This window comes from Salvia miltiorrhiza, chromosome 5 (assembly GCF_028751815.1).
Source record: "Salvia miltiorrhiza cultivar Shanhuang (shh) chromosome 5, IMPLAD_Smil_shh, whole genome shotgun sequence".
NCBI lineage: Eukaryota > Viridiplantae > Streptophyta > Magnoliopsida > Lamiales > Lamiaceae > Salvia > Salvia miltiorrhiza.
The window spans coordinates 918,887-1,206,044 of NC_080391.1; the positions used below are offsets into that span (position 1 = coordinate 918,887).

Below are 287,158 nucleotides of genomic sequence, written 5' to 3' on the forward strand. Positions count from 1 at the left end.
GGAAATATAGGCGAAGTGACTCAAATAGATCAAGAACACCAACCTTATAGCTTCACTAATCAAGCATGGAATAAATTCCATCTTCCACCCAACTATATCACCATAATCAACACAACTCAAGGGATTTAATCATCACAAAACAGAACTAAACACTCTTTTATGCTCTCCATTTATTTTCAACACACAAAGTCGATTTTCAAACAAATATCTCAATATACACTCGACTTTATACTTTTTTTTTTCTCTTTCTTTTTCTTTTCTCTTTCTTTTTCTTTTCTTTTTTTTTTCTTTTTTTTTCACAACTTTTCTAGAGCTTATAAGAGTAAATAGTAGCTCAATATCATCCCTTCTTTTTCACAACCCACTATGAATATTCACCACACAAAGATTCCCATATACTTCATCACCCCCTATCATCCAGCTAAAAAATAAAAGCTAGATAGGCTCAAAGTGGATAACAAAGGATAAATTTTTCAAGGATAGTGTTTGGGAAAAATTGTGGCTAACAAAAGATGGCCTAAAATCATCTCATAATCCTGGGCACAACAGCAACCTCGACACAGAAACCATGGCAAGTTCTAGAAGATCACCACATGCATGACAAAACTCACAACAAAGAATAAACTGTGTATGATAAACAGTTATGGCTCAAAATCTCACAGGTTTATTCAACGTCTAAAAGTCAAGGTCAAAATCACTCTAGAATTATGCAAATTAGTTCCAATTATACTTAAATCATCAAAGAAAATCAAATTCAATATTTTTTTCACAGAAATCATCATTGGCATCTCACCAAAAAATCTAATGGAGCAATAATCATCTAAAAAACAATCACAAACACACACCACCAACCAAGCAAGATGAAACAATAAAGCCAACAAAAATAATAAAAGTGATACACATATCTACTCTCACCCCCCACCCCCAAACTTATTACAGAACATAAATTCGAAAATAAGTTTGGAGGGATGATGATATGTGTGTCACTACTCATAGAAACACATGCTCCATGGTGGTGGTATGAACAAGGCGCGAGTTCCCGCATCTTCCAAGCTCAACACTGCACTAAACAAAGAAAACAAAGAAACAAAAAGAAACTAAACGAAAGGAAAACAAAACAAAGAAAAAGGTTGGGTTACCTCCCAACAAGTGCTTAATTTAACGTCTAGAGCTCGACGATACCTCAAAAACTCATGGAGGTCGGAAACAGCATTCTAACCATTGGAAGGTTTTTCTACTCTTGGGTGCCCTCTCCACCAAAACACTTCTCTTGGCTTGGACATCCTCCACAAGCATTGCCCCTTTTTCATTCTTATTCCGAAAAATCCGGAATTTCACTTTCTTCTTCTTGGGGGTATGGGTTTTCAAAGACCCCCCATCAGTATCCAAAAACAAACACATCTCAAAAGTTAGAACTTCTTTTGGTTTTGGAGTTTTTTTCTTGGCTTCATACTTGGGCAGCTCATTCTTCTCAACCTCTTCATCCTCCGAATTTGCTAGAAAACTGTCAGCCAAATTAATCACTTCATTCTGGGGAACTTTCTTTGGTGGAGGTTTCTTGAAAATCACAGTTTCCCCATAGGCTCCCAATGTCATCGTCCCCCTTTGCATATCTAGCTTTGCTCCACATGTGGCAAGGAAAGGTCTTCCTAACAGCAAAGGCATCTTTGGATCCTCCGGAATATCCAACACTACAAAGTCTACTGGGAAGAAAAAATCACTCACTTTCACAACCACATCTTCCGCTACTCCTAGAGGTTTAGAGCAAGACTTATCAATAAGCTGAATTGTCTTGTTAGTTGGCTTCAAATCCCCCAGTTGCAACTTCCTATACACTTTGAGAGGCATGACATTTATGCTTGCTCCGGTGTCACACATCACTTCCTCAAACAGTGACTTTCCAATCTTCACAGGAATATTGAAGCTGCTTGGATCTTCTCTCTTTGGAGCCAACTGATACTCCTTCACTGCGAGCACCTCCTCAAATTCATTGAATGCTCTCTTCTTTTCCATCACAGCCTTCACAATTTGCACCTCATTTGGCTTGTTTCTCAAGATCTCCATGGAAGGAATATTCACAGCCAACTTCTTAAATGTCTCCAAAAACTTCTCATCCATCTTCGGCTTTGCCAGGCTATTCGGGAAGGGTGCTACAGGCTTGTACTCTGGCCTGGGAAACGTAGGAGTAGGAATAGGCTTCTTAACAGCAGAGGTATTCAACGATACCTTAGAAGTAGGCGGCGAATCGCACACAATCGTCTCCAGGTCATCCTCCTCCATAATCTCTACATTTTTTTCCTTTCCATTCTTGCCGTCCCGCTGCTCTGTATGATCCCGCTGCTCTTCATCCTCAACTGAATTATCAACCACCCGTATGGAATGACATTGCTGATTTTGCTGAGGCTGTTGATGTTGGCTCTTCGGATTGAACTGAGTGTTGCTAGGAAACTTTCCTGGTGTGTGCTGCGCAGCTGCTTGGTTGGCCATCTGACCAACTTGAGTCTCCAACATCTGCACTTGTTTAGACAATGATGAAACATGATTTCCTATTTGACTCACTTGGGTCTCCATGTTGGTCTTCCACGCACCTATATTCGTTTCCAAACCACCTATCTTTCCCAACACCTGCTTCATCATGTCTTCCATCGAATCTTTCTTTGGCTCATTGATAACTCCTCCGCTAGACACAGAAAATCCAGGTGGAGGCTGCAAAGCATTGTTCGGATTGCCGTAAGAAAGGTTAGGATGCGGGCGTGCTCCTGGCTGGAACTGCTGCTGACCCTGTTGAAATTGTTGATTTCTGCCATACATTCCTGGTTGTCCTTGCTGGAAATTCCCATAATTTCTGCCATTCACAAAATTGACATCTTCCATGCTTGACGGGTCTATCACAGCTTGCTCATGACGTCCAACATTCAACGCACCAATTTTTGTAGTCAGCTCTGCCAGCTGTGTAGCCATCGCTGCCTGTTGAGTAACCATTGCTGCCATAGGATCAGAACTGGAAGCAGCTGCCACCCTCTTCAATTGTACTCTTTCTACTGGCCATTGGTAGCTTGTAGCAGCCATACTCTCTATGATGTTCCAAGCCTCTGAACTGCCTTTCTGAAGCAGAGAACCTCCTGCAGCTGTGTCCAAATGCATTCTTGTACGCTCTCCACAAGCATTGTAGAACATGATAATGAGCGTGCCTTCATCAAATCCGTGGCTTGGGCACTTTCTGAGCTTCTCCTGATACCGCTCCCAAGTCTCCGCTAGCTTTTCTCCATCGTACTGTTGAAACTGCACGATGTCCATCTTCAACTTCAACGTAAGGCCAGGTGGATGAAACTTGCGTAGGAATGCATGAGCCAAATCCTTCCACACGATATTCTCTCCCAGCTGCAGCGTATGATACCACGACTTCGCCTTATCCCGCAGTGAGAAGGGAAAAAGACGAAGACGGATAATATCATCAGGGACACCATTCATCTTCACCGTGCTACACAGCTCCAGGAAATGCGCCAGGTGCGCATTAGGGTCTTCAATCGCTTGTCCACCATATTGGCTCTGTTGGACCATCGTGATCAAACCCGTTTTCAGCTCAAAGTTGTTAACGTTCACTCGTGGGGGCTCCTGGTACACATACTGTGGTATGAACGCTTCATTGATGGCTGGTTGTTTCTGAGCCTCTCTTGTCTCCTGTGCATCAAGCAGCTTCTTCAACTGCTCTTGCAAAGCTCGAATTTGGATTTGCTCTGGAGTAGCCATCGTTTCTGTCTCAACTTGATCGTTCTGCTTCTTTAGGTTGCGCAAGGTTTTATTGATTTCAGGGTCAAACTCAAAGAGAGGATTTCCGTGAGATCGTGTGTTCATATGCAACCTACAGAAACAGCAAAAAGATCAGAAAAGAAAAAAAAAACAAAAAAAAAAACTTGCAGTACTATAAAGTCCTATTGGAAATATTAAAGCAAAATCTAAACAGTCCCCGGCAACGGCGCCAAAAAGTTGATCACTATTTTATTAGCAACAAAAATACCGCAACTAACACGGTGTAATCGTAGTATAAACAGCAATCGAGTATCGTATCCACAGAGACTGTAAAACGAAATCACTCTATCTATCTCCTACACAGACTCTCACAGTATGCAAGTAAAACGATTATGAAGGTGAATATTGAACTAAGATTAACTAAATAAAACTAAAGAGCATATAAACTATGATAATTAACTCAAATAAAAGGAAAACTCTGACCCTAGGGATGTATTTTCACCAATCAACTTCATGCATTCAACCTATTGATTCAATTACCAATTTTAATCCAACCCTGATGAAAGATCACTATACTATCCACAAGCGTCTCTAACGACCACCTATGAACGTAGATTAATTAATCCCTTTTCACATTCAAGACTCCAAGGAATAAATTTACTCCCAATAGCACATAAAGAATAGCTTCCTATAGCTTCACCTATCGCATTCAAGACTCAAGGCTAACACTATATCATGCATTCCTGAATCGGCTGAACAATTATCGCATTCAAGACTCAAACTGAACAACTAGACATGTAAATCATTGATCAGATAATTCACAAGAGATTAAGCACCAGGAATCATGAATCACAAGTTGGAGGGCAAATTGATATCAATAAATCAAAAACACATAATCAATCAGCTATATACAAACCCTAGGTTCAGATGAAAAGACTAGCCAGACATAATAAAATCAAACATAAACATAATTAAATTGAACGCAATTGTAAAAAACTAAATTAAATAAAAACTGAATGAAAACTATTGTAGCGACTTGAATCTTCAATCTTGTGGAAATCCAATCCAAGCAGTAAAAACTGGAAAGAAATAAATTCTAAAGCTATGAAATTGAAAAATAAAAGTTGGGAACTGAAAAAGGAACCCAAAATAGGTCAAAAGAAGACCTATTTATAGTGTCAGGGTAAAATACAGTGTTTGAAACCCAGAAGAACTCTAAAAATCGGAAAATCTCGCAAAACCGCCCATATCGGCGACCAAACTCGGCGATCGCCGAATTGGTCGCCGTTTTTGGTCTGAAAATCGGCCAAATTCGGCGCCCGCCGAATTTAACGCTCGTAGTGCAAATTTGAAACAGGAATTTCGGCGACCAACTCGGCGGTCGCCGTTGAGGTCGCCGAATTTTGACTGCTGCGCGCGATATTTTTGTTTCGGCCATAACTTTCTCGTCCGATCTCCGATTTATGATCCGTTTGTGCTCACGAACTCGTATCGAGACGATCTACAACTTCTATTTCAGCATAGGTTTCCAAATTCGAACTCAATAAACCTGTAAATTCCTTCAAAGTTCGAGTAAGAATCATGTTTCACAAGATAAAGCAATTTAAGCACAAAACAATCATCCAACACTCAATTTCCTATAAAATTAACATCATATGAACATTAAAAACCATGGAAATATGAGTGTTATCAGGAGGCATTATCAATTCGCATAGGATGACCAAGCACACGACCTATACCAGCAATAATCACCGATTAGTGCAAATTGAAACTCTTCCAACTTTGTTTGATATTCCGATTTGGGCACTGAAAGGGTGACAACCTCTCCTTCTCGCTGTATTTGAAGGCCTCGGAGGCCATACGCTGCAACATCCGGCTTCTTAAGGGATTTGGGTTGGACTTTATCAGCTACTTTGGCAGCGAAAGAAACAGCCGGAGCAGAACCCGACACCTGCGCTACTGAAGTCGGCAGCGGCTGTATCAAACCAGGGATGGCCTGGTGAGGCTCACCGATCAAACTCTGCGCCGGTGAAAAACCCGACAAGCGCTGCCCAACAGCCACTGCGCCGGAAGAATAACCCGACTTTACGAGAGGCGGGTGCTGAGACGGAACATTGGCAGGGGACTTAGATCGAGACCTGTCAAAATTAGAAGAGACTAGGGGAAGATTGAGGCCCCCCTTGTCACGATGGACTTCCGGCAAACTCGAATCCATCACCGGCAGGAGAACTCGAATCATCAATTCATTCTCGATCATTTCCTATAAATTTGGTTTGCCTATTATGTCCCTATTTTTTGATCAATTTTAAGGATAATAATATAATATCATCATCATCATCATCATCATCATCTTATTATTATTATTATTATTATTATTATTATTATTATTATTATTATTATTATTATTATTATTATAAAATTTGTTTCATTTTTATCCACTTTCTTAATTGAAGTTAATTATTAACAATAAATAGTATTATAATTTTTTTGTTGTTATCAATAAGAGGTTTACATCGATCCATCACCATTATATTGTCATAATCTTAGGATTTGGATTCACATTATAACTACCCCCATCACTTTCAAATGTCATTCATGATTGATAGCTTCATAAGTTGGAACTTTTATGAGTCTTCTCACTACAAGAAAACACGCGTTTAACGACCGAAATTTTCGGTCGTTAAATTTGTGGTCTTAACGATCGATTTACGACGGTTTCACGACCGATCTTTTTTTTATTTTTTTAAAAAATTTTAACGACCTTCGGTCACTAATTATTTTTTTATTATTTTAATATTTTATTTTTTCCATCGTCAAAATTATATTTTATTTTTTATTATTTTTTTATTTTTAACGACCGAAAATTCGGTCGTTAATATTTTTTTCATTTTTTTAATTTTTTTTTTTAAAATTGAGAAATTTTTTTTAACGACCGAAAATTCGGTCCTTAATATTATTATTTTTTATTTTTAATTTTTTTAATAAAAAAATATTTTTCATTTATTTATTTTTTAAATACCGAATTTTTCGGTCATTAAAATTATTTTTATTTTATTTTTATTTACTTTATTTTATGTTATTTATTAACGACCGAAAAACGGTCGTTAATATTATTTTTTCAATTTTTAAATTTCGTTTTTATTTTTTCATAATATTATTCTAAAAAATTAGATAATATTTTTTATTAATAAAAATATGATAATATTTGCAAATAATAATATTATTAGATTTATAAGATTTATCATAATTAATTACTCCCTCCGTCCCTGAAATAAGTTCATCTTTTTCCTTTTTGGGACGTCCCCCAAATAAGTTCCTCTTTCTTTCTTTCCATTTTTGGACAACTACCCCACCACTAATAATACTTTATTTATTTTTACTTTTCACTTTTTCACCACTCCTAATACTAATTATAACATATTTTTCTCCACTATCCTTAAAACCCGTGCCGTCCCCAAAGATGAACTTATTTGGAGACGGAGGGAGTATTAGATTTACTAAATTATTAGATTTACTAAATTATTAGATTCATTATTTTCAAAATATTAATAATATTCTTATTTTAAAATAATAAATTATTTGATTTAATAAATGAGCGTATATTGAATTATAATAAATCTAATAATTTAATAAATCTAAATAAATATAATAATTAATAATTTATTACGATAATATTGCATATTACGATTATTATTTCATTGTATATTGATTTTATTGTATATTTGATTGTTATTTTTTCATACTCATATATATTTTTTAATTACGATAATATTAATTTTTTATTATTTTAAATTCGATCATATATTTTGCATGGGGTTTTGTTTAGCCTAAAGTTCAGTAGTATTAAATTAATCTTGCCGCATGGGGGTGTGGAATCAAATTTGAGAATCTTTAATTTATTGTCAATTTGTTCGACATTATCTATTGCATACATAGATGAAGAACACGTGGCGCTCTTCATGGTTCAAGATTGTCCAATGTTAGTGAGTATATTTTCTTTATTTAAACCCTAAATCCTATCTAGACATTTCTTCGAACAGTTGGAGTGATAATCAATTATTCAAGTCTTGATCAAGCTCCATAGTTGTATCAAGGGTAAATATCATGAAAACCCTTGAACTATACTCACTTTATCAAAAATACCCTGAATCTTTCGAAATGTTATTTAAACCCTCAAACTATTAAATTTTTATCAAATATATCCTGCATCTATTTTCCGGTCACCAGAAATGTGATGTGGCTCATCAGATGCCACAATGTAATTTATATTCTATTTTTTTAAAAATGACATGGCAAAAACGACTTTGTTTCGTACCATATTCTATCATGTTTATCCCTAATTCTAGGTTATTAGCGTAAATTTCAAACACAATAGAAGTAAATTTTAAATTTCAGACTGGATTTTTTAAAATGATATGGTACGAAACGACGTCGTTTTTTCTATTGCATTTTAAAAAAATAGAATATAAATTACATTGTGGCATCCGATGAGCCAAATCACGTTTTTGGTGACCGAAAAATAGATGTGGGATATATTTGATAAAAATCTGATAGTTTAAGGGTTTAGAGAACATTTTGAAAGTTTCAGGGTATTTTTGATAAAGCGGGTATACTTCAGGGGTTTTCATGATATTTACCCTTGTATCAACAACCCAGTTTGCCAAGATTTATCACACAACACATTATTGCATTCGTAAAGCTACATCTTTTTAAAAATTAATCATCAAATCCATCTTTCAAGAAACTCTAAAACATTAATCTTATTCACCGGTCTTCAGTTCTTTCCCCCAGTTTGCCAAGATTTTATCTAAAATTTAATCATCAAAATTTATATCAAATTGCTTTCATATGTTCAAAATAAACTATTATGCTCTTATATGAGTCTCTTTTTTTTAAGTGTGAATAATTTAACCTAAACTCCATTATCTAAACGACCTCTTAGATGAGTCTCTTTTTTTTCACTCATAATACACTCAATTACAATTACTAAAACTCATGCTGCTCTCTCGTAGGCCTATTTTTACAGGCGAATGGAGTATATAAGTAACAAAATTATATCATTTTCACAAAGCGAATAAAAATAAAATGAAAATGGGACAAATATAGTATATATTTCTCAGTTTCAACAAGTGCTAATGATTCTAAGGTTGTTAATCAAAATGAAAAATTTAAGCAGAATAATAATCTGAGATGACTAGCTGAATCCATTTGAAAGTGACCAAAATCATACAAAGGCCAGTTTCACCTTCAACAAGTTAGCTGTTTGGAGCTCTAACATTTAAAGGAACATAGTTGCTTACATAAACAATAATTCCAGCTATTGAAAATGGGGTAACAAGGCTGCCTAGTTGACGGTCATTAACAACCTCATTTGCCACATTTGAAAATTTGGTTTTTGCCTATTATCTCCTTATTTTTTAATCAATTTTAAAAACAACAGTACAATATCATCATCATCATCATCGTCATTATTATTATTATTATTATTATTATTATTATTATTATTATTATGATCGACATACACATGTATAAAACTTTGTTTCATTTTTTATCCACTTTCTTAATTGAAGTTAATTATTAAAAATTAATAGTAAAATAAATTTTTGTTCTTATCAAATATATACATTTAATATGAATAAGAGGTTTACATCGATTCATCACCGTCGTTGTCTTAATGTTGGGTTGTGACGCCCGGGGACGAAGTACGGAGTGATCGCCGGTGCAAAGAGGCACGGACAAAGAGCGGCTCCGATTAAGACTTCCAAGCGGAGGGGCGCAGGTAGGGATGTCAATCGGGCCAGCCCACCGGGTTTTCGGGCTAGCCCTATCGGGTTCCGGGTTAGTCGGGTGCGGGCTAATCGGGTTGGAGATTTTTTCGGGTTGTAAATCTTCAACCCTAACCCTAAACTTTCGGGTTTCGGGCTAGCCCATCGGGCTAATCAGGTTAAAGGCGTAAAAATAAAAATATCATTTGTATTTTATTATTCCTAATGATCTAATATATAATGTATAAAATATACATATATATTAAAGATATAAATTATATAGCAAAGCATGAAATGCAAAAATATAAGATATTCAAGATTACATAAACAAAATTATATTAAAATGAGATAGTAAAATTTAACATGTATCAATGCACTAGAATCAATCTGAATTATTACTGAATAATTAGTGGATTTGCCATGCACGTCTCATTGACAGAAAAAAAAATTGGTATCACTTTAAAATGATATGCTAATAATTAATTTCTAACTAATGAGATACTAATAATCAATTTCTATAAAAAAATCGAAATTAATTTCACTTTTTTTAATGAGATTGCACACACACACACATATATTCTAACTAATTAATTTCACTTTTTTTAATGAGGCTACATAGATATATTTAAACAAATACCATAGATCTAAACATAGCAGAAGTTGTAACTGGATGCATCAGTCACAATTTCGTCAGCCCACCGGGCCAGCCCATCGGGTTTTCGGGCTAGCCCTATCGGGTTCCGGGTTAGTCGGGTGCGGGCTAATCGGGCTGGAGGTTTTTTCGGGTTGTGATTTTTCAACCCTAACCCTCTAATTTTGTCGAGTTATTCGGGTCGGCCCACGGGTTTCGGGCTGCATTGACATCCCTAGGCGCAGGGATGAACCGAAACACACCCGAACGAGAGAGATTCCAAGAATATGCAGGTATGGGACTGCATATTCAAGGAGAGCTTAAGTGATTTGATAGGTGCTACTCATATCAACAAGATGTTCAAGGTTAAGCGTGCTTGGCTTGGAGCAATTCCGGGATGGGTGACCCCTTGGGAAGTTTCTCAGGGAGCGTGCGAGTGAGGACAAAACACGCTAGAAAAGACTCGTGTTGGTCTGTGGGGACAGCCGTCAACTCTAGAGCCGGGCTGTTACAGGTGGTATCAGAGCCGAACCTCTCCCAGTACGGTGTGGTTCGGGAACGAACCAAGCGGAAGCTGGTGGGCCTGTGACGCCCGGGGACGAAGTACGGAGTTATCGCCGGTGCAAAGAGGCATGGACAAAGAGCGGCTCCGGTTAAGACTTCCAAGCGGAGGGGCACAGGGATGAACCGGAACACACCCGAACGAGAGGGATTCCGAGAATATGCAGGTATGGGACTGCATATTCGAGGAGAGCTTAAAGGATTTGATTGGGCTACTCATATCAATAAGATGCATCTTCTTTTCTGGTGCCCAAACGAAAGAAACTCCAAGGTTAAGCGTGCTTGGCTTGGAGCAATTCCGGGATGGGTGACCCCCTGGGAAGTTTCTCAGGGAGCGTGCGAGTGAGGACAAAACACGCTAGAAAAGACTCGTATTGGTCTGTGGGGACAGCCGTCAAGTCTAGAGCCGGGCTGTTACAGGTGGTATCAGAGCCGAACCTCTCCCAGTACGGTGTGGTTCGGGGACGAACCAAGCGGAAGCTGGTGGGCCTGTGACGCCTGGGGACGAAGTACGGAGTGATCGCCGGTGCAAAGAGACACAGACAAAGAGCGGCTCCGATTAAGACTTCCAAACGGAGGGGCGCAGGGATGAACCGAAACACACCCGAACGAGAGGGATTCCAAGAATATGCAGGTATGGGACTGCATATTCAAGGAGAGCTTAAGTGATTTGATAGGTGCTACTCATATCAACAAGATGCATCTTCTTTTCTGGTGCCCATGTGGAAGAAACTCCAAGGTTAAGCGTGTTTGGCTTGGAGCAATTCCGGGATGGGTGACCCCCTAGGAAGTTTCTCAGGGAGCGTGCGAGTGAGGATAAAACACGCTAGAAAAGAGTCGTGTTGGTCTGTGGGGACAGCCGTCAACTCTGGAGTCGGGCTGTTACATGGGTGGTAACATGTCGCCGGAATAAGATGGAGGAGGAAGGAAATGAAAATCTTGTATTTCACAATGGAGATTTTGCCAATCAAGGAACAGTGGCGCTGCGGATAAGATGAACCTTATCTGAAAATTCACATATATCTGCAATTTCGATACAATTTCACATACATTATGAGAGCTGCTTCGAAATCAACTTTGGTTTTAATGTTTTTCAACTACCAAATTAAATAAAACAGTGTCAGTTGATCCCCACTCCAATTAATATTTTTTGGACCAGATTACGATTGAATTTTTTTCCTTTAGAAGCGTTGATAAGCGAAGATTGACCCCTTAAAAAATAATAGTAAAAAAATTTTAAAAAAATAAAAAATAATAATATTAACGACCGAATTTTGTTCCTGAATGTGGACAATCCATCGGGAATATATATGGACATAGGAATCATCAATCCATTCTTGTTCCTTTCCTGCAAATTTGGTTTTTGCCTATTATCTCCTTATTTTTTAATCAATTTTAAAAACAACAGTATAATAACATCATCATCGTCATTATTATTATTATTATTATCATCATCATCATCGACATACACATGTATAAAACTTTGTTTCATTTTTTATCCACTTTCTTAATTGAAGTTAATTATTAAAAATTAATAGTAAAATAAATTTTTGTTCTTATCAAATATATATATTTAATATGAATAAGAGGTTTACATCGATTCATCACCGTTGTCTTAATTTTAGATTTTGGATTCACATTATAACTACTGATCCCATCACTTTCTCATATCATTAATGATTGACAACTCCATATAAGTGGGAAGACTTTTATGAGTCTTCTGCATGACGACCTGTGATTCTCTTGTGCTACGGTCATATGCAATTTTGAATATTTATTTGTATTATTCCTTCAATTAAATTGTTGGCTTATTTAATTTCTAATTTTGTGTCACATAATTAGATTATAAATCCTAAGTGCCTGACTTATTGTCGCATGGCGGTTTGTTTAGCCTAAAGTCCAGTAGTATTAAATTAATTAGTGTGCATATATTGGCCTAGCGGTTGGTGGTTCGTGGGTGTTCGAGTTCGCCGTTGCGTAATTTTAAATGTCTTTATTTATTTGTGTAATTTATCAAAGAAAAAAAATAATTAATTAAGCTTGTCACATGGGGGTGCGGAAACAAATTTAAGATTCTTTATTGTCAATTTGTGCGACTTTAATTATTTATTGCATACACAGATGAAGAATACGTGGCACTCTTAATGGTCTAAAACGACCTAATAGTAAAAATAGGACCGTAACTTTCAAGATTTTTAGAAAAAGGACTATAAGTTACGGATTTTGAAAATAAGGACTATAATTTTTTTTAACATTTACACTCCTGTTTCGGGCCCAAAATTAATTATTCGGACTTTTGATGCCACGTAGAGCCCGTTGCTGACATGGACAGCCATGTCAACTTTTTTGCAAAAAAATTTTTTGTTTCTTTTTTGTGAAGATATCTAGACATCTATTTTAAAGACATTTTTTGTGTGAAGAAAACCTGAAATATTTTGGCATTTCTGGAATGGCACTATAAGCCATTTTGCTGTCATGGTTCTGCGAAGCCTTATTTGAATGGTACTTTTGGCCATTTTTTGTGTCATGCTACAGTAAGCCTTATTTGAATAGCACACTATAATCCATTTTGCTGTCATGCGAAGCCTAATAGTGAATTTGATGTACTTTATATTCTTATTGAGTCAAAAATTGATGGCATATTTTTTTTATAATTTATTCTTCTAATTAAATGTAAAAAAGAAATAATACATGTCTTTTAACATTATAATGAATGTATGTAGCTTTCTTTTAGGATATAAATTAATTAAGATAAAACAGATATAATTGTTAATTTTCCTAAAAAAATATATAATTGTTAATTGTTAAAATGAGAATACCAAAAAGAAACAATTTTTTTTTTTTTTTTTGCAAAAAAGTTGACATGGCAGTCCACGTCAGCAACGGGCTCTAGGTGGCATCAAAGGCCCGAACAATTAATTTTGGGCCCGAAACAGGAGTGTAAATGTTAAAAAAAAATTATAGTCCTTATTTTCAAAATCCGTAACTTATAGTCATTTTTCTAAAAATCCTGAAAGTTACGATCCTATTTTACCATTAGGTCGTCTAAAATTGTCCAATGTTAGTGAGTATATATATTTTCTTTATAGACAACCATATTCAGATCTGAGAATTCTCTCTCTCTCTCTGGAGAAGAGCGTGGGCAGTAGGTCTCTGGCGAACTCAGCCGGCTACCACACCACGAACGCCGTGCCGCAGTCGTTCCACGATATCACGGCGTCGCTCGCCGGATCCTCCACCATCATATTTCCAGCCATAGACCGGTGTCCCTCAGTCAACACCAGTCCGGCGTTGCTTGCCGCACCCCGGCCGTACGTTCGCTGCTGCTGTGCTCAGATCTGCGGCTGGCTGTCGGCCGAAATCGCCACCTCCGCCACTGCATCATACTGAACCGCCGGTCCGTTGGAAAAGAGGATCTGAAAAAGGGGATCTGCACGATCTGGCGATCTGCACGCAGCCGCTCCGCCGCCGCTGCTCGCCTCCGCCACCGCTGCTCGCCTCCGTCGCTGATTGGTGGCCGTTCTCCTGCCGGTGATGGATTCGAGTTCTTCGGAAGTCCATCGTGACAAGGGGGGCCTCAATCTTCCCCTGGTTTCTTCTAATTTTGACAGGTCTCGATCTAAGTCCCCTGCCAATGTTCCGTCTCAGCACCCGCCTCTCGTAAAGCCGGGTTATTCTTCTGGCGCAGTGGCTGTTGGGCAGCGCTCGTCGGGTTTTTCATCGGCGCAGAATTTGTTCGGTGATCCTAACCAGGCAACCCCTGGTTTGATACAGCCGCTGCCGTCTGTTGTTACTTCAGTAGCGCAGGTGCCGGGTTCTGCTCCGGCTGTTTCTTTCGCTGCGAAAGTAGCTGATAAAGTCCAACCCAAATCCCTTAAGAAGCCGGATGTTGCAGCGTATGGCCTCCGAGGACTTCCAATACAGCGAGAAGGAGAGGTTGTCACCCTCTCAGTGCCCAAATCGGAATATCAAACAAAGTTGGAAGAGTTTCAATTTGCACTAATCGGTAGACTTATCCAACGTAAAGGGGACAAGCCACGCACGTTCGCCGACCTCTCTAATGAACTTCGAACCATATGGCAGTGCGCCGACTGTCAACTGGTGCCCATGGCTAAGGGATTCTTCGTTGTTAAATTTTTGACGATGGAAGCGAAAAAAAAAGCTAAGGGGAGTTCTTTTCTCCAACTGTCAATCGGCCACGTACGCTTCCGTGAATGGACTAGGTATTTCGATCCGTATAAGGAAGTGTCGTCTCTGGCTCAGGTCTGGGTTCGGATATATTATCTCCCTGTGGAGTTATGGACTCCGGTGATTATTGCTGGTATAGGTCGTGTGCTTGGTCATCCTCTGCGAATTGATAACGCCTCCGCAACTGGTCATGTAGGACACTTTGCGCGGGTTTTGATGGAACTTGACATGGCTTTGCCTATTCTCAACTCGTTGTACATTGATGACGGCGATAGATCGTTCTACATTGAGTTTGGTTTTGAATCTATGCCCCTTTTTTGCTCGCGTTGTAAACTTACAGGTCATTCAACTGATAAATGCCGGAGAGCTGATAGGGCCACGAGCAAGCAAAAGATCACTGAGCCTCCTGCTGTGGTTGTGAAGAATCTTGATAAGGGAGAGGGTCCGACTCCTGCATGGCAGCCCAAAGTTGATATTCTTAAACCTCTATCAGGTCCTGAATTTCTAGACGCGGCTACAGTGCCGGTTAAGAAAAATGATCTCCCGCTGGCGGAGGATGCTAACCGATATCAAGCGCTGGATGAGGATGAGGAAGAGGAGGTGGAGGAGACTATCATTGCGGATTCCAATTTTGGAGCAGAGGCTTTAAATGAGGAAGAAAATGATGGGTCGCCTCACACGGACAAGGCTAGTGATAAGGAGGGCTCGAATGTAGAGGGAACTTTGGAGTTGGATCCTGGAACGAATAGTGGAGCTGTGGTAGAGCAACAACCGGTAGTTGGGGCAGAAGATTCAGCGAGCCAACGGGTTAATTCGCCGATTAAGGAAGTTGATTTTGATAAGAAATCCATTCCTTCTCCGGATGACATGGCGGGTCGTATTATTAGGTTAGAGGAGCAAGTTAATCAGGGGATGCAGTTGCTCTCGGAGCAGAAGCGCGGACGTGGTCGTCCAAAGGGCTCGGTAAAGGGACGAGAGCCTGTACATGCAATTCCGGAAGGTTGTATTAAAAGTCGTCTCAGGAATGCGGAAGAAATGGGTCACAAGCCGACGGAATTTGTGGTTGACGTCACCAATAGGCCTAGTATGATTGCAATGAATAATGTCGTCCATAGGCGTTGGTCGGATGATATGGATAATTATCCTGAGTTTCCTTTTTGAGTTGTTTTCCATCGCTTTTTAAAGTTTTATGCCCTTAGTCTGCATCTTTGTGCTTTCAAGGGATGCTTTTTCTTTTTCACTTTTTAATAAATCTCAATTTAATAAAATATATATTTTCTTTATATAAACTCTAAATCCTAAACCCTTAGAACATATATTTGGTATGATGAAATGGAATGAGACGATAGATAATGAAAAATAGGTAGGAATGGAATGAAGGAGGGAAATGATGACAACCCTTGAGCAATCGAGAATGAGCTAATATTCTCATACAAGGAGTGGTGATTCGTAAGAAAAATGTACCAAATAAAGGAATGGACTAGAGATAGGAATCACCATTTCATTTCCCCTTCCATTCCGTCATACCAAGCATGCATGTTCTTAATATTGTTATATGTCAATCATCCACGAATACAATAAATGATTTATAGATAGGTATAGAGTAGCAGAAACAACGTGTACGTTTAACTAATATTATTAATATAATTCAAATGGAAACAATGCGGTCGGCTAGCCATAATGAAGATCAAAACTCAAATTTTGGCCACTAATCTTCAAACTACAAAATCTGGCCATTAATTAGGCGGTATACCTAATTTGCCCTTTTACCCATCTCACGCACCAGATCTCAGCTTCCCTCCCCCCTCTCTCTCGGAGATCCGCTTCCCTCCCCTCCCTCTCTCTCTCGGAGATCCGCTTCCCTCCCCTCTCTCTCTCGGAGATCCGCGCCAAATCCGACTCGGAGTTGGTGGTGTCGAGAAAGGTCCGCAGGGCGGCACCGCCACCGATGGTGAACGTATTCTCCGGAGCGGGGTTTGAATCATCGTCGTCGCCGCGATGCCTGCCGCAATCTACTTTATGCAGCAAGAAACTGGAAGGCGATTTAGTTAGACTTTTTTCTTATGTATTTAATCACAAGATTTGTATTTATTTTTAGCGATTATCTTGTAATTTGGTTAATTGTGTAGTTTTTTATTACTATTATTTATAGATTATTGTGAAGACTGCAAAAATTTTGATTTTGGCATAATAAACCGATGGCGGAGGAGGAGATGATTGTTGTTGCTGTTGTTTCTGTATTTCTGCTGCACGTATGGCACTTATGGCACTAATAGTGCCATAAGTGCCAAGATGACCATTTTAAACACTTCCCCCTAGGGTTTAGATATTCCATTTAGGGTTTAGATTATCCATTTAGGGTTTAGATGTTCTATTTAGGGTTTAGATTATTCATTTAGGGTTTAAATGTTTCATTTAGGGTTTAGATGATGTTGTTTATGTATTTGTTCTGCACGTTTGACACTTATGGCACTTATGGCACTAATAGTGCCATAAGTGCTAAAAAGACCATTTTACTTTGTTTTTTGGATTTTCGTTGGCACTTGGCGCTTATGGCACTATTAGTGCCATAAGTGCCAAGATTTTACTTACTTATGGCACTTATGGCACTAATAGTGCCATAAGTGCCTAACCCGACCCGCGTGCCTGATCCTACCCGGCACGCAACCCGCGCTCCTGACCCTACCCAGTCCGCCCAATTAAGGGCAAAAACGTCCCAAAGCTATAAAAATGGCCAAAATTTACACTTTTTCAATTGGTGGCCATAATTTGTGTTTTATGATTCATTTTGGCTATTTCAAAATTTTACTCATTCAAATGTGTAACTAATTTATAAATACATTACAAAGGATTTATTTATTTATTTTATTAGAAGTTTTATTTTGCTAGAATATTAGGAATTGTAATTAATTATGCAAAGATTGAATAAAAATAATTTTATATTAAATTTAGATGATTTTTTTTCAATTTTATATTTAAATGATAAATGGGAGTACAATAAAACAAATTAAACAAAACATATAAATTTGCACTCATAAAAGTATTTATTACATGCGAATGCACGTCATCTCCGCTAGTAAAAATAAAAGGACCTTGAAAAAAAAAAGTTATAAAAGCACTTAATGAAAGAATTAAAAATATAAATACAGTGTTTTGCCTTGAATAAATAGATAGAAGTGTCAATTTTATATCTAGTAGATGATCTTTTGAGGTCATTGCAGACGTCAAATTGATGATGTCATAATTATTAAAATTGAAAGGTTTGCTGACATCTAAATTAACTATAGAGACTTGCGTATGTGTATGAGGTCATTGCATTCATGATATTGTTTTCATTTTTGCCATTTTGATCCGTCCACAATATCATTTACACGCCTATTTATAATATATAGTAGGGTCCACAAATTCCAGCAGTCACAATAATAGTGGGACTCAAACTCGATCCACTCTCAACAATATCCAATACCATCAACTATTATCTTAAAACCCTTACGCGTCGTCGACAAAGTGGAAACAGAACAGTATATTGTAATATAAATGCCATAGAAAGTAGGAAGCTTGTTTCATTTTTCATTTTTGGTCACATAATTAGGCATTACAAATCCTATGTGCATGACATATTTAGCCTATATAAAAAATAGTTTCACTAAGAAAGAAATAAGTAAAATTTTATTTTTGACTAACTCCATGTTCATAGGAATAAGCAATACTAAGAAGGGGGGGTTGTTCCTGAATATGGACAATCCATCGGGAATATATATGGGCATAGGAATCATCAATCCATTAATGTTGTTCCTTTCCTGCAAATTTGGTTTTTGCCTATTATCTCCTTATTTTTTAATCAATTTTAAAAACAATAGTACAATAACATTATTATTATTATTATTATTATTATTATTATTATTATTATTATTATTATTATTATTATTATTATTATTATTATTATTATTATTATTATTATTATTATTATTATCATCATCATCGGCATACACATGTATAAAACTTTGTTTCATTTTTTATCCACTTTCTTAATTGAAGTTAATTATTAAAAATTAATAGTAAAATAAATTTTTGTTCGTATCAAATATATATATTTACACTACTACAAATTCTCTCATACTCTACAGTTTAAAACTGTAGAGTATGTGCATTTCGCTCTGTAGAGAAAAGTAGTGTAGAGAAAGACCCCCCTTTTTCTCTACGGTTGTAAAACCGTAGTCTATAATTGACATAGACTACAGTATATCACGCACATACTCTACAACGTTCAACTGTAGTCTATTGTGTTCAATAGACTACACTTTTCAAACGTAGTTTATTTATTTCGAACTGTAGTGTATTTGTACTTTTGTCTACAGTTTTAATGGATTATCGTAGTCTATATTTTCGAAATACTACATTTACGCTGCTATAGACTATAGTTTAACACCGTAGTCTTTATGAAATATAGACTACAGTGTTAATATCGTAGTTTATACCTATTACTACGTTATCATATTGTAGTTTGCTTGTTTTAAAACTCTAGAATCCAAAATGAAATTAAAATACAAGAAATTTCATTTGCATTCAAAATCAAAATATTTCATCCAACAATCTTGTAGCAAGTATTAATATAAATGTCAAATCCAAAATTCAATTCAAAATTTACAATATCAAGTATTGACATATTACATAGCTAAAATAAAAATCTGTCATACTATACGTGTTCCAGCAACAAGCTTGCCCACTCAACACGAACTTCATCAATATCTTTTTGGCCATAAGTTCGATATCCTGTATATGTTAACAATTAAAAATATAATTATTAACACTATTTAATATAAATAAAAAAATTAGATAAAAATAAAAAATAAAATAAAATGCATGTGTTAATCTTACAATCTTCTTCATAGATAGTCTTCTTTAACTTCTCAACTTCTCGTCTTCTATGTCACCACTTCTAGGCACTCGTACTTTCTTCCACATGATAGCTCTATCTACATCATTTTTGCTGCATAATTCATCCTTCTACAATTATAATAGATCAAGCTTAAGAAAATATTGGAACAAAATGTTATAAAATAAAAATAAAACATAAAAGATGAACTATTTTCTCATGAATGCTCACTGTCAGATTTTAGGATGGTTAAAGCAGTCTGTTTGCGGGAGGATTTTATGATCTTCTCGTCATCAAAATGTAATGAAAATTTTACAATATCTACCTATATGTTCAGAGTTAACATACACCAAATTTCAGCCTAGTTGGTCCCTGTTTACTATGACAATAAATTTTTACAAGTTTACTACACAAAATAGTGAAACTTTCCGGGAGAAACAGTTTTACGGGAGGATTTCATGGTCTTCCCGTCATCAAAACGTAATGAAAATTATACAGTAGCTATCTATATGTTCCTAGTATCTATCCACCAAATTTCAGCCCAATCAGACCCCGTTTACTATGACAATAAATTTTACAAGTTTACTGCTCAAAACAATGGAAATTTGCGGCATAAACAGTTTGCAGGAGGATTTCATAGTCTTCCCGTCGTCAAAACGAAATGAAAATTTTACAGTAGCTATATATACATTACCAGTATCTATCCACCAAATTTCAGCCCAATCGGACTCCATTTACTATAACAAATGAATAAAAGTCTGAAACATCTTCACTAGAACAGAAAACCATCTCACTTCACAAACTTAATCAAATATACAAACTAAAAAATTTAACCAAAAATGTACCATCTCTTAAAGTTCCTACACACGTACCCTATTTTTATATATACCTACAAAGAAGATATTAAAACAAATCTTCCCATAAGCAAAGCATTATATCCATTTTTAAGTAGTTTGAGTTTATTAACAAGTCGATGATACAACAAAACTTTGAATACTATTTAGCATAAACAAATAATCTGCACCAAATTTCGATGAATCAATGAGAAGCTTAGTGATTTCCTATGTCATAACTTTCATAAGTATAGATGATTCCATCTAGAAATAATCAAAGAGAAATCTTAGATTAAAGCTTAGGCAACAGATAAGAAACGGCAAAAGCAGTGCACCAATTAATAGAATTCAATTTTAAATAATCTTTATCAATCCAACATGAGTCAAATATATATTCAATCCTAGAACCTTTATACATCTTCACATGGTGGGGGCTTTCAGTTACACACACAAAACATTAAGTTACAAGCCAGATGCAGAATATGGTGGAGAGTTAGTTACCTGATGCAAAATATGGTGTGAAACGGCGTCTGAAACTGTATGTTGTCGTTGGGAATGTCGTCTGAAATTGCTTGTTCTCAGTTGAGGGTGGCCGCCGACGACAGTTGAGGTGGAGGACGGCTGACGACGGCAATTGAGGGAGAGTCGGCGGTTTTCTGCACCAGATGGCGGAGGAAGGCTGAGAGGGGGTTGACGATAGCGGTCGAGGAAAGGCCGCGTTTTCTGTAACAGACGGCGGAGGGGAGAACGTGTATGTGGGAGAGAGATGGTGCTTAGGGTTAGAATGTGATGTGGGAGGGAATTATGATAATTTTTATATGATTTTACAAGTTACATGAATTGACATACAATTTATTTAATATTCAAATAATTTTAAAAAATAAATTTTTATTATAAATTACTTCTTATTTTTTTAAAAATTGTTTTATTATAAATTACTATCTTAATTATTATTTAAATAATACTTAAATAAAAATCACTATACAATATAAATCCTTCTTATTTTTTTATTTATAGCAAATAAATTCATAGTTGCTAAATATTTTTAAATGATTAATAAGAATTATTATAAAATATATTCACTCTTTAAAATTTTACATGCATTTAAATTTATCTTATTTAATATTTAAAATATATTATCTAATTTTTTTAATTTTTTTATATTTAATTATATATAAAATATAGATCATTCTTTTTCATAATAACATAAATAAACTAATTTTTATTTAACATACTACAATTTTAAGCAAAACTGTAAATAAAAGTATATATACACATTCTTATACACTACAGTTTGAAGATCATCGTAGAGAAAAGTAAAACTACACACGCTCATACACTACGTTTTGAAGAAACTTGTAGAGAAAAGTCTGGAAAAACACGCTCATACACTACGGTAGTTCATAAACTGTAGAGAGAAACTTCAATAACACTCTCATACACTACAGTTTTATGGGAACCGTAGTAATAAACTACTATAGACTACGTTTGGGACTACGTTTTGTTCGCTATTGTAGTCTAAAATTAAAATATGGCGCTCATACACTACAGTTCACCAAAAAAAGTGTAGTCTATACGAATACTCTACGATTTTTCTATAAAACCGTAGTTATAGGGGTGTAGAGATTGCCTAAATTTGTAGTAGTGTTAATATGAATAAGAGGTTTACATCGATTCATCACCGTTGTCTTAATTTTAGATTTTGGATTCACATTATAACTACTGATCCCATCACTTTCTCATATCATTAATGATTGACAACTCCATATAAGTGGGAAGACTTTTATGAGTCTTCTGCATGACGACCTGTGATTCTCTTGTGCTACGGTCATATGCAATTTTGAATATTTATTTGTATTATTCCTTCAATTAAATTGTTGGCTTATTTAATTTCTAATTTTGTGTCACATAATTAGATTATAAATCCTAAGTGCCTGACTTATTGTCGCATGGCGGTTTGTTTAGCCTAAAGTCCAGTAGTATTAAATTAATTAGTGTGCATATATTGGCCTAGCGGTTGGTGGTTCGTGGGTGTTCGAGTTCGCCGTTGCGTAATTTTAAATGTCTTTATTTATTTGTGTAATTTATCAAAGAAAAAAAAATAATTAATTAAGCTTGTCACATGGGGGTGCGGAAACAAATTTAAGATTCTTTATTGTCAATTTGTGCGACTTTAATTATTTACTGCATACACAGATGAATAATACGTGGCACTCTTAATGGTCTAAAACGACCTAATGGTAAAAATAGGACCGTAACTTTCAGGATTTTTAGAAAAAGGACTATAAGTTACGGATTTTGAAAATAAGGACTATAATTTCTTTTTTTTTAACATTTACACTCCTGTTTCGGGCCCAAAATTAATTATTCGGACTTTTGATGCCACGTAGAGCCCGTTGCTGACATGGACTGCTATGTCAACTTTTTTGCAAAAAAAAATTTTGTTTCTTTTTTGTGAAGATATCTAAAGACATCTAAAGATATTTAAAGACATTTTTCTTGTGAAGAAAACCTGAAATATTTTGGCATTTTTGGAATGGCACTATAAGCCATTTTGTTGTCATGGTTCTGCGAAGCCTTATTTGAATGATACTTTTGGCCATTTTTTGTGTCATGCTACTGTAAGCCTTATTTGAATAGCACACTATAATCCATTTTGCTGTCATGCGAAGCCTAATAGTGAATTTGATGTACTTTATATTCTTATTGAGTCAAAAATTGATGGCATATTTTTTTTTATAATTTATTCTTCTAATTAAATGTAAAAAAGAAATAATACATGTCTTTTAACAATATAATGAACGTATGTAGCTTTCTTTTAGGATATTAAATTAATTAAGATAAAACAAATATAATTGTTAATTTTCCTAAAAAAATATATAATTGTTAATTGTTAAAATGAGAATACAAAAAAGAAACAATTTTTTTTTTGCAAAAAAGTTGACATGGCAGTCCACGTCAGCAACGGGCTCTAGGTGGCATCAAAAGCCCGAACAATTAATTTTGGGCCCGAAACAGGAGTGTAAATGTTAAAAAAAATTATAGTCCTTATTTTCAAAATCTGTAACTTATAGTCATTTTTCTAAAAATCCTGAAAGTTACGATCCTATTTTTCCATTAGGTCGTCTAAAACTGTCCAATGTTAGTGAGTATATATATTTTCTTTATATAAACTCTAAATCCTAAACCCTTAGAATATATATTTGGTATGATGAAATGGAATGAGACGACAGATAATGAAAAATAGGTAGGAATGGAATGAAGGAGGAAAATGATGACAACCCTTGAGCAATCGAGAATGAGCTAGTATTCTCATACAAGGAGTGGTGATTCGTAAGAAAAATGTACCAAATAAAGGAATGGACTAGAGATAGGAATTACCATTTCATTTCCCCTTTCATTCCATCATACCAAGCATGCATGTTCTTGTCCCCTTGGGATGGCCTAGTGGTTGGGGTGGTTGTCTGTTGTCCAAGAGGTCACAGGTTCGAATACTCTCGGCCACAATAACCACTAGGTGGGGTGTGTGTATGGTTTGTATTATTTATAATGTAATTTCATCAAAAAAAAAAGCATGCATGTTCTTATTCTTAATATTGTTATATGTCAATCATCCACGAATACAACAAATGATTTATAGATAGGTATAGACTAGCAGAAACAACGTGTACGTTTAACTAATATTATTAATATAATTCAAATGTGTAACTAATTTATAAATACATTACAAAGGATTTATTTATTTATTTTATTAGAAGTTTGATTTTGCTAGAATATTAGGAATTGTAATTAATTATGCAAAGATTGAATAAAAATAATTTTATATTAAATTTAGATGATTTTTTTTTCAATTTTATATTTAAATGATAAATGGGAGTACGATAAAACAAATTAAACAAAACATATAAATTTGCACTCATAAAAGTATTTATTACATGCGAATGCATGTCATCTCCGCTAGTAAAAATAAAAGGACCTTGAAAAAAAAAAGTTATAAAAGCACTTAATGAAAGAATTAAAAATATAAATACAGTGTTTTGCCTTGAATAAATAGATAGAAGTGTCAATTTTATATCTAGTAGATGATCTTTTGAGGTCATTGCAGACGTCAAATTGATGATGTCATAATTATTAAAATTTAAAGGTTTGCTGACATCTAAATTAACTATAGAGACTTGCGTATGTGTATGAGGTCATTGCATTCACGATATTGTTTCCATTTTTGTCATTTTGATCCGTCCACAATATCATTTACACGCCTATTTATAATATATAGTAGGGTCCACAAATTTCAGTAGTCACAACAATAGTGGGACCCAAACTCGATCCACTCTCAACAATATCCAATACCATCAACTATACGCGTCGTCGACAAAGTGGAAACAGAACAGTATATTGTAATATAAATGCCATAGAAAGTAGGAAGCTATATATTAAAAAGTAGGCCCCGCATGCAATAGATGAGTGTAAACAAACTAGTATAAATACAAGGCAACCTCACATTCTCAATCCACCACATCCTAAAGCAAAAACCATTATCTTCAAGAAACCCTAGCTAGCTAGCCATGACCGACTTCACCTACAACTTCTTGCAACTGCCGGCCCTGGTTTACGAAGGCGACGCCCACAGCTACCTCGGCCTCACGAAAATCGACGTCTCCGGCAACCCGCTGAAGCACAGCTACGGCCGAATCATCCACAGCGATCCGGTGCAACTCTGGTCAACCCCTAATGAGAAAGCCGACTTCGAAACCACCCTGAAATTCATCCCGAGCAGCAGCAACTACAGCCCGGCGGACGGCCTCGTCTTCTTCATGGTCCCCGTCGGCCACAACTTCCCGAGCGACCCCGATGGCGGAAACCTTGGAATCTACCCGGGTCCCCACTGCCCCAAAGTGTTTGCCGTGGAGTTCGACATCTTCCCCAACAATGAGTGGGACCCGCCTTACCCACACGTCGGGATCAACATTGAAACTAGGGCTTCCCAATATAACGTTCGGATTCCGGAGCCGTTCATGGGGAATGAGGTGACCTTGAGGATCAACTACGTCGCCAGCGAAGGACGCATCAACGTCAATGTCTCCAACGGCACAGAAAGCAAAGAGTTCCACAACATCAAGCCCTTGGACTTGAGCTCTTTTCTTCCTGAGAAGGTTCAAGTCGGGCTCGCCGGCTCCACCGGCGATTTGGTCGCCAAACACGACGTCAGTTTGTGGGGTTTCAGCTCCAATCTCGTTAAGAATGGAGCATAGATTCCATTCGTCTGAATTTGCGATCGTATCGTCCACGTCCATTTCCATTGTGTGATTTTGTGTATGTGTGTGTGCTTCATATATACTATATAATAAGGACTAGCGATCGATCGACTACTCTACTCTTGTCTTGTGTGTGTATGGATTGAAATATATATGAATGAAATGCTTTTTACTTTATTATTTCTCTGAGAACCGTTACATATAAAGTAGGTGCAGTCTCAACAAAAAAATTGTGAATTGTTTATAGGCCCAGCGTAAATAACTTAATTTGTAGGTTCAGTTCAGAGTTCTCACAATAAGAAAGTTTTTATTTAAACTCACCTATAAATATATATAAGGTGAGTTTAAACTCATTCTTGTGCAATTGCGGTGTAATAGGCTCGACAAAGCTACAAGTCATACATATATTGTCGTTGTGTTTAAAGGACTAAGGTGCGTATATTTGTTAATTGCTGAATCCTATTTCTTCTCAGGCTGTGAAATTTAAACCCTGATGAAGAAAATTGCACAAACCAAGTCTAATGGTGTCCATAAATATGTGGAGTCATGACTTTGAGTGGCCTGAAAAAATTAAGGCGTATAATTTGTTCAAAATTGAAATGTGGAGATATTATCAAAGTTCGTGTATTATTTAAAAATTAATCCTTTTAACATATATATAGTTGATTCTTGGTCACATCACATCTTCATCACAATCTTATCTTTTGTTCATATCATAATCAAGTGAAAAATAAATAACTTCTTTGGAAAAAATTTGAGAACCTCACCTTGTGCTATCAAATTACATCTCCTTCCATATGTTGAAATTAACTGGCAAATTTTAAGTTAATTAATTATACTCCGACTTAGGCACAGTTCTATTCTCAAATTCTCAATAATTAATCAATCAATTTAAATATTGTACGTTTCTTAATAGTCGACACATGTCTTGTGAAGCATTAGTTGACATAAAAGCATTTATCATCCTACAACTTTGGTTTAACCAATTTAAAAATTTTCTTTAAAAATATATATATATATATATATTTTTTTTTTTTGATCGGGCAAAGTCATGTTAGATGTTAGTAATTAGTTTCCCCCATCCACTCCAAGAACCACCCTAATCTAATTAAGAAGTTAAATATAAAATTTAAATAAATATTTAATGCGGAAGTCTTAAAATAATTTAAAACTCACTTTTAAAATAAATATTTTCGAAAATAATTTTAAGAAAAAGAAATCTTTAAATAAAATTGGTTTTTAAAGCACTTTTAAAACGATTTATAAGATATCAAAATTTTCAATAATGTATTCAAATATAAAACTTGATTTTGAATTCATAAATTTAAACAACTTTATTTTCAAAGCACGACATGAAGATGTCAGAAAAATAATTAACTAATTAATAAAACTTTTACTAAGGAAAAACTCTAAGTATAAAATAATATCTTTTTAGCAGCGGAAAATATAACAAAATAAAATCTTTATATGATTAAAAATTATGACATGAATAAATTCTTAAATAAATATTTGAAATGAATTTAAATATAAATTAAACAAGTCATGACATTAAAATAATATAATAACATTTATTTAAACAAATCACACACAAATCTCAAATAGTATAGAATTTCAGAGTTTACATAATCAAGAGATATCACATGAAATAACATAATATGTTTTAGGAAACATTTATCTTTAAATAGATTCGACGCGCCCATTCGACTCTCCACGCGCCTCCGATATCAATCACCTGAAACTGTTGAATATGGGATGAGCATACAGGGTACACTCAGTGTGGGAACATGCAATAATTGTCCATGTTAATAAAATGGTAACACATATTGTCATAACGTAACATAACTTCCATACGCACTGTGGCAATCCAAGGACTTTAATGTCCCGGACCCTATATGTGGGCCCCTGGTGACAATATAATGGTTGCAACCCTGTAACATGAAATCGCATTGTGGCATACCAAGGACGGTGAAGTCCTGGACCAATTATGCTGGCCCCTAGCGATAAATATTTTTACAACACATACGGTAAACACATAATATTAAAATGGACAAATATTAACCACGTGCATGTACTGAAATAAATCCCACACCTGGAAATTTAACTTGAACTTGAACTTCAACTTGAATGCTAACTTGAGTAATACAATTAAAATTCATATCCTAGTCGCGCCGCACCTAGTCAGATAAATTCAAATAATAACATATAAGGGCCTATTTGAACTTTAAAATAATTTAGATTATTGGATCATATAAAAATAATTGATCTAATAAATTTAATAGTAAAATATATTTTCTCATGAAAATTTGGATTAAGAAATGATTTAATAATTTAAATAATAAGATATAATTTCTTATGAAAATATTACTCCCTCCATCTCATAACAAGTCCACTTTCTTTTCAACACCGGAATTTAGATGGGATGATTAAAGAGTAAAACGATAAAAAGTGGTGAAGCCCACTTTTATTTTGTGAGATTAATAGAATTTACGTGGAGATAATTAAAGGATAAAAGATAAAAAGTGGTGGAGTCGCGCTTCCTTTTTTAGAAAGTAGACACTTGTTATGAGACAAGCCAAAAAGAAATGTAGACACTTGTTATGGAGAAATCATGGAGTCTCTAATATGACGGAGGAAAGTGGATTAATGTGATTATGCCTTTAATGGGAGAATTTCTAGAGATATTGTTATCAATTACTATTATTTTTTATTTTTTTATTTAAAAGACATTATATGGTTGGTTACCCCAATATAATAGTGTTACCGAAATATAATATGCTTGTATCTCAATATACCATAGATTTCTTAATTGATCCTCAAAAATTATTTGACGCTATGTCTCTTAATATTAATACGTATGCAGAAGAATACTCATATTAAAAGTCTTCCGACATATGGATTTGTCAATCATTAATGATATTAGAATTAAAGTGATTCATGGGAGTAGTTGTAATGTGAATCCCAAATCCTAAAATTATGACGATGGTACGTGATGAATCGATGTAAACCTCTTATTTAGTTGATTTATATATTTAAAAAACAACAAAAATTTATAATACTATTAAGGGTATTTGGTAGGGATGGCAATGGATCCTGGACCCGGTCCAGATCCGTGGATCCAGATCCGATTTTACGGATCTGGATCTCAATTTTTTAGATCCGCGGATCTGGATCCGGATCTGGATCTCATTTTCTAAAACGGATCTGGATCTGGATCTTGATATTTGAGATCCGGATCCGACCCAGATCCGACCCGTGGATCCGATTTAATTTAAAATATATTATTTATTTTTTATATTTATTTTATTAATAATATTAGATATATTAAGAACATTCGTCCCCTTCATTTCTCTCCCAACTCTCGCGCTGCCTCTCGACTCTCGCCGCTCGCCGTTGGACTCTCGCTCCAGTCGGTCCGCCGACGGCGTCAGAGGCTTCGAGGAGTAGGAAGGGGATGTTCTCGGCCTGGAGGCGCGTATGACGATGACGCCGATGTTGTCAGAGGGTTGGGGAGAGAGGGGAAATCTGCGATGGGATGGCGTTAGGAGGTCTGAATAATTTGAATTTGGAAGAGGGGAAATGGGTTGAGGAAGAAGAAAGCGGCCCGACATTTTTCGTGCGAATTGGATTTGTATTTTTCATTTTTGGTAGATTAGGTTAGGTGGTATCTACTTGAAGTTGATTAGATAGTTGTTCGTCTAATTAATGGCTGCCTTTCTTCTCTGATTTTGTTTTGTTACTGATTTTAGTTTTCTCCTATTTCTTCCTCATACTTGACATCTATCTCTCTCTCCTCTCGGTTCTTCTCTCCCGCGCCGCCTGACCTCCATACACTCCCATCTCCTTCTCGGCCTGGAGAAGTTTGAAGAAGTCATTTTCTTTCATCTCAGTTGTGAGAAAAAGAAGTTTGCAGATGCTCTGCCCACTTTAGCCTGCCGCCTCACCTCCATCGCCGGTCGCCTTCTCCAATTTGCTCGCCCGCCCGCCGCCGGAGAAGTCGGGAATAGCAGCAGCAGTGCAGCACACTCCAGTACATGCGACTCCAGCCGCTTCACTCCCATCTCCTTCTCGGCCTCAGTCACGCTGCCTCACCTCCATCGCCGGTCGCCTTCTCCAATTCGCTCGCCCGCCGCCGGAGAAGTCGGGAATAGCAGCAGCAGTGCAGCACACTCCAGTTCATGCAACTCCAGCCGCTTCATTCCCATCGCCGGTCTCCTTCTCCAATTCGTCCACCCGCCGCCGGCGAAGGCGGGAACAGCAGCAGCACGCTCCGGTTCGTGCGACTCCAGTCTATTTTTTTCTCTCGGTCACTCCAATTTTGCATTTGTTGATTTTGTGAATTTAATTTGAAAACAGTAGATCCGTGGATCTGGACCCGCGGATCCGCGGATCCGACGGATCTGGATCTGGATCCAAAATTTTCAGATCCGCGGATCTGGATCCGGATCTGGATCTGGTATATGAAAACGGATCTGGATCTGGTATTGGCCAGACCCGGTCCAGATCCGGCCCGTTGCCATCCCTAGTATTTGGTATATAAATACATGAACTTTACTTATTTTTTGGTATTTGACATTAACGACTTTAAATCCTAGATATAAATACATGAACTTTACTCACTTCTGATACTCCCTCTGTCCCACAAATCTTGACACGTTTTCCTTTTTGGGTCATCCCACGAATCTTGAGACGTTTCTATTTTGGGTAATAATTATTACCTTCTCTCTCCTACTTTATCACTTTTATATTTTATTAACTACACACTTAAAACACTAATCTATAACTCCTTAATTCTCGTGCCGAATCCAAACGTGTCAAGATTCGTGGGACGGAGGGAGTATTTAACATGAATTTTAAAACATAGTTATAAATATGTGAACTTTAAAGTTATTCAACTTTTGACTCGTTTTTTTTTTTCAAATTAAAGTTGACTTGGAATGCCTACATAATATTGACATGGACAATTTCTCTTTATAAAAATTAATCTTCATCATTCAATTTTTGGCCCGTTTTTTATATTCTGAATTTCTGATTTGGCTTTCTGAATGACGAAATTGGCTTTCTCAAATATTAAAGACGAAATTGGCTTTCTGAATTTGTGAAATTTATAGACAATTTTTTATCGTTGACTTTCATATTTGTATTATGCCTTCAAATTATCGGCTTGTTTCATTTTTCATTTTTGGTCACATAATTAGGCATTACAAATCCTCCTAAGTGCATGACATATTTAGCCTATATATATAAAAAACAGTTTCATTAAGAAAGAAATATAATTTTTTTTATAAAATTCCATGTTCATAGGAATAAGAAATACAGGGAAGGAGTGGCTAATTCCTTGGTCCTGATATGGACATTCCATTGGGATTGTGGGCATAGGAATCATCAATCCATTCTCGTTCCTTTCCTGCAAATTTGGTTTGCCTATTGTCTCCTTACTTTTTAATCAATTTTAAAGACAACATCATCATCATCATCATCTTATGTAGTAGCCCGCTCTTTTATTTATGATAAAAACTAGTAAATGCAATTTTTATAAATGAAACCAGTTTATGGTCCTGATTTTTTTTTTATCAGAGACGGAGTTATTATTTTAGCTTTATACTTTTATAACGTATAAGAAAAACGCGACGAGGATTATTGAGCCATTCAATAATTTATTATCCAGTTTGATAACTGACTTAGCAAAGTCAAGTTATTAATTTATATGCGATAGAAATAGTATTTCTATTATTTACTTGAAGTCGTGATTAATTTTCGACTTATAAAACGAATTATAAAATATGTAATTCGTAGAGAGTTATAACGAAGCGTCGTTATTTAGTAGAACCCAATATTAGTTTTACAAATACTTGTAACTTCAATACTTTACAAATCATTATTTTTCCACTCCCTAATGTTTCCTACACTATACACGCATAATCTCCACTTCTCCACTCCACCAACTATCTCCATCACCTTTTGCTTTCTTCCACTACATTTTTTCTCACCACCCTTTCCACTCCACTAATTCCACTACACCAAACTTTCCACCTACTCCCTTCCCCACCACACGCAAGAATGCATCTAACATTCCATTATACAGGCAACAATCTTTTCATCATCTTCATTCTTCACTAAGGAACCGAAGAGCAGCCACGAGTTCTGCCATAAGCACACTGCTCCGGCAGTGTTTTGCAAGGCGATTCCAGCCATCCAAAAGGTTCCCAAAAATTCCCAAATTAATTGTGTATCATCTTTCATATGTTTTCTATACTTTGGCAAAATTTCAGAAGGTTTGAAGCTCTTATGATTTATTTATGAATTTGTAAACATCACTGCCCATCTGGAATACATTTTTGGTAAACAATCTTTGGGAGGCCATAAGTAAAGTTTCAATCGGTGAAAACCTTTGAAACTTGAATATGTCACTCTAGACTCCCGTATCTTTCTTTTGACATCGGCCTCACCATTTTTGAATAAGGGAAACAACCGGTATAAATTCTTGAAATCTAGTTCTTATTCCATGTACCATCCAGTAGATTTTACAAACCTACGACTTTGAGGTGGCAAAGCCCGACTTAAATCTTTGATTCTCAAGCCTAGCTTTCTACTGAATATTCAATGACATGTTGGGAACTTACTTGCTTAGTTTTAGAATTTTTGGTGAAGCCTAAAGTTGGTTTTCTGATTTATGTTATGAATCTGCCAAACTTGAACGCTTTTTGTGCACTGAACTTTAGACAGTCATATCTTCTAAACCATGAATGTTCTTAGAGTAAATCCAACTGGAGAGTGTTATGATCTCTCCCTAGTTTCCATATTGACCCTTGGGGTTCCCAGTGGAGTTTTGTAAAGGGAGATATGAATTTTTAAAGAAAGCCCACTGACTTGGTTGTAATCTGGAAATCTGAAATTTTCAGATTTTTGCTTGTTAAATACCCATCTTTGAGAGGGCATATCTTGATCGTTTGAATTGTTTTTCATTCGATTCAAATTGGAGAATGATCCTTGAAATGTCTAGTTTCCAGAATGTCTTTTGGAGCATCATTTGGAGATCCGAGGCAGATTTGGTGTCTGTTGCAAAACAACCCCTTAAGAGCTCAAGTTGTTGAATTATTTTCTATGTATCAAAGTTTATTTTAAAGGATGTTTCATGAAAGATTTCGTATATGTGCGTAACAAGTTTGGGACTATTTATTTTAAATGAGGTCCGTTCTTTATTTAAATTATGATGGACTTTTAATGAATATTTTTGGGATTAAACTCTTATTTCTTGATTTATATAAATTATTTTTTTTAAGGACTTATAAATATGAATTTCGTAGGCCTACTGACCTACTGTGATCGACGGTTTGTCGATGTCTAATAGCTTTGAAAATTTTATAGCAAGTCCCGACATGAGTCTTGAGTACCCTGGTAAAATTTCAAGCCATTCCAACTTCGTTTGATACTTCTTTAAAATGCAAAACATAAACTGCACATTACTACCGAGAATTTCAGAGAACAGATGAAAGAGTCATTTATTTCAGTAGCTTCCTGTGTGATCTAGCTTTCCAAATTTTTATGGTATTCACCTTATTGTGTTAGCTAGATATCCACCAAAGTTGAGCCCAGTTTGACAACGTTTACTATTTATAAAAAATCCAAGTTTTCGATTGTTCAAAACTGCCGAACATGGTAGATCGTGGTAAAAACGTCATATCTCTCAAACCACTTGGAGTTTTCGACTCTACTTTTTTTTATATGAAACTAGATTCGAAGATCTTTCTTTCAGTATGAGTCTCGAGTCCAGGAGATGTCGGAGTCAGAACAGATTAAATTTTGAAGTTGAGTCAGTGTAAAAACAGAGCATGTTTTAATGATGTTTTTGGACTTCGGACTTTAAAGCGAACTATTATCATTTATTTCTTTAAAGCCACTGGTTTATTTAATTAATTGGCTACTCTCTTTTGAGCCTATTAATTATTTGAGGTTACGCTAGTAATGATGTAACGAATTATGGATGCTAGAACCCTAAAACACTAAAAGATACCCTAGGCACGTAGAATTAGACTTTGTCTTATGACAATTACTTCACGAACTTATCGACTCTTCATCAATGAAGGTCCGGGCGACAGAAAGTGAAGCCGAAGAAGAAACGACTCCACGCCAGCTTTAAGAACAATTGAGGTGGGCAATTCCTTACGCGTAAATAAAATGCTATGCAAATGTTATGCTTTAAAATGCAAATTGGATCTTCAAGTATGGTATGCTTTATTACGCTTAAATGAGTTAAGCTTTATTATGATGCACGTTAAATGATTTACGCTATGCTGTTTATACTATTTACGCCCTATGTAATTTACGCTTGATTACACTTATTTACGCTTGAATGCTTTACGCTGATAAGTTTATGCTTATGTTTGATGCTTGCGTCTGTTGGGGGAGGCCTCCCTCAACAGTACGATGCCGTGTCCGTTGAGGAGGGCCTTCCTCACGGCGCGATGCCTGTGTCCGCTGAGAGAGGCCTCTCTCGCGGCGCGATGCCAGTATGCCAGTATGCCAGTGTTACAGCGTCTATTGGGGGAGGCCTCCCTCAATAGTACGATGCCGTGACCGCTGAGGGAGGCCCCCTTCACGGCGCGATGCCCGTGTTCGTTGGGGAAGGCCTTCTCCACGACACGATGCGTGTTGATGATTGTTAATGATGAAAAATGCGCTCATGCTGTTTATGAATATGGAAATGTTTAATGAGCAAAGGATTTGAAAGAAACTTATGCCTCTTATGCGAAGTTGTGTTTTGTTGTTGATATTATGTTATATGCTTGGCACTGCCCACTGAGTACTATTGTACTCAGCCCTTCGTATGTTTATGTTTGTGCAGGTTGAGTTGTGATGGGCGATGAAGTGTTGCTGAGTGGAGTTTTTGTTGAACTTAAAGTAGGCTCAGAAAGGATACATGTCTTCATACATGTATCTCAGTTATGCATTCCGCTGTAAACACTGATTATTTCAGTTACACCTTCCGTTGCAAACTCTGATAATGTTTTAGCCAAGCCCCTAACGATGCCTTTTTCCTTTTTAGGAATATAACGCTTATACAAGTTCGTTGAGTACCCTTTTTATGCGAACTATGCCTTTTTCCTTTTTAAGAAATATTTCACGCGTATTCAAGCTCTTTGAGTATTCTTTTATGCGCCCCTTTCTAAACCCGCTTCTTAATTTCCCTTCCCCAGTCATGGTTTTCCCGGATTAATTATCCTTAATTAAGGCCGATCGTGACAGAGTGGTATCAGAGCAGTTCATTTGCTCTGAGCCTAAGAGTTTATTTAAGCCAAACTTAGAATGGATCAATAAAGTGTCTAGAGTTCAATCAACAAAGCTCAGCACTTCATCGCATCACACTCAACGAAGCAGAATGGTAAACTCTTCCAAGCTTGAGTTAATGTTTACAAAAAGTGAGAATTATCGTAATAGCAAAGTGAGTAACTGTCAATAGCTTTGTTATGTTGTTATTGAATGAAATGATTTACGCAAGTACGATTAAATATGCCTATGGAATGAATCCCTATGAACATAGAGCTATTAAGATATGAGATCACCACTGCGACAGAACATAGAAGCAAACGTAGAAGAAATTCGACTGTATCTTTGGTGGTTATAGTGAAGGCAGCAAGATAAGTGATACATATAGAATAATTTTTAAGCTCATGATTTTATAGCCGCTATGAATCTCCATGACTTATGCCTAAGTATCCAATTTAGATGATATGATATTATATGCTTAAGAATTGATATGACTCATGGATATGAGATGCCAAGGACCCTTAGAGCTTACTACATCAATGTTGTCATTGGAGTTATGACTTGTTTACAAGTTAGAATAAGTTAACATGTACAAGAATTCTTTTGAGGATTGTATTAGATTATGCTAGAGTGTACTAATTGGCACATCCTTGCTATCAGAATGCCGCCTAAGAGAGGACGCCCTGCGAGAAACAATAACAATCGCAGAAACCGTAACGCTGTACCCGAAGAACCACAAGATGCTCGAGGACATAACCCATCCCTCCGCCCCCAACTAGGAGAGTCGAAGAACTCTTTTTAAGGCAAAATCCGCCTACGTTTGACGGAACGAGTGAACCAGCTGAAGCTGAGATTTGGGTGCGTGCAAATGAACGCATCTTCAACTTTCTACATTGTACTGATGAGGAGCGCCTATCTTGCGTCTCATTCCAGCTAACATGATCAGCGGATTTCTGGTGGGAAACACGACGAAAAATTCTGACACCTGAACAATGGGCAAGTTATACTTGGGAAGATTTTAAGACAGGATTATATGATAAATATATTCCGAAAAGCTATAGGAAGAAGAAAGAAGTTAAGTTCTACGAGTTGAAGCAAGGAAAGAAATCTGTGGTTGAATAAAACAAGGAATTTCACCTTGCCCAAATTGTGGTAAGATGCATAGGGGTGTCTGTCGTGCCGGGACTAACGGTTGTTACAATTGTGGCCAAAAGGGTCACTACTCCACGCAATGCCCCAACAAACAACGAGGTTCAACAATTGAGAACAGCCACACCCCCTTGCCAGCAATACGTGGACACTTGCGAAATCAGTTTCAATCACATCAGTGAAAATCTTATGGAGGCACCGCAGATATAAAAAAAAATTACGTGGGAGTTTGAAGACAAAATGAAAGAGAAGTACCCGGATTGTTTTAACAGAGATATGCAAATTTCGGGACGAAATTTTTGTTAAGAGGGGTAGTATGTAGTAGCCCGCTCTTTTATTTATGATAAAAACTAGTAAATGCAATTTTTATAAATGAAACCAGTTTATGGTCCTGATTTTTTTTTTATCAGAGACGGAGTTATTATTTTAGCTTTATACTTTTATAACGTATAAGAAAAACGCGACGAGGATTATTGAGCCATTCAATAATTTATTATCCAGTTTGATAACTGACTTAGCAAAGTCAAGTTATTAATTTATATGCGATAGAAATAGTATTTCTATTATTTACTTGAAGTCGTGATTAATTTTCGACTTATAAAACGAATTATAAAATATGTAATTCGTAGAGAGTTATAACGAAGCGTCGTTATTTAGTAGAACCCAATATTAGTTTTACAAATACTTGTAACTTCAATACTTTACAAATCATTATTTTTCCACTCCCTAATGTTTCCTACACTATACACGCATAATCTCCACTTCTCCACTCCACCAACTATCTCCATCACCTTTTGCTTTCTTCCACTACATTTTTTCTCACCACCCTTTCCACTCCACTAATTCCACTACACCAAACTTTCCACCTACTCCCTTCCCCACCACACGCAAGAATGCATCTAACATTCCATTATACAGGCAACAATCTTTTCATCATCTTCATTCTTCACTAAGGAACCGAAGAGCAGCCACGAGTTCTGCCATAAGCACACTGCTCCGGCAGTGTTTTGCAAGGCGATTCCAGCCATCCAAAAGGTTCCCAAAAATTCCCAAATTAATTGTGTATCATCTTTCATATGTTTTCTATACTTTGGCAAAATTTCAGAAGGTTTGAAGCTCTTATGATTTATTTATGAATTTGTAAACATCACTGCCCATCTGGAATACATTTTTGGTAAACAATCTTTGGGAGGCCATAAGTAAAGTTTCAATCGGTGAAAACCTTTGAAACTTGAATATGTCACTCTAGACTCCCGTATCTTTCTTTTGACATCGGCCTCACCATTTTTGAATAAGGGAAACAACCGGTATAAATTCTTGAAATCTAGTTCTTATTCCATGTACCATCCAGTAGATTTTACAAACCTACGACTTTGAGGTGGCAAAGCCCGACTTAAATCTTTGATTCTCAAGCCTAGCTTTCTACTGAATATTCAATGACATGTTGGGAACTTACTTGCTTAGTTTTAGAATTTTTGGTGAAGCCTAAAGTTGGTTTTCTGATTTATGTTATGAATCTGCCAAACTTGAACGCTTTTTGTGCACTGAACTTTAGACAGTCATATCTTCTAAACCATGAATGTTCTTAGAGTAAATCCAACTGGAGAGTGTTATGATCTCTCCCTAGTTTCCATATTGACCCTTGGGGTTCCCAGTGGAGTTTTGTAAAGGGAGATATGAATTTTTAAAGAAAGCCCACTGACTTGGTTGTAATCTGGAAATCTGAAATTTTCAGATTTTTGCTTGTTAAATACCCATCTTTGAGAGGGCATATCTTGATCGTTTGAATTGTTTTTCATTCGATTCAAATTGGAGAATGATCCTTGAAATGTCTAGTTTCCAGAATGTCTTTTGGAGCATCATTTGGAGATCCGAGGCAGATTTGGTGTCTGTTGCAAAACAACCCCTTAAGAGCTCAAGTTGTTGAATTATTTTCTATGTATCAAAGTTTATTTTAAAGGATGTTTCATGAAAGATTTCGTATATGTGCGTAACAAGTTTGGGACTATTTATTTTAAATGAGGTCCGTTCTTTATTTAAATTATGATGGACTTTTAATGAATATTTTTGGGATTAAACTCTTATTTCTTGATTTATATAAATTATTTTTTTTAAGGACTTATAAATATGAATTTCGTAGGCCTACTGACCTACTGTGATCGACGGTTTGTCGATGTCTAATAGCTTTGAAAATTTTATAGCAAGTCCCGACATGAGTCTTGAGTACCCTGGTAAAATTTCAAGCCATTCCAACTTCGTTTGATACTTCTTTAAAATGCAAAACATAAACTGCACATTACTACCGAGAATTTCAGAGAACAGATGAAAGAGTCATTTATTTCAGTAGCTTCCTGTGTGATCTAGCTTTCCAAATTTTTATGGTATTCACCTTATTGTGTTAGCTAGATATCCACCAAAGTTGAGCCCAGTTTGACAACGTTTACTATTTATAAAAAATCCAAGTTTTCGATTGTTCAAAACTGCCGAACATGGTAGATCGTGGTAAAAACGTCATATCTCTCAAACCACTTGGAGTTTTCGACTCTACTTTTTTTTATATGAAACTAGATTCGAAGATCTTTCTTTCAGTATGAGTCTCGAGTCCAGGAGATGTCGGAGTCAGAACAGATTAAATTTTGAAGTTGAGTCAGTGTAAAAACAGAGCATGTTTTAATGATGTTTTTGGACTTCGGACTTTAAAGCGAACTATTATCATTTATTTCTTTAAAGCCACTGGTTTATTTAATTAATTGGCTACTCTCTTTTGAGCCTATTAATTATTTGAGGTTACGCTAGTAATGATGTAACGAATTATGGATGCTAGAACCCTAAAACACTAAAAGATACCCTAGGCACGTAGAATTAGACTTTGTCTTATGACAATTACTTCACGAACTTATCGACTCTTCATCAATGAAGGTCCGGGCGACAGAAAGTGAAGCCGAAGAAGAAACGACTCCACGCCAGCTTTAAGAACAATTGAGGTGGGCAATTCCTTACGCGTAAATAAAATGCTATGCAAATGTTATGCTTTAAAATGCAAATTGGATCTTCAAGTATGGTATGCTTTATTACGCTTAAATGAGTTAAGCTTTATTATGATGCACGTTAAATGATTTACGCTATGCTGTTTATACTATTTACGCCCTATGTAATTTACGCTTGATTACACTTATTTACGCTTGAATGCTTTACGCTGATAAGTTTATGCTTATGTTTGATGCTTGCGTCTGTTGGGGGAGGCCTCCCTCAACAGTACGATGCCGTGTCCGTTGAGGAGGGCCTTCCTCACGGCGCGATGCCTGTGTCCGCTGAGAGAGGCCTCTCTCGCGGCGCGATGCCAGTATGCCAGTATGCCAGTGTTACAGCGTCTATTGGGGGAGGCCTCCCTCAATAGTACGATGCCGTGACCGCTGAGGGAGGCCCCCTTCACGGCGCGATGCCCGTGTTCGTTGGGGAAGGCCTTCTCCACGACACGATGCGTGTTGATGATTGTTAATGATGAAAAATGCGCTCATGCTGTTTATGAATATGGAAATGTTTAATGAGCAAAGGATTTGAAAGAAACTTATGCCTCTTATGCGAAGTTGTGTTTTGTTGTTGATATTATGTTATATGCTTGGCACTGCCCACTGAGTACTATTGTACTCAGCCCTTCGTATGTTTATGTTTGTGCAGGTTGAGTTGTGATGGGCGATGAAGTGTTGCTGAGTGGAGTTTTTGTTGAACTTAAAGTAGGCTCAGAAAGGATACATGTCTTCATACATGTATCTCAGTTATGCATTCCGCTGTAAACACTGATTATTTCAGTTACACCTTCCGTTGCAAACTCTGATAATGTTTTAGCCAAGCCCCTAACGATGCCTTTTTCCTTTTTAGGAATATAACGCTTATACAAGTTCGTTGAGTACCCTTTTTATGCGAACTATGCCTTTTTCCTTTTTAAGAAATATTTCACGCGTATTCAAGCTCTTTGAGTATTCTTTTATGCGCCCCTTTCTAAACCCGCTTCTTAATTTCCCTTCCCCAGTCATGGTTTTCCCGGATTAATTATCCTTAATTAAGGCCGGTCGTGACATCTTAATCATGGATTGTTTCATTTTTTATCCACTTTCTTAATTGAAGTTAATTATCAACAATTAATAGTATTGCAAATTTTTGTTTACACTACAATTTTAATTGTTTATGTATTCTGAGGCTTAATCGAAAGATGCAAAATGCAAAATTCTCCAAATTTCGGGTATTTTGCGGCTATTAACCCTAAAAAATGATGGGTAATTATCAAAATCTGGCAAACGTTTATGATTGGAGTTAGATTCTTATATAATAGTAATAAAAAAATAATATATTGTTAAATTTGTTGAAACAAAAACTAAGTAAAAATAGTTTCATTAGAAAGAAATAAAATTTTATTTTTGGCTAATTCCATGTGCATGAGAATAAGCAATACTAAGAGGGAGGGGAGGAATGACTAATCACATGTTCCTGAGAATGGGCATTCCATCAAGAATAATGAATGGACATATAGTATTAGTAGGAATCATCAATTCATTCTCGATCATTTCCTACAAATTTGGTTTGCCTATTATGTCCCTATTTTTTGATCAATTATTAGAATACGTTTATTGAAGAAAAAAGAAAAGAAAAAACCTAGAACACTTGAATCCTTTTTTTTTTATCAATTTTAAGGACAATAATATAATATCAATATATCATCATCATCATCATCATCATTATTATTATTATTATTATTATTATTATTATTATTATTATTAAATTTGTTTCATTTTTTATCCACTTTCTTAATTGAAGTTAATTATTAACAATTAATAGAATTATAAATTTTTGTTGTTATCAGTAAGAGGTTTACATCGATCCATCACCATTGTCATAATTTTCGGATTTGGATTCACATTATAACTACCCATCACTTTCTCATGTCATTAATGATTGACAGCTTCAAAAGTGGGAAGACTTTATGACTCTTCTGCATGACCTGTGATTCTCTTGATGTACGGTGATATGCAAATTTGAATACTGTATCATGCCTTCAAATTGTTGGCTTGTTTAATTTTTAATTTTTGGTCTCATTATTAAAGATTATAAATCCTAACTGCCTGACTTATTGTCTCATGGTGGTTTGTTTAGCCTAAAGTCCACTAGTATTAAATTACGCTTGTCGCATGGGGGTGTGGAAACAAAATTTTTGAGAATCTTTAATTATTGTCAATTTGTGCGACATTATCTATTGCATACATAGATTAAGAATACGTGGCGTTCTTAATGGTTCAAGATTGTCCAGTGTTAGTGAGTATATTTTCTTTATTTAAACCCTAAATCCTATCTAGACATTTCTTCGAACAGTTGGAGTGATAATCAATTATTCAAGTCTTGATCAAGCTCCGTAGTTGTATCAACAACCCAGTTTGCCAAGATATATCACACAACACATTATTGCATTCATAAAGCTACATCTTTTTAAAAATTAATCATCAAATCCATCTTTCAAGAAACTCTAAAAAATTTAATCTTATTCACCGGTCTTCAGTCTTTCCCCCAGTTTGCCAAGATTTAATCTAAAATTTAATCATCAAAAATTTATATCAAATTAATTTCATATTTTCAAAATAAATAATAATAATAATAATAATAATAATAATAATAATAATAATAATAATAATAATAATAATAATAATAATAATAATAAACAACGTTGGGAAAAATGAAGTCTCCGGAAAATATGGAAATACTAGACATACTTGACTATTATGCCCTTATACGCTTACACAAATTTTTCGTGTAACCAAAATTCGTGTAGCAATGTAAATAACACTATTAATTATATGAATTTACACGAACAAATTTTTCGTGTAATCATTGAATTTTTCATTTAAGGTGTTAAAGTAAACAATAACTACTATTTCCATATTTTTATTTACATAGCTACAATTTATCATTACTATATGCTTTTTTGCTTGAATAGGGCATTAGTGCCTCATTATTTATATATTATTGTAACACAAAAATACTTGCATGAGACCAATATCATGTATGAGAATGGATTCTTGATCCGTTATATAAATATTTGACCCGTTAATTTTCATTCTATTCTCTCAATATTCTTCACCTGAAACCCTTCGTCTCAAGATCCTTCTCTCTCTTGAAACCCTTCGTCTGCCACCGTGCGCCTCCGCTCTCTGTCTTGCACTTAGCCAGAAACTTCTCTGCCGCCGTGCCACCCGGTGCCGCTCCCCCCGGCTTAACTAAATACCCCGCCGCGACAAGTAAGTGAATAACTTGTCCAACGGATGCAAATAAGGACAACACGTGTGTGGATTGTTGACCCAATACTCTTCAATTGTTCCTCCCCAGCCCAAAACCTCCTTAAGCCCAAAACCAAGCCCATCTCTCTAAATAATCCCAACTCCCTTTTAGCCAAACCCTTATTCCCTCACTTCCCTTGCGCCGATCTGTTCTCTCTCTCTCTCTCACCTGCGCCTTTCCATTTCCCCTCCGCCGCCGACTCCTCGGTTCTCCTTCCGCCGCAATTCTCCCCCTCCTTCCCGATGCCTCCCTTTACTTCCCTGTTCTGTCCCCATCTCGGTTATAAAGTCCTCAATTGTGGGTAGAAGTTCGAAGAGGAAAAGTTCACAATATTGAAGGCTCTGCTATTCCTTCTCCTGATTCAGACGATCTGTAGTGCTGTGGCTTGAATCTGAGAACTTCTTCCCCAGTTGAGAGCTGTGCCGCCGGTTACCTGAGAGGGTTTCCTGATTGGTGGCATTGCTGAGCTCTCGGTGTCGCCGGAGTCCTGTCCATCGGATTCCTGAATTGAGGCGGCGTGGTTCGGCTGTGTTGGGCTCTGATCTGCATTCCAGTCCACCTTGAGCCCTGGTTCCAAAAGTTGCCGGAGTGTGTTGCTGCAAAAAGGGAAAATCTGAGCCAAGTGTCCCGAGGACACCTTTTCCCTTCACTGATTTCTTATCTCTTTTTTCTTTCCTTTGTCCCTTTTGCTCCTTTTACTTTTTATTTGTGCAGATCTGAAGTACAGATAATCGGAAGAATAATTGGAGCTGAAGGTAGAAGATCTGGAAAGGAAGAGTGAAGTCCTAAAGAAGTTCAGAGTGAATTTGGTGCTTTAGCACGAAGTGAGACGGACCGGAGGTTCGGGAACCAAGAGGAGTAATCCCGGCAAGGCGAAGATACCCAACAGTGGTATCAGAGCCACGGGGACCTTGCCGGGGCTCCCCCCGAACACATCCCTCTCACCCCGCCGCCCTTTGGCTGCGCTGATTCGCTCCCGACGAGCAAGGTTTTGGTAAGACCGACTCTTCCCCTACCTGGGAAGTCGGCTCTGGTAAATTGGCTTAAGACCCTAAAACTCCTAGTCATTAGGATTGGTGTTGCCTGCTGTTTTTTGTTCTTTTACCTGTTTTGGTCTTGGTATCTTGCGATCCTGATCTTTTGTGTGCTTCCGCTTGTTGCCTTATATCTCGATAACCCTCTGGCATTTCAAAGCCAAGTGAGATTCTCCCTTGCATTTGGTCCAGTTCGTCTGGATTCTCCTTTAAAGGAGTCTCCTCGTGCGAGTACCCTGGAAATCAAGGGAGAAAGGGGGCTATCTAGACAGGCTGTGTGTGCTTTGGTTCCTTATTGTTTCCGCTGTTGTTTTGCTCTCTCTGGTGTTTCTGCTTTGCTCTGTAAAACCTCTCTTGGATTGAGAGCTTTACCCTTTCTCTGGACTCAGATAGTCCTCTTGGAACTCCTTGGAGGGACCAGTGTGAAACCTTGCTCCACAGATCAATCTGTGCTGAGATCTGGGCTCTTCCCTGCTCCTGAACTCCAGAAGTTTCCTTCCTTGAGGTCCTAGTGACCTTTTGTTGTGGTGTTACTTGCTCTGTGGTCTGACTGACCTGTTACTCTGGTGTGATTGTTGTGGTTTTCTGTGAAAAATTGTGTTTGCTTAAGTGCTGCATCTGCATTCACCATGAACAACTTGCATATGGTGCCATTCAATGGCCGAGATGATTTTCAAGATTGGAAAACCAAAATAGAGTGCATTTTAGTCAAGGAAAAGGTTAATAAAGCTCTGTTATCTAAAATTGACAATTCTGTGACTGATGAGAAACTGCATGATATGAATGATAATGCTAGGGCCACTATCTTGTTAAATCTGAGCAGTTCTGTGGTTAGGAAAGTGTCTCATCATTTATGTGCTAAAGATTTATGGGATGATTTGAACTCTATTTACTCCACTTCATCTGAAGAGTCTGCATGGACTTTACAAAACCAATTTATGAATTTTCAAATGGATCCTTCAAAGGATGTTGATTCAAACCTTGATGATTTTCACAAACTGTTGCATGATTTGAAAATTGCTGGTGATGACAATATTGAGAAGTATGCCCCTCAGATTTTGTTAAGTTCTATTCCTGAGTCTTTTTCTGAAGTAAAATCAGCTTTAAAATATGGTGGGTCTAAGGTCTCTTGTGAAATGATTATCAATGGTCTTAAGACCAAAGAAAGTGAACTTAAACTGCAAAAACCCAAGTCTCTTAAGGGTGAGGTTATGTATGTGAATAAGGATAATCAGAGAAACCCTCACCATCATTTTTATAAGGGCCAGAAGTCTGATCATCATAAAATTGCTGCATCAACTGAACAGAGGGAAGACAATAGGTTTGATCATAATCAAAATCAAAATAGGAATCAAAATCCTGATCAGAAACCTAGGAAAGTGTGTTGGAATTGTGGAAAACTGGGGCATTTCATAAATAGGTGCAAATTACCTAAAAAGAATAAGAACTTTGTTCCTAATGAGCTTAAACAGCATGCAAACAATGTGTTTGAAGAAGATGGTGTCTATATGGTACATGACTATGATTTTCAGTTTATTAATTACTCAAATGCTGTGTCTAAATCTGTTAGTTCAAATGAGTGGTTGATTGACTCTGGTTGTACCTTTCATGTGACCCCTTTTGAGAATATGTTTCAAAATCTTCAGTTGGTCAAGTCTGGGCATGTTTCTTTGGCTGATGGTCAGAGTTGTGATATCTTGGGAAAAGGTGATGTCTGTCTGAAATTTGAAAATGGGAGTCTCCTTACTTTGAATGATGTTAGATTTGTGTCAAACTTGAAATTCAGCCTGCTTTCAGTGTCTAAAATTGCTGACAAAATGCTAAATGGATCTGTGAACTACTTGAGATTTCAATTTGAAAAGGACTCTATGCTTTACTTTACTGCTCCAAGAAAGGGAGACTTGTATGCTGTATGTGCTGAGTCAGTTCCTTTACCTGCTGCTAATGTGGTCCATGAGGACAAATCTGCACTCTGGCATGCTAGATTAGGGCACATGAGTAACAAAGGCATGGAAATTCTAAAAAAGACTGGTGTGTTTGGTAATGATAAAGTTTCTGAGCTTCCTTTCTGTGAACCATGTGTGATGGGAAAACACCATAAGTCTGCCTTTCCAGTTTCTGTTCCTTATCCTAGGAAGCATGTTAGCACTGAAATACTTGAATACCTGCATGCTGATGTTTGGGGCCCTGCTAAAGTGCCCACTCATGGTGGAAACATGTATTTTCTATCTGTCATTGATGATTTTTCAAGGAAAACTTGGGTGTTTTTAATGAAAAACAAATCTGATGTGTTTGAAAAATTGTCAAAGTGGGCTGCGCAGATTCAAAATCAAACTGGAAAACGGATTAAATGTCTTAGAACTGATAATGGTCTTGAATTCTGTAATCATGCTATGGATAATTGGTGCACTGAGTCTGGTATCATGAGGCATAAGTCTGTCCCTTACACTCCACAGCAAAATGGAGTGGTTGAAAGGATGAATAGAACTCTCCTTGAGAGAGTTAGGAGCATGCTTGTTGCATCTGGTTTGTCTAAACATTTTTGGGGTGAGGCACTCTTGACTGCTGTGTATTTAATCAACAGATCTCCTTCTGTTCCCTTACTTGGCAAACTCCCTGAATCTGTGTTTTTTGATAAACCTGTCTGTTTGAAACATTTGAGAGTGTTTGGGTGTGCTGCCTATGTTCACCAAAATGTTGGGAAATTAGAACCTAGGGCTAAGAAATGCATATTCCTTGGTTATCCAGAAGGGGTAAAAGGCTATAGGTTGTGGGATAGGTCAGTTCCTGGATTCAAAACTTGTGTGAGCAGAGATGTGTCGTTCAATGAGTTTAACTTTCCTTGTTTACTTGAATCCTCACACTCTGCTACTCCAAGTGAGGTGGAGAAAATGCATGTCTATGACTTCAACAGGTATGAGTTTATGTACACCCCACCCATGGATCCTCCTGAGGTGGATCCTCTGCCTTATGATCCTCCTACCATGACTGAGCATACTGAAACTAACCCCACTCCCAACCCGGAACTCAACATTGATCCCACCAACTCAGCACCTCCTGATAATACTCCTTTGAATGACTATCAACTTGCTAGGGATAGAGAAAGGAGGAACATCAGACCTCCTGCTCGGTTTGATGATTATAACTTGTCTTTGTATGCTTTCAATGTGTTCAACAATGTGGATTACTCTGAACCCTACAATTATTCTGATGCTGTTAATTCTGCTGAGTCTGACAAGTGGTTGACTGCTATGAATTCTGAAATGAAATCTCTGCATGATAATGAAACTTGGATTTTAGTCAAGAAACCTGATGATTGTTCTGTTGTTGAATGCAAATGGTTGTTTAAAGTCAAGCATGAAACTGATAACATTAGATACAAGGCTAGACTTGTAGCTAAAGGATTTACTCAAAAAGAAGGCATTGACTATAATGAAATATTTGCTCCTGTTGTTAAGTTCACCACTGTGCGCATTATGCTTGCCTTGTGTGCTCACTTTGATTGGGAATTGAAGCAAATGGATGTTACTACTGCTTTTCTTCATGGTGACCTTGAGAATGACATTTATATGAAACAACCTGAGGGATTTGTGAGTGATGAGTTTCCTGATCATGTGTGTTTGCTGAAAAAGTCCCTATATGGTCTTAAACAGTCTCCAAGACAATGGAATCTCAAATTTGACCAATGCATGCAGAACTTGAACTTTTCTAGAAGTCAATATGATCATTGCTTGTATTACTCAAATTCTGAACCTCCTGTGTTTCTGTTAATATATGTGGATGACATGCTTTTACTTGGCCCTTGTCTGCAAACCATTGAAAATGTGCAGAAAAAGTTGTGTGAAAATTTTGACATGAAAAATCTTGGTGATGCCAAGAAGATTTTGGGCATGAGCATAGAAAGAAATAGGGAGAAATCCACCTTGCTGTTGCATCAAAGTGATTATGTGAAACAAGTTCTTTTGAAATTCAATATGGAAAATTGCAGATCTGTAACTGTGCCTCTTGGTTCACATTTTGAATTAAGTAAAAAACAATGCCCTAAAACTGATCTTGAACTTGAAGAAATGAGAAACATTCCATATGCTAATGCTATAGGTTCTGTCATGTACTTGATGATTAGTACTAGGCCTGATATTGCTTATGCTGTTTCTTGTTTAAGTAGATATATGGCAAATCCTGGTGCTTCTCATTGGGAAGCTTTGAAATGGTTGCTCAGATACTTGAAGTCTACTATGCATTATGGTCTGAATTTTGCTAAGGCTCAAGATGGCATTAAATGTGTTGGATATGTTGATTCTAACTATGCAAATGATATAGATAGTAGGAAGTCATCTACTTCTTATATATTCACTTTGTGTAATGCCTGCATTAGTTGGAAATCTCAATTGCAAAACGTTGTTGCCTTGTCTACTACTGAATCTGAGTATATTGCTGCAACTGAGGCTGTGAAAGAAGCTCTTTGGCTTGATGGATTGTTGTCTGAAATTAGATACATTGATGATAAACCCATTGTTTTCTCTGATAGTCAATCTGCCATTCAACTATGCAAAAACCCTGTGTTCCATGATAGAACTAAGCATATTGCTGTTAAATATCACTTCATTAGGGATGTAGTTGAAAAAGAAGATGTTTTGCTTGATAAGATTCCCTCTGAATTCAATCCAGCAGATATGGGCACCAAGTGCCTTCCAGTTGCAAAGCTGGAATCTTGCTTGGAAACTTTGAATATTGGTCCTGGTTAACTTTTCTTTTGTGTCTTTGTGTGACAAGTTCAGCCTCTGTGGCTGCTTGTCTCTTCTTTGTCTGTGTTACTTCTTTTTCTGCATGATGTTTGTTGTCCTTGAGCTGCATGCTGTGTTCTGGTCTGTGTACCTACTGCTGTCCAGTGTGAGTTTTTCCGTTTATGTCTCCTTGTCCTGTGTGTGTGTGACTGCCTTGTTATGCTTTGTTTTTCTTTGTTGTCTGCTCTGGTCTGTTTGTCCCTTCTGTGTGTGTATTGTGTGATGTTGCTTGAGTGCATGTGTGTGTGTGTCTGTTGTGTCTTCAATGATAACCCTTTGGGTTTGAGAAATGGTGATTTCCCTTGGGTTGGTCTCTGTGGTGTAGAGATTGAGTTAAATATGTATAATATTTTTCTCACCCTCTATTATCTTGTCTCTGTGATAGGATGATAGTAAAAATGGCTGTGATGATAAGCTCGTATCAAAGGCAACACACTCCCTGGTGACTTGAAGACTATTGTGCCAAAGGTGGATATGTGGATTGTTGACCCAATACTCTTCAATTGTTCCTCCCCAGCCCAAAACCTCCTTAAGCCCAAAACCAAGCCCATCTCTCTAAATAATCCCAACTCCCTTTTAGCCAAACCCTTATTCCCTCACTTCCCTTGCGCCGATCTGTTCTCTCTCTCTCTCTCACCTGCGCCTTTCCATTTCCCCTCCGCCGCCGACTCCTCGGTTCTCCTTCCGCCGCAATTCTCCCCCTCCTTCCCGATGCCTCCCTTTACTTCCCTGTTCTGTCCCCATCTCGGTTATAAAGTCCTCAATTGTGGGTAGAAGTTCGAAGAGGAAAAGTTCACAATATTGAAGGCTCTGCTATTCCTTCTCCTGATTCAGACGATCTGTAGTGCTGTGGCTTGAATCTGAGAACTTCTTCCCCAGTTGAGAGCTGTGCCGCCGGTTACCTGAGAGGGTTTCCTGATTGGTGGCATTGCTGAGCTCTCGGTGTCGCCGGAGTCCTGTCCATCGGATTCCTGAATTGAGGCGGCGTGGTTCGGCTGTGTTGGGCTCTGATCTGCATTCCAGTCCACCTTGAGCCCTGGTTCCAAAAGTTGCCGGAGTGTGTTGCTGCAAAAAGGGAAAATCTGAGCCAAGTGTCCCGAGGACACCTTTTCCCTTCACTGATTTCTTATCTCTTTTTTCTTTCCTTTGTCCCTTTTGCTCCTTTTACTTTTTATTTGTGCAGATCTGAAGTACAGATAATCGGAAGAATAATTGGAGCTGAAGGTAGAAGATCTGGAAAGGAAGAGTGAAGTCCTAAAGAAGTTCAGAGTGAATTTGGTGCTTGAGCACGAAGTGAGACGGACCGGAGGTTCGGGAACCAAGAGTGTTAGTCAAAAGTGGCAGCTTTCTTTTATGGCTGCCACCAACCACCTCTCACCAACCACCTCTCACCAACCACATCTCACCTACCACCTCCAATTCCTTCACTATAAATAATCCCCTCCGCAGCACTTGCTAAATATAACACCAAAACAACAATCTAACTTTCAGCTAGATAGAGAAAGAGAGAGAGAGAGAGAGAAAATTCTTGTGAGAGAAAACTTCAGTGTGGAAGTTATACACGAGTGATAAAAGTGAGTTGAGAGATAGCCTCTGCGTAGGCATATACAAAATACAGTGTGGTATTTTTGTTGTACTCCTCCTTTTGAGATTCTCTAATATATTGGTGTGGGTCCGTGGACGTAGGCAGTTTGGCCGAACCACGTTAAAAATATCGGTGTCATTTTTCTTCTCGTTTCATATCGGTCGATATCCACAATATTGAGTCACACTTGATCCCGGGCGGAATTAGTTGCGTCTAATTTCACAACAACTGGTATCAGAGCCACGTTGGTGGCGAAATTTTTTTCTTGCGCAGGTACTATTCACGTGAATAGTGAATTCGTGAATAGTGAATTTTGCGAACAGTGTTTCGTGCGCAACGGTAATTATTCTTTTAAAATTCTTAGTATGCTCTGTGGTTGCAGTGTAAACTGAACCTCTACATCAGAAACGAATTTTTTGAGAAAATTATCGTGTTTTTGATCGAGTGGGAGCAATGTCGACAGACGATAAAATTTCCAAAATGGAGAAATTCAATGGTGTGAATTTTGGATTTTGGAAAATGCAAATGGAGGATTACTTGTACCAGAAGGACCTGTATAAGCCCTTGAAGGAAAAGCCAGTGGATATGAAGGACGACGAGTGGGAGGTGCTTGATCGAAAAGCACTCGGCGCAATCAGACTGACCTTATCAAAGTCAGTCGCCTTCAACATAAAGCATGAGAAGACAACAGCGTCTCTCATGAAAGCTTTATCCAGCATGTACGAGCAGCCGTCTGCAGCAAATAAAGTTCATTTGATCAAGAAATTGTTCAATATGAAAATGACGGAGAGCGGAAGATTTGGAGAACATTTGAACGAGTTCAACGAAGTGACGGACCAACTTACCACGGTGGACATCAAATTCGATGATGAGGTCCGGGCTTTGTTAATTCTTGGGCAGTTACCTGAGAGCTGGAATGGCACAGTTACGGCCATTAGCAGCTCTGCCGGTAAGTCCAAAATGAAGTTCGATGATGTCGTGAGCATGATCTTAACCGAGGAGATCCGGAGGCAGTCAGATGTAACCTCCACTTCAGGTGCCGCCTTAAATGCAGAAAGCAGAGGCAGAAACTCAAACAGAAGTCAAGGGCGTGGACGGAGCAAGTCAAGGAATGGCAGGCAGAGCTCCAGGATCCACAAGAATTCCAACAAATCAAAGTCTGTTGAATGTTGGAACTGTGGTCAGGTCGGACACTACAGAACGCAGTGTAAAGTACCTTCAAAGGGAAACGAGACAAAGACCGAAGCCAATGTTGTGGCTGAAGAAGAAGGCGATGCCTTGATATGTTCTATGGAGAAAAGGGCCGAGTATTGGGTCATAGACTCTGGAGCATCTTTCCATGCCACCTCGAATCGAAATTCCTTCATAAATTACATGTCGGGAAATTTCGGAGAAGTATATCTTGGAGATGATCATCCATGCAGCGTGGTGGGCATAGGAGAAGTACAGATCAAACTCAATGGATCTGTATGGAAATTGAAGGACGTGAGACACATTCCAGAGTTGAGGAAGAACTTGATCTCCGTCAAGCAATTGTCAAGAGAAGGATGTGATACACACTTCTCTGGTGATTATTGGAAAATCACTAAGGGCGCAATGATTCTTGCATGTGGCAAGGATACTGGAAGCCTATACACAACGATGAATGCGTGTGTGACAATTGCAGTTGCTGATAGCAAGAAGAATGCAAATCTGTGGCACCAAAGACTTGGGCACATGAGCCAGAAAGGGCTCAAGTATATGCATTCGAAAGGGAAACTACCAGAGCTTCAGTCTGTTGATATAGACTTTTGCGAAAGTTGTATCTTCGGGAAGCAGAAGAGGGTGAGTTTCAATACCAGTGGTAGAACTCCGAAGCAAGTAAAGCTTGAGTTAGTCCACACAGATGTTTGGGGCCCAGCAGCAGTTTCATCCATTGGCGGAAAGTCTTACTTTGTGACTTTCATCGATGACCACTCGAGAAAGGTGTGGGTTTACTTCTTGAGACACAAGTCAGAGGTGTTTGAGGCGTTCAAGAAGTGGAAGGCCATGGTGGAGAATGAAACTGGCTTACGGATAAAGAAGTTGAGATCCGATAATGGTGGAGAATACGAAGATATGGCGTTCAAGAAATTTTGTTACCAGGACGGCATCAAGTTAGAAAGGACGTTGCCAGGGACACCACAACAAAATGGAGTTGCAGAACGCATGAACCGGACGTTGACAGAAAGAGCTAGGAGCATAAGGATACATGCAGGACTGCCAACACAATTTTGGGCAGAAGCTGTCAACACAGCGGCATATCTCGTTAACCATGGGCCATCTGTACCATTGGAGTACAAAATACCTGAGGAAGTTTGGAGCGGCAAAGAAATTAAACTTTCTCACTTGAAAGTATTTGGTTGTGTCGCGTATGTACACATTAGTGATAATGCCAGGAGTAAGCTCGACTCCAAATCACTAAAATGTACTTTCATTGGATATGGTGGAGATGAGTTCGGGTACCGTTTTTGGGATGACAAAAACAGGAAGGTCATTCGAAGCAGGAATGTCATATTCAATGAAAATGTGATGTACAAGGACAGGAATGCAGTGCAGTCCACCGACACAACAAGTGATGATCCAACATATGTTGATCCAGATGATACTACAGAGTGCAGTACATCAAAGCAAACAGATGAAGGTTTGCAGACGGAGGAGCCCAACTCTGAGGCTGATCCACCACAGTCTCCAGTTCCAGCTCCAACTCCTATACCCAGGAGGTCATCTCGACCTCATGCTCCAAACAGGAAGTACATGAATCAAATGTTACTGACCGATGCTGGTGAACCTGAATTCTATGAAGAAGCATGTCAAGTCGGAGATTCTGTCAAGTGGGAGCTTGCAATGAAAGAAGAGATAAAATCTCTTATCTCTAATATGACGTGGGAACTAGTTGAGTTGCCCAAAGGAAAGAAAGCTCTTCACAACAAATGGGTGTACAGAATCAAAGAAGAGCATGATGGTTCAAAGCGATATAAGGCAAGATTGGTAGTCAAAGGTTTCCAACAGGAAGAAGGAATTGACTACACAGATATCTTTGCTCCGGTTGTAAAGTTGACAACAATCCGATCGGTCCTGAGTATTGTTGCAACGGAGGACTTGCATCTAGAGCAGTTAGATGTGAAAACTGCTTTCCTCAATGGTGACTTAGAGGAGGAAATATACATGCAACAACCAGATGGATTCTCTGTCAAAGGAAAGGAGAAGCTGGTGTGCAAGTTGAAAAAGAGCTTGTATGGCTTGAAGCAAGCTCCAAAGCAATGGTACAAGAAGTTTGATGGATTCATGCAGAAAAATGGCTACATGAAGTGCAATGTTGACCATTGTTGTTACTTCAAGAGGTTCGAGTCCAGCTATATCATCTTGCTACTTTATGTTGATGACATGTTAGTAGCCGGCTCAGACTTGAACGAAATCAAGAAGTTGAAAAGACAGCTTTCAGCGGAGTTCGAGATGAAGGACTTAGGAGAAGCAAAGCAAATTCTCGGGATGAGAATTTACAGAGACAAGCAAAAAGGTGTTTTGCAGTTGTCTCAGGCCAACTACGTCAATCGAATCTTGCAAAGATTCAACATGAGCAGTGCTAAGCCGGTTAGCTCAGCATTAGCTAACCATTTCCGCCTATCCAAAGAGCACTCTCCAAAGACTAAGGAGGAAAGAGACTTCATGGCTAAAATTCCTTACGCCTCAGCCATTGGAAGTCTGATGTATGCCATGGTCTGTACTAGACCAGATATCGCTCATGCAGTGGGAGTTGTGAGCAGATTTATGGCAAATCCAGGAAAGCAGCATTGGGAAGCAGTAAAGTGGATATTGAGATATCTACGTGGATCTACTGATAGATGCTTATGCTTTCGACGAGGTGATGGAGCACTACAAGGTTTTGTAGATGCAGATTTTGCCGGTGAGGTAGATCGCAGGAGAAGCACTACCGGTTATGTCTTTACTGTTGGCACGACTGCTGTTAGTTGGATCTCGCAGATACAAAAGATTGTTGCTTTATCCACTACAGAAGCAGAGTACGTGGCAATCACCGAGACTAGCAAAGAAATGATCTGGTTACAAGGGTTGTTGGCAGAATTGGGTTTTGATCAGACGAAGAATGTCTTGCACAGCGATAGTCAGAGTGCGATACATCTGGCAAAGAATTCAGCATTTCATTCTAGAACGAAACATATTGGACTTCGTTATCATTTCATCAGATCTCTGTTGGAGAATGAGGTGTTAATACTTGAAAAGATCCAAGGAGCTCAAAATCCAGCCGACATGCTTACAAAGGCAGTAACCATTGATAAATTGAAGTTGTGCTCAGCTTCAATTGGTTTGCTAGAATGACAAAGACAGAAAGGCTGCTACGTTGATCGAGGTGTGAAGACAGATTGAAATCAGTCTTCAAGTGGGAGATTGTTAGTCAAAAGTGGCAGCTTTCTTTTATGGCTGCCACCAACCACCTCTCACCAACCACCTCTCACCTACCACCTCCAATTCCTTCACTATAAATAATCCCCTCCGCAGCACTTGCTAAATATAACACCAAAACAACAATCTAACTTTCAGCTAGAGAGAGATAGAGAAAGAGAGAGAGAGAGAGAAAATTCTTGTGAGAGAAAACTTCAGTGTGGAAGTTATACACGAGTGATAAAAGTGAGTTGAGAGATAGCCTCTGCGTAGGCATATACAAAATACAGTGTGGTATTTTTGTTGTACTCCTCCTTTTGAGATTCTCTAATATATTGGTGTGGGTCCGTGGACGTAGGCAGTTTGGCCGAACCACGTTAAAAATATCGGTGTCATTTTTCTTCTCGTTTCATATCGGTCGATATCCACAATATTGAGTCACACTTGATCCCGGGCGGAATTAGTTGCGTCTAATTTCACAACAAAGAGGAGTAATCCCGGCAAGGCGAAGATACCCAACAACGTGCGTTTTGCAAAAGAGGGGGGGACCATACAGTAAATTGTCATGGAATCGGTGAGAATTGATGGAAGGATTGAGGAGGAAATTAAGGTTCATCAAATGGAAGGAAGAGAGTTGACTGAGAAAGAAGAATTTGGAATACAGAGTAATTTGGAAGAGGAATTGAAGACATAAGCTACTAGTTGGAGTCTCCCCAACTTTCCACGTATATCACCTTATTTGCTTTTATATGTTTATCTTTATTTTTCAATCAATACACTATTTGTAATAGTGGTCCCATGTGGGGGTATTTAGGGTTGTTGAACAACAGTAAAGAGGAAGTAGAAAATTATCTCCAACTTTCTCTCTCTAATTTCTCTTTCTTCCTCCATTTCTCCTTCTACTCAATATTCTATTTTACTTCTCGTTTTTAGTGCTCAGAATTTCACAAAGAAAATCACAAAAAATTACAAAATACAAGTAAACACAACATTTGGTATCTGGAGCCAGCTTTCCGGGAAAGATGGCCGATCACACCAGATTCAAAGACCTGCAGGATGCCCCAAAAAAAGCTTGATCAGATTTTGCAATCAGAAACTCTAAAAAGGGAGGCATCGGAGTTAAAACTGCAAGAGCAGATTAATGGAATTGCAGTCCAATTGCAGGAGCAACTGGGTGGTGTTAGTGGTAAGTTCGATCACTTAACTCAAACCCTTGCGTCTATGCAATTGCAATTGTTGAATGTTAGTAGAGAATTCTCTGGGATGGGTGAGGATTCCATACTGGGAGATGGCAGTTCAAATAGTAGAACTTATTCCAGGAATAGATCTTCACAAGAACATGGGGGAATTCTCAGCCCCTTACCAAGATTGGAGTTTCCAAAATTTGATGGGTCACAACCTAGAATGTGGATATTGAAATGCCAGGGGTACTTTAGGTTGATCCCTAATGTACCAGAACATCAGAAGATCACATTGGCCTCCATGCACTTTGAGGGACGTGCAGCTCAATGGTTTCAAACCCTTTCCATCAAGCAGTCTGAAATGAGCTGGGAGCAATTTGTGGGGTTGATTTCAGCTAGGTTTGAGGAATTAAAAGAAACAAGAATCATAGCAGAGTTTAATAAGCTGAGATTTATGGGTAATTATTCTGATTATGTGGAAAGATTCGAGGAGTTAAAGGCTTGCATGATGATGATGAGCAATGGTGCCTATTCAGAGGACTACTTTATAGCTAGCTTTGTGAGTGGGCTGGGCGAAGAACTACAATCCTTTATTGGCATGTTCAATCCCACTACCTTGGCTCAAACTATTGAGTTGGGTAGGCAACAATTACAGACATTGGATGCTTGGTCAAAGAAGATGAAAGTCAGCTCTAGAGTACCGGGATACACACCCAACAATTCAAAAAGGCCGGAACCTACTAATGCCTCATCGGTGAAGAATAACACACAGAGCAATACTAGCAACACTCCTTTTAAACTGCTCACCTCAGCTCAGATGGCAGCAAGAAGAGAACAAGGCCTATGCTACAACTGCGATGAATCCTATTCTCCAGGACACAGATGTAAGAGTAGAGTTTTATATGCCATGATGACTGAGGAAGAAGAGAATGACCTGCTTAATGTTATTACTCCAGATTTTGAAGTGGATGACGAGTTTATGAAAGACTTAGAAGAAATACAGATAACTTATAGTGCAGCTACAGGGGAGGATAGCCCAACCACAATGAGGGTGTCTGGGGCAGTAGGAAAATACAAAGTATCCATATTAATAGACACTGGAAGTACTTTAAGCTTCATAAGTGAAGCTACTGCAAGGACCTTGGGGTGTCAGTTGACCCCAGTTAGACCCCTTATGGTTCGAATTGCCGATGGGAGTAAGATGATTAGCTCCAAGAAGGCTGAAGGGTTTAAATGGAATATGCATAATCACCAATTCACCTACTCTCCTAGAGTGCTGAATACTGAAGGGTGTGATATGATTTTAGGGGGAGATTGGCTTAAATCATGCACTCCCGTGGAATTTGATTATGAGAACACGACCTTCACTGTTTCTCATGTGGGAAAAAGGGTGAAAATACAGGCAGACAAAGGCAAGAATCATTGTCACCTTATTTCTGGGCCAGCCCTATATAAAATGGTACACTCAGAATACCCAACACAGATAGAAGAGGTGTACCTGATTAAAGCTAAGGAATTATACCCTAAGGAGGAAGGGTTATTAACAAACTTATTAGCTGAATTTCAAGATGGTTTGACAAGCCTAAAGGCTTACCACCAGGGAGAGGGATTCAGCACCAAATCCTTCTTAAACCAGGGAGTATTCCTAAGCATCAATATCCTTATCGAGTCTCACATGCACAAAAAGATGAAATAGAGAAAATTGTAAAAGAATTGTTGGAATCAGGGGAAATTCAGCACAGCAAGAGTCCTTTTGCCTCACCCGTACTGTTGGTCAAGAAAAAAGACTCCACCTGGAGGCTATGCATTGACTACAGGTATCTTAACAGCCTTACTGTGAAACATGACTACCCTATACCAATAATTGATGAGTTGCTTGATGAATTGTTTGGAGCAATTTTTTTTTCAAAGATAGACCTAAGATCAGGCTATTTTCAAATCCTAATGGCGCTTGAACATAGAGAGCTAACAGCTTTCAGAACCCACCATGGGCATTTTGAATTCTTGGTTATGCCTTTTGGGCTTTGTAATGCCCCGGCAACCTTTCAATCTCTTATGAATCAGGTGTTTGCTGATCAACTAAGGAAGACCGTACTTGTGTTTTTTGATGATATATTGGTCTACAGCAAGACCTGGGAGGATCATCTACTACACCTCAGGGAAGTTTTGATGATTCTAAGGACAAATCAATTGTTTGCCAAGGAGAGTAAATGTCAATTTGGGCAGAGGAAAATTTCCTACTTGGGATACATTATTTCAGAACAGGGAGTGTCCACAGACCCTGAGAAGATCTCTGGAATGTTAGATTGGCCAGTGCCTAAGTCACTAAAACAACTTCGAGGTTTTCTTGGGTTAACCTGTTATTATAGGAAGTTTGTACAAAACTATGGCATCATCAGTAAGCCTTTAACTTCACTGTTGAAGAAAGGAGCCTTTGTGTGGACTACAGAGGCTGAGGAAGCTTTTAACAGACTCAAGACAGCAATGACTACAGCCCCTGTTTTGGCATTACCAGACTTTAAGGAACCATTTGTCCTAGAAACTGATGCAAGTGGGGTTGGAATTGGTGCGGTTCTAATGCAAGGCCAAAGACCAATAGCCTATCTAAGCAAGGTTTTAAGCCCTAAACATCAGACTCTTTCTGTCTATGAAAGAGAATTCTTGGCTATTTTATTAGCAATTCAGAAATGGAGGCATTACTTACAAGGGCACAAGTTCATAATAAGAACTGATCAGCAGGCTCTGAAGCATTTGTTGGATCAAAGAATTATCACACCGATGCAGCAAAAGTGGGTGGCAAAGCTTTTGGGATTTCACTATGAGATTTATTATAAAAAAGGAAGTGAAAACAAGGTGGCAGATGCTTTGTCTAGGAAGGGAAACCAAGACACACATTGCAATGCTATCTCTACTGTATCCCCAGAATGGGCGCAGCAGGTGCACTCCAGCTACTTAGACAAGGGTGAATTTCAGAGGATTTTGGAGAAAAAGATTATAAGTTCAGACTGTCATCCAGAATATGAATTGAATGGTAACATTCTCAGGTATAAGGGCCGGATTGTGATTGGTGGTGCTACATCATTGAGGGCAGACATCATGACTGAGATGCATAACTCTCCCTACGGGGGGCATTCGGGGATTCAAGGCACATACATGAGAATTAAAAGACTATTTGCAGCAAGAGTAAACACAGCGGAGGGGCATATCCAGGTCTACTCCAGCCACTCCCTATACCAGATCAAGCGTGGACTCATGTGTCCATGGACTTCATTGAGGGCCTCCCAAAATCACAAGGAAAAAATGTGATTTTAGTGTTGGTTGACAGGTTAACTAAATATGGGCATTTTATGTCTCTCTCACATCCCTACACAGCGCAAATGGTTGCTAAGGTTTTTCTGGATAATATTTACAAGCTACATGGCATGCCGTTGAGTGTTGTTTCAGATCGAGACAAAGTGTTCACAAGCATTTTCTGGAAGGAGTTATTCAAGCTCATGGGCACTAACCTACACATGACATCTTCATACCACCCCCAGTCTGATGGGCAAACTGAAAGGCTAAATCAGTGCCTCGAGACATACCTAAGGAGCATGGTACACACTAATCCAAGACAATGGTCTTATTGGCTTTCCCTTGCTGAATTGTGGTATAACACAAACTACCACACTAGCTTAAAAGGAACCCCCTTTGAAGCACTCTATGGCTACCCGCCCCCGCTACATTCACTCACCCCTTATCTGTCAGGACCACCCACAGAAGCAAAGGACTTAGTGGAGCAGAGGCAACAACAACTCAAACAACTCAAAGAAAATCTTCAACAAGCCTAGAACAGGATGAAGGTATATGTAGACAAGAACAGGCAAGAACGAGAATTTCAAGTTGGGGAGAAAGTTTACCTTAAACTCCAACCCTACCGGCAAACAACAGTGGCTCTGCGCAAGAATTTAAAATTGTCAGCAAAATACTTTGGGCCATACACCATTTTGGAAAGGATAGGAAAGGTGGCCTACAGGCTCGATTTACCTGAAGGGGCACGGGTCCATCCAGTATTCCATGTCTCTTTGCTCAAGGGTACTATTAGTTCTTCAGCTGCTCACTCCCCAGATTTGCCAACTCTCGACAAAGATGGGAACTTTATGGTCACTCCTGTGTCTGTCCTTAACCGTCGATTGGTAACCAGAAATGGAAAAGAAATTCACCAATTCCTGGTGCGGTGGTCAGACTCTGATGCGACGCCGGCGACTTGGGAGGATGAACAATTTCTTCAACGAAAATTCCCAAAGTTTGATCCTTGGGGACAAGGATCTAAAAAGGGAGAGGGTATTGTCATGGAATCGGTGAGAATTGATGGAAGGATTGAGGAGGAAATTAAGGTTCATCAAATGGAAGGAAGAGAGTTGACTGAGAAAGAAGAATTTGGAATACAGAGTAATTTGGAAGAGGAATTGAAGACATAAGCTACTAGTTGGAGTCTCCCCAACTTTCCACGTATATCACCTTATTTGCTTTTATATGTTTATCTTTATTTTTCAATCAATACACTATTTGTAATAGTGGTCCCATGTGGGGGTATTTAGGGTTGTTGAACAACAGTAAAGAGGAAGTAGAAAATTATCTCCAACTTTCTCTCTCTAATTTCTCTTTCTTCCTCCATTTCTCCTTCTACTCAATATTCTATTTTACTTCTCGTTTTTAGTGCTCAGAATTTCACAAAGAAAATCACAAAAAATTACAAAATACAAGTAAACACAACATAAATCGAAGAGAGTATTCAACAAATCTACAAAAATAAGCATAAATAAGCCTTTTTCCACTTCGTTTCATAAAGTTATTGGGGAAAATCGGGAAAACTGATTTCACATCAAAAATCCAAGAGAGTATTCAACACACAACAAAAATCGTAAATATTTTTGAACTAATTTCACAAATCGAAAACAAAACCAACCACATTTCAACCATTTCACAAACTTATTATTTGCGCCAACCTTTAGTCAAATGAAAGGTAAACTTATTTTTTGCGCTGAACTTGCGCCGACCTTCGTATTTCGCCGCCCTTGTTCAGCAGATAAGTTTCCTCTTTCAAGCAGCCGACGGGAATATGAGGTAAAAACCCTAAATGCAAATGAATAAGGAAGCAATAGGCCGTAAAATGAAGATTCTACATTTTTTTTAACAATCACCGACACCTAAAAAAAAGAAAAAAAACGCCTAAACCAAAAAGTAAAAGAAAGTAAAACTGAGTGGTAATTTGAGCATTTAATTCGACACCTATATTTTTTGGTAGTGGTTAGATGTGCATTTGTGGTATTAGTTTATGTTACGACGGGAATATGAGGTAAAAATCATAAATGCAAATGAATAAGGAAGCAAAGGTAAAATGAAGATTCTAATTTATTTTAACAATAACCTAAAAAACGAAAGAGAAAATAAAAGTGAGTGGTAATTTGAGCATTTAAATCGACACCGATATTTGTTGTAGTGGTTAGACGCCTCTTTGGAGCATTTTACTAAATACTCCTTTTGACAGTGTGAACGCAAAAAATATCAGATATTAAAAATCTGATTATAAAATTTACAAAAAAAGCTATACGGATGGATTTATCAAATCCTATGGTTATTATTTTATCTTAGATCTAATACTTATGGGGGGTCTCATTGGAGAGCGCACGCTCCAATAAGACCCCCTATTTTTAGTAAGATCTTAATTATGTAACGTCCGGGAACGAAGTGCTGAGTGATCGTCGGTGGAAAAGAGGCACGGACAATGAGCGGCTCCGATTAAGACTTCCAAGTGGAGGGGCGCAGGGATAAATTGAACCGCACCCGAACGAGAGGGATTTCGAGAATATGTTGGAATAGGTATGTCCGACGTAGAGTAGGAATATCAATTCATTCTCGTTCCTTTCCTACAAATTTGTTTGCTTATTATGTCCCAATTTTTTTGATCAATTTCAAGGACAATAATATATTTTCATCATCATCATCTTATTATTATTATTCCCTCCGTCCCACTATAGGTGAGACTCTTTCATTTTTGGGTAAACATTTTCACTTTTTCACATACACACAAAATACATTTTTCTTAATTTTCGTGTAAAAAAAAAGTCTCACTTATAGTGAGATGACGGAGGGAGTATAAATTTTTGTTGTTATCAATAAGAGGTTTACATCGATCCATCACCATTGTCATAATTTTAGGATTTGGATTCACATTATAACTACCCATCACTTTCTCATGTCATTAATGATTGACAGCTTCAAAAGTGGGAAGACTTTATGAGTCTTCTGCATGACCTGTGATTCTCTTGATGTACGGTGATATGCAATTTTGAATATTATTTGTATCATGCCTTCAGATTGTTGGCTTGTTTAATTTTAAATTTTTGGTCTCATAATTAGAGATTATAAATCCTAACTGCCTGACTTATTGTCGCATGGTGCATGGTTTGTTTAGCCTAAAGTCCAGTAGTATTAAATTAAGCTTGTCGCATGGGGGTGCGGAAACAAAATTTGAGAATCTTTTATTATTGTCAATTTGTGCGGCATTATCTATTGCATACATAGATGAAGAATACGTGGCGCTCTTAATGGTTCAAGATTGTCCAATGTTAGTGAGTATATTTTCTTTAAATAAACCCTAAATCCTATCTAGACATTTCTTAGAACAGTTGGAGTGATAATCAATTATTCAAGTCTTGATCAAGCTCCATAGTTGTATCAACAACCCAGTTTGCCAATATTTATCACACAAGACATGATTGCATTCGTAAAGCTACATCTTTTTTAAAATTAATCATCAAATCCATCTTTCAAGAAACTCTAAAACATTTAATCTTATTCACCGGTCTTCAGTTCTTTCCCCCAGTTTGCCAAGATTTAATCGAAAATTTAATCATGTATGAGACCGGTCCAATGGGGGATGAGATCCAGTACTGTTCCACAATCTTATGTGTGTCACTGTGTCCCATGCTTATATCTATTATTTTAAAGATAGTTTTTATAAAAATAAAAATTAATTATAATACTATAAAATTATATTGAAACTTTATTTCAAAAAATTAAAATTTTTAAAAAGTATATATCATGACTTTGAATTTATCAACCTATAATTAGCTAATAAAAGTGAAATTAAATAATAAAAAATAATTATATACCATAAATTGACGGAATAAACCCTAGTTAATAATCACAAAATTAAACTAAAGCATATAAAGTTGAAATTGAAGAAATTAAATAAAATTGAAAGTCGGACACTGAATCTCCCGTGGAAGATTGTAAAGAGTGGGTATAATCTATCTTTCTCATATACCATTTTGCTTCCTAATAAATACTTTGTCGCATAAAAAAGACTATTATTTATCTTTAAAATAGAAAAGTAGGTATAGATTTACCATATTTTTCATCCAAGTCCAACCTAAAATCCCAAAAAACTTGGCAAGCTATTTAAAAGTAGGCCCCTATAATTAATATGTAAGCTTGGTCTAGACTAGTATAAATACAAGAGAGCCTTGCATGCTCTCTTCACCCCATCCCAAATTAAAGCAAATATCTATCTATATATCCATGGCATTGGAACCCACGGAATTCTCCTTCGACTTCCATGGGCAGCCGCTGCAACTAAAGACCGAAGGGGACACCTACTACCCGAATCAGTCCCCCGTCCTCCGCCTCACCAAAACAGACGATCACGAAATTCCGCTGCAGTGGAGCATGGGCCGCGGCATCTACTACAAACCCGTGGTGTTCAGTCTCGGCGACCAGAAAGCCAACTTCGAAACCGAGGTGCAATTCAAGGTGACACCGATGGAAAACACGCGGTACGCTGACGGCCTCGCCTTCTTCATAGTCCCCGAGGGCCACAAGTGTTGAAAATACAAAGTCAGAGAAGGCAGCATACAAAGTCAGAGAAAGCAGTAGCCAACTTCAGTCAAAAATGAACAAAAATCCCTTAATCGTAGGGATCCTTGTATGACTATCATCTCCTCTTTTGCAGTATAAAGGGATGATTGTAATCAGAGAAATATAACATCAGAAGCAATACAAGCAAAACAATCTTTAGCTATCTTTTCTTTATCAATGTCAATATCATGTGAAAACATGGTATCAGAGCAGGATTAATCTTGGAACTCAGTTTTTTTTTGTTTTCCATCATCGTTCCATACCCTCCTTCGAACCCTCTGCCTCGACCAATATCGGTCTTTCCTTTCCTACAAAAACAGAACATCAAAAATGTCAGAAAGAGAGGTTCAAATCACAAACACAAACTCAGAGGAGTTAACACTACAAATCACGAATCTTATGCGAAATTCTGACAACGTCACGCTAGGATTCAAGTTGGATGGGAACAATTATGCCCTATGGGCTCGCCTCATGAAGGTGGCAATAGGGAGCAGAGGCAAGTCGAGCCATATCACCGGACAACCACCGCCACCAAAATCGACGGATCCCGATTATTACAAATGGGAGGAATCGGATCTGTCAGTTTTCTCATGGTTAATACAAAACATGGAAGGCAAGTTGATAATCAATTTCGCCCAACATCAGTCGGCAAAAGCCGTCTGGGATAGCCTGGCTGTAACGTACGGGAGTGGAACCGCTGACCCACTTCAAATTTACGATCTGGAAGTAAGAGCCAACAAGGTCAACCAAGGGCAACTAACCTTGGAAGACTACTGGAGTAATCTACAGACCATTTGGCTCAATATTGATAGAAGAGAGCCCAATCCTATCGGCTGCTGCGAGGAAGGCATCTCAAAGTACCAGAAATTAATCGAAAACCGCCGCCTCTATCAATTTCTCTCTGGATTAAATGCGAAGTATGACGGAATCCGGCGAGATATCCTTAAGGAATCTCCCTCTCCCTCAGCCGAGTCGGCATTTTCGAAAGTACGGAGGGAGGCCGCCCGGCTTCTGATATTACAGCCGGCAACCTCCCTCACCGACTCTGAAGTTACATCATCGGGAGGAATCGGCGTTGGCCTCACCACCTCTCGACCTCCTTTCTCACGGCCGGAAGGACCCCAACAACAGAACACCACCGCAAGATCTCAGCCATACCAAACCGACGCCCCATCATCGCGAAAGAAGGTGGATAAATCGAAACTCCATTGTAGTCACTGTGGGATGCAGAGACATACGAAGGAGATGTGCTTTCGGCTCGTCGGATATCCCGATTGGTGGGAAGATAACCGGAAAAATGCGAAGGGAAAGTCGGCGATCGGGGTGGAGACGGCGGAGATCGCCGGATCGGCGGTGGCGGTGAGCTCCGGCCTTCAACAGACGAGAGAGAAGGAGGGAGTGGCTGGAAGAGGAGAGGCGTCGCAAGCCTCAATTGACCGAGAATTTTTAGGTAAAGGGTTTGGTGGATTTCCACTAAACCCTCCCATTTCTCCTATATTACAAAATAAACCCCACCTCTCCTATTTTCAGTCCACAAGTTTAAAGAAATTAAAGAATAAACCCCACTTTAATTCCTTTAGTTTGGGAGAATTATCAAATGAACCCAAAATTTCCCATAATTCGAAAATTAAACCCCATTTATGTGGAAAATCCATAGATACCTCTATTGCTTACCAAGTCACAAATAAAAACAAAGATAGAGATATAGGATGGATTTTTGATTGTGGAGCCACTGATACAATGACCTTTGATAAAAATGATATTATCGAGTCATCAAAATCCTCTAGAACTCATGTTCAAACGGCCAGTGGTGACTTGACTCGGGTTGAAGGAGCAGGAACAATAGAGATGTCTCCCACTTTAAAGCTTTCAAATTGTCTATATGTCCCGTCTCTTTCACACAAATTATTGTCTATCAGCCACGTTACAAAAGAATTAAATTGTACCATGCTGATGCATCCCCACTTCTGTCTTCTTCAGGATATCAGGACGGGGAAGATTATTGGGCGTGGTACTGAGCGGAATGGACTATACTATGTGGATGAGATAGCTCAACAAGGCAAGGTGATGCTGGCTCATGGAACTGCAGACCGGGAAGCCTGGCTTTGGCACCGACGTTTAGGGCATCCTTCCACGGGTTATCTTAAGCTTTTATTTCCTAAACTTATGAAAACTGAGGGTTTATCTTGTGAAACTTGTATTTTGGCCAAAAGCCACAGACAATCCTTTAAGCCTACTAATACTCAAGTAAACTCGATTTTTTCACTTGTTCATTCTGATGTTTGGGGTCCGTCACCTATCATGGGGGGTCAAAGTTTTAGATATTTTTTGCTCTTTATTGATGATTGCACTAGGATGACGTGGGTGTATTTTCTAAAACACAAATCTGAAGTTTTTGAAAAATTTATTCATTTCTATACCATGGTGCAAACTCAATTTCAGAAAAATATTAAAACCCTTAGAACTGATAATGGGGGGGAGTTTATTAATCATTCCATGAAACATTTTTGTCAACAAAAAGGTTTAATCCATCAAACTACATGCCCCCATACTCCTGAACAAAATGGTGTTGCTGAAAGAAAAAATCGAATTTTACTTGAAATGACTCGAGCCATGATGATTGAGTCAAAAGTACCCACTTCTTTTTGGCCAGAAGCGGTTGCAACCTCAGTTTACCTTGTAAACCGTCTCCCCACAAGAACCCTTCAGCTTAAAACACCTTTGAAAAAATTATCTACCCTTGCTGAAATACCTGAAGCCCTTACTCTTCAACCTCGTGTCTTTGGGTGTTCTGTATTCGTTCATATTCCTAAACATGAACGAACAAAGCTCTCTCCTTGTGCTCTTAAGTGTGTCTTTGTTGGCTATGGGGTTAATCAAAAAGGGTATAGGTGTTACAATCCTCAAACACGTCAAATCTTAACCACCATGAACTGCAATTTTCTGGAAACCGAGTATTTTTACAACAACCACCTTACCAGTCAGGGGGAGAGTAGGGATGACCTGTTAAGTTGGTTGCCAACTCCGGACCTGGAAGCAGATCTAACAGAGCAAGTTAACCTGACCACCGAGCAGACTCCATCTACACATGAACAGTCTCCGCTGCGTGCTTCACCAATATCTCCTCCGCCGCTGGTATCTGAGGTAAGATACCCTGAACTTGCCACTGAGATTTTCGGTTTCACTGATCATATGTCTCAAGATGTTGAAAGGAATCAGGGGGAGAATCAAGATGTTGAAAGGGATCAGGAGGATAATACAGCAAATGAAGGTACAAGGGAATATGTGTTACCCCCTAGAAGTAATCGAGGGATTCCTCCTAAACGTTATTCACCAGAAAAGTTTGGGAAGAACACTCGGTATTCTATTGGGGGTATCGCCAAAGGGAACCTTTCCAAAACTGCCGCTGCCTATGAAGTAGCTTTGTATGACGAAGAAATCCCAAAGAATGCGGAACAGGCCTTAAAGATTCCACATTGGAGAGATGCCATGAAGAAAGAAATAAGTGCACTGAATCGAAACCATACATGGGAGAAGTGTAGACTACCAAAGGGGAAGAAAACGGTAGGATGCAAATGGGTCTTCACAATCAAAAGGAGACCAGATGGATCTATTGAGCGTTACAAAGCTCGATTGGTCGCAAAAGGATACACACAGATGTATGGGATCGACTATGAGGAGACCTTCTCACCTGTTGCAAAAATGAACACTGTCAGAGTGCTCCTCTCAATTGCTGCTAATAAGGACTGGGATCTTCATCAGTTCGATGTTACTAATGCTTTCCTACATGGAGAGCTTGAAGAAGAGAGGGAAGTCTACATGGAGGTGCCTCAAGGCTTTTCAGGAGATTTTGGAGAGGGTGAAGTTTGCAAGTTGAAGAAAACCTTATATGGGCTCAAGCAGTCTCCCAGAGCTTGGTTTGGAAGATTCACCGCAGCCATGAAGAAGTTTGGGTACCAGCAAAGCAACTCAGATCACACCTTATTCTTAAAAAAACGAGGTGATTTGATCTCTTGTTTAGTCATCTATGTTGATGACATGATCATAACAGGGGATGACACAGAGGAGGTTCAGAAGTTGAAAGAAAGCTTGTTCAAAGAGTTCGAAATGAAGGACTTAGGGAAACTAAAATACTTCCTCGGAATTGAAGTTCTCAGATCAAAGAAGGGGATCTTCATCAACCAGAAGAAGTATACTCTAGATCTCCTAGCTGAAACTGGGATGCTAGATTGCAAGCCAGCAGAAACTCCTATTATCGTAAATCATGGGCTACAAATTGTGGAAGGAGCTCAGTTAGCCGATCGAGGACAATATCAGCGTCTGGTAGGGAAACTAATCTACCTTTCCCATACTCGACCTGACATTGCTTATGCTGTTGGTGTTGTTAGTCAATTCATGCACCAACCACAGGATGACCACATGGAAGCTGCGCTCAGAATTGTGAGATATTTGAAGAAGACCTTTGACTATGGAGTGCTGTTCAAAAAGACTGGACACCTTGAGATACAAGCTTACACCGATGCTGACTGGGCAGGAAACCCGAATGACAGAAAGTCAACAGCTGGATACTTTGCATCTGTGGGAGGAAATCTTGTCTCATGGAGAAGCAAGAAACAAAAGGTGGTTGCTCTCTCAAGTGCAGAATCAGAATTCAGAGGGATCAAAAGTGGGTTAACTGAAGTCCTTTGGCTAAGAAGATTGTTGATGGAATTAGGCCTTCACCCAATAAAGACATGCCAAATGTACTGCGACAACAAGGCTGCCATCAGCATATCTGAGAACCCAGTTCAACATGATAGAACTAAACATGTCGAAGTGGATAGACACTTTATCAAGGAGAAGATTGAGGAAAAGATTGTGGAGCTCCCGTTTGTGAGGTCCGAAGATCAGCTCGCTGATATCCTAACCAAGGCTGTGGACTTCAAAAGTTTTTCAGAAGTTCTCTCCAAGTTGAGTATCGGAAATCCCGTCACTCAACTTGAGGGGGAGTGTTGAAAATACAAAGTCAGAGAAGGCAGCATACAAAGTCAGAGAAAGCAGTAGCCAACTTCAGTCAAAAATGAACAAAAATCCCTTAATCGTAGGGATCCTTGTATGACTATCATCTCCTCTTTTGCAGTATAAAGGGATGATTGTAATCAGAGAAATATAACATCAGAAGCAATACAAGCAAAACAATCTTTAGCTATCTTTTCTTTATCAATGTCAATATCATGTGAAAACAACAAGTACCCGACCGCCCACGGCGGCAACCTCGGGATCTTCGAGCCCCCCACCCAAAGCCCCGGCCCCCGCGTCTTCGCCGTCGCCTTCGACATCTACTCCCAGAACCCGGGCTACATAAAACTCGGCATCTGCATCCGGTCTAGGACTCCCAAGAGTTTCATCAAGGTCCCCGATTCGTTCCTCGGGACCAACCTGAAACTCAAAGTCTCCTACGACTCGGCCAACAAATATATCAGCGCCTCCGTCTCCAACGGCAATATGACTTTCCCAGAGAGCTTTCCGTACGACTTGAGCGATTTTCTTCCTCCCAAGGTTGAAGTCGGCCTCGCCTCCTCCACGGGCCAGTACGTTGCGGTTCACGACGTCTTCTCCTGGGGTTTCAAAAAGGGTACTGCTGCACAGGCCATAGCACTCTATGAGTGAACACATCTATTAATTCGTTCGCGACCATAGTCCATCGTGTGTGTGATTTTGTCTAGCTATGTGTGTGATAATAAGGACTATGTGTGTGTGTGTTTTCTCAGTGTCTCAATATATTATGGCCTATCTATATGTGTAAGATGGGATTAATTAATGAAATATTGTGTTTGTATTGTGTCAATACAAACACAATATTTCATTAATTAATCCCATCTTACACAGATAGATAGGCCATAATAAAAGTGTTCCCGAAAGCAAACCCTAATCTAACCAAAACAGGAACCCACCCATTTAACCGATCGGTTCATCCCTGGTCTATAGATATGATTATAGCTGTTCTTTGTGCAAGAAATATTCAAAAGAAGAGTACATAAGACTTCATCTTCATCACCCAGGTTCGAAAATCTTCATTAGAGCTGAAAATTGGAAGATTTCATGTATCCACTCCAAGTGTTAAGTTTTTCCTCATTAATTTATACAAGATCACTCATCGATTTCATGTAAAAATATAATTTCAATTAAGTGCATGCCATCTATTTGATAAAATGCCTGTGAGACAAATCTGGTTCTGTAAATATGTAGTAGTTGCGATTAAGTGCATGCCATCTATTTGATGAAATGCCTGTGTTGACCTCTGGCATCCATACGTATATATTACAAATAAATTAAAACATCATTGCACACCCTCACAAAAATTGCGTCTGTAGTTTATGCTCATTTCAAAATGAAAAGGGATCCAGATTTGTTTTAGGCTGGGTTATTTGGAACTGAACCGGGTTCGTAAATGGGTGGGTTAATGATTTTTTTTCTCTTTAAAGTGCAGCCACGTGTTGCAATCTGAACGGTGATACTTACTCAAATTCTAGACCCTTCATGACAAGGAGCTGCCAATACACGTGTCCAAAATAAATTTTGTGTCAGTAAAATGTTAGACCCTACATGAGAGGGAGCTATCCATTACATATTCTCACACCTAAAAATTGATACTCCCTCCGTCCCACGAATTTTGACACGTTTGGATTCGACACGGGTATTAAGGAGTTGTAGATTAGTATTTTAAGTGTGTACTTAATAAAATATAAAAGTGATAAAGTAGGAGAGAGAAGGTAATAAAAGTGTGATAAAGTAGGAGAGTGAAAGAGTAATAAAAGTGATAAAATAGGAGATAGAAAATAATAGTAATTATTACCCAAAATGAAAACGTGTCAAGATTCGTGGGATGAAGGGAGTACTTGTCAATCTAGCCACCAAACTTACATTACTCTTTCCATCCACCTAAAAGCTGATATTTGAGTGAATTTAGCCATAAAATATACATATATTGCTCATTCCTTCCACAAATTTGTACCACAACTATTTTATTCGATATTTGATAACTTACTGTCCTACGAGAACAACAGTAGATCCTTCGTTTCGCATTTATCTCTGTTTGAGATGTACGAACCACCGCTGGATATTTGCAATTCTGAATCCATTCTCCGATTCGAGCTTGATCCCAATGAAGTCATAATTCTCACAATATATGACCATTCTCGTTGAAACCATTCTCTCTCTCTCTCTCTCTATATATATATATATAGAGAGAGAGAGATTTTTTTAATTGTATGACCCACGTTTGGTTAATTGGGTGTTTTTAGAGGTTGGAAAGGGATTCAATTAATTGAATCCATTACTTGTTGTTTGGTTTAAGTGATGACTTAACCATTACCCTTACTTGAGGGTAATCCAAACACCCAATTTGTTACCCCTCAAAATGAGGAATCTCTTATGAATGATTCATTCTCAGTGCTCGTTTGGTTCAAGTAGAGGAATGGAAAGGGAATGGAATCAAATAAAGGAGTGGAATGGTAACAATAACCATTACTTTTATTGAGTGTTTGGTTTAACAATGGAAATGAATCATTAGTAAGGGATTCCCTTTCTTTTGTTTCCCCTCTATTTTGAGGGGTAACAAATTGGGTGATTGGGTTACCCTCAAGTAAGGGTAATGATTATCTCATTATCCAAACCAAACAACAAGTAATGGATTCAATTACTTGATTCCCTTTCCAACCTCTAAAAACACCCAACCAAACGTGGGCTCATTGTTAAACCAAACACTCAATAAAAGTAATGGTTATTATTACCATTCCACTCCTTTATTTGATTCCATTCCTCTACTTGAACTAAACGAGCACTTAATGTTGAACAAGTAGCTGATGCGCGGATGATGGTTAAAAGTGGAGCGAAATTCGTCCGTCGGGAGGATCCAAATCGTTTGCAACTTTCGGATAAATCGCTATTACAATACATTTTCAGAAGCGAAATGGCGAGACTAATAAGTCATAATTTTAGGATTTGGATTCACATTATAACTATTCCGATCACTTTCTCATGTCATTAATGATTGACAGATCCATATATACATGTGGTAGGAAGACTCTTATGAGTCTTCTGCATGACCTCTGTTTCTCCTTACTTTTTAATCAATTTTAAAGATCATCATCATCATTATTATTATTATTTTCATCATCTTAATCATGGACATGATACACATATATAAAATTTTGTTTCATTTTTTATCCACTTTCTTAATTGAAGTTAATTATTAACAATTAATAGTATTATAAATTGTAGAGTGCAAACTCCTTTAGCTTCGTTCCCAACGCCTATTTCATCATATCTCACACAACCGGTATCCTGCTGCTGCGAAGATTAAAGTTTTTTGGCAATTTTTAAAAAAATATTTAAATGCAGAATTTGGGAAGGAGATAAACGTTTCAAGAATTCACTTAATTAATCTAAACTTTCTCCAAACAAATTCATAAAAAATTTAATTAAAATGGGACCCAGAAAAATTAAAATGAAACAATGCTCGTCCCCGTCGTAGAACTATGCAGATAGAGCAATTGTTCTTTTTAGAATTTGTTTATCTGCATAATCTGTTCAAATTTGTGATATGCAGAAACAAGTTTTTATCTATAGTGTTTTCACTCCTTTAAATTTTTTAGATGAGTTTTTAAATTTTTTAGATGTGTTTTATTAATTTACTAAGAATTTAATTGGAGTTATATATCTATACCTATACCTATTATAAAAGAGCCTTATTTTACAAAATTTGATTTGCCTATTTTATCCCTCATATATATACTTAATTTAAAGTCAATTGTGTAATTTAATATATTATACATATAATATATCTATAAATATATTATGGTTTATCCTTTATATTTTAATAGTTATTTAAGTAGTAGTATCCATTAGGACTCTTCATCATATAAGTTTTTATTTTTTATTATATAATTTTAATAATTTAGAATTAAAAAATACAAAGAATTACAATTTTAATTTTGCTAGAATCTTTGGAATTAAAATTAATTAAGATGAAACCTATAAAATAAATATGAAGACAAAATTAAGTGATGTTTAATTAAATAAGATTAAAATTTTATTTTAATTTTATGAGTTCTATAACATTATACTTTTAAAATATTAATCATAATTGGTTCAAAAAATACATTAAAATGATAAATATTGCTATAAAATAAAGTAAAATATAAATTTACACGCATAACAATTTATTCAATAAAGTAATTCCTTTTTACGTGCGAACGCACGTCATCTCTGCTAGTAAGGGCAAAAGAGTATATATATTTATTATTGTTATTATTATTATTTTTAGTTAAGGGGCTATAACGAGCAAAAATGGGGCTATGAATAGAATCACCCTTGTCTCATGGTGGTTTGTTTAGCCTAAAGTCCAGTAGTATATATTAATAGTATTATAAATTTTTGTTGTTATCAATAAAAGGTTTACATCGATTCCATCACCATTGTCATAATTTTAGGATTTGGATTCACTCATTCACATTATAACTACCCATCACTTTCTCATGTCATTAATGATTGACAGCTTCATAAGTGGGAAGACTTTTATGAGTCTTCTGCATGACCTGTGATTCTCTTGAGGTACGGTCATATGCAATTTTGAGCCTTCAAATTGTTGGCTTGTTTAATTTTTGGTCACATAATTAGAGATTATAAATCCTAACTGCTTTTTTTTTTTTTTTTTTCGGACAAAGTTACGTTAGATATTAACAATTAGTTCCCCAAACACTCCAAGAATTCACCAAGCCCACCTTATCTCTCCAAACACCAAATTCGCTCCTAAAGGGGATCGAACCCGGGTCTCATCACTTAAGTGAGGACCCGGTGGCCAGGTGAGCTAAGCCCCCTGGTTTAAATTATTGTCGCATGGTGGTTTGTTTAGCCTAAAGTCCACTAGTATTAAATTAAGCTTGTCGCATGGGGGTGCGGAAACAAAATTTGAGAATCTTTAATTATTATCAATTTGTGCGACATTATCTATTGCATACATAGATGAAGAATACTTGGTGCTCTTAATGGTTCAAGATTGTCCAATGTTAGTGAGTATATTTTCTTTATATAAACCCTAAATCCTATCTAGACATTTCTTCGAACAGTTGGAGTGATAATCAATTATTCAAGTCTTGATCAAGCTCCATAGTTGTATCAACAACCCAGTTTGCCAAGATTTATCACACAACACATTATTGCATTCGTAAAGCTACATCTTTCTAAAAAGGGCTAAGGTACAAATGCCCCCCTAAACAAGACACCCCTAGAGCGTATCCCTCCCCATTCTCGATGTTGGCCCAAATAAACCCCCAGAGTCAATAAAAAAAGTACATTTAAACCCAGGCTCTTAACGGCCGTCTAACACCGTTAACTTAAATTTTTTATTTTTTATTTTATTTTTCGTGGGGCCCACCTTTTAAGTAGCAGTCGCCGCCTTCTTTCGATTCTCGTCGCCGCCACGTTCGATGTCAAGCCGGAGAAATATTGTCATGTTTCCTCGCCGGTCGTTTCCCGTTCACGGACACTCCGTCTCCCAACATCGGTGCGGTGGGACGAGAAAAACGAAGGAGGACCATTTTCCTCGCCAGTGCTCACAGTGGTGTCGTCGTCGCCGCCACATAGAGGTCCGTCCACGCGAGATCTCCGCTGGTAGTCAAAGCCCACCGCCCGAAACAAGCGAATCATCTGCCCTCTCACGCCGGACTCCAAGCCCGAGTCGGCGGGAATGTCACCGAGAGACAGAGGCATCTCTGATCTGAGGCGCTACGCAGACGACGGAAAGCAGTCGGGCGCGACACGCCGGCGAGCCCAGAGCCGTCTGTCGCCGCCTCATCTGTCACTCACGTCCTCTGCATCGGCATGGGTCGATGGCAATCGCATTAATCGACGAGTTGCAAGAGAGTTGAGATTATCCAAATCCAAGGGAAGTCCACTGGCATAAGTGAGGTCGTCGCAGAGAAGAGGAGAGCGGGGCGGCGCACACGGCGGTGCCGGAGGGTTTTGCGGAGAGGGTGAAGGGGTATACCCCCCATTCTCGATGTTGGCCTAAATAAACCCCCGGAGTCTATAAAAAATGTACATTTAAACCCAGCAAGCTAACGGCGTGAGACGGCCGTTTAGAGCCTGAGTTTAAATGTACCATTTTTATTAACTCTAGGGGTTTATTTGGGCCAACATCGAGAATGGGGAGGGATACGCTCTAGGGGTGTCTTGTTTAGGGGGGCATTTGTACCTTAACCCTTTTAAAAATTAATCATCAAATCCATCTTTCAAGAAACTCTGAAACATTTAATCTTATTCACCGGTCTTCAGTTATTTCCCCCAGTTTGCCAAGATTTAATCTAAAATTTAATCATCGAAATTTATATCAAATTGCTTTCATATGTTCAAAATAAACTATTATGCTCTTATATGAGTCTCTCTTTTTTTTAAGTGTGAATAATTTAACCTAAACTCCATTATCCACACGACCTCTTAGATGAGTCTCTCTTTTTTCACTCATAATACACTCAATTACAATTACTAAAACTCATGCTACTCTCTCGTAGGCCTATTTTTACAGGCGAATGGAGTATATAAGTAACAAAATTATATCATTTTCACAAAGCGAATAAAAATAAAATGAAAATGGGACAAATATAGTATATATTTCTCAGTTTCAACAAGTGCTAATGATTCTAAGGAAAACTCGATAAAAAAAAAAACTTCGTATTCCAGACATGGTTGAAGGTATAGAAAGAAAAAAGTAGCAAGTATTCCTAGTAACTCAGTTACACCATGTTAGGTCTTTGGGGAAGCAAAAGATTGTAGAACTTATCGTGCAAGAAGAAATGCTTCCCCTTGCTATCGACCGCCTTCTTCCATCCACACCACCCGCCATTCACTATCTTCTTTAGGTCGTCGTTGCCTGTGTAGTGAGGGTCGAGTATGAGAAACGCGCAGTCTCCACTTGTTTCGTTGTAGTCGACCCCCAATAGTGTATAAGCCAAAACCCCTCCTCCTGCAGATACGAGAACAGCTTAGAGCCGTATTCTTGAAACAAAAATACGTAGTCTGTGATTAGTTTCTAACCGATCATGATGGGTGTGCCTTGCGTCTCAAAATGCAAGGCGAGCTCCCGACATTTCTCCGGGAGCTCAGATCCTGACCTCACGCTGATAACTTTGCAAATGACCTGTCAAGGTTGGGGTTTCATTGCTTGAGTTAGCGAAATCATCGATGCATACGCAAATGCCTTGAGATGAAACTAGGAAATTTCTTAAAATTGCAAGTACACGTTGACGTAGGAAAGTAAATGGAAGGGAAAAGAAGTTGAAAGATATATATGTATAGGTCGAAGTTTCTTCTCGAAAGATAAGTACTTACTCCAAGTAGCTTGTCCAAAACAAAACTTAACTCGATGGCGCCAATCCACTCGCGTGAACCAATGAAGGACGGGTCCTTATCACCAACCTCGACCAGCGACTGTTGTATTTCTCTGAAATAATACAATATTATTTATGAGATAAATTGGAACTTTGAGATGCTAGATGAGGACATATATGAGCATTTCCTTTTCCAGTAACAGCAGTTATGAAGAAAATATGGCATCATTCAACTCAGACAACTCTTAGTAAACCAAGTACAAAATACTCGCAACCACAAATTATCTCCTCTTTTAGTGTCTCGAATAAACTCCTCAAATGCTTTTCTAGGAGCATATATAATGTTTACACCAATGATTGAATTTGAGCCAGACGACATGAACATTTACCAGATGAGCACTATAAATGAGTTGAAGAGTTCCATTCGAAAGTACCTATGCGAGGGGACATCAACGGTAGTATAGTGTTGCTGCTTGAACCATGAAACAATTGTTTGCAGAGAGCGGTAAGCACAACCCCAGCCCTGCGCATGTTAATTACTATTGTTAGTCAAAATGAAAAATTTAAGCAGAATAATAATCTGAGATGACTAGCTGAATCCATTTGAAAGTGACCAAAATCATACAAAGGCCAGTTTCACCTTCAACAAGTAAGCTGTTTGGAGCACTAACATTTAAAGGAACACAGTTGCCTTACATAAACAATAATTCCAGCTATTGAAAATGGGGTAACAAGGCCGCTTAGTTGACCGTCATTAACAACCTCATTTGCCCCATTTCAATAGTTCAAGGATCCAGAATACTCCATTCATACTGCAATATTAAGCAAATAATAGTAACTTGCAAGGGGTAGATGTGTTACCGAATCATCAAATCCATCTTGGAGGTAATGATAATATTCATAAGAGCCCTGGATTAGAGAGACACGGCCACCAGATACTGCACGTTCATTATGATTGTGGCACATCGGCACCAAGAAGGCAGAGCAATTGGGAATTATAATATGGTGATAGAAAAGCATAGTGCAAAGGAAGGTTCACAAAAGTAATTACCTCCGCTGCTTGGGATACCGTGATGAACATCTTTCAACAAAGAGGAGCCCACTATAAAAAAAATGATCTAGAGGTTAAACAAACTTCAATTGTAACAAAGAAAAGCAGCACCAAGAACTTGAACCTATTTTTATGAAATTATGTATACCCTTTGGATTTGATTTGTCCCTAGTGCTGTCCTTTATCGAAGATAAATTTATTGCATTAGCAATCCTCAAAAGAGGGCGATCAAATGGCAACCCAAGCCTCAAGTGAAGGGATGTTCGAGCTTCAACTGCAAGATGTTAGAAGTGATGTACTCAGATAATCAATATTATCAAATCTAACATAGACTGGATCAAATGATTTTAGAAATTCTGTGATAAAGTTTTTGACATTCGAATAGCGCCTAGCATATCTATGTAAATATTTCTCCGCACTTATAGACAGAATATGTGCTGGATCAAATTCAATGTACTCTTAAATGATAAGAACAGAAAATCCTATACGCTATTGACACAACCTTCCATCTTGCATAATTACAATAGATAGAAGGTGAAATGCAAGCCATATGAACACTTTTAATCATGTCGACCAAGAAATGCAGGACCGAGTGCATGTGATAAACTTGATGGTTAACAAGATAAATTGGAAATCTTGGGATAAATCATAAATTTCATCGCAGATATATTGTGCTTGTAAACTTAAGGACTACCTTGCTTCATCTCCATCTCCCCATAGCTGAGCTCATATATAACAGTGATTGGATGTAGAAAGCCAGGAGGCATGAAGTGGTATGGCCTTAGCTGCAGAAGAGTCTCCTTTCATTAACATATAACTCAAGGAGAACAAAAGATAATACTGTAAACTTAAAACATGAATTGCACAAACTTGTGGGTTTGTGGGTGTTGGGTGTACCGTGTTTGTTTATATGTGGAAACACGCATATATGCATCTATAAGTGCTAAAAACATCATATATGATATATCCACTTTCAACAAATCAAGTATTCGAAGAGCATGGTATCGGTATAATACGATCATCCAACCTGCAGCTGCTGTGTTAGATCTGGCAATATCTTGTCCTTTAATTTGTGTAACTGGTCAACTAATCCAGGGATGATCAACTTCGAAATGACATCCGTCAATCGCAGATCCTTTGGACAATAGGATAACACTTCTAGTTTATGATTGACAACCAGCAGCATAGCTTCTCCGAGTGCTGGAAACATAATAGTGTTAGAAACAATTAAAGATGATGTCCAACATCCTGCCCTTCATTGCAGCCAAGTGGCACTCGCATATATTAAACTAACATCCTTTTACCTGGAAAATATTCAGCAACTGGAGCAGTAGGTTCGACATTACTTTTAGACCTATTAAACATGACGCTGACTAGAATTTTATCTGCATTCTAAGCAGAAAAACAACTCAATATATAATCATAAAGAGTAGATCATCAAATTCAAGATGATTAGTAAAATTAACATCAACGAAAGGACAAAACAAACCTCCTCCACAGAGTTAAAGGATGCAATGTCCCTAGATTCTGATAAAAAGTATGAGCAGGTCCGAGATTTTTTGAGGGACTCTTCATCTGATTCCAGTACAACAGCATTAATGGCATTTTCTGGGAGCTCCTCAGCTGCAGGATCCAATTCGAACCCATGAAGAATGACAGGCTCAGGTCCACCAGATGAAGGTCGATTTGGAGCTTCAACAATGTATGCAACTTGTGGATCTCTAAGTTTCCTTTCCACAGCTGTAATAGCTTGCGCATATGCACCTTCCGCAGCTAAGAAGAAGGCAGCATACCCACACGAGGAAAGGAAAATTTGCAAGCTCAACTCTTATCAAATAGGAAAATTTGCAAATTTAAGGACATCAACAAGATAAACCATATATCATATGCTACAGTGAAGAGAAACAAAAACTCATAACCATGCTTGTACTATTTATTGTGAGATATTTGAACATGCTGTTCCCTTAGTCTTTCTCTAAGTTATCTCCCATCAGGAAAAATATTTTTAAGTCACAACCTTTGACATCATTAGCTCTTTCAAATACTCTAGTTTGTCACAGTGACTTGAACTATTTTCCCGGCACCTGAACCGACAAACTAGTAACCCCTAGCATTAGCATATTTGTGTGGCTTATAGCATCATATGAAGGAAAACAAAATACAACATCAAATGAAAATTGGTATCAAGCGCAATGAAAACTAGCATCAAAAGAAAGAAGTATTTTTCACAAAATACAAAAGCAATGAAGTATTTTCACGAAGTATTCAAGCATGGAAATTAGAAATATTTTTCACAAAGTACAATATTTTTCATCTCTTAATCATTAGTTGTTTTTGTATTTCTTCCCATCTAACTAGTTTGCAAAAAAAACAAATCAGCATAATTATGTTACTACTGCCAAATTCCAATATCATAACACGGATGCATTTTGTTCAATGCCAAATGTATTGCTCTGACACACACTCAGAGAGAGAAAGCGAGCTTCACCTTTAGGATTGTCGGAAGCATAATACAAAGGCAACTTCAGAGGAAGCTCGCAACAAACTATACAAAAATTCTCCCAAACTTCCTTCTCGGGCTGATCTTCATAGACAACACTGCTCACTTTATCCAACTTATACGAATTTCCTGTCCTTGATATGAAAAACTGAAGATCACGCTCGCTACTGCCAATGTTCAGATCCAGCACAGCTCCAATCAAAACTGGATCTTCACGGTCATTACCATACAGGGCTTTTCGAAAACTCACAACAGCTGAAATAGCATCACCTGCAACCTTTTCTACCTTCATGTCACCCTTATCACGGACAATCAATGCTCCGATCACTTCAAAACCCCTTGGAATCAGGCTCCTGATATCATCTGTCATCCAACACCATTAAATATGCCACAAAGTTTTAGCCTTGAACTTAGAAAATTCTAAACTCCTTTCATTAAACACCCATCATCACCAAGTTAAACATCATTACAAAGATACTAATGCAGGAATAATTCAATAATTTCTATTGCCCATACTCCAATCATTGAGAATTGAGAATTACCATTAAAAAAGCAATTTTTATTGTAAAACAAATATTCCACATACACACAACATCAACATTCGCACAATGCAATCGCTCCATCTTCATCCGAAAATCAATCTTACATAAACCAAAACCCTAAATTTGCAATTAGAGCCCAAAAAGAAATTATCTAACTTTGATCCTAAATCACGATCAAATTTGAGCTATCCAAAAATCAATTCCAATTTTTGTAATGTAGAATTGAAATTACCTAATTCCTTAGCCAGGTCGGGAGAGAGGGGATTGGAGGGAAGAGTGTGGAGGCAGCGCATGGAGGAGACGATGGTCGGTGAAGGGAAGAAGGGCGAACCGATCAGCCATTGGACGCCGGATTCCTTCCTCAACAGCAACAGATTCCGGCAAAGGATTCGGATTCCGGCGAAGCTCTGAGCGCCCATCACTGAGAGTGGGGTCGCCGTGAATTACCTCAAATGGGTAGGAATTATTTTTTCAGTTTTACCAGTTAAGCAGTTGCTACTTAGCTTGGACTCGGATGGTGACACATTTGATATATTTTATAAATTTTTTATAACATAACATCATTATTTATTATTTAATTTGTAATACTAAAATAAACATGTCAATATATGTTGTGTGTTTGAATACACTTTAAATTTTTTACTAAGGTGCAAAAAAATTCACACCACGTTATTTTTTCCAATCATCGAAAAACTTGGATGTATTTATTAGTTGTAGATTGAAATACGGTATTATTATTATTGCAACAATTTATAAAAATATGTAAAAATCAAAATTAGATTAAAAAAAACTTGAAGTTTTTAGCAATTAGCTCTAATAAAAATTAGGAGTTTTGCAAGAGAGACAGAAATATATATAATTATTTATCATTCATCAGTAGTATAAGGGAAAAATTGATACAATCACATGTTCTTTTTATTTTTATGTTAATTAAATTAGGTACTAATTAACTTGCCATTTAATAAATGATGTATTAAATATTAGAAAATAATTGAAATATGTGCTTTTTCTGCTATAAATTAATAGTTTCAATTGCTCAATTTAGATTAGTAGTTTTCTTGCAAGTCTCATCTCAATATAATTATTAATTTTTCAATTATGTTTTATATTAGATTATGAAGATGGCATAACCTTCTAACGTTAAGACAAGGTAAAAAATTAAAATGTTCAAATTCTTCCATCTACATTAATAAAATGGCCATCAAACAAATATAATTACAAATCAAAAGTTTGAACTAAAAACACCAAACTACCGCCATATACTAGTTTTCCTCTCACGAAACCCTTGCGAACCTTCTGGCGACTGGATTTCTGAGAGAGAAGTTGTCGTTTTTCTTCGGAAAAGCTTGGTTTTTCCTCCAATTGCTGGAGAGAAGCTTCTGGTGGGATCTCTTTTCTGCTTCTATTCTGCGTTTCTCTGTCTTTTGTTCCCAAAGCTAGATGGACCCGGAGGAGATTGCGAAAAGGGTAGAGGCCCTCAAACTGTCGGTGGGCGGAAAAACTAGTCCTATTGTTCTTTCCACTTCTGAGAAAGCACGTGGGAGTTCTAGGGCATCGAAGATTCTTGTTGGTAAAATATTTGGGAAACGACAGCCAAATCGGGAGGCCCTTAAGGAAAAATTACCTGACATTCTCCAAATTCGTGGGGTTTGTGAGATTGAGATTGTTGGCATTAACCTTTTTGCCTTATCACTCGATCTAGATTCGGACAGAGAGAGGATTATGACAGAGGGGCCCTGGCACTGGTTCTCAGAGTTAATGCTCTTTAAGAGGGTGGAGTCCATGCAAACGGCATTAATGACTGAGTTTAACGAAATTTCTTTCTGGATTCAACTTCATAACCTCCCTATTGCGTGCATGGAGACAAATATTTTACGGAGGATTGCTGCACAGGTGGGGTCTGTTCAGGAGGTGGATGAAGGGGTGCGAGGGCTTTGTCTGGGCCGCTATGCTCGCGCTAGGGTGATTCGTCCGATTGATGAACCGCTCATTCGTGGGATTCCAATCACGGCGGAAGGGGAAAAGGATGAAACGATGATTCTTGTTCTGTACGAAAAACTCCCTGAGCTTCTTTGCTTTGCGTGTGGAAAAATTGGGCATACCCTTAAAGATTGTGAAGGGAGTGACGAAATGAAAGAAAACCTGAGCTTTGGTATGTGGATGAAGGCGGGAAGGGGGATTGACTATAGACGTACAACGCACTCAACTGGAACGAGTAACAAAAATCAATTTGTGAGGTTTGAGGCCAAGGAGAATGTTAGGGGACCGAGACCTCCACCACGAGCAACACCGAGAATTGGCAATGAGCACGCCAGCTCTTTGCAATTGGTGGAGAATGCTGCTGCCGGCGGAGAGCGCTCTCTCTCTGAGATGGCGCTGGAAGGAGAGGCCGTTGGGACTGTGCTGGATAAGGATTTGACGAGGGAGGTTGACATGGTGGTTGAGTTTAGGCAGGAGACTGGTGTTTTGTCTTTTGAGGGAGGCGGAGGGGTTAGCGGGGAGGGAGGCTCCACAACTTTTTGTGGGAATGAGAAGGGGGGGGTGGGCGACAGTGCTGGGAGAAAGGGGTCTGTTCAGGAGAGTTATAGGGCTGGTGAAGGAGGGAAGAAAGGTGAGGGTGATGAAAGAAAAGGGAATGGGGAAGAGGATGAAGCTGCTAAATTTTTTCGAAGGGGCGAGAGCAAGCTGGAAACAATATCTAAAAAGGGGGGGGAAGGCAAGCTTTTGCAGGATAGCAGGACATACAATAAAAAAGCTCACGGGAAAGGAAATGCGAACCTGATGGGTAAGGGGTGGAAAAGGTTGGCAAGGGAGCTTAAGGGAGGGGAGGGGGACAGAGGGAAAACTGAGGGAGCTGATGGTGGAGGGAAGCCAGGACATAAAAGAATTGTTTGGGAGGGAAGAGAGATGATGGACGAGCAGGTTAAGAAGAGGGTGGCAACAGAGGAAGCTCTTGAAAAGGCAAATACCAACATTCTAACGGCGGAGGCTGCCGAGCAGCCCCGCCGATCGCCATGAGTTGCCTTGCTTGGAATGCACGAGGGCTGGGAAACCCCTGTGCATTCCATGATCTCCGGCAACTTCTTGCCGGATCTTCCCCGGGTATTGTGTTTATATGTGAAACAAAACTCGTTACACATAAATGTAGACATTGGCGTGCACAACTTGGCTATGAAGGGGCTTTCTTTGTCGACGCGATGGGAAGCAAAGGAGGCCTGGCACTGTTATGGAAGGAAAAGGATGATGTTCAGATTCTTTCTTACTCCCCGGGCCACATTGACTGTTACGTGACCACGGCAGGTAAGAAGTGGCGTTTCACCGGGTTCTACGGCCATCCTGAAAGCTGCCAAAGGAAGCATTCTTGGGAATTATTGAAGAGGTTGAGCGACTTGGCCCCCATGACTGACATTCCATGGCTCGTGGGAGGGGATTTTAACGAAATACTACGGGACTCGGATAAGAAAGGAGGAAGGATGAGGGCTCATACTCAGATGGAGGCATTCAATAGTACCCTCTTTTATTGTAGGCTGACTGATATTCCTTACCCGGATCGTGGTTTTACTTGGATGAACAGGCGTGCTGAAGATCCAATTTTTGAACGGCTGGATCGTTTTCTGGGCAACATGACTTTGAGCTCTTGTTATCCAAACGCGTCGTATCGAGCTCTTGATTTTCATGGTTCGGATCACCGACCTATTCTATGCCAGCTTATTCCGGAGGAGGAACCTATCATTAACTTTGGTAAAGGGAGATTCCACTTCGAGGACAAATGGTTCCTGGACCATGATTTTGTTCCGGATTTCCTATGCGAGTGGACTGCTAATCAATACATATTAGATTTGCCTCGCAGGTTACATAGATGTAAAGATTACTTGGAATCTTGGGCGAAAGAGAAATTTGGACAGATGGATAAAAAGGTGGTACAACTAAGGAAAGATAGGCAAAAGCTCATGAAGAACCTCGACGACAAAGCTTCACCCCAAGATATTTTTGAGCTTTCCAAAAGAATTGAGACACTTGTTGAGGCCCAAGCATGTCACTGGAAACAGCGAGCCCGAGTTAACTGGCTCGCCAACGGGGACAGGAATACAGGTGCTTTTCATGCGCAAGCCTCCAAGAGGCGGAAGAAGAACACCATTAAAGAACTCCAAGATGAAACAGGCCAGGTCTTGACGGAGGAACGTGATAAGGCAGATATCATTTTGAAGTATTTCCGACAGATGTTCCGCTCTTGTAGGCCGAATCAGGAGGATATTTTGGAGGTTGTTAGCAAGATTGAGGAGAGTATTAGTGAGGCTGAGGCAGCAGATCTGGAGGCCCCGTTTGAAGGTGAGGAGATCCGTCGTGTAGTGTTTGAAATGCATCCTACTAAGTCTCCTGGACCCGATGGCTTTAACGCTCGATTCTTTCAGCGATTTTGGCCGGCTGTTGGGAATTTTGTCACAAATAGTGTCTTGCAAGTTTTGAACGGACGAGAAGATTTGAAAGAATGGAATCACACTCTCATTGGACTCATCCCAAAAATTGATAAGCCGAAAAAAGTTGCTGATTTCAGACCTCTCAGCTTATGCAACACCATCTATAAGATTGTCTCCAAGGTTCTCGTGAATCGTATGAGACCCATCATGGGTAGAGTCATTGACGAGGCTCAAAGCGCGTTCATTAAAGGACGTCAAATCACGGATAACGTCCTCATTAGCTTTGAATGCCAACATTGGATCCGGAGTAGAAAGAAAGGCAAAAAAGGATATGCGGCGCTCAAGCTTGACATGAGCAAGGCGTATGATCGAGTCGAATGGGACTACCTTGAGGCGGTTTTGAGACGACTGGGGTTTCCGGATAATTTTTGTATGCTCATTATGAGATGTGTTCGTTCTGTCTCCTTCTCTTTTATTTTGAATAGAGCTGTTTATGGGAGCGTGAAACCGACTCGGGGGCTGAGGCAAGGAGACCCGCTTTCTCCATTTCTGTTTGTCATTTGTGCACAAGGCTTCTCTTCATTATTTAAACATTATGAGAGGTTGGGGCAGATCAGTGGGGTTCCTATTATTCCTAGACAGTTGAGTATTACCCATCTTTTCTTCGCCGACGACAGTTTAATGTTCTTTCGTGCTAGTAAAGAGGCGGCAGCTACGGTTAAAGGCATTATCAAGTGTTACCAGGAAGCTTCTGGACAACTTATCAATTTTGATAAATCCTCTATTTCTTTTAGCCCAAACACTTTGGATGTTGATGAATGCGAGGTGATGGAGATGTTGGCGGTGAAGTCTGGAGAGGGAATCCAAAAATACCTTGGCCTCCCATCTTTCTCTTTGAGACAAAAAAGGCTTCAGTTTGGATATTTGAAAGATCGCGTGGAGAAAAAACTGATGACATGGAGTCAACGGGATTTTTCAGGTGGCGGCAAGGAAGTCTTGCTTAAGGCTGTTATTCAGGCTGTGCCTACTTATACCATGCAGTGTTTTAGAATCCCAGATTCTATTTGTGACGATTTACACAAGATGTGTGCAAGCTTTTGGTGGGGAGATTCGAATGAGAAACGTAGGCTGCATTGGGCTCGATGGGAGAAACTCTGCCGGCCTAAAGATAAAGGTGGGTTGGGCTTCAGGAATTTTAAGGCTTTCAATAAAGCTTTACTGGCTAAGCAGATTTGGCGCATGCTTAAAAACCCCCAGTCACTTGTTGCCCGAGTCTTCAAAGCACGGTACTTCCATGATTGCTCTATTTTGCAAGCGAAAGTTCCTGCCAATTCCTCTTATGTTTGGAGATCAATTGCGTGGAGTAGAGATTTAATAGATGAAGGACACATCTGGAAAGTTGGTGATGGCACAAAAATTCGCATGAAAGAAGATGCTTGGGTGGGCGACCTTCATAGGGGCAGAATTCAGGGAAAGGTCGGAGAAAATGCACACGGTCTGATGGTGGCAGAGTTGATAGACGAGAATAAGGAATGGAAAGTTGATACCATGGAGAAATTCCTCCACCCCCATGAAATTGAGGGGGTGCTGCGAACGCCTATCATGGAGCATGGTGAGGAGGACCGCATCTGCTGGAAATTGGAGCCTAAAGGTAACTTCTCCGTCAAGACTGCTTATTTGTTGGCCATGGACTACTTTTCACCTAATCCCAACACTAGCGGCGAAGATAAGAAATTCTGGAGTAAGCTCATTTGGAGCCGAACCTTGCCACCGAAAGTCAAAATTTTCTTGTGGCGAGTGTGCAGGGACTTGATCCCAACTGAAGTTAACTTGCGGGCGCATCATGTTCCGGTTGAAGGTACGTGTAACTTTTGCTCGAGTCGATGGGATTTTTCTGATCATGCACTTTTTTGGTGTCCGTTGGTGAGAGGTTGCTGGAAAGATTCAAGATTTTGGAGGATCATGCGCAGTGCAGAAGGACTTGAGTTCATTGAAATGGCTGAGATGGTGAGGAGGGAGTTTGAGACGGAGGAGTTTGATTTATGGTGCATCATGGTGTGGAGCATCTGGAATTTTTGTTGCAAATTTAAACATGGAGAGAGAGAGCAGTCGGAGAGGCCAACGGAAATGGGATGCTTGGCGATCCTTGAAGCCTTTAAGGATGCCCAACCCACATTTGCGATTGATCGTTTTGTTGGTGTTAAACTTGGACAGCGGAAATGGTGCAGACCACGTAGAGGGAGATTCCGGGTCGATGTTGATGCACTTTTTGACAGCAAAGCTAAGGCCTATGGGGCGGGCGTTATTATCCGTGATTCGGAAGGGCAGGTTGTGGCTGCTGCTTCAAAGAGACTGAGAGTTGTTTCTTCACCTATGATGGCGGAGCTTATGGCGGTTGTGCAGGGGGTGATTTTTAGCATGGAAAATGATGTGATGCCGATTGAAATTTTCACAGATTCTCTTCTCGCTGCAAGGGTGCTGGCTAACGAAGACGAGGAAGCGCAGTTCCTTCCGGACGACATTTGCGATATTATCAAGGTGGCTAGAGAGAATTGTTTAATTTGTGTTAATCATGTATATCGTGAAGCTAATATGGCGGCACATAGATTAGCTCAATTTGCGAGATCATGTCCATCGTCTGTTAGTTGGACTGGTTATTTCCCTGATTGGCTCAGGGAGTGTGTTATTTTGGATGATACTTGATATATAGCATGCTTCTTTCCTCAAAAAAAAAATCAAAAGTTTGATGCCTATGTGAGCCTACGTTGCATGATACAAAAACGATCGATCGAGCTACTCAGATCGCACCCATAAACAACTTATACGAGCTCAATTATTTTAGATCGTACCCATAAAAAGTGGTTACGATCTATCTAACTCGTCAATGTCCATTTATCTCGGCCACAAACACGAACACGAGCACGAACCGAGGTTGCATTAGCATAGTTTCTTCTCTAGTAGGGTTTGAGCCTGTAGTTTCCACAAAGAAATGCCAAGAGAATTCAATTACTATAACAAGTAGGGGTTTCTTAATATCTCATCTGGTTATCAGAGGCAACGATCATTTTTACCTTCCGAAAGGGAAACGTTACAGTTCTCCAACAGAGCAACTTCCACGACTCGCTTCGTCTACAGTGCCAATCGAACACGAAAAAACATCATATTTGGGGAAGTTGAGAAACAAACAACTCGTAAAGTAATCCCTTAATTGGATACTTTTAAAGCTCGTGTCGAATTTGCAATATTCCTCAAAGTTCGTGATTATTTTTTTTAAATCATGAGTTTACAATTTTTCTCAAAGTTCGTGATTTATTTTAAGTTGGTGAGAATCAACCGGCCCTATCTTCGATGTGTGCCACCCATGTTCTTATGCCACACTTGAAAAACCAAGTGTGACCGGCTCAGACCTATAAAAACGTTAATAGAATTTGAACCCGTGACCTAAGCTATCAACCGTGAGTTATTTCGCCTAGCGGGAACCGAACTAATCCAAATTTTGCGTTAAATTATAAAACCGAACCGATTCGCACCAAATTTCATAATAACTTAAATATAACCCGGTCCGGTTCGGTTCAATTTTCGATTTTTTCAACTCTTTGCTCACCCTTATGAACCAATCCTCACATAAAGGAAAAATCAGCATAACTCATTAGCTAGGGCAGATTTATGCGTACCTTGATCGATTTTCGATCCCATCTACGACCCCGTTGCTCGACGACGGATTCCCTCCATCCACGCCATCGAGCAACGACTTATGGGGCGTTCTAATCCCGACGCTCAGAGCATTTCCATCGCTGCTCCGGATGCTAGAAACCACCTCGTTGCCATGGCAGCACGCGTGGAGGGCACAGGGCTCGCAGTCGAGGGAACACGTCTGCACGTACCCATCCCCGGCCGGGAACCCACGAGCAGAGTACTCCGAAGCACTGCTGCCGCACTCTGCACAGAGATGCACTCTGCTCGAGCAACCGAACAAGTTGAGCGACGGCTTCCTCAACTTCGAGGCGTTGCTCGCTAGGTTTATCCTCAGCTCGACGTTGTAGCCTAGGACGCGCTGAAGCACGCCCGCGATCACCTTCCACGACTTCTCAGCTCTAGAGACGTGATCCGGGTGATCAAACTCGAGATCAGCCATCGCCACGCCTGAAAAACGTAGCACGAACGTGAGGCGAGGGGCGAGGGGGTAGGGGGGGCTCCAGCCCCCACCAAGGGGATCACATGAAAGTTACCTTGGATTAGACGACAAGACACCAACTTCCCTCGTTTTTGAAGGAAATTTTTGACAGAAGTGGATTCGCATATCCTGGTTGCTCTAATCCAGATCAACTCCAAAGTTTCGACTTCATATTGAGCACAAGAACTCGTCACCGGATGCTTCCAACACTCGTCAGTTGACATACGACGAGACTCTTCACCCTCTGTGAAAGTGAGGAATGAGAAATGGTGAAATTTTCTTTCGTAGAAAATGAGTGATTTAAACTTTAAAGGGACTTCTTTTCTTTGTGATAAATTTATAATCAAAGAGAACACATTCTATCTGTTTATACGCGTCTAATGTGAAGGAGAAACAATCGAAAACGAGCAATATTTAAGCTTCTTCATAGTCACCTTGAGCTTGCAGTGGCTTCGTGCTCAGCCTCGGAGCATCCTCGTCGTGTGAAGCTCCGGCCGAGCTAAGCTGCAGAAGAGCGACAGTGAGCCACGTCGCCTGATTCTTCGACGTTCTCAGTTGCTTCTCCGTCTCCGAGAGTATCTTTAGCGCGTGCCTGAGTTGCTCTAGTTCAGCTCCGGCTATGATCACATAAAAAGAATTTAGCCTTTCTTAGCAAGGAGGCATCATCAAAAGCAAAAGATTTCTTCGTTTCGACACTAAATGAGGAAAAAGCACGTGTTCGTCTGTTGGCCTAGCGATAGAGTGCACCAACAATTCGTATCAATTCATTCTGCAAGTTGAAATAAGTGTTGAAGAGCATACATTTATGAAACCGGAAAAGCTTCCTTTCAACCTCGCCACCGCCTTTTCCGGCAAGAACGTCGGCGATGAGACCGGCCAGCTGCGATACAAGCTGCAAAGGATCTATTCTAGACGCTATCAACTCCCTCACCTTTCTTATCGTGTTCGAGGCATCAGACGACAGCGCCAGGCAAAGCAAATCGAGCAATTCACCATCGGAGACGACTCCATTCTGCAACACGAAAACGACTGTCACAACACCCTAAGTAGAACTCATCCTCAAAAGTCAGGCTATCAAGAAGATGATGCATAACGATAACTGTGTTATAAACCACATTGCTCAGATCATACTTAACCGATGTGGGATGGATCACGACAACGAGTTAGAACCTAACTACACATAAAAAGGAGAAATTAAGGAAGCAATAGCAAAAAACTCACAACTTCATAAACCAATGGCATAGTGATCTTCTTCGCAAGCAGGCTCAGCTGGTCGAGCGTCGTCTCCGCATCCCTAACCGAGCCGTTGGCTTTAGCCGCTATGAAGCTCAGAGCCTCCTCGTCGATCTCAACGCCCTCCTCGTCACATATCCCACGCAACCTACTCACAATATCAGCAACCTTCACCATCTGAAAACTGCAACATTTTGCCTTCGACACGATGCTGCTTGGTAGCTCGTCGAGATCAGGGGCGACCACGATGAAAACCACGTGTGCCGGGAGGGGGAGCTCGAGCAAGGCCGCCCACGCCTCCCCCCGAAGCAAGTGGCAGTCGTCGACAATGTAGACCTTAAACCTCGAGGCAACCGGGGGCGCATCAAGATCCTCAACAAGTGATCTAAACCTACTGATTTTGTTGATCTTGCTGATTTCCACTTCCCTCACATCACTACTCCTCCCCGAGAAGACTGAGGCGCAGCCACGGCACGAGCCACACGGCTTCTCAACCTCGGGAGAGAGGCAGTTCAACGCGGCCGCAAACACTCTTGCAGACGACGTCTTCCCCGTGCCACGTGGACCGTGAAACAGATACAGAGAGGCTATCCTCTCACTAGAAACTGCACTAACAAGAGACCTCACTACCACATTTTGCCCCACCAACTCTTGAAACGACCTCGGCATGAACTTCTGGCATAGGCTTCTTGGAGTTTCCAAACAAGGCTCGATTCCTACGCCATTTTGTTGGCAGCCCGTCCCCTCCTCCTCCGTTGACAGGAGGAGGGGACGGACTGCTCTATCCCTATCCCTATCCCTACCACCACCACTCAAGCCTTCCATTGAAGCATCACTTGCAGAGCTCAAAACATCACCACCTCTAACTCTATGCTTCCTATTCCGGCTGCTGCCACATTTTGATTTGCCACGACACGCCTTATCTACGTGCCTCAGTCTTCTTCTCGGCCTAGCACACGAAGACCTCAAGGACTCGCTCTGCAACTGCAACACATCTTCCAAGTCACAATCTCTCAAACTCGAGCTTCTCAAGCCGGAAACGTTGCCATCATCCAAGCCATTCTCGAATCCTAATACAGCTGCATTGCTCAACCTCGTCTCCCAGCTCAGAGTGTCGACCAACGCAGACAATCTGCTCATCGAGGTAGTGGTGGATGGATCGCGGAGGGACCTCACTCGCCTCAGCGCAAACAACGTTCTTGAAATCGGAAGATCAACGGAATGCCGCCGCCCATCCATCAATACACAACAAATGGATCAACACAAACTGAAATTCAACCAAACAAAAGGGAAATGAGCTAAACAAATTAGGCCACTATGTCCCCACATAAAGAGGGTATCCTTAAAAGGCATATTATGTTATTTGAAATTGAGATAAACAGATAAAGCAACGATACAAAAACTAACCCTTTCTATCTCCCTCTCTCTCTATATATATGTATATATCATCAACTCATCCTTTTAGATATTGGGATTGATTAGAAACAAGAAAAAGGAAAGAAGAGAAAAAATGTGGTCCTCAACTTTTTTTAACCAGTAACCACAAAAAAAAATGCATCTTTATTGCTTCTGCATTTTCATACACAAAATTCACCAAAAGGGAGGAGACAACCAAAGCTATGTTTTTAAAGCTAGAAAATTAAGAAACCATAAAAGATCACCTTTTTTTTCTCAGAACACCTCCATGGCCACCATTTTCACCTGAAAAATCAATAATAATAATAATAATAATAATAATAATAATAATAATAAAAATCTTGAATTTTGAAAGCACATGCTACACAAAGAATTCTTCACTCCACTCTAAACAACTACATTGACAATATCAAGGTAAGAAAAAAAGAAAAACGACAACTCTTGAAAAAAGAAAACATGGAAGAAAACAAGGAGTCTCAATACCTTCAAAATGATGAACAAGCAGTCATAAAAAACGTTGTCGTTTTGCCATTGAAGTCTGCAAGAAAAGAAAGAAATTCTAAAACTGGGGCGAGAATTCCGGAAGGCCCACAAGAAACAGATGGGATTTTGTTTCTCTTTCTTCTGCAGCTACGGCTATAGATACACTATACATACAGCTCCGAGCCGCCCAAAGCAGCGTCAAGTCATGTTCTTGGAGGTGGCGGAGCGGTAAAAAGCAGCAAACGCAATAAATGGGAGAGGGCGATGTGCGTGACATCACAATAAATACGGTGGTAAAATTCTTGATTATTTTACTCTAGCTGATATATAAAGTGAAAGGCTTTAGTTTCAGAAAAATGGGGAGAGGTGGAATTCTGACAACGTATATTTTTATTTACACTGGTCCTGTTGTGGTGTTGTTTTCTCAGCAGATTTTTGCAGAGTTTTTCAGCAGAAGCTCGCTGGTTTCGAGGGTTAGTATCGGAATTTCGGTAACTGGGTGTTGATGGTTGCGACTGGGAATGGAAGATGCGACGCTCCGCGGCGGCGCGTGGCGGAGACGCGCAAATCGTCAAACATGAAATTGTGAAGAGATGATAATGTTGGCTTCAAAAAAATTTCAACACTCTCACAATCTAGCTTTACAAGGGATTCCCCGACCTATTAATTAGAGGAGAAGTATATTATTAACAGACTGCAGTTCATCGTCATCATAAATAGATAAACAAATACATAATGCTCTCAAGGACATGTATGTATACACATAATTGAATATCAATACATGAAATTAATTGTAAACTTGTAAATCGTCTCTCTTCTTCATCGCTTAAATGTGTGCTTGTATAACAAAGATCAAAAATAATTTTCAGATGAGTTGTAATGTCGAGTATATAAATATGTTTGATATATTTAGGTCAATGTGACTCATCAACAAATGATCGAATGAATCACTCGCTTTATTCTATGAATCGAACAATTTTTCATCTACCTTTCCAAAATTATACTCCCTCCGTCCCATTGATAATGCTCACTTTCCTTTTCAGTATGTCCCATTGATAATGGTCTATTCCATAAAAAGAAATCATCTTCTCTCACAAAAAGCTATGGCCTCCACCACTTTATATCACTTTTACTCTTAAATCACTCTTTTAATTTTTTTAATAAAATGAATCATTATCAATGAGATGGATAAAGTATTTTCTTTCTCCTTTCCTAAACTCCAGCTTCATATTCTCAATATCAACACCAATGCCACAAAATCACTTAATTTTCAACACTATCAAACCTTTTTCACTATACCTATTTATGCTCAATCATATGTTCTCAAGAGAATGTGTGAAGAAAAAACAACTGATATGAAAGGTGGAATGAAATTGAGTAGTGATTGACACGTCCACAAAAATAGTAATAGTATTTCATTTATAAATACACAATAAATCAGTATATCAACTTATTTACATATTCTACTATATATATGCTCACCACTTTAATTTAACATAAACCTCATTATCGACTAATCTCTTTATCTACCTCTACACTACTTCATAGAAGGGTTATTTTCTCCCTTCATAATCCACTCAACTACAATTATAAAAACTTACGTCATTTCTTTCTATGACTATTTTTAGAGGATGGTGGGGTAGAACACATACAATCACACTCTTGTGTGTGAAATCAGATCTAACCAAGGAGATAAATGGAGGTTTGAGTATATAAAAATAGGTGAAAGAGATAAACAAATTGTATTGTTGATTTATAATTGCAAATCCACTCGTTCCGATTGAATGAATGGGCCATTAAATCTTACATTGATTGGGTTGTGCCATATGAGGCTTTGTGCTTTGTTAGGCCCATGACATGAACATTTATTAGCCTAATCCTTATATATTCTTCACATTCACAATCTCCAACCTCAAAAGTAGAAATAACTCATTTCAAACAGAGTAATGCTAAATAGTCACATTGTGGCCACCCACAATTCACTTAAATAGAAAAAAAATTAATTTATTTAACTTATTTTTTAATATAAAAATAAGATTTAATTATTTTATTGTATTTTCCACATTGTAGTTAGTTTTTTATAATTTTTTTGTAACTTTTTATTTTTATTAAAAAATAAATTATAAATAAAAGTTGCAAAAAAATTACAAAAAATAACTATAATGTAGAGAATACAATAAAATAATTAAATCATATTTTTATTTTTAAAAATAAATTAAAAAAATTGAAATTTTCTCTATTAAACTAAATTGTGAGTGACCACAATGTGGCTGCGTAGATTTATTGTTCCAAAAGAAAAAAGAAAATAAATAAATAAGACTAGCCAATTAGTCAATTACGGTAGCCTTGAAATTTGAAATTAAGGAAGTACATAGGATTTTTCTTTTGTTTCTTTTTTTGTTAAAATACATGGGAGAATTTTAAACCTCACTATTAATACATGAAGTCATCATTATTTGAATGTCCGCAAAATGAGACTACCACCAATTAATAGTAATACAAAATTAAGCCTCACTCTTCTTTTTCTTTTTTTAGGTTAATTGTGACTTAAATCTCAAATTTTGAATATGGTTGTAAATTAGATTTAATCTTGAAAACTTCAATAAATCTATGCAGCCACATTGTGGCCACCTACAAACTAGTTCAATACGGAACATTTTGATTTATTTATTTTTTTAAGATAAAAATAGGATTTAATTATTTTATTGTATTGTCTATATTGTACTTATTTTTAAAAAAATTGTATTTTTTATTTTTATTTTATTTTTTATAAAAATAAAAAAGTTACAAAAAATAACTACAATGTAGACAAATAACTACAATAAAATAATTAAATCTTATTTTTATTTTAAAAAATAAGTTGAATATATATATTTTTTTTCTTCTATTTAACTAATTTGTGGATGGCCACAATTTGGCTATTTAACATCACTCTTAAAACTTTTCGATAATGTCTCAGTCTTTTAATTTATTGCAAGATTATATTCTCCTATTGTTTTGCACGAGTTTGAAGCTAAGATTTAAACATTCGTCTAATATTGAATTGTCTTCACATTCTGATAATTTCATCATTGGACATCTGAAATAACACTTGTATGAAAGCTTGAACTCTGAGGGGGGACACTCGGACAATGAGTTTCAAAAGTTCTCAATCGATTTTAACTTTCAGTATTGAATGAATGTCTAAATCTTAACTCTAAACTCAAGCATAAATTGATAACGAACGAATTTACAACAAATTGAAATATTGAGACATTATTGAAACACTTCAGAAATTGGGTTTAATTTACAACAAGAACCAAAGTTTGTAAATTGTAATAAAAATGGGAGGTTGACAAGTAACACTCACTCACTAAAGGTAGTCACAATCCATAACCCCATTAATTCAAGGTTGAAAGCTCTAGTAATAATCTTATTAACATGGCTCATGTCTATGCACTTTATTTGATACTATTGCTCAACCTCCATAACATGGCCCTTCATGTTACTTTTGTCCCCAAAATAAATGTAATGGCCAAGCAAGGCACTATCAACAATTAATTTATTTCTTTAATTAATTATATCAATAGTTAGAAATGACAAAAAGCTATACTTTTGCAATATATGGCTCAAATTTATATATTATTTGGGGCCAACTACAACTCACAATGTATATTTCTTCCTATCGCATATTTGAGATTTTGCCTATGTGGACTTGATTTGTGAAATTAATATTGGTGTGCTATTGAATTATTGTTGATGTTTTCATGTAATTTGGGGAAACTTTTGGCATTCGTATTAGCTTTAATTTGGATATATGAATTTCAGTAATGTGGCATCCAATCAAATTTAAAAATAATTTATAATGTCACTAATTTTAAAAATCATGTACAATTACATGAATAACTTGTATAATTCGTGTATATAATTACATATCAATAATGTTTAGAAAAATGGAGAAGTTGGTCTAAATTTTGCGGCACAAATATACACAAATACATTGGTTTTATGACTATAAATATTGTAGCATAATATTATTTATGACTCTTTTTTTCAAGAATATACTAGAAAACGACTTAGTATTTAGTATAAAGGCAATATAATTATTGAGAGGCTAGCTACCGAGTTTTCTTTTCAACTATTTGATAATACTATTGAAAAATATATCGTTGGATTTGTATAACAAACAACAAACCTAATGATGGATATATACATTAGTATAACAAACAACAAAATTAATTATATATAGCTTTCATGCATGTTACCTGTCGGAAATAAAAAATTGTCTCTTTATTTTCTAGAATAAAAATAATTAATTAAGCAGATTTCGACAAATTTTAAGCTCGAAATTTTGATAAATTAATTTTCCTAAGATTTGATTTGGTGACTAGAACTTTTCTACAATATACAAGAAGATAGAATTTATTACTCGTGAAATCCGACAATGTGAAACATTAATACATTAGAATCCTTCAAATTTTGAAATATTACATCTGTTATTTAAATGCAGTATAAGATAGTATTAATCTTTCACTTTTCTTTTTTATTAAAGTATTTTTGTTTAAGTTTTTACCTTAAAAAGAAAAACTATATCCATGGCCCTCTTGCACTATTATACAATGACACACTAACTACCAATTACTACCCCAAATTTTCAGGAAGCCTCTATAGTCTATACACAGTATTCTTTTTATTTATTTTTTTTCAATTTCGTATCCAACTACTATATTTAATTGTGTACATAATTAAATGAAAAAAAAATATAAATCCGACAAGAATTATGAGAAATGCCAAGTCAGTAACCTACACGTGTCAAGCTTTACCCCCTTTATAATCCCCATTGTAGTTCTCACTCTTCTCACATCAATTTCCTTCTCTCTCTAGAAAATGGCTTTCTCTTCACTAATCCAATCACTACTTGTGCTCACATCATGTATCCTATTCCCATCTCTCATTGCCTCCTTCCCAACCCTACAAGATCCTGAGTTAGTAGTCCAAGAAGTACATAGGTATGTACAACAAAGATAGCACTTAGTACTAGCTAGCTAGGTGGTTTACTCATATTTTTTTTGTTTTATCGAGATGCTACGTATGTACATTTGGCGGGATTTTGCTAGGGATGAGCAAATTTAAATCAAATCGAAACATCGCACCGTAACTAAGTCGAAATTGGTGTTTTGGTTCGATTTTCAAAATTGGTTTCGGGGTTTTCGAGTTCAGTTAGATTTTTGACAGAACTGCTCGTATACTCACATTTTATTATATGCATGTATGTTCAACTGACAATGTTGCTTTTTTTTATCAAAATTATATATAGGAAATTAAATGCTTCTAGAAGGAGGCTGGGATTCCTATCATGCAACACGGGGAATCCCATCGACGACTGCTGGCGGTGCGATCCCAATTGGGAGCAGAACCGCCAGAAGTTGGCGGACTGCGCCATTGGGTTCGGCAAGAACGCCATCGGGGGCCGGGATGGCAAGATCTACGTCATCACGGACTCCAAGGACGACGACCCCGTGAACCCTAAGCCGGGGACGCTCCGCCACGCCGTGATCCAAGACGAGCCGCTGTGGATCATATTCGAGCGCGACATGGTGATCCAATTGAAGGAGGAATTGATCATGAACTCATTCAAAACCATCGACGGTAGAGGCGCTAGTGTGCATATTGCAAATGGCCCATGCATCACCATACAATATGTGACCAACATCATCATCCATGGTGTTAACATACACGATTGTAAGCAAGGGGGGAATGCTATGGTGCGGGACTCCCCACAGCACTACGGGTGGAGGACCGTGTCGGACGGCGACGGTGTCTCAATATTTGGCGGGAGCCACGTGTGGGTTGATCACTGCTCCTTGTCGAACTGCAATGATGGCCTCATCGATGCGATCCACGGGTCCACGGGTATCACGATCTCTAATAATTACATGACACATCATAATAAGGTTATGTTGTTAGGGCATAGTGATACATATGCTCAAGATAAGGGCATGCAAGTTACCATTGCCTTTAATCACTTTGGAGAAGGGCTTGTGCAAAGAATGCCAAGGTAATTAATTAAATTAATTGCTTATTAACATGTCAATTACATATGTTTTGTTTTAAAAGGGAATGGAATTTAATGGCATGTTACAAATATATGCAGATGTAGACATGGCTATTTTCATGTGGTGAACAATGACTACACACATTGGGAGATGTATGCTATTGGAGGGAGTGCTGCCCCCACTATTAATAGCCAAGGCAACAGATTTCTTGCCCCTAATGACAGATTCAACAAAGAGGTCAAATATATTTTACTATATTTAAATACTTCTATTATATAATGAGTTTATATGCTAGGGCAATAATTATTATTAAACTATAGTTAATTTAGATTTTAATGTGGTAGTGACTCCGTTCAAATTTTAAAAGATTACAAATATAGCATGCATTAATTTACGTTGTTCACTTAATAACATGCGTCACAACTTCTAGCGAACTAGAGTTGACATGAATAGAAGTTTGTCGGCAATTTAAGGCAAAAAACTGAGAAAATTTGGAAATTTTCGAGTTGAAAATCCGGCCACAAACTCTACTCTATGTCAGGTTTAGTTGGCCGAAAATTTTGATATGAGCTATTAAGTGAACAACATTGATAAGTATAGGCTATTCAAACCAAAAAATTACTATGGAGTCAAAATTTGGGCTATAATTTAAGAAAAAACCCTATATTTTATAACGTTACTGACACAATAGTATGATATTTAATAAATGTGTAATAGGTTACAAAACACGAGGAAGCACCTGAAAGCGAGTGGAAGAACTGGAATTGGAGATCCGAGGGAGACCTAATGCTAAATGGTGCATTTTTTGTAGCCTCGGGTGCCGGCGCCTCGTCGAGTTATGCTAAGGCGTCGAGCTTAGGGGCTCGACCGTCAACCCTAGTGGGCCCCATCACGTCTGGCGCCGGCGCTCTCGCCTGCCGGAAGGGCTCTCGGTGCTAATTAAAAGTGTATATGTATACACACACTCACAATTACAAGACAATGTGGGAGTGTGGCACAATTGGAGATGTGCATGTTTGTTGAAGAATATCACATATTTGATAAATTTGAAATGTATCTATGATAAAAGCAATTAATGAAATGTTGATGTACATATATATATGAATTCGAATTTCTATTGTTTGTCACTCTCTCTCTTGAGAAACAAAGATAAATTTCATTATTATTGCGTCTTTTGGTATAGATATATTACTCATTATCTAAGTATCTTAAATTTATATTGTACGGACAATCGTACGAGAGACCTACTCTGTAAAGTTTTAAACTTGATCGAATGTAGATAAAAATTCTTATAAATTCATAAAACTTATTTCAAGCAAACTAATTGTTAAAAATGTATGGACATATTCCTTAATTGCCTATGATCAAATTTATGTCCCTTTAATATATTTTTCTTGGGAAATAATTCAAGATGTTTTTTTGTTTCAAAATTTTATTATCTCAACACCGACAAATTCCTGAATTGTAATTTGGTGAACAGAGGTGCCATTTTAGACAAGGCAGCAACACCATATATATGTCAATTGAAATTAATTATATGTGACATTTTGGAAAAATTTGGATTTATATAGGAAAAATTGAGCAAAAGCACATGGTTTCTTTGAGTGGGGCTGCTTGTACCCATTAAAATGAATTGCAGTTGAAATTTGACAAATTGTTTCTCAAATTTAAGACGCTTTTTTAGTCTTTAATCCACTCACCTAACTTTGAGGCATTAATTAATAGACTTTGTAATAAATCAACATAATTTCTTTATTCTTTTAGCTACCTACGATCTCTATTTTCTATTGTATTTTGAATAGCTCGATTTACTAGTATGTTTAAATAATATTATATTTAATACTTTTATATATTTAACAAATACATCCATTGGACATATATACTATATAGCAGTTATAATCAATATAAACGTAATATTGCTTGTTAGTTTAAATAAAAGCTGGTTTCTTATACGATTAATGTTTGTATGGTATGAACAAATTAATTCACCAATTCTAATTAGAGTTTAATTAGTGCTAATTGTGAATTAATAAATTTTAATTCACTCCCTAATTATTCCTTAATTATAATAAATTTGCCGATTAAAAACATTCTTACGGAAGTTTTGCATTTAATTAAACACTTTAATCTGACAACAAAATGCATCTCAGTTGATAAGACGTTTTCCCTCTAATCATTAGATTTGGGATCCATAAAAGACAAATGATGAACTCTAATGATCCTCTTTCAAAAAAATTAAACACCCTACTATATTAAAAGCATCTCTAATGCATAACACCATTTTGGTATGATTGTTTACCAAAATAATGCAAGTTTTAGCACTATTATTTTAGGAGTTAACTAAATGGACATTTATACAAAAAATAATTTTGTATTTTATTACAGGCCCATTTTTGTATTGGGCTCTTATGTTTGATGAGCCCTATAAATACACTTTTCATTAAAGATATCATTCGTCCATGTTAACTAATTAATAGGCCCAAGCTTTTAACAAATAAAATAAATGAAACCTACAAAATTTCTTGGAGATGATTCTAGATTAATTAGGGATGCATATGCTTGAATTTATTCGATTATTAATTAAATCGATAGTCAAAGATAATATTTGATTTAGTATACAAATGTGCATGCAATGCTTGGACGGGGCCGACAATCACCTCGAAGCCCACTAAAATATTACTAAAATTATTAATCAAGACTTTATTATAAACATTGAATAATATTGAGTGCTACACATATGATCACACGATCAAAGTTTATAATATTTGTGTGTATATTCTTTATTCAAGCATAGACATATATACGTGTTTGGACCATAAATCATATATATAAATTCACAAAGACAACGCATATTCATAATATTATGGGATACTATACATGTAAAATGACTATCTTACCCTTGAGTCTCCGAATTACAAATTGCTATTTTGCTTTTAAATGTCATTTGTTCAAGATTGAATTGTCCTTGCAATTGAATTGGTTCGAGATTAATTTTATTATAGAAGATAGATCAGAACTCATAAATCATGACTAATCCTATGTGATATTATCTCGAGATTAAGTACTCTACCATATGTGTGCGTGTGTTGATCAAGCGATAAATAATTAATGCCTAAAGTTAAGTAGATCTTGGGTTCGAGTCCACTGTGGCACGACCTTTAAATTTATTTATTTAATACTGTTAATCTATAAAAAAAAAAAATACTAGACTATATATATCCAATCAAATATGATATCATGAGACTAATCATATTTAATCCTACAAGTTGAATGGCTCCTAAAGATACACATGATATATTTCCAACTATTTTTCTCACATATAGGGATGCTTTCGCACATCATCACACATTGAGATTATACTTCTTTAAAGAAAAATAACGATTGACTTGAATCTTTCACGTAAGTTATTATGACCTCTTTGTTGATAAATCTTTAACTCGGGTCTAATAATTACAAATTTTAAAAGTATTAATTGATATTTGATAACTCAAATACTACCACACCCTAAAAGAAAATTTATTAGCAAGTTGATCAATAGCTGTGGCCTAAAATCAAGTAAGCACCTTTTCAAATGAAAATCCTTTACATCTTTTTACCTAACTCAAGTACTTCTTTTTTGGCCTTTCTTTTTGGGGTCATGGGCTGAAATTGCCAACCTCATAAATCATAATTCTTCTAATATAACCAAAAAAGTAGCATGACCAGTAGTTGTAAGTCACATCAATATATTTATTATATTTGACATATTAATTTTATATTTTATACGCGTTACTAACATGCACTATGATATCTTATTTAATAAACAAGCCTGGATATGCTAATTAAATTAGGTGTGAAGTTGTCTACAGTATGTTAATTAATCTCTTTGATTATTTTGGGTTAACCTAATATAGTGTTTCAACAACATAAATCACTAAATTAAATAAGAGACATGCCCAAGTAAATCCGGATGCATTCATTATAATTAAATTCTAATTAAAAGTTTATTTTTATATTGATACTAGCATTTGCACCTCATGTAATGCATCAGAAACGTTTTTACATTTCCATAGTTTTATAACATTGATATCAACTCAATTATCATATTTATAAATATAATTAAAAATAATAATTTTAACCGAATATATTTAATTTGAATATTAAAAAAAAAGAATTCACAATAATAAATTTTGATATTATGAAAAAGGAAAAAAGATTAAAAAATAGATTTATTCAAAAACAAATGATAGAGGAGAGATATTTAAAAAATATATATATTAATCTTTAACTTTTACATCAAATATTTACATAAATTATATCAAATAAAAGCTTTTATCGTGATCTTTAATCTGATATGCAGATTAAATATTTTATAATTAGTCGAATTTCATAATTTTAGAAAGAATTAAAATCAAAAATAAAAAGATAAAGAAAAAAAACATGAATAACTATAGTATCATGAAAGATTTACAATAATAAAGATTTGTGTTATGAAAAGGCAAAAAGAATAAATTAGAAAAATGAAAATAAAAATAAATATCGCATTCGCTGACGTCGGGCGATAGTTACAAAATAATTATTTAAATATTTTCTCTTTTTTGTCTTCTTCGTATATCTTCTATAAATACCTTCTTCATTCTGTTTCCTCTGTTATTCAACAAACACATCCTTTCAAATTTTCAAGCTTCCAACTCTCAATCAAGCTTTAGTCGAACTATCGATTTACAAAGTTTCACGAGCTTTCCTGAATACGATTGGATTAAATACCGATTTTTCCGGCGAAATGGAGCTGCGCTCATCTCCTCCGGTTGACGGCGTCGCCGCATCGGGAATGCCGGAAGCCGACGTTCACGTTGTTACCTCCACTGGTTTACTCATCGCGGCGCACTCTAAGATCCTGGTACTCTCTCTCTCTCTCTCTCTCTCTCTCTAAGCTGGTGAAAATTGGTTCTGAGGCTTTTTGGCCGGACTTTAAAACCATAAATAATTGTCAATTTTCTCAAAGTTTTTATTGTTTCTGAAATGCATTCGGATTCTGGCTAAGATGAATTAATAAGAGATATTTAATTGGTAAATTCGATGAAATTTTGCAGGCTGCTGCTTCGCCGGCGCTGGAGAGCATGATCAATCGGCCGCAGAAGCGGCGGAGCTCGGAACGGAAAATCCCCATACTTGGCGTGCCTGACGACGCCGTTTCCGTGTTCGTCCAGTTTCTCTATTCATACAGGTGAGTTTCCGTCGCGCAAAACGCGGTATCGCCAGTTGTTGATATAGTATTTGTTTATTCGTTCATTTATTAATGTTTTTTTTTTTGAGAGAGTTCATTTATTAATGTTGAAATTCCATTTTGATCATATTAATTATTTTGCTGAATTCATTTTTCTGATAATTGAAATCCCTATTATCGTGGAACAGCTTTAATGCTACATTATTTAGTTTTTATGATTCTGATTATTCTTGAGTTTGACTAATTAACAAAATAGTTGGATATTAAAATTCGAATCAGTATCTACAGCGTTAGTTTATCATCATCTGCTTATCTACTTGATCACAATTTTCTGGAGAATGAAATAGGCTTCAATTGCTATGATCTCATAAAAAATCCACTAAAGAACAAATTATTTATGATTTATTTCAACTAGAAGATATGACTTTGTCATTCCATTTTTCACCTCATTTTTCAAGAAATGATAGAGATTGAATGAGCTAGGGTTAAAATTTTAGGAAATTACGAATTAATCAAATTTTGTTAGGTTGATCAAATTTTGAAGGACTTAAGTTTTACTTTCAGATGCGGTGAGGAGCAGCTGAAGAAGTATGCGATACATTTGCTAGCACTGTCGCATGTATACTTGGTACCACAGCTAAAGCAGAGATGTACAAGGGCGTTGGCTGAGCAGCTGACCATTGAGAATGTGGTGGATGTGCTTCAGCTAGCAAGACTGTGCGACGCGCCCGATCTTCACCTCAAGTGCATGAACATGCTGTCGAGAAACTTCAAGGCGCTTGAGGAGACCGAAGGATGGAAGTTCCTGCAGAATCACGATCCCTTCCTTGAGCTCGAGATTCTGCAATTCATTGATGAATCTGAGTCGGTACATACCCTATCACAACTCTTTCTTTTGAAATTGCAAATGTTATCACTTTTATTGACTTGTCTTGTGGAATAGAGGAAGAAGAGGACGAGGAGGCGTAGAGAGGAGCTGAGTTTGTATATGGAGCTAAGTGAAGCTATGTACTGTCTCGAGCATATATGCTCCGAGGGGTGCACTAGTGTCGGCCCACGTGATATGGATCTGAGCAAAGAAAAGGGCCCTTGCAGCAAGTTCTCGACTTGCCACGGCCTCCAGCTTCTGATCAAGCACGTCGGTAGCTGCAAGAAGAGGGTTAATGGAGGATGTTTGCGCTGTAAACGCATGTGGCAGCTCTTTAGGCTGCATTCCTCCATTTGTGACCATTCTGATGAATGCAGAGTTCCTCTATGCAGGTAATTTACTTATTACTTCCTTAGCAATTTAGCTCATTTTCAGCAGATACATTTCATAAAATTCACTAGTGATTCAACAATGCTGTATATGCTGACTGAAATTTGTGTTGTATACTTCATGTATTTATAAGCAATTAAACCCCTTAGATGCATAAGAAGCCTAGCAATATGAATATGATGGTTGAATATCGATTTAGTTATAATCAGAATTCAAATTTTCCTATAGATTTATACACATTAGATCATTGATTCACACAAGCTATATGTATTTATCTTGAAATCTTGCTAGATCCATCATTTGGTGCCACAACCAATCCGGTCCCATATATTGACATTTGCCACCCAAAAACGCATAAAACGTGTTGGACCCCTTAAAGCTTATCATCATTAGATTTCTTCTCCATCACAAAAGCTATGAACAAAGACATTCATGTAGGGTCATTTTCACACCTTTCTTCCAAAGTAATGGCAAGTGACGCGTCATTTTCTGATTCGTCTCGATATTTCTATCCTTGACCAGCGACATGCCAACTAGGACGAGATTTTTCACTCTAGGAAATACGTTAGGGCCACGCTAGATCATCCAGTCGGTATTGATGCTTCACCACGACAAAAATGCTAATAGACAAGTGTTTAAAATTGTGCTTGTCACAAATAGTCTGAAAACAAATCACTTACAAAATCAAGACTTGACCAAATTGAGGTTGTTCATATATTTGTTTGCTGATTGCCAATAACTTGTCTTTGTTCTTGATCTATTCATGGTAAATATTCGAGCTTCCATAACGCGTTCCACACCATGTTTTCGCAGGCAGTTCAAGTCGAAGGAGCTACGAGATGGGAGAGAAAGTGATGAGCTGTGGAGATTGCTTGCAAGGAAGGTGGCATTGGCCAAAGCTATGCTATCTCTCCCAAAGAGGAAGAGAGAAGAGGAGCCAAGAGGAGTGATGAACTATCAAAAATTGAGAAGCTTCAAGTTATGAAATCAACCAAAAAAAAAATGTTGGTAAATTAAAATAATGAATTCCACTATTTATTTATGTTTGCTGGTCTTAGGAAGTGGTGAAGTCATTAGAAATTATAAGTTTAGTCAATTTTTTTGATACTTTATTATTGAGCTCTGTCTCTTGCCTTGACTCTATTTTTTTGAGACATAGGTTAGGCAAGAAGTGTATTCAAATAAAAACCCAACTAATGTAGTAATCATTGTTGGTAAATTTTATGTCTGGATAATAATTCTTTGTAATTGATCGTGCTTAATATATTTTAAATTTTCTTAATTGCTTTTTTTTCTTTCTATATTTGCTAAAACATGTAATCTTTGTTTATCAAAAAATCCATGTGTATGTATTAATCTAATAAATTTGATTAATGTCTAAAATTAATGATCTCAAATTCGAATTTATCATCATGATTAACGAGACACGTAATCAACTTTCCCAAGTTACAACATCAAAGACAAACAAGAAAGTGACAAACTCCACTAAATCTAATACTCTATATTTTCTTTATGGGTTTTGACAAAAAATATTGCATGGATTGAGTTGGCATAGGATTTCACGAGTCTCAATGTCCGATCTTGTAGATGTAATTTATAGTCTAAGCCCATATTTGAATCCATAATTTTCAAAAAGTCACTCTTTCATTTTTCACACAATTAAAAATATTAATATTATTTTAAATATATAATTTATGTATAATTATTTTATTCTATCCTTATTTATTATTCCACATATTATTTTCACAAACATTAAATAAGATAATTTAGATTAAGAAAGTAATACATTTTGGAATATTGCCAAAAAATATAGAGGGCCTGTATAGAAATTGACTAAATACATTTCAAGAACTTATAAGTTGTTAAAGGTTTGATAATAGAGTTTATAATCTCTAGAGTGAATTGTGGATTAGATAAAATTAGAAGAGTGTATATTGAAAAATAACAAAGTATACTAGAATTATTTTTGTAACTTAATTATTCTTTATAAAATTATGAAAATATAAATTGAGAATTAAAAACTTATTTTTTTGAGAAAAAGCTTATTTTATCAAACACTTCTCATTAACTGTTTTAAAATATTTTAAAAAATTTATAAGCTCAGTATTTGTAAGTTTTGATGTTTGAATAAGTTAATGGTTAGTGAAAATAAAATATTTGTAAGAAAATATGTGGCGGGCGACGACATGAAAATGAAACACGACTGAGCTAGTTGGGTCAATTTCTTGTGAAATTCTTCAGCGTATTGAATTCAGCTTCTTCTTCTACGTATAAATAGCAACGACTCTTGCCACTTTTTAAAGTCTTGGCTTTCCCATTTCTTTGCAATTACTAAATCATTTCCATGTTTCATCTTTTTCTACAAGGGCCTATATTTTCTCGTTAGCTTTTCAAGACTGCTGCGCCGAAATTGAGCTGAAAGTGCTGAAGCAGGTTCGTCTCTTTCGCTGTTTCTTCCCTTCAATTTCCTTTGATGGGCGTGTAAAAAGGGGTGATCTTTTACATATCCGAGATGGACCTTTTTCTCTTGCATGTTTTATTCTGGAATTTTCTATTTTGGTCATTTAGCTTTCTATATATATGTGTGTGCGTATGAAATTATGGGCTTTTGATTGTTGGATTCTTGCTCACGGCCTTTTTCAATAACTGGAAAGTTACTTCATTTGTTGATTGTTTTGTTACTATTTTGAGTGAATTTGGTGGGGAAGTGTATTTCTTTGAAAATTCTCTGGGAAAGGTAATTTATGTTCCGTTCTCTCACTCTCTCTCATAAATTGTTGAATTCTTGCTCACAGCCTTTTGATTAACTGAAAAGTTACTTCATTTGTTGGTTGTTTTTGGTTACTCCTATTTTGTGTGAATTTTGGTGTATTAATGTTTTATGGATTCTCTCTCTAATTGTTGAATTCTTGCTCACAGCCTTTTCATTAGCTGAAAAGTTACTTCATTTTTTGTTGTTTTTGTTACTAATTTGTGTGAATATGGTGAGGAATTGTATTGTTTTGAAAATTATGTGGAAAAGGTTATGTTTGTTTGATTCCCTCTCTCTGTCTGTCCATCTAATTGTTGAATTCCTGCTCGCAGCCTTTTTATTAACTGAAGAGTTGCTTCATTTGTTGTTGTTTTTTGTTACTATTTTGTGTGAATTTGGTGGGGAGTGTATTGCTTTGAAACTTCTCTATTTGTGGGTGGAATTTGTCAATTTTGGAAAAGATTGATTTAGAATTTAGAATTTAGAAATAGTTGTAATGTATGTTTGGTTCTCTCTCTCTCTCATGTTGCTATTTGAGGGTGGACTTGATCAATTTTGGAAAAGATTTGAGAATGAGAAAATGGAAAGGAAACAATAAAAAAATTGCTGCTTGCAGGTGTAGTTGAGGCAATGAATGCTTCATCTAGAGATGAAGCACCTATGCTGCCAGCTGCATATTTACAGTCCGATAATGGCAATGGCTCTCCGAGAAGGGGCCTTACTCCTAGGACGAGGAGCGTGTCAATGTCCTTTGCTATTGAGTCACCGCATTCATCTGAATACCAGCAAAACCTAGTTGGTTTCACCGGCCCTTTGAGGAGTGCAAGGCGAAATCCTCAAGCACAAATGAGCGGTCCGTTGTATCCTAACCGCAACAATGAGTTTGTCTTCAAGCCTCCTCAGACAGCTGCTGAGCCCGAGAATCGGGCCAAGAATGGTGACAGGGACTATGTGGGGAGGAATGAGCATCTTTTGAGGTCAGGGCAGCTCGGGAAGTGCAATGATCCCTACTGCACGACTTGTCCGATATTCTATAATGCCAACGGGCAGCAGAAGCCATCAAGAACGTCAGAGATGATTGATGCAAAGGTATTATTACTGTTTATTGCATTCGTAGGGAATACATGTGAATGCTTGGTTTATGAGGGTGTTTGTAATGATTGAGTGGTGAGTGATGAATCAACATTTGACAGAGAGCTCTGCATCAGAATAGGTTGGATATTTGTTTTGAATGTTCAAATTAGATTGCCAAATCTTCTGATTTAGTGCCATTTTGGTTATGGCCTTGTGCAAGTTTAGTTTTTAACAATCCTTATATTGAATTGTAATATTATTGGGTTCAATGGTTTCCTTGCTTACATGAGATCAATGGAAATGAACTATTCCGATTTTGTTGTATGGGGTAGCTTTCTTGGCAGTTCTTTCGGTAGCTAACTACCGAGCCTTATAAATTCTTGCGTCCCCCATAAAGGTCAATAGTCTCATTCACGAGTTTTGGTGTTATTGTGGCAATTTTGTTGACATTTTCAATGTGAATATGCTGCACCTCTTTTTTCAGTTTCGCAATATGCTCTATGGCGATGCACAATGTTGGGCAAAGAGAATGTTCTTGTTTCTTCTTTCTTACATTCCCGGGGTCATGAATCCTCATGCAAAACTTGTTCAGTGGTGGAACAAGTTCTTCGTCATCTCTTGCATGATTGCAGCATTTCTGGACCCGTTGTTCTTCTTCTTATTATTTGTGCAGAAGGTAGGCTTCTTGCAATTTGTTGTTATTGTCGTGATTGTGATCTCCTCGTCAAAATTATTACCCCTCGATGTTTCTTATACTTCAAAAAACACTTTATAGTCCTTGTATAATGGACTTAATTTGACCATCTTCGTGCAGGATAACAAGTGCATAGAATTAAATTGGCCCAAGACGAAAGCATTTCTCATCTTGAGGACCATGACCGACTGCGTTTATTTTCTCCATATCCTCCTTCAGGTACGATTCTCAACATTGCACTGCATTGAAGCATTTCCTTGTTGCCTTTCTAATGTACACATGTCGCAATATTTTTTAAGTCATGTTGTCGCAATATTCAAACAATGACATTGATGGTTAACGAAAAAGGGTATTTCCAAATTTGTGTCTACCTTTATTATGATCCATGCACACACACACGCACACGAAGTATATTGGAAAAACTTTAGAATATGAATCTTTTTTGGATTAGCAAAGTGAAATCAAGATCGCGGTACAAAGTGATTTCTGCTGCTTTTTCTTGAACATGTTTTACAAGTGAAGGTACATCGTCGTTTTGCAGTTCAGGCTAGCTTATGTTGCTCCTGAATCGAGAGTTGCAGGGTCTGGAGATTTAGTTGATGATCCTAAAATGATAGCCTGGCATTATTTCTCTAAATACTTTTTCATCGATCTACTTGTTGTGCTTCCCCTGCCGCAGGTGAGTCTCTGCCGTCTGCATTGGATTTTTTATTTAAGAATTACTGCTTCACGAGCACCTCACAAGCTTGATGTCTACAAAAATCGATTCATCTGCTTCTTGTAGATTATTATATTATGTATCTTACCACGCTCTGTCGGATCACCTGGAGCCAAACTTACAAAATATCTCCTTCCATCGGGTATTCTCGTTCAGTACATCCCAAGGCTGTGCAGATTCTTACCTTTGGTTGCTGGTTTTTCTCCAATTGGCTTCACTTTTGAGTCAGCCTGGACGAATTTCCTCATGAATCTTCTCACCTACATTTTAGCGAGCCATGTGGTTGGCTCGTGCTGGTATCTTCTCAGCATACAGGTTCGTTCTCGCATCTCTGAGCTTGTCGTTTTTGGAAACATTGCCCACCGAATTTACTTGTGCAGAGGGTCAATCAATGCCTTGAAGACGCATGTGGTGGGAACAAGTGTATGGCATTCATCAACTGCAACCATGGACATCATAAGGTGAGTTTTGCGGATGACTCACAATGGGATCTCTGGAAAAATAATGAAAAAGCGAGTGCTTGTTTCACGAAAGACGGCTTTGACTTCGGGATATGTGAAGCCGCTGTCAATCTCACCACCCACAGGGATACTCTCGACAGATACTTGTACTCCCTGTTTTGGGGGTTCCAGGTAACTTAGTTCTACAAGTCTTTATTCTTCAACTTGTTTTAAAATCCGACTCCATGGCCGATACAAAATCCGCGTTGTGATTGTTTATGAAGCAACTTAGTACCCTGGCCGGGAATCAGGAGCCGAGCTACATGCATATGGAAGTTGTTTTCACCATGTTCATAATAGGGATAGGTCTGCTGCTTTTCGCGTGGCTCATTGGGAATATGCAGAACTTTCTGCAGGCTCTGGGACGCAGGTGCGCACTCGACTCTTTCTTTTAAATGACCACATGACTGTGGACTCGAACTTGAGACTTTTGGCATCAGGCATTAAATATGTGCTTACATACAGTTTTTTGACTTCAGGAGGTTCGAGAAGTCTTTAAGAGGCCGTGATGTTGAACAATGGATGAGCCGTCGTCGCTTACCTAAAGATCTTCGAAGGTTCCATATTTGTTATCTTTCTTTCTGATGATTATTGTTGATTATTTCATTTCTCTGTTTCTTTTATCTCCTTCCTAAATTACCTTTAGTCTCATTTTCGTTGCAAGTTCAATCTACCGTCATCTTGTCCTAAGTTTTATCTGTATGAGAACAACCGTTGTTTTCTAGTTACAACCTTCGCGTACGTCTTAGCAATAGATTACGCGCGTCTTGGTTCTTGAGTGAAGTTATCTTCGAACAACTTGAAATTGCCCAAAAAATTGTGACTCGGCCTATTAAGTGAACAACAGAGATAAATACAGGCTATTAAGAATAACCCTTTCTTGAATGGCTTTTATTCCAAATAAGAAGTCACATTAGGTGCTAGAAGCAAAACGGTAGACCTAATTGATCGGACGCGTATGTGTTCCCTTGCAGGCAAGTTCGAGCCTCAGAACGCTTCAACTGGGCGGCAACAAGGGGTGTAAATGAAGACATGCTGATGGAGAACTTGCCGGAAGACCTTCAACGAGAAATTAGGCGCCATCTCTTTAAGTTTGTCAAGAAAGTAAACTCTCAACACATTAACTACATACCTATCAAAGATTTCGTAGTTATAATGAACATCTTATCTTTAACAGGTCCGGATTTTTAAACTTCTCGACGAACCTGTCATCGATGCTATACAAGAGAAGCTGAAGACGAGGTCGTACATCAGAGACAGTAAGATATTATATCCGGGTGGTCCGATTGATAAAATAGTATTTATAATTCGGGGAAAGATGATGAGCACCGGAGAAGACGGGAACACTTCTATCTTGTCCGAAGGGGATGTTTGCGGAGAGGAACTCCTTACCTGGTGCCTTGAAAATTCGTCCGTGAGCAAAGGTAAAACTCGTATCACGCTCGTTTTGTGGCGTGCAGTTCCTTCTTATTGTGAGAATCGTGAGAACTGCTCTAACTCTTAGCATCTTGCAATAAGTGTATTATTTTTTCGCATTTTTCAGATGGAACGAGCATTAAAATTCCACGACACAGGCTGCCGAGCAATAGGCTAGTAACTTGCTTAACAAACGTCGAAGCCTTTGTGTTACGAGCTGCTGATTTTGAAGACGTGGCGGGTCTCTTCACAAGATTCTTGAAGAGTTCACTTGTTCAGGGCGCCATAAGGTAACTTCTGTATAATGCATAACCTATAAATGAATCGAGTGACTTGAAAGTATTGGGCTCGTTAGCTTGCAACACGTTCGTGTATAGCATTGTGAGCTTCATATATTGCACTCGTTGCCTTCTTTGCATTGTAGGTATGAATCGCCAGTATGGCGAGGAATTGCAGCTAGACGGATCCAACTTGCGTGGAGACGCAGAAAGAAGCATATGAATCGAGCTGACTCAAGTCGAGTAGATTCCTCAAGCTCACCGTCATCTCGGATTAGAAGCAGACGCAGATAGTTTCGTTGGAGCAACAGTTTCTAGCCATCTGAAAGGATCTTCGATGCACGATCTTCTCGACCTCGTTTGATAGCGTGTTCGTGCTCGTACGTAAAATGAGGTTCCTCTCTTCCACTCTGCAGAAGCCATTGTGTAGATGTTGCTAACTCATATATATAAAGTGCTCTTGATTTTAGATCGAGTTGTAGAAATCAAGATTTGATGTTAATTTTATTGGACATAAATATTTTTATTTTTGTGATTACTTTTTATTTAAAGTAAAATGATTATTTTAATTTTTACCACATAAAAATATGGGTAAATATCATCAAAATCAATGAAATATACTCGTTTTATCAAAAATATCTTGAAAATTTTGAAATGCTCTCTAAACCTTCAAACTATCAGGTTTTTATCAAATATATCTCGCATCTATTTTTCGATCACCAGAAACATGCATGATGTGGTTTGCCAGATGCCACAATGTAATTTATATTTTATTATTTTAAAATGACATGGGAAAAACGGCGTTGTTTCGTACCATATTATTTAAAAACAGTTAATCCCTCATGAATTTGAAAAGAAGAAAAGAATTGATTAATTGTGATGCTGATTCATAAAATTTCTAAAGCATTTATCAGCTAACCTATTACCTATCAATTAACATAGAGCAATTGGGCTTCTTCACATAATAAACAAAATTTCGGCCCAATACAAAATTAAGGCCCAACTCCATCATTTATCTTTTAATTAAATTCTGCCTCATTATTAAAAGACATCAAATTCAACTCAATTTAAAGGGTTAATTGCGTGTAATATCACGAACTTTGTATAAAATCCATTTTCCCCACGAACTTTAAAAAATCCACAGATTATCAAATACTTTCAAAACTGTTCAAACTCCCCATACCAACTTTTATGATAATTACAAGCCTACCCTATATTCATATAAAATTATAAAAAGACCCCCACATCTATTCAATATTTTTACAAAATAATAAAAGAACCCCAACATGATATTATTCAGATTAAATTATTCTTATGAGTTTTATATATTTATTTATTTTCGATTTTTTAGTTTATTTATTTTTTGAAAAATTTATTTCTATTTTATTTATTTTCCAGATTATTTATTTATTTTCTGAATTTTAAGTTTATTTATTTATTTATTTTTGAATTTTAATTTTATTTATTTTCTGAAAAATTTATTTCTATTTTATTTATTTCCAGTTTATTTATTTATTTTCTGAATTTTCAGTTTATTTATTTATTTTCGAAATTTTAGTTTATTTATTTTCTGAAAAATTAATTTCTAGTTTATTTATTTTTCAGTTTATTTATTTATTTTCTGAATTTTCAGTCTATTTATTTATTTATTTATTTATTTTCGAGTTTTCAGTTTATTTATTTTCTGAAAAAATGATTTCCAATTTATTTAGTTTTCAGTTTGTTTATTTATTTTTTGAATTTTCAGTTTATTTATTTATTTATTTTCGAATTTTCCAGTTTATTTATTTTCTGAATTTTCAGTTTATTTATTTATTTATTTTCAAATTTTCAGTTTATTTATTTTCTAATTTTTTTTTCAGTTTATTTATTTATTTTATGAATTTTCACATCATTATCTATAAATAAATAAACTGGAATTTTTTTAGAAAATAAATAAACTGAAAATTTGAAAATAAATAAATAAATAAATAATTAAATAAATAAAGTGGAAAATTCGAAAATAAATTAATAAATAAACTGAAAATTCAGAAAATAAATAAATAAACTGAAAACTTAATAAATTGGAAATCATTTTTTCAGAAAATAAATAAACTGAAAACTCGAAAATAAATAAATAAATAAATAAATAGACTGAAAATTCAGAAAATAAATAAATAAACTGGAAATAAATAAAATAGAAATAATTTTTTCAAAAAATAAATAAAATGAAAATTCAAAAATAAATAAATAAATAAACTTAAAATTCAGAAAATAAATAAATAATCTGAAAAATAAATAAACTAGAAATAAATTTTTCAAAATATAAATAAACTGAAAAATCGAAAATAAATAAATATATAAAACTCATAATAATAATTTAATCTGAATAATATCATGTTGGGGTTCTTTTATTATTTTGTAGAAATATTGAATAGATGTGGGGGTCTTTTTATAATTTTATATGAATATAGGGTAGGCTTGTAATTATCATAAAAGTTGATATGGGGAGTTTGAACAGTTTTGAAAGTATTTGATAATATGTGGATTTTTTAAAGTTCGTGGGGAAAATGAATTTTAGACAAAGTTCGTGATATTACAAGCAATTAACCCCAATTTAAAAGACATTCAGAAATCAGAATCCATGGCACTTTGGAGTATGAAAGAAAATTACTATCAATTTCAATTTGGATGTAAATGATTGAAATAATTAAGAGAAAACTAAATAATTCATAAATTCGATCCCTTCTGGATTTTAATTATTTTTAATAAGTTTTTTTTCATTAAATTAACCTTCACAAGGTCTTTATTTCTTTAAGTTTAATTGCCACATAACTAATTATGATCTTTCGAGCCTTGAATAAAAAAATAAAAAACCCTGAGTTAAAAACTGTGTTGCAAACACTACGTACGAATAATTTGCCAACAGTAGGTAGATGTATTTAAATATATCTGAACACTTGTATGATGAATCACAAAAAGCATGATCACATTAAATATGATAAATCCAATATTAATAAATTACACGTGGACTCCATCATATATAGCATGAAATAGACCTATTAAATATGTCAATAGAGTAGGTGATAGAATTGTAGTAATTTTCTTATGGTCAGCTGTTTATTTTTTTTACACAAAATATTTTACAATAATTATTGATAAAAGTCACGCAGCGGAGTAGTTAGGAAGAAATGAAACTATTCAAAATAATAACAAATGAAAGAAAACTCAGTTTATTAATCTTTTAATTATTCAAACATCAGCATCAAAGTAGCTATGGGATTTTTTTTTTATGATTCTTTTGATTAGTCTGATTGTGTAATCACATAGCTAGTAATATATTAAACAAGATACCATGTAATCTAGAACTAATTAACAATTAAATTTTAATCAATGTCAAATTAAAGATTTAAGGACACATATCGTCACATAAGCATTAGATCGAATGTCAACATATATAATCTTATGTTTTGAATTTTGATATCTAGGAAAGTAATTGATTAATATTCTGGTTTCTATATAGTTAAGAGTTATCATGATTTAAACTATAATAAAAACTAATATTAGCATAATCAAATTGATAATTATTAAAAAAAATATACATATTTTTAATAATTATCATTTCAATTATGCTAAAATTATTTTTTTATAGTTTTAATCATGATAACTCTTAACTATTTACTTGTTATATTCTAACTACCTATAAAAATTTAAAATAAATAAGGATATTATAAATATGAGCATCATGTGGTGCACACCATTTACAAGCACCTATACGATTAATTGAATACCACTAACGTGTAGTCCATATTAGCAATTTTCTTTTTCATTTTTTTTTCTAATACTCGTAAATTTTCCCTTTAGTTTCAAAGAGATAAATAAATTTAATAAATTAGCTTTTGGTTTTGATTTGATTTGTAAAATTAATGTTTTTTTATCATGAAATTTGAGATATAGAAGAATTAAAACCAATTAGAAACAAACATGCTATACCTCAACATTGCTCATGCATGACAAGTGCTCTCAAATTATGTGCAAAAATATTAATTCTCTAATAAATAGAGTCGGGAGATTTTTTAGGATAATAACTTATGTTGATTTGGAAATTAGGACAAAAACTTTCGGGCTTGTAAAAATAGGACACTAATTTTTTTTTAGAGTAAAATAAAATACTAATTAATAAGCGTCGTAAAAATAGGACATTTCTCGGCCGATAATTGGCCGAAAAATGTCCTGCGGATGCAACACTTATTAATTAGTGTCCTATTTTACTCTAAAAAAAATTAGTGTCCTATTTTTACAAGTCCGAAAGTTATTGTCCTAATTTTCAAATCAATCTAAGTTATTGTCCTAAAAAACCCTCGAACTCCTAATAAATATATCAAACTTTGTTAGAATCCACACTTTAATAATAATAATAATAATAATAATAATAATAATAATAATAATAATAATAATAAATTTGTAATGATAGAGTTGAGTGAGGGTACCAACTCTTCTATCAAGATTTCTGTATGTGGTCTACTCGACCGGAGAGGATGTCCGGTCCCATTTCTCCGCTGTCATTTCTCAAAAAATTCCAACTTAATTTTAGAAGTAATTAAACAACATAAAACAAACCTTTCAATTAAAAAAAAAAACATAAAATAAATACAACGATTAGCAAAATGAAGGCCTTAATGAATAGTCAAAACCTCAAACCACACGCTAATATAATCCACACCTGCCAAAACGCAACTCCAAAAAAAATGTGTTTAATTACTCTAAAACATGGATTAATTTAATTAATTAAGGGATAATTGCATGTAATATCATCAACTATAATGAAATTCCATTTTTCCCATAAATTCTTAAAATTCCATTTTTTACCATAAAATAAAAAAGTCATCCATTTTTCCCATAACCAACTTTATGATAATATCAAAATAACCCCACAGTTATGCAAAATATTGCAGCAACCCCCACAACTTATTCTTTTCAATAAAATTACCCCAATGAGTATTCTTATAATTAAAATAACAGTAAAACATAAAATAGGCCCAACATGCTTCCGTCACACTTCAAAATAAATCTTAAATTTAAACCAACATTATACCTTTGTCGACTGGTCTTCTTCAGGAGTCAGTCTTGTTGCGTTTTACGGCCCGTCTGCCCACCCGGCACGTACCAACCACGCACTCGCAAGAGATGGTTGCAACACTTCTCCTTCACTAAGTGCCGACTAAATATTTTTGTTGGAAAAAATAAAGAAAATATTTTTACTCAACCCGGAATAGTTGGATAAAACTAAGCGTTTATAGAGGAATTATATAATAATTAATTTATTTCATAAAATTCTCCCCAAGGGAGGAGACAACTTGTTTAGCTACTCATAGTAGCCAATACTTGTGTACATAAAATAAAAAGAAACTAAACTAAAATGAAAAACTTTTTTAAAATAAAATTACAAAGAAAATTTCTAGAGAGAGGAAGTGGTGTGTGAAAATGTAGTGTGATTTTCGGATGCCCTTCTTCTCTCCAGCACTTGTGTTTATATAGAGGTTTGATCCCCTCTATAATTGTTTGGTTGTTGGCCTCGGATTCCATCCTCGTGGCCAGCTTGCTTGAATATGACATCCACCTTCTTTTGTCGGCCTTGATTGCCGACACTTTGTTAGTGGCATCACATGGTGCTGGACCCCTGCTTTATCTTCTTGTGATAATGCTTGGTAGGGGCCGGCTACTTTTTTCTCCACTCACTTTTGTCCTGAAGCTTTTGGTGAGTGGTTCTCCTGTTCTTCCACCCACTTTTGTCGTTTCTTTTGTGGGTGCGATCCTTGCTGTGAATCACATGATTCACTTAGCTTTGTCGGCCACCTTCCTTTTTTGGTGCCCGAGGTGTCCTTCCCTTTGGAGTCTGATGCTTATCATGTTCATCAGACCGGAACCTCCTTTTATCAGGCTTTGGAAAGAATCCTTTGCCGAATTCTGGCTCCTTCTGCGATGAGCATTGATCGCAGATCTTGTCGCTCCATTGGCCTAGATGAGCCATATTGCAGAACTTGCGACGAGTCTCCTGGCTCCCCGCAATCCTGTTTTTCCAAATCATTTGCCGTTTCTTCTCGAAGGATTCTTCGGCAAAAGGAGTTGTTGTTCCTGTCATGGTATTAACCAGGAACGTTCCCAGATCCGAGCTTTGATAGAACTTGAATCTGGATTTCATTTTGTCCATCTCTGTGAGACAGACCCATAGACCCCATGCTCGTCTAGTGGAGATTTGATCCTCCGTGAATGTTGAGACGATTGCGGCCTGGAAGTCGGGAACTTTGATCCTGTTAAGGGCTCCCGTATCAGGTCTCCGAAGCTTAATGAAGTGGAAAGCTTCACGGATTCCTTTTCCGATTGGCTCTGGTGCTGCACTGAAACAGTACAATTCCAGAACATCTCCCCTTTTAAGGGACTCGTTGTTTTCCCATGTGTCGAACACCGTTTTCTGGATCCATTTTGGTAGACCCTTGATTTCGGTGAAGGCTGGGGCAGTGGTATAAACTGAGGCCAAAGCCCCAAACTCATACCATTCCTTGACATCGTTTGGATTGGCTCCTGGAGTCGTCCAAACCCTTGGATATTTTCCGGCAACATCAACCCGGCAATTTCCCGGATTAATGCCTTTCCTTGTGAGAAGTTTCTCCCACCTGTCCTGGTACATCTGCCAAGAAGGAGAAATTTCAAAAAAATCAGTATCAACCTTAACTTGGCCTGTCATGGGCCTAAGATTGATCTCTCCCTCCTTTACCCCAGAGGTGGAGGGTTGACATGTTGAGTCAGGGTGTGACCCCTTAACAACATTTTTTCCTCGAGAGTCTGGCTGTGAAACCGTTGTCTCAGGACTTGTGCTAGGGGTACTTGAATCCCCTGCTACAGGTAATCCGCCCTGTACGGAAAGTATTGCTTTAGCCCGATTTTCACGGACAGCGCGCAAGAGCGGCTTGTTGGTTGCTTCCTGAAGATTGAACATCTTCATGAAGCAGACATCGATTTGGCTAGATACTTTGGCTTCGTCAGCCGCTTGTATCTTTCCTGCCTGTTTGGTATGCAACACACATTTGTGCCACTCTTGTTGTAGCAGCTCTAGGCTTTCAAAGAGCTGCCCCTGTATTGCCTCGATGGCCTCCACTTCATGGAGCTCCATCCCTTGTCAGGAAATCTGCAAGAACATTCTGATCAGATTTCAAAACGACAATATCATAATCATAATATTGGCATTCTGCTTGCCATCTAATCAATCTAGCCTTTTCAGGTTTAGATTCAATCTTTTTAGTTAAGAAAGCTTTAACGTTAGTGTTATCTACTTTCAAAACAAATTTTTTAGCAAGTAAGAATAGCGGCCATTTTTTGAACGCCTTTCTGACTGCAAAAAACTCTTTTTCGTTTATGTGCCATCGCACAGCCTCGTCGTTGGAGAAAAGACCGCTACAGTATCTGCAAGGTTCTTCTCCATAAGGGGTGATCTTTGTGAGCACTGCTGCCCACCATGAATCACTCGCATCTGTGTAGAGGACCAAGTCATCCTCGTCTTGTGGTATTGAAAGTTTCGGGAGATTCTTGCAAATCTCTTTCAACTTCTTCATACCCTCCCGATGTTCTTCCTTCCAGATGAATGGAACATCTTTCTTCAGTAGTGGACTGAAGACCTTTCTATGTTCTGCAAGGTTTTTGATAAACATCCCTGCAAAATTGACAACTCCGAGAAAACTTTGGAGCTGCTTCTTCTCCTTGAGATCCTCCGGAAAATTCTGGACCTTTTCCACAATATGATTTTGTAGAATGATTCCAGATTCATCGATCTCAATCCCCAGAAACTCCATCTTCTGGGTGGCTATGACTGCCTTCTTTTCAGACAGCACAAGTCCTTCTTGTTGACAAACATCCGCAAAGATCTCCAGATGCCTGACATGTTCATGAATGTTCTTTGATGCGATGAGAATGTCATCAATATAAACAAACATAAACGAAGAATAATCTTTGAAGAGATTATCCATCTTCCTTTGGAATATCTGAGGCGCGTTGGCTAGCCCCATTGGCATGACATTCCAGACATAATGTCCTTGAGGAGTTGAGAAAGCTGTGAACTTCTTACTCCCTTCCTCCATGCGAATCTGGTAGAAACCTGATTTGCAATCGAACTTTGAGAATACCCTTGCACTCCTGATGCAATTAATAAGGTGTTCTCTGCTCGGGATGAAATATCCATCGAACTCAAGAATGTCATTAATCCCTTTATAATTAATGACCAATCTTGGTTTTCCTCGCTTGATCTCCCCATGATTTCTTACCAGAAATCCCGGACTACTGTAGGGTGATCTTCCTTCTTCGATCAGCTTTAAATCAAGGTGTTCCTTGATTATACTCATCATATCCTGTTGATCTTGAGGGTTCATCAGGATAGGTTTGTACCTCACGAACTCATGCTCCTTTCCAGTTTTAACTTTCAAGGTTGCTCTGAGCTGGTTCTTGTCCCACCATGCCAAAGGATCCTCGTGGTAACACTTCTGGATTCTCCTTTTGACGTCGGCAATGGACACCTGTTCTTCTTCCTTGATATCTTTGTGTGATATCAGGGATACTTTGAGGATTTGAGTTTCTTCCTCAGAGAGATTTGGAAATCCCTCAGTTCTGCATTTGAGCAAAACTTCTCCGAATCTCCTTTGATCCTTCATTTGGGGTCTCCGGAGTCTGCCATCATCACCACGCTTGCTGCGAAAGTTGATTGGCATCGAACGATGAAAAGCTCCTTTGAGCCTTTGCACAATGATCTTGTGGTCACAATTGGTTGTGAACACTAGCCTTCTGGCCTCATTGTCTTGTATGTACCGCTTGAAGCTTTGCAGAAAATTATTTCCGAATAATATATCTGCTCCGGTATCATGGAAATAGATTGGTGGAGTTTTGACCTTGTACCAAGGTGTCTGTCCTGCTCCGCCTATCAATATTTCTGTTTGTTTTACTCCTTTTGATAGAAGCAAAATCTTTTTGGAGAAATCCCTTCCTGCAATTCGAGGTAGATCTTCTTCCACTTCGTCTGGAAAAACTCCTCGTTTTGCTGTACAGATTCCTGCTCCTGAATCCACATAAGCAGCAAAATATTCTGCTTTGCATTTCTCATATAACATCCCCACATAGATGTATATCGAGAATGGACTTGTCATTGAATCATCACTCTTTGGCGTCCAATGGTAATCTCCATTCCTCCTGCTTTCCATGACCATGGTTTATATTTGTCAAGGAAATTCCGTCCTAAGATCAGGACATCCGTTTCTTGTCCGGCTTGGCCTTCGGTCTGAATTTCAAAACCTCCAACCTCCAGAGTTCCGATGTATCGGTTGTCGCCTGGATTTGCCAAATAATACAACATACTACAAGGAAACTTGTTTTCCATGCTTGTTGTATCAACTCTTGTGGAAACCTGTCTCCATCCTTCGGGACATTTGAACTTGACCCTCATGTCTGGGACTGGTGTTTCCTGGATCGCCTTTCTCTCATAGGAATGAGAGAAACTTCTTGTTATAGGCCCTGAAGTTAGCCTATTTCCTTGGAATGATAGCCTGGGTGCTCCCAGTCTGAGACTCTGGGTATGGCTCAGCACCGGTTTGTCTCTCACATCGATGTCGATTTCCCTGACTTGGGGAATTTTCACTCGGTTTGGAGGGGCTGCCTTGGCTACTTCTTTGAATATTTCTGGAATTTCAATAAATTCTTTTCCCAGAAATAACTCCGTATGATGGGAATTTGATAGGGCATACGAGACTTGATAAGTCAGTGAGTATGGCCTGTTTCCATCTGTCATGTACTCCTTTGATTGGGCATATTTTATACGCATATTTTGAGTGTTTTTGGTGAATTTTAAATGCCTAGTTCCTGCTTATTATTATCTTTTGGACTTAATTGTGAAACTAATAAATATTCTTCATGGTTTTGATAGGTTTTGGATAAGAGGATCGAATTTTGAAGAGTTTGAATCTGTGCGCGTTTACTGTGCGGTGTGCCCATACTGTCTGTGATGTCCGAAATTAAGGCTGAATTGGCGAGAGTTGGGCGACTGATATCTCTTTTACTTTCTTTTAGTGGGCTTTGACTTTTAAAAGGGCTGCATTTTGCCTTATATCTTTAGTTAGGCCCATGGGCCATTTTTTATATTACTTTATTAGATTAGGTTTGTTATTTCCATAGATATATATATATATATTTGTGATGATACACGCTTAGAGAGACATCACATATAGACGCCACCCATTCTGGAGAGCAGCTGGGACGTGATTTTGGAGCAATTTAATTCAAGTTTTCTTTTCTTCATCTGTTCTTCGCAATTTATTTCTTAATTTTCTTTATTTATTTGTTTATGCGTTCTAGCTAATTCGTTTATTCCAGCATCGATTAGGGAAGCACTAGCAAGATTATTCTGTGAGATCTAATTTGTTCTTATACTTTATTTTTATGCTTGTATCTGTGATTCTCTGTGTTTATCGTTATTAATTGTTTTAATCCATTAAGTAGTGCGCAATATTTAGTGGGTTAGAATTAATTATACAACCAATTGAACCGGCCATCCGTAATTGTGGTTTAGGTTTGATTAGTGGTAAATTGACACATCAGGGTCAAGGGAAAAGTAGTCTTAATTCAATAATCCTGCGTCAGAGTTTATTGATTTTGAATCGGGTTTCTCTAGTAATTAATGCTGTCGGCTCATTAAACCTATAGAGCGTCTCTTACGGTTGTCAGTCGATTAGGGTAGTAATTAGTGAAGCGTCTTCCTGGTTACCAAATAATTAAGGAGAAATAAGATCACGTCAGAAGCGTCTTCGGTGGTTATAACTGGTTTGCTTGCATAAATTAAAGTTATATTTGCATCAATGATCGGAATAATTAAGCTAGGGTGGACTTAATTGATTGCTGGAATTCTTTATTAATTGTTAGAATTTTCTATTTATTTATTTAGGATTAGAACCTTTGCAATTCTTTTGGGTTTTATTTATTTATTTCTATTTTAGTATTTTCTCAATATTTTCCCCATAAATCTCGTTTTTGGAGTTTCTTTACAGGTTGGATTTTAGGAGAATTCTCGCCGATCCCTTGGGAGACGATTTTGCTTGCTGCTTCTGCGCAGTGTGGGCATACCGGCTGACTGCCGGATATTTTTGGTGTAAAACGACGCACCAAATTTTGGCGCCGTTGCCGGGGATCGGTTTTTAAGTAGTAATTTTCCTATTATTTCGATTTGCTTTTTTTATTTTATTTATTTTTGTTTGAGGTTGATCTATAGCTGAAATTGAGATGTCTGAAGATGGGGACGATGACCGTGATGATTTTCTGCCACCACCACCGTTGATAAGAGAGTTGGGCCGCCACAAGAGAAATCATCCGCTATGCATTGTGTTGCCCACGATTAATCAAAATGCTGAAATCAAGCCTGACTTCATTCAAGTTCTTCCAAAATTCAGCAACTCGCTTGGAGAGAGTGCACATAAACATCTTGCTGAATTTGATTTAGTTTGCATTACTTTACGCCCTCAAGGTTTTTCTGAAGATCATTTAAGATTACTAACTTTTCCTCATACATTGCAGGGTAGAGCTCGAGATTGGTTGTTTGATCTATCGCATGGATCAATCAGAACTTGGGACGACTTAGAGGAGCAGTTCTTGCATAAATTCTTTCCAGAATCAAAGGCTGCAAATCTAAGAATAGCTATTAGTAGCATCAAGCAGAGGCAACAAGAGTGTTTGTCTGATTATTGGGAGAGATTTCAACAATTATGTCATAGATGTCCTAACCACGGATTTTCTGATTATCAGTTGCTCATTAATTATTTTTATCGTGGTATGTCTTCTTTTGACAGGAGGATTATTGATGCTGCTTGTGGAGGAAGTTTGACCAACAAGACCTTAGATGAAGCAAAACAATTGATTTTTGATATGGTCACCAATGGTCAACAATATGAGGATGGGGATGATGATAGGTACAGGCCGATCAACATAGCAGAAGATGTATGTGTGAATGAGAAACTCGATGCTCTAACTTCCTTAGTTAGAGGCCTGGTTGGAGCTCAAATTCAGAAGGATAATCATCCAAATTTCAGTTGGAATCATTCGCCTGAATTTTTCACCAGCGCACAGCCGCAGGCTGGGCGGTATGCCCATACCGACCGCCCTGAGCCCAGTATGAGCGATATTCTTCAGAGTCTGGCACAGAGCAGCCAGATTGTTAACAATTTGGTGCAAAGTCAGCAAGCTTTCCAACAAGAGACGCAAGCTGCGTTGGGTAGTATGGGCACACAGATCACTCTGCTCACCACTCAAGTGAACAAGTTGCAAGTAAATCGTGGAAAACTTCCATCTCAAGAAGAAGTACATTCCAAGGAGCATGTTTATGCTATGCATTTAATGAGTGAGGAAGATTTCTTTGATCCAAAGCCCATGGAAGATGAAAAGGAGAAGGAAGAGCAAGAAAGTGCTCAGAATGATGAAGTTGTCGAAGAGGCACAACAATATGAAAATCTCTCTTCTTCCGAGGTAAGTGTTGAATCTAAAATTTATAATTCTAAAGCATTAATTTCTCTCACTTTTCCTTTCAGGTTGGCTCAACATAAGAATGTAAATGAGGAAAATGAGATTCTGGAAATATTCACGATGAATAAAGAACCACCAGAATATTATGATGAAATTCAAGGGTGTAAAGTGCAGCTGAACCCCACCAATGACGTTCTCACTCAGCATCTGTCACGCGGTATGCCCATACCGACCAGCACTGGACAGATTGTGCCTTCAATTGTGAAACTGCCAAAGCGGAAATTGAAACCACCTGATGATTGATCCAGTTTCAGGGAAGTTTTTGTTAGTTTACTTTCGTTTTTATTTTATTTTATTTTATTTTTCTTTTTCTTGTCTTTTATGCTTTCTTTGTTTTGTGTCTTTGTTCTTAGTATTTCCCCACACAATGAGGACATTGTGTTGTTTAAGTGTGGGGGAGTTTTTATGTCTTTTGTCTTGAGTCTGTGTGCATGTTTTGTTTTGGTCTTCCTTTTGAGTCTGTCTATGGCAACTTTTCATGCGAGCATTTCGATTTGTTAGGATGAGCATATTGATATGGATTGTATGGTTGTTTTCTTGGATGATACAAAAATGTGTTGAAACCCATATGTGTTTGAGGATGACGAATGTGCAAATTGATCAATTTTGTTGAAAACCACTCATATAGTGAGGATTGAGCCTTTAGAGCAATAACTTGAATGCTCCTTGCTTGTTTTCGATGAGTGTTATGCATTCTTGACTTCTTGATATTCGGTTTGCCATGTTGCCATAATAAATTTTTAAACAACCAATTGGACTCATTTGTGAAGATGATTTAGGCATTAGGAATGAACCTCATTGGCCTTAAAAATATCCTACCTTTCAATATTCATTAGTGAGCCATTTTGAAGCCTTGACCCTTTTTATTGTTATATATGATTGAAGCCTCGAAAATTTTAGCCATTAGCCTTCTTTTAGCCTTGCTTTGTCCATTTCCAGCATGATGCAAGTGGTTTGTTTTGTGATATTACTTTGTTGGAAGAATAAGGTTGATTGAAATTTAGTGCTTGGTTGGAATGATTGAGGATTGAAATTGACAAAAGAGGTTGTTGGTTGTTTAAAAATGAGGTGATCTTATGATGTTAATTCAAAAAAAAAAAGCAACAAAAAAAACAAAAAAAAAGAGAAAAAAAAAAGAAAAAAAAAGAGAATGCTGGAGTTTGAATGTCTATGTATTGGGAATAAGGGTTGATTTGATTTAGTTTGATTTTGGGATTAGAATGTGGTGAACTACTTGCATTGTGTTGGTTTTATTAGCCTTGTTTATCCACTTTTGTTTATCCTACCTATGCACCCTAGCCCCATTACAACCTTGTGGAAAGACCTATTGATTCATGGATAAGTTCAGTTTTCGAATTGAAGATATTGACATAGTGACAAACTTATAATGGATAGAGTCGAGTTGCATGTGTGTGAATTTACCTACCTTTTGATATTGAGAGATTTGAGCGAATTTAGTGAGGCTGGATTGATTTTCACGTTTTTGACTCGAATGAAGGGTGAATGCACATGATTGTTGATTCCAAGAATGGTTTGAGGAAAAATGATGATTGTATCTTATTCTAACTTTGAGATTTGCTTGTTGTGATTGTTGCCATGGCTAGTCGTCGTTAGTTGCGTCTTGTCTTGTTTTGTTTGTGTCTTGAGTTTTGTTCTTCCCTTTGTTTTGTTTTTCTTATGCTCGAGGGCGAGCATTGTCTAAGTGTGGGGGAGTTTGATTGGGCATATTTTATACGCATATTTTGAGTGTTTTTGGTGAATTTTAAATGCCTAGTTCCTGCTTATTATTATCTTTTGGACTTAATTGTGAAACTAATAAATATTCTTCATGGTTTTGATAGGTTTTGGATAAGAGGATCGAATTTTGAAGAGTTTGAATCTGTGCGCGTTTACTGTGCGGTGTGCCCATACTGTCTGTGATGTCCGAAATTAAGGCTGAATTGGCGAGAGTTGGGCGACTGATATCTCTTTTACTTTCTTTTAGTGGGCTTTGACTTTTAAAAGGGCTGCATTTTGCCTTATATCTTTAGTTAGGCCCATGGGCCATTTTTTATATTACTTTATTAGATTAGGTTTGTTATTTCCATAGATATATATATATATATTTGTGATGATACACGCTTAGAGAGACATCACATATAGACGCCACCCATTCTGGAGAGCAGCTGGGACGTGATTTTGGAGCAATTTAATTCAAGTTTTCTTTTCTTCATCTGTTCTTCGCAATTTATTTCTTAATTTTCTTTATTTATTTGTTTATGCGTTCTAGCTAATTCGTTTATTCCAGCATCGATTAGGGAAGCACTAGCAAGATTATTCTGTGAGATCTAATTTGTTCTTATACTTTATTTTTATGCTTGTATCTGTGATTCTCTGTGTTTATCGTTATTAATTGTTTTAATCCATTAAGTAGTGCGCAATATTTAGTGGGTTAGAATTAATTATACAACCAATTGAACCGGCCATCCGTAATTGTGGTTTAGGTTTGATTAGTGGTAAATTGACACATCAGGGTCAAGGGAAAAGCAGTCTTAATTCAATAATCCTGCGTCAGAGTTTATTGATTTTGAATCGGGTTTCTCTAGTAATTAATGCTGTCGGCTCATTAAACCTATAGAGCGTCTCTTACGGTTGTCAGTCGATTAGGGTAGTAATTAGTGAAGCGTCTTCCTGGTTACCAAATAATTAAGGAGAAATAAGATCACGTCAGAAGCGTCTTCGGTGGTTATAACTGGTTTGCTTGCATAAATTAAAGTTATATTTGCATCAATGATCGGAATAATTAAGCTAGGGTGGACTTAATTGATTGCTGGAATTCTTTATTAATTGTTAGAATTTTCTATTTATTTATTTAGGATTAGAACCTTTGCAATTCTTTTGGGTTTTATTTATTTATTTCTATTTTAGTATTTTCTCAATATTTTCCCCATAAATCTCGTTTTTGGAGTTTCTTTACAGGTTGGATTTTAGGAGAATTCTCGCCGATCCCTTGGGAGACGATTTTGCTTGCTGCTTCTGCGCAGTGTGGGCATACCGGCTGACTGCCGGATATTTTTGGTGTAAAACGACGCACCATCCTTCTTTTTATAGTCCTGATAGAGAGTCAGGGCTCGGCTGAAGGATGAATCCTGTAGATTATAAGCGATCTGTGGGTAGAACTCGGTTATAATCTTCTTGGCATAGAGATTGCCCGAAAAAGCTCCAATAACTGATTCTCTGGCATCTCTGACTCTTTTATCGCAAAGTGCGACATCAATTGGTTGGTCTGTCCCTGGGAAGAGGGAAGATTTGAGTACCAATTGAATTGCTCCTATATGAATCCATTTCATCGTACTTGCGACTTCTGGCTTCATTTTCTTGAGATCCTTCCTAATATCTTCGGCCGGAACCAGCTGGATTTCCACCTGGTTGCTTGTGATCTCAATTGGAAGCGCCGTTTCTTGGCTTGTGACGCCAAAATAGACATGATGCTTCCTCTTGGTTGGAATCAAGCTATTTAAAACTCGATTCAATCTCCCGTTAGAAAACCCTTGGTAGGTTTGAACCTCTTCGGTTTCCTTCTTGAGTTTTTTCACGAGCTGCTTCACCACTTCCTTTTGTGGAATCAGAAAATGGCTGGTAAATCCATTCTGATCCTCCTTCTGGGTGTGGTGGACTTCTCGTTCCTCTTTAGTCTGACTCGTCTCCGGTTGATCCATCGGTCATCTCCGAATCCTCAGAACTAAAGACCTCTTCTTGTTCATATATACTCTCATCAGAGGATATATTTTCGAACTGATACACGGGTATCAAATCCTGGTGGTAGATGGCGTCTTCGATATCCGGTGTGGATTTGAATTTCCTCATCTTATTGTCTGGGCAATTTGTAGAGATATGCCCCTTTGCACCGCACGTCCAGCAGTTGCAATCCTTGAAACTTTCATTTGCTTTGGCTTGAGTGCGCCTGAAAGTTTTTCTCGCCGGGATTCTCTTTTGATTTGAGAATCGGTTTCTGGATGGTCCGCTCCTTTGGCCTGACTTATAGGAGCGTGCCTTTTGTCTCGTCCACATGGTTCTTGGCTTCCAAGAACTCCGTCTGGACTTCCTTTCATAGGGTTGATACCTATGTTTCTTTCGGCTCCTCTTTTGATATAGCAACTCGGCACCAATCTCTGTTGGAAGATCAATGTTGTCGCACATCAATGGGGATTTCTTGTTGAGTCTCCTCAATCTTTTGAGATTTCTCTGGTCCGCTGCCTTCTGGCACCATTCGGACAGCTTCTTATGGACATAAGACATTCTCCTTGAAGCACTATCGAGGGGATATGTTCCGGGTGAAACATACTCCTTGATGAGCATTTCTCTCCATGGACTTGGAAATTTTGGGAAAAATAGGTCCATGGCTGTCTGATCTTCCACTTCCCCCATATGAACATACAGGGTATATAGGCGCAGAAATTCATCGAGAGCTTTTGGCTCTAGCACCATCAATCTTAGATTGTGAAGTGCCTGTTGATATTTCTTGCGCTTCTCCTCCGCGGATCCTTCGAAAAAACCCATTCCTAGGAAATGGATTTTAACCTGTTTAGTAATCTCCTTGATGATGTCATACATGGATGTACTACTAAACATTTCTTCCCTTACTGGAACCGCAAGTTTGTCCCAGTATTGTTTTGCCATTCCTGCCAAACTGGCTTCGAAGACTCTGGCAAATTCTTTCTTATCGTAATCGATTGTAGCGATTACGACTTTCAATGATGAAGCCCATTCGTCAATGAGACCCTCCCATTCTTTGAAGCTGGCTTCGTCAAGGTTGAGGATCAATCCGTATGGATGGACTGGTTCCAGTGTGACCTTTCCAACCGGAGTATTCTGCATCTGAGGCCTCCGTCGTCGGGTTCGCTGGTACTGGCTTGCATCGTCTTGGGCTGACCCTTTTCCTGACGATTCTTCTTCTTGAGGCTCAATTTTGGGGCCTTCATCTCCTTGGTTCATCTTTAGATCAACCATATTGAGGTTAGCAAAAGATTCTGCTAACTCTTGTAGATCTTCTAATCCGATTCTGTCAAGGCTATTCATGATATTTGCCTTTCATGATTCGGATTATGTCCTCTGGCTGCAACTCCTTGGGTTTTGCATCGAATAGAGATGTAGACGTCGGGTCCTTGGACCATTGATTCCGAATTTTTCCGGAACATGGTTTTCGCCTTTCGATCTCCTCCATTCTTCTCTGGATATCACGCAAGAGGGTAAGTATTTCCTCTTGTTTGAGTGATATTATGCTTATCTCCATCGGTAGTTCATACAGCTTGTTGCCGTAATATTCCACCGTTTTCTGAATCTCCCGCAAGTTGACGTTGTCGGAAGAGTCTGGCTCGATCTTGTGGTAGCTCGGATAAGCTACTCCCGCCTTGTCTTTTTGTTCCATCAAGTATGATATTGTTGATGGAGGTTGTCTCTGGCTCGCCTATTTGCAGCTCTAGCCATAGCATTACTTAATAGAGCATCAAGATGCTCCTGGATGTTCGTAATGATTTCACGAACATCTTCCTCGTCGTTGTTAATGTTGAGCATGAGTGCTCTCCAAAACCATCGTAATTCGCCTAGAAGGCGACTGTTGTCTCTCTCCAAAGATTGGAGAGAAATCCTGTAAACAAGACATCTCGGACACTCGTCCGGATCCATAAACTTTAATGGAGTCTCCTCCCACATGGGTAAATAATAAAATAAACTAAAAATTATATAATTCCTCTATAAAAACCCGCTCTGATACCATTTTCAACAAGGATCTTTTTAACTGTTTTTGCTTAAAAGTACGTGGCGTTGTCACACAGTCCAGACCCAGATTACAAAGTAATCTATCGGGCACGAGGAAAGTTTCCAGCCGATATACCATTTAAGCATAATTATAAGAAAATTTTGATTTTCAATCTGGGGTTTTTGGTACCTTTTGTAAAATAGTTGGGGCTTTGCGCAATAAATTTTTTTGAAGGGGTCAATTTTGAATTTCAGCAATTTGAGATCGTGGGAAATTTGGACCAAAAATTCATTTCGTGGTAAATTTTGGAAAATTTGGAATTCGTGGGAAAATTGGAATTTCGTCATAGTTGGTGATATTATACGAAACTGTCCCATTAATTAATGAAGGGGTGTTTGTATCATGTACCTGCCTAGGGACATGCCAACAGCAACTGGCCCCCACCGTTGCTGTTCTTCCACACAATTTCCTTCAAAATCATCAACTTTGATCCATTTTACCATTACATTATACATGCAAATATCTTTCCAAATCATTTACTAAAATTCACATCACAATTTCGTGGAAGGGTGCCTGTGGTAATTGAAAACTAGCTGCCGCTGCCGTCGACTTGCGCCAACTCCTCCACGAGAGGTATCATTTCTTTCAACTCCATTTGCTTATTATTATAATTCCTGCTTCTTCTCCGTTTCTTTGTTAGGCGATTTGTAACTCTTTGCATCGTTCTTACTCTGCGTTTCTTGTTCGATTATTGCGCTGTGTGTTCTTGCGGTTTTCGGCGATTGTCTCAACAATAATGATAAAGGTTTCTCATTGAACAATAATTAGTTATACTATTTATGATATGTAATTAAGAATCGATATAGTAACTTTTTCTTTAATTGGTTGAGAGATGACCGAGGAAAACCACTAATTGACTGATGCAGGGAAGCGTATGAATATATTTGATACTGATAAATATACGAACTCCGTTGATAACCGCTGTATACCGAAATGCGTACAATAAGGGTTAATCCGTTGATTCACTCATGAATACCGGAAGAACACCGCAAGAAGGGAACAATCTCACCCTCTACATTTTAACTCTCAATTCGACTCCCATAAAAATATAAATAAAATTCATATTTATAATAGAACCCTAAACATCTAAAAGGAAACAAACTAACTTGACCAACAAGACAAATCAATAATTAAAGATATGATATATTATACGATTCTATCTTCATCATTAACTTAATATGTATGTTTAGAATCTAGCAAATCCAATAAAAGATCACCATGAACTATGCAGAAATTTTATATCCCTCAATCCATCTCACATTTGAATTTTCCTCAAAAACAGTAAATAAATAGATGTATATCAAATTTAAATGACCAGGCCATTATTTTCTCTATATTTTTTGGGAGATGCGCTAAACAAATACATTGTGGCCACCCACAATTTACTTAAATTCAAAAAAAAATAATTCTTGTAACTTACTATTTTTTAAAATAAAAATAAGATTTAGTTAATTCATTGTAGTTATTTTTTTGTAACTTTTTTATTTTTATTAAAAAAGAAAATAAAAACAAAAATGTGATTTTTTTAAAAATAAGTACAATGTAGAGAATACATTAAAATAACTAAATCCTATTTTTATTTAAAAAAAAATAAATTAAATAAATCAAAAAAGTTCAATTCAAGTAATTTGTGGGTGGCCACAATGTGACTACATAGATTTATTGATATTTTTATCCATTCTTTTCTATTTTCACTAACTATATATGATGTCGACGAGCGGTGGACCATCGAGCCGGTTGCGGGGGCTTTCGACTTGGAAACTGTTGCTCTTATGAAATTGGGCATCTTTTAGGGCTCAGGCATAGCATAGTTGATGCTTGGACTTAAGGGTTTTTATTAATTTAGAGATATTAATATATGAGATAATAGGGCCGAATGGCCCTACTGGGCATACAAAATCAAATTTTAGCCTCAAATCTTAAAACATCAAATTTTAGCCATTAATTAGGCGGAATGCCTAATTTGCCCTTTCTACCCATCGCACTGCAGCTCTTCGATCTGGCCCAATCGCTCTGGCGCTCCTCGATTTGTTCCGGCGTAGTTTCGCAGACACAGACGGAGGGCACTCACATAGAGCGGCCGTGGCTGCTAGCGCGGTGGAGAAAGCGAGCTGCGTCGCGGAGGCCGAGGAAGCGGGAGCGATTGCTGGGGCTCTGGTCGCCAAGCAAAGGCGTAGTGTTGACGATGGCTGCCGCCGTGGGCGACGATGGGCTGTCGTTGTTCGACGACATCGTTTCGATTGGGGGAATTTCGAGTTTCTGATTTTTTTCTAATTTTTTTGGGCGTGTCTGGGATGATTTTTTGGATCTGATTTGATGAGGCGGCGGCGGTGGATCTGATCTGATCGTTGCGCTGCCTCCTCCATCGGCAGATCTGATCTCCGCCTCCTTCGATTTCAGCCATCGACAGATCTGATCTGATCTGATCTGTGCTGCACGTATGGCACTTATGGCACTATTAGTGCCATAAGTGCCATAAGTGCACACTTCCCCCTAGGGTTTAGTTATTCCATTTAGAGTTTAGATTATCCATTTAGGGTTTAGATGTTCCATTTAGGGTTTAAATGATGTTGTTGTTTCTGTATTTGTGCTACACGTATGACACTTATGGCACTATTAGTGCCATAAGTGCCCAAATGACCATTTTACTTAGTTTTATTTTGAATTTGCGTTGGCACTTTTGGCACTATTAGTGCCATAAGTGCCAAAATGACTATTTTACTTGATTTTATTTTGGATTTCCGATGGCACTTATGGCACTATTAGTGCCATAAGTGCCAAGATGGCACTTATGGCACTAATAGTGCCATAAGTGTCTAACCCAACCCGGCACGCGACCCGCGTGCCTGATCCTACCCAGTCTGCCTCATTAAGGGCAAAAACGTCCAAATCAATAAAAATGGCCAAAATTTGTGTTTTTTCAATGTGTGGCCATAAATTGTGTTTTATGCTTCATTTTGGCTACTTCAAAATTTTACTCTTAATATATTGACAAATTAATAATTTTTAAATTTCAGAAATTATAATTTAAAATCAAGTTATAATGTGTAAAAACAAATGAGTGATAATATTTGGATTAAATAAATAGATGCATCTATCAGCATTATGGTCATAATGATGATCAAATTGACGATGATTTAACAATACGTACTTCAGATTGTCCATTTGAATTCTGACAATATAGTTATTAGCCAGTAAACTTCAGGCTCAAGTTAATTTTCAAAGCAAAGTTGATTTCAATTCGAAGCAGCTGTGATAATTTTCAACGCGCATAAAGACATAATCATTTACTAAAATTCTTGTCCTTCAATCCACCTTACAATAAGTGTGCAGTTAATGCATGTTTGTGAAATTGTATCGAAATTGCAGATATATGTGAATTTTCGGATAAGGTTCATCTTTTCCGCAGCGCCATTGTTCCTTGTTTGGCAAAATCTCCATTAATTGTGACCACCGAACATTAACGCAGCTGCTGCCGCCGCCGCCGACTCGCGCCAATCTCCTGTATGAGAGGTAAGATATCTGTCATGATCTGTTTCTATCTCAATTTGCTTATTATAATTACTCATTCTTTTTCGTTTCATTGTTAGGCGATTTCTGGGCTAATTTGGATTGTCAGACTGTAGTTGTTTTTCATTTTCAAGAGAGCTAAGCAATTTCATTTCAACAACCAATCGTATTCTGAGCTGATAATTTGGGTATGGCGGCTTATGGTGCGGCTGCTTCTCTCAAGAATACGATTCACCGTATTCTACACTCGTCTCACATTTCTCTCGCTCCTCCCTCTTCACAAATCGCATTCTCAGCTCATGATTTGCGTATGGCCGCTTATGATGCAGTGACTTTTCTCAAGAATGCGATCTCAGCTGATAATTTGTGTATGGCGTCTTATGGTGCGGTGGTTTCTCTCAAGAATACGATTAGCCGTCTTTATCAAAGGTTTTGCGATTCGGCCGGCAATCCACTATTGGTAGTATCCAATGATGAAGATTATTTCAGTATGGCGTATCCTCACATAAGTAGGATTCACCGTTTTCTACGATTGTTTTTCATATTGCTCGCTTGCGCCTTCTCAGCTGATTATTTGTGTATGGCGGCTTATGGTGCGGTGGCTTCTCTGAAGAACATGATTCAGCATATTCAACAATCGTCGTTTATCATTTCTCTCGCTTCACCCTATCCACAAATCGTATTCTCAGCTGATGATTTGGGTATGGCACTGATTTCTCTCATGAATACGATTCTGGGTATTCTACTATTGTTTTGCATTTCTTCCATTTCACGCTCTCCATATATCTTAGTCTCAGCTGATATTATATTGGCAGTGGTTTATATTGGCGCGAATGTTCTCGCTACTATAATTCTGCATTTTCTACTATTGTTTTCCATGTCTTCACAAATCCTCACTACAACAAAAAATGGATTTCTAGACACCAAAAAGTGCCTCAATATATGCTTTATTGGGGCACTTTTTATTTTCGGGGCACTTAGTACATGTGCCTCCAGGTATCGTGTCCCAATAGGGTTGGGGACACTTTTTATGTGCCTCGATATCAATAGATTACCCGACAATTTAATATGCCCCGAGATTGATTTGTAGAGGCACATAAAAGTGTCCTCTAAAATATTTCGAATCCTATTGTTAAGTTTATAGGGATATTTATTTGTGCCTTGAAAAGAAATATTGGGGCACTTATTTGTATATTGGGGCACTTATTTGTGTCCTTTGCTTAAATATTGGGACAAAAAATGTGTATCTTAAAGTTCATTTTATGTCCCCAAATTAATGTTATGGGACACTTATTTGTGTCTTTTGCTCAAGTATCGGGACACAAAATGTGTATCCTTAAAATTCTTTTTATGTCCCTAGATTAATATTATGGGGCACTTATTTGTGTCTTTTGATTAATGTTATATCCCTCAAAATTCATTTTATGTCTCAAGATTAATATTATGGGGCACTTATGTTAACATTCGAAATAAATTAGAAGTTATAATTAAAATACTGAAACAACTACAAAGTTGATGTAACAAGAAAATAAATTAAAGCATCCATAAATGAAGAATATCTTGCACATAAACCACTCATCTATTCAACAAGTGAATAAATCAACCAACCAACTTTACAGAAGAGAAACATGGTCACTATGCTAGAGGCTGATACAATTTCTGGTAGTTGGCTTCAAGTGCTGCTGATCTCCTCAAAAAATTTGCCTTCAACTCATCATGTTGAGTCTGCAAACACAAGCAGACTTTCAAAATTATCAGAAACGCATTATTCAAAACAGGCATCAAAAGGCAGCTGTAACAAGGAAAACAAATCATTAAAGTAGCATGTACCAAAAAAAAAGATCGACAAAAAATTATTTGAAATAGGGGTTTTCATTATTATTTCAATGATAAAGCCAGAAACAAAGACAGTTAGTTCCTCATCAAATCCTTAAGCAACCATAGTGTAGAACAAGGAACTTCTTCCAAGAGAAAATTATTTAAGTTCTTATTTTCTCCAACCCCTCCACCCCCCACACCTACACACCCATGCAAAGAATAAAGAAAGAACAAATAGACAGAAAAAGAATATTACATACGCACACATCATGCATCCAATTTATTGACTTAGGGAAATTGGTTTTGCTATAACCTAAAGGAGATTTTTGGAAACAGGATAAGCTGCTCTTGATCATAAAAGCATATAAACAAAGATAAAATGTATAGCATTACCCTGGTTGGGTCAAATCCAAATCCACCCATTTGCATCATCCGTTGTGTATCATCAGTTGCTGATGAAGATCAAGTAACTGTGTTAGTTTCCCATCAAAAGTATTTTCTTCGTCATAGTAATTGACTAGTATATTGTTGGTTCTACAACTCTTTTTCCCATTTGTTTAAATACCAACAAAGAAATAATATAGAGGATTGGCAAAAAGGAGTACCATTGTCTTCTCCAAGAATAAGACTAAAGAGACCTCTTAGACCAAAAAGATTGAGAAAATACCTGCCAAGAAAAAAATATTAATCACTATATACATCAGTCATAATCTTAAAGCCAACCAACAACAACAGTGGTTCACTTTTTCTATGAGTTTTTCGTTCAATTCATGATAAGAGAGAATACTAGGATCGACTGCTGAAAATTATCATGAGATAATGCGACCATTCTGGTAAGAAAATTCGCTCCCTATATGTCTTGCAACAGAACATAAAGGTGGTGAAGCTATGCTTATAAATATTTATCTTAAATGGGTCAAAATGACGAAGGATTCAAAAGAATTAACTTGATATTAAATTAGTATTAGTGTAATTATTTTTACTCTAAAAATCACAAAGTTAGAACAATCCAAAATAGTTAACTTGATATTGAATTATAGCTTAGAATGTAAGGTGCCTCCATTTTTATTTATCAAGTGATATAACACAGAGCAAATAGGAAAGTTTGTCTTTTTTTTGAGCAAAGAGCAAATAGGAAAATTACCCTGAAAAGATCACCCCTCAAAGGTTGGACAAACATTGATGAGCTTGCCCCTTTACCCTGAAAAATACAATGAATTAATTTCTATAAGAACATAGATTATATGATCTCAGTTATAGTTGCAATGATGAGAACAGTAATGATAATTAAGAAGCAATGGCATATCAGATGCAGCAAGGACCGATTCTGGCCTCTCCCAATCGACTCACTTCGAAGGGCTAGAACACTAACTGCGATTGATTGCTCTTCACCATAGAAGGTAGCAGAAAGTAGAGGCAAGATGTTCGCGGCGCAACAAACGGCAGAAATCAGCGGCTCACCAACGACGACGGCGCAGCAGGAGGATGTCGACGGCGCAACAATAAGTAATAAGTGAAGGGCTGGGAAATTAGTGATGAAAAAAATACAAAATCAAAAATTGTGAGATAAAATGAGAGAAGAGTGAATGGTTGTGAAATTGGTGGGTACCGTGAAAATTGGAAGAGGGAACGAGAAGTAGGAGACGAATTACATTTACAGCTCCTCTCTCTTTTCTTTTCGATTTCACTTTCTCTATCTAGGATATTAGTATCTTACCGATTGGATACTGCTGCCGGCGTGACGGGGAGGCGGCTGCTGGCGGCGCGGCGCGAGGGGATGCGTCAATCGAAGGGTTCTGACTCGACGACTCCGACCGAGAGAGCAGCGGCCCGGCGGGTTCAGGACAAAGGATCAAACTGAACTAGGGGTTGAGATTTGAAGGTTGGGGCGGTGGGTTTGAGTAGTGAAGTAGCAAATACCCTATAAAATGAAAATTGAAATGAATATTGGGGAGGTGGGTTTGGGCTTGATTTTTTGAAGTGTCGTGCCCCATTAAAAAAATGACCAAGTGCCTCAACAGTAATTTTTGGAGGCACTAAATAAAAAATGTCCCTATTAAAGTGTCTCAATATCTATTTTTTGTTGTAGTGCCTATTCTCAGCTGCGATTTCTATCTTGTCTGCGGTTCCGATTGCTGTCCTATTGGTTTGCATTGATTATGTTGTTCCAGTTGATAATTTTTGGAAGGAGGCTTATGATGCAGCGACTTATTGTCTCAAGTTGTTTTGCAATTCTATCGTTTCGCGCTTACCACTAATCCTATTCTCAGCTGATAGTTTGACTGTGGCGCCTTTTGCTGCAGCGTTTTTTATCGTCAAAACGATGATCGGTATTCTACTATTGTTTTTTATTTCTAGAGTGCCACCATCTCCACAAATCGTATTCTCAGCTGATGGTGATTTGGGTATGGCGCCTTATGGTCTCAAGAATACGATTAAGGGTATTCTACTATTGGCTTGCATTTCCCTCGTTTCACGCTCTCCACAAATCATAACCTCAGCGGATGATTTTTGTAAGGCGGCTTATGGTGCAGCGACTTCTCTCAAGAATACGGTTCTGCGTATTCTACTACTGTTCTGCATTTCTCTCGTCGTTTCATTCTCCGCTGGTGGTTTGGGTATAGCAGCTTATGGTGCAGCGATTTCTCTCATGAATATGATTCGGGGTATTCTACTATTGTTTTGCATTTCTCTCATTTCACGCTCTCCAGAAATCATAAACTCAGCGGATGATTTGTGTAAGGCGGCTTATGGTGCAACAACTTTTCTCAAGAATATGATTCAGCGTATTCTACAATGGTTTTGCATTTTGCTCACTTCCCCCTCTCCACAAATCTTAAAACCTGCCTACGATGAGATGGATCGCTTGCAGAGAGTTCTGGTAAAATTGGACGACACCAGCTGCAGCAAGATCAGGACGAAGGTGAATGCTTTGGATGAACGAATAAAAGAGGCAATTTGGGAATTTGAAGATTTAATTGAATCCCATGTCTTCCCTCAGATTCTTCAGCAACTCGAAAGCAGATCGTGTGTTGAGAGAGACAACTTGTCTTTCTCTGTAAATCTGCAGAGTCTGCAACACCATGTTGATCGCTTTGTCGAGAAGATGAAGATGATGGAGGAGGAATACACTAATGAAATAGAGAATATGGCTGAAGAAGAAGGTGAGCCTATTTACTCAAGAATCGATTTTGGTGGAATCAACTCAAAGATGATTGGATTATCTTATGAATTTCAAAGAGCCAGAGATGAACTTCTTGAACGTAAAAACATTTCGATTATTGGGATGGCGGGCGTTGGAAAGACAACTCTTGCGAAACATATTTTTGAAGATCCATCAATTCAGAGCCATTTTGAGTTTCGAGCATGGGTCAAAGTTGGCAGAAAATGTGAATCAAATGAACTATTACGATGCATTCTAGCTCAAGTGGATCCCATTTACGCTTACCAAATGCTTATCCAAGTAGATGATGATGACGAGGAAGTAGTTGGACTATTGAAAGACAAATTGAAGGATAAGAAATGTCTCATCGTGTTGGATGATATATGGGAGATACGAGAAGCAAATCGCTTGACACATTGCTTGCAAGAAAATAATATTTCTGGAAGGATTGGATACTTACTAACAAGTAGACAAGATATAAAATTCCAGGTGCAATTTTATAGCAAATATTATAGCAGCATAAGAGTGCCCTTGTTGAATGAAGAAGAAAGTAAGGAATTACTTGGTGAGAAGGTGTTTGGTGAAGAGGGTTTCCCTATTCAACTTGAGGAATTGGGAGAGATGATTGCGCGGAAATGTGAAGGTCTTCCTCTTATGATAGTCACGGTTGCAGAGCTCCTATCAAAAGCCGAAAAGACACCTGAATACTGGACTGAGGTAGCCAACAAACAACACCCCTCACTTTTCGAGGATGCATATAATCAAATATCAGAGATACTTTTTCCAAGCTATGACTACTTACTCCAACATTTAAAAATGTTTTTCCTCTATATGGGAGCATTCGCTCCATATCATGATATCTGCCCATACATTTTCAATAGCCTGTTGAGATCTGAGGGGTTTCTTGAACTGATTAGAGAAGAAAGTTATGAAAATTTCTTGAAAAAGCTTATGTGGTATAATCTTGTTTCCGTCAGATCAAATTCTTTGTCTATGTTGGGAGAGTATCACATGCATTCTTGCTGGCAGCACTTGTGTAAGGAAGAAGCTAGTAGGATCAAGTTTTCGCATGTCTTACAAAGTTGTGATGATGTTATAAGCGACCAACGTCGGTTGTGTGTTCATTGGAACAGTTTATTTTGCTTCAAAGAAGTTTGTGATTCGATAAAAAGTGATTGCGCATCCACTGTCCGTTCTCTCCTTTGTCATGGTCCTTATCACCCATATCCAATCCAAATAAATGCCATGGATTTCAAGTTGCTCAGGGTACTACATGCTCTTCATGTCCGATTTTACCATATCCCAATTGAAATTTTGAAACTAGTTTGTTTGCAGTACCTTTCCCTAACTTGCAACGGGGACCTCCCTCCTTCCATATCCAACCTTTTTCACCTTCAATTCTTGATTATTGATAGGCATATGAGCATTAAAAAGCGTGGAGTTCAGCCATATATGCCTGAGCAAATTTGGGAGATGCAAGAACTAGAGTGTATTAATGTCAAGGGAAGGGACCTACCAACCCCTAATACTGATGATGCTACCTTGAACAAACTCGTCACACTGTGGGGTGTGAGTGCAAATAGTTGTACAAGGGAAGTTCTCAAAAGAATTCCTAATTTAAACCAATTAGGAATTGAAGTGCATTTGAAGCCTTATAATGATGATGAAACCAACCCAATGAGTTGTTTGAGTTATATATCACAACTCCAGAATTTGCAAAAACTTACATATTGGGTCTACAATCTGGACATAAAGTATGAGTTTAATACTATTCCTCTTTCAATGTTTCCATCAAGTCTCACATTGTTACGTTTGGGTGGGTTGGGGTATCCTTGGGAGTACATGAATGACATTGGTTCGCTGCTGCCAAATCTCTTGACCCTTTCATTAGAAAGCTATGCCTTTCGAGGCTCAGAGTGGGAAATATATCCGGGGAGTTTTTTGAAACTTACTGAACTTCAAATTGAAGACACCGATTTGGTGCGATGGAGACCTCAACTTGGAAGCTTCATAGTGCTTCGTAGACTAAACATGAGGCATTGCTACAAATTACAACAGCTCGATTGGATGAATGATCACATGATTACTGTTGAATTAGTCGAGTGCAATCCTTTAGCTGTCACTTGTGCCAAGGAATTAGAAGACAAGTTTTTATTCTTTAAACTTATTGTCAAATCTTCTTTTTGAGGTCAAGTGAGTCCGCAACTTGCCTAACAGGTTAGTCTTACTACTTTGCAATATTAATGTTTATGTTATATTCACAGTATTTGAGATTATCAATCTATCGATTTTCAGGCAAATGAAAGAGCCGATCGAAGGATTTTGTCGATGATTGTGAAAACTTGAGTGCTGAATTGTGTTTGTAACCAGAATTGTTTGAAAGTTGGATTAGTGTGAAAACATTAGTCCCTTGTTGAAGGATTAGTGTGAAAACATGTTTTACAAGTGAAGGGTACGTCGTCGTTTTGCAGTTCAGGCTAGCTTATGTTGCTTCTGAATCCAGAGTTGCTTTCCCTGCAGCAGGTGAGTCTCTAGCTTCTCTCTGCGTTGGATTTTTTATAATATGTGTTGTATTTTTTAAGTCACAGACTGTTCCCTCAAAGTTGAGAGTTTGCATTATATATTTTTTTCGATTTTGAATTATTTAGATTATCACAACATAAAAATAATATAGCAGCGGCGTTGATGGTGGAGAGGCTCAACCATTCTCACTCTCGACAGATACTTGTACTCGCTGTTTTGGGGAGGTAACTTAGTTCATGCCATTTATTCTTCAACTTGTTTTAAAAATCCGACTCCTTGGCCGATACAAAATCCGCGTTTTGATTGTTTATGAAGCTGAGCTACATGCATATGGAAGTTGTTTTCACTATATATGTTCATAATAGGGATGGGTCTGCTGCTTTTAGTGTGGCTGATTGGGAATATGCACAACTTTCTGCTTGCTCTGGGATGCAGGTCTGCACTCGACTCGAACCTCAGATCATTGGCCTCGGGCATTAAATATGTGCTTAAATATAATACAGTTTTTTAACTTCAGGAGGTTCAAGAAGTTTTTTAAGAGGCCGAAATGTTGAACAATGGATGAGCCGTCGTCGCTTACCTAAAGATCTTCGAAGGTTCCATATTCTTTGCCTTTCTTGCGGATGATCATTGTTGATTATTTCGTTTTGTGGCGTGCAGATCCTTCTTATTGTGAGAATCGTGAGAACTGCTCTAACTCTTAGCATCTTGCAATAAGTGTATTATTTTTTTCGCATTTTTCAGATGGAACGAGTATTAAAATTCCACGACACAGGCTGCCGAGCAATAGGCTAGTAACTTGCTTAACAAACGTCGTTAAAATTTCCATGTTTCATCTTTTCCACGAGGGCCTATATTTTCTCGTAAGCTTTTCAAGACTGCTGCGCCGAAATTGAGCTGAAAGTGCTGAAGCAGGTTCGTCTCTTTCGTTGTTTCTTCCCTTCAATTTCCTTTGATGGGCGTGTAATGGTCTTTTTCATATCCGAGATGAACCTTTTTCTCTTGCATGTTTTATTCTGGAATTTTCTATTTTGGTCATTTAGCTTTCTATATATATGTGTGTGTGTGTGAAATCATGGGCTTTTGATTGTTGGATTCTTGCTCAGGGCCTTTTTCAATAACTGGAAAGTTGCTTCATTTGTTGTTTGTTTTGTTACTATTTTGAGTGAATTTGGTGGGGAAGTGTATTTCTTTGAAAATTCTCTGGGAAAGGTAATTTATGTTCTGTTCTCTCACTCTCTCTCATAAATTGTTGAATTCTTGCTCACAGCCTTTTGATTAACTGAAAAGTTGCTTCATTCGTTGGTTGTTTTTGGTTACTCCTATTTTGTGTGAATTTTGGTGTATTAATGTTTTATGGATTCTCTCTCTAATTGTTGAATTCTTGCTCACAGCCTTTTCATTAGCTGAAAAGTTACTTCATTTTTTGTTGTTTTTGTTACTAATTTGTGTGAATATGGTGAGGAATTGTATTGTTTTGAAAATTATGTGGAAAAGGTTATGTTTGTTTGATTCCCTCTGTCTGTCTGTCCATCTAATTGTTGAATTCTTGCTCGCAGCCTTTTTATTAACTGAAGAGTTACTTCATTTGTTGTTGTTTTTTGTTACTATTTTGTGGGAATTTGGTGGGGAGTGTATTGCTTTGAAACTTCTCTATTTGTGGGTGGAATTTGTCAATTTTGGAAAAGATTGATTTAGAATTTAGAATTTAGAAATAGTTGTAATGTATGTTTGGTTCTCTCTCTCTCATGTTGCTATTTGTGGGTGGACTTGATCAATTTTGGAAAAGATTTGAGAATGAGAAAATGGAAAGGAAACAATAAAAAAATTGCTGCTTGCAGGTGTAGTTGAGGCAATGGATGCTTCATCTAGAGATGAAGCACCTATGCTGCCAGCTGCATATTTACAGTCCGATAATGGCAATGGCTCTCCGAGAAGGGGCCTTACTCCTAGGACGAGGAGCGTGTCAATGTCCTTTGCTATTGAGTCACCGCATTCATCTGAATACCAGCAAAACCTAGTTGGTTTCACCGGCCCTTTGAGGAGTGCAAGGCGAAATCCTCAAGCACAAATGAGCGGTCCGTTGTATCCTAACCGCAACAATGAGTTTGTCTTCAAGCCTCCTCAGACAGCTGCTGAGCCCGAGAATCGGGCCAAGAATAGTGACAGGGACTATGTGGGGAGGAATGAGCATCTTTTGAGGTCAGGGCAGCTCGGGAAGTGCAATGATCCCTACTGCACGACTTGTCCGATATTTTATAATGCCAACGGGCAGCAGAAGCCATCAAGAACGTCAGAGATGATTGATGCAAAGGTATTATTACTGTTTATTGCATTCGTAGGAAGTACATGTGAATGCTTGGTTTATGAGGGTGTTTGTAATGATTGAGTGGTGAGTGATGAATCAACATTTGACAGAGAGCTCTGCATCAGAATAGGTTGGATATTTGTTTTGAATGTTCAAATTAGATTGCCAAATCTTCTGATTTAGTGCCATTTTGGTTATGGCCTTGTGCAAGTTTAGTTTTTAACAATCCTTATATTGAATTGTAATATTATTGAGTTCAATGATTTCCTTGCTTACATGAGATCAATGGAAATGAACTGTTCCGATTTTGTTGTATGGGGTAGCTTTCTTGGCAGTTCTTTCGGTAGCTAACTACCGAGCCTTATAAATTCTTGCGTCCCCCATAAAGGTCAATAGTCTCATAACTCATTCACGAGTTTTGGTGTTATTGTGGCAATTTTGTTGACATTTTCAATGTGAATATGCTGCACCTCTTTTTTCAGTTTCGCAATATGCTCTATGGCGATGCACAATGTTGGGCAAAGAGAATGTTCTTGTTTCTTCTTTCTTATATTCCCGGGGTCATGAATCCTCATGCAAAACTTGTTCAGTGGTGGAACAAGTTCTTCGTCATCTCTTGCATGATTGCAGCATTTCTGGACCCGTTGTTCTTCTTCTTATTATTTGTGCAGAAGGTAGGCTTCTTGCAGTTTGTTGTTATTGTCGTGATTGTGATCTCCTCGTCAAAATTATTACCCCTCGATGTTTCTTATACTTCAAAAAACACTTTATAGTCCTTGTATAATGGACTTAATTTGACCATCTTCGTGCAGGATAACAAGTGCATAGAATTAAATTGGCCCAAGACGAAAGCATTTCTCATCTTGAGGACCATGACCGACTGCGTTTATTTTCTCCATATCCTCCTTCAGGTACGAGTCTCAACATTGCACTGCATTGAAGCATTTCCTTGTTGCCTTTCTAATGTACACACGTCGCAATATTTTTTAAGTCATGTTGTCGCAATATTCAAACAATGACATTGATGGTTAACGAAAAAGGGTATTTCCAAATTTGTGTCTACCTTTATTATGAATCTATGATCCATGCACACACACGCACACGAAGTATATTGGAAAAACTTTAGAATATGAATCTTTTTTGGATTAGCAAAGTGAAATCAAGATCGTGGTACAAAGTGATTTCTGCTGCTTTTTCTTGAACATGTTTTACAAGTGAAGGTACATCGTCGTTTTGCAGTTCAGGCTAGCTTATGTTGCTCCTGAATCGAGAGTTGCAGGGTCTGGAGATTTAGTTGATGATCCTAAAATGATAGCCTGGCATTATTTCTCTAAATATTTTTTCATCGATCTACTTGTTGTGCTTCCCCTGCCGCAGGTGATTCTCTTCCGTCTGCGTTGGATTTTTAATTTAAGAATTACTGCTTCACGATCACCTCACAAGCTTTTGATGTCTGCTAAAATCGACTCATCTGCTTCTTGTAGATTATTATATTATGTATCCTACCAAGCTCTGTCAGATCACCTGGAGCCAAACTTACCAAATATCTCCTTCCATCGGCTATTCTCGTTCAGTACATCCCAAGGCTGTGCAGATTCTTACCTTTGGTTGCTGGTTTCTCTCCGATTGGCTTCACTTTCGAGTCAGCCTGGACGAATTTCCTCATGAATCTTCTCACGTACATTTTGGCGAGCCATGTCGTTGGCTCGTGCTGGTATCTTCTCAGCATACAGGTTCGTTCTCGCATCTCTGAGCTTGTCGTTCTTGGAAACATTGCCCACCGAATTTACTCGTGCAGAGGGTCAATCAATGCCTTGAAGACGCATGTGGTAGGAACGAGTGTATGCCATTCATCAACTGCAACCATGGACATCATAAAGTGAGGTTTGCGAATGAAGCACAATGGGATCTCTGGAAAAATAATGAAAACGCGAGTGCTTGTTTTACAAAAGACGGCTTTGACTTCGGGATATGTGAAGCCGCTGTCAATCTCACCACTCACAGGGATACTCTCGACAGATATTTGTACTCGCTGTTTTGGGGGTTCCAGGTAACTTAGTTCATGCCGTTTATTCTTCAACTTGTTTTAAAAATTTGTGTCCGTGGCCGATACAAAATCTGCATTGTGATTGTTTATGAAGCAACTTAGTACCCTGGCCGGGAATCAGGAGCCGAGCTACATGCATGTGGAAGTTGTTTTCACCATGTTCATAATAGGGATAGGTCTGCTGCTTTTCGCGTGGCTCATTGGGAATATGCAGAACTTTCTGCAGGCTCTGGGACGCAGGTGTGCTCTCGACTCTTTCTTTCTTTTTTTGGTAGGAGAAACAAATATTTTAAAAGACCGCGTGACTGTGGACTTAAACTTGAGACTTTTGGCCTCAGGCATCAAATATGTGCTTAAATACAATTTATTTACTTCAGGAGGTTCGAGAAGTCTTTAAGAGGCCGCGATGTTGAACAATGGATGAGCCGTCGTCGCTTACCTAAAGATCTTCGAAGGTTCGATATTCTCTATCTTGCTGATCTGATGATCATTGTTGATTATTTCGTTTTCTCTGTTTCTTGAGTGAAGTTATCTTCAAACAACTTGAAAAATTGCCCGAAAATTGTGACTCGGGCTATTAAGTGAACAACAGAGACAATATATGTGTAACATTTTTATGTTTGTACTAAAAAGTCACCATAGGGTCAAGGTTCGGGCTATAATTTAGGTATAATGATTTCTAGTTATTCCAAACACGAAGCAAAATGGTAGACCTAATTGATCGGACGCGTATGTGTTCCCTTGCAGGCAAGTTCGAGCCTCAGAACGCTTCAACTGGGCGGCAACAAGGGGTGTAAATGAAGACATGCTGATGGAGAACTTGCCGGAAGACCTTCAACGAGAAATTAGGCGCCATCTCTTTAAGTTCGTCAAGAAAGTAAACTCTCAACACATTAACTACATACCTATCAAAGATTTCGTAGTAGTAATGAACATCTTATCTTTGACAGGTCCGGATTTTTCAACTTCTCGACGAACCTGTCATCGATGCTATACAAGAGAAGCTGAAGACGAGGTCGTACATCAGAGACAGTAAGATATTATATCCGGGTGGTCCAATTGATAAAATAGTTTTTATAATTCGGGGAAAGATGATGAGCACGGGAGAAGACGGGAACACTTCTATCTTGTCCGAAGGGGATGTTTGCGGAGAAGAGCTCCTTACCTGGTGCCTTGAAAATTCTTCCGTGAGCAAAGGTAAAACTCGTATCACGCTCGTTTTTGTGGCATGGAGATCCTTCTTATTGTGAGAATCGTGAGAACTGCTCTAACTCTTAGCATCTTGCAATAAGTGTATTATTTTTTCGCATTTTTCAGATGGAACGAGCATTAAAATTCCACGACACAGGCTGCCGAGCAATAGGCTGGTAACTTGCTTAACAAACGTCGAAGCCTTTGTATTACGAGCTGCTGATTTTGAAGACGTGGCGGGTCTCTTCACGAGATTCTTGAAGAGTTCACTTGTTCAGGGCGCCATAAGGTAACTTCTATGTAATGCATAACCTATAAATGAATCGAGTGACTTGAAAGTATTGGGCTCGTTAGCTTGCAAACATGTTCGTATATAGCGTTGTGAGCATATCCGGTGATGAGCTCGGTTGCAAGGGTAATTTCAATATATCGCTACTCGTTGCCTTCTTTGCATTGTAGGTACGAATCGCCAGTATGGCGGGGAATTGCAGCTAGACGGATCCAGCTCGCATGGAGACGCAGAAAGAAGCAAATGAATCGAGCTGACTCAAGTCGAGTAGATTCCTCAAGCTCACCGTCATCTCGGATTAGAAGCAGACGCAGATAGAGACATACTCCAGATTCCACAAGATATAGTCTCGTTGGAGTAACGGATTCTAGCCATCTGAAAGGATCTTCGATGCACGATCTTCTCAACCTCGTTTGACAGCGTGATCGTGCTCGTACGTAAAATGAGGTTCCTTTCTTCCACTCTGCAGAAGCCATTGTGTAGTCGGTAACTCTTGATTGTAGATCGAGTTGTAGAAATCAAGATTTGATGTTAATTTTATTGGACATAAATATTTGTTCTTTAACTATTGGTAATAATATGTGTTCTATTTTAAGTCACAGGCTGTTCCCTCAAAGTTGAGAGTTTGCATTATGTTTATCGATTTTGAATTGGTTAGATTATCACAAGGATTCGTATGGGTCTCTGCCTAATATCTTGGTGGTTCATCTTTTTATATTAGTTTTATTAGAATTCTTGGAATTAAAATTAATTATGTAAAGATGAAACATGGTATAAATATAAATTTCATCAATTTAGATGACGTTTTTTAAATTTATGAGTTATATATAGGGGTGCACTCCAATGAGACACTGAGTACAATGAATAAGACATATATATTGATGAACAAGGGCAGTACATACTGATGAATAACGAAAGTTAAAAAATTGGTAATGAATAAGACATATATACCGATGAACAAAATAATATAAACTGATGAACAAGATAGTATACTAGTATATAGTGAATAACAAAATTTAAAATATTTCTCTCTCTTTAGGATTTGAACCCTCAGAGAAAATTTCAATAGATAAAATAAGCGCACGAGATCGTATCTAAGATTTCACTAAAAATAGAAGTATCATTGTAAAGCTCCCATATATATATATAAGAGTTGTAAACCAAAACTAAAACCTACTTGAGCAATAAAATAACAAGAAAAAGGCCTAAAACCTAATGTGAACTTTTAAAAGAATAAAAAAGCAGCCCATTAAAAGATAAAAAGAAACAGCAGTCCGCATGTGACCATTCAACGCAATAGTGATGTGCACATGGCGTCAACAATGTCGAGGCATTTGTGTGGATCAATACAATTTTAAAAATAATATAGCAGCGTATGATGGTGGAGACCCTCAATCAGTCAATCAACCACTCTCACTTTAACAATTCCACCGCCGCTTCAGACCTTCTACCACAAACTCATATTTCAATCAAGTTATGGCGGCTTATGGTGCGGCGACTTCTCTCAAGAATACGATTCAGCGTATTCTACAATCTTCTCGCATTTCTCTCGTTTCTCACTCTCCACAAATCGTATTCTCAGCTCATGGTGCAGCGACTTTTCTCAAGAATGCGATGTTTTTTTGCATTTTGCTCGCTTCCCCCTCTCCACAAATCGTATTCTCAGATGATTTGGGTGTGGCGGCTTATGGTGCAGCGACTTCTCTCAAGAATACGATTCACCGTATTCTACAATCGTTTCGCATTTCACTCTTTTCCCACTCTCCACAAATTTTACAACCTGCCTACGACCAGATGGATCGCTTGCAGAAAGTTCTGCTCAAATTGGATGAGACCAGCTGCAGCAAGATCAGGACGAGGGTGAATGCTGCAGATGAAGGAATCAAAGAGGCAGTTTGGGAATTCGAAGATTTACTCGAATCCCATGTCTTACATCAGATTCTTCCACAACTCGAAAGCAGATCGGATGGTGAGAGAGACAACTCATCGTTCTCTGTAGATCTGCAGAGTCTGCAACACCATGTTGATTGCTTCGTCGAGAAGATGAAGATGATGGAGGAGGAGTACACTAATGAAATGGAGAATATGGCTGAAGAAGAAGGCGAGCCTATTTCCTCAAGAATTGATTTTGGTGGAATCAACTCAAAGATGGTTGGATTATCTCATGAATTTCAAAGAGCCAGAGATTATCTTCTTCAAGAAAATAACGACTATTCGCTTATTGGGATGGCGGGTGTAGGAAAGACAACTCTTGCTAAGCATATTTTTGAAGATCCATCAATTCAGAGCCATTTTGAGTTTCGAGCATGGGTGAGAGTGGGCAGAAAATGCGAAAACAATGAACTATTACGCTGCGTTCTAGCTCAAGTGGATCCCAACGCTTACCGAATGCTTGCCCAAGGAGATGATGATGATGATGATGAGGAATTAGTTGGTCTATTGAAAGAAAAATTGCAGGGTAAGAAATGTCTCATCGTGTTGGATGATATTTGGGAGGTAGAAGCAGCAATTCGCTTGACAACATGCTTGCTAGAAAATTATACTGTTGGAAGGACTCGATTTTTACTTACAAGTAGAATAACAATTTTAGTCCCGGAGGGTGGGTACGAAAGAGTGCGCTTGTTGAATGAAGAAGAAAGTAAGGAATTACTTGGTGAGAAAGTGTTTGGTGAAGAGGGTTTCCCTCGTCAACTTGAGGAACTGGGAGAGAAGATTGCGTGGAAATGTGAAGGTCTTCCTCTTATGATAGTCACAGTTGCTGAGCTCCTATCAAAAGCCGACAAAACCCCAGAATACTGGACTGAGGTTCTCTTCAAGCAACATAGTTCAGTCTTCGTGGATGCATATAATCAAATTTCAAAGGTACTTTTTCCAAGCTATGACTACTTATCCCAAAATTTAAAAATGTATGTTCTCTATATGGGAGCTTTCTTTCCAGGTTTTTATATTAATCTAAACTCGCTCGGCTCTATGATGAGTGCTGAGGGGTTTCTTGAACCGACTAGAGGAGAAGTTTTTTCTAAATTTTTTAGGACGTGCATGGAAAATCTATCTATGTGGTATAATCTTGTTCTCGAAACATCAAATGAGGGATTGTTTTGGATGAGAAAGTATCACATGCATGGTTGTTGGCAGCACTTGTGTAAAGTAGAAGCTAGTAGGATCAAGTTTCTGCATGTCTTACAAAGTTGTGATGATGTTATAAAAGACCAGCGTCGGCTGTGTGTGCATTGGAATAGTTTGTTTTGCTTCAAACAAGTGTGCGATTCGATAAAAAGTGATTGTGCATCCACTGCCCGCTCTCTCCTTTGTCATGGTATTATTGACTCATATCCGATCCCAATACATGCCATGGGTTTCAAGTTGCTCAGGGTACTACATGCTCTATATGTCCGATTTTACTATTTCCCATTTGAAATTTTGAAACTAGTTTGTCTCCGTTACCTCGCCCTAACTTGCAATGGGGACGTCCCTCCTTCCATATCCAACCTTCTTCACCTTCAAATTTTGAAAATTGATAGGCATTTGAGCATTAAGAAGCGTGGAGTTCAGTCATATATGCCTGTACAAATTTGGAACATGCAAGAACTAGAGCATCTTGAGGTATGGGGAAGGGACCTACCAACCCCTAATATAGGTGATCCGACCTTGAACAAACTCACGGCACTTTTTGGTGTGACTGCAAATAGTTGTACAATGGAAGTTCTCAAAAGAATTCCTAATTTAATCGCATTAGGGGTTAATGTGGAGTTGAAACCTTATGATGATGATGATGATGAAACCAACCCATTGAGTTGCTTGAGTTATGTATCACAACTCCAGAATTTGCAAACTCTTGCATATGACATCAGGAATCCCGAGATAAAGTATGAGTTTAATACTATTCCTCTTTCAATGTTTCCATCAAGTCTTGAAGTGCTATATTTGAGAGGGTTGGGGTATTCTTGGAAGTATATGAATGACATTGGTTCGCTGCTGCCAAATCTCAAGATTCTCACGTTAGGATCCTTTGCCTTTCGAGGCCCAGAGTGGGAAATAACACCGGGGAGTTTTATGGAACTTATGGAACTTCGAATTGTAGACACCGATTTGGTGCGATGGAGACCTCAACGTGGAAGCTCCCCGAAGCTTCGTAGAATATGCATGCATCATTGCTACAAATTACACCAATTCGATTGGCCGTATGATCACTGGGTCAAGATTGAATTAGTCGACTGCAATCCTTTAGCTGTCGCTTGTGCCAATCAGTTAAAAGACAAGTTTTCCTTTGAACTTATCGTTGAATCTTCTTTTTGAGCTCAAGTGACTCTGCAACTTGCCTAACAGGTTAGTCTTTCTACCTTGCAATATCACGTCTTAATGTTTCTGTTATAGTTACAATGTTTGAGATTGTCCATCTACCAATTTTCAGGCAAATGAGAGAACCGAAGGGGTCAGACGACGCCACGTTATCGCATAATTTCAATTGTTTGTATCACCACATTGTAGTATGAAACCTGAGTGCTGAATTGTGTTTATATTAACCAACATTGTTGTAAGTTGGATTTGTGTGAAAACATTAGTCCCTTGTTCAAGGATTGTAATTTTTCTGAGATCCCATGTTGTTTCTGTCTTCTTTCTGACTACAGAAAAGCCATGATTTGGTATGAGTTAGTTTGCAGCTGACTCAAGATTTGCTAACTGATATAAACTGCTCTTGATTTTAGATCGAGTTATAGAAATCAAGATTTGATGTTAATTTTCTTGGACATAAATATTTTTTCATTAACTAGTGATATAATATTATGTGTTCAATTTTAAGTCACAAGATGTTCCCTCAAAGTTGAGAGTTTGCATTATTTTTATCATGGAAGCAGTTTGAACGATTTTGAATTATTTAGATTATGACATGGATTTGCATAGTACTGCCTACTATCTTTGGGTCAACGTTCACATCAAAACTCATTAATTTCAATCTATACTAATAGAGAAAGTGTATTATGCAGAAAATATAGATTACATATTATATCCCTTTTAAATATATATTTAATTAATTTTAAGGGTAACTGTGTAAATTTTATATTATATATAACAATATATTAATTTATTAGATATTAAAATACTATAAAATATTATCTAAGGAATTTTGGGGGATTTTGGCATTTTTAAGTTAGTTGATTAAAAAATAAATTTGCCGAGGTGCTAAAATTAATAGAGTAGGCCCAAAACTGGGGTCTAATTCAATCATGTGATGGGCTTTGATAACTTGGCCATAGTAAATTTGCATAATCTATATATTATATTAAAGACCAGTTAAACGGTCACTTTTTTCCGGAAAATTTTAAATAATTCCCCGCTAAATTCAGTTAACTTTTTCATCACAGTTTTTCACACCTGTATGACAACTTTATTGATTTCTTAATGGGACAGTTTTTGTCAGTTTTCGAAAAACGTGTACATATTAAATTCCCACTAGGGCATTATTTAGTTATCAATATTTATATTTTAAATTAACTGCCATTTACATAAATGAACAGATTAAGAAAATAAAAATATAAAAAAATAATTATTCGTAATGCATACAAAGACACGTTTGTTCGAATGTTTGTGAACAGCAGTTACATATCACTACAAAATAAAACTGACAATTTATTTATATATATCCACTATTCACATTTCACCACATACAATTTACAACCACATTCATTTTTACATTCATGTTTGCTCTTTACGGTAGCGAATCAGAACATCATCTCCATATATTGAGGAAAAAGGCACCATTGTTCAGATTTGGAGCGCAATAGAAGGAAGGTCGCATTAAAGAAGAAATAAAGCTTTTCTACAGGTACTTTTCAATTTGCACTATTCTCAAGATTAGCAATAGAAATAAGTTTGTTTAGGAAAATCGAGTTCATGCAACAGGGAGATATCCATGCCATCAAAGATTATGTATTAACTGCAAAAAGGAGGAAAAAGGAGTTCATACTTTTCATTTTAAAAGGAACAGAAAGACTAACCTGTAAAAGAGGGATGTAATTTCACTGTAGTAGTAATTTGTTTGGAAAAATAGTCATGATTACAGTAAACAGGCTTACCAAAAAAATGATGTTTAAGATTTTTAAGTGTATGTATAGGTTATAAAAACATCTTTTGTAGATAATGATTTTCACAAAACGAATTTGTAGATATAAGAGTTTTATGAGAAAAGCATTATTTATCCCTAAAAAATTGCTATAGATCTGGTGTTAGCCGTCGAGCTCAATGAAATGATCAAATTTTGACCATAAAATTTGGCAACAGATCACTATTATATCATTGTTCATGAAAGAAAAAAAAAATTAAGCTGATAAAATCTAGAGAAAATATACAAAAATAACAAATATACATGCTTACAGCAAAATTTTCGGAAGAAATTCATAGATCTCCCGAATTCAACTCTTAAACAGAGTCATTTATCGTAAATAAATAACTACAGATTTGGTGTTGATGTTGAATATAACAAAAGCAAAAAGAAAATATATAACAATTAAAGATATAATTTAAGGCAACTTTTCGGTAGATATTTATAGATCTACCAAGATATGTCAAAAAGTTTACAAAATACAAATAAAATATTTAAAAATTATTTCGTTTAAAACAAGATTATAGGTAGATATTAGTAGATTTACAAACCCTAAAGAAAGTTAAAGCAAAATGTAGGTGAAACCTACAAAAAGCTCATAGAATGATAAGACCAAGCTCTTCATCGAGGCTTTTGCAGAAGAAAAGAAAAAAGAAAAAGAGTGAAGACAGAAATTCATTGCTCAGCAGAAGAGAGAAAATTAGAGTGAAAAAATAGGTGATAGTGTTTTAAAATTAAAGTAACTGCACAAGGATATACATAGGAGGGCTAATGGTAAATGAAATAGACGAATGGGCTTGAGAGTTTTCGGAAAAATGAATGGGCCGTGGTTGTATCCCATGAATATCCAAATTTATTTTAATTTGGATATCATTGAAAAACATTGTTAGAGTATGAGCGTATCATTGAGAAACATTGTTTAAATTTATTTAATTTTTACTCATCTGTGTATTTCAAAATATTTAATTACATTAAAATTGATTTTTATAATAAATAAGTGTATACTAATATTTTACATATATATATATATTTGAAGAGAATAATGACCACTTTTTATTGGTTTCTTACATAGTTACATTCACCCCAATTTAGTTTGATATACCCCACTATCCAAATAGATATTTTGCATTGACGAATAAGAGAAATAAACAACCTCAAATTACATGTGAAGGGAGTAATCAAATTCCATAAATTATTAATTTAACACATGACGAATCATGTCACAAACAATTTTTTCTTCATTTATTTATTATTCAAGAAATAGCATTAATAAATGTGGTACTTCATATGTAAAAGAAACAGTGACGTGTCAGAAACTCAGAATTTATTGATTTAACAAATGAAGAGTTATTTGACGTATAATCTCTTTCAGGGTAAATTCTATGCTGATACAATAGAAGGTAAATTATTTTTTTAAATTAAAATTTTATTTTTTTATGTATTACTATTTATTGATAGTAAATGAAAATAATGAATATTGCCATATTGGCGGTACATATAGAACTCTTATTTGATTTTAGCATTTAATTATAATTTGATTTCATTTACTTACCCGCAATGTCTTATATGTATGTTCTTTTATTTAAAATATTATTTAAAAATAATGCTTGCCGGCCGTACAATGTATAGGTGATGTTCGCCGCGCATCGCGCGGGTGAATGTTCTAGTAAGTAATATAACGTGCACTATAAATTAGTTGATTATATGGTTAATAACGTGAAAATAGTTAAATTCAAAATAAGTTAAAGTATTACTCCCCATAGGTCACAAGGTTTTGACACATATATTAATTAAAAAACGAATAATTTATAATAAAATATGAGAGATAAAATAACTTTTGTTGGGAGATATATTTCTCCAAAATGTAGGAGAGAGAAATAAGGAAAAAATAATTATGTAGGAGATACAATGACATTTGGTGTAAATAATGAGTTATGTGGAGATATTTGGATTTGAATTTTCCATCTCATGATATTTTAATTTTCCTAAAAAAAAGTGAATAAATAGATATATATATATATATATATATATATATAGGGAGAGGTTCAAGAAAGAACCATAAATAAAAGAAGACCGGAGAACCATTTTCAGCCATTCGATCATCAAGATCTACGGTGGATGCATCATCTTGTTGGATGAATGCAGATCCTGAGTTCGAATCCTGAAGGAAACATTTTTTTAAAAAAAATTTAGTGCATTAATTTTAACAGCGAATGCATTAATTTTTACAGTGGATGCATTAGATTTGATGGTTCTCCCGTTTTCACAAATAATGTAGTTCTTTCTAGAACCACACCATATATATATATATATATATATATATATATATATATATATGGAGAGGTTCAAATAAGAACCACTAAATAAAATTAGAACAGAGAACCATTTTAAACCATTCGATCATCAAGATCTACGGTGGATGCATCATCTTGTTAGATGAATGCAGATCCTGGGTTCGAATCCTGAAGGGAGCAAAAAAATTATTATTTTCAGATGCATTAAATTTAATAGCGAATGCATTAATTTATATAGTAGATGCATTGATTTTAATGGTTCTTATGTTCTCACGATGAGTGTGGTTCTCACTATAACCGCACCATATATATATATATATATATATATATATATATATATATATATATATACTAATATAAAAAGCGTGTTGAGCACAAAATATAGATTGTCTATTATATCCTTATTATATATTTAATTTTAAGGGTAATTGTGTAAATTATATATTATACATTTAGAAGAATATATTAATTCATTAGATATTAAAATGCTACAAAATTAAATATATTAATTAATTATATTACCTTATCAAAATCTATTTGATATATCTGAAACTCTTTTTAGAATCCTGAAAAATATCCTATAAATCTAACTACTTAAATAAATAAATGAAAAACAACAAATCATTATTACATAAATAAATAGGGCAAATATGCACTAAATGGATAAATAAATTATTCATAACTTGATATTTATATGTTTGAAAATCACTACAAAAAAAATTGAAATTAACTACGGAAAATTCCGTAGCTAAACCGTAGCAAAAAATGATTAACTACGGAAATTTCAAAATTTACCACGGAATGACAAGCATCGCGATATGCTTGGTCGTACTGTTCACCTGTTACGGAATATTCGGTCGTTAAATTTAACAACGGTTTAATAACGGAATATACCGTCATTATTTTACTTTTTCATTTTTGTAATTTTTTTTACATTCCGTAGTAAAACCGTAGCTATATATAGATTTCTTTTATATTTTTTTAATAATCCGTAGCAAAACCGTAGCTACATATAGGTATTTTTTTATTTTTTTTAACCTTCCGTAGTAAAACCGTAGCTATATATAGTATTTTTTTTATTTTTTTTAATAATCCGTAGCAAAACCGTAGCTATATACAGATACTTTCTTTTATTTTTTTTCTGTTCCGTAGCAAAACCGTAGCTACATACCGGCATTGTTTTTAGTATTCAGTAGTAAAACCGTAGCAATATATATACTTTTTATTTTTATTTTTTTAATATTTCACAGTAAAATCTGTTTCTAATAAATACAAAATCAATGCTATATATGTTAATTTACTATACTAGATTTCTAAACAAACACAGTAAAATATTTTATTAATTTAGAGAGATATTAATATGTCGATAAACTAATAAATTTTTAATTTATAGAGTGTTTTCCTGATTTTAAAAATTATACTAATTTAAATCAAGTTATAATGTGTAAAAATAAATGAGAGATAATATTTGAATTAAATAAATGTATGTATGTACCTATCAATTCATCGTGGTTGATATTACTCAAATGATGGTCCAAAGGTCGCATTATAGTATATATATATAATAAATATTGCACAACTAAAGCGAAAATATTCATATTTAATTACCTCTTCTATGTAGTTATAGATATAGTATTACACCAGAAAATGGACGAACGAAAATGGAAAAAATGATACACATGCACACCTAGCTTGAGCTTGTTCTGGTGTAATACTATATCTATAAGTTACATAGAAAAGAAAAGGGTCACTTATGTACTTGGTGAAAATAGAAAAGAATGGATAAAAATGTACAAAAACAAAGCACGACTTATATTTTATGGCGTCGTAGAAAGGGACTGAATCTTATCTTATCAATACAGCTAAAGGTATAAAACATATTAATTGGAGTGGGGAGAACTGACACTCTGTTTCATTTAATCTGGTAGTTGAAAAACATTCAAAGCAAAGTTGATTTTGGAAGCAGCTGCATGTGATAATATCAACGCGCATAAAGACTCTATCAACTTGCTCAATCTTCGGTTGCTTAGTTTCTCTCTATTCTTCCACACAATTTCCTTCAAAATCATCAATAGATCCATTTTACCATTACATTATACACACATCTTTTCAAATCATTTACTAAAATTCACATTACAATTTTCGTGCACAGAGAGGAAGGGTGCATCATTGCATGTGGTATTGAATGTTTCTGAAATTCTATCAAAATCACTGCTGCAGCCAATCTCATTTATGAGAGGTACAACAGAGAGCTGAGATCTATCATTAATTTGTTTCATCTGCATTTTGCTTATTGTAATTCCTTCTTCTTCTCGGTTTCTTTGTTAGGAAATTTCTGCCACAGAATTTTATTCTGGGCTAAATGCGCAGTTGATTTCAAGCTTCATTTTGGAGGAAAATTGCAGAGCTAAGAAATTTCATTTCAACAATCATATTCTCAGCTGATAATTTGGGTATGGCGGCTTATGGTGCAGCGGTTTCTCTGAAGAATACGATTCAGCGTATTCTACAATCGTCTCGCATTTCTCTCGTTTCACCCTCTCCACAAATAGTACCCTCAGCTGATTATGGTGCAGCGACTTTTCTCAAGAATACGATTCAGTGTATTCTACAGTTGTTTTGCATTTTGCCCGCTCCCCCCTCTCCACATATCTTACAACCTGCCTACGACGAGATGGAGCGCTTGCAGAAAGTTCTGCTCAAATTGGACGAGACCAGCTGCAGCAAGATCAGGACGAAGGTGAATGCTGCGGATGAACTTATAAAAGAGGCAGTTTGGGAATTTGAAGATTTACTTGAATCCCATGTCTTACATCAGATTCTTCCACAACTCGAAAGCAGATCGGGTGGTGAGAGAGACAAATTATCCTTCTCTGTAGATCTGCAGAGTCTGCAACACCATGTTGATTGCTTTGTCGAGATGGTGAAGATGATGGAGGAAGAGTACATCATTGAAATGGAGAATATGCCTGAAGAAGAGGGCGAGCCTGTTTCCTCAAGAATTGATTCTGGTGGAATGATCAAGTCTAAGATGGTTGGATTATCTGATGAATTTCAAAAGGCCAGAGATTATCTTCTTGAAGAAAATAACAATAACAACTATTCAATTATTGGGATGGCGGGTATTGGAAAGACAACTCTTGCTAAGCATATTTTTGAAGATCCATCAATTCGGAGCCATTTTGAGTTTCGAGCATGGGTCAGAGTGGGCAGAAAATGCGAATCCAATGAACTATTACGATGCGTTCTAGCTCAAGTCGATCCCAAAGCTTACGAAATGCTTATCCAAGGAGATGATGATGAGGAGGAATTAGTTGGGCGCTTGAAAGAAAAATTGAAGGGTAAGAAATGTCTGATGGTGTTGGATGATGTTTGGGAGGTAGAAGCAATAAATCGCATAGAAGAATTGGTGGAAGAGAATATTGGTGGAAGGCTTCGAGTCTTACTTACAAGTAGAAGAAAAATAGAATCCAATACGGATGCAGGCCAAAAAGTACTGCGCTTGTTGAATGCACAAGAAAGCAAGGACTTACTTGGTGAGAAAGTGTTTGGTGAAGAGGGTTTCCCTATTCAACTTGAGGAACTAGGTGAGATGATTGCTTGGAAATGTGAAGGTCTTCCTCTTATGATAGTCACGGTTGCAGAGCTCCTATCAAAAGTCGACAAGACCCCAAAATACTGGACTGAGATACTCATCAAACAACGTAGTCCAGTCTTTGTGGATGCATATAATCAAATATCAGAGGTACTTTTTCCAAGCTATGACTATTTACCCCAATTTTTAAAAATGATTTCTCTATGTGGGAGCTTTCCGTCCATATGATGATATCAGTACAACCATACTCACGACTCTGTGGAGTGTTGAGGGATTTCTTGAACCAATTGGAGGACAAAGTCTTGAATATCTTTCGAGTGCATGCTTGGAAACTCTTACTTTTCGGCATCATCTTGTTATGGACACATCGAAATCTTGGTTTTTTAAGGTTGAGTATCGCGTGCATTCTTGCTGGCAACATGTGTGTAAGGTAGAAGCTAGTAGGATCAAGTTTTTGCATGTCTTACAAAGTTGTGATGATGTTATAAAAGACCAACGCCGCTTGTGTGCCCATTCAAACAGTTTATTCTGCTTCAAACAAGTGTGTGATTTGATAGAAAGTGATTGTGCATCCACTGCCCGTTCTCTCCTTTGTCATGGTCCTTTTCACCCATATCCTATCCCAATACATGCCATGGGTTTCAAGTTGCTCAAGGTACTAGAAACTGTTAAAGTCCGGTTTTACCATATTCCAACTGAAATTTTGAAGCTACTTTATCTGCGGTTGCTTGCCCTAATTTGCAACGCGGACCTCCCTCCTTCCATATCCAACCTTTTTAACCTTCAAGTCTTGATTATCTATCCATATATGAATATTAAAAAGCGTGGAGTTCAGTCATATATGCCCGTGCAAATTTGGGACTTGGAAGAACTACAACATATTGAGATAATGGGAACTGACCTACCAACCCCTAATACTTATGATGCTACCTTGAACAAACTCATCACACTTCTTGGTGTGAGTGCAAACAGTTGTACATGGGAAGTTCTCAAAAGAACTCCTAATTTAAAGAGATTATCAATTCATGTGGAGTTGAAGCCTTATGATGATGATAGTGATGAAACCAACCCGTTGAGTTGCTTGAGTTATATATCACAACTCCAGAACTTGGTTAACCTTGAATATAGCATCTGGAATCCTGAGATGAAGTATGAGCTTCATACTATTCCTCTTTCAATGTTTCCATCACATCTCAATGATTTACGTTTGAGGGGGTTGGGGTATCCTTGGAAGTACATGAATGACATTGGTTCGCTGCTGCCAAATCTCCAGCATCTCAATTTAAAATCCTATGCCTTTCGAGGCCCGATGTGGGAAATAAAACCAGGCAGTTTCTTGAAACTTACTACACTTCAAATTAAAGACACCGATTTGGTGCAATGGAGACCTCAACATGGAAGCTTCCCAGAGCTTAAAGTTCTAAGCATGAAGCATTGCTACAAATTACAACAGCTCGATTGGCCGTACGATGACTCTTGGATAAAGGTCATCGAATTGGTGGAGTGCAATCCTTTAGCTGTTGCTTGTGCCAATCAATTAAAGGATAAGTTTTCCTTTGAACTTATGGCTCGTTCTTCTTTTTGATGAGCTTAGCTACACTCTGCAACTTGCGTAACAGGTTAGTCTTCCTACTTTGCAATATCACGTCTTAATGTTTCTGCTTACAAACCAAATCAATTCATGTCACAAATAGGCTTGATTTAAATTTGATGCGTTTTTGTTATATTTAAATTTGGAAATATATATCTTCTGTTATAGTCACAGTATTTCAATTGTTGTATTACCACATTGTCGTATGAATTCAAGGATGGTGAAGCTGAGAGCTGAATTGTGTTTGTAACCAAAATTGTTGTGAGTTGGATTTGTGTGAAAACATTAGTCCCTTGTTCAAGGATTGTATGATTCACTTTGTTTTGATGAAATCCCAATTGAGTGTTTGGATGAGCTTTTTCCAATAGTCTAATTGTCATCTTATTTTTGAGAACCCATGTTATTGCTGTCTTCCTTTTGTTATTTTTTTTCTTTGAGATCTAGTTTACATTTTCTTTGAAATTTAAAAGTTGTTTGGTGAAGATTCATGCCCTCTTAAACTTGAGAAGATTGCTGAAAATTACATAAAAGCCATGATTTGGTGTGAGTTTGAATAAATAAAATTCTTGTGCTCTTTGTTGTCAAAGAAGAAAAGAATTGATTAATTGTGATGCTGATTCATAAAATTTCTAAAGCATTTATCAGCTAACCTATTACCTATCAATTAACATAGATCAATTGGGCTTCTTCACATAATAAACAAAATTTCGGCCCAATACAAAATTAAGGCCCAACTCCATCATTTATCTTTTAATTAAATTCTGCCTCATTATTAAAAGACATCAAATTCAACTCAATTTAAAAGACATTCAGAAATCAGAATCCATGGCACTTTGGAGTATGAAAGAAAATTACTATCAATTTCAATTTGGATGTAAATGATTGAAATAATTAAGAGAAAACTAAATAATTCATAAATTCGATCCCTTCTGGATTTTAATTATTTTTAATAAGTCTTTTTTTCAAAATTAACTTTCACAAGTTCTTTATTTCTTTAAGTTTAATTGCCACATAACTAATTACCATCTTTCGAGCCTTAAATAAAAAACAAATAAAAAACCCTGAGTTAAAAACTGTGTTGCAAACACTTCGAATAATTTTCCAACAGTAGGTAGATGTATTTAAATAGTATATCTGAGTACTTGTATATGATGAATCACAAAAAGCATGATCACATTAAAATATGATAAATTCAACATTAATAAATTACACGTGGACTCCATCATATATAGCATGAAATAGACCTATTAAATATGTCAATAGAGTAGATGATAGAATTGTAGTAATTTTCTTATGGTCAGCTGTTTATTTTTTTTACACAAAATATTTTACAATAATTATTGATAAAATTCACGCAGCGGAGTAGTTAGGAAGAAATGAAACTATTCAAAATAATAACAAATGAAAGAAAACTCAGTTTATTAATCTTTTAATTATTCAAACATCAGCATCAAAGTAGCTATGGGATTTTTTTTTATGATTCTTTTGATTAGTCTGATTGTGTAATCACATAGCTAGTAATATATTAAACAAGATACCATGTCATCTAGAACTAATTAACAATTAAATTTTAATCAATGTCAAATTAAAGATTTAAGGACACATATCGTCACATAAACATTAGATCGAATGTCAACATATATAATCTTATGTTTTGATATCTAGGAAAGTAATTGATTAATATTCTGGTTTCTATATATATAGTTAAGAGTTATCATGATTTAAACTATAATAAAAACTAATATTAGCATAATCAAATTGATAATTATTAAAAAAACTAGCATTTGCATCCCGTGCAATGCACGGGAAAATATTTTTTATTTTTTATATTTATATAAAAATTAATACTAATTTAATTATCATACTCATAAATATAATAAAAGTTAATTTTAACTAAATATATTTGAATTGAATATTAAAAAATTTAAAAATAATAAAAATTTACAATTATAAAATTTGATATTATGAAAGCAAAAAAAGTTTAAAAAAATACTAATAAAAAAATTAAAAATATATTTTTTTTCAAAAAGATGAGAAATGCGAGAGAAAATTATAAAATTTTAATATTTAAACAAATTTAATTTTTACATTTTAAATCAAATATTTACATAAAACATATCAAATTAAAACTCTTATCGTGATCTTTAATTTGATATGCATATTAAATATTTTATAATTAATCAAATTTCACAATTTTGGTAAGAAATAAAACAACAAATAATAAGTTAAAGAGATGAAAAATAAAAAGAAAATTATAGTTTAAACATAAACTTTTAATTTTATTATAACTACTTTTTATTTAATTTTATTTTATAACAAAGTAGTTTATTTGTTCAGTTGACCGTGGATTGTATAAATTCATTTGAATGGTTTTTTGTCTAATTAATTAATAGATAATAGATTTGGTTTAATTAGTGAACGTGGGATTGTATAAATTCATTTTAATGGTTTTTTGTCTAATTAATTAATAGATAATAGATTTGGTTTAATTAGTGAACGTGTGAAATGAATGGGACGTGAATAATATATTTATAACCTTCATATTAAAAGTATTTTCAAAATTGCCATTGAAATCAATTTCAAATTGATTTGAAATCAATTTCTAATTGAAAACTGCTGTTTTAATATAGTATAGATATATACATATTTATAATAATTATCATTTCTATTATGCTAAAATTATTTTTTTTTTATAGTTTTAATCATGATAACTCTTAACTATTTACTTGTTATTTTATATTTCTAACTACCCATAAAAATTTAAAATAAATAAGGATATTATAAATATGAGCATCATGCGGTGCACACCATTTACAAGCACCTATACGATTAATTGAATACCACTTACGTGTAGTCCATATTAGCAATTTTCTTTTTCATTTTTTTTTCTAATACTCGTAAATTTTCCCTTTAGTTTCAAAGAGATGAATAAATTTAATAAATTAGCTTTTGGTTTTGATTTGATTTGTAAAATTAATGTTTTTTATCATGATATTTGAGATATAGAAGAATTAAAACTAATTAGAAACAAACATGCTATACGTCAACATTGCTCATGCATGACAAGTGCTCTCAAATTATGTGCAAAAAATATTAATTCTCTAATAAATAGAGTGAGGAGATTTTTAGGACAATAACTTATGTTGATTTGGAAATTAGGACAAAAACTTTCGGACTTGTAAAAATAGGACACTAATTTTTTTAGAGTAAAATAGGACACTAATTAATAAGCGTCGTAAAAATAGGATATTTCTCGGCTGATAATTGACCGAAAAATGTCTTGCGGATGCAACACTTATTAATTAGTGTCCTATTTTACTCTAAAAAAAATTAGTGTCCTATTTTTACAAGTCCGAAAGTTTTTGTCCTAATTTTCAAATCAATCTAAGTTATTGTCCTAAAAAACCCTCGAACTCCTAACAAATATATCAAACTTTATTAGAATCCACACTTTAATAATAATAATAATAATAATAATAATAATAATAATAATAATAATAATAATAATAATAATAATAAATTTGCAATGATAGAGTTGAGTGAGGGTACCAACTCTTCTATCAAGATTTCTGTATGTGGTCTACTCGACCGGAGTGGATGTCCGGTCCCATTTCTCCGCTGTCATTTCTCAAAAAATTCCAACTTAATTTTAGAAGTAATTAAACAACATAAAACAAACCTTTCAATTAAAAAAAAACATAAAATAAATACAACGATTAGCAAAATGAAGGCCTTAATGAATAGTCAAAACCTCAAACCACACGCTAATATTTATATAACCCATACTTGCCAAAAAGCAATTCCAATAAAAATGTGTTTAATTACTCTAAAACAAGGATTAATTTAATTAATGAAGGCGTGTTTGTATCATGTACCTGGCTAGGGACATGCCAACAGCAACTTGGCCCCACCGTTGATTGGGTTGCTTAGCCGGCTCTCTTTAATTATCTTAAGGATTAATCATTTTTTGTTTGGGTTCTCTAACAAATATTTTTAATTTTTGTTTATTGTTAAATAACTCTTGATCTTTAAAATATCTCGCTATACGAAATTCAGCAATATAATGATGATCTGTCAGCTCGTTGAATTTTTAGATGGAACAATATCGTTTTATTAGACGGGGTGAAAAGAAGACTGCAGCTAGGAATCTGATAAGATGTCTTAACATTCCATCGCTAAATTTTGTATAAATGAGAATTGGAGATTTTTTTTAGAAAATGCTGAAAATTGGGGAAATAAAACATGATTAATACTTATATTAATAAGGGTTAATAGTGTTTTATGTCCCGAACTATCAGCGTTTTCCACAAAATGTACCGAGCTTTCATTTTCTCTTAAAAAACCTTGAACTTTCAGTTTTTTCCATAAAATGTCCCACTATATAAAATTTGGTGACAAAAGGATGAATTATCTCGCCGAAGAAAATATTTTGAGGACTGCCATTGTTGGAAAACACTGAAAGTTCGAGGTTTTTATCATCTTTCTGTCATCAAATTTTGTATAGCGGGACATTTTATAGAAAAAATTGAAAGTTCAGGGTTTTTTAGGAGAAAATGAAAGTTCAGGACATTTTGTGGAAAACGCTGAAAGTTCGGGACATAAAACACTATTAACCTTATTAATAAATTCCAATTTAAATTTAGAAAACATCCATTTTATTACAATAAGTATTTATTCCAAGAACAACTCCAATTCTTTGAACACATCAATGTTCACATATAAATTAATCCCACACACGATTAAAATAATTTATTTTCAGCTCTAGTTCTCTGACATGCTCAATGGTCCAAATCAGTTGTTGTTACCAAACTCAAGAAAATAAAATAAATATATATGTAGGAATCATGAGTGCCTCACCTTCCAACACTAGTTCACAAAATCCATGATTTGCACGAATCCACAAACATATTTTTGTCTGTGGGATCATTAGTCCCTGGGGCCTTCGCTCCCTTCCTCGTCCCCGTCCACGTCCACGTCTTCGTCCTCTTTCGTATTTTGTCTTTAACCAAACGCGCTCGTGCAACAATTTCCTAGAAATTTCCCTAAATCAAAGGGTATATATAAATTAATATATACCTCAATTAAGCAAGTGATAGTAGCATATACCGATGGGGTTCGTGAAGTTTTTGAAGTTTCTCCGGCTCAAGCTGAGGGGGAGGAGGGCCGCGGAGAGGGTCGTGGCCCTCGACATCAACGGAGAAGACGACGTGGGAGACGTCTTCTCGAAAGGCACATTAGCGCGTGTATTTGCGTGGGAAGAGATCGAGAAATTCACGATGAATTTTTCGCATGTGATCGGATATGGAGGGTTTAGCACCGTGTATCTTGCGAAGCTCGCGGATTCGTCGACGGCGGCGGCGGCGAAGATCCAGTTCCGATGCACGCAGCGTTTGGACGAAGCTTATAAGCAGGAATTGGAGATTTTGCTTCGAATCAAACACCCATATATTGTGAAGTTGCTTGGATATTGTGGTGATGATAGAGGTACGTTGAAACTACAAAGTATTTAATTTTTAATTAATAAGGAAAAAGGAAATAAAGTATTTTTGAGGTTTTGACACTTTTTAATTTTATATGAGATTGATTCAATACTTTTCTTTGTAAATTAGTATTGATTTTTTGAAATTTGACTTTTTCTTCTTAATGAAAAATTGATTACTTTCTTTTAATTGCAAAAGAACATGATTTGAACATAAACGCAAAATAAAAATGAAAAAACTAAAAAATTTACGTATACGGACTAAGATTTTGCAATTATGAAAGAATAATATGAAACTACATGGACTTAAATATATCATATTCCTTTAAGAATAATTTAATTTACATATAGGGTTAATAAGGAATGATACAAATGAGTTCAAGTACATATGGTATAAAATAAGAATTATTAATTTTCAGCTTTTTAGATGGTGAAAATCGACATTCAATTTATAGTTTTTGAATTCGTGATCCAGAGTTCGAATTTCATAGATGGCGAAAATTTTTATTTCATTGAATTCATTCGCATAGAAGACTTATGTTTAAGTCACATAGACAATTCTGACATCCACTTCAACACTCATTTCCCTGGAAATATTCGTCATGTGCAAAATAAAAATAAAAATTCGTGTATTTAGACACGCGCAAAATTTTAAGTTTATGTACAAAATAAAAAATATATGAAATTTCATGTATTACCGAACCAAATTAAATCACAATAATATAATAACCTCAATTAACTTCAATATTTTTCATTATTATTTCCATATATACCGATATTGATTTCTCTTTATTAAATTTACAGAAGAAGGCACATTAATATTGGAGCACGCAGCAAACGGCAATCTGCATGAAAAACTCCACAACTCGAGCTCGAGCTCGAGCCTCTCATGGCGGCGACGTATGGCCATAGCCTTCCAGCTCGCCACCGCCATAGATTACCTCCACCAAAACTGCATCATCCACTGCGACATCAAATCTCCCAACATCTTACTCGACGAGCACCTGAGCTGCAAGCTCTGCGATTTCGGCTCATCGAAAATGGGATTCGCTTCCCTCGTGGCCCCTCCTTCGAAGAGCCGAGCCACGATGCTCGGCTCTCCGGGCTACGTGGACCCTCACTACATGAGGACCGGGCTCGCCTCGAAGAAGAGCGACGTGTACAGCTTTGGAGTGGTTCTGTTGGAGCTCGTGTCCGGGATGGAAGCCCTCGACCCGTTGACCGGGGAGAGGCTGACGGCCAGGGCGGGGCCCATGCTCCGGGAGGCGGAGAGGGTGGTCGAGATAGTGGACCCGCGGCTTCTGAGCCGCGGGGATTTCGAGCTGGAGGAGGCTAGGGCCGTGGCTGCGTTGGCGGCCACGTGCCTTAGCGACTCGCCCGCGCATCGGCCGGCGATTTCGGATGTCTTGATCGCTATGAGAGAGAAAGTTCCGTCAATATCATGTTTGGTACGATAAGAAGATGTTTTGTTTTTGTTTGCACAATTAGGGTTGATGTTTCATCTCGTATTTTACTGAACATCCGGTATATATGTTAGGTGTATATTGGTGATGTTGCTTTATACAAAAAAAAAAAAAAGTGTGACATTTTATAATTTCTTCAAAGAATTTTGGTCTTGCTCCGCAAGCAGATATCTAGTGTATTGAATATTGGTGCTCAATTAAATTCATATGCTTCTATCGTCGTCTTAATTCAATAGGTCATAAGACCTGGTCACATATATTAAGAAATGAATAGTAGAGAAAAAGTAACCTTTTGGGGTATATTTGTATAAAGAAAAGATTAATTGCCTGTAAATTCATGAAGATTCTTTTTTTTTTTTCGGATGTTTTTAATGGCTTTTTAATTTTGTATAGTAATCCACCAGCTGTAAATTTCTTCTTAATGTTCCTGCCGAAATCCAACCAAATTTCTTCTTTTTCAAGACCCTACAAGATTACAAATATCAGTAAAAAGAAAAGAATCATCAACCATCAATTAATATATTAGAGTTCATTAGATTACCTTTTAATTTGCTGAAAAATGAAGGTCTAATCATAAGTCATTGCCATATGTAATTTGGTCGGTGACAAACATTAGCAAGATTTACAGATGGTGAATTACTGTGCAAAATTTAAAAGTAATGGGAAACATCTAAAAAAAATAAAATTTCGTGAATTTGCAAATAATTAACCCTAATAAAGTAGGAAAGAGAAATGAAGATATTCTTTGTAAATTGAAAAGATAGATAACTATTTATAGTCCACGTACAATTATATATGGTGTAAATATTGAGTTATGTGCGAGTGTTTGTTATATATTGATTTTCTATTTTATAAATTGACACATTGAAATCACAAGCCCAAAAAAAAGTGACTTATTGAACTGAGACGAAGAGAGTAGTATAAGGAACTATATCACAAATATTGGGAAATTTTGCTGAAGAGTCATCTAGTACCCTCCCTCTCTATTTCTCCATAAATTGTGAAATGAATTAAATGTATTATTTTAGCATAAGCTAGCTAGTTCGATCATGAATGCATTAGTAAAGTTCGAATAAACGACTAGTCAATTATAAATATATTTTAAAGAGCTTACAAGCTCAGCCAAACACCCTCTAAGTATAGCATCTCCATTTCGACACGAAGAGAAATGGAGCGTTGATCAGACGAAAGGGCGGAACAAGCAGCCGGTCATCTGGCGATGTATGATGGGGTGTTGTATGCCATGGCCGTCTCCGTAGTGGTACATATACTGCGCCATTCTTCCCAAATCCACCGCGCATCCTATGAAATCTTGGCAAAATGGAGAATCCTTCGCCACTCTATCCGAGTTCATCTTCTTCCACGTCTCCGCGATCAACCCTTTCACGTGCTCTCGCGCCTCAGCCTCCGAGGCGTTGTTGTCGCTCATGTAGCACTGGATTGATTTCGGCACGTCGCCTCTGCTCACCTCATCCTGCGCATACATGCATATCTTTATTATTAAAAAATATATATATATTCCCTCCGTCCCGGTCAAAGTGGTACACTTCTTTTGGGCACGTAATTTAAGGAGAATAAAATTGTAGTGTAAAGGTGTGTAAATGTATGTGGGGCCACATTGTTTGTAGTGTAAAATTATTACCAAAAAAGGAAATGCACCACTTTCGGTGGGACAGTCCAAAAAGGAATACGCACCACTTTCGGTGGGACGGAGGGAGTAATAATAATCTGATCGGAGTTATATTTTCTACATTTTGAGTTTGAGACAATTTTCTTACAATTTGAGTTAGTGATAGGGGCTATATATTGTACAATAATTCACACAAAATATAGATATCCTCTTAGGTCTCCCCATGAATTTTAGGTAGAATATGGTTAATTCTGGACTAAGAAGTATTTTGATCGTGAATTATAGGTAAAATAAAGTCAATTTACGAAAGTTTTGTAGTTGTGATGAATTGTAGGCAAAACAAGGTGATCGATTCACGATTAAAGAGCTTCGTAAATGTGAATTATTAGTAATAATTAATACTCCCTCCGTCCCACTGTATCTGAGACTCTTTCTATTTAAGGCGTCCCATTGTAAGTGAGACTTTTTCATTTTTTGGTAAAGATTTTATCTTTTAAACATATTTTCACTTTTTCACCTACAAACAAAATACACTTTTCTTAATTTTCGTATAAAAAAAAAAGTCTCACATACAGTAGGACGGATGGAGTAATTACAATTGTTTCTATCTTCATAGCTACTCCATCCATACATAAAATTAATATCTTCCCAATAATCCCATGCCAGCACGAGTTTTAAGAAAATTAGTTATGTATTTGATGAATGAAGAAGCAGTCCCACAATTTAGAAAAATAGCGCTAGCTAGTTAATAAAAATTGTGTGTCCACTAGTGACAATGTGAAAATTTTAATAGTGAATTATATCCAAATGAGGAGTACGAAATGTTTTTATGGATAGATGAAAACTGAACGTAGGAAGATGTTTCATGGACGAATGAATAAGTTATTTTTTTTATCTTCTCTATAGCAGTCATCCCTTCATGATACCCAAACAGTGAAGACCTTCTATTAACACAGTAAGGCCTAGCGTTCAAACTTTAAACCCCACTGTTCTCCTTCCCCCAAGTACGTAACAAAAAAAAAAACAAAAAAAACTATTTTAATTAGTAGTTCAATCGAGGGGTAATTGCGAATAAATGAATGTGTAGAACATACCACAGAGGTGCCTAAATCATCAGCAAGTCGCAGGATGATTGATGACCAACGAACTAAATCGTGGTATCCGTAGAGAGTGTCGGAAGCCTCCTTTGTGAGAGCTCGTGTTACTCGGAAGAATGCATGGGTTAGAATAACATGGCCTCCGATTGACATCCATGAGATGTTGAGATACTCTTCCAAATTTGGTTTGTGTCCATTGTGGTACCATTTTGCCTCTATCATATATGCCTCCACCAAATCCCTCCACTGCAAGTATATATATGTCTATATATCAACTCACAAACATAGGGTTGAATTATAGTAAAGATTTGATTTTTCGTAAAAACAACGAACCTCTTGCACTTAATCTATAAAGTAATTATGTTTAACTTATAAGGTAATTGCGCCCACCATGAGATTCGAACTCAGGACCACGAGTTCACTGCAATTTCTTTTACGAAAAATGAGGTTTTTATTTGATCATAATCCCACAAACACAAACATGTATTCCCTCTGTTCACAAAGATTGTGTTTTTATTGCTATTTTTGTCTGTCCATAAAAATTGTGTCTTTTCTTTTTTTAGAAACTTCCTTTATACTTTAAACCTCATTCGCACTCAGTATTTACAAAATACTCACCCTTTATTTTTTCAATTTGGTGGGCCCTATACTATCCTTTAACACTAAAATCACATCTTTCAACTTTTTTATTAAAACTCGTGCCCTCCACTCCACCACACACTGTTTGTGGACGGAGGGAGTATATGCATGGTTGGATTATAATAAAGACCTGATCTTCTGTACAAACAACGAACAAAGTAACTATATAGTAACTGCATTTAACATTTAAGGGGTGTTTGTTTTTCAGAATTAGTCTATATATAGATGGAAAAAAAAAAAAACCATATGTATGACTAATCCATTATTCAAATGATAGTTCCTCATATTTGAGTTAATTTTGTCTGATTCATATCTCATTGCAAGGGTAAAGGATTAGAGAAATCGTAATAATCTGGATAAAAATATTCAATTATATATCTTATCAATCATAAATAGTAAACGCCCTTAAACTAACTACGTCCTGGGATTCGAACCCAATACCACAAATTCATTAAAATTCAATACAGAAAAATTGTATTTTTGTTTGATCATAATCCTATATATGTCCGTATATTAATTATTATCAAACTTGCTGAATGAATATAATAAATAATTAATTACCGTTTTTCGCAGATAAGGAATGACGTTGAAACCTTGCTCTTTGAGAACGTCGTAGGCTGTGTCGTTGACAAAGTTATCCAATGCAAGAAAGCACAATTGCATGTAGCTTGGCAGTTGGTCGATTGAACTGATATCCCATCTGAGGTTTTACAAATCCCACAGTTGAGTTTTTTTCATTTTTTTGTTGAAATTTTCAAAATTCAAATACTTGTGCATATGTCAAATTGGAATCACACATGAACATAAAAGTTACTTCTTGTTTTCAGAATTGAGAACTAATTAAAGAACTAATAAAAAATTAAAATCCCCGAGTCAGAGGATTTTTTAAGACAGTAACTTATGTTGATTTCAAAATTAGGACAAAAACTTTCGAACTTGTAAAAATAGGACACTAACTTTTTTTAAGAGTAAAATAGGACACTAATTAATAAGCGTCGTAAAAATAGGATATTTCTAGGCCGATAATTGGCTGAGAAATATCCTGCGGGTGCAACACTTATTAATTAGTGTCCTATTTTTACAAGTCCGAAAGTTTTTGTCCTAATTTTCAAATCAATCTAAGTTACTGACCTAAAAAACCTTCGAACTCTATAAAAAGATGTATTGAAATTTCGGTTCGGGTTGAAACCAAATATTTTTGGCTCAGCCCGAACCGAAACAAAAATAATTTTAGTTCGAAAAATTCAATCCAAACCAAATCGAATTTGCTCTTTCAAACCAAAGCAAAGCAATAATTTCGATTTGGTTTGGTGGGATTTTTTGACTTAGGTCTGGGATTGCTCACCTTCGAATGGCCTCTGTGAATTGTTCGAGTTCTTCTAAGGTGCCATAGACATCATAAACATCATCTAGGGTTGTAATAAGAGCATTGACTTTGCCCACTGTTATCCTCGCATTCGCATGTTGACGAGGCTGCACGATCCCAGTTGTCCAAAAGTAGCATTCCACTAACCTGTCCCTCGCGAAGGGGAGCTTCTCAACGATGCTCGTATTTCTCCACCACCTATATTTATATATATGTATAAAGTTAATTATAGTTTATAGCCTGAATTTTCAGTGAATTTCAGTTTGTAGCCTCAACTTCGACTTAGTGTTTGTATGTCCAGAACTTTGAGAATTTGTTTAGTTATGACCTTATTAAAACCTTTTCCGATGTCAAAAGTGGATTTTTCGGTGAAATGGTTTGCAATTTTGGACGTTCATCCGAAACTGCAAGCTAGAATATCCACTTTTGACATCGGGAAGTTTTAATAAAAGTCATAATTAAACAATTTCTCAAAATTCAGGACATAGAAAATAAGTCGAAGTTAATTAGAAACTAGAGTTTTCAGACTTCATTATACTCCCTCCGTCCCAAACGAAATGTCCTATTTATTTTCGGCACGGAGATTAAGAAATGTGTATAAAGTAGATAAAGTGGGTTGGTGGAAATTATTTAAATATTAAGTATAGAGAGAGTGTGTATTGGGAAACAGGACATTTCGTTTGGGACAGCCCAAAAAGGAAAACAGGACATTTCGTTTGGGACGGAGGGAGTAATTTATAGCATGATCATTCAATGAATTTCAGTTTGTAGCCTTAATTTCGACTTATTTTTTATATCTTCAAAACTTCGAAAAATTATTTAATCATGACCTTATTAAATTTTTCCAGTGTCAGAAGTGGATTTTTCGGCCAAATGGCTTGCAGTTTCGGACGATCGTTTGAGGGTAAACTTTGACCTCACAAGGAGTATATTAGCGGTTTACCTCAACCAATCGTCCAAAATGGCAAGCCATTGGCCAGAATATCCACTTCCGATGGCGGAAAATTTTAAACAGATCATAAACAATTTCTCAAAGTTCGGGTATACAAAAAAATAAGATAAAATTAGGTCTACACAAATTGAAATTCACTAAAAGTTCATGCTATAGACTATAATTAATTAAACCCTATATGATATATTTCACTTCACCCCAAGTCTTGTTTGAGTTCTTCTTGGTATTGTGCTTGAACCATATTAAGGTCCAACACGGCAAGCTCCAACACCGACGGATTTATGTCGTTTCTTCTCTTATATGCATCGATCCACACACTTGCATTTGCCCTTTGAATCCTCCAATGAATTGGGATGTCCAAAGAATACCGTATCCACGTCGAAAGGTAGTCATCATCTATTTTATCATTGAGTTTTTCCTGCAAAATTTTGTTAGCAAATTCTCTAGCTAGCTCGAGCTTGTCTTCGCCTTCCGTCAACAAGAAAGAGGCTTCGTAGAGCTGCAGCAATCCTCTGGTGTCGTCGAAGAGGCTCAGCTTGAACTCACCCTCCTCGTTCTTGAAACAGTCCAACACCTCTGCGAAAATCAACATATGCATGATTTCAATCTAGAGTCAGAGGATTTTTTTAGGACAATAACTTATGTTGATTTGGAAATTAGGACTATTTTAATATATTAATTTAGTCATATATATATTACTCCCACGTCCACAAAAAATTTACTACATTATGAACGACACAAGTTTTAATAAATGTGAGTGAAGTCTCACTTTAAATGCGAGTGTTGTATATAGACCATATTACTATAAATGGAAGTGCCAATTTTTTTGTGGACTGACCAAAAATGAAATTATGGCTAATTTTTTGTAGACGAAAGGAGTAGTTAGAACCTTGAGCAACTCGAAAACCATGTTCTCGGAGGAGTCTGAATGCAAGAGCCGTCGAGTAGAGATCCCTTTCTTCTTTCATCTCGCCCTTCTCGTAATAGTATTTATTGTCCAAATATACAGAATTTAGGATTTCTTTGAATTCAATCTGGAAATGGTCCGAGAGACCCAGCCTCTGCAAGTCGTCGATCAACTCGAGCTGTCGAATCGGATCAGTTTCTTTCTTCAGTTTCATCTTCACTTGCATTATTAGTTCAGAAGCCCTTCTCATGTGCCTTTCTTCCTACACAATTTGAAATAACTATTATTGCATAGATAGCGTACAAAACTACTTAGTGAACCCTAGTTCATTATATCAAAGTTATACTGACACATACTCCCTCCGTCCCATTGATAGTGACTCACTTTATCCAGGCACGGGAACTAAGGGCCGTAACTATTTTCTATTTTTGAACTAGGCGATTATCAATGATCCAGACAAAAATAGAAAGTATGTCATTATCAATGGGACGATGGGAGTAATTAATTAAAATTCAAAATGGAACATGGATTGGGACACCAAATGTGGGACAGAAGATCCCGTGTGCCTCTTATGATAAATTTACAACCAAAGAGAACGCATAGTTATTAAAATGCAAAAACAGTTTTGAGTTTGTATCATGCCTTATAATCACTGTGGAGCGATTGGATGTAGTCGGCGTCCCAACGGGAAGGGCTGTAGTTTCCAGATCGCCGCTGTGTTGGTAGCTGATCAGCAGTGAGTTGCGAGGAGCAACGCAGGCGGCGGAGACGAGCAGCATCAGCACTAGTGCTGATTCTGCTACTAGTAGACATTTTTAAAGACTTGATGTCTGAGTTATGAAGATGAAGATGATTAGCTAGGTTCCTAGGAATTGCCATTTGTATTGAAACGCTACACATTTTGAGATTAATCTATCTTTGTTTTGATCCCTATTTTGGCTCTTACCTTGAACTTGCATGTCTCTATTTATAGGCAACTTCCACATTTGTGCATGCATGGTTGCCTTTCTCATATGCAATGCAATAGAAGGTACACATTTTTGGCATGTCATTAATGAAATGAAATAGTTATGCTCTCATTGAAGGTAGACTACATTTATCATGGCTAGTGTTTTTTTATAATTCTTGATAAAGCTAGCTGTTGTCAAATAGTAATGTATTTTGACAACTAATATATACTTAATTAGCATGACTGCAAAAAATAAGGGTGTCAATTCATGACTATATAGCATGCTCTCCTTTTGGATGTTAATTTATAATGAATAAATGAGGCATATATAAGAAAATATATGTGAAAATTTTATCACACTAATTATTTTATCTCATGTTCCTTATGGTGGAAAATTTTATCTCATGTTTATTGACATGTGTACAATCATTCACGAATGCAACAGGAGATGTCACATTATATTGGAATGCAATAGAATATTACAATTGCGCTCTACAAGCACATATCTAGCTAGTCATGTATTAATTGGTGCTCAATTATTTCATCTATATCACAAATATTGAAAAATATGCTTAAAAAAACATCTAGTACCTCCCCCCCTCTAATTCTTCATAAATTATGAATGAATAATGTATTATTTTAGTAAATGTAGGTTTCTAATCTAGAAACTAGAAAGCATTAGTAAAATTTGAATAGACGACTAATAAATACCTTCAAGATTGGCATTAAATATACCTAGCTATCTATATATATGTTAAAATGCGTTGAAATTAATTTGAATAGACGACTACTTAAGATTTTGGGGTTGGTTAGCGTGAAAACCATAATTTAAAATGTTGAGAATTCATGTGTGGCATTCATCCATCAATATGATGCATTCACCGTATATCTCCACGATCGAAGGGTTGAAAATAGTTCTCGATTCTCATTTTAAATAAAAATTATTATCTTGAATCTGATGCATCCACCATATATATACTCCATTAAACATGATTTATTTATACATTTTTATTGATTATTTCTTAGTTATCATCAAAATTTATTAAAATTTGTTATAGATATTTTGATCGAGCTAGCATTAATTATCATTTATTAGTCATGATGTTCTATATGTTTTTCCACTGTAGTAGGTGAGTGCGAAGTTTCTAATCGTGCTTAAATCCCATAAAACAATTAGGTGGATGAGGCGGTGGTACCCAAAAGAGAGTGGGGTTGGAGGAGGGACGAGTAACGCTCGTAACGCTCATTCATAACGTATGACTTGATACTGTTATACATACATATGGATAGCACTACATACATAACAAATATTTATAAAAACCGTTGTCTTTTACGAAAAATGCGAAAATCTTTGTTATGTATGTGCAATTTTTTAGTATAGTATGTCCTCTTAGTCTTAGCGTTCTCAAGTACACTAGCTATTAATTTTAGCCACACAATCTAACCTTGTGAATAAATAAACGTTTCTTAGATTTTTTTTTTTTATCGATATTTTTATTGAAGCTGTTGATTGCTGTCTTGACAAAATATTTAGCCAAATTGAAGAGGTAAGCGATTCGTAGTTTTTACATGAAATGCTGTTTTATTTGATCCCAAATTTCCCAATCCAACTTTCGACCATTTTAGATGATAAAAAGTTTGTATTACATCTGAAAATCCAGAATGTGAACATAACTACATGTACACATTAATGCAAACGGTTTGTAGGCATATCAAACAAATAATGACCTCAAATCTGAGGTTAATCTTCAAGTTCCCAAAACGGATGGAGAATTTTATTGCTCCTCCGTTTCTGATGAGCTTGAGTTTTTCGATAGGTTCCGCGAGCCATGCTTGATTCTCTCCGAACACGACTGGTTTTGTGAAAACTTGGACAGCCCCTGTCTCAGAGCGCCCAGGTTCACGCCATTGCCAACCAAGATGCTCGTAACACCGATATTAGAAACCTAGCCGTGACGAATAATAAAATAAAGGGGACATTTATTTTTGAGGATTAGTCTTAAAAGATAAAAAATAGTATAGGCTAATTCAATGTTTATTCAGATGGATTAGAACCTCGGGATATCCCAAGATCCTTCATAATTTCCATCGTGAGCTATTTTTTCTTGATTCATATCCTATTTAAATGGTGAAATTAGAGAAATCATCGTTACTCAGTCATGTATCTTATCAATTATAAAAAATAAGGGATTAATCATGTTTTGCATTTCCAACTTTCAACGTTTTTAAGAAAATGTCTCAAACTTTCATTTCTATTAAAAAACCTCCAACATTCGGCGTTTTTCAAAAAATAAACCATTATACAAAATTCAGCAACAGAAAGATGAGTTACAATGCCGGATTCTTAGGTGATACCGTTTTATAGGATGAGGTGAAAAAATATTCCACCTAAGAATGTGGCGAGTGAATCCATGTTTTCGTTGTTGAATTCTGTATAGCAGGATATTTTTTAGAAAATACAAAAAGTTGGAGGTTTTTTAGTAGAAGACGAAAGCTCTGAGACATTTTATGGTAGAAGTTAAAAACTAGAGACACAAATAAGGATTAACCCTCAAGAGAAGTATTGTAGAAGTCTTACTGCCTCTATATTGCGATCCTCGTCATCAAAAAATAGCATTTCAGTGTATGGAATGTTGGTCCTCCTTTTAATTCTTTGAAAATGATCAATCTTGTGAGTCCTGCTCGAAAAAATTTCCTGAAAATTTAGAAAATATTCAACACAATCGAAACTCAGCACATATATTATTCAAAATCTCAACCTTAATGCTTCAATGGCTGGAAGAATATTCCGTCATAATTTTGAGTTCAAAACTTATGCTCAAGTTGGGAGTTATAACGTTATTCTTCACTTAGGGTGCGTTTACTTTGATGGATAAATTTATCATGGAAAAAAGAGGGATAACAAAAATTTAAGCCTTTGAATGCCTCCTATCTTTTCCCACATTTTATACATAAGAGAAGTTCACCATTTTTCCTTCCTTATTTTCACTTCAAGGAGGTATAATACTCCCTCCGTCCCAAACGAAATGTCCTACTTCTTTTCGACACGGTGATTAAGAAATGTGTATAAAGTAGATAAAGTGGGTTAGTGGAAATATTTAAATATTAAGTATAGAGAGAGAGTGTATTGCCAAAAAAGGAAATAAGACATTTCGTTTGGGACAGCCCAAAAAGGAAAACAGGACATTTCGTTTGGAACGGAGGGAGTATTAAATAGCCCTAATAAAAAAGGTCAAACAGCTTAAGAGAGTTTTCGTTGATTTTTCAGCATTTACTCTATTCGGATAAGAAAAAAGATTTGTTAACACAGAGAGCCAACGCTATGATGTGCTTACCTGAGCAACAAACAATGATTTTATCCCCAATTTATCAAGAAAAGTGTTAGCTATATCAGGAGTTGGTGATCTTGAGGCAATTGCAATCTTAACACCTTTATCCTTGAGGGCGTAGAGAATGCCCTTCGCATGAGGATACACTCTCGGCATATCCCGTTTCGACCGACATTCGCTGGAAACAAAGATAATCAACTCTTAAACGTTCTTTTTGATTGATAAATTTATCATGGGAAAATGAAAGCTAACAAAAATGTATGCCTATAAATGTCTCATTTTCAACAAAACATAAAATTCACCATTTTCATTCCTTCTTTTCACTTTAAGGAGAGATAATATTATTACACCAAAAAAGAAGTGATAATATTATCCCTCCTTGAAGTGAAATGAAGGAACTAAATATGGCGAAAAGAAGGAACAAAAATGGAGTCTAATTTTTCACACGATTGTCGATTGCCCCAAAATTAAAATGCTGAGACGGATGCTTAAAATGTCAACATGGCTTACACGGATAATGTACAAAACGACGTAGTTGGATCTCTAAACCGCTTCAGCTAGCTACAATTACATTAATTTGCCACTTCAGTTTGATACGATGACATTAATTCGCCGGAAATTGACAATCGTGTGAGAAATCAAAACTATTGAAAACTCGTGTATTTAGAGGACGTGCAAAATTAGAATTGAATGAATGCTCATGTATTTAGGTGCAATCACCCCAAAAAATCTACGTCTAGTAGTTTTTAAATATTGCCCAAAACATCGCAGAAATCCCCAATTTGAAGAAATTTGTCATCAATTTCTTCCCTCTTCTTAGCAACTACCCAACTATAACTCAAATTCTCAGAAATCTTTGCATCAAAATCTAAAAATTCCATTATTCCACTTAAACAACTCGATATTGATATACCTTTGAGCTTCCCAATTATCTTATCTTGTTTCCAGGTTATTAAACTCGATGACAAAGAAAAATTGGGGAAAAGTAGCAACTACGGCATAATTCACCATCAAAAAATCAAGTAGAAATGGGAAATAAGATTGCGAAAGGAAGCGAGTTGGAGTACCAGTAGAAAGGCCAGAGAGTATAATCGAGATCGAAGACGACGAGGCGAGGCAGCAACTGAAACAGACCCATAATCTCCATTGCTTCGTTCTTCACCCTCTCATCTCCCATCCTCTCTCTCTCTCTACTTGTGTCTCTCTCTCTAGATTTTCTTTATTAACATAACATAACATCTAAAAAAAACATGCCATACATAGTTGCCAATTGGGCTGGGTCGGCCCACCACAATTTAGGCTCAGCGGCCCAAGTTAGCGAATGAGTCGGGTCGGGCCTAGGCTAGCATTCCGGCCCAGATCAGGACCATTTATTCTACGGAATGAGTTTGGATCGGGTCTGGCCTAGGTTGGAGGTGAACTTTTGTTTTTTATTTCATATTAATTTTTTTTATTATAATTATTAAACATGATTTACATAAGATATAAAAATTAATTACTCAATTGGGCCTGGGTTGGGCCTACAGGTGGTCCCAAGCATGTGTTTCAAAAAAGCCCAAATAAAGCCCATTTCAACTAGATTGCCACGCCCAACTAGCCAATTCACTCAATCGGGCCTGGTGTAGGACAACCCATACTATGTCTGGGCTGGGTCAGCATTACCCAATTGACATGTCTAAACATACTAGTGTCTGATTGAATCAGACAACGAATCATAACTTAGTTGGTAAAACACTTTCTCTTTAACCATTATGTCGAAAGATTCGAATCATTACAAGAGAAAATGAAGAGTTATTATTGACCCGAAGAGATAAAATCATACACAAATTATGGGACATAACAAAATATTAAAACTAACACTAACAAAATGGAACATAACAAAGTATGAAATAGAGGATCTCATCCACTCGAACTCTTCGTACTGATATTTGTCAATCATTCGCAAATACAATAGAAGATATCACAATATTAATTATAATACAATAAAATATCCAAATTGCACTAGACACTAGACAATACACACCAAAATTATATCTTTATTTTTCTATATGTATATATAATATATATATCGAATTGTAGGTATAATTCCTTCCTAAACAATAGGTTGAAATATCAAAGTTGAGATGCGTTCCTCCATTTGTGGATTCGACATTCCATGGCCATCTCCATGTTGATACATATACTGCGCCTGTCTGCCAAGATCAGCTGCGCTTCTGATAAAATCTTGTGAGAATGGAGAATCTTTAAAGCTTTCTTCATTCGTCTTCATCCATGTTTCCCTTACCATACCCATCACATGCTCGCGAGCCTCCTCAATCGAAGCTCCCGTCTCGTTCATGTAGCACTCCACTGCTTTCGGCACATCGCCTCTTTGCATCTCAAACTAAAACAAGTTCAAACCAATATAACTGATGGAACAGATGTATCTGTTCAATATGTTGAAAATTTTGACCCTTCAGCAGGGGCGGATCCAGGATTTGCCGATAAGGGAGACTGAACTTGAAGGTATGCCTGGGGGTTGGGGGGCGGGTAGCCCCCGAGCCAAATTTTTCGAACAGACCGTATAGTTCATCTTTATCTTTATGTTCAAGTATAATCTTAATGGACTTAGAATTATAGTTTGATCACTAATTATAATCAATATTTGTTTTCTTTTTATTGATTCAATAACAAATATATTGAAAGCATATAAAAAACTATCTCTCTATGTTTTTTAAAAAATTAACCTATCTTCTACAAGAATAAATTAATTTTTTATTATTATTTTGAATTTTTTTTTATCTTTCTCTGAAAATTGGATTGGGCTATGAGCTGAGCTACATAGATATTAAGCTAAATATATTAATACATATAAAATAAAATTTTCGGGTTGTACTGGGCTGGAGCCCACTGCAGCCCCAACTAAGATCCGCCCATGCCCTTCAGGATTCGAACCCCAGACCAACATGCTTGTTCATAAAAATTATTGAGTTATTCTTTTGACACTTAATAATCTATTCGGGACTTCTTAATTTCTCAAAAATATTTACTTTCTCAACGGATCCTTTCTCTGTATATGTATATATAAAGGTTAATGGCCTACAAATACACGAATTATGCTCAAATTTTGATTTTTAACCATAAGTCATAACTCCCTTTGATCTGATTTGCTCATCAGGATTGATCTCTTCGTCAAAATTGATAAAACTGGCAAACATATAAATGGAATTTTGACTAATTGATCCTGATCAGCTTCTCCACATAGGATTAAGTGTGGCAGGAATTCTAATTTAGGTCGAATTTCAAAAAATTAAACGTTTATGTATTATTTATACCAAGAAAATAGGGTTAGTTAAAAATCAAAATATGGGTATATTTCGTGTATTTATAAATAATTAACTCTTATACGCAATCAAACGTACCGGTGATGTTCCAAGATCATCTGCAAGGCGAAGAACCATTGCTGAATTACGAATTACGTCATCATAATTACGCAGGCTCTCCGCAGCCTCCTTCTCAATTGGATTTGAGATGAGAAAAAACACATGAGCTAATATTAAATGAGCTGATATCGAAAGCCATGCGACGTCGATGTATTCTTCCATTGTTGGCTTATAACCAGTGTGGTACCACTCTGCCTCTTTTGCATATGCTGCACATAAATCTGCCCACTGCAGAAGACAGTTAGTTTTTGTTAATTTTGTATATAATTAACGTTTAATTAATGAATTAGGGAAGAAATTAGGTAGCATTACAAATTTTCTTAAATCTTGAATGATGAGAATGCCTTGTTCCTTGAGAACATGGTAGGCCATCTCGTTGATGAAGCTGTCCAACGCCAGATAACAAATCTGCATATAGTTTGGGAGATGATCTAATATTTCAACATCCCATCTGCACATCATGTAACGAGTTAGAGGGATTGTTAGGATAGTAACTTAGATTGATTTAGAAAGTAGGACAAAATCTTCGGACTTCAAAAAATAGGACACTAATTAATAAGTAATGCATCCGTAGGACAATTCTCGGCCCATTTTAAGAGTCAAAAACCCTCGAACTCTCATTCAAATCAAACGCCTCGTTACACTTGACAATCTTTAAACTTCATCTATATATGTAATAGATAATGTCACACAACATGGCAATAAATGATTGTAAATGTGTTGAGCTGATACCTTAGAATGGCGTCGTTGAAAAGCTGTGTTTCTTCCAAGGTGCCATAGACATCAAATACATCATCAATTGTTGTTATTAAAATGAAAAGCTTGGTCGTCATGATTCTTGGATATCCATATTGAGGTTGGAATAGCAAACCCACGTTCCATATGTAGTTCTCCACCACCCTATCTCTCGCAAACGGCAGTTTCTCAGCCAGCTCCGTTTCCTTCCACCATCTATACATACATACATACATAGATACATACATACGTCATTGAACTCTACACTCAGCAAATATCGCAAAATACTGAGTTCGAGGGTTTTTTAGGACAGTAACTTAGGTTGATTTGGAAATTATGACAAAAACTTTTGGACTTGTAAAAATGGGACACTAATTTTTTTTTAGAGTAAAATAGAACACTAATTAATAAGTGTTGCACCCGCAGGACATTTCTCGGCTAATTCTCGGCCAATTATCGACTGAGAAATGTCTTATTTTTACGACGCTTATTAATTAGTGTCCTATTTTACTCTAAAAAAATTAGTGTCCTATTTTTACAAGTCCGAAAGATTTTGTCCTAATTTCCAAATCAGCATAAGTTATTGTCCTAAAAAATCCTCTAACTCCAAATTACTTATATGTTCATTATAGTTACTTTATTATTTCTGTGCAGGCATTTAGTTTGGTGGATATATAGGATAGATAAATATGATTAGAGAGTGATTAAATAATTCATTATCCAACTTTGGAGAAATAATCACTCAGTTGCATTATTAGAGTGAGGGCCGAGTTATCTATCGCGGACTCAATCACTCAGTTGCATTATCAATCATATCTTATTGCTCAAACCAAACGCCTCCTCACCATAAAAAGGTTTGTATTTAAATGAAAAATAATATCCTTCTTATTGTGAAAACTATGAGATCTAATTATAGTAATAACTTATACGTTCAGTGCAAATCGCATTGTAAATCGCTAGCTAGGTATATATATGAAGTAGTTAGTTACCTGGAGACTTCTTTAAGTTCTTGGTGGTATGATGCTTGAACGATATTGAAATCCAATTTGGCAAGCTCGAGAAGAATGGGATTCACATCTGATCTCTTCGAGTAGGCGTCGACGAACCATCTCGCGTTCGGCCTCTGAACGCTCCAATGCAGAGGAAGCTCAAGGGAACGGCGAACTAACGACGAGAGATGCTCATCCATTATTCCATGATCAAGTTTTTTCTGCAGAAGATTTGTGGAAAACACTCTCGCTTGCTCAAGAGTAATTTCACCTTCCGTTAAGAGGAATGAAGCTTCATACAGTTGCAACAGTCCTTCTATATTCTCACCCAAGCTCGGTTCGAACTCGCCCTCGTCGTTCTTGAAATCATCAAACACCTCTGTGAAAAATTATAGAAAATTATAGAAGTAACATAAGTTTTCACTACAAATTAATTAAGACCCTCAACTTTTGAAAAAGTTTGATTTATGTCTCGTCTTTACTGAATCGCCTCACCAGAATCTACATTATTCAATATAAAACTGTAGAAAAAACCTAAACCCTAATAAGCCACGTCAGAATCTGGCGAGGTGATTCATCATTCCGTCGCTGAATTTTTTGTATGGCGTGACATAAATCAAACTTTTTTCAGAATTCACTACAAAAAAACGCATAATCACCGGCCCAAAATACCAGCGGCCCACCAACGGCTGAAGAGGCGACCCGCATATTTTTAAATATAGACAGAAATACCGGCGGCACTACCGCCGGCGAACAACACCGCCACCACAAATATGTATTAGTTCTTTTTTTTTTTAATACTACCGGCTGCTGCTGCCGGTGATTAGCGGCGGGAGACTCTGCCGCCGGTAAATGAAATGGGTAGGCGATTAGCGCGCGGCGGTGTGGGCCGCTGCCGCCGCCGTCAAGGTAAGACCCCACCCTTCCTTTTGTGTCTCTCTCTGTCTCTCACCCTCTCTCTCTCTCCCTCTCTTTCTCTCTCTCTCTAATTTCAGCCTGCCCCGCCGCATCACCGCTCCGCCGCCAACCACTACGTACGCTGTCACAGCGTTCTCACCATTTTATTTATTTATTTATTTACCATTATTTTGTTAGATTAAAATTAAAGTTAATTAGATTAATTTTAATTAATTTAGAGTATGATTAATTTTATTATTATTTATTTATTTACTATTATTTATTCCATGATCAAACTTTTTTCAGAATTGTAGGTTTCACTTTAGGATATTTTTCTGAAAACGCTAAAAATTGGGGACATACGCTATGACAAACTCTTGAATTTTTTTCACCTTGAGAAACCCTAAAACCTTGTTGTCTGAGGAGTCTGAAGGCAAGAGCTGTTGAGCAGAGATCCCTTTCGGAGTTGTTGCAATATTTTTTCTCCAAATAGATATGATTCAAGACTTGGTTGATTTGGTGGTTGAAATGATAACATATTCCTAGTTTTTGGAGGTCATCAATCAACTCCAACTGCATAAACCAATTGGATTCTTCACCCAACAACTTCTTCACTTGCACAACCAGCTCAGATGCCCTTCTGCTGTACTTCTCTTCCTGCATATATTGTATGTGTGAGGGTTATATTTTTTTTTCCCCTTTGTAAGAACGAGTAATCTTGGTACGAATCTAAATCCCCATATATACATATATATATATTAAAAAAAAAAGAGTGCGTGCACATACCGTAAATACACTGTTGAGTGACTGAATACGATCGAAATCCCAAAGGGTAGGCGTGTAATTACCCGATCTTCGTGTCGATTGATCGTCACTGAGATAATCAGAGGTGAGTTTGAGGGAGCAAGAAGGTAGGGGCGTTTTTGGACCTTTTTTGGCAAAATTATGAACACAATTAGTTGGCTTGTTGGGAATCGCCAAAGCCATTATGATGGTAGACATTTTTATGATCACTCGATCTTTTCTTTTTAGAGGATGGATATGATCTCTGGGATTCAATGAAGTTGGTTTCGCTATATGTATATATAGGGTGTGATTATAGTAAGAACTATTTTTGGGGTTGGCCATGAAAACCGTAATTTAAAATGAGAACTGAGAACACTGCATTAACCTGTAAAGTTACAGTGTTCGCGATGAAATTAACCTCGCAGGATTCAAACTCATGTATTGCATTCATCCATCAAGATGATGCATCACTGTATATCTTTACGGTCGAATGGTTGAAAATGGTTCTCGGTTCTCATTTTAAATAAAAATTCTCATTTGAATCTCTCCCTATATATATATATATATATATATATATATATATATATATAGGGGGGCGCTCCACTGAGACCCCCTATTTTTTGTATAACATGAGGACAATGAATAAGACATATAATACTAATGAACAAGATGTATATACTGATGAAAAACAAAATTTAAAAAATTGGTAATGCATAAGTCCATTATCACCGGACCATCGGTGTGGAAGGAATCACAGCTTGAAAAATAGTGCAATTCATAATAATATTATGGGGTATTTGTGTTATTATATTTTCTCATGTTTTCCTCCTTAGAGAACATGGCATAAAATAAGTAGCGTGATAAAAATTTTCCATATATTTTCTTATGTCTCATTTTCTCATGATAAATTAACAACCGAAAAAATCGAGCACATGACATGACACCCTTCAACATGGCTTTATCTTCAAAAATTAAAAAAAAAAAAAAAAAAAAAAAAAAAAAAAACACTAGCCATGATAGATATAGTCTCTAGCTTCAATGGGAACATAACTATTTCATTAATGATATGCAAACAATGTGTTCCTTATGTTGCATTGCATATGAGCAAGGTAATGGAAGTTGAAGTAACCAAAGCAGCAGCCAATAAATATAATAGAGCTGAAAGAAAGCACTTCTATATATGGATTTGGTCAAAATTCTTGTGTACTACTATGTTAATAGATCAAGGTTCTCAAATCAGTAGATAGGGGTGTTTGGTGAGCTTGTAAGTGTGTTTTGTAGCTTATTATATCAAAGTATAATAACATTTATTTACAATTTTATTGTTATTTCCATTTATCTAGTTAAATAATTAGATTTTATAGGATATTTATCTTTTTCGAGATTCTTAAAAGTGTTATGGATATAATATTGAATAGATTTTGGATCAAATAATGTAATTAATGAATATATTTTTGTAGTATTTTGATATCTAATGTAATATTTTCTTTTAAATATATAATAAATAATTTACATGATTTCCCTTAAAATTAAATACGTAATAAGCTATATAATAGAAAATTTATATTTTGTGCCCGATACACTTTTTATATTAGTATAGTATAGATAATCATTTTACAAAAATAACATTACAGCTAATTTGTTATTACCATCATATATTCTTTTAATTTTTACCATTCTAACTAGAATTTTCTCTCTAATTCAAAATTATATACTTCGTTTATAAGCTCAATTATCGAAACACTTTAGAAACTTATAAATTTTAAAACATTACATCTTATTAATTAATTAAGTGAGTAGCGGCTCGCATTGATAGAATTTTCTTGTGACTAGCTAGATATATATTTGATTTTGTGGAATTAAATGACATATAAATTATCTAGCTAGAATTTTCTTAGTAGGGTAGATGATAGTAGGGTATTCAATTTCTTATATTCAATTTCTCATATAAATTATCTATGTTTAAATTTAGTCACTTGAAAGTGAAGTTTGATAAGTGAAGCATTAAAGTGATTAATACTTATTCTAGATGGATTAATTAGGATTGATTAATCGTGGACATAAGTTATTATTCTAACGGTTGTAATTATAGTGCGCGCAGCAATTCATTAAACGATCAAAATCGTTTCATTCAAAAATCATTATTTTTTTGATCCACATTCCACACTAATTCTTGAATCTTAATTCTAACACGCTTTATAAACTGACAATCGAGCCCTCTTCACTTGGTTTTTCCACACTAGACTTTAAAAGAGTAATTAAAGTAATAGAACTTCATGTCCGCTATTTATTTTCGCTAAGCCACAAGTGTATGGTGTAATTACAATATAAGGAAGAAGGTCGTATCACACGATGACACGAAGATTAGTGGTTAAACTCTAGTGATTATCCTAATTCATTGAACTAGGGCTATTTATATAAGTGGTATAGTGGGTGGTTTGGTTATCTAAGTGATTACCTAACAAATTCAAAGACAATCAAAATCAAGCAAACTTCAAACAAACAATGTAGATTAAGGAAGTGATGAAGGTGATTTAGGGACTAGACATCAATGGATTAGCAATAGACATTAATGGATTAGCAATGAACTTCATTCTAAGTCAATATTAATCTTGATATGGACTTTTCAATTTTTGTAATTTCGTCCTCCCAAAATTTTTGATTAGTGTCGGATTGTTGAGTTGGAGTTTACGTGGATTAGTTCGCCACATAATATTCATGTTATGACGTTGTTTTATATAAAATAGCTGAATTTTAGAAATTATGGTGCAAATACATAATACAATCCATTTATAATTTGGAGAAGTTTTTAATTGAAATTGTACGAAACGACGTCGTTTAAGCCTAACAAAAACGACGTTGTTTTACTAATCCACGTAAGCTCTAATTCAAACACTCTGGCAATCGAAAAAAAACTAGGTGGACAGAATTGCAAAAATTGAAAAGATGGTGATTTAATTCGCCACACTTCAAAAGTCACGTTGCAAATCCCAAACCAATACACCCCCTAAGACTTTTTAGTTTTATAATAAATAATTATTAAAATTAATAATGGAATACTAATAATGAAATACAATAAACTATAGAACAAAGAACCTCATCCGTAAAACCACAAAATTAATATAGATACTCTTTGGGCACAAAATTATTAATTTATATATACCTTGTAAAAATTAAAGAAAACAAGAGGCTCATGTCAATGCACGATCCACTCAAACTCTTCATATTGACGAATACAATAGAAGATATCACATTAAAATACAATACAAGATCCAAATTACATTCAAACACCAAAATTATTTATTTTATAGTTTTATATGTATATGTATATGTATCAAATTCAATCAAGGTATAATTCCTTCCTAAACAATAGGTTGAAATATCAAAGTTGAGATGCGTTCCTTCATTTGTGGATTCGAAATTCCATGGCCATCTCCATGTTGATACATATACTGCGCCTGTCTGCCAAGATCAGCTGCGCTTCTGATAAAATCTTGTGAGAATGGAGAAGCTTTAAACCTTTCTTCATTCGTCTTCATCCATGTTTCCCTTAGCATACCCATCACATGCTCGCGAGCCGCCTCAATCGAAGCTCCCGTCTCGTTCATGTAGCATTCCACTGCTTTCGGCACATCGCCTCTTTGCATCTCAAACTAAAACAAGTTCAAACCAAAAATAGAAACTTGATACGGTTAGGTTTTATTGAGAAATTTATTTTTCGTGAGAAATGTGAATAATGAACAAATTAATAAATTCTACGAATAAGCCAATAGAACTGATGAACAACAGACCTATCTATTTAATACAATGTTGAAAATTTCGACCCTCCAGGATTCGAACCCCAGACTAACATGCTTGTTCATAAGTTATTCATAACCATTAAAAATTTGTTCAGGCCTTCTTAATTTCTCAAAAATATTTGCTTTCTCAACGGATCCTTTCTCTGTATATGTATATATAAAGGTTAATTGCCTACAAATACACAAATTATGCTCAAATTTTGATTTTTAACCATACTTCATAAGTCAGAACTCCCTTTGATCTTATTTGTTCCACGTAGAATTAAGTGCGGCAGGAATTCTAATTTAGGTCGAATTTCAAAAAATTAAATGTTTATGTATTATTTACCATGAAAATAGGATATATTAGTTAAAAATCAAAATATGGGTATATTTCGTGTATTTATAGATAATTAACTCTTATACGCAATCAAAGGTTTAGTACGTACAGTCTGTTGGTAAGACGCTTCTCCTCCAACCAAGAGGTCGGGGGGTTCGAGTCTCCTAGAGGGTTAGTGTGTGAATGTGTTTTTCCTTTCTTTGGGTAATAACAATTTAAAAAAAAAAAGTACGCACCGGTGATGTTCCAAGATCGTCTGCAAGGCGAAGAACCATCGCAGAATTACGAATTACGTCATCATAATTACGCAGGCTCTCCGCAGCCTCCTTCTCAATTGGATTTGAGATGAGAAAAAACACATGAGCTAATATTAAATGAGCTGATATCGAAAGCCATGCGACGTCGATGTATTCTTCCATTGTTGGCTTATAACCAGTGTGGTACCACTCTGCCTCTTTTGCATATGCTGCACATAAATCTGCCCACTGCAGAAGACAGTTAGTTTTTGTAAATTTTGCATATAATTAACGTTTAATTAATGAATTAGGGAAGAAATTAGGTAGCATTACAAATTTTCTTAAATCTTGAATGATGAGAATGCCTTGTTCCTTGAGAACATGGTAGGCCATCTCGTTGATGAAGCTGTCCAACGCCAGATAACAAATCTGCATATAGTTTGGGAGTTGATCTAATAATTCAACATCCCATCTGCACAAACCACTTTAATTAGTCAATGCCCATTATCACAAAAACTAAAAGTATCTTAATTACGGGTCAAAATCTAAAAGACGGATTAATAGTAGTAGGGTCCACACAACTTCACTCATATTTAAAGTGGGACCCCTTTTCCACCTGGTTCGCGCCTAATTCCGGGCCACGCGTGAAGCGTACCAAGGTTACCAAACACGCGGTTAAGCCAGTATACCTATGCTAATCCGTCGTATACCAAGCTACCAAACGCGTCCTAAAAGTACCCGTTTTCGTCCCAAATGTGGCAAATATTTTGTGGACGGTGGGAGTAGTGTATTTATAATTTTATTGGTGTTTGGTTTACTTGGATCTTATCTCATGCAAAACTCTTCCCCCATATATATCTCCTATTAATGATTGACATATGACAATACTAGGGAGCTAGGTGTTTGGTTAGATAAGATTGATAAGATGATTAGAGTGCTGATCAAGCACGGCCGAATCATGCAAATCAAACATTTGATCATTAAATTGAGTTATTTTATCAGTCATGCTTTATCAATTAAACCAAATGTCACACAAATCGGCAATAAATGATCGTAAATGTGTCGAGCCAACCTTAGAATGGCTTCGTTGAAAAGTTGTGTTTCTTCCAAGGTGCCATAGACATCAAAAATATCATCAATCACTGTTATCAAAATGAAAAGCTTGGTGGTCATGATTCTTGGATATCCATATTGAGGTTCGAACAGCAAGCCCACGTTCCATATGTAGTTCTCCACCACCCTATCTCGCGCAAACGGCAGTTTCTCGGCCAGCTCCGATTCCTTCCACCATCTATACATACATACATCATTCAACTCTACACTCAGCAAATATCACAAATTATTTATAGGTTCAGTATGAGTTTAAAATTCTTTAAAATCATTATCTTAAGGCGATTTGTAAAAATAGACCAATTTTTTTCAAACTTGCAGAATTGAACAAGTTATTTTAAATTTTGGTATTCCTGGGTCATATTTTGGCCCAATCCGCATCTGTGAGCCACATTTGGGCCCATCTTAAGTGCAAAATAGTCTAATTGGGTCTAAATGTGGCCCACATGCCTGTTTTTGCAAACACGAAAAAAAATAGCATATTTTTGCAAACTGCCCTAAAATAGTGGCGTAAAAAAATTAAACTCGATTCAATATAGTTACTTTATTATTTCAGTGCAGTTAGTTTGTGAATTAATTCTTTCCATAATTCTCACAATAAAAACCTTCTTATTGTGAGAATTATGAGAACTAATTATAGTGCAGTAACTTTATACGTTGAGTGCATATAGCATTGTATAACCATATATGTAAATTTTTTAAGGGTAAATATCACTTTAAACCCCAAACTATTTTCACACTATCAATTATATCCTGAACTATCGAAAATAATTTTTTAAACCTTGAACTATTAATTTTGTATTAATTGTAACATTCGTTTATTTTTTTAGCTTCAAAAATTTGACGTGACTTACCAGATACCACAATGTATTTACAATCATTCTTTTTCTGACCTATATTATATAAAACGACGCGATTATATGCATTACTCATTAAAAATTCAAAGGATGAATAATGGATAAAGGGTACAATTGATACAAAATTGATAGTTCAAGGTTTAAAAAATTATTTTCAATAGTTCAGGATATAATTGATAGTGCGAAAATAGTTTGGGGTTTAAAGTGATATTTACCCATTTTTTAATTATAGTTAGGTATATGAAGTAGTTAGTTACCTGGAGACAACTTTAAGTTCTTGGTGATATGATGCTTGAACAATATTGAAATCCAATTTGGCAAGCTCGAGAAGAATGGGATTCACATCTGATCTCTTGGTGTAGGCGTCGACGAACCATCTCGCGTTCGGCCTCTGAACGCTCCAATGAAGAGGAAGATCAAGCGAATGGCGAACTAACGACGAGAGATACTCATCCATTATTTCGCCGTGATCAAGTTTTTTCTGCAGAAGATTTGTGGAAAACACTCTCGCTTGCTCAAGACTCATATCACCTTCCGTTAAGAGGAATGAAGCTTCATACAGTTGCTGCAGTCCTTCTGTATCCTCACCAAGGCTCGGTTTGAACTCGCCCTCGTCGTTCTTGAAATCATCAAACACCTCTGTGGAAAATTAAAGAAAATAAGAAAATTATATACATCTTCCGTCCACAAAAAATGGTACTCCCTCCGTCCCCAATATAAGTTCCTCTTTGGGGACGGCACGGGTTTTAATGAAAAGTGGTAAAGTGTATTGATAGTGGAGAAAAATATGTTATAATTAGTATTGAGAGTGGTGAAAAGGTGAAAAGGTGTTATAATTAGTATTGGGAGTGGTGAAAAAGTGAAAAGTAAGAATAAATAAAGTATTATTAGTGGTGGGGTAGTTGTCCAAAAATGGAAAGAAAGAAAGATGAACTTATTTGGGGGACGTCCCAAAAAGGAAAAAGAGGAACTTATTTCAGGGACGGAGGGGGTATATTTTTGTCATTTTGGAACGTCCACAAAAATTAGTCATTTCTATCACTTGATGGGCCCCTTTCTCCACTCACAATATAATTAATTATCATTATTAACACTACTTATTAAGCGGGACCCTTTTTCGACTCACAATACACTCTACTGTTTTTATTAAAATTTGTGGTGTCCCCTTCTAAGACTATTTTCTATGGACGAGGTAGTATATAAAAAAAGTAACAAAAGTAATACATAGTGACAATTATAGTTTTATGTCTCCAACATAAGTTTGCACTTCAAAAACCCTCAATTTTGAACATGATTTATGTCTTGTATTATAGAATCCGGCAATATTAGTATAAAATTGTTGAAAAAACCCTAAACCTTAATAATGCAAGTAAGAATATGGCGAGGTGACTCATCATTCTGTCATTTGAATTCTACATGACGTGACATATATCAAACTTTTTCCAAAATTGTGGGTTTTAACTTCAGGATAGGTTTTTGAAAACCCTAAAATTTGGCACACAAACTATGATAAACTCTTGAATTTTTTCACCTTGAGAAACTCTAAAACCATGTTGTCTGAGAAGTCTGAAGGCAAGAGCTGTTGAGCTCAGATCCCTTTCGGAGTTGTTGCAATATTTTTGCTCCAAATAGATATGATTCAAGACTTGGTTGATTTGGTGGTTGAAATGATAACATATTCCTAGTTTTTGGAGGTCATCAATCAACTCCAACTGCATAAACCAATTGGATTCTTCACCCAACAACTTCTTCACTTGCACAACCAGCTCAGATGCCCTTGTGCTGTACTTGTCTTCCTGCATATATAGTATGTGAGAGGGTTATATATTTTCCCCCTTCGTAATTAAGGACGAGTAATCAGGGTACGAATCTACGAGGGTGTTTGGCTAAACTTATTTTAAAGAGCTTATAATTAAGTTCTTGTAGCTTATAAGATATAGTTTCTTATGAGCTTATAAGTTGTCAAAGTGTTTGGATAATTGAGCTTATCAGCTACAGAGAGAAAATCGAAGAGATATGAAACTACAATAATATATGATGAAAATGAAAAACTATGGTTGAGTTATTTTAGTAAAATGCGTGTTGCTTATAAGACATATAATGATCAAATAAGTTGGGAAAATAAAAGCTTATAAACTCTTAGAACTTATTTTCAGAGCTTATAAGCTTTTTTTAGGAACTTATTTTATCAAACACTTTGAAGGAGCTTATAAGCTCAGTCAAACAAACACCCTCTAAATCCTCATCTCAAAAAAAAAAAAAAAAAAAAAACGTGTGCACATACTGTAAATACACTGTTGAGTGACTGAATTCGTTCGAAATCCCAAAGCGTAGGCTTGTAATTACCCGATCTTCGAGTCGATTGGAGTTGATCGGTGCCGAGATAATCAGAGGTGAGTTTGAGGGAGCAAGAAGCTAGGCCCATCTTGGCAAAGTTATGAACATTTTTAGTTGGCTTGTTGGGAAATGCCATGCCCATTATAATGCTAGACATTTTTATGATCACTTGATCTTTTTCTATTTTGAGGATGGATCTTTGGAAGTTGAGTGGAATTAGTTGGTGATATACATGAACATATATAGAGTAATCTAAGCAAAAAAAAATTGGTTAGAATACTTATATAGCCAACTATATATGAATTTGTCCATATCTATATTTGCAAGCCTATAATTCATTACTATTTACTTGTGAGAGTGGATTCGTAGATCTTGTAAGATATTGTTTAGCTAATAAGTTTGGATGTGTGTAGGTTTCGTGTATTGAATATTATATGAAAATTGATTGATCGGTGGGCATGTATCGAAGCATACCCAACAAAATTATAGGGAATGAATATCTATATATACTAATATAAAAAGTGTCTTGGACAAAAAAATATAGATTGCGTGTTATATCTATATTACATATTTTAGTTTAAGAGTTATTTTATAAATAATATATTATATATTTATAAAAAAAAATATTAATTCATTAGATATTACACTAAATTAATCTATTTTATGCATATCTATAGCTATTTGATAGGCTTATAAATAAGTATCTCTATCTAATAAAATATATTTAGAAGAATATACATACTAATTCATTAGATATACTCTAAAAATCTATCTCTATATTTCTATATATTTAAAACAATAAATTAATTTGTAATTTTAAAAAAATCTATATGAATATATCACTATATTAGATTTACATAAAAAAAAAATAGATTTGCAGTTTCACATCACTTTTTTACTGAAAGAAGATCGATCGATCTCAAAAATACTATAACAATATATTAATTCATTAAATATACATCAAAAATCTATATGATTTTATCTTTCATCGCTACATTAATATATGGTTTTGACGACAGAATTTTCGGTTGTAAAAGTTGCATTTTTTGGTAGTGAATTAAAAATCTACTTCAATTTTATACTACTAGCCATCAAAAAAATAGTTATTGTGAAATTTATTACAATCTCTCCGCTAGTTCACGTAAACATAAATAAATTAAAGCCTCAAAACAATACGAGAATCTGGTAATTCAGTTCCGTGAACCACCAACGCCTGAGAGGGCCTTGTTCAAGGAAAACAATCCACTACATAAAATTAGTTTTATTCATAGCTCCTAATTAACACATTACATTATTGATGCATGATACTATGGGCTCGTTTGGTACGCGGTATGGAATAAGGTGTGATATGTTTGACTGTGATATTTTTCTACTATATGTCATATTAATATCATGTTTGGTAGAATATATTAAAATATATGTAAAATATGTTTGGTATGATGTACGAAGATTATATAAAGTTAATAATAGTTATAATTAAGATTTGTATTACGTATACCACCTCCGTAAATGGTATACGAAATCCCTCAAATCAGTATAATATTTTCAGGCTTTTAATTTATTAAAGGGTCATGTGTTTATCGTATTACTTCTTATCAAATACTATATTAGGGTGTCATAGATGCATTATACACCCTAATCACTCGTACTAAACGAGCCCTGTAAGCATCCACATGGCTATGTATGTTGATGACAACTAAACATGAAATTTAAAACAACAACCACATCTATAACGTGCATGGATGTGAAAATATACCTAGAAATCTAGAGCATGAGATTTGTTTCCATCTTTCACCCTTTTAAGTATACAAATTAATTAAAGATACATCTAACTTATTCTCACAAGATATTGATTAAAGTCGCAATCCACATTATATATCAAGTCATGTAAAAGAGATACAAACACTCGACCAATTCCCACTGAGTGATACGTGACAATCACTATCCCACGTTTTACACATGTGATGTTGAGGTTGAGTCGGGGCAACCTCGCAATATATATAATTATAGTTGAATAAAAAATAGCTCTCATATATTTATTTATTTTATTTTCTTTGAGATACATTGCTCCCGTATTGTATTTTAATAAGTGAAAATGTGAAATACGAGAAAGTACAATGCCATAATTAATCTTTTTTTTTTTTTTGAGGAAAAACCATAATTAATCTTTGATAATTGAGCAAAGTGGGTAATTGCAGCGGCTAAGCCACTCATAATAACTATATAAATCAAATGCTTTAATTATTGTATGTATGTATGTATAAAATAGTGTTTATATTAGAAGAAAATACATCTTTAGCTCACTAGCATTTAATAGAGAAAAAAAGTTATTGGATAAAAAATAATAGCATTTCTCATTGCAATATTTATAACTCAAATAATACTTTATTTATAAAATCCACCTCGATGGGACAAGTCTAGCGAAAGTAATCGTGGAAATTCATCTTGGGAAAGCAACGTTAATCCCCTTAATCAACAAGGCTTACGAGATAATCTTATTTTAATAGGGTCACGTAACACTACTCGTTGGTTAAGTAAAAAAAAAATATATACTAATATTGCTGCAGTTAATTTCAAAATTCAAACATGAATTTTGAAAATCAAAATTTTCAACTAAAGACACCAACAATAATTTTACTAGTTTTCTTCAAAATTAAATTCGATTATGAAAACCACTTTATTGCAATATTACTCTTGCAAGATGCATATATTTAGTAATTTACACTTGCACATGCGCATAAGGATATTTATTGTATAAATTAATCCCATTTATTGTTTAATTTCAACTAATTCCAATGCAAATAAAGGGTTTAGCTAGAGCCCAATTCTTGGTCTTATTAAAATGAATTGAAACTTTGAAATATTCTCAATCCCTTGATAATGAGCTAATTTTACTTGATTCATATTCAAGGGTAGGATTTGAGAAATTCTAACAATAAAAGTAAAAACACTTCGTATATCTTATCAATCATGAAAAGTAAATGCCTATTAACGATGTTTATTACTGCGACGAAATTCAAAATCTCCAGCATATTTAAATGCATGTCCTGTACATATTTACATTCCCTCTCCAAAAAAACAAAAGCATCTGCTTGCTTTCAGTTTGGGATAACATGTCTCCTTCGGATGCTTACCATCTCAATTTCGTCTTCGGAATCCTCGACCACACGAGCTGCAAGATCCTTGCTCGTCATTGAAGATGTCTCGTCTCCACTCTCGGTATCCTGTACAACAGCTACTGCACCTACAGACTCGTTCGAACAAGTTTTTGTGGCCAGGAAACGATTGAGCTGACAACGTGGAGGCATCACCTCATCCGTTTCAAAACTACTTCCTACGTCTCTTGGTAGAACGGTTGTTTGCTCCGCGAATGCTTCCTGTTTGAGATCACCACAATCAGAAAACACATTTTGTTTGATAGCATAACAGAATACAAATAGTTTCCCAAATAATGTGCAGGAAGTTTCGCAGATTGCATCTGTTGGAAGGTAAACACATACGAATGAGAGATGATCAATATGCCATCTTAGAGGGAAAAGAGAGCAATTTGCATGAAGTTAAATGTTAGCTGGTAAAGTCAAGTTATGGAAATGATTTATCGGTACCTGCAGATTACGAGGTTGATAGCATTCTTTGGGAGCCGACTTTTCAATGTTTCTTTGCTCCAAAATGGGTGAAAAACACTGCAGCCCCGCAATATCCAAGTCATCTGCCGAGTTCAAATTGATACCACGACACACGTCTCTCCCACCATTTTTTAGTACAGATCTCGCAGCTGCAGGATCCTTCTGTGCATTATCTTGGATTAATTTATGGATCAGTTTTCTAATATGATAGCGTTTTTTCAGTGAAACCTCAGCAGGAAGGAACCAATGCTCATTAAGCTGCAGAGACAGTTCACTCTGGTAATTAGAAATACAAATGTATCGACAAAATCTCAGAGAAAAACTCATCAAGACATAATTAAAAAGAAACTAAAGGAACAACCACAGAGGCTTTCATAGTTCCGAAAACGAAAGAATACTTTAGAACATATGCTCCTCACCAAACACAATTTTCAAGACGCGTCAAATTCACATGATATATATATCACTTACAAACTACATCAGTTTACATTCTGAAATATATCATCCAAGAATTCAATGCATAGCCCAACTTGATTTCAGTCTAGAATTTCCCGAATAAAGATATAAAGCATCAGATAACACCATCTGGTAAATCCTGGTAAAATAGGGATGCATTATTTTATATAATATGTATGGAGTACTAGATAGGGAGAAACCTTTCTACCCTATAAAGGCACACAAATACAAAGACCATATTATGGCATCATATCCCAGTACGACAGTAAAAACTTTTAAAAACTTACAAATTCAATATATTTAGCTGTGCTGCAGTTTGAAACCAGCTCAAGGAAAAGTTCTGCATAGTGAAGCAAGAAAAGGCCACAATCGAACCAGTTTTCCTGCTGTGGTAGCTGAAACACCATGTATAGAAAAGAAATAAACTCAGAAATGCTAAGATAGTTCATATAAATAAGATACTGAGTGCATACACAATCACCACAGGGAAAAAAATTAGACAGCATTAAAAAAATAGGTTGCCCTTTGAACCAGTTGCAAATTAAATTAGTGTATTTGTTGTATGTTTAAAGTTTAAACAGCCAAGCACTTCCCCCACCATATTCGAGTAACTGCTTTAAAGTTTAAACCGTAAAGCATACAAGAGAAAATCCAAGATATTGCTGAAATTAGGAGTTAACTACATTACTTCCATTAAAAAGGGGCCACTCTATATCAATTTAAAATTAACAACAGAAAGATAATAAATACATTGAAATTCATCCAGTCCCGTGTTTTTCACATACATGTCATTGCGACTTGCTTATGACTTTTATATTTCACAGCTGATACATTCAACCTCATTATCCACTCTACAAAGGCATTTTATGCTGCTATCTTGTTTCCATCAAAATTACTTGAAATCAGCAAATTTGACTGCTAAGGTAGTAAGGATGGAGTTAATGAGAGTAAGAGAACCTGAAGTGAAACAAAGTTTAAATGCAAAAACTTTACTGCAATTTCCTCGTCCTGTTCATTCCCTCGCTCTTTCCATTCTTCCCACAAGTAACTGCCATTTCAAGATAAGAATGGTTTGACATAGTCCTGGTATAAAAACCATCAATATAATCCACACGTCCAAAATAAATACAAAGAGAACTATTAGCATTAACGTCCAAAATAAGCTCAATATATACAAAAAGAACCATTAAGGTCCAAAATAAGTTCAAGGAGATACTTCAGTTCCAATTTGAACTACATCTGTAGACCATTTTAAACAAGCAATTATTAGGGTCCTTATCAAGAAAATGTGATAATTCAGATTCAACGTAACCTTTGGCCAAAGTTTCCACTACTCTGAAGCAACATTCGGTTTTCTTGGCATCAAAGTCCCAGATCTTTAGATCACTAGTTCCGTGAATGGCTTAGCGATGGGTAGACAAGGCGTAATAGTTCCCCATAGATGTAAGACATAATTATGGGAATGCACAAAATCCCCACTACTTTCAAACAACGGTTGATTGCCTTGAGTACAAAAATGCCAGTGGTTTACCTTCTAATTAGTTTGTCCATGTGTAGAACTCCCTCGAACACTCTGTGGCTTCCTCTGATCGAGTCCATGTGTAGAATGCAAGGTACTTTAGATGACTGATCCGCATTTTTGCCTAAACAAGAATATTCAAAGTTGAAGTAGATAAAGTAAAACAATATAAACAAAACCAACTGCAAAAGATGCTAAGAGATTATACTTTCAAAATTAGCCACTTCTCCAGGATGGCAGATAATAATCAAACTCCAATGCAGGCTAACAGAACAGAAAAGAAACAGCCTTAGACACCCAAGTCGAAAATCAATATATTTAAAAGCTCCACAACAGCACTTATTACCTGAAGTTTACAGGTATGAATATGTAATCTTTTTCAAAAAGGTTCACACTTCTTGTCCATTTACGAACACTTTGAAAGGCATCTCTTCCTCCACAGCCTCTAGATAACTCTTGTCCCATAGGAACAAGCTTCTGAAAGAAAAATGTGTTGAAGAAGTGGAACCTGTGCTGCTCCTCCACTTTGATTTTATTTAGAAGATATCTGTCATATGACCACGTGCTTTATGTTACATTTCGCATGTAAGTATTCTTTGGTAGAGGAAGCAATGTCCTTGATATTTACACTCAGCCGTTAATAGATTTGAATTGAAACACACCTGCCCCACTAAAAATTAGTCCATCATAAAATCATTATAGCTGTTATGTAGCAAATTACCATAAAAGGTGTCAAAGCAAACTGCTTGAAAAAAACGACATGAAAGTACACAATTACTGCAAGTGGATTGCATCTTCCTAGTAAAGAGACATAGTAAATCCTTTCGTACCGTACATGGTAACCACAATGGGGAGACTGAGAAAGTGTAATCATTGTTTTTGTATTTAATAGGTCCAAAATGTTATCACAGAGTTGATGCTAAAATGTTTTCATTAAAAAAGAATCCTGAAAATAAATAAACAAACAAAAGCAATGAAAACCACTAATTGGATACGAAAAAACGTCATTTTCTGAAGTCACATAGAGACAGAAATGCAGAAGGACAAACGGAAAAATCTATATAAATAATAAATAAATAAAGATCATTAACAACTGGAAAACATACCAGCAAAGATAAGTATTACAAACATCCAAATTGAGATATAGGAAAAAGAAGATCATCAACAAATACTAGTTATGTGTGAAAGGGATGAAACAATGATTGACCTCCAAACTTTTACCTAATATAGAAGTCAATGATGGTATCATTGATGAAAGTCCTAGGCTGTAATAGCTCAATGTCCCTTCTACTTATGATGACTGCGTAAGGATCCCCGTCTGGGTACACAACTTCTTCAAAAGACTCTTCAAGGTAACACTCACTGTGATTCGAATGAGAGAAATTTCATTGTACTTCTTTGAATTGAGGAAGAAAATTATGAAAGGTATAAATATAGGGATGACAGTGTTACAAAAGATGGGAAAAACATAAGCTAGCAGATATTTGCCAGTGTGAGATTCTAAAATTAACCATGCAAATAGCATAATCCTGCATTAGAAATTTAGAATGACAGAAATAAATAGACCTTACAAATAGACGTTAATGTTTGAAGCAGACACAAAAAAAAAAAAGCCTTGGCTCAATATGATGGTCACTAAAAGCAATATGCACATTACAGGAAATATGCAGCAGCCAGCAGATGCTTAGGCACTGTCACACAAAAAAACAGAGACAGAATCCCTTTTTGCTAACAAACCCAATCCTGCATTAGTAATTATTACAAACCAAAAAATGTCATCCAAGCAGTTCTCCCTCCCAACATTCACCATGCTTCAGATTTTTCAGAATTAATCAGATGACAAGTTTCCACCCATCTCGCCTTCCTCAACACAAGGACATAACTGGGGTTTGGCCATACCAATCCCTTGAAACAGTTAAGATTTCAGATTTCCATTTCTTATTTTTGGTATTCAATCAAAATTCAGATTTTATGGAATGAATTATGTCTAATATGCAACATACATTACACTGGTTTTCCAAGAAGTTTCATATTTCAAATCCAATGATTTTATTTCTTCTTGTTTCTCAGACCACTGAGGATCATCGAGAATGACAAACTCCAGTTCCACACTACCTGCACCAAGGAGGAAAACGTATACCAATATTAAAAACCATCAAATTTGTGGCATGATTACTATAACATGAAAGACTTCTGCAACTCATTGAGTTAACGTTTTCACTAGGAAGATACAGATAAGACTATATATGTGTATGTGTATATATGTATATCCTTTATGTCCCAAGATGTTTTAAGTTTGGTACTACAGATTCCTTGAAATTTTACTATGTACATTGGGCTCTCAATGTAGACAATCGTCAAAAAACATGGACAGAATCCTTAAATCCATATACCCATCCTATGCATTTTACCATAAGCTGATAATTACTTCTCATTCCTTTTGAAAAATGAGGCAGGCTAGCAAGGTGAAAGTGTAGGCAAACGAAAACCAACAAAACTAGTAGCACTAACCTCCACTTCCTAATCAAATAGGGGCACAAACAAGAATAACTTTTTCCTGTTTTATAAGGATTCGAAATCAAGTGCAATGAGTCTACTAAGTCACTTGCTATATAAATCTACTAAAACTCAAGAGAGAAGACTGTTCAAGTTGATCAAGAGCTCATGGTTGGCTAGGACCACAAGTTCTTGATATGATGCCAATGTAAAGGAATATCCTTGTGGAGAAAGTGAGGCCAATGAGAACAAAGTTTTTTGCCACTCATAACCAACTGTTACAGAAAGAATAAGACAGTACAGTGCAACTAAAGAAATATAAATTCATTACTTAAACATCACATTGACACTTGAGAATGAAATGCAACCAAATGCACAAACTAAGTCATAGAACAAACTGGATAACAAAGAAGAAAGCCGAATTCACTGAAAAGAATCAATGGCAATAACAGGTAACCTAAAGTTGAATTGCCAGTTTCATCAGCATTTGCTTCCTTGTATCTTAAGTGTATGTTGATGACTTCAGCTTTATCCTAAATTCAGCAACGGGAGAAAAGTTAGTAAATTTCGGTAATCTACATGGAATCCACAAAGTGCATTTCAAGAGGCTGGATACAAACAGTTTCGCATTGCTGATGCTCAATATTTAAAATATCGGAGGTTGGCCATTCAACACAAAGAGTACTTTTTCTATCACAAACTGGTGAACCTTCCAATCTGATGCATCTACGAGAAAAGGTCAAGAAACATCTTCCAAAATAATTTTTCTCATGTTTAACATAATAGGGAGTAACAACCACCACTGCTTCCTGCAGAGAGAGAGAGAGAGAGAGGGGAAAAAAAGTATACATAAATGAAGATTGAACTTAGAAAGTATGAGTGGAGTAGGGAGACAATTCTTAAAACAAAAAAGAAGAAATCAATGCACAAACTTGTAGAATTGTATGAAGTAAGAGGTTTGCTGAACATACATACTACATAACATAGGGCTTAAAAGTAGTGATTAGTGAACAATAACAATAGAAAGAAACAAATATCCCATGTCTATCTAACTTATATTTCAGTAATACACTAACACAATCATTACTGTTGGCACCATTTTCTGATGATTGCCCCTTCAGTGAACCTAGAAATGAACCAAGAAACACATAAATCATACAGGTTGAGTTCAAAATAAATCACCAAATTCTATGACAGAACACTGATGAGGAAATAACCTTCATTTTCTCCCATCTTAATAGAAGAACCTAGTGAACCCAATTCCAGTCTTTCATCATCATCAGTGTCTAGATACCATACTTGGGTCTGTATACAAAGAAGATCAATAAAGACCAGTATAGGCTAGTCAAATGATTCAATTATCATATGACAAGCTAAAAACTCAAATATGTGCTATGAATTATTTACATGCTTCTTGCCAGCTGTATGACATCCTGGTTTCCTCCATCTTCCTAGGCCGGATTTTACCCCATAAGTACATTCAGAACTTTGACACTCTAGGGAAGAAAGAGACACCGATTCATAGTCTAAGGAACCAAGTGACATTTCAACATCCGTCCCAAAAGTTTTATCTTGAGACACAGTAGCAGCAGCTTCCAACTCATCATTCCCAAAATCTTTTTGTTTACTTTTGGTTCCTTGTGCAACTGGAAATGTTGGTAAGGAAAGAAGTCATAATGCTATTTTAATATCATTTGTTCAGGTAATGGCATAAAGGGCAGATAAATGTATGCAGTACTAAAAAAGATAGTAGCACAACAAACTCAAAAAAAAACAAAAAAAAAAATAGTAGCACAACAATGTGTTCGATTAAGTCAACTTACCATAAAAATTAGTACACGATGATACTGAAATTTTATGGCTTTTACCGGTGAACAATGAAGCTGTAGCCTCTAACAATTACATCAGATTCTTCTTTTCTCATTATATATTAGTTCAATCATATACTATCATTTAACAGAATTCTGTTTCACTGCCTTTTCCAATTTCCTATATGTCCTCTTATTAATCTTTCTATCTAAGGCCTCCAAAAACTTAGATTGAGAAACTCCCCTCCCTCCATTAGTCCACTAGCTTACACATCACAATTTCGGACCGATGACCAGCAATAAATATCGCCATCTTCAGACCGCTATCACATAAAGAAACTCTGTCCGCCCCGTTAAAGGTTGAAGCACAATTTATCAAGGGTATACACATTTTAGTGTCTTCGGGGACATTTACTTTTGAGGATTGGCCAAGGTAGATAAAAATAGTGTAGGCTGATCCATTGTTTGCTAAGATGGATTGAAATATGATCATTCCTATTATTTGAGCTAATTTTGTTCGATTCATACCTCCTTGACAGGATAAAAATACTCGATCATGTATAACGTAAACGCCCCCTCAATCTTTAGAACTGCTAAAGCAGTTGAAAACTCGAAAAAACACTAACTTGAAAACAAAGAAGAAGAAGAAGAAACAAACAAAACCCTGATCAATCCGTCGTCTCAATAACGCGCGGCGCAACCCATACCGCAATTCATCCAACGCCTCAAACAAAATAGCAGGTTGGGAACAATCATTAGGGCATTAGAGCCAAAACATAGTGCCATTATCGTAATCGCGCGGGTTTTTCACTTACAGCACTTAAGGAAATCGTATTTATCAACGGATTTACGACGGCGTACGGGTTTGCTGCTAGGGCTTTTAGCTCCGAATTTGGTACATATTTTGGCTGATTTGTCCTCCGCCAGCAAATCATCAGAAGTAAATTCAAAGACTGAGAAAATGTTGTTGCTGCTCCGGCCACCACCGTCGTTGATGCTGCTGGCGGCGCCACCGTCAGATTTTTTACCGGCGTTTCTTCTCTTCCCCATAGTGATCGGAAATGGCATAGATTGGGAAATTTATCCCGGGAAGTTGAACGGTTTGCCAAGAGAAAATTTGAGTGCGTTTCAGTGGGAAAAAAAAAATTCAAATTTTAGGTATATAGAAATAGTAGCTTCCTTGCAACCCCAAAGGTTGGGTCTTTGAAAATATTATTTTTCCTATTATATATATAAATAAATAAATATATAATTGTGAATTAGTACCTTTTTCATCCCGGGTATGTCTACTTTAATGGAAAACGAGAGAAAATATATTCATTTTCCCACCATGTTTATATATTTACTATTATGATAGAAAATTTTCTCCGAACATGATGTATATTTTCTCGAATAGCTTTTTTTCATTCATTTTCTCTCTAATATCGAATAATATTATTTTTGGGGAGTGGTGTAAAAATATTTTTCAACATTTTCTCATCTTTTTATCTCTAATAAACATATGATAGATGAAAAAAGATAAAAATATATATTTTCTTATCTTCTTTTATCCATCATTTTCCAATGAAAATTTTACAAATAAAGTAAACGCATTCATAATGTTAATGCAATTAATACTTAAGGGCAAAGGACTCGGGTTCAAATTCGCCCTTACTTAATCACGGTGTGACATCGCATATTGCGATCGTTGATGATTTGCGTATGACAAAACTAATGTTTGAGAAATATAGGATTTATAAAAGAAAAATATACACCATAACAAATAGTCACACAAATTGACATCATAGCTAGCTAGAGGATCTTACATGAACTTCTTATTAGCAAGTCTTTCATATATAATTGACCACTAGTACGTCGGGTGCGTTCTGTTATTTAGATTATATTAATTCGAGATTACTCAAGATTATTCAAGATAAATTTTGTCATAAGAAGGCCAATACTCATAACTTACGTGGCATTGTCCTGAAATTAAGTCACAGGTGAAGTTCATTTAACCAAACGCCATATCATAACATATATATTATGGGACGAAATCAATCTAATATTATATCCATCAAACCGAGCACCGCCTCAATGGACTATCACAAATTTCACTAGAATCAAATTACATGCCAAAAAAGTATTCTTAGAAATTCTATTTCATCCAAATTCATAGAATCAAATTACATGCCAAATTAAAGTAATCTTAGAAGTTTGATTTCATCCAAACTCATAATTATTAGTTTGCTATAGAAGTAACTAAACGCAGTATCAAGTGGAGGGTACACATTTTCTGGATATATAACTTCTAATAATCGCCACCGGAAATAGATAAGCTGCAAGAATGCACTTCATCAGCTTAGCATTTAGCAACACACATATATATGCAATTTTCTTATTAAATCGAAGGACTATATATAGAGGGTGTTTGGCGAAGCTGAGCTTATAAGTTTCAATAACGCATAATATGTTTCAAGAGTTTATAAGTTGTCAAAGTGTTTAAATAATTGAGCTTATGAATTAAACAAAAAAGCGTACCCCAGCTTGAGAGCAGTATCATCGGAGACGCTCATGTCCTCGGAAAAGCCATAGGAATTGGAGATGGACTCAACTGAACATCCTTGCTGAATACAAAATTATCAATTCAACAACTACATACCTCCATGAAACTCACAGACGAGATCCTCTATTTCAAAATCGTGTTTCATGAAATCCCTTGTTCCAACTGTTCAATTGCCATGAGATTCTTAAACATACAATTTGAACAGTTGGAATAAGAGATGAAACACGATTTTGCAATAGAGACGAGTACACGATTTTGCAATAGAGGATCTCGTCTGAGAAAATTGAGACAACTTGCAATCAAGCGTGCGCCTTGTATATATATATTACCTCATCAACTTGCTGTTTCAGCATCGCGTTTTCTTCCAACAGTTCGATTTCCTGCATTCTTGAAAAATGTTGTTAGGAAATTAAATAAAAGCTTTAGAATTCCTTTTTTTAAAAAAATATATTTATCAACTAATTAAGGCCATGACATGAAAAAAAGACATATATAGGTTTTGGACGTGCCCTCGTCTTGAGCTTGCTGATCTCGTTCATAAGCATGTTTTTCTGCAATCCATATGGCAACACTTAGCTTGTCAAATCAACAAATAAAAACAACAACAACAAATATTAAGAGGACGTACGTTTATTTTTCATGATTGATAAGATACACATATATGATTGAGTATTTTTATCCACGTTACTATGATTTCTCCAATTAATCCTATCCTTTCATTGGATTTAAGATCTTACTAGCAATGCACGACAAATATAATAAATACCAACTCAATTATCATATTTATAAATATAATAAATAAAAATAATTTTAACTGAATATATTTGAGCTGAATATTAAAAAATATTAAAGATGAAGGAGGAAAGAGAGGAGAGACAAGTTTCTCAAATTTTAATCTTTAAATAAATATAATTTTTACATTTTAAATCCAATATTTACATAACATGTGTCAAATTAAAGCTCTTATCATGATCTTTAACTTGATATGCATATCAAATATTTTGTAATTAATCGAATTTTATAATTTCAGAAAAGAAATAATAGAAAAATAAGAAGTTAAAGAAAAATAAAATAATATATAATATAAATAACCTTCAATTTTATTATAACTACAAAATTGCCACTCAATTTTGAAATTAATTTTAAATTGAGAGTTGTCTTTCTAATATATTATAGATTATAGAGTATAGACTATATATAGATTAATTATAGATGTGTGACATTATATATTACATATAAACGAAGGAAATGTGGAAATTCTAAAGGTTCTAAGAGCATCCACATCAGATCTCTCAAAAGTAATCCTAACTTTTAATTTGAGCTAAAATAATAAAAAGTGAGATAAAATAATTATCCAACAGATCACTTATATTAAGTTGGGCCCACAAAAAAATTTACACCCCCTCAAATTTAATCCTAAATTTACACCCCATTAAATCTAATCCTAAATTTATAAAATAGATAATGAAAAATAGGAGAGTTGCTATGTGCAATTGTAAAATAGGGATTAAAAATAATTTAGGGAAGACTTTAAGAGTATTTTTAGGAGTAAAATTTTGAGAGATCTGTTGTGGATGCTCTAATATTAGTGTGTGTATTTTCCTTTATTATATACATCACACTATAACGGATCTGAATTGTTCGGTAAAATATTAATCAAACAAAATTAGCTCATCAAATCATATAACTTATCAAAGACCTTAGGTTATTTCAAAATTTTCAATCCATTTCAATAAACAATGAATTAATTAACTTAATACTATTTCTTTATATAGATCGATATTAATCCTCAAAAGTAAACGCCCCTCGTTAACAAGAAATTTAACCTTTTTTTTTCCAACGCGGCCCATTGCCGACTCCACCACCCTCTCCAGCCTTTGCAGTTCATTCACGTCGAGCCCTTGGAGCTCTTGTCCATGAAGTTGCCTATGTATATATATATACAAAAGGGTGCTGGTTTTGCTTTTCTTTTTTCAATTAATGTGCAATGATAAATAAAAGTACTTAATCATATATGACACAAGATGATACATTATTATATTAATATATACCTGAGCTCAAGGGTGAGTTCATTGATGATCGCATCATAGTTGTCGCCTCCCGCCTGAAAATGTGAGTAAAATAATACGCATAAAAACTTATAATAATATAAGAAACAATTAATGACATAGTTTAATAGGAAGGAGTGCTATTTAATTATTTAAATATCATATATATAATTATAAATTAAGCTCAAATGTTATTACAAACTTTGATTACCTGCAGATTGTTGAGGCGCTTGCTATAGCTATCCTCTGATTGCAGGTTAAGCCTTTGGATGATTTGCGTAATGCTTCAAAATAGAGACAGCCAAATCATGAAATACGATCTTGCATATTGGAGTATTATATTTCGATCTAATTAACTTCATATAATTAATTTTAAAAAAAATGAATTTTGATGTTTTTATAATTTTATAAAGTTAGTGATCTAAAATAACAATTTACGAAGTATTAGAATCTAAAATAAAAGCATATTTTAAAATATAAAATATGAACTATTTTCAGCCATTAGATCATCAAGATCTACGATTGATTCATCACTTTGTTTGATGAATTCATGGTCCACAGTTCGAATCTCATACGTAATAAAAAATATAAAACAAATAAATACATGTTCACATATATATTCCTATTTTATACATTTACACACAATTTACATGTGAGTGTGAGGTTCGTTATTACGAGAACTACATTTTTCATATAAATTTGAGTTTGAGAACATGTTGCTGCTTTCGTAGTAAAATTTAATGCACTTGAAAAAGATAAATTTTTTAGCCTTTATGATATTCGAACTCTGTTGATACATTCATCCAGTAAGATGATGCATTTGCCGTAGATCTTCACGATTGAAGGAGTGCAAATGATTCTCCATTCTCACTATATGTAGTTTTTACTTTGGGTTGACTGTTTTTTCTTGCATCACATTCACATGCATGAAAATCTAAATAAGAATTGAATGATATTCTTGCATGCACTCTACTTTTTCTTAGGCAATACTATTATACTTACTCTACTTTTAAAGTCAATATCAAATCCTATAATTAATCTCCAATATCTGCATCTCATCATTTCCCTCAACCCTAAATTAACTTCTATACTTTAAATTGATTGACTATGCATGCTTCTTATCTAACTAAATCGTACTTTATATTAAATGAATATGACAAGGAACCGGTAAAGGATATTTGTTAATAAAGTAGAAATGCACTTTGTGATGTCCATATATATACATATCAAACATTATATTTTACTATTAATTCACAAATACAAAAATAGTTACTCCTTATGCAGGGCCGGCTCTGAGGGCGGGCGAGCCTAGGCGACGGTCCCAAAATTTTTAATATATCCCATTAGTTATAGGCCTTATGTATACTAAAAAATACTTTCAAACCCGTGCCACCCTCTCTTAAGTCATATTTTCGTGGATGGATGGAGTATATCCTTTGTGTTTGTAAGTGCGCGTATGTGTGTGCGTGCGTGTGTGTGTGAGAGAGAGAGAGAGAACCTAGAGCTGGAGTAGTCGAAGAGCTTTCCGGTGGCCGAGAAAACAATGAGAGCAATCTCAGCATCGCAGAGAGTGGCGAGCTCTTGAGCTTTCTTGAAAAGCCCTCTTCTCCTCTTCGAGAAAGTCACCTGCCTCGTTGTCAAGTTATCGATCTTCTTTATCTGAATCTTCTGCCTCACCATCTTCCTAAAGAGAGAGAGAGAGAGGGGCTTTGAGAAAAGAGGGCTAGAAATGGTAAAAACACAGAATTAAACCCTTCTTCCCAAAATTCAAACTTTTACAAATTCAGATATATTTATTCATATGTAGAAATGGTGAGAGACAAGCAACGGAATAATTCAATATTTTGAGAATCAGTTTGCCTTGTAAAGAGGAAGCCAAACTGCCAAAGCCACCAACCCTAGAGAGGGAGAGAGAGAGAAGTAAAAGCAAATCTGATTATCATCAGCTAGCCCATATGTGATATGGAAAATTAAATGTGAGCGTGACTTAACGTAGAGTTTTGGTGACTTCACTTATGCATCTTTATGGGAAGGGCATAAATGCAAATAGCAGAAGTTAGAAGGGGTGGAGAGTTAAGTTTACTACAGCTAACTCAGTTATGCATTCGTGTGAATTTTCATGCATGATGATGCGTAAAATTAAGAGTGATAGTTTATTGATTGTGTAAATTGTGAGTAAGAACTAGAAAAGAGGGAGGGTGATGAACACAGCTAGAGTATTGCTCCATCTTGAGTCTATACTTCTATATATTCTTGATCGATAGTAATTGAATTCTTCTCTCCGCTCGTGGGTGTAGGATCTTTGGATTTGAACCACGTAAACACTTGTGTTACTAGCTGCCTCTCAGGCTCTCACGGTCGACCCTTCGGGGCAAGGTCCTAGCTAGGTACTTGGATCTGAACCACGTAAACACTTCGCATGTAGAATATTGAATTCTTCTCTCCGCTCGTGGGTGTAGGATCTTTGGATCTGAACCACGTAAACACTTGTGTTACTAGCTGCCTCTCACGGTCGACCGTCGACCCTTGGGGGCAAGGGCCTAGCTAGGTACTTGAATATGAACTACGTAAACACTTTGCATGTAGAATATTGTTGATTATATTGGTTATAGTTGCTTCGGCCTAAAGAAGTTTTTTATTCAAAACTAAAATTGAAAAAATCGTATCTGTGTTATAATATGTCTCAAGAAAAGGTTAATTAAATGAGTTAGCGATTTTATGCATTGAACATGAGGTATTGAAAAAGCTTGATCTTGAAGAGGTTATTGATAATTTAATTCGCTTCTCAAAATGTTAGAAGATCTAATTTATTTCTATAACTATTTGATTATTATTTTATGATATATTGCACTTTATAGTAATGTTACAATTGTGTAGCTATTTCGAACAGTTTGCTACAAAATTATTGAAACTTCATTTTTTAGGGCCCTTTTTTCCCTTTTCACCTAGGAATGTCAGGGGCGGCCTTGGTTACTCTTTTCGATTTTAGTTTAATTTCTGTTTTGATTGCATTGCTCGTACAATCTTGAGCTATATATACTTGAGATCGCAATTGGATCTTGAATCTACACTTATAAATTCAAGATCCAATTTTTGTAATTTCTTCGAAATGTGGGAAATGAATGTTTATAATTTATCTCATTGATCATGATTAAAAACTTTTTAAGAAATTACAAATTGTTGGAGCCTAAAAACTTTTTAAACTAAATATAGTGAAACATCCTCTAACTCATGCATAATATATGTATTAATCTAATGATAAAATAGTTAATGTTTGAGGTCAAAAGCTAAGTTTGAAGTGAGCTACAATCAAATTTTTCTAACAAAAGATGTTAAAATAAAAAAATATAAAGTAAAAAAAATTATTGGTTAGAGAGTACTTAATTCAGATTTTAAATTTGAGTACATCGTGTTGTCACGATTAAGTTTAATACCTCAATTCAAGGAGCTGTCCAAAATAAATTATGTCTGCCAATTATGTTAGACCCTACATGAAAGGGAGCTATCTATTACATATTCATACACCTAAAAATTGATACTTGTGAATTTAGCCACCAAACTTACATTACTCTTTCCATCCACCAAAAAGTTTATATTTAGTGAATTTAGGAGCTAATTATTTAAACAAAACCACAATTTTCAGTGTTTTCAGAAAAATGACTATATGTTACGAAATTTGAAAATGAACCGGGAATTATATAGATCATTTTTTATATTTACACTCCTATTAATTAATACATCAAAATAGAGACTATAACTTTCATCATTTTCAAATTCTGTAACATATAGTAGTTCTTTTTTTGAAAACACTGAAAATTACACTAGCTCGTGAATTTAGCCATAAAATATACATTGCTCATTCCTTCCACAAATTTGTACCACAACTATTTTATTCAATATATGTGAAATGTATATTACTCCCTCCGTCCCAACTTTTAGTATCCATACATTTTTTTGTCATCCCATATTTTGGTATCCATTTCATTTTTAGTAAAAGTAGGTGGGACCCTTGCTCCAATTTAATTATTTTAACACTCATATAAAAAGTGGGACCCTGCCTTATTCTACTCACAACACACCAATCATTTTAATAAAACTCGTGTCACTCTCAAATAAATACTAAAATATGGGACGGAGGGAGTACTTTTTTTAGGATAACATAGACCTTATGCTTTATTCTTCTAATTCAACCTATAAATTTATTTTATTTATTAAAAATTATCTTATAATTCACACCTAATCCTTATTATTCAACCCTAATGCACATTTATCAAATATTTTGCTAAAATTAATACTGAATTTAATACTATTATACAGAAATTTTCGGAAGAATATTTAGTAAAAGGGAAAACGCTGTTTATAAATGACGCCGTATAGGTTAAAAGAAAACAACGTCGTTCCTCTAGCCGGTCGGTCTTATCACGCTAGATATTCCGGTGTCCATGTCCAATTTCTCGAGTCTGAAACATTAAGAAAAAATTTACAGGTTGTGGATTGCTACGTAAAATTAAAAGATCGTGGAAAAGTCACGAAAGAAATGAAACTTCGTGATTCACAAGCAATTAGCCTATAAAAATAAAAGTTCGATGTTATTTTATAATGAAATTGTGAAATGTTGTGAATAAAATTTATTTTAAATATGGTATTTATTTTAGAACGGAGGAATAGTGAGTAAAAACTTGTAATGCATATGATTTGGTGCTCCACTCTCTTATCACAAAACACTTTTTTGATTCATGATAAATTAAATTCTCTTCTTTTCTATTTTACCTTTCTTTTTCTTTACTTATATGATAATGCTTTGTGGTTCATCATTATTTTTTCATGATTTCTTTTCTCGCGGCTTTCAAAATTAAGGAATTTTTATCATGCTAGGGTTTCTTAAACTAAAGGACATTTGGCTTATTAATTTATTTATTTTTTCTCATGGTTGAGCTTTTTTTTTTTCTTGACTTTTCAAAATGAAGAGAATTTATGCGTTTTGATTTTTCTATGCACAGCTATGTAATAATCTAGCAAAGAATGGTCCCGCATTAAATTTACACATTAATCTTCCCCAACTCGATTTTAATTAGCAATGAATTCCATGCATGAGAAATTAGATATATGACTATTTGACTTAAATACAATTGGGCCACGGTTATTACAGATAATTAGGATGTATAATACTCTCCCTTGTTCATATTTATTAAGGCCGCGTTTACTTTGATGTATAAATTTATCCATGGAAAATGGTGGATAACAAAACTTTATGTCTTAAAATGTTTCATTTCTTTTCCAATATTTGTCAGATGTTTACCATTTTTCCTTCCTTAGTGAAAATAAGGAAGTAAAAATAGTGAACATCTCTTTTGTGTGTCAAATGTTGAAAAAGAAAGAAGACATTTCAAGGCATAAATTTTTGTTATCCTTCATTTTCCATGGATAAATTTATCCATCAAAGTAAACGCAAACTAAGAAGAAAATATTGTATCTAAATGAACCTCATTTAATGACACTCTATTCCTATTGACTTCCACTATTTTGGTTTAAGAAATTAAAAAGAATGGAAAATGATAATAGGCATTGATGAAATAAATATGAGTAGATTTGGCAAGAAAATTCAAAACGTCAATTAAATTGTCAAAAATTAAAAATCACCAAACAACATATATATATAAAAAATGAGAGAGAGTACATATAAGAGCATCCACATCAATTGATTCCAGAGCTTTAACTCGAGTTAGCTTATGCCATGAGTCAGTTGATGCAGGCCTTGCTGAGTCGAGGCTTGACTCGTTCTATTGAGTCAAGCTCATCCGCCATAATCCAAAGCGTGTTGTACACGCTATAATTTTTTTAAAAAATAGATTTTGTAAATTAATATGCAACTGTTATTTGCAACTGCACTTGGCCGATTTTTATTTTTTTCCTTTTTTATTTATATGTTTATTTTAATTTATGTTTTTTTTTATTTTATGTATTTTAAATGTTAGTAATTTAAATTAATGTAATTTTAAGTTGGAGCTATAAAAATGAGTTATTTAGAAGTATTTTTAATATCAGATTTAGAATGTGAGTTAAAGATTTATTGATACGTCATCATGTTCTTTCAAATTATTTTTTATAAATTTATAGATTTATTACAATTTTTAAAGTATAATAGCTATAAAAGGTTTAGTACAATTATAATTATTTTATTATTTTTTTAAATAAAAAGGTTATAATAAGAAAATTGGGGGTTGATTTAAAATTATACATATATGAAAGGGCCTTAGTGGGTTGCTAAGTGTTAGGCCCAACAAGAGAAATAAAGAGATCCACTAAAGGGTGATTTCATGTATAGAGCCCATTGTTACCTTAAAATAATTTGTAAAGCTACATTTTCTTAATAAATGTTTAATTAGTAGTATTATTTATGATTCAACTTTTAACTCCATAGTTACTTCATTGCTTAAAAAAAAAAAACAAATATAGTCCAACTTTTACCTTGGTACTTATGGCTTATTAGTCTAATGGAGAATTAAATTAAAACGACGACATTTTGTCTAATTAAGAAAAGGATTATTTATTACTTAATTATGGCTTGATCGAGCTGTAATATATTATTTCTCATAATGTAAATATTTCAATCAATTTAGTATATATGAAAAACTTCAATTGACGATTGTTACTAAATTCTTTTACCAATGGTTACTCTTCTAGAAAAGAAATGCTTTATATAAATTGGTATGCTGAATACATCAATTTAGTATCCATCATGACTAGCTGAAATGACGTAGGTATTAACTATGTTATTTAGTAGATTGATCGTTTAAGCAATGTAAACATTTCATGTGTCCACCTCAACATTAATATGGAAGCAATTAATTGACAATCGTATGAAAAATCAGAACTATTGAAAGTTCGTGTATCCGCAGGTGAAAGTTTGTGTATTTAAGTGCAATCCTATCTAACTATTACAAATTTCATTACATGCCAAAACTAATCTTAATTATAAGTAATTAGATTTCATCCAAATTCACAAACAGCTCTAGTTTGCTATAGATTTCATCCAAATACATATTTTCTGGATATATATAATTAACTTCTAACAATCGCAGTCGCAAATAGTTAAGCTGCAAGAATGCATGCATAAGCACATCATGAGCTTAGCATTTAGCAAAAGGTAAGCTGCAAGAATGCACGTCATCAGCTTAGCATGCATTTAGCAACACACACATATGCTAATATTCATGCAAATATAAATGCAATTTTCTTATTAAATGGAGAGCAGAGGACTATATATGAGCTAATTGTTAAAATAGAAACGTAACTTTCAGTGTTTTCAGAAATATGACTATATGTTGCGGCATTTAAAAATGAGTACTATAGCTTTCATTTTTTGAAAATGAGGGTTATATATAGCTTCTATTTTTTATATTTACACTCCTATTTCGGCCGTGATGGATTTGATATGTTAAATATGAGTGTAAATGTAAAAAATGAAAGCTATATAGTCCTCATTTTCTGAAAACACTGAAAATTATGGTTCTGTTTTAGCTCACTATATATAGAGGGTGTTTGGCGAAGCTTAGCTTATAAGTTCCAACAAGGCATTAGACATTTCAAGAGCTTATGAGTTAGAGAAATAAAATTGAGAAGATAAGAAATTAACGGATGTGAAGCTTATAAGCTTATAAGTTCCAACAACGCATAAAACAATTTCGTAAATTGATTGTTGCTTATTATAATATCATGAAAAAAATAAGATGGTTAAGATATAGCAACTTAACTTTTTAGAAGCTTATAAGTTGTTTAAAAACTTATTTTGTCTAACATTTCTCAAGAGCTTATAGCCTAAACAACTTATAAAGAAACTTTTAAGCTCAATCAAACACCTTCGCATAATCATCCCTAACCTTAGATATAAATACCCAAAGACACATAGGTTTTGTAAATCCCAAATCTCATTAAACCCTATCTAGTAGTATATATATATAGAGAGAGAGAATGGATATTTTTTCATGAGAAATGAGAATACATGAATAAATCAATGAAATCCACGAATCAGACATGAACAAATAAACGTAACACATGAACAACGCATTCAACTGATTGGCGAGAAACGTACCCCAGCTTGAGAGCAGTATCTGAGACGCTCATGTCTTCACCAAACCCAGAGGAATTGGTGATGGACTCAACTGAACTTCCTTGCTGCACACACTTATTAATTCAACAACTACGTACCTCTACGAAACTCACAGACGAGATCCTCTATTTCAAAATCGTGTTTCATGAAATCCCTTATTCCAACTGTTCAATTGCCATGAAACTCTTATATAAACACACAATTTGAACAGTTGAATAAGGAGACGAATTAAACACGATTTTGCAATAGAAATTTGAGACAACTTGCATGCATATATATATATATATAAATATACCTCAGCTTGCTGTTTCAGCGTCGCGTTTTCTTCCGACAGTTCGATTTCCTGCATTCTTGAAAAGCATCGTTAGGAAATGAAATTAAGATTTAGAGTTCATATTTTTTTTCGAATATTTCAACTAATTAAGGCGATGACATGAAAAAAAAACAAAAAAAAAAGACATATAGGTTTTGGAACATGCCCTCCTCTTGTGCTTGCTGATCTCGTTCATAAGCATGTCATTCTGCAATCCATATGGCAACACTTAGCTTGTCAATCGACAAATAAATTAATTAAACCAACAACGAAAATTACTAAGAGCGCGTTTACTTTTCATAATTGATAATATAAGATACATACGATTGAATGTTTTTATCCTCCTTACAATGATTTCTCCAACCATACCCTTTCAATGGATATCTAAAATAATCCTCTATTATCAAATATGTGTGACATTATCAAGTTCTATGTTTTTTAGGACATTAACTTTGGCTGATTTGGAAACTAGTACAAAAAATTTGAAGCTTGCAAAAATATGATACTATTCAATAAGTAATGCACACGCAGGACAATTTTCGGCCCGTTTTAAGAGTTCCGGGCTTTACTTTGATTGTTGTAGGCATAGTCACGTTCTCAGTCGGTGCAAGTAAGCTCAAAACTCTTAAATAGGTCGAGAATTGTCCTACGGATGCTTATTAATTAGTGTCCTAATTTCCAAACCAATCTATGTTATTGTCCTAAAAAAACCCTCTAATAACTCTACATTATCTATATATTGCATATAAAAATGAAGGGCATGCATGTGGCAATTCTAAAGGTTTAAGATTGGTAATATCAAGGTCTAGATTTTCCTTAACTATATAAACCCTAAATCCAATATTGTGATCACATGTCAATCATCCACGAATGCACTAGAAGATATGTCCCACTATACTGGATATTCAGTAAATATGAATCAAGCAAAATTACTAGCTCAAATGTTTTTTTGCAATCCATCTTAATGAACAATGGATTAACATTACTATTTTCATTTGTCCATACTAATCCTCAAAAGTGAACGCCCTTCATATATAAGCACGAATATAACCTTTGTTTTCCCAACACGACCCAATGCCAACTCCACCACTCTCTCGAGCCTCGCCAGTTCATTCAGGCCAAGCCCTTGGAGATCTTCTCCATTAAGTTGCCTATATATATAAAAGGATTTACCGGCAAAAATTTTCATCAGTATCCGACCAGAATAGTGTAGTGATCGACTCAAGATAATACGTTAATACCTGAGCTCAAGAGTCAAGCTTGTGAATTCCTTGTTGATCGCATCATAGTTGTCGCCTCCCGCCTGAAAATTCGACTAAAAGAATACATGTATATACTTATAGCAGCATGTATAGCAAGATCATAATGATCCTATAATAATAATACGTTAAATATCCTATAATTATAAAGCTTGATGTTATTAAAAATCAAGTTTGATTAATACCTGCTGATTGTTGAGAGTTTGCCGGTGTCTGTTGCTGTAGCTACCCTCAGATTGCAGCTTCTTAAGCCTTTGGATGATTTGCATCATGCTTCAAAATCGAAACAGCCAATCAAGAAATACTTATAAATATACTATGAGATAGTATTAATTAGAATAAAAATAAATATATAAAATAAGAAAAATAACGTTAACGAGGGTTAAACATGAACAATGTTCACATAAGATGTGTAGCACAATATTTTCACTCCAATGAGAACGCTATCTTTCGTGAAAATGACAATAACGAATAAATCAATAAAATTTGTGAACAAAATAATGTAGCACACGAATAATAGTATTTAGTTAATGTGGTGAAGTTTTCGTCCCCCACAAGATTCGAACCCATGTGAGAGTAACTATTCAAGTGCTACATTGATTTATTCGTAAATTTTATTGACTTATCCGTTATTTTCATTTCGAATAAAAATATATGTCATAGGATTTGAATATCCCCGTTTCAAATTAATATTCATTTTCATTTCTCACCATATTTAGTCATTCTCACTAGATCCTTTCTCTCTATATATATATATAGAGTTGAGATCCAATAAGAATTACATATGAACAAATCCATGAAATCTTTAAACCCAACATGATAATCACATTACTTGAGCGCTTTAATAATTAATATCGTTAGCTAATTAATTGAATATACTTAATGTATATACACACATAATATTTTTTTCATGGAAATTTGTAGCCACTATCTTTGGTGCACATTGAGTAAACCCACATTTATGTGACATTAATAAATTTAGAACATGAGACCTTTAATCTCTAAAATACCCACTTTACCATTAGGTCGTATCCCTAAGCAACTATATATACTTTGCTTTTACTTTAGGTTGGCTGTTTTTTCTTGCATCACATTAACATGCATGAAAAACTAAATAAGAATTGAATGATCTTGCATGCACTCTACTTCTTTTAGGCCAGTATTACTCTACTTTAATTTAAAGTCAATATAAAATCTTAATCTCCAATATTTGCATCTTCTCATCATTACCTCAACCCTAAATAACTTAATTAACTACTACTTTAAGTGATTGACTATGCATGCTTCTAATTAAATGAATATGACATGGAACCGGTAAAGGATATTTGTTAATTAAGTAGAAATGCACTTTGTATATATGTACTTTGTATTTTACTCTTCACACAAATACAAAAATAGTTACTCCTTAATCCTTATGTGTTAGCTTATTACTAAGAAAACACCCTTGAACTCATTAATATCACTATTATTATATCATGAGAAATTAAAGGGTTTTAATTAGGAAATTGTTTGGCTCCATTTACATGCATCGCCACTTACCATATAGTGGCAAATTTAGTTACCCTTAGCTCATTATTACTTTTTTTTTTTTTTGAAACGATTTATTACTTTTATTTGGATCATAGGTGGTTTCTTTAAATGGCAGGTCTGAGTCTATGACACACGTGGAATAACTACGAATTAAATTAATATAAATAAAAAAATAGATAGATTTTGTAATAATTTTGAAGAATTAATTGTATATACAAGAGGAATTTTATATCTTCTATCAAAATATACACTAAACCTAAGCTCTTTTATAAAATTAAAAAAATTAAAGATATTATAAATATGTAAAAAAACATAGATATCTAATTTATTATGTTAAGAGATTGAGCATGAGAAATTTTCTGTTGCGTCATATTGTAATATGTAAATTGTTCCAACTTGAACCCATATATTCGGATTAGACACATCACTCATGTGAAAACATGAAACCATATGTCAAAAAATATGGCACCAAATATCTAAAAACACCAATTTTTAATGCATTTTGCGAGAGATGAAGTTGCATTCGATTCGAGGACGAATCATTTCGATGCAAAGGAGAATGATGGAGATGAAGCAGCAAGAGAGGTTGTTACTTTTAATTTATTAACCAATTTTGTTAGTTTTATTTATTTAATTTATCTCTAGTAATTCTTATTTTAGTGCATTTAGGCAGCTTGTAAATAAGAATGTTTTAGACTTGTAAATATTTTCCTTATCTTGTATTCTTTCGCCTATTTATTTCATTATATAGGCATGCTCTTCTTGATTTGTTGTGATATCTTCTTTCTATATAGATTCTTTTGTACTTGCAACACTTTAATATGTAATCTTTTTTTGAGAAAGAAAGGAAAAATTGTAGACAAAAGGCACAGTTTGCTATATGAAAGCTTTTGTCATACAAATATTATTCTCCCATCTTATCAAAATATATATGTAATTTATTTTCTCTCGATGAGCTTAATGCATGACCTTCCCAAATTCAGCTAATTAGTGTAATTATAAACAGTTTTTTTCAAGAAAAAAATACAGAAAAATAAAATAAAAAACTACTTCTCATATATGAACACAAAATCAAAAGATAGTAACAGACCATATATGAATCATCTCATCATCTCAAAGTAAACAAACTGTATCACAGTTAGATTTTTTTTTTTTTTTTTTTTTTTGAGGTATATAATATGTGTATCTCAGCTTGAATTAATTGTACGAAGACGCAGAAAAGAGAGCTGTCACGGACTTATATATAATGATGAATAATCATACCATAAAATCACACACACACATATATATATACACACACACACACACGCACAACTATTGAACTTAAGAGCAAGATGAGATCTACTTAATTATAATTTCCTCAAACTAAACCAAGTTTCACTTCTTGAAAATATTCATCGATCAAGTTCTCTTCAAAAAAAAAAAATTCCCTCCCTCTCTCTCTCATCATATGATAATAGCAAACAATTTGAGTATTATGCATCAACAAACGATCCATCACCTCAACTTTGATATATACAAGACGATGCCTTCCCCGTAGATTTTTCGGATCGATCTATTCTCAGCCCTTCGATCATCAAAATCTACGGCAAACGCATCGAATCCCACTAAGGGGAAAATTTAAATTTAACCGTACTAATTGTATATATATCTGTATTTCCAAGTTGGTGGGGTATATATGAGTCCTTTGTGTTTGTAAGTGTGTGTGTGTGTGTGTGTGAGAGAGAGAGAGAGAGAGAGAACCTAGAGCTGGAGTAGTCGAAGAGCTTGCCGGTGGCTGAGAAAACAATGAGAGCAATCTCAGCATCGCAGAGAGTGGCGAGCTCTTGAGCTTTCTTGAAAAGCCCTCTTCTCCTCTTCGAGAAAGTCACCTGCCTCGTCGACAAGTTATCGATCTTCTTTATCTGAATCTTCTGCCTCACCATCTTCCTAGACGCCATTGCACCTCACCAATATTAGTTTAGAGAGAGAGAGGGGGGTTTTGAGAAAGAGAGCTAGAAATGGTAAAACACAGAAACCCTCTTCCCAAAATTCAAACTCTTACAAATTCAGATTTATTTATTTTATACATAGAAATGGGGGAGACAAGCAACGGAATAATTATATATTTGCGTAGAAGGTGAAAAATGGAAGCTTGATAATCAGTTTGCCTTTGCTAATTCAGGGAAGAAATGACATCACCTGCAGAAGAGGAAGCCAAACTGCCAAAGCCACCAACCCTAGAGAGAGAGAGAGAGAGAGAGAGAGAAGCAAAAGCAAATCTGATTATCAGTGTTTGAACAGCCAATATATACATATGATGTGGGGTTTGACGCAAGGGGTGGAAATTAATTAAAGTGCCAATAGCTAAAAGTGCCCACTTCTTATGGTTGGTAAAAAATAAAACATGTCCACTTCTTATAAAAACATGATTGTATGCCTAAAATACCTAAATTACCTTTGATGTCAATATCCCAAATGTAATTGTATGACAAATTGCATTATTTTTTGTGTAAAGACTTACACTTTTCTAACACAAGTACAAATATGTAAGAAAAATGTAAGAAAAAGTAGTTTAGGGTCAGAAAAGTAGGTTGCCGTTAGGGCGGCAAGCTACTTTCCGACAACTGACTTTTTTGTCTTACAAGTACATTGATTGAGACATGAAGAGTAATTTAGGTATCAGTGTTTGAACAGCCAATGTATACATATGATGTGGGGTTTGACGCAAAGGGGTGGAAGCGTGACTTACAAATTCAAGCTCCAACTTTTTTTTATATTTTTCAAATTGTGGAAATGTTTATTTATCGATCATGATTTAATTAGCAATATAATTCAAATTTTTTACTTTATTTAAATTTATTATTGCTATTTACATAAAATAAGAAGAAGAAAATAAATACGATTTAATAGTCAAATTATTAATCTTTTAATGAAAATTTCTCGAATTATACATAATTAATTATAATCAAATACTCAAAAGTTTTAAGAGTATGAACTACACATAATTACAATTTTCAATATCCATATAACCGCAAAACTAATAAAAATGTCTTAATATTCAATTTTCATTCATCGAGAGATTAATTATGTGGCTGTCAGAACGCAAATGTGAAATTAATTCAACACAAATATATAAAAAAATGAATTAGCATAAGTCTAAAATTTAACGATCGAGCCACTTATTGTTTAATAATTTCGTTAATGAAAATTATATTTTGGGACATCGTCAGTTAAGTGTAATATTGTATAATTTAGAATATTTTCGTTAAAGATTTAATAATTTGAATATTTATGTATATTTATTCGAGAAACTTCTTTTAAAATGTCAAATATTTATAAAATGTCAAATACTAATTTGTCAATTAGAGATTGTACATATTTTACCTTAATTTTGAACTTCACTTTCTTGGCATCAGTGTTTTACATTTCGCCCAACAAAGGACAGGGAACATACATTATGGGTGTTTGTGAGACAATTAATTCTTTAATTAAATATTGGAATTTAGTTTAATTTTCTCAAGACTAATTTCTTTCTTTTCTTTCTTTTCTTTCTCGTCGTACGTAGCAATAATTTAGTATCTTTGTGTCAGTCAATCCAGTTTGAATATTTGGGGTAACAGTGCCATGTAATCTATTTTTGAATATTTTAAATTATTTACAATATAAAACTATATTCCTCTTAAGTGAGATATGAAACTATGAATGGCTAAAAGATGACATCATTTTATATGAAAATATTCCGATGGTTTTTCTCCTATATTTTTTTTTCACATCTAAATATAAATAGGCACGGTGCTAGAATTTTTAAATATATTTATAATCAAGTTTTACTATATATATATAAAATTGAAAAAAAAATTATAATAATTAAAAAGAAATCTCAACCACGGGATCGCACTGTGTCTTGATAAAACTGTTTGTAGCAAACATGGAAATAGGGTTCAAAACGTAGTATGAAGGCTTTATATTACAATTTATTTATTAATTAGTCACGTCAAAAGAAATGTAGGACCAATTATTTTTAGTGGCTCAGTTTTCTGCAAATTTGTTAGTACACATCTAGCTAACATATTTACTTTTGTACAACCATATTAGTTTTACTTACTTCATCCCATTCGTAGGTTTGGACATATAAGTTTAAAGTGGTAAAAAAGTTTACTTACTTCATTCCATTAATTTGAAGTGTACTATTGTTTTTGGATACAAACACTAAAATATAGTATGTGTGTTGGTCCAGTGGTGGGTGATTAATAAATATCTAAGGTTTAAGGTCTTGAATGCGAGTTCTCCGTTGTGTGACTTTTAAAATTTGTCTCAAATTACCAAACAGTGCGAACTCCTGTATGCAAACAGTGAGGTCTAGGGCTCAAATCCACTACTCTCCCTCGCCCAAGTTAAAAAATAAAAATAAAAATTAAAGCACTAAAGTATAGGTGGTTTAGATATATATAAAGTAAATTATTTGTAATATAGTTAGAAAAAAAAATACTACTCATTAATTTATCTGGACACGAGAATTAATGGGGAGTGTTTAGGGTGTAAAGTAAATGGGGATAACCTTATAAATTTAAGGTGCAAAGTAAGTGAAGATCATTTGTTTAATTTGTTTAAGGTAATAAAATTATTTAGTGTTTAAGGTAATAAGTTGGACACACGAATTAAGGAGGGTTAGTGACTCTAATTATATTTAGTTTTGAACTAGGTCATTACTAATAGGACAAACAAAAATAGAAAGTAGGTTATTATCAATGAGCCAGAAGAGTATAACTAAAAATATGACACATCCATTTTTAGTAGTAGGGTCCACACAACTCCACTCGCATTTAAAGTGGGACCCTTACTCCACTACCAACTTTACTCACATTTTATTAAAACTCGTGCCGAAAGTAAAGTGACATATCTTTGGTGGACTGAGGGAGTAGCATTTTTCGGATTTTTTTGTGATTTTTTTTTTTTTTATTTTTGTGAATTAAGTCTCGCAATTATACTAGTGACTATCAATTCAATTTGAATTTGTGACGTGTTCGAAAATAATAATTTTATATCAACAAGTATTGTTAATTAATCACATAATCCAACATCAATGCGCGCATGGATTTGTCTAATCACGCATATGCATGAATTTATCCAAAAAAAAAAAATTTAATCGTGGAAGTAATAGAAAAATTAAATGTTATTGTGCTTAAATATATGAATTAAACTCCATTCCGTTTTGATTTTGCACATAAATTAAAATTTTTGCCTACAACTACTTTCAATTAATTATTCTATTTTTCACATGATTGTTATGTTGCCCCAAATTAATATTATAATGTGGATGTTAGAAATGTCTACACAATTTAAGTGGTTAATGTACTAATTAATGACATATATAGTTAGATGTATATATACGTCACTTTAATTAGACACAGTGACATTAGTTTGTTATTTCAATAGTTTGTCACGATTGCATTACTTTATCATAAAGTGTATCGTATAAAAAACCATATCCCATCTCACTTGACCTAATTCTTTTCGCACGATTACTAAGTAGAGTAAAATTATAATGTAAAATATGTGGGCATATATCTATTGTAGTGAAAATTTATTACTCAAATAGGAAATAGGTCAAGCCGAATGAGAGACAATCCGAAAAAACAAAAAACTAGGTCAAGTGAAGTAGGGCGGAGAGAGTAATAATTAAAATTTATCTATTTAATGATAGATTTTTATATTTATTTATGAACTTGAATTAAAATTGAATGAAAGTGCTTATTTAAGCTCAATTTTTCCAAAATATAATTGGGGAACGTATTCAAAATAAATTACTACTCCCTTCGTCCCACAAAGCATGACACAGTTTCTTTTTTGGTCTGTCCCACGAAGCATGACACATTTCTAAAAATAACAAAAAAATTATTCTTTATTCACATTTTCACTTTTCCACCTACCACACTTAACACACAAAATATCAATTTCTTAATTTTCGTGCCGAAAAGAAGTGTGTCATGTTTTATGGGACGAAGAGAGTATATCACTGTATGTGTTTGTCAAACTTTGTACCCTACACGTCAGGGAGCTACCAAAAAGTAATTGTCCAAAATAAATTACGTGTCTGGCAAATTTTGTACCATACATGAAAGGGAGCTATCTATTACACTTACACCTAAAAAATTTTGTGAATTTAGCCGCCAAATTTATACTACTATATTCCCTTTATTCATAAAGATACATCTCCGTCTATGAAATAATTTTCTAGTATTTTTTTATACGATGTTCCAAAAAGAAATTATATTTATTTTTAAAATATACCTCACTTTTTATAATATTACGTTTTACTCTTACTCTTTATCTTGTCATCACTCAATATAATCAATAATTTTTTCTTCACTTTTAATACACTTAACAACATAATCTTAAAATCCATTTCATTCTGTTCTAGAAATTTTTTTATGGATAGAATGAGCATAATATATACTCCATCTGTCTCATAAAAATATGAATATTTGTGAGTGGCACGGATTTTAAGAAATATTAGATAAAAATGCATTGTGAGTGGAAAATGGGTCTCACTTTATGAAAAGTAAAGATGAAAAATAAATAAATTGTGGTGGGTAGTGTACCAAAATAAAAATGTTCATGTTTTTGTGAGACAGACGGAGTATTTATTTCTAAGATACCAACCTCGCATTCAATCTATATAATAACCTCGCATTCAATCTCTATAATTCAACATCAATACTTATTTTTTTACATGTTAAGATCATTTATCTATGGAAAATATACATGCCAATTATTTTATTAAAATCTATACCGAATTTAATATTATATACTTTTTTCATGAATGAAATAAAACTATTCCTACTTGACAAAATTGGTTCCTGTGATTGAGGTTTGTTCCGTACAACTGCCACACCCCACCCCACCCCACCCCACCCCCACCCCCACCCCAAGAGAGAGAGAGAGAGAGAGTAGGGTGCACATAGATGTGGCAGACGATAATTTATGGCTGGATTTGTAAGTCGTACCCAAAAATGTCCCCACTATTTTAAAATATCTCCATTAGGTAATGCTTTTCCGTACGGACACTCAGAGCCTTATTTCCCATTGGTTGTGCCCTCTATTTCCATATTATAATTAATATCCCTAATTTTGTAAATTAATGAGTAAGATTAAGAGTAATCGTGTGAATATACGATAACAAATTTTTTAAGGACGAAACGAAAATGAAATTGTGAAAATAAATTCGTGAACGGAGGAAGTACGAGTGACACTCCACTCTTATCCATAACTATTTTTTGATTTATGTTAGAAACCCCACTCATTTTTGGAATAAGCTTTTCGTCGTTAAATGGATAAAATGTCAAACGACCCAATTTCTTTATAAGAATATTGTTTGTTTTTCGATTGAAATTTTACATCATTAACTAATTAAATTGATTTGAAAATTTTCAAACAGTCGTGTTAATATTAAATTGAGCCCGAAGCAAACTCATTAGAAAAATCGGATAAAACTAAAGTTCAATAATTATCAAATAGATTTTTAAGTTGGTTTGCAAAATTAAAATTTAACCAAAATTTAGTAATTTACGGACTATTATCTAAATTAGTACTATTTGTTAAGAATTTAATTTGGGGACAATAAAAATAAAATAATAAATATATTATTACTATTCTTATATTAAATAAAAGATTTTATAATGGCTAAGATGAAGGCCATATAGAATCACCCATAAACAAACGAGTCTCCAAAAGCTAAATGTGCAAGAACTATTTTTTTATTGGACTATAATGTTTTAAGGCCCAAAAAAGGCTTAGTGGGTAGGTCATCAAGTGCTAGGCCCAACAAAAGAAATAAAGTGATCCACTAAAGGGTGATTTCATGTATAGAGCTCCATTGTTACCTAAAAAAAATTGAAAAGCTACATTTTCTAGCCCATTATTTAATACTACCATATGCTTTTAACTTCTTAGTTACTTTATGGCTTAATTTAAAGAAAATACAAATATAGTATGAACTTTACTTTATTACTCCATTCGTCTCACTTAACTTGATCTGCTTTTTCTTTTGGATTGTCTATTCAATTTGGCCTGTTGTTTTAATAAGTGATTTTCACTATAATAAATATAAGCACACACACATTTACACTATAATCTTACTTTCTCAAATAATCGTGCCGAAAAGAACTAGGTCAAGTGAGATGGGACTGAGAGAGTAATATATATATATATATATATACATACATAAAATAATAATGATTTTCATTTTTTCCGTGGTGATTTGAATCTCAACTTATTGATTGGAAGAAAAATATCTTATCAATTGAGCTGTATTTTATTGCGTAATTTATTAGTATCGTAATTATGGCTTATTAGTCTAATGTTATTATTAGTGGCATGTGTGTAAATTTGCTTTCTAGATTCATTACAACAAAGATACAAGATTAATGAGTTTTAAAGTTGCTTTTAGAATTTATTCTTACAATCACTCACCCTAATAAATAACAAGTCCTTTCATTTCTCATTTGAATTAACAAAAAGTTAACAAATTTAATTGCTTTTTCATTCATCCCTCCTCGTTAATTAAATTTCTATTTTCATTTTAATTCCTAACGAATTTTGGTTTCGGTGGGCCAACTACCTCCCAAAATAGTAGGAAAAATCTAAGACGCATTTTATCGAACACCTTTGCCGCAGTAATAGTAATTCCCAATTACCATGAACACAAAATCACCATGGGCTAATGCTCAAGGAAAGCGGCCTTTCCATGCCGCGATGGGTCGTTTTAGTGCTTCTGTCTTCTTCCACACCGCTCGATTAATTTGATGAATCTATGTGTCTCGACAACACATAGTACTCTCCGCCTTTCTTGGAGAACAGGTGTCCTTTCTCTTCCACCTATAATTAGCTACTTTAATTTGTTTCCATTAGCAGTATATTTATACACATTGCGCTCCTTTTCACATTCTTCATCTTCTTCGCCGAGAATTAACAAAGAAATCCCTTCAAATTGAGCAGAGAGAGAGGGAGAGTGGGTGGGGGAGAGATCTGTAATGGCTCAGGCGCTTTTCCAATCACCTTCTATGGATCTCTCCAACAATTCATCTAAAGCATCTGATGTATTTGTTATTGCCGTTTCTTCTCCTCTTTTCTAAGATTTTTGCAGAGCATGTGTCCAATTATATGATCCAATTTATTGAAATTGATGTGCTGCTTATTTTTATTTATTTTTTTCAATTTTGTTTGGGTGGAAGATATTTGGTTCCCAGCTGAGATCTCTGGAAATTGAGCAGACCCAGTTGAGGTTTTTGGATTCTTCTAAGTAAGTGAGCCCAAAGTTCAAATCTTTATCTTCTGATTGTCATCTTGAGATAGTTGAATGCACCTTCCTTTTGCCTTTTGCTTTATGAAGATATTTGTTTGTTGCTTATGATCTCACGGTTGAGTTAAAAAAAAAAAGTTATTGAAGATAAGAGAAATGGATATGCTGAGAATATGCTGCACTTATTCATTAGTGCTTGATAAAAATGTGTATGGTGTTGACATGTTGTAGACTTTGACTGAGTAAGATTGCTTTATTCATAGAATGTGTGGCTATGTGATGTTAGAAATCGAGTTTGGGTAAATGATTGTTGTAGAGTTCAGAAAATTGGTTATTCGATGAACTGAAGTCCCTGCATCGTTGCATTGCACTTGCTTCGATTTATTCCTGAAATTAGAAATAATGTTACTGGTTCTTGGGATTGACTGTCGCACATAAAGCACAGATGCTCGTCGTGCAACAATGAGATAAAACAAAAAAAGTGAAGCAATTAGTTCTGAATCTCGGATTCTTGCACCTTAAGGTTCTAATTGTATTGTTTGATGATGGTTTATAGGACCTACTTACTTTATAAGATTAAAGATTAAAGCCTTCCATGCAACACTCGAGGTTGATCCAAAGAGATAAGCATGCTATATTTCTGATTTAAATTATGTGGGCCTCAATAGATTGGATGCTATACTAATGGAATCTCTTCCATGTTGTATGACTTCCATTATTGGATATAGAAGAAATCCCACTGTGCGATTGAAGGCCTTAATGGAGTCCCCGGGCCTAGCTCAGGATACCGTGGAGAACAAGCCGAAAGTCATGAGGGTGGGCAAAGAAGTGTCAGATCATTTCAAGGAGTTGAAACACAGATTCCTTAGTTTCAAAAAAGATAAATACTTGTAAGAATTATTTAACTTTTTTCTGTGTTGAATAACATTGCGAAATGGAAGTTCCATTTGTTTTTACATCATTTTCAGAAGCAACTTAGAACACTACAAAGGGCTGGCCGAGGCCCAGGCACCAAAGGTACTTCATTTTGGCATTTTCTATTTTTTTGAAAGTCTCAAACATTATTATAGCCGGAATCTGACGTATTGAAGGACAGTTCATGGTGATTGCTTGTGCTGATTCGCGAGTCTGTCCTTCGAGTATCCTTGGTTTCCAACCAGGAGAAGCATTTGTGGTTCGGAATGTGGCAAACTTGGTACCGCCACACGGGGTATGATAATTATACCTTTTTTGAGCTTATAGCACTTGAAATTAAGTGACGACTCTGAAGATTTCATGACTCTTATGCAGCATGGACCTACGGAAACAAATGCTGCCCTTGAATTTGCTGTTAATTCTCTTGAAGTAAGTTCATTATCTGCTTAAACTATGCCTTCTTCTTTGTAGATTTTATCTAGTTATTGAATAGGTATGGTGTTTTATATACAAATAGTCTCTAACGGTAAACCTTTTTCTGCCACCCACGTATGCTTAAAGGACACAAAATGTAAAGAACTACTATTCAGATATAATGTCAGAGAAAGTTAATAAGCCACACACTCATATGTGATTTATATCGTTAATGGTTCACATATGACCTTGATCAGATGAAAGATTTTTCTCTATTTTCCTGTTTCCTTATTAGTACGTAGATCATGTAGCTTGCCAGGGGGTTCCAGTATCAAATTTCCTATGCTTTTTTTTTTTCCCCCTAGTATTTTCTCGTTCCGTCATGTGAAACACCAGTAAAGATCAAGCAGTATATGCTTATGCTTCTGTCAATAAGACTGGAAAACATTGAACTATATGCATGTTTTTGTATATTTGTTCAGGTCGAAAATTTACTAGTCATTGGTCACAGCTGTTGTGGAGGAATCAAAGCACTAATGAGCTTGCAAGATGAAGTAATTTCGAGGTTCTGTTCATTGTCTTGCTTTAAGCAATACATGGCTTTTCCATCTGCATCTGTTTTATTCTGACAATTTCGATTATGCTGTGCAGTAGCTTCACCAAAAGCTGGGTGGTTCTTGGAAAGCCCGCGAGGTTGCAAACAGAGGCTGCTGCTTCAGACCTCAGCTTTGATCAGCAGTGCAGGCACTGTGAGAAGGTCCGTTGCTTGCTTATTAACTTTATTTAGTTCCCAAGTTGCATTTGCTTTCAGTGTGTTTTCTTGGAAGATGTTAACTTATAGTTTTGCAAATATCCGACTGTCATTCCCGTTTTAAGGAAGATTCGAGGCAGTTCTGGCTGATGACCATCTCCATCTTGTTACCTTTCTTTCCAGGAATCAATTAACCGGTCGTTGATGAACTTACTCACTTATCCATGGATTGAAGAACGGGTGATAAGGGGGAAGCTTTCAATCCATGGCGGCTACTATGACTTCACTGACTGTACGTTTGAGAAGTGGACCCTCGACTACAAGGGTAGTACCATGAAATCCGACAGCTCGTGCTCTATCAAAAACCGAGAATTCTGGGCCTAAGTTTGCTCTTATAGGTTATCTTTCGCAAGCTGTGTGTGGGGGGCTATATGTACAATTACGAATAATTAGAAGAACTCTCCAAATAAAACTCCTAAGTTAATGTATCACATGCCTTTGAGGAAGCTCCGATTGTGGGCAAGTTGGCGTTGAAGCGTTACTTAAAGTCGAGGTTTTAGTCGACCAAGGGCCCGTTAGTAACTCCCTATCTTTATATTGTTTGCTCTTGGCTTGTTGAACTCTAGTTACATTGTTTCTGGCATTTGAGACTACAGCCTAATTAATAGTTGTAACTATTGATCATGTTATGGTTTTGAAGTTTGGATCTTTTTTGTATGTATAGATGCTTTTCTTGTCTAACCCTTGCAGCTGGCTGAAATTTTTCAACAATGAATGCCTGCAAGAGAGCTGTAGCAGGAGGTCCCTCACTACCTTTGGCTGCCAAAGCTTCTAATTTCGGGTTTTCCCCAAATTGGCACCATCATTCCGGGTGATCCCGCTTCTGGTTTCTGCCTCTGTCGTCTCTAGCTGCAGGAATTTCTACCGCTAGAGCCGTCTGAGGAATCGGGGCGTGCTTCGAGCATTCGTGTTTGAGATATTGGTATGTGGTGAGGGTATGTTTCTTGTGTGATGCAAAGATGATTTATTGTATAGAAGTTTGTGGAAATAGGATCTACATACACGAATTTTCACATATTTCTGATCTCGCACATGAACTATAAATCCTACAATAAAATGGAGGAATTATCATTTTCATTTTCATTTTTTTTTCCTGGTTTTGCACACGACAAACATTTTCAACGCTGACAACCCAATTGCGAACCCACAACTCGAAGCCTTAATAGTGTGAACCTACATCCTAAACCCTAAATCAACCCAATTGCCGAACACACAAGTCCTGAATCGCAAGCTATGACCTTGAATCAACACACTAACTCTCTGAGTCGTTGCAATAAATAATGCCTTAAATGATAATCTAAAAAATTAGGACTTATTTTATGATAAGACGATTAATATTTCATTACTAGTCCAACTACGTCATTTAGGAAGATTTCTTTTTAACTATGGCAAAATTTAGATGTTTATTTGTTGGCTAGTAACTCGATTGTTCGGAGCCAATCCAAAGGAACTATTGAAAAGCTCTCGATGGTAATGTTCTAGTGGTACGTGGCACTAGAATTCAAATTACGGTAAAAAAAAAAAGATATTATAATGTTTATGGCAACAACTTGCAGCCATTTTCTAATCACTTACGGGAACCAAAAACCAACAATATGGATACTATTAGAAAACTATTATCAAGAGCATTCTCGATGGTACCTTCAAATCGCCCATCAAACTCCGGACAATTGAATTATTGGCCAACAAAATATGGACCCACATCCAAAATCCCTTAAATTTATTTTTATTATAATGTTTACTGAATATAATCTCAAAACAAATATTTTTGAACCTTCTTGTATGAAATTTGGAAATCCAGCCTTACATATAATTATGGGGTAAACTGAATCTGTCAAAGAAAAGAAAGAAGTTCAGATTTTTATTTTTCTCTATATATATACACTCTTTTTTAACTCTTAATCTATATAGTTCTTGATAATATATACTCTCAAATTATTTAGTAAAATTGTCTGAGTTTCTGCAATTTGTGTTAAGATTGCTTTGTCTTCTAGTATCTTGTCTCGTTTTAGCTCTGTTTTTTTTTTCTTTTTTTTTTCTTTCTTCTTTTTCAATTCACCGATAAGCTGTGTTGGAATAAATGGCTTTATTAGTCCATAATTACTTTGTAATTAATGGAATTAAATGGTATATTTGGAATCTACATTTTGAGTAGATTAATTTGGTATATTTACTTGTTCAAATCTATTAAGAATTGAATGAGTAATTAATGTCCAAAGATAGCCATTGAAGATGGAAATGTGGAGTGTCATCCCACATTGGAAAATTAAAGAAGTTGAAAGCTATTTATAAAGTGCTCTCCACCATAAAGGAACAATCAAGTGTGCTCCTCTATGGTGGACCTATGGTGCACCCAAGTGGGTTTTGACTTAGCCTTTTAAGGCTAAAGCTCAATTCCTACGAAGGCCGAGGCCGAGCACGTGCACGTCGCACTTGTCGCAATGGGCGCTTTGTAGGCGCACTTTGCACTTAGCTCGTTCGCGACATCGTCGCGAGGAGCTTTGAGGAGCCTTTAGTTTTGATAACTGAAACGGTGGCTCGTGTGACGTGGCAGGGTGGGCGGACGCTGACGTGGCACAGGCGGTTCCATGACATGGCGGATAAGGTCCGGGTGGCTCTGGGCGGCTGCTTGGGCCGAACCATTGCAATGGTTCGGTCAAGGCCTTCTCCCAACAGACGCACCCTTCCACCGCACCCCTCTACATACTATAAATAGGCCCTCCAGGATGTGGTTCATATCATTCCATTCACATCCTCTCCTATCATACTAGTTAGTGTTCATACTCAAGTCCCGAGTATCGAGCCGTTCGACCGGATAACGATCTCCTAGTGCTAAGGAATCGTCTATCGACCCTATACCGTTGTATCTTGGGGGCAATTACTATAGATCCGCAAGCACAAGAGCGGAAGTAATTTTGCCTTACGGAGAGAGATTTAATCTCGCCTCGGTTCTGCATTATTCTTTTATCGTCATCCTATTTTCTACACTACCCAAATAACAAGCTGAACATGAGATATATACTATGAATTTATGATCACTATTCGTTTTTTAGTATTTTGGCAAAACAAATTTTGCTACCCCTTTCTGTGAGGTTTTATTTTTTGTGAACTATATTTTTAGTGATAACTAGTATGTGCCCGCTCGTGCGATGCACGACCATCATCGAAATTGAACGATAATTTAAATAAATAAATAAAAATGTTAAACATAATATATATATATATATATATATATATATATATATAAGTAAATATAAACATAAATGGTCTCAATAAAAAATAAATTATTCACAATATAATCTCAATAAAAATATCAATCTGAAAACATTCGAATTTTCAATTATTGAAATAGCAATTAATTGATTTAATTGATAATGTGTATAAATTTATAAATAAATAAATTATGAAATATCAAAAGCAAGTATAGATGATAATGAGTATCATTATGGATCATATAATATTCTAAGATGTACAAAACTATTTATTTACATATAGTATAACTGTAGTTTAATATAGTTTTCGAATGCATATTTATGAGGTCATTTTGTTTATGCTCAAATTTTAAAATAAAGTTACAATGTATACATTTTTTTTTTCAATTGGAAAGTGAAAAAATAAAGGGTTTAACATGAGATATGTGTCGTTCATTTTCCAAAATAAAATGTATACAATTTCAGTAAATTTAAATAAATGTGCTACTAAAAAATTAAACTCTTCAATTTACTTTATTTTTTATTTTTAAAGAAAATCGATAATGGTTCTCTAATTACTGATTTTCCAATGAGTAATTTTGAAGCTTAAAAATTTGATTTTTAAGATATACTATATATTAGTTATTTATCTACAAATTTATATTAATATAAAGTTGACATTTAAAAAAATATTTTTAAGCTAAAGATTTCTAAAATGAACAAATATAAGTTTCATCATTGTAATTGCATTAAACTGATATAATAAAAATATAAATAGTAAAATATAAAAAATACTGATCTATAGTAAAAACATAAAAAATAAAATAAAAAAATATGGAAAAAGGAATGAAAGAACCGTGAATTTTAAAAAATGAGAAATGAGAGAGGAGATGATAGAGGAGAGAAGAGAGAGGAGAGAGAAAAAAATTATTTGGTGACTTTAAACTATAATAACTTATTGGTTTTAAATTTATTTTTTATAATTTTTACATCAAATTAAAGATATCGTCATTATCTTTAATTTAACATCCATATTGAATATTTTTTTATAAATTAAAGTTGATGAATTTAAAAGAAAATCAAATTGAATAAATATATTTGAATAGTGTTTTCTAAGTAATTAATATATTTTGTTGAATTAGTGTGAACGTGTGAAATGAGTTAGTGGTGTTAATAATTTTTTTTAACCTTCATATTAAAAGTATTATCAAAATTGCCATTCAAATCAATTTCAAATTGATTTGAAATCAATTTCTAATTGAAAACTGCTGTTTTAATATAGTATAGATGCGAGAACATTGCATCGAACGTATAAAGTTATGGTATTTGTCAGGAAATCAATTGCATAAAAAAAGGGGAATTTTTGCTTTTCTTGGAATTCAAAGCTAGGTGATGCACTGTAGATCTTTCCGATCGAAAGCTTGAAATTAATTATCACATTCTCAGTTAAATAAAGATTCTCATTTAAACCTCGATTAAGAGTTCTTATTTGAACCTCCTCTTATATTTATAGAGGCTTTAATTTTGAATCAACATCAAATTATCAATATTCATGTTATTATAACCACGATTGGAAATTCGTGTATTTAATTTGGAGCCCGAACTTTTAATTCGTGTACAAAATCAGAATTGAGTGAAAGTTCGTACAGTGTATTTCCAGCACTCAATCCTCAAACGTGTTGTGTACGAGAAGTTGAACAAACAATACATATATCCAAACTTCAATTTTCCTACCAAATTCACCCATTAATTAATCACTCAATTTAAAAAGCCTCACGATACAAAATCTTGAGCACATGTACAAAAATGGCAGCATACGCACTAGCATTTGTGCTGATCACGGTGGCAACGACGAGCGGCCGCGTGATCTTGGCGGAGGCGCGTGGTTTGCTAGAAACCAATTTGCTTGAGCTTCCTTCACCGGAGGAAGCAGAAGACGAGCTCGAAGCCGCATCGCCTACGGTGGAATTGCCTCCAATTCCTCCGGTTGATCATAACCACACCCCTGCATGATCAATAACAAATGAGAATATGCACTTTCATTATATTTGATGCCTATATTCGGAATGGTTTGTATAGGAGAAATAGTAGTTTACATCTTTTTTTTTTTATGGGTAATTGCGTCTAAATATACAAACTTTCACCAACTTCTTGAACTAAAAGTGTTGCCTTCAAATGCACAAACTTTCAATTGTTCTGATTTTTCACGCAGTTGTTAATTCTCGGTGGATCAATGCCATCATGTCTAGATGACATATATATCGTAGCCAACTACGTTGTTTAATTAATACATCGACCATTTAAGTCTTGTAGACATTTTAGGCGTTCACCTCGACGTTAATTTGAAGGCGGTTGTCAAAAGTGTGAAAAATTAGAACAATTATTTTTTCTTGTATTAACTTGGAGGCAAGATTTTTAGTTTATTTGCAAAACAAGAATTTAGTGAAAGTTAGTATATTTAAGTGTAATGATTTCTTTTTTTTACTTGTGACCTCAACTTTAATTTATCTTTAAAATACATGATGATATATGACTAGCTAGGCTCATTCGATAAAAAAAAAATGTTTACGAATGAGCCTAGTAATTGATCGGCGATCGATCGGACAACCCGCCTCGCCTCATCTAGTTATAGTTATATTACGTAATTGACAGTACTCTTACGAACAACAAATGATATGTACTTTAATCAATATAAAATGAAATTATACACATAAAACATGAAATTAAACAAATGATATTTATTTTTAATAAAAATGATATATACTTTGATACCATTTTTGAAAAGATATAGAGGTGGTCTTGGGTATAACCGAGTGTACCGTACAACCGGGTTGCACCCTCACTCAGACCTTGATCCGCACCCTAATCTGAACCCGTATCCTGACCCGAACCTTATAAATAACACTATTTTGGGTGCGGATCAACTCGGTTGTACGGTATACCCGATTGTACTCAAGTTTATGTGAAATATATATTTGAGCTTTTTTTACCAATAGTCCCAACTGCCTCAACCTCATCTAGGATGTTGGCTATTCCTTAGCCATACATTTACTGATTTTTGTAGACAAATGAATTAATTAACGTTGTACACTTGTACCACGCCACTTCATCAACCGTTACCTTATTTTAACACATTTATGACATAACTTTCATCAAATTATGCACTTATATTTGCTGCTACACTCACACTCGCTCACAATGCTTTAATTAATTTCTTTTTTCTTTGAAAAGTCAGAAAATTATTGATGAAAACGAGTACAAGGGGTATTCGAAATCCTTACACGACAGACTTATCATTTGAGGATAGACGGAATACATGCAAACAGCGAAGAATACCAATCATGAATTGAGTAAAAAAAAGACCAAATCCACTTCTATGATCGAATTTTGATTTCTTCGACAAAACATGCACATTGCCAAATAATGTTAAAATCTTCGATTATTGGCTGTCTTTCCTCTTTTAATACTAAAATGAGGAAAATGGCTCTAATTATGTATGTTAAAACACTTTCTTCAAATTTCATAAGAGAATTAATTTACAAGAACACATAAGATTATCAATATCTTCAAGTTATAGGAACACACAATACATATTTTATCTTGATCATCAATAACGTAGTGCCTTAAAGAAAAGAAGATACCTTACTTGGGATACCTTTGCACCACAATTTAGTCTCAGTCGCGGTAGATACCTAGCTCATTGAAAAGTGCATTGTATATTGATTTCGTTGAGAAACTCGAAAATACCAATTTAGGGGTGCGTAGGGTTGACTGTGACTTGAGAATGGGGTCGAATCAGGGTTTAGGGTTTAGGATTCATAATTTGAGTTGATCATGAGTCAACTACTTAATTACTAAGAGTGAAAGTCGAGTGTGTATGTTAGCCAAGTAGTAAAGGGTTAATGCCTAAGGCTAAAGTCTTGGGTTCGAATCCCATGTGGCGCGGTCTTTAAATTTATTTATTTAATACTGTTAATTGTGAAAGGTCGAAGGTCTATGTTATGTTAACTAGACTAATTCATCTAGTTTTGAAATAGTGTGTTTCTATTGCTACAATTCATGAACATGTATTTTTTTTTTGCAATGAACCATGTGAAGATGGCACTTCATAACAAGGTGGGAGATGATTTACTTGAAGATTCACCAATGCTTTATATTAAAAGTGCTTTTTAAAATTAGTCAAAAAAAGTGCTTTTTTTAAAAATAAATACAAAATATAGACCCAGTCATTGATAAATTTCACATATTCAAAATATATATTTTGATATGTACAAAATTTGATTCGCCAAAGTGTTTATTTTTCAATCAATTACATTATCAAATTCTGGATCCGCCCCTAAGATCGATCACCAATATTGCTTCATTTTTGAAGTGAAGATGTGCAATACTTTTGAAACATAGACATATTTGATACCATCTCAATGTTGGAACATTACCTAATATTTTCCTAAAATAAATTCCCCAACAACTTGGCCAAACTTCATCAACATATCACGTGGTAACCATTAACCAATACTAAATTGCATTGCACTAAAAATAATTTACTTGGCTTCCACCAATCACACCCTTTTCTACAATTTTCCTTTTATTTGGGGAAACTATATATGGTGCCACCAACAACCATATGGCAGGCCCTTTAAGATCAAAGTTGAAATAAGTTGAGGCAATTTTAATTGAAATAAATGCACCCTATTCAACTCAACCCCATCATTTAGCCTATAAATTCCCCCCTCATTTCTTACATTCTGGTCAAATCAAATCAAATCGAACAGAATCGTATTAACTGAGTGTCTACTATACCTAGTAAACACCAACTAGGCATTGCTTGTCTAACAAACTAGTCAACATGTCTTCTTTTTCTTCTTCCAAGTTCCTCATTTCCCTCATTCTCATGGCTCTCATTTTCCAGGCGTCGGCGGCCGGAAACCGCCGGCTCCTGACTTTCCCGGGCTTCGGGATTCCGCCCTACAGGACACTCCCGACGCCCTCGTTTCTGCCGCCGCTCCCCCCTTCTCCGCCCAGCCTCGCATTCCCCGGCACCTCCCCATATCTTCCCATCATTCCACCCCCCTCAGCTCTCACCACCCCATAGAAAATATTGTGTTACTTCATTGTTGGGGTTGGTGTAGCTATAGTGTGTGAGAAGTGTGCTGATTCCATCCATGTGAGGAATAAATATATATGATGTATTGAAATAAGGAAGCATTGTTGTTAGTTTTAAAGTGCATTGTCTTAACTAGTAATTGTGGGTGACTTTACCTAGCTAGCTACTTGCTTTTCCTAATGTGTAATGTCTTATGTAATGTTGGATTTCTTGTTATGGGAATATTATTAATTCGTTATTGCGAGCCTTTTTTTTTTTTTTTTATCAATTTAGATCCTCTATTGTTTTCAGTTTGTAACATGAATATGGTACAAAATTATTGCAATTTTTTGCTCCCCTTATAGAAGATACACATACACTTCGAGTACACAATTGGATATAGACTACAACAAAAAATTAACTACATATAACTTTAATGCATCATACCAAATAATGAACTATATATTACAAATATTTTATGTATTCTATCAAACATAATATTAATATGATATATAATAAAAGTTTATTATATCTCAGTCGAACACATCGCATCTGATCACAAACAGCGCATGAAACGAGCCCTAATTGTATTTGAGTTTCCTCCTTTGTAGTGAGAATGAGGAATGAGTCAGGATCAAATTTTATTTTGTAGAAAATGAGGGTAAAGAAATGAAGGATTTGAATGGTGAAATTTTATTTATCCTTCATTTTCCCATGATAAATTTACAACCAAAGAGAACGCACCCTTAATAGTTAAAGTAAAAAAATTTCGATCAATTTAAAACCAATTACAACTCTCGTAAGTTGCCCAAAAATTGTTACTCGTGCTATTGAATGAACAACATAGATAAATGCATACTATACTTTTAATATGTTTAGGGGGCGTTTACTCTGCACGATTGATAAAATGTAGGGTAAATATCATGAAAACCCCTGAATTATACTCACTTTATCAAAAATACCCTGAAACTTTTGAAATGTTCCTCTAAACCCTCAAACTATCAGGTTTTTATCAAATATATCCCGCATCTATTTTTCGGTTACCAGAAACGTGATGTGGCTCGCCGGATGCCACAATGTAATTTATATTCTATTTTTTTTAAATGACATGGAAAAAATGACTTCGTTTCGTACCATATCAATTTAAAAAATCCACTTTGAAATTTAAAATTCACTGCTATCGTGTTTGAAATTTAAAAAATGACTTCGTTTTGTAGCTTTTATGTTAAATGATATTTTATCCTAATCCAAGCGTTGATAATAGTAAAAACTCGATTTTTTGTAAAAGCTACGAACTTTGGACTTAACCTATAAAAAAACTGCACTTAATATACAAAATAAATGCACTTTTGTGATCATGTAATTGTGTCCCTATAAGATTCGAACTCAGGACCGAAAGTGCAATTATTTTGTAGGTTAGGTGTAAGCGATTCGTAATTTTTACGTTAAATGAGGTTTTTATTTGGTCCTAGTAAAAAAATTGACTTTTCGTAAAAACCTATGAAGTAACTGTATTAATTGAACCTATAAATTAAAGTAATTGCACCTAACCTATAAATGAAATTGCGCTTCTATGAGATTCGAACCAAGAACCACGAGGTCAGTGCAATTACTTTATAAGTTAAAGACCAAGTGGCTCATAATGTTTACGTCAAAAGGGGTTTTTATTTGACATTTTTAGGTGAAAACTGACAACCCATGCGCATGTGTAATTCTCGCTATTTTAAAAATTAATCATTTTAAAATATAAATTATGTACCGTTTTCAGTCCTTAGATCATAAAATTCTACGGTGGATTCATTAATTACTCTGTTGAACGAACTCATCCTGTAGGGAGCAAAAATTTTAATTTTTGAATACATATATTTTTTCGCAACGAATTCATACATATTCTACATAAAATTTATAAGTTTATATATTTTGAAAAAGGTTTGTAGCCTAACTCTTCCTTACGAATCACAAGTGTATATTATTGATCTTGACCTATAATGTTAGATCTTTGAATATCTATGATGATGACAAATCTTTTTTGGGCTTGTTTAGAATGAGATGGAAAGAGGTGATGTGGCAGAATCGATTCAATGCTACATGAAGGAATCTGGAGCTTCGATTGAAGAGGCTCGAGAGCATGTGAAGTTGATGATATGGGAAACTTGGAAAAAGATGAATGAGGAAAGAGTTGGATCACTTGGCCGGTCCTGAGGGTGGGCGGGCATGGGCGACGGCCCAGGGCCCCAAAAATTTGAGGGCCCAAAATTTTTAATATATCCTATTAATTATAGATCTTATGTATACTAACAAAATGATTTTGGGCCCAACATAATTTATTGTCAAATTTATATCTATACTATATTAAAAAGAGAGTTTTCAATTTGAAATCAATTTCAAATTAATTTCAAAATTGAGTGACAAATTTTGTAGTTATAATAAAATTGAAGGTTTATGTTTAAACTATATATATTTCTTTTTATTTTCATTTTTTATTTTCTTTAACTTCTTATTTGTTGTTACATTTCTTTCCAAAATTGTGAAATTCAATTAATTATAAAATATTTAATATGCATATCAAATTAAAGATCATGATAAGAGCTTTAATATGATACTATATTTTATGAAAATATTTGATTTAAAATGTAAAATTTATGCATGTTTAAATATTAAAGTTTTATAAATTTCTCTCTCCTCTCTCATCTTTTTAAATAAATATATTTTTAATTCTTTTAAATTAGGAGTATTTTATTTTTAATTTTTTTAACTTATTTTTTTATTTTTGTTTTTAATATCAAATTTTATAATTGTGATTTTTTTTTTATTTTTTTAAGATTCAATTCAAATATATTCAATTAAATTTAATTTTTTATTATATTTATAAGTATAATAATTAAATTAGTATTAATTTTATACAAATAGTAAAAACAAAAAATATTTTCAGTGCATTGCACGAGATGCAAATGCTAGTTGCATTTAAAAGTTAAAGTTCAATTTAAAATGCAAATGCTAGTTGCACCTCGCCGCCGGTAATATATTTAAGTATATAAATTAATTAATATTAACAATAACGGCGGCAGCGCTGTCGGTGATCACCGGAGGCATCCTTGCCACTGGTATTTCCGCCGCTATTTTGAAAAACACGGTCGTCCCCTCCATCGTCGGTGGGCCGCCGGTAATTTTGGTCGCATGATTATACATTTTTTTGTTGTGGTAGTATGATATTATATTAAGGCCCCATTTTTTAATTTCGCCCAGGGCCTCAGCTTTGTCAGGACCGGCTCACTCATATCATTTATACATATGATCCTGCTGTAAGTTTGTTGCTGACAATTTGATGGGTAAAGATCAAGAAAAGGGAAGTCGTCGGCATTATAATTCTTACGTCCCAACTAACTTGATCAATATTTCTTTTTGGGCCGTCCCAATTAAGTTGATCAATTTTCTTATATGAAATAAATACAAGCAAAGGAAACATCTAATCACTTATTCACTTTATTACCAAATACGCTTAAAACACTAATTTCTTAAATTCCGTGTCAAAAATAAATTGATCAACTTAGCTGGGGTGGAGGGAGTACCTTTCTGGAAGCGAAAATAAGGAGATTTGATGTATTGAGAGGAAAACTTTGATATTATATTTTCTTTTCCGTACGAATAGTGTTTTGTCTTCTACGATATATCGTCCTATATCACACCCTTACAAAGAGAATGAATACCGCTGAGCAGTGGCGGAGCCAGGATTTTTTTTGGGGGGGGGCTGAACTGTAATGGGGGTTTGGGGGCGGTAGCCCCCGGAAATTTTTTTTTGGGGCCATTCAATACATTTTAGACATTTTTTACTAAAATACAAATATAATAATAATAATAACAACATTTTCATAGATAATATAGTTCAAAACATTTACTAAAATTTTTTTTGGGGGCATTCAATACATTTTAGACATTTTTTACTAAAATACAAATATAATAATAATAATAACAACATTTTCATAGATAATATAGTTCAAAACATTTACTAAAATTTTTTTTGGAGGCATTCAATACATTTTAAACATTTTTTACTAAAATACAAATATAATAATAATAATAATAACAACATTTTCATAGATAATATAGTTCAAAACATTTACTAAAAATTTTTTTGGGGGCATTCAATACATTTTAGACATTTTTTACTAAAATACAAATATAATAATAATAATAATAACAATATTTTCATAGATAATATAGTTCAAAACATTTGCTAAAAATTTTTTTGGGGGCATTCAATACATTTTAGACATTTTTTTATTAAAATACAAATATAATAATAATAATAACAACATTTTTAGACATATTATTAAAAAAAAAAAAATTTTTTTTCAAAATTTGGGGGGGACTCTAGCCCCCCCGGGCACCCCCCTGGCTCCGCCCCTGCCGCTGAGCTACATTTGTCTTCTACAATAGATCGTCCCGTGTCACACCGTTACCGAGAGAATGAATACCACTGAGCTACATTACTCACTTCTAAACTTCTTTTAACTTAACTTCTTACTGTCAATTTTTATAGCTCAACTACAAAACTTAGAAATCTTTACGAGCAAACCACATATTTATTTACATGAACAATAATGCTTTTGCTTACTTCCAAAAAATAGTTTCGAGAAAGTCCATCAACTCCCTAATGGATTGATAAAAATAGAAGGGCCCATTAACAGATTGGGCCGAATTAAAACGAAGGCCCGACCCATTCAGAAACAAGTCGGGCATAGCCCGAATCTCACATTTATTTATTTGTTTATTTATTTATTTTATAGTATAAAAGAGAGGGAGAGAGCAATACAGAATGGAGGGAGACGAAGAAAGAAGCGAAATAGGAAAGCTGAAGACGACGACGGCGACGGTGTAGCAGAGAGAGAGAAGGCTGAAGCTATGGCTCTTTGGGGCGAAGGCGCCTCCCCCATCGGCGCCGCAGCTGAAGACGAGGGCGTGGCCGTCGGTATGTGCCGAATTCTTGTTTGCCAACGCAATTAGGGTTTTATTTCGGCTTAGGCGTGCTCGGATTGGGCGTTTGTGACTTGTATTTCGGTAGACTTAGCTTGCGGTTGATGCCGCGTTTTGAATTTGTCTGGTTTTGAATTGGCAGATGACGAGGATGAGTACGAGGAGGCTGAAGGGGGCAACCGCCTCCTTGGGTTCATGTTCGGGAATGTCGACGGTGCTGGTGATCTTGATGTCGATTATCTTGATGAGGTGGTGATGCGCCGTTTTTTTCGTCTCATTTTATTGTTTTGTTGCCGGAGCTCAAGAATAAGCGAGAAGACTGAAAAGATAAAATTTAGCTCTGCTATGTATTGTCCACTGGGTAGATTGTTTCGAGTGTCAAGTGCTTAACCGAAAGGATTTTACTCAACTTAACTTTATCTATGCACTTATATTGGTTAAAATTATGGAGAAGTTGCTGACAGCGTGTGGCTAGTCTTCTACCAGAAAAGCTGTTACTTTCCTTAAAAATAAAAATTCTGAAGCATTATGGTAGTTATGGAAGTTTGATGGATGATTTATTAAATAGGATGCCTGATTATTTTTTTTAATAGTACACATTTTGTATTAACTGCTGTATCTAGAAAGTACCGATAGGAGATTCACAAATTTGAAAGTGTAGAGATACGTGGACACAATTTTATGTTCAGGTGTTGTGTCAGAATGAGATCTTCATAGTTATGATCTATTGTGTAAAATGTTTATGCTTAGTGTAATCCTTCTGCTACAGTTGTCTTTTAATATATTTACAAGTAAGAAAGGTTGAAGTTTGGAAGCTTTTTTTGCTGGTGCTGAAATGATAATTGTGGAAGGTGTTTGTAGGCTTTTTGTTAGTCTTCTTAATAATAGAGAATGAGACCATTTCCCCATTATCATGTATAATTCCAGTGAAAACTAAGCTCAGTTTGCCTCATACCAACCTGAGCTAGTTTTTCTTCTCTTTCTTTTTTTCTGGGTTAGATGGGATAATGTTGAGCTTCTTTCCTGGTTTTAAACATATCCAAGCTCTTTCCATGTTAACAAGTCCCATAGCCTGAATGGAATCAAGCATGCTATAGTTATTTATAAATTATACTCCATCCGTCTCATAAAAACATGAACATTTGTAAGTGGCACGGATTTTTAGAAATGTTAGATAAAAGTGTATTGTGAGTGGAAAAGGGGTCCCACTTTATGAAAAGTAGAGATGAAAAGTAAAGGGATTGTGGTGGGGTAGTGTACTAAAATAGAAATATTCATGTTTTTGTGAGACACCCCAAAATGGCAAAATGTTCTTATTTTTGTGAGACGGAGGGAGTAATTAATATTCAATGCTTGAAAAGTGATGTCCTGTTGATAGAATCCGTCATTGTTACTATCAAGGTACTATCTAGGATCCGTTTAATCAAATATTATCTTTTGTAAAATTAATTAATTATTAATCCTGAATACCTAATTGTAGTGAAATGCTGAATTGAGTTTGTAAAACCATTTGCATACTACTGTTCTTGGTAATTCCAGTCAGCAATTGTAATTACAGAATAACATCTGGTAGTTGGCATAGCATACATATTGATACATACACTAATAGAAGGAAGCAGAATAAATAATGTTTCATCTAACAAGTAACTTTATGTAAAGAGTATGTACTTTAAATGCGATGGTATTAATTTTAGGGAATATGAACCGAAGTTTAGCGTAGTACTTACACATTGACTTGGCTCTCTGATTATCGGTAGGTTTCGAGTATCATCTGGAGCTTGGCTTGATATTTATATTAAATTCTACAAGCCAAGCTTTGACTTTAAAGCAGCCTGCTAGCAGTGAGGTTATTTCATTGTCATAGTTTACCAATTATAAAACATGTAGCAAAGACTGTACACCTGATATACACATGGACCTGTCATAGTTTGTAGAATGAGATATAGTTTTTGTTAACCACTGCTCAGTAGACAAACAAAGGTGAAGGCTTGTATGTTCACTGCTTTGTATCTCTTGACTTGAATTTCTATAACGCAAAGGGCTGTTTAATAAGAGGCATAGCTACCAGCCTGCCACCCTAATTGGTTCCTTATGAGCTGAAACTGAATTGTGTGAACAGTCAGATGGCTTGTGTTGCCTGTCTACTAATCCTTTTTTCTCTTTAACCATTAGCCCTTCTTCCCTTCCCTATCCTTTCTTAATGATGCACATGCTAAACTATGGATATTCTTTCAGGACGCGAAGGAGCATCTTTCTGCACTGGCTGACAAGCTTGGTTCTTCCCTAACAGAAATAGACGTATGGAAATCTTTATCACCGCTCAACCATGGTTCTGAATGCTAGATCAGATCTTGGTGGCCGTTGTTCTATGAATTATGATATTATTTTTGTTATCAGTCACAATGGCACTCCTGTCAATGCTGAATAACTGATCTTTTCTTATTTGAATTCCAGCTCACTATGAAATCACTGCAGACACCATCGGACTCTACAGATCAAGGTGAAGATGTATACCAATTAAAACAAACTGATAAACTTTCGAAATCTCAGTTAGTATTTTCTCTTTTTTCTAAGCGTAGTGTAATGGTGCTCATGGTTTTCTTCTGAGGCAGCAAGTAAATGTGTTAGAAGTTATTTTCTGTAGTGTATTACCGAGTGGCACATGTTGATAATTGTCTTGTTAATTGTACTAATACCTGTGTTCTTATAGTGGATTCCCTGTATATGTGTTTGGTGGAATGCTTATTTAGAAGTGTCCCAAACTCCCCCTTTTATGTTTTGATTACTAAGCGTCTCGAAACTTCAGTTTTTAAGCCAACAAAAGTATGACAAAACTTGCTGGTCCGTCTTAATCATTACAGCCCTAGGACGTTCCTTGTTACCTGTTTCGTGGTTGTTTATGAAATGCATTATGCTCTGTCCTATACTCCTTTCCTTGGAGACCGTCTATATATTTATAAGATTACAATATCATATGATTTTTTTTTTTGCTTAACTGTCATCAAACCTGTATTAGCATAACTCTCCATTTCAACAAGAACATTATTCTACTTCATGTTGTTATTATTAGAATGAGGCTTTAACTTTGCATTGCATTCTTATCAGAATGTGCTACAACAAATTTTTTCCTCTTGTCCTGATTGTATATTTTTCTCCCATGCAAACTAGATTATGACAGAAAGGCAGAAAACGCTATTGATTATGAAGATATAGATGAGCAATATGAAGGACCAGAGATCCAGTCTGCTACTGAGGAGGACTTTTTGTTACCAAAAAAGGATTTTTTCTCCAAAGAAGTTTCAGTAGCTTCTTTGGATAATAAAAATTCTCTTTTTGATGATGAAAATTATGATGAAGATTCTGATACGGAAAATCAGAATATAAGCGGGGAAGGCCATGCTGAAACTCAACAGTTGTCTCCACCAGGTTTTACTTGAGTTAACCATGCCTGTATTTCAAAGTTAATTACTGCATTTGTTTTTTACTTCATTTGTGATGTTCTTCAGTTTGTACATGTGGTAAGAACATTCTATGAAACCTTATGGCATATATCTTACTTTAAACATGTTAACTCTAGGACTTTATATCTGAAAGTGATACCATACTACTCACTAGTGTCTGAGGAGCCCTGCAAATCCCTTTTAATGAGGAAAGAATTGCCAAAATCCCTGTCCACTATTGTTGGGAGGTGTGAGTAGAGTATAGGGTTAGGTTTAAGGTTGCTTGGTGGGTCCCAACACAGAATCCAAAGCCTTCCTTGACAGGGACTGGATTGTCATGTGGGAGTATGGCATATTGTTCCTTTGAGGCCCTTGTCGTACCTTTTAGATTTATGATTTGAAAGTAATTTGTTGGGTTGTGTCTCAAACATAGAAAGATATGAACCATAATTCTTGCTCTCCGCTCAATCTAAACTTTGCTGTGCCTTGATAAGTCATATAATGGAGTATGTAATGCTAGTCATTTTAATATAGAGTTGATTATTTTCTCCACTACAGGTGAGCAGGATCATAAACATGAAGCCATTTTTCTGGAGGAAAGTCTTCCAGATGATGATCGTGCTCTTGAAAGAAGTACCGATTTGGGAGATTCTGAGGAGGTTGGTATTTTGTATATTTTGCAATTGCTTTAATCACCCCTGATGCGGCGTTTACTTTTTCTTCCACATTTTGTATTTTAATGATGAGGTTTCCTCTCACATTTCATATTCCAACCATCTGCACATGTTGCCAATTGAGGTAAATGCTTTTGAGATATTTTATCTATCAATAAACTTTAGATCATTAGATCCTCATTTATTTGGTAGGATTTTTTTTTAAAAATATTATGAAAAGATGAATTAGTGTTCCAGGAATGAATAATAGCCAAAAAAGTTATGACATTCTAACCAAAGATACTACTCCAATTTCTGGCAGAGAAAGGAAAAAACTATGTGATTTGATACCCACTAATTAACTCTGAACTTTATCAATCCCACACCTCCTCTAAGGTTTCTTCTTTATCTTCAAAGATTCTTCTACTTACTTATAGCCATATGGCCAAAAAGGTAGGAACTGCAAACCTCCATAGCACTTTACCTTTTCTACATGCCTGTTTGCCATTGTGCTCAGCATTCTATGCCATAATTTCAGGGAGACAGCGCAATGTAGGTCTAGATCTTCAGATCGATTCCTGTATAAGACATGCCAGTTCAGATCTTTTTATCACTTCCCATGTGAGTAACTACCGAACACGTATAATCATTAAAAAGACCTGAGCTTTTCAAGGCATGAGAACCTTCAAGATATCTTTAAAGAAAGGGAAAGGGGATAGTGAATTCATTGGAAGGATTAAATTTATAAAGGATTTGCAAGAGAACTTTTCAGATATACCCAAGAGTCCAAGACCCAACTCCTAACATCATCTTGATCCTATATAAGTTAAACTACTTTCAATTGCCTTAGCAAAGAGTAAAATTCTTGCACTTCAGTATTTAAGAGTATGAATTAGATGTAATTCATTGGAAGGATTGAATTTAAATATGATTTTATATTTTATTGGTGTAACTTGTCATGTTTAAGCAGGATGATTCAAATGCTCTGGATGAGTCAATTGATGGTGACATGTCTTCGCTGCTTCCTGTTCTTTATGTAGAGGATGGAAAGGCAATCTTACGTTTCTCTGAGATTTTCGGCGTTAAAGAGCCTGTGAAAGCTGCGAGAAAAAGAGATCGGTGTCCGATACCTAAAGGTGGGTATTGTTTGGTTCAACGATATTGGTTCTGCAACGCTTGATTGCTCTTTCAATTGGTTTAAGAAGCATTCTGATCTAGCTCCACTCTTTATAAAATTTTGGCACATATACTCCATTTAGTCCTGTTACTTTACAATCTCAAGTTATGACTGGCTTGTAGTTTACTAGCTTTCTGAGCCAGCAAATTTTCTTCTGTTTCCTGATAGAGAAATACAAGTCGACGGATGCTTCTGACATTGTCGAGGAAGACGAAGAGAAATTTATGAAGGCACCTTGCCAAGATATTTCCTGGATGAGACGATATGCTGCAAAAAGTGATGCTTTCATGTTGGCTGAAAAAGGTGATACAGTGATACCTGAAACTGTTGGGGGATCAGGAAGGATGACTGTTGGACTTACGAGGGATAGGAAAGATTCCTTTGTTAATGCCGAACTAATGAAAGATGAAGTGTCGCTGTCTAATTTTCCAGAATGGAATGCTATTTTTTCTCCCAAATTCTATCCTCTTGACCAGGAAAATTGGGAAGATAGAATTGTTTGGAATAACTCTCCATCTTCTACTGACACCTTGGTAGAGAGCTGTGAGCTGTCCGGACCTGATTCTGACACAGTTGGTGACAAGGAGAGGGATTTAAAAGCTGAACCAGGAACGGTTGAGTCTGAAATCCAAACTGAGTCCCACGACAAGCATCATAACTTATTTGAAGCTAAATATTCCATTTTGGTGGAGCCTTTTGGCTCTGATGGATCCCGCTCTACAGACCTTATCATCTCGCAAAGTAGACACCATCCCCAGCTTCTACGATTAGAGTCTCAATTAGATGATCATAGTACAAATTATGGAGCACTGAAAGATGTTGCCCCTGAAGCAAGGCTATGTAGTGATGCTATAAGACGTTTCAATGAGCTCACCTTACAGAATAGAGATGTAGTTGAAGGATCGTGGTTGGATAATGTTATTTGGGATCCACATCAATCTATTGCAAAACCAAAGTTAATTCTTGACCTCCAGGATGACCAGATGCTTTTTGAACTTTCAGATACAAAGGATACTAAGCATCTGCAGCTTCATGCAGGGGCTATGATTGTAGCTCGTTCTTTGCATTCCAGCAGTGGGGATGTACTTGACCTCCATAATCATGGAACTCTATCAGCGGGGCGGTTTAATATTTCTAATGATAAATTTTATTCAAACAGGAAATCCTCTCAGCAGCTGAGATCTCATTCTAAAAAGCGCACCGTTCATGGACTTAAGGTTTTGCATTCAGTGCCAGCACTTAAGCTGCAAACCATGAAAGCAAAGCTGAGCAAGTACGAAATTTGTTTCAATTCTATTTCTTTGCATTTTCCTCCATATGCATTAATAGTATGCTGCTGCTGATCAAATCAAAAAGAGGATTTCCTAGGAGTATCTCAATCTAGTTTTCAAACTACTTTATGTCAATACTAAATGTGATGCATAAGACCTAGATGCCCTTTTAACGTGCATGATGTGTATATAAGGATTAATGTAAGAGTGACTTGCAGCTATCCTCCTGTACACGTGGGTGTTTGATTTGTATTATTTTCATGTGTTCTGTTGAGGTAATGTCATATAGTTTTGTTGTTTTAGCAATTAGGCAAGCTACAATAAGAAGACATGGTTGGTTTGTGGTTCTTGCCTTTTCTTTTCTCAAGGCCTTTCTGTAAAGTACATGATCCCTGTCATGTCATCAACAATGTCGTGTATGCCTATTGAAGTCATGACCAACAAACAATGAGAACCTTGACAAGGTTCAATGGTTTTGTGGGGATGGCCAATGTTTTAAAAACCGAAAAAAAGTGGCCTTTAAGCGGCGCTTGAAGGCGGTTCGCCAGAAACCCGCGCCTGATGCACCGTTTACCCCCCATCCCCCTGAATGTGCGCCTCTGCCTCACCATGGCGGCCTGAAGCGGTTAGGCGGTGTGAGGTGCCACGAGGCGTGTGCCTTTCACATCAAGTCAATTTCTGATTTTTCTAACCTAATTGCTTATTTGTGGTTGAAAATTGTTGAGGCAAATTTGTTGTCTATTTCTGAGAGCATCTAACTACAACAACAATAGGGCCACAGTAGTAGGGCTTCCAGTGAAATTGGTTGATTTTGTTAGAGATTGCTTTGTACGCGTGGTAGGGTTACTAGTATAGTATTGCTGTTTGATTATGCTTAAACTTTCTTCACATTATTTTAAACCAATATCCCCATTTTCTTTACATCTAGCCTAGTTGTGAAGTAATTGTTATTTTGCAGCAAAGATATTGCTAATTTTCATCGTCCAAAAGCTTTATGGTATCCTCATGACATCGAGGTGCCATTTAAGGATCAAGGAAGGCTAGCCACACAGGGACCAATGAAAATCATTTTGAAGAGTTTGGGTGGCAAGGGAAGTAAACTTCACGTGGACGCAGAGGAAACCATTGCCTCTGTGAAAGCTAAAGCTTCGAAAAAGCTAGGTAGCCTGTTTCTTTGAATGATGTAAATTTCATAAGCATTTTCATATTATATTACTATAAGACATGATCATTAATTAATATCAGTTAACAGAAAGAAACTATAAAATTTCTTGTAGATTTTAGACTATCTGAGCCTGTGAAGATATTTTATTCTGGGAGGGAGCTTGACGACAACAAATCTCTAGCTGAACAGAATGTTCACTCAAACTCAGTCTTGCACCTTGTTCGGACAAAAATACATCTATTGCCTCGGGCACAAAAGCTTCCTGGTGAAAACAAGTCATTGCGTCCTCCTGGAGCTTTTAAGAAGAAATCTGATCTTTCAGTAAAAGATGGTCATGTTTTCTTAATGGAGTAAGTTATCAAACTATTTTGGGATTGTCCATAGTTTCGTTTCAAAGTAAATAATCTCATACTGGCCGATTTATTATTATTTTCATGCAGTTTTGATGTTTTCTTCAATATATTTATCTGTTGTTTCAAATAATTATAGTTTCGATTTTGCATCTTTTTCCATAGAGAAAAGTTCAAATATGTTTATGGCCATGCTTTTGGATTGTGTTTATAAGAAGTTAAGAACTCATAATTTTAATTGTGGGATAAAATACAAAAGAATGATGTTTTCAATCATTTGAGTTTTCTCACACAACAGTGATCACTCATGGCTAAACTGATACAGCATCAATGGAACTTCAGTTATGTTGCACTATCAAGTTAGTTATGTGGTGAATTGCATGTTGAAACCATATTTGAGTCACATTATTGTTAAGGTTGATTTGAGTCATGTGAGGTGAACTGCCCGTTAGCTTAAGTTATAATAAGAATATCAGAGGGATTTATCATAAATAATTATTTGAAACTTGTAATATGTTCCTGACAAAGCTGCATTGTAATTGCATCTCGCATTCTAAAGCTTATTACCAGGAGAAGTTGCAACTATGTAGATATGGAAATTAAACATAAAATTAGATGGTTATAGACCATATTATTGCTTTGACTTTGGTCCTTCGGCCTTTCTGCTGTCTGGCTTTTGTCTAATAAACTATACTTCTGTTCGGACCATCTTCTCTATAGAGTATTTAATTTAATTGTATGAAGGATATAAGTCAAGTTTGCCTGCTTATTGTTTTCTTTGTAATAAATTTTATATTTCAGGTACTGTGAAGAAAGGCCTTTGCTTCTAAGTAATCCTGGAATGGGTGCAAGACTCTGTACATATTATCAAAAATCTGGACCTGGTGATCAAATGGGAAACTTGCTGCGGAATGGTGATAGTGGTTTGGGGAGTGTTGTCGTTCTTGATCCTGCTGATAAATCCCCATTTCTTGGAGATATAAAACCTGGTTCAAGCCAGTCATGCCTAGAATCTAACATGTATAGAGCACCGATATTTCAACATAAAGTGCCATTAACTGATTACTTATTGGTGAGGTCTTCAAAGGGTAAGCTGTCCATCAGACGCATTGACAGGATTGATGTTGTTGGACAACAGGTTATGCTAATATTCTGTTATATAGTCTTTTAATTTCTCAAGGGTCTTGTTTGGTCTGTGTGTGAGATACAATCTTCCGTATCATTTGCTGCTTTATGTTTCTTCTTTTTTCTCTTTTTTGTCTCTTCTCTGAGAATGGGGGAAGTAGCCCATGATTTGTCAACTGCTAGAGATACTAGAGTATTCAGATGTTTTTTTTTTTTTTTTTTTGAGGGGGAGTATTCAGATGTTTGATAGTGTATGTTTTCTAACTTGGATTTGTTCAATAGGAGCCTCACATGGAGGTTATGTCTCCTGGGTCCAAAGTTGTCCAATTCCATATCATGGACAGAGTGTTGGTATACATGTACCGGGAATTCCGTGCTTGTGAAAAACGTGGTCTGCGTCCTTCAATACGTTTAGACGAGTTGGTATCACAGTTTCGTAACTTGTCTGAAGCATTTCTTCGGAAGAAGCTGAAAAATTGTGCTGATTTACAGGTATTACATCCTGATAATTGTTATCCTTGCCTTGGCCCTGATCCCTCTTAATGGCATTAATTTGTTTAGCTTGCTTATTCTTCTAAATATAGTGAGTAAACCTTGTTCTTTTTGTGTGGGCTATTAGAAAGGACCAAATGGGCAGTATGTTTGGGTTATGAAGCGCTCTTTTCGCATTCCTTCTGAGGAAGAACTTAGAAGGATGGTCACTCCTGAAAGTGTGAGTATTTTGTATCTTTGTCCTCTTTATCTCATTAGTAGATATATGCTGTGTGAGGGGATTATATGTGAGGTTTTTTCAAGCACAAAAGGTTTTGGAACTTTTGCCAACTGAATAAGGGTTCAAATTACTATAGGTGGTTTAGAACTAGGCCACCATTTTTGTGTTGAGCATCAAATTCTGATATGAGGAGATTAAATAAAATCCATTGTTCTTTTGTATCTCTTCTTCATTTGGAATTTGGAATTTTTAATGTATTTTTCTGATAATAGAAGTCCCAGTAAATGACATGACACCACAGAATGTTTTTCATTAGCATGTGTTTATGGCTATCATAAATACCTTGATCAGGAGCACAATGGTATTAAGATCTGATTGCTTGATTGTATGTGTGCGACTTTTTTGAGCCAAAGGAATAAAGTATGGCGAAAGTTGTTGGGTACATCTGTTATCGTTGTTTATAAATGATTCAACTGTCTTAGTATACACTATGGGGGCGTTTGGTTTGGTGGAGGAGATAGATAAGATTGGAGGGGTGATTAAATAATCCACCCAACTTCGGGGTGATTAAATAATCCACCCAACTTCGGGGTGATAAATAATCACTCAAATGGATGATTAGATGCGGGCCTAGTTATCCGTCATGGGCCCAATCATGCAAACCAAACACTTGATTAAGGTGGATCATTTTATCTATCATCTTTTATCACGCAAACCAAAGGTTCTGGGCACACTTAATGTGCAGAGGCCTCCTATGCACTAGGTGTATTTAAAGTGCACGTCTGAGTCAAGCTAGGCTCATGGATGCAGACACATGATGTGCAGAGGCCTCCTATCCACTAGGTGTATTTAAAGTGCACGTCTGAGTCGAGCTAGGCTCATGGATGCTATGTGTGTTTGAAATGAACAATCGTACAGAGAATGGAAAAGATACCGTTGGCATTAATTATCCAGATTCTGATTTATAACAACCAGCAGCCAATGATTCGTAGTTATTATCCATCAAGACATATTTGGTTTTACATTTGTTATAACTGGAAACATTTGCCTACTTGGCACTCTATATATACAATAGACATCACCTTTACTTCTTGATGTATAAGCATCATTGGAATCCAATTCAACATGTGAGTAAAAGCCATCAAACTTACCCTCAAAGTTCTGCCCATCAGCTACATTGAAGCCAGATGCCCAAGAAAATCTCTCCCCACGTTTGTTGATCTTGGAAGTTGATTAAGATTGATGATTAGGATGTAGGGAAGAGAAATTTTAGAGAGAACAATTTTAACTGATTCATAATCCAGTTCTAGTGCTTGCATGACTATAATAATGTTCTGTTTATAAAGCACTAGCCTACTTATATGATTAAGAAAAAAAATGCTTAATATCTATGTCAATGATTTATGATGCTGAAAGACTTGCACTAACTTGCAATTTTGCTTTAGGTTTGTGCATATGAGAGCATGCAAGCAGGTCTGTACAGGCTCAAACGTTTGGGAATTACGAGGCTGACTCTACCTTCTGGTCTTTCATCAGCAATGAATCAGCTTCCAGATGAAGCTATCACTTTAGCTGCGGCTTCACACATTGAGAGGGAGCTACAAATAACTCCATGGAATTTGAGTAGTAATTTTGTTTCCTGTACAAACCAGGTGAGCTACCTCTTTTCAGATTGTTTTGCTCTGGGGGCTCTCCTGATGTTTTATACTTTCAAATTTAACACACATATACAAGTTCTAATGCAGAAGTTGTTTGTTTTTCACTAAATTGTTCAGATGAGGAGAAAAGAGTTTATTTATTATCCTTTTAATACGTTATAGCTTAATTCGACGCCAGAAAGAATAAACTTTTCTTATTTATGTTTAGGAGATGAGTGCACCAATTATGTACTCTGCCGCTTATTGATTTTTGTTGCATAATTTCTCGGTTCTAAAATAGCTTAAATTCATTGAAGGATTAAACACTGAATGAGAAATCTGTACTTTTACTGTTCAGGATAGAGAAAGTATAGAGCGTCTGGAAATTACAGGCGTGGGTGACCCTTCAGGAAGGGGCCTAGGTTTTAGTTATGTTCGCACAACTCCTAAGGCCCCAATCCCTAATTCCATGGTGAAAAAGAAAACTGTTATTGGTAAAGGGTCAACTGTTACTGGAACTGATGCCGATCTACGGAGATTGAGCATGGAAGCTGCACGAGAGGTAAATGTAATTTTCAGGAAGTGTTTAATTACTCAAATGCTGCAGATATATCTCGACTTTATTAGATTCCGTTTTAAAAATGTTATAAAGATTATGGTGTCTTTGTTGTCCCATACATTTTTCGACATAAAACGTTTTCTTTCTCTTTTCTGTATTTATCTCTTTTTTATTCTTAATCAGAACTGAATGTGTTCTCCTTATCGATCAACTTCATCCCTTATGAGACTTCCTGGATCCCTTGCCATCACTTTCAGGATGCATTTTCGTAATTTATATCTAGTTTAATGATTTGGAGTTACTCTAATGATTATGCTCTTGTTATTGTCCACAACTAGTAGTCACTCTAGGTAACATGCTGCTAATTGTTTCGTTGTGTTGGCATACAGCTTCTCCTGAAATTCAATGTTCCAGAGGAGCAGATTGCCAAACAAACTCGATGGCACAGAATTGCTCAAATACGCAAGCTTTCAAGTGAGCAAGCAGCATCAGGGGTCAAGGTTGATCCGACAACAGTAAGCAAGTTTGCTCGCGGACAACGAATGTCCTTTTTACAACTGCAGCAGCAGACTAGAGAAAAATGTCAGGAAATATGGGATCGACAACTTCAGAGCCTCTGTTCTGCTGATGGGGAGGAAAATGAGAGCGAGTCAGAGGCTAATAGTGACTTGGATTCATTTGCGGGGGATTTGGAAAATCTTTTGGATGCAGAAGAATGTGAAGATGGCGAGGAGGATAATTTTGAGTCCAAGCATGACAGCGTTGATGGTGTTAAGGGGCTAAAAATGAGAAGGCGGCCATTCCAAACTCAGCACCAAGAGGAAATCGAAGATGAGAGAGCAGAAGCAGCAGAATTATGCAGGATGCTCATGGATGGTACAAAGTTTTTTATGTGACGCAGACATTATTTTTGATTTTTTCTAAGATTGAAGCAATTTCTTATGGCGACTCTGTATTATTGCTAGAAGAGCTACTGCACCTAGGAATCCCTTAAAACTTTATCAGGTGGCATGTCTTACTTTGTGAGCTACAGGTGCACTGTATAATGTACTTATTTTAGTATGATTGCAGTATACCTACCTACTGGAGATCATCACCGCTTCCAATTAAATTAATTGTGTAGGTGCTTTCCTGCTAGGCTACTGACTTGCATCCATTTTAGTTGTTTATGAAAGCTTTCTACGGTGAGTGAATTTGTGGGACCAGACCTGATTCAGATTGGTACTACTATCTGAATGGTGCTTTTAGGCCTCTATCAACAACCCTCTCATTATACTAAAAGTAGATCTACTAAGAAACGACAATCTGAAAAAATAAACCCTATTATTAGGTCTCTTTAGTTAATGCAAGTCTTGATTTTGGTTCAGTTATTTTTTATGCTTAGGATTTGTAATGTGATAATCCATGTCTTTGTATTTGTCAATTTGTATTTTATGCTATCAAAAATGACCATTGTCTGTCTTTGCAGATGAGGAAGCTGAACGCAAAAGGAAGAAGAAGACAAAAGCTGCAGTAGAGCAAGTTGGATTGTCTATTAAGTCAAAGTTTGGTCCTGAAAATGCTGATGGAATTAAGAAAAACAATGCAGTTTCTAAGAGAGTCATGCAACCTGAAGGATCCTATCTAGTAATGGAGAAAATTAAAGACCAAAAGGAGGTCCGTAATTGTTTTGACATTGTTTCATTTATTTATATTATCCGTATCTTCTAATGGTTATGTTTGATTTAATGGTTGCATGAGTTCTATATTCTGATCACGAACTCTACGATTCTGTACTTCAGATACAGGCAGATAACCTGTCTGCTAAAAGTCAATTTCCAGGAAAATTTAAGCCCAAGAAAAAGAATGAGATTGAAGTACTTAGCAAAAAGGTGAAGATATTGGGGGATGGAATCACTGTAAGTTTGCCTCTTATAATGTGATGTATGCTCAGTTAATCTCACAGTATCCTGTTGCTGCTCGCTTGTTTCTGGACATAAACTTTGCTCTGCACAATACTGTTGTTTTTGTATTGACATGATGTTAATTTGAGTCTAATATTTGGAGGCATCGCTTGTGGACTTCCCACCACCCTTCTTGCCGTCTGAATTTGTATCTTTTATTACATGTGTTGTTGCAGGGGAATTTTGACATTTTTTGCTTTAAAATCTAAAACTAGGTGATCAAAGAAAAGAAATCTGCGAGGGAGAGTTTTGTCTGTGGAGCATGTGGTCAGGTATGCATCATTTACGAATGCGGTATTGTGTACATCTGGATATTGGTCCTTAATCTGTCCCCTTTCCTACCTCCAGCTTGGTCATATGAGGACCAACAAGAACTGCCCCAAATATGGAGAAGACACTGAAACTCGGGTAGAGACCATAGATCTTGAGAGGTTATCGGGTAGACCAAATTTTCCAGATCAAATAGAGCAGAGCCAGCAGAAACCCCTTGTGAAGAAGTTGGTGCCGAAAAATGGGGCAAAAGCTGCTGTGCCAGAAGCACCAGAAGATGATAAACCAGCTTCAAAGGCAAAAATCCTGAAGGTTAAATGTGGTTTGACTGACAAGGTTCCCGAGAAACATACTCCCGCAACCTCACAGAGCTCTGATAGACCAGTTACATCAGATGCTGAAATGGGAAGCAAATCCGTTGTTAAAGTCAATAAAATCACCTTTTCAAACAAGATGAAACCGGATGATGTGGTTGAAACGCCTAAGACCTTTCTGATAAAGCCACCAGTGGATGTTGATAGAGAGCAGTCCCGCAGCAAGAAAGTTGTAATTAAACAACCAAAGGAGATCATTAATTTTGAAGAAAATAGTCAGGATGGAAGTTTTGGCTTTGACTACAGGAAAACAAAGAAAATAATTGAATTGTCAAGTTTGGACAAACATATGGAACATGAGAGCAAGCACTTCTTTGAAGAGTCTTCAAGGATGAGAGACACAGAGGGTAACCAATCGTGGGTTGAAGAGAAAAGGAGAACCTTTGAGAGACAACACGACGGAAGAAATAGGAGGGGAGAAAAATTGAAGATGATCGAGGAACAACCAAAGTATGAGTTACTAAGATATGAAGAAGCCATTCGAAGAGAGAGGGAAGAAGAAGAGCGTCGAAGGGCGAGGGAGAAGAAGAAAAAGAAAAGAAAGCTTGAAATAAAGGATGAGTATTTTGATGATTTTCCTCCTAGAAGAATTGACAAACGGATACCGGACAGAGACAGAACAGTGAGGAGGAGGGTGGAACCTGATTATGGAAAGCCCGCTCCAGATTATGCCCCAGCTCTAAAGCGGCGACGAGGAGGAGAGGTAAGTAGTTTGGATTGTTTTGAATCCTCCTATCTCTTGTTGAGTTTCTTAACTTCCTCAAGTTTTTGCTTTCGAACATGGAACATGCAAGTAGGGCTACAGTAAGGAAATGGTTAATTGCCACGAGTAACACAACCTTAACCCAAACTTGCAATAGTCACTTGACTTTTAAGATGTTTTAATTACAACATTCCCTTCTAGGTTTTTACAATTACATCCCTATTTTTTCAGTAAAGTTTTTCTGGTCTGTACCGCTTTAACAGTGTTCTTTTAATGCTTAAATATTGGCACATGTCTACTTTATAAAAAAATAAAGTTGGTGTTGTAATTGCAATGAATTATAAGTCATGCAAAATTACATATTCGGAAAAATGTTGTGTTAGCGACAACTATGTACACATGCGATATTATGGAGTCACAATTATTTTCCTGGGTAGTTATTGTTTCATGTGTTTTATAAAGCTCCGTGATTAGGAATAGGCTCAACCATAGCTGGCCACTTGATGTATAAAATGAGACTACCTTTAATTTTGGAGTTCTTTTCACTTTTTCCCAGAGGTAAGGGAAGGGAAGGTCAGCTACAGTACCTCACAATGATGAAAACTGCAAGTTATTTGAAATCCTTTGTGATATTAATGCGAACTGGCCTTTGCTAAAATCACCTTTCCATACATACTTAACATTTGTCCATTTATGTATCCATTTATATGGTGGAGGCGAGACATCTTGTATATTTGGTTAATGTTTCTCTATACATGCATGTTTCTTTAAATCCGAATTCCAACATAGAAGATCCTTCCCCCAGTGCAACTAATCTATGTGAAAATCGCAATGGCAGGTTGGTTTGTCAAACATCTTGGAGACTATTGTCGACACGCTCAAGGCAAGGAAAGAAATATCTTACCTATTCCTAAAGCCAGTAACGAAAAAGGAGGCTCCCGACTATATGGACATCATCAGTCATCCTATGGATTTATCCACGATTAGAGATAAGGCAAGGAGGCTAGAGTACAAGAACCGAGAGGATTTCAGGCACGACGTGTGCCAGATTGTGATCAATGCCCATACATATAATGACCGGCGCAATCCAGGTATACCTCCTCTTGCGGATCAACTTCTCGAGCTCTGTGACTTCTTGTTAGCTCAATATGATGCAGACTTGACAGAAGCCGAAGCTGGGATCGAATAAGATAAACGCGTGTGGGATGGTTATTTTTTCACTTGTCCCCTCCGCATTTTTTAGCTGAATTAGTCTTTTGTTGGAATTTTTGTGTTTTAGATGTTATTGTAGCATAAAAATCGCCTAGTCTGTATATCTGAATGATCCCCAGCTTTGATATAGGTCTGTTACACATCGTGTAGATTAGTTATAGGTGACAAAATGTATAGAATATGTGCATAGCAGCAGTGGATCCTTTTTGGCGTCCAATTTCTTGTTAGTATATTTTGTATGAAATGCCTTTCTTTTTTCCTTGTTTCCCATAAACCAGACTTGGGAGGGCTTTTTTGCTAGAGGTGGTCTTGGGTAAAATCGGGTTACGCCCTCACTTAGATCTTGATCCGCACCCTGACCCAAACTTATATCCTGACCCGAACTTTATAAATAACATTATTTTGGGTGCGGGTCAACTCGATTGTACAGTACATTCGGTTGTACCCAATTTTTTTTTGTTTTTTGCTAAGCTTATAAAGTTTTCGGGAGCTTATAAGCTCTTTAGAAGTACTGATAAAATAAGTTTCTAAGTAGTTTATAAATTATAAAAATAAGTTTAAATAATTTATAAGTATTTTGAAAAATAAGTTTCTCATTCAAATTATTTTTTCATAATTTTGTAAATAACATTATTTTATAAAAATAATTTTGTTACGATTTGCTGTTTTCATAATATAATATTTATGTTCATTTATTTTTAATTTTATATTGAAGTGGGATTTTTTTTAATTCATAATTCTCTAGCTTATAAGTTGAGTTATTTAAATATTTTTATGATTTATGAACTTGTAAGGTATTAGTACATCCTAGGGAATTATTAGGGTATAGACGTATAAATTCATTCTAAAATATAAAATGGGAACTACTGAATTTTATGTTAAATATGTATAAATTTATTATGTAAATGCTTGAATTTTGAAAATTAAATTTTTTACTTTCTATAAAATTTGAATTTAGAATCGTGAATTTATTCAATAAAGTCATAAATTCATCATAAATCTTCATTAACTAAGGGCTGAAAATAATTTTTATCCTACATTTTCAAATTAATTTTATTTTAGTTCATTTGTATCGTACAATCGAATTGTACTCTCACTTAAACCCGAATTCGCACTCTGATCATATAAATAAGATTTTTTTTGGAGTTTTTGTGTTAAACTATTAAATCTAATTTAAAAACGGTATTATTCAACGATCACGCAAATTAGGCTCGTCGATCAGTTTGGATTCGATTATCCAATCCAATCGATTATTTGGGTATCAAAACACCCATTAAAGCGATACTTAAACAATATTCAAATTTCTAGTGGTTCATTAATCGATTGTTACCACACAAAACGGGCTAAAGTATTAAAGAAAACATAAGCCACAAACTACTTTTATTCCTTTAACAAGAGCAAAGAAATACATGGATTCACACACAAATCAAACACACAAAATACATGGATTCACACACAAACTTGTTCATGTTTATTCCATTGAAGAAAACACTAATACCACCATTGATGCACAGCAATGCCTTCACTTCTAATCTTACCATACAAAGCCACACACTCCCAATAAGCCCTCTTTCTCCCTTCTTCTTCTCCCTCTTTGCAATCCAAGAACAGCTCATCCACTACACACATCGTCTTGTCCCTCAGCATCCTCTCCGCCGCCCTCGCCTCCGCCTTCACCACCACGAAGTCCTCCGCCCCGACCCCCGCCTCCGCCGCCCAATCCCCCTCCCCCATCTCGTACACCTCGAACTCCTGACCCCTCATCGGATAATTGCTGTAGAACCAATCCACCGCGCCGTCCTCATCGGCGACGAACACCCGCCGCCGGTACCCATCCAGCGCATCCTCCATCAAATCCGGCAGGAATCGGAAACTCGATTTCTTAGCAAATCTCGGGGGTTCGAGATACACTTCCTCCAATCCTCTCAATGCAGCTTCCTTCTTCTCACCCCCGATTCCGCCGCCGCAAATCACTCGCCCCGCCCCCGAATTCGCCTCCGATTTCTTCCGCATTGCGACCACCGTGTCGCCGTTCAGCCTCCGGAGGTACACGATTTTGAAATTCCGCAGGAGCCGGAGCTCCGCCGAGATGTCGCCGCCCAGCGGCGCGATCGCCAAGCCGCCGTCGCGGACGGCGCCGCCGCCCATCTCCTCGATCGCGCTGAAGCTCGGGGCGTAGATATAATCAAACACGTGATGTGCATTCATCCAGTTGGCGGCGAAATCGACCTCGCCGGAGACGCCGAGGACGAAGCCCTTGTCCCCTTTCGATAGAAGCCCCTCCGCCGTCAAATCGTGGAGGAGAATCGGGAGATTCTCGATCCAATCAGACGATTCCGCGTCGTGCAGCGGCAGCGGCGGCGCGTGGGAGGCCGCGAGGATAATCGAGCCGATCGAGGGCAACGAGAGGAGAACCACCGCCAGGAACAGGGATCTCGATACGACGCGCAGGGATCGCGAATCGGGGAGCTTGATGACGAAAATGGCGTCGGAATTTAGCCCTAATTCGAACTCATCCGGCTCATCACTATCAACATCACTGCCTCCGCTCTTAACGCTGCGGCCACGGCCCGATTTGTCCATCTTCTTCAACAGCAGTAGCTTCGATTTCACAAATCAGTTAGCAAATCTAGAAACAGAAAGAGAAGGTGGGAAGGATTGGGGGCTTTAGCGACTGCAAAATCTGGCGGCGGTGTGGTTTCCACCCACGAGAGCTACACGGCTGCTTTGGCTTCTACAGCAGAGGAGCATCAATTGCTTGATTCTCGCGATTTCCATCTCTCTTATTTCTCTTGCCAATTCGATTGGGTTTGGGTTTGTTAGCGCTGGTTTCACATGATATGCCAAAACTCAAACAGTATTCACACACACAGAGAGATGAAGAAGAAGGAGTGGTGTGGGAAACGAGACGCAGAAAAGAGAGGGTAATATAATGTGTGAGGATTTTGTTTTAGCTAAAGAAATATATTTATATATTTTATATACAATTATTTTGATTTTTGATGTGTGGGGTCCACTTAGTAGTACAGAATTTTAGTGTTACATGGTGAAGGTTGTTTGGTTTCATTTCTCTTCAATAATTCCATTTCAAATTTGGTTCGAATATAATTTGTTTTGATGGGATGGGACCCACTAATATGTGAGGGATGGTGTTTCTATAGTTTGTGGTCTCAATGAATTCATTTAACATCACAAACTATATGAATCTGAAGTTAATATTTCAAACCTAAACAAGTTGTAATATCATGAATTCAAATGATGAATTGATAATAGACTTGATCTGTCCTGTAGACTATGTTTTCTTATTTGAACGTCACATCTTAACATGACTCGTATTCGAGTTCTTTGACCAGTGTGATACGCCCAATCCATCTCTAACTTGATCCTATTATGCTTCAGCCCATTAGCCCATTAGACTTTCATTATTAGATATAAATAATGTAATCTCTAAGCTAATTGACTAATTGAGTATGAAATGAATATTTTGGTTGATGTTTATCAAATCTCTCTCTTCTCTCTCGATTTCTAAAGTTTGAGCTATTCGAAATGCTCCACCATTGATACGGATCGTATCAACCAGTATGTTTTTTTTCAATGGGCTTAGTACTTGTGAAAGATAACGTGCAACCACTAGCTACTTAACATTTGAGCTATTAAACTTGAAATTATATCAAAACCTATTGCTATTGCTAAACCTATTGCTATTGGGATCATATCAAAACTTTCTTATGCTAAAATTCATATCTCAACAAAAATTATATAATTTTCAAACTAATAAATGATAGTAATTTGCTCCATGGTACAAAGTCCACAATCTCTACTATCCATACATGTGAATGTATGTCACACTATTATTTTCTTTAAAAAGTTTTTTACTTAAACTTGAAACAAACTTGAAACTAGCCAACTAATATATTGGCGAATAAATTAATGTTTCCACGTAAACAAGATAGGGGGATTGCAATAATTGTATTTTTGTGTCCCCAATGCCTATTATGATTGGTCGTTGCACTATAATGGATAGGGACATATGTAGGTCATATATATTAAATTTTACTATAATTTAACTTGAGACTCGTGACGACCATGATTATCATAAGCAATTAGGATGTTTTATTAAATCCCATTTATATCATGAAATTGGGATGCTTTATTGAATCACGTATTCGAAGGTGTTTCACTAATTTAAGAGAGTTTTTAATATAGTTTAAGTGAGTTTTTGCCTTGAGATTGTCTATTAAATCAAGATTTTTAATATAGTTTCTATATTATAACTCCTACAGTTATTTTTATTTGACCTTTTATACAATGTAAAAGAAAAAACTTAGCACAATAATTTTGTTCATTCAAACTCACAACAAATCATGGTTTTTCTGTAGTTTTCAAAAATAGATAACACGCTTCGCATGTTGTCTATTTGCATTTTTCTTGTAGTATCAGCAATCTTTACCAAACAGCTTTGAAATTTGAAAGAAATTGTAAACTATTCGTCAAAGAAATAAAAGTAATAGAAGAAGACAACAATAAGAAGAGTATTGGAAATAAGCTCATCCAAATACTCAAATTTTCATGTTGATGAACTACTAAGGGATCTCATAAATTTGAAATAAGTTTTTAAGCTATTAAAAAAACACATAAACTGATCAGTGATCACACACAATATCAAAACAAAGTGAAAATCATGCATTACACAAGAAGGTTACATACTCAACAAAATCCAACTTACAACAATTTAGCATTGAGGTTTCATAATCCTCAAAATCCAATACAAGTCACAATCCTTAAATTCATACGACAAATGTGGTAATATAACATCCGAAATTATGGGATAAGGCGGCCCCTTCAGCTCTCTCATTTGCCTGAAAATTTATAGATGGACAACCTCAAACACTAATTTAAATTAATCAAGTTTATTGTGACATGAATTGATATGATTTATCCGGGAAAAGAAGGGGATGCACAACACACACATTAAGACGTGATATATATTGCAAAGTAGAAAGACTAACATGTTGCAGGCTCACTTGAGCTCAAAAAGAAGATTCGACGATAAGTTGAAAGGAAAACTTGTCATATAATTGATTAGCACAAGTGACAGCTAAAGGATTGCAGTCGACTAATTCGATTTGTGTGATCCAAGAGTGATCGTACGGCCAATCGAGTTTTTGTAATTTGTAGCAATGTTGCATGCTTAGTTTACGAAGCTTCGGGAAGCTTCCACGTTGAGGTCTCCATTGCACCAAATCGGTGTCTTCAATTTGAAGTGTAGTAAGTTTCAAGAAACCCCCTGATTCTATTTCCCATTCTGGGCCTCGAAAGGCATAGCTTTTTAATACGAGAATTTTGAGATTCGGCAGCATCGAACCAATGGCATTCAAGTACTTCCAAGGATACCCCAACCCCCTCAAAACCAACGTTCTGAGACTTGATGGAAACATCGAAAGAGGGATAGTATTAAACTCATACTTTAACTCGGGATTCCTGATGCCATATCCAAGTGTTCGCAAATTCTGGAGTTGTGATATATAACTCAAGCAACTCAATGGGTTGGTTTCATCATCATCATAAGGTTTCAACACCACTTCAATTTCTAATACCCTTAAATTAGGAATTCTTTTGAGAACTTCCCTTGTACAACTGTTTGCACTCACACCATAAAGTATGCTGAGTTTGTTCAAGGTAGCATCAGAGTTAGGGGTTGGTAGGTCGCTTCCCCATATCTCAAGATACTCTAGTTTTTGCATGTCCCAAATTTGCACAGGCATATACGACTGAACTCCACGCTTTTTAATGCTCATATGTTTACCAATAATCAAGAATTGAAGGTGAAAAAGGTTGGATATGGAAGTAGGGAGGTCCCCGTTGCAAGTTAGGGCAATGTACTGCAGACAAACTAGTTTCAAAATTTCGATCGGGATATGGTAAAATCGGACATCTAAAGCATGTAGTACCTTGAGCAACTTGAGACCCATGGCATGTACTAAAATTGGATATGGGTGATAAGGGCCATAACAAAGGAGAGAACGGACATTGGATGCACAATCACTTTTTATCGAATCACAAACTTGTTTGAAGCAAAATAAACTGTTCCAATGAACACACAACCGGCGCTGATCTCTTATAACATCATCACAACTTTGTATGACATGCAAAAACTTGATCCGACTACCTTCTTCCTTACACAAGTGCTGCCAACAAGAATGCACGCGATAGCTTCTCGCCAAATACAAAGAATCTGATGTGTCGAGAACAAGATGATACCATAGAGAAAGCTTTGTCAAGCATGTGGCGAATTTTTTTTGAAAACTTTCTTTTCCATTCGGTTGAAGAAACCCCTCAGCAGTCAACTGATTGATAAACTTGCGTGTATGGATATCATTGTATGGACATGCTCCCATATAAAGAAAAAGCATTTTAAAATGTTGGGGTAAGTAGTCATAGCTTGGAAAAAGTACCTTTGATATTTGATTATATGCATCCACGAAAACTGAACTGCGTTGTTTGAGTACCTCAGTCCAGTACTCTGGGGTCTTGTCGGTTTTTGATAGGAGCTCTGCAACCGTGATTATCATAAGCGGAAGACCTTCACATTTCTCGGCAATCTTCTCTCCTAGTTTCTCAAGTTGAGGAGGGAAACCCTCTTCACCAAACACCTTCTCACCAAGTAATTCCTTACTGTCTTCTTCATTCAACAAGCCTACTCTTTCGTACCCATCATCTGTGTATATAATTTGTTGTCTACTTGTAAGTAAGTATCCAATCCTTCCAAGAATATTCTCTTCTTGCAAGCAATCTATCAAGCGATTTGTTGCTTGTATCTCCCAAACATCATCTAACACAACGAGACATTTCTTGCTCCTCAATCTTTCTTTCAAGACTCCAATTAATTCCTCCTCCTCATCATCTCCTTGGGTAAGCATTTGGTAAGCATTGGGATCCACTTGAGCTAGAATGCATCGCAATAGTTCATCAGATTCACATTTTCTGCCCACTTTGACCCATGCTCGAAACTCAAAATGGCTCCGAATTGATGGATCTTCAAAAATATGCTTAGCAAGAGTTGTCTTTCCAACGCCCGCCATCCCAATAATCGAAAAGGGTTCATTGTTATTACCTTGAAGAAGATAATCTCTAGCATGTTCAAATTCATCAGATAATCCAACCATCTTTGACTTGATCATTCCACCAGAATCAATTCTTGAGGAAATAGGCTCGCCTTCTTCTTCAGGCATATTCTTTACTTCAATGAAGTACTCCACCTCCATCGTCTTCACCTTCTCGACGAAGCAATCAACACTGTGTTGCAGACTCTGCAGATCTACAGAGAAAGACAAGTTGTGTCTCTCGCTTTCGAGTTGCGGAAGAATCTGAGGTAAGATATGGGATTCGAGTAAATCTTCGAATTCCCAAACTGCCTCTTTGATTCGTTCATCCAAAGCATTCACCTCCGTCCTGATCTTGCTGCAGCTGGTCTCGTCCAATCCTAGCAGAACTCTCTGCAAGCGATCCATCTCGTCGTAGGCAGGTTGTAAGATTTGTGGAGAGTGGGAAACGTGAGAAATGCTAGACGATTGTAGAATACGGTGAATCGTATTCTTGAGAGAAGTGGCTGCACCATAAGCCGCCATCACTTGATTGAAATATGAGTTATCAAGGCAGAATAGGTGGTGATGAAGGTGCAATTGATAAAATGAGATTAATTAGTTGTGCTCTCCACAAAGTCAGCTCTTCACATGTATTGATTAATGATACCACCATAAACGCCATGTGCACATATTATTTTTAAATTGTAATGATCCAGATTTCTCTGTTTGACATGACTGCTGCCATTGCCAAAGCACCTTCTGCAATCTCTTTGCCACTCCCTATTTACTTCAAGCTGGACTCAAGTTGACGACAAGATTAATGGGCTGCTACACTTCTTTTATCTTTCAATGGGTTGTTTTTTATTCTTTTGTGGGCCTAAACGTAGATATTGGGCTTTAGGCCTTTTTCTTGTTATTTTATCGCTTTAGTAGATTATAACTTTTCGTTTAGAACTTTTATATAGTCTCTCCCTCCGTCCACAATATTATTATCACTTTGTGGACGTCACAGCATGGTTTTCAAGAAAGTGGTGAATAGAAGCTTAATTTATCAAGCTTATTGTGACATGAATTAATTTGGTTTGTCCGGGAAAAGAAGGGGATGCAGGGCACACACGTTAAGACGTGATATATATTGCAAAGTAGAAAGACTAACCTCTTAGGCAAGTTGCAGAGTGACTTGAGCTCAAATAGAAGAATCAACGACAAGTTGAAAGGAAAACTTGTCTCTTAATTAACTGGCACAAGTGACAGCTAAAGGATTGCACTCGACTAATTTAATTTTTTCGATCCAAGAGCAGGGACGGATCTAAGAATTTAATTAGGACCGGGCGAGATTTCATCGGGTGATTTTAATGAATTTTTAGTAAAGAAAACAGACCGGGCGACCGCCGAGATTTCATCAAAATATATACACATATATATAGGTAATAAAAAAAAATTGACCGGGCGACCGCCGAGGCTGCCCGGCCTCTAGATCCGTCTCTGTCCAAGAGTGATCATATGGCCAATCGAGTTGTTGTAATTTGTAGCAATGCTCCATGCATAGAACTTCAAGCTCTGCGAAGCTTCCATGTTGAGGTCTCCATCGCACCAAATCGACATCCTCAATTATAAGTTTGGTAAGTTTCAAGAAACTCTTTGATTCTATTTCCCACTCTGGGCCTCGAAAGGCATAGGAATATTCTAATGTGAGAAACTCGAGATTTGGCAGCAGCGAACCAATGTCATTCATGTAATTCCAAGGATACCCCAACCCACTCAAACGTAACACTGTGAGACTTGATGGAAACATTGAAAGAGGAATAGTATTAAACTCATACTTTATCTCTCCACGTGGTGGTGGTGGAAGGTGTGAAGCGGGAGGAAATGGCAACGGCGGTAGGTGGTGGAAGGATAAGGATTTTGAAGGTGCAATTGTTAAAATGAGTGGTTGAGCTTCTCCACAAACTCAGCTCTTCACAATCTCCACGTATGTGAATGTATTATGTATGTCGCACTGTTATTTTTTTAGAAAAGGTTTTTTTACTTTAACAGTTGAACTTGAAACAAACTTAAAAACTAGCTAACTAATTTATTGGCAAATACTCCCTCCGTCCCATAAATACATGCATAGTTTTCCTTTTTCGTCTGTCCCATAAAAACATACATAGTCTATTTATAGTAATAATTATTCCACTAAACATCACAATCTACTCACACTACACTTTATAGAATTTTTAAAAACCCGTGCCATCCCAAACTATGCATGTTTTTATCGGACGGAGGGAGTAAATGTTGCCACGTAAACATGATAGGGGGATTGCAAATAATTGTATTTTTGTGTCTCCAAATTATAACCTAAATGAGCATGTGCACTATCCGTTGCAGTTGCAGACTTCACTCACTTCAAAGCTGAAAATTCAAACAGTGAAGAGAGAAAATGCTTGCTTGCCCAATCAGAGCAATGGGAGTGGAGAAGGAGTTGCTGAAACCGGGAGGCGGCCCGAAGCCCCTTCCCGGTCAAAACGTCACCGTTCACTGCACCGGATTCGGCAAAAATCGAGATCTCACCAAAAAATTCTGGAGGTAAGTAAACACCGTTTCCCCCTTTCAATTCGCACAACAATTTCATAATTATTGAATTTTTCTGCGGTTACAGCACCAAGGATCCTGGGCAGAAGCCTTTCACTTTCCAAATCGGCCGAGGCCAAGTTATCAAGGGTAATTTGTGTTTCTCTTATCTCAGACTTTACTCTGTTCCTGGTTCATGTTTCCCATTTTGATTCCGGACCTCAATTGAAGATAGTTTTTTTTTTTTTTTTTAATGAGGGAATCAATTGAAGATAGTTATAAGTTTTGCAATGTGATGTTAGATTCAGAGGGTGTTAGGCTAAATTTATTTTAAAGAGATTATAAGCTGTTGAGCTCCAACAATTTGTAGGATGTTTCATATAAGTTGTCGAACTGTTTGAATAATTGAGTTTAAAAGAAAAAATTTTGTGATAAGTGAGAAAAATTGAAGAGAGATAACTTGAAAGTGTATGATTATGATAACAAACCATAATTGAATAATATTTGTAAAATGATATGAAAAAAATAAATTGGGGCAAGTGAACTTATTTTTTAGGAGCTTATTTTTACGATGAGCTCCTAAACAACTTATAAATAAGTTATTTTAAAGAATTTATAAGCTTAGCCAAACGCCAATTGAAAAAAGTTATTAGTTGTGAGTTTAGTCAAGTAAACAGATGATGCCAATTGCCAACATAGGAACATATGAATCATTAGTTGTATGGAAAAGGAAGAGTTGGTGCAAATTAAGCTTGTTTAGAGGATTTTGTGATTGGAACCCCTGACCTATTGGTAAGAGGAAAAGAGTCTTACGAACTAAGCTGCACTTCATTGTCTTTAGAGGATGCTTGACTAAATTTATTTTAGAGATTTATAAGCTTGAACTACTTATACAGGATTAGTCTTACTATTTCTATCTATCAAGGCCAATCCTTCAAAGTAAACGCCCCCCCCCCCCCCTAAGGTAATAGAGGATCTGAAGCCGTGGCCTTTGTTGCAGGTTGGGATGAAGGCGTCTTGGGAATGCAAGTGGGAGAAGTTGCTCGATTGAAGGTAACATGCAAATCTTTTCTATTTTCTTATCTTTCGGAATACAGTAGAATCTTTATAAATTAATACTGTAGGTACTGTGAAATTTTTATTATTTTAAAGAAGTATTAATTTTATCTCCGTCCTGAAAATTATGGTCTTATTACCATATTGGTACGTTTGTGAAAATTCATGCCTAACGATATCGTTGATTTTTTGTTTTTAATGGTGTCTAGTGCTCGCCGGATTATGCCTATGGTTCAAGTGGTTTTATATCATGGGGAATTCAGCCCAACTCAGATCTGGTTTTTGATGTTGAATTGTTGAGCGTTGAGTGAATTGGTAGTGTAATGCTTTGCATTAATGAATTATCGTTTCATTGCTTCTTGTATGAACTGATGAAATACTTTGTTATCAATTCAAGGATAATGAATGGATGACATCCATTTCAAAATACTTTGGTGTAGCAAATATATTTTTGTAATACAATCTCATAAATTTGAAATATGAATTGAAGACAAAATTAATTAGTATATTGCCAGAATCTGAAGTTTTTAAGCTATTAAAAAAGACACATTAACTTATTACACACAATATCAAAACAAAGTGAAAATCATGCATAACACAGAAAGGTTACAACCCTTGAATAAGAGACTAATGTTTTCACACAAATCCAACTTACAACAATTTAACACAATCCTCAACAAAATCCAATACAAGTCACAATCCTTGAATGTGGTAATACAACATTCGAAATTATGGGATAACGCGGCCCCTTCGGCTCTCTCATTTGCCTGAAAATTTATAGATAGACAACCTCAAACACTAATTTAAAAGCTTATTGTGACATGAATTGATATGGTTTGCCTGGGAAAAAAAGGGGATGCATGCAGCGCAGACACATTAAGACGTGATATATATTGCAAAGTAGAAAGACTAACCTGCTAGGCAAGTTGCAGAGCGCCTTGAGCTCAAAAAGAAGATTCGACGATAAGTTCAAAGGAAAACTTGTCTTTTAATTGATTGGCACAAGCGACAGCTAAAGGATTGCAATCAACTAATCCAATACGTGTGATCCAAGAATGATCATACGGCCAATCGAGTTGTTGTAATTTGTAGCAATGCTTCATGATTAGGTTGCGGAGCACTGGGAAGCTTCCATGTTGAGGTCTCCATTGCACCAAATCAGTGTCTTCAATTACAAGTCTAGTAAGTTTCAAGAAACTCCCTGATTCCATTTCCCACTCACAGCCTCGAAAGGCATAGCATTCTAATACGAGCATCCCAAGATTTGGTAGTAGTGAACTAATATCATTCATGTACTTCCAAGGATACCCCAACCCCCTCAACTGTAACAGTGTGAGACTTGATGGAAACATTGAAAGAGGAATACGACTAAGCCCATACTTTATATCGGGATTCGTGATGCGATATCCAAGTGTGATCAAATTCTGGAGTTGTGATATATAACTCAAGCAACTCAATGGGTTACTTTCATCATCATCATAAGGCTTCAACTCCACTTGAATTCCTAATTCCTTTAAATTAGGAATTCTTTTGAGAACTTCCCTTGTACAACTGTTTGGACTCACACCAAGAAGTGTGATGAGTTTGTTCAATGTAGCATCATCAGTATTAGGGGTTGGTAGGTCCTTTCCCATGACCTGAATATGCTGTAGTTCTCGCATATCCCAAATTTGCAAAGGCATGTATGACTGAACTCCATGCTTTTTAATGTTCATATGTCTACCAATAATCAATTCTTGAAGGAAAAAAAGGTTGGATATAGATGGAGGAAGGTCTCCGTTGCAAGTGAGGGCAAGGTACCGCAGACAAACTAGCTTGAAAATTTCAATCGGGATATGATAAAATCGGACATAACCAGCATATAGTACCCTCAACAACTTGAAACTCATGGCATGTATTGGGATTGGATATGGGTGTAAAGGACCATAACAAAGGAGAGAACGAGCAGTGGATGCACAATCATACACTTCTTTGAAGCAAAATAAATTGTTCCAATGGGCACACAAGCGACGCTGGTCTTCTATAACATCATCACAACTTTGTAAGACATGCAGAAACTTGATCCTACTAGCTTCTTCCTTACACAAGTGTTGCCAGCAAGAATGCACACGATACTTTCTCAACACAAACAAAGAATCTGTTGTGTTGAGAACTAGATGATACTGCCAACAAAGCTTTCCCAAGCATATATTGAAAAAATCTTGAAAACTTTCTTCTCCAATCGGTTCGAAAAATCCCTCAGCACTCAACAAATTGTTGAGCATGGCTGGACCGATCATATCAATATATGGAGGGAATGCCCCCATATAGAGAAAAAACATTTTTAAATGTTGGGGTAGGTAGTCATAACTTGAAAAAAGTACCTCTGATATTTGATTATATGCATCCTCGAAAAGTGAGTTGTGTTGCTTATAGGCCACCTCAGTCCAGTATTCTCGTGTCTTGTCGGCTTTTGATAGGAGCTCTGCTATCGTGACTATCATGAGAGGAAGACCTTCACATTTCTCGGCAATCTCCTCTCCCAATTCCTTGAGTTGAGGAGGGAAACCCTCTTCACCAAACAACTTCTCACCAAGTAATTCCTTACTTTCTTCTTCATTCAACAAGCCCACTCTTTGGAACCCATCCTCCTTGAATACTATTCCTTGTCTACTTGTAAGTAAGACTCGAATGCTTCCAATAATATCATTTTCTTGCAAGCGATTTGTTGCTTGCATCTCCCAAACATCATCCAACACGATGAGACATTTCTTATCCTTCAACCTTACTTTCAATATTCCAACTAATTCCTCATCATCATCTCCTCGAGTAAGCATTTGGTAAGCGTGGGGATCCACTTGAGCTAGAATGCATCGTAATATTTTATTGGATTCACACTTTCTGCCCATTCTTACCCATGCTCGAAACTCGAAATGTCTTTGAATTGATGGATCTTCAAAAATATGCTTAGCAAGAGTTGACTTTCCAACGCCAGCCATCCCAACAATCGAATAGGGTAGATTGTTATTTTCTTGAAGAAGATAATCTCTAGCCTTTTCGAATTCATCAGATAATCCAACCATCTTTGAGTTGATTCCACCAAAATCAATTCTTGAGGAAATAGGCTCGCCTTCTTCTTCAGCCATATTCTCCATTTCAATAGTGTACTCTTCCTCCATCATCTTCACCATCTCGACGAAGCAATCAACATGGTGTTGCAAACTCTGCAGATCTACAGAGAAAGACAAGTGATCTCTCTCGCTTTCGAGTTGTGGAAGAATCTGAGGTAAGATATGGGATTCAAGTAAATCTTCGAATTCCCAAACTACCTCTTTGATTCGTTCATCCACAGCATTCACCTTCGTCCTGATCTTGCTGCAGCTGGTCTCCTCCAATCCTAGCAGAACTTCCTGCAAGCGATCCATCTCGTTGAGGACTGGCTGTAAGATTTGTAGAGAGTGGGAAACGAGAGAAATACGAGACGATTGTAGAATACGTTGAATCGTATTCTTGAGAGAAGTGGCTGCACCATAAGCCGCCATGGCTTGTTTGATTTATGAGTTATCAGTAGAGGCAAAATAGGTGGGGAGAGTTTGTGGTGTAGTGGTGGTGGTGGTAGAAGGTGAGGAAATTGGCGACGGCGGTAGGTGGTGGAAGGATAAGGATTTTGAAGGTGGAATTGTTAAAGTGAGAGTGGTTGAGGCGGCTCTCCACCATCAACGCCGCTGCTATATTGTTTTTAAATTGTATTGATGGAGACAAATGCCTCGACATTGTTGAGGCCATCTGCACATCATCACTAATTAAAGAATAAAGATGGGACATGTATTCCAATTACGATTTAAATAAATTATGATTGTAAATTAACAAATTTGTATCATATATTACATGAATTAGTTTTGCGTTTGCACGATGCATGCGAGACATGTGTCCTAAAAATAAATGTTATTTTAAAATAATTGTTATATTTACAATTTAATTATTTATTAATGATATATATAGGTATCGAAATTTTAATGCTCCCTCCTTCCACGAAAACATCTGTCTTATTTGTTATTTTTGTCCGTCTGCGTAACCTCACCCTAGTAGTTTATATATAGTGATGAATTATAATAAACAACAGCTTATAAAATGTTTTAAAGAATTTATAAGCTTAACCAAACGTCAATTGAAAAAAGTTATTAGTTGTGGATCAATAATAAGTTCCCCATTTCCCCCATTTGTGATTGGAACTCCCAACCCATTGGTCAAAGGAAAAACGTCTTATCAACTAGGCTGCACTTCATTATCTTTAGAAGATGCTTGACTAATTTTATTTTAGAGATTTATAAGCTTCAACTACTTATAAGCTTATTGTTCCAGAATCTGATGTTTTTAAGCTATTACAAAAACACATTAACTGATTACACAAAATATTTGTGTCCAAACAAATCAAAATCTTGATTTCTATAACTCGATCTAAAATTAAGAGCAGTTTATATGAGTTAGCATCATCTACACAATGGCTTCTGCAGAGTGGAAAAGAGGAACCTCATTTTACGAGCACAAACACGCTATCCAACGAGGAAGGAGATCGTGCATCGAAGATCCTTTCAGTTGGCTAGAATCCGTTACTCCAATGAATCTATATGCGTTTGCTTCTTTCTGCGTCTCCACGCGAGTTGGATCCGTCTAGCTGCAATTCCTCACCAGTAAGGCGATTCATACCTACAATATATGATGTGACCTTGAAGCGACTGTGAGGTGCCCGTGAAGCAGTAATTCTTAAATTAAAAAAATCCAACGCAGAGAGCAGCTAGAGACTCACCTGCGGCAGGTGAAGCAACTCTCGATTCAGAAGCAACATAAGGTAGCCTCAACTGCAAAACGACGACGTACCCTTCACTTAGTTGCAAAACATGTTTTCACACTAATCCAACTTTCATACTATTTTGGTTACAAACACAATTCATCACTCAGGTTTTCATAATCATCGACAAAATCCTTCCATCGGCTCTTTCATTTGCCTGAAAATCGATAGATGGACAATCTCAAACACTGTGACTATAACATAAACATTAAGACGTAATATTGCAAAGCAGTAAGACTAACCTGTTAGGCAAGTCGCAGAGTCACTTGACCTCAAAAAGAAGATTCGACGAAAAGGTAAAAGGAAAACTTGTCTTTTAATTCATTGGCACAAGCAACAGCTAAAGGATTGCACTCGCGTAAATCAATGATTTCTATCCAAGAGTGGTCATACGGCCAATCGAGCTGTTGTAATTTGTAGCAATGACTCATGCTTAGTCTACGAAGCATCGGGAAGCTTCCACGTTGAGGCCTCCATCGCACCAAATCGATGTCTTCAATTCGAAGTTCAATAAGTTTCAAAAAACTCCCTGGTGTTATGTCCCACTCTGGGCCTCGAAATGCATAGTCTGTTAATGTGAGAATCTCGAGATTCGGCAGCAGTGAACCAATGTCATTCATGTAATTCCAAGGATACCCCCCTAACCCGGACAACCATAACACCTTGAGACTTGATGGAAACATTGAAAGAGGAATCGTATTACACTCATACTTTATCTCGGGATAAATAACCCAATATTCAAGTTCCTCCAGATTTTGGAGTTGGGAGATATAACCCAAGCAACTCAATGGGTTGGTTTCATCTTCATCATCATAAGGCTTCAACTCCACATTAATTCCTAAATGCGTTAAATTAGGAATTCTTTTGAGAACTTCTCTTGTACAACTATTTGCGCTCACACCATGAAGTGTGATGAGTTTGTTCAAGGTAGCATCATCAGTATTGTTAGGGGTTGGTAGATCCTTTCCCCAAATCTCAAGATGCTCTAGTTCTTGCATGTCCCAAATTTGCACAGGCATATAAGACTGAACTCCACGCTTTTTAATCTTCATATGCGGATTGATAATCAAGAATTGAAGGTGAAAAAGGTTGGATATGGAAGGAGGAAGCTCCCCGTTGCAAGATAGGGCAAGGTATCGCAAATAAACAAGTTTCAAAATTTCGATTGGGATATGGTAAAATCGAACTGGAAGAGCAAATAGTACCCTGAGCAACTTGAAACCCATGGCTTGTATTGGGATTGGATATGGCAGATAAGGATCATGACAAAGGAGAGAACGGGCAGTGGATGCACAATCACTTTTTATCGAATCATACACTTGTTTGAAGCAAAATAAATTGTTGTAATGCGCACACAATCGACGCTTGTCTTTTATAACATCATCACAACCCCGTAAGACATGTAGAAACTTGATCCTACTAGCTTCTACCTTACACAAGTGCTGCCAACAAGAATGCACGCAACACCGTCTATTCAAATACCACAAATTTTCTGTGTCGAGAACAAGATGATACCGCTTAGAAAGCTTTTCCAAGAAATCTTCAAAACTATTTTCAAAATTCAGTTCAAGAAAGCCCTCAACTCTTGACAGATTATTGATCGCGACTGGACTCTGATCAATATATGGAGGGAAAGATCCCATATAGAGGAAAAACATTTTTAAATGTTGGGGTAAATAGTCATAGCTTGGGAAAAATACCTCTGAAACTTGATTATATGCGTCCTCGAAAAGTGAGTTGTGTTGTTTGTAGGCTACCTCAGTCCAGTATTCTGGGGTCTTGTCGGCTTTTGATAGGAGCTCTGCTACTGTGACTATCATAAGAGGAAGACCTTCACATTTCTTGGCAATCTTCTCTCCCAGTTCCTCAAGTTGGAGAGGGAAACCGTCTTCACTAAACACCTTCTCACCAAACACCTTCTCACCAAGTAATTTCTTACTTTCTTCTTCATTCAACAAGCTCATTCTTATGCCCCTATGCTGAAACGTCATATTTTGTCTACTTGTAAGTAAGAACTGAATCCCTCCAAGAGTATTCTCTTCTTCCAAGCAATTTGTCATGCGATTTATTGCTTGTACCTCCCAAACATCATCCAACACGATGAGACATTTCTTATCATGCAATTTTTCTTTCAATAGTCCAACTAATTCCACATCATGGTCATCTCCTTGGGCAAGCATTCTTCGGTAAGCGTTGGGATCCACTTGAGCTAGAATGCAGCGTAATAGTTCATTGGGCTCGCATTTCCTGCCCACTTTGACCCATGCTCGAAAGTCAAAATGGCTCCGAATCGATGGATCTTCAAAAATATGTTTAGCAAGAGTTGACTTTCCAACGCCTGCCATCCCAATAATCGAATAGTCTTTATCTTCAAGAAGATTATCTCTGGCTTTTTGAAATTCTTCAGATAATCCAACCATCTTTGAGTTGATTCCACCAAAATCAATTCTTGAGGAAATAGGCTCACCTTCTTCTTCAGCCATATTCTCCATTTCAATGATGTACTCTTCCTCCATCATCTTCACCATCTCGACCAAGCAATCAACATGGTGTTGCAGACCCTGCAGATCTACAGAGAATGACAAGTTGTCTCTCTCGCTTTCGAGTTGAGGAAGAATCTGAGGCAAGATATGGGATTCAAGTAAATCTTCGAATTCCCAAACTGCCTCTTTGATTCGTTCATCCAAAGCATTCACCTCCGTCCTGATCTTGCTGCAGCTGGTGTCATCCAATTTGAGTAGAACTTTCTGCAAGCGATCCATCTCGTCGTAGACAGGCTGTAAGATTTGTGGAGAGTGGGAAACCTCTCTAAAATAATAATACTCAAAGAAATTAATAAACTCTATAAAACAATAACTATTACTTTTATTAAGTGTTTGATTTAACAATAAAAAAGAATCATTGGTAAGGGATTCCCTTTCTTTTGTTTCCCCTCTTTTTTGAGGGATAACAAATTGGGTGATTGAGTTACCCTCAAACAAAGGTAATTGTTAAATCATTACCCAAACCAAACAACAAATAATTGATTCAATTAATTAAATCACTTTCCAACCTTGAAAAACAACCAACCAAACGTGGACTTAACAATGAAAATTAACGGCAGGAACATCCCGTCGAGAAAAATTGTGGCGTTCTTGACGGATTATTAATGACGTGAGTTTAGTGTTGTCGTAAATCTATCCCAAATCCGTCGAGAACTTTTTATTTATAAAAATATACTATTTTTTTATTTTGTATATATCCGTCGTTGTTAATCCGTCGTAAATTATTAAATTTAATTAAAAAATTTTATTTTGTATATACTCGCCATCACTTGGTTTCGAGTTGTAGAAGAATCTAAAGGTGGAATTGTTAAAGTAAGAGTGGTTGATTGAGGGTCTCCACCATCATATCAACGCCGCTGCTATATTATTTTTAAATTGTATTGATCCACACAAATGCCTCAACATTGTTGACGCCATGTGCACATCACTAATTAAAAGATGACACATGTATTCCAATTAGGATTTAAATAAATTATGATTATAAGTTAACAATTTTGTATCATATATTACATGAATTAGTTTTGCGCTTGCACTATTTTAAAATAATTGCTATATTTAAAATATAATTATTTATTAATGATATATATGTATCGAAATTTTTATGCTCCCTCCACCCACGAAAACATCTTCTTATTTGTTATTTTTGTCCGACTGCGTGTCCTCACCCTAGTTTATATATAGTGCTGAATTATAATATACAACAATGTCTTTTCTAAATAAATAGTTTATACATAGTGGTGAATTATTAAATTTTTGTTATTTGTAGTTTCTGGGTTTTAGTGATATTAATTATTTCAATCTATATCCGCCCCAATTATATATTTTTTTCCAAATGTCTCAAATGTATGGTGATGACCTTTTAACCTATTTACTAATTAACAAACTTTTGTTTAGCACTTTGATTAACTTTAGCCTTTCAAAAAATAAATATAGGCATATTAGAAATATTTTCTTTACTCTAATGATTTTCTTACGTTGTGCAAAATTTAATCAGCCTATATACATGGGACTGAAAGAATATACCAAAGGATGTGAAAAGAGAGTAATTAGCAGTTTAATTTGTCATTTTTGTGAAGTTTCCTTGGTCTAAATACCTAATAAAGCTGAATTACTAGTATAGACCTAATGGTAAAAACAAGACTGTAACTTTCAATATTTTCAGAAAGATGACTATATATTATAAAATTTGAAAATAAGGACTATATGTTACGGAATTTGAAAATGAGGACTATAACTTTCATTTTTTACATTTATACTCCTATTTCAGACCGTGATGAAAGCTATAGTCCTCATTTTCAAATTCCGTAGCATATAGTCCTTATTTTCAAATTTCGTAATATATAGTCCTCTTTCTGAAAATATTGATAAGTTACGGTTCTATTTTTACTATTCGGTCACTAGTATATATATTAAGGTTGATAATCGAAACAACATATAAACGAACAAGTCTCGAATCTTACTATATAGTTCGGTCTTTGAAGTTGGTGTTGGATCAAGTAATATCCCATACTGGTTTCTCTTATTTTATTTTTTGTCATGTATTTCATGTTTCTATTCATCTAAGTGTGTTTGCAAGCTAGTGTGATATTCGGATATGAAACACTTAACACCTTTATCTATAGTAATAAATCATAAAACGTTTAGAAGTTGCTACACACGATCAACTACTTGTGCTACAAATTCATACTAATCACCAAAAAGAGTAAAACTGATCAGTCATAAATTGCTGTTGAAAACAAGTCTAGAGTCTCTACAGTCGAATTCCACCCACAGTGCGATAGAAACCCTCCCGTCGATGGGTGACTCAGAGAGAGTCAGACGTGGCTTTCCCGCCAAACATCCAATGCTTCAAACTGGAATAGCATCAGCATCTTCAATTGATTACTTTTCTTCCTCAAAGAAATAAAAGTAACATAAGAAGAAAGCAAATAACAAGAGTATTGGAAATAAGCTCATCCAAATACTCAACAAATGTTCATATTGATGAGTTTCTACTAAGAGATCTCATAAATTTGAAATGCGAGGCCAGAAATTAATTTGTACATTGCCAGAATCTGAAGTTTTTGAGTTATTAATTAAAAACACAAATAAACTGATTACACACAATATCAAAACAAAATGAAAATCATACATAACACAGAAAAACTAACACTAATTTAAATTAATGAAGCTTATTGTGACATGAATTAATTTAAAGTAGAAAGACTAACCTGTGTATGGCAAGTTGCAGAGTAACTTGAGCTCAAAACGAAGATTCGACGACAAGTTCAAATGGAAACTTATCTTTTAATTGATTGGCACAAGCGACAGCTAAATGATTGCAGTCAACTAATCCAATACGTTTGATCAGAGAATGATCATTCGGCCAATCGAGTTGTTGCAATTTGTAGCAATGCTTCATGATTAGAACTTCAAGCACCGGGAAGCTTCCACGTTGAGGTCTCCATTGCACCAAATCGGTGTCTTCAATTTGAAGGTGAATAAGTTTCAAAAAACCCCCTGATTTTATTTCCCACTCTCGGCCTTGAAAGGCATAAGATTATAATACGAGAGTCGAGAGATTTGGAAGCACCAAACCAATGTCATTCATGTACTTCCAAGGATACCCCAACCCACTCAAATATAACATTGTGAGACTTGATGGAAACATTGAAAGATGAATAGTATTAAACTCATACTTTGTCTCAGGATTCCTGATGCCATATCCAAGTGAGTCCAAGTTCTGGAGTTGTGATATATAACTCAAGCAACTCAATGGGTTGGTTTCATCATCATCATACGGCTTCAACTCCACATCAATTCCTAAATGCTTTAAATTAGGAATTCTTTTGAGAACTTCCCTTGTACAACTATTTGCACTCACACCATCAAGTGAGATGAGTTTGTTCAAGGTAGCATCATCAGTATTAGGGGTTGGTAGGTCGCTTCCCCAAATATCAAGATGTTCTAATTCTTGCATGTCCCAAATTTGTACAGGCATATATGACTGAACTCCACGCTTTTTAATGCTCATATGTCTTGCAATAACCAAGACTTGAAGTTGAAAAAAGTTGGATATGGAAGGAGGGAGGTCCCCATTGTAAGTTAGAGAAATATACCGCAAACAAACTAGTTTCAAAATTTCAATTGGGATATGGTAAAATCGGACATCAAGAGCAAATAGTACCCTGAGCAACTTGAAACCCATGGCATGTATTGGCAGTGGATATGGGTGATAATGACCAAAACAAAGGAGAGAACGAGCAGTGGATGCACAATCACTTTTTATCGAATCATACACTTGTTTGAACCCAAATAAAGAGTTGGAATGGGCACACAAGCGCCGTTGGTCTTTTATAACATCATCACAACTTTGTAAGACATGCATAAACTTGATCCTACTAGCTTCCACCTTACACAAGTGCTGCCAGCAAGAATGCATGCGATACTTTCTAAACACAGACAATGAACCTGTTGTGTCGAGAATAAGATGATACTGCAAAGAGAGCTTATCCAAGCATATATTGAAAAAATCTCCAAAACTTTTTTCTCCAAAAAGTTCAAGAAACCCCTCAGCATTGAACAAATTCTTGAGCATGGATGGTCTGATCATATCAATATATGGACGAAATGCTCCCATATAGAGAAAAATCATTTTTAGATATTGGGGTAAGTAGTCATAACTTGGAAAAAGTACCTTTGATATTTGATTATATGCATCCATGAAGACTGAACTGTGTTGTTTAAGTACCTCAGTCCAGTATTTTGGGGTCTTGTCGGCTTTTGATAGGAGCTCTGCAACCGTGACTATCATAAGAGGAAGACCTTCACATCTCCACGCAATCTCCTCTCCTAGTTCCTCAAGTTGAGGAGGGAAACCTTCTTCACCAAACACTTTCTTACCAAGTAATTCCTTACTTTCTTTTTCATTCAACAAGCCTACTCTTCCGTACCCATCGCCCGCGTATACTATTTGTTGTCTACTTGTAAGTAGGAATCGAATGCTTCTAAGAATATTCTCTTCTTGCAAGTAATTCATCAAGCTATCTGCTACTTCTGTGTCCCAAACATCATCCAACACAATGAGACATTTTTTATCCTTTAATCTTTGTTTCAAGCACATATATTGACAAGTATTTATAGAATGACAAGAAATGGAATTGGACTTACTCTTGGAGGGGCATCTCCATTTGGGGAAGGTTTTTTGAGGCAACTTGAGAATTTTAGGCTTCATAAAAAGCCTGGTGGCAAGCTCTCATCAGCTTCATAACCACCCGATCGCGACGCCGTTCCCACTACAAGTTCTTCTTCTTTTTCTTCTTCTACTTCTTCTTCTTTTCATTGTTTTTTTAGTTACTTTTTTTTTTCATTGTTCTTCATTTTTTTTTCTTGTTTTATTTTATTATGAGTTCTAGTTAATTTATTTTTCGGCAATAATTAAGGAAGCACCAGCAAGATTATTTTTTGAGATCTAGTTTATTCTTTATACTACTTTATTTATGTTTGCATGTGTGATTCTTTATGTTTAGTGATATTAATTATTTCAATCTAGCTATAGTATTTTTTTATTCCGAAAAGAGAAGTTACGATGATTCAATTTAAAATCAAGTTACTCGATTATTATACTTTACAAATTGCAATATTAAATTAAATGCAATTACATTATTATGTGAATTAAAATTGCTCTTAGATTGTTAATTTGGACATCTCAACAAATTTTCCCTCACCAATTCATATCAAGCCAAAAATTAATTAGTATATTGCCAGAATCTTAAACTTTTAAGCTATTACAAAACACATCAACTGATTACGCACAATATCAAAACAAAGTGAAAATCATGCACAGAAAAATTACAATCCTTGAATTGAATAAGGGACTAATGTTTTCACGCAAATCCAACACTCGGGTTTAAAAATCCTCAACAAAATCCAATACAAGTCACAATCCTTAAATTCATACGACAATGTAGCAATACAACAATTGAAAATTATGGGATAATGCAGCTTGACCCCTTCTTCTATCTCATAAGCCTGAAAATTGATAGATGACAAATCTCAAACATTGTGACTATAACATAAACATTAAGATGTGATATTGCAAAATTCGGAAGACTAACATGTTAGGCAAGTTGTAGAGTGACTTGAGCTCAAAAAGAAGATTCCACGATAAGTTCAAAGGAAAACTTGTCTTTTAATTGATTGGCACAAGCGACAGCTAAAGGATTGCAGTCAACTAATCCAATACGTTTGATCCGAAAATGATCATACGGCCAATTGAGTTGTTGTAATTTGTAGCAATGCTTCATGATTAGAACTTTAAGCTCGGGGAAGCTTCCACGTTGAGGTTTCCATTGCATCAAATCGGTGTCTTCAATTTGAAGGTGAATAAGTTTCAAAAAACCCCCTGATTTTATTTCCCACTCTGGGCCTCGAAAGGCATAGGATTCTAATATGAGAAAGCCGAGATTTGGCAGCAGCGAACCAATGTCATTCATCAACTTCCAAGGACACCCCAACCCCCTCAATTGTAACACTGTGAGACTTGATGGAAACATTGAAAGTGGAATCGTATTATACTCATACTTTATCACGGGATTGTTGACCCAATATTGAAGTCCTTCCAAATTCTGGAGTTGAGAGATATAACTCAATGATTTGCTTTCATCATCATCATCATAAGGCTTCAACTCCACTTCAATTCTTAATTCCTTTAGATTAAGAATTCTTTTGAGAACTTCCCTTGTACAACTGATTGCACTCACACCGTAAAGTCCGATGAGTTTATTCAAGGTAGCATCATCAGTATTCGGGGTTGGTAGGTCCCTGCCGCACACATCAATACACACTAGTTCTTGCATCTCCCAAATTTGCACAGGCAAATATGACTGAACTCCATGCTTTTTAATGGTTATATGTGAATCGATAATCAAGAATTGAAGGTGAAAAAGGTTTGATATGGAAGGAGGGAGTTCCCCATTGCAAGTTAGGGAAAGGTACCACAGACAAACTAGTTTCAAAATTTCAACTGGGATATGGTAAAATCGGACTTCAACAGCATGTAGTACCCTGAGCAACTTGAAACCCATGGCATGTATTGGGATTGGATACGGGTGATAAGGACCATAACAAAGGAGAGAACGGGCAGTGGATGCACAATCACTTTTTATCGAATCATACACTTGTTTGAAGCTAAATAAGCTGGTTCGATGGGCACACAAGCGGCGTTGCTCTTTTATAACATCATCACAACTTTGTAACACATGCAGAAACTTGATCCTACTAGCTTCTTCCCTACAAAAATGCTGCCAGCAAGAATGCATGCGATAGTTTCTAAACGGAGACAAAGAATCTGTTGTGTTGAGAATAAGATGATACCATATAGAAAGCTTATCCAAGCATGTATTGAAAAAATCTTCAAAACTTTTTTCTCCAATTGGTTCAAGAAACCCCTCAGCTCTCAATAGATCGAAGAGCTTGGATGGACGGATCATATCAATATATGGAGGGAATGCTCCCATATAGAGAAAAAACATTTTTAAATGTTGGGGTAAGTAGTCATAGCTTGGGAAAAGTACCTCTGATATTTGATTATATGCTTCCAGGAAGACTGAACTATGTTGTTTGAGTACCTCAGTCCAGTATTCAGGGGTCTTGTCGGCTTTAGATAGGAGCTCTGCAACCATGACTATCATAAGAGGAAGACCTTCACATTTCCACGCAATCTCCTCTCCCAGTTCCTCAAGTTGAGGTGGGAAACCCTCTTCACCAAACACCTTCTTACCTAGTAATTTCTTACTTTCTTTTTCATTCAACAAGCCTACTCTTCCATACCCATCGTCCGTGTATACTATTTGTTGTCTACTTGTAAGAAAGAATCGAATGTTTCCAACAATATTCTCTTCTTGCAAGCAATTCATCAAGCGATCTGCTACTTCTATGTCCCAAACATCATCCAACACAATGAGACATTTCTTATCCTTTAATCTTTGTTTCAAGAGTCCAACTAAGTCCTCCTCATCATCATCTGCTTGTGTGAGCATTTGGTAAGCCTTGGGATCTACTTGAGCTAGAACACATCGTAATAGTTCATCGGATTCCCATTTCCTACCCACTTTGACCCATGCTCGAAACTCAAAATGGCTCCGAATTGATGGATCTTCAAAAATATGTTCAGCAAGAGTTGTCTTTCCAACGCCCGCCATCCCAATAATCGAATAGGGTAGATTGTTATTTTCTTCAAGAAGGTAGTCTCTGGCTTTTTCAAATTCATCAGACAATCCAACCATCTCTGACTCGATCATTCCACCAAAATCAATTCTTGAGGGAATAGACTCTCCTTCTTCTTCAGGCATATTCTTCATTTCTTTCGTGTACTCCGCCTTCATCATCTTCACCGTCATGACGAAGCAATCAACATGGTATTGCAGATTCTGCAGATCTACAAAGAATGACAAGTGATCTCTCTCGCTTTCGAGTTGTGGAAGAATCTGATGTAAGATATGGGATTCGAGTAAATCTTCGAATTCCCAAACTGCCTCTTTGATTCGTTCATCCGCAGCATTCACCTTCGTCCTGATCTTGCTGCAGCTGGTGTCGTCCAGTTTTAGCAGATCTTTCTGCAAGCGATCCACCTCGTCGTAGGCAGGTTGTAAGATTTGTGGAGAGTGGGAAACGAGCAAGATGCGAGATGATTGTAGAATACGCCGGATCGTATTCTTGAGAGAAGTGGCTGCACCATAAGCCGCCATTGGCTTGGTTGAAATATGATTGTGGTGGTAGAAGGTCTGAAGCAGGAGGAGTTGTTAAATGAGAGTGGTTAAGCCTCTCCACAAAGTGATCAGCTCTTCAACGCCATATACTATTGTTTTTAAATTGTATTGATCGAGACAGATGCTTTGACATTAAAGATAATATATGACTGAT

The 287,158-nt window shown here is 36.1% G+C and overlaps 26 protein-coding genes and 4 long non-coding RNA genes across 62 annotated transcripts in view; 14 read left to right on the forward strand and 16 right to left on the reverse strand.

Annotated features, from left to right (window-relative positions):
- Nucleotides 1–19,434: 19,434 nt before the first annotated feature.
- Nucleotides 19,435–20,571, reverse strand: LOC130984945 (uncharacterized). Its single transcript, XR_009088833.1, has 2 exons — nt 19,774–20,571; nt 19,435–19,668 (listed from the first exon to the last, which is right to left on the reverse strand). It is a non-coding gene; the product is annotated as an uncharacterized LOC130984945 (long non-coding RNA).
- A 4,598-nt stretch (nt 20,572–25,169) lies between these two features.
- LOC131024733 (agglutinin-2-like) lies at nt 25,170–25,856 on the forward strand. Its single transcript, XM_057954271.1, has one exon. The coding sequence runs from the start codon at nt 25,170–25,172 to the stop codon at nt 25,854–25,856; it is 687 nt and encodes a 228-aa protein (XP_057810254.1).
- Nucleotides 25,857–27,402: 1,546 nt separating this feature from the next.
- LOC130984940 (uncharacterized) lies at nt 27,403–28,108 on the reverse strand. The gene is made up of 2 exons (XR_009088827.1): nt 27,949–28,108; nt 27,403–27,597 (listed from the first exon to the last, which is right to left on the reverse strand). It is a non-coding gene; the product is annotated as an uncharacterized LOC130984940 (long non-coding RNA).
- Nucleotides 28,109–31,433: 3,325 nt separating this feature from the next.
- Nucleotides 31,434–40,197, forward strand: LOC130984932 (uncharacterized). Of its 3 annotated transcripts, none has more exons than XR_009088820.1 (5): nt 31,434–32,131; nt 33,943–34,007; nt 35,784–37,307; nt 39,192–39,256; nt 39,951–40,197. It is a non-coding gene; the product is annotated as an uncharacterized LOC130984932 (long non-coding RNA). The 3 variants fall into 3 exon arrangements; XR_009088818.1 differs by having other exon boundaries at nt 31,438–32,058; XR_009088819.1 differs by lacking the exons at nt 35,784–37,307; nt 39,192–39,256; nt 39,951–40,197 and adding an exon at nt 34,702–34,948 and having other exon boundaries at nt 31,667–32,058.
- A 28,503-nt stretch (nt 40,198–68,700) lies between these two features.
- Nucleotides 68,701–69,147, forward strand: LOC131024734 (lectin-like). The gene has a single exon (XM_057954273.1). It carries the CDS (start codon nt 68,701–68,703, stop codon nt 69,145–69,147), a length of 447 nt encoding a protein of 148 aa, XP_057810256.1.
- A 5,966-nt stretch (nt 69,148–75,113) lies between these two features.
- Nucleotides 75,114–80,474, reverse strand: LOC131026614 (probable Ufm1-specific protease). Its single transcript, XM_057956528.1, has 13 exons — nt 80,192–80,474; nt 79,406–79,780; nt 78,407–78,690; nt 78,222–78,309; nt 77,945–78,117; nt 77,612–77,702; nt 77,066–77,191; nt 76,918–76,968; nt 76,728–76,804; nt 76,301–76,389; nt 75,868–75,979; nt 75,574–75,676; nt 75,114–75,502 (listed from the first exon to the last, which is right to left on the reverse strand). Exons 1-13 carry the CDS (start codon nt 80,376–80,378, stop codon nt 75,273–75,275), a joined length of 1,986 nt encoding a protein of 661 aa, XP_057812511.1. The 5' UTR covers nt 80,379–80,474; the 3' UTR covers nt 75,114–75,272.
- A 6,636-nt stretch (nt 80,475–87,110) lies between these two features.
- LOC131026609 (protein STICHEL-like 2) lies at nt 87,111–92,121 on the reverse strand. Its single transcript, XM_057956521.1, has 9 exons — nt 91,684–92,121; nt 91,192–91,485; nt 89,773–91,051; nt 89,353–89,563; nt 88,986–89,168; nt 88,607–88,795; nt 88,052–88,520; nt 87,449–87,506; nt 87,111–87,347 (listed from the first exon to the last, which is right to left on the reverse strand). The coding sequence occupies exons 3-9, from the start codon at nt 91,021–91,023 to the stop codon at nt 87,315–87,317; spliced, it is 2,394 nt and encodes a 797-aa protein (XP_057812504.1). The 5' UTR covers nt 91,024–91,051; nt 91,192–91,485; nt 91,684–92,121; the 3' UTR covers nt 87,111–87,314.
- A 4,388-nt stretch (nt 92,122–96,509) lies between these two features.
- LOC131026633 (probable pectate lyase 5) lies at nt 96,510–98,845 on the forward strand. Its single transcript, XM_057956549.1, has 4 exons — nt 96,510–96,671; nt 96,980–97,720; nt 97,817–97,955; nt 98,436–98,845. The coding sequence occupies exons 1-4, from the start codon at nt 96,550–96,552 to the stop codon at nt 98,655–98,657; spliced, it is 1,224 nt and encodes a 407-aa protein (XP_057812532.1). The 5' UTR covers nt 96,510–96,549; the 3' UTR covers nt 98,658–98,845.
- Nucleotides 98,846–102,323: 3,478 nt separating this feature from the next.
- On the forward strand, nt 102,324–105,464 carry LOC131026650 (BTB/POZ and TAZ domain-containing protein 1-like). The gene is made up of 5 exons (XM_057956565.1): nt 102,324–102,597; nt 102,791–102,924; nt 103,489–103,792; nt 103,868–104,184; nt 104,996–105,464. Exons 1-5 carry the CDS (start codon nt 102,481–102,483, stop codon nt 105,165–105,167), a joined length of 1,044 nt encoding a protein of 347 aa, XP_057812548.1. The 5' UTR covers nt 102,324–102,480; the 3' UTR covers nt 105,168–105,464.
- Nucleotides 105,465–106,448: 984 nt separating this feature from the next.
- LOC131026580 (probable cyclic nucleotide-gated ion channel 20, chloroplastic) lies at nt 106,449–147,441 on the forward strand. Of its 9 annotated transcripts, XM_057956469.1 has the most exons (15): nt 141,373–141,442; nt 141,525–141,603; nt 141,752–141,922; nt 142,849–143,321; nt 143,798–143,989; nt 144,128–144,226; nt 144,555–144,692; nt 144,800–145,048; nt 145,114–145,365; nt 145,457–145,602; nt 145,740–145,817; nt 146,110–146,239; nt 146,313–146,559; nt 146,680–146,842; nt 147,013–147,441. In XM_057956469.1, exons 4-15 carry the CDS (start codon nt 142,863–142,865, stop codon nt 147,158–147,160), a joined length of 2,301 nt encoding a protein of 766 aa, XP_057812452.1. In that variant the 5' UTR covers nt 141,373–141,442; nt 141,525–141,603; nt 141,752–141,922; nt 142,849–142,862; the 3' UTR covers nt 147,161–147,441. The 9 variants fall into 9 exon arrangements, 6 of the variants coding, with proteins under 6 accessions (XP_057812457.1, XP_057812456.1, XP_057812453.1 ...); XM_057956474.1 differs by lacking the exons at nt 141,373–141,442; nt 141,525–141,603; nt 143,798–143,989; ... (8 more) ...; nt 146,680–146,842; nt 147,013–147,441 and adding exons at nt 106,449–106,615; nt 107,551–108,023; nt 108,493–108,684; ... (6 more) ...; nt 110,895–111,024; nt 111,098–111,344 and having other exon boundaries at nt 142,849–143,147; XM_057956473.1 differs by lacking the exons at nt 141,373–141,442; nt 141,525–141,603; nt 141,752–141,922; ... (9 more) ...; nt 146,313–146,559; nt 146,680–146,842 and adding exons at nt 106,452–106,615; nt 107,551–108,023; nt 108,493–108,684; ... (7 more) ...; nt 111,098–111,344; nt 111,464–111,626.
- On the forward strand, nt 121,437–125,297 carry LOC131026654 (uncharacterized). Its single transcript, XM_057956569.1, has 2 exons — nt 121,437–122,825; nt 122,914–125,297. Exon 2 carries the CDS (start codon nt 123,450–123,452, stop codon nt 124,437–124,439), a length of 990 nt encoding a protein of 329 aa, XP_057812552.1. The 5' UTR covers nt 121,437–122,825; nt 122,914–123,449; the 3' UTR covers nt 124,440–125,297.
- LOC130984933 (uncharacterized) lies at nt 135,016–137,412 on the reverse strand. The gene is made up of 5 exons (XR_009088821.1): nt 136,672–137,412; nt 136,466–136,522; nt 135,927–135,988; nt 135,715–135,773; nt 135,016–135,228 (listed from the first exon to the last, which is right to left on the reverse strand). It is a non-coding gene; the product is annotated as an uncharacterized LOC130984933 (long non-coding RNA).
- An 811-nt stretch (nt 147,442–148,252) lies between the features above and the next one.
- Nucleotides 148,253–151,434, forward strand: LOC131026628 (putative disease resistance RPP13-like protein 2). Its single transcript, XM_057956544.1, has 2 exons — nt 148,253–149,704; nt 151,254–151,434. Exons 1-2 carry the CDS (start codon nt 148,319–148,321, stop codon nt 151,299–151,301), a joined length of 1,434 nt encoding a protein of 477 aa, XP_057812527.1. The 5' UTR covers nt 148,253–148,318; the 3' UTR covers nt 151,302–151,434.
- Nucleotides 151,435–157,245: 5,811 nt separating this feature from the next.
- Nucleotides 157,246–160,537, forward strand: LOC131026631 (disease resistance protein RPP13-like). Its single transcript, XM_057956547.1, has 2 exons — nt 157,246–157,475; nt 157,565–160,537. The coding sequence occupies exon 2, from the start codon at nt 157,692–157,694 to the stop codon at nt 159,057–159,059; it is 1,368 nt and encodes a 455-aa protein (XP_057812530.1). The 5' UTR covers nt 157,246–157,475; nt 157,565–157,691; the 3' UTR covers nt 159,060–160,537.
- LOC131024735 (putative late blight resistance protein homolog R1A-10) lies at nt 159,466–160,416 on the forward strand. The gene has a single exon (XM_057954274.1). The coding sequence runs from the start codon at nt 159,466–159,468 to the stop codon at nt 160,414–160,416; it is 951 nt and encodes a 316-aa protein (XP_057810257.1).
- A 4,750-nt stretch (nt 160,538–165,287) lies between the features above and the next one.
- On the forward strand, nt 165,288–167,527 carry LOC131026652 (salt tolerance receptor-like cytoplasmic kinase 1). The gene is made up of 2 exons (XM_057956567.1): nt 165,288–165,906; nt 166,706–167,527. The coding sequence occupies exons 1-2, from the start codon at nt 165,531–165,533 to the stop codon at nt 167,356–167,358; spliced, it is 1,029 nt and encodes a 342-aa protein (XP_057812550.1). The 5' UTR covers nt 165,288–165,530; the 3' UTR covers nt 167,359–167,527.
- Nucleotides 167,528–168,406: 879 nt separating this feature from the next.
- Nucleotides 168,407–174,892, reverse strand: LOC131026615 (cineole synthase 1, chloroplastic-like). The gene is made up of 7 exons (XM_057956529.1): nt 174,598–174,892; nt 173,938–174,217; nt 173,246–173,624; nt 172,076–172,294; nt 171,292–171,430; nt 170,089–170,337; nt 168,407–168,838 (listed from the first exon to the last, which is right to left on the reverse strand). The coding sequence occupies exons 1-7, from the start codon at nt 174,853–174,855 to the stop codon at nt 168,545–168,547; spliced, it is 1,818 nt and encodes a 605-aa protein (XP_057812512.1). The 5' UTR covers nt 174,856–174,892; the 3' UTR covers nt 168,407–168,544.
- Nucleotides 174,893–176,501: 1,609 nt separating this feature from the next.
- On the reverse strand, nt 176,502–179,475 carry LOC130984925 (uncharacterized). The gene is made up of 4 exons (XM_057907638.1): nt 179,301–179,475; nt 178,240–178,411; nt 177,483–177,599; nt 176,502–176,850 (listed from the first exon to the last, which is right to left on the reverse strand). Exons 1-4 carry the CDS (start codon nt 179,408–179,410, stop codon nt 176,680–176,682), a joined length of 570 nt encoding a protein of 189 aa, XP_057763621.1. The 5' UTR covers nt 179,411–179,475; the 3' UTR covers nt 176,502–176,679.
- A 641-nt stretch (nt 179,476–180,116) lies between these two features.
- LOC131026618 (terpineol synthase, chloroplastic-like) lies at nt 180,117–185,357 on the reverse strand. The gene is made up of 7 exons (XM_057956531.1): nt 185,063–185,357; nt 184,669–184,933; nt 183,380–183,758; nt 182,388–182,606; nt 181,968–182,106; nt 181,635–181,883; nt 180,117–180,616 (listed from the first exon to the last, which is right to left on the reverse strand). The coding sequence occupies exons 1-7, from the start codon at nt 185,276–185,278 to the stop codon at nt 180,326–180,328; spliced, it is 1,758 nt and encodes a 585-aa protein (XP_057812514.1). The 5' UTR covers nt 185,279–185,357; the 3' UTR covers nt 180,117–180,325.
- Nucleotides 185,358–188,253: 2,896 nt separating this feature from the next.
- Nucleotides 188,254–194,081, reverse strand: LOC131026619 (terpineol synthase, chloroplastic-like). Its single transcript, XM_057956532.1, has 7 exons — nt 193,669–194,081; nt 192,916–193,180; nt 191,642–192,023; nt 190,490–190,708; nt 189,751–189,889; nt 189,418–189,666; nt 188,254–188,715 (listed from the first exon to the last, which is right to left on the reverse strand). Exons 1-7 carry the CDS (start codon nt 193,876–193,878, stop codon nt 188,425–188,427), a joined length of 1,755 nt encoding a protein of 584 aa, XP_057812515.1. The 5' UTR covers nt 193,879–194,081; the 3' UTR covers nt 188,254–188,424.
- Nucleotides 194,082–196,678: 2,597 nt separating this feature from the next.
- Nucleotides 196,679–204,823, reverse strand: LOC131026611 (probable ubiquitin-like-specific protease 2B). The gene is made up of 15 exons (XM_057956523.1): nt 204,442–204,823; nt 203,226–203,464; nt 203,036–203,123; nt 202,895–202,944; nt 202,439–202,627; nt 202,276–202,351; nt 201,326–201,437; nt 200,544–200,684; nt 199,669–199,869; nt 199,531–199,586; nt 199,335–199,446; nt 198,761–198,851; nt 198,091–198,198; nt 197,327–197,605; nt 196,679–197,098 (listed from the first exon to the last, which is right to left on the reverse strand). The coding sequence occupies exons 1-15, from the start codon at nt 204,692–204,694 to the stop codon at nt 196,820–196,822; spliced, it is 2,274 nt and encodes a 757-aa protein (XP_057812506.1). The 5' UTR covers nt 204,695–204,823; the 3' UTR covers nt 196,679–196,819.
- A 917-nt stretch (nt 204,824–205,740) lies between these two features.
- LOC130984924 (MADS-box protein JOINTLESS-like) lies at nt 205,741–210,058 on the reverse strand. The gene is made up of 8 exons (XM_057907637.1): nt 209,715–210,058; nt 208,428–208,500; nt 208,220–208,272; nt 207,995–208,094; nt 206,678–206,719; nt 206,498–206,548; nt 206,144–206,229; nt 205,741–205,941 (listed from the first exon to the last, which is right to left on the reverse strand). The coding sequence occupies exons 1-8, from the start codon at nt 209,894–209,896 to the stop codon at nt 205,914–205,916; spliced, it is 615 nt and encodes a 204-aa protein (XP_057763620.1). The 5' UTR covers nt 209,897–210,058; the 3' UTR covers nt 205,741–205,913.
- A 2,445-nt stretch (nt 210,059–212,503) lies between these two features.
- LOC130984920 (MADS-box protein SVP-like) lies at nt 212,504–221,763 on the reverse strand. Of its 15 annotated transcripts, none has more exons than XM_057907624.1 (9): nt 221,610–221,757; nt 221,172–221,357; nt 218,084–218,171; nt 217,881–217,954; nt 217,691–217,790; nt 216,806–216,847; nt 216,622–216,669; nt 216,309–216,391; nt 212,504–212,676 (listed from the first exon to the last, which is right to left on the reverse strand). In XM_057907624.1, the coding sequence occupies exons 2-9, from the start codon at nt 221,351–221,353 to the stop codon at nt 212,619–212,621; spliced, it is 675 nt and encodes a 224-aa protein (XP_057763607.1). In that variant the 5' UTR covers nt 221,354–221,357; nt 221,610–221,757; the 3' UTR covers nt 212,504–212,618. The 15 variants fall into 15 exon arrangements, with proteins under 15 accessions (XP_057763607.1, XP_057763608.1, XP_057763609.1 ...); XM_057907625.1 differs by having other exon boundaries at nt 212,604–212,676; nt 217,881–217,942; XM_057907626.1 differs by having other exon boundaries at nt 212,604–212,676; nt 217,881–217,942; nt 221,172–221,353; nt 221,610–221,755.
- A 6,212-nt stretch (nt 221,764–227,975) lies between these two features.
- On the forward strand, nt 227,976–231,475 carry LOC131026655 (beta carbonic anhydrase 5, chloroplastic-like). 4 transcript variants are annotated; one of them, XM_057956573.1, is made up of 11 exons: nt 228,140–228,269; nt 228,408–228,508; nt 228,644–228,711; nt 229,268–229,320; nt 229,440–229,601; nt 229,680–229,728; nt 229,808–229,921; nt 230,002–230,055; nt 230,523–230,605; nt 230,692–230,797; nt 230,975–231,475. In XM_057956573.1, exons 4-11 carry the CDS (start codon nt 229,307–229,309, stop codon nt 231,173–231,175), a joined length of 783 nt encoding a protein of 260 aa, XP_057812556.1. In that variant the 5' UTR covers nt 228,140–228,269; nt 228,408–228,508; nt 228,644–228,711; nt 229,268–229,306; the 3' UTR covers nt 231,176–231,475. The 4 variants fall into 4 exon arrangements, with proteins under 4 accessions (XP_057812555.1, XP_057812556.1, XP_057812553.1 ...); XM_057956572.1 differs by lacking the exon at nt 229,268–229,320 and having other exon boundaries at nt 227,976–228,269; nt 229,443–229,601; XM_057956570.1 differs by lacking the exon at nt 229,268–229,320 and having other exon boundaries at nt 228,222–228,271.
- A 12,444-nt stretch (nt 231,476–243,919) lies between these two features.
- Nucleotides 243,920–260,949, forward strand: LOC131026579 (transcription initiation factor TFIID subunit 1). Of its 2 annotated transcripts, XM_057956467.1 has the most exons (21): nt 243,920–244,094; nt 244,242–244,348; nt 246,335–246,397; nt 246,554–246,599; nt 247,268–247,525; nt 248,098–248,198; nt 249,163–249,328; nt 249,538–250,642; nt 251,599–251,801; nt 251,918–252,155; nt 252,957–253,293; nt 253,563–253,772; nt 253,900–253,992; nt 255,438–255,644; nt 255,988–256,191; nt 256,578–257,064; nt 257,657–257,844; nt 257,970–258,086; nt 258,347–258,403; nt 258,480–259,478; nt 260,317–260,949. In XM_057956467.1, exons 1-21 carry the CDS (start codon nt 244,028–244,030, stop codon nt 260,665–260,667), a joined length of 5,604 nt encoding a protein of 1,867 aa, XP_057812450.1. In that variant the 5' UTR covers nt 243,920–244,027; the 3' UTR covers nt 260,668–260,949. The 2 variants fall into 2 exon arrangements, with proteins under 2 accessions (XP_057812450.1, XP_057812451.1); XM_057956468.1 differs by lacking the exons at nt 243,920–244,094; nt 244,242–244,348 and having other exon boundaries at nt 246,388–246,459.
- Nucleotides 260,950–262,181: 1,232 nt separating this feature from the next.
- Nucleotides 262,182–263,273, reverse strand: LOC131024736 (uncharacterized). The gene has a single exon (XM_057954275.1). The coding sequence runs from the start codon at nt 263,271–263,273 to the stop codon at nt 262,182–262,184; it is 1,092 nt and encodes a 363-aa protein (XP_057810258.1).
- A 2,447-nt stretch (nt 263,274–265,720) lies between these two features.
- LOC131024737 (putative late blight resistance protein homolog R1A-4) lies at nt 265,721–268,318 on the reverse strand. The gene has a single exon (XM_057954276.1). The coding sequence runs from the start codon at nt 268,316–268,318 to the stop codon at nt 265,721–265,723; it is 2,598 nt and encodes an 865-aa protein (XP_057810259.1).
- Nucleotides 268,319–270,096: 1,778 nt separating this feature from the next.
- On the forward strand, nt 270,097–271,811 carry LOC130984927 (peptidyl-prolyl cis-trans isomerase FKBP12-like). Its single transcript, XM_057907640.1, has 4 exons — nt 270,097–270,343; nt 270,417–270,478; nt 271,329–271,381; nt 271,594–271,811. Exons 1-4 carry the CDS (start codon nt 270,198–270,200, stop codon nt 271,693–271,695), a joined length of 363 nt encoding a protein of 120 aa, XP_057763623.1. The 5' UTR covers nt 270,097–270,197; the 3' UTR covers nt 271,696–271,811.
- A 142-nt stretch (nt 271,812–271,953) lies between these two features.
- Nucleotides 271,954–275,263, reverse strand: LOC131026605 (putative late blight resistance protein homolog R1A-10). The gene is made up of 2 exons (XM_057956515.1): nt 272,299–275,263; nt 271,954–272,151 (listed from the first exon to the last, which is right to left on the reverse strand). The coding sequence occupies exon 1, from the start codon at nt 274,903–274,905 to the stop codon at nt 272,329–272,331; it is 2,577 nt and encodes an 858-aa protein (XP_057812498.1). The 5' UTR covers nt 274,906–275,263; the 3' UTR covers nt 271,954–272,151; nt 272,299–272,328.
- Nucleotides 275,264–275,665: 402 nt separating this feature from the next.
- LOC131026584 (putative late blight resistance protein homolog R1B-17) overlaps nt 275,666–287,158 on the reverse strand; it is a 17,259-nt gene continuing 5,766 nt past the window's right edge. For 2 of the 5 annotated variants that reach the window (XM_057956479.1, XM_057956477.1), the window contains exons 2-3: nt 276,455–279,016; nt 275,666–276,369 (exon numbers count right to left, since the gene is read on the reverse strand). In XM_057956479.1, coding sequence (XP_057812462.1) covers nt 276,485–279,016 — 2,532 coding nt within the window. In that variant the 3' untranslated portion in view covers nt 275,666–276,369; nt 276,455–276,484. The remainder of the gene's footprint in view (nt 276,370–276,454; nt 279,017–287,158) is intronic. The other 3 variants (XM_057956481.1, XM_057956480.1, XR_009102346.1) reach the window with 3 other exon arrangements.

Bases quoted from the DNA above. Each gene is read 5' to 3' on its own strand.
- LOC131024733 (XM_057954271.1), top strand. From the start codon at position 25,170: ATGACCGACTTCACCTACAACTTCTTGCAACTGCCGGCCCTGGTTTAC.
- LOC131024734 (XM_057954273.1), top strand. From the start codon at position 68,701: ATGTCAATATCATGTGAAAACAACAAGTACCCGACCGCCCACGGCGGC.
- LOC131026614 (XM_057956528.1), bottom strand. From the start codon at position 80,378: ATGGGCGCTCAGAGCTTCGCCGGAATCCGAATCCTTTGCCGGAATCTG. The intron at 76,805-76,917 runs GTAATTACTTTT...ATGAACGTGCAG, and splicing joins CGGTATCCCAAGCAGCGGAG to TATCTGGTGGCCGTGTCTCT. The intron at 76,390-76,727 runs GTAACACATCTA...TAACATGCGCAG, and splicing joins AAGATGGATTTGATGATTCG to GGCTGGGGTTGTGCTTACCG.
- LOC131026609 (XM_057956521.1), bottom strand. From the start codon at position 91,023: ATGGATGGGCGGCGGCATTCCGTTGATCTTCCGATTTCAAGAACGTTG. The intron at 89,564-89,772 runs GTGAGTTTTTTG...TTCGTGTTGCAG, and splicing joins TGCCATTGGTTTATGAAGTT to AATGGAGTCGTCTCCGATGG. The intron at 88,796-88,985 runs GTGACTATGAAG...TCACTTTCACAG, and splicing joins GAAGCCACTGCAAGCTCAAG to AGGGTGAAGAGTCTCGTCGT.
- LOC131026633 (XM_057956549.1), top strand. From the start codon at position 96,550: ATGGCTTTCTCTTCACTAATCCAATCACTACTTGTGCTCACATCATGT. The intron at 97,721-97,816 runs GTAATTAATTAA...AAATATATGCAG, and splicing joins CTTGTGCAAAGAATGCCAAG to ATGTAGACATGGCTATTTTC. The intron at 97,956-98,435 runs GTCAAATATATT...AATGTGTAATAG, and splicing joins ATGACAGATTCAACAAAGAG to GTTACAAAACACGAGGAAGC.
- LOC131026650 (XM_057956565.1), top strand. From the start codon at position 102,481: ATGGAGCTGCGCTCATCTCCTCCGGTTGACGGCGTCGCCGCATCGGGA. The intron at 102,598-102,790 runs GTACTCTCTCTC...GAAATTTTGCAG, and splicing joins CGGCGCACTCTAAGATCCTG to GCTGCTGCTTCGCCGGCGCT. The intron at 103,793-103,867 runs GTACATACCCTA...CTTGTGGAATAG, and splicing joins TCATTGATGAATCTGAGTCG to AGGAAGAAGAGGACGAGGAG.
- LOC131026580 (XM_057956473.1), top strand. From the start codon at position 107,565: ATGAATGCTTCATCTAGAGATGAAGCACCTATGCTGCCAGCTGCATAT. The intron at 109,736-109,800 runs GTTCGTTCTCGC...TTACTTGTGCAG, and splicing joins GGTATCTTCTCAGCATACAG to AGGGTCAATCAATGCCTTGA. The intron at 110,478-110,894 runs GTTCCATATTTG...GTTCCCTTGCAG, and splicing joins TTACCTAAAGATCTTCGAAG to GCAAGTTCGAGCCTCAGAAC.
- LOC131026654 (XM_057956569.1), top strand. From the start codon at position 123,450: ATGTCTTCTTTTGACAGGAGGATTATTGATGCTGCTTGTGGAGGAAGT.
- LOC131026628 (XM_057956544.1), top strand. From the start codon at position 148,319: ATGGCGGCTTATGGTGCGGCGACTTCTCTCAAGAATACGATTCAGCGT. The intron at 149,705-151,253 runs GTACTTTTTCCA...ACCAATTTTCAG, and splicing joins CATATAATCAAATTTCAAAG to GCAAATGAGAGAACCGAAGG.
- LOC131026631 (XM_057956547.1), top strand. From the start codon at position 157,692: ATGGCGGCTTATGGTGCAGCGGTTTCTCTGAAGAATACGATTCAGCGT.
- LOC131024735 (XM_057954274.1), top strand. From the start codon at position 159,466: ATGGGTTTCAAGTTGCTCAAGGTACTAGAAACTGTTAAAGTCCGGTTT.
- LOC131026652 (XM_057956567.1), top strand. From the start codon at position 165,531: ATGGGGTTCGTGAAGTTTTTGAAGTTTCTCCGGCTCAAGCTGAGGGGG. The intron at 165,907-166,705 runs GTACGTTGAAAC...TTAAATTTACAG, and splicing joins ATATTGTGGTGATGATAGAG to AAGAAGGCACATTAATATTG.
- LOC131026615 (XM_057956529.1), bottom strand. From the start codon at position 174,855: ATGTGTAGCGTTTCAATACAAATGGCAATTCCTAGGAACCTAGCTAAT. The intron at 174,218-174,597 runs GCATGATACAAA...CAAATTGTGTAG, and splicing joins CGCTCCACAGTGATTATAAG to GAAGAAAGGCACATGAGAAG. The intron at 171,431-172,075 runs GTGAGCAATCCC...GTAAAACCTCAG, and splicing joins TTCACAGAGGCCATTCGAAG to ATGGGATATCAGTTCAATCG.
- LOC130984925 (XM_057907638.1), bottom strand. From the start codon at position 179,410: ATGGGAGATGAGAGGGTGAAGAACGAAGCAATGGAGATTATGGGTCTG. The intron at 178,412-179,300 runs GTACTCCAACTC...CTTTGTTTCCAG, and splicing joins ACTCTCTGGCCTTTCTACTG to CGAATGTCGGTCGAAACGGG. The intron at 177,600-178,239 runs GTAAGCACATCA...CTAAATTTTCAG, and splicing joins AATCATTGTTTGTTGCTCAG to GAAATTTTTTCGAGCAGGAC.
- LOC131026618 (XM_057956531.1), bottom strand. From the start codon at position 185,278: ATGTCTACCATCATAATGGCTTTGGCGATTCCCAACAAGCCAACTAAT. The intron at 182,607-183,379 runs GTAACTAACTAC...ATGTATGTATAG, and splicing joins GAACTTAAAGAAGTCTCCAG to ATGGTGGAAGGAAACGGAGC. The intron at 182,107-182,387 runs GTATCAGCTCAA...CATGATGTGCAG, and splicing joins TTCAACGACGCCATTCTAAG to ATGGGATGTTGAAATATTAG.
- LOC131026619 (XM_057956532.1), bottom strand. From the start codon at position 193,878: ATGTCTAGCATTATAATGGGCATGGCATTTCCCAACAAGCCAACTAAA. The intron at 192,024-192,915 runs GTGAAAAAATTC...AATTTTCCACAG, and splicing joins TGGTTTTAGAGTTTCTCAAG to AGGTGTTTGATGATTTCAAG. The intron at 189,890-190,489 runs GTTGGCTCGACA...TGGTTTGTGCAG, and splicing joins TTCAACGAAGCCATTCTAAG to ATGGGATGTTGAATTATTAG.
- LOC131026611 (XM_057956523.1), bottom strand. From the start codon at position 204,694: ATGCCATTTCCGATCACTATGGGGAAGAGAAGAAACGCCGGTAAAAAA. The intron at 202,945-203,035 runs GTTATTTCCTCA...GTTCATTTCTAG, and splicing joins TAAGATGGGAGAAAATGAAG to GTTCACTGAAGGGGCAATCA. The intron at 199,587-199,668 runs GTAATAAGTGCT...CTGTTCTGTTAG, and splicing joins TTCATACCTGTAAACTTCAG to CCTGCATTGGAGTTTGATTA.
- LOC130984924 (XM_057907637.1), bottom strand. From the start codon at position 209,896: ATGGTGAGGCAGAAGATTCAGATAAAGAAGATCGATAACTTGACAACG. The intron at 208,501-209,714 runs GTTCTCTCTCTC...TCTATTTTGAAG, and splicing joins TTCGACTACTCCAGCTCTAG to CATTACGCAAATCATCCAAA. The intron at 205,942-206,143 runs GTACGCTTTTTT...GCATTCTTGCAG, and splicing joins GATACTGCTCTCAAGCTGGG to CTTATCTATTTCCGGTGGCG.
- LOC130984920 (XM_057907620.1), bottom strand. From the start codon at position 221,353: ATGGTGAGGCAGAAGATTCAGATAAAGAAGATCGATAACTTGTCGACG. The intron at 218,172-221,171 runs GTTCTCTCTCTC...TCGATTTTGAAG, and splicing joins TTCGACTACTCCAGCTCTAG to CATGATGCAAATCATCCAAA. The intron at 216,670-216,805 runs GCATGTTCCAAA...TCAAGAATGCAG, and splicing joins TCAGCAAGCACAAGAGGAGG to GAAATCGAACTGTCGGAAGA.
- LOC131026655 (XM_057956572.1), top strand. From the start codon at position 228,215: ATGAATCTATGTGTCTCGACAACACATAGTACTCTCCGCCTTTCTTGG. The intron at 228,270-228,407 runs GTGTCCTTTCTC...CAAATTGAGCAG, and splicing joins CCGCCTTTCTTGGAGAACAG to AGAGAGAGGGAGAGTGGGTG. The intron at 230,056-230,522 runs GTAAGTTCATTA...ATATTTGTTCAG, and splicing joins TTGCTGTTAATTCTCTTGAA to GTCGAAAATTTACTAGTCAT.
- LOC131026579 (XM_057956467.1), top strand. From the start codon at position 244,028: ATGGCTCTTTGGGGCGAAGGCGCCTCCCCCATCGGCGCCGCAGCTGAA. The intron at 253,294-253,562 runs GTTATGCTAATA...TTTGTTCAATAG, and splicing joins TTGATGTTGTTGGACAACAG to GAGCCTCACATGGAGGTTAT. The intron at 253,773-253,899 runs GTATTACATCCT...GTGGGCTATTAG, and splicing joins AAAATTGTGCTGATTTACAG to AAAGGACCAAATGGGCAGTA.
- LOC131024736 (XM_057954275.1), bottom strand. From the start codon at position 263,273: ATGGACAAATCGGGCCGTGGCCGCAGCGTTAAGAGCGGAGGCAGTGAT.
- LOC131024737 (XM_057954276.1), bottom strand. From the start codon at position 268,318: ATGGCGGCTTATGGTGCAGCCACTTCTCTCAAGAATACGATTCACCGT.
- LOC130984927 (XM_057907640.1), top strand. From the start codon at position 270,198: ATGCTTGCTTGCCCAATCAGAGCAATGGGAGTGGAGAAGGAGTTGCTG. The intron at 270,344-270,416 runs GTAAGTAAACAC...CTGCGGTTACAG, and splicing joins CTCACCAAAAAATTCTGGAG to CACCAAGGATCCTGGGCAGA. The intron at 270,479-271,328 runs GTAATTTGTGTT...CCTTTGTTGCAG, and splicing joins CCGAGGCCAAGTTATCAAGG to GTTGGGATGAAGGCGTCTTG.
- LOC131026605 (XM_057956515.1), bottom strand. From the start codon at position 274,905: ATGGCGGCTTATGGTGCAGCCACTTCTCTCAAGAATACGATTCAACGT.